At 42.9% G+C, this 262,638-nt stretch overlaps 2 protein-coding genes across 5 annotated transcripts; one reads left to right on the top strand and one right to left on the bottom strand.

The window, feature by feature from the left end:
• Positions 1-19,693: 19,693 nt before the first annotated feature.
• Positions 19,694-166,246, bottom strand: SLC49A4 (solute carrier family 49 member 4). Its single transcript, XM_077830200.1, has 9 exons — positions 165,710-166,246; positions 116,503-116,596; positions 80,275-80,543; positions 62,453-62,582; positions 54,840-54,948; positions 54,125-54,192; positions 46,610-46,737; positions 28,425-28,607; positions 19,694-22,112 (listed from the first exon to the last, which is right to left on the bottom strand). Exons 1-9 carry the CDS (start codon positions 166,062-166,064, stop codon positions 21,997-21,999), a joined length of 1,452 nt encoding a protein of 483 aa, XP_077686326.1. The 5' UTR covers positions 166,065-166,246; the 3' UTR covers positions 19,694-21,996.
• A 2,061-nt stretch (positions 166,247-168,307) lies between these two features.
• Positions 168,308-243,473, top strand: HSPBAP1 (HSPB1 associated protein 1). 4 transcript variants are annotated; one of them, XM_077830208.1, is made up of 8 exons: positions 168,308-168,426; positions 198,460-198,645; positions 210,388-210,572; positions 214,758-214,894; positions 226,238-226,409; positions 237,976-238,059; positions 242,574-242,684; positions 242,872-243,473. In XM_077830208.1, exons 1-8 carry the CDS (start codon positions 168,390-168,392, stop codon positions 243,424-243,426), a joined length of 1,467 nt encoding a protein of 488 aa, XP_077686334.1. In that variant the 5' UTR covers positions 168,308-168,389; the 3' UTR covers positions 243,427-243,473. The 4 variants fall into 4 exon arrangements, with proteins under 4 accessions (XP_077686334.1, XP_077686337.1, XP_077686335.1 ...); XM_077830209.1 differs by lacking the exon at positions 168,308-168,426 and adding an exon at positions 168,491-168,742; XM_077830210.1 differs by lacking the exon at positions 168,308-168,426 and adding an exon at positions 195,630-196,074.
• The last annotated feature ends 19,165 nt before the right edge of the window (positions 243,474-262,638 follow it).

Here is a 262,638-nt window from a genome sequence, read left to right as displayed (position 1 = left end):
AGGGTCTTAGATTAGCTCAATGACTCCCAACCTTTTCTGGCAACTGTACCAGTTTAGCAGGCTGATCCAGGTTCTCCTTCCAGTTACACCAGTGTAAATTGGGAGAAACCCCATTTAAATAAAATTACTCTGGATTTATACAGTGGTATGACCGAAAGCAGATTCTGGCCCTAAGAGTTTGGTTGTACTAGTTTCTTCCACTTATTCAGCTAGATCAAAAGAGGCAGGCACTGGTCACAAAAGCCCCATTGATTCCCTTAGGGCTATGGAAAATCCCATGCTAAAGTTACAGGACTGGTGCAGAGCCCCCCTGGTTGAAAACTGTTGCACATTTCTCATGTCAGCAGTTCTAAGGAAACTATTGGTGCCCAAGATCACTGTAGACATTACAAACTAAAGTCATTTCTAAGCTTCCATTTCAGGTGGTTCCCTTTGTTGGAGAGTTATACTGTTATTATTTGGCAGGATTACAGCTGCAATTCTTAGAGTTGCGAGCAAGTGAGTTAAACCTTCCAGTTATTTTAATTTTGTTTCTTTTTTTTTCGTAGCTCAAACATTTCTATTTCCCCCCCCCCCCCCCCAAAAAAAAAGCTATGTAACAGCTGAAATTATTTAGTTTTTCAAATCAGTGAGCAAGATCACTGCTTCCATTGTGCTCAAAAGGTGCATATTTTATAGTGTATGTGGGCAATGGGGTAGGTTATATTTTCATCAAGACATTTCACAGTCATTCTTATTAGCCATCTGAATGGCTTCATGAAATTGGCAATCACAGCGAGAATCTGTGGCCTCCATTTGAGCAGAAAGTAGAAGCAGGGGGAGGAGAAACTCTGAACTCTTATTACTCAATTAATGTTTGTATGAGAGTGCAGTTCTTTAAGACCAATGTTAATGTCATGTGAGGGTCGTATTCCTTCTGAGCTCTCCAGTGCAGCCCAGGTTAATGACACAATATACAATGATATTCTCGTGTTTCTGTTTGGTTCTAGCAGGTAAATTGGCAGCAGATCATCAGATCTGTAATGTCCATAGGCGATTGAATTGCTTCTGCAGCCCGATGTTAAACTGCTTAAGTTTCCCATTCTTAAGGTCATCTAAAAGTATGCACAGTGGGCTGGAAATAGCATTGCTGTAGCACCAAAGGTTTCTAACAGCAGCTTTGGCTTTTTTCTTTTTTTTTTTAACTTTTAGAGAAAAACAAAATGCTGATCAGTTATTTAGCAAGAAATTGGGTTGACCTTGCAACCTTAGTTCACTGCAAATATTTTGGCATAGGATTCAGCTGTACAACATGTTGAAAGCAGTAAGTGTCTTGCACCCAAATGTGTGGGGGTAGGGTTTAACAAGGTCGTCCTTTTCCACCTCCATATGAAGTGATACACTACTCCCTTGCTCTAAAGGTTGCATATATGGAGTGAACCATGCCCCATTGTAAAACTGCTGTTGCACTTCACTGGATTGAGATGCCAATTATAAACATGCCACCCCTTTATAACTTGCAACTGCCTCCAACAGACAAGACCCCCAAAAGTAAAATACCTGGAGAAAGGGTGCTGTTCTAAAGATGCACTAGTGAATGTTTGTAAATATGAGCCACTCACTTTTCTTAAACATGTGAAATGTACAAATACCAGAAAAGAATGCGTATGGTGTAATGACTGCTGTTCTTAATGCCTTATTTTGAGAAAATGAAATCGAAGTTATATTGAAATCAAAGAGAAGAGTGGGAATGGAGTCCATTAAATGCCAGATGTGAAAAGATAAAATAAGCCCACGTGAAGATGAAATTGCTCTCCACACAGATCAGTGTATTCTTTGTACCAAATTTCTGATTTTGTATACATATAAAATGTAAATTTAAAGTTTATGTAACAAATTTAATAGTGTGCATAGCTATCAGTGGATAGCTAGGGTATATATTTATAATATATACACACTCTCTGTCTCCATCCATTCAAATGCCTACAGAGAAAATTTAGACTTAGAAAGGCAGTGCTAGAGTTCAAATTCCATAGGGAAAGACTGAAAATAAGGATTCAGAAACCCTATGTTCTTTTCATTAGATTTAGCAAAATACATTTTATAACTAAATATATTTTTTTTTAAATTGAAAATAAAATTTATTTGTTGTAGTTACAAATGCCCATTCTCCACAAAACATTCTAGCTAAGAATAATTAAGTAAACAATTTTTGTAACCACTCAATGGATGACTAATCAGCCTGAGGCAGCTGTGTGTATCACTCTTGAATTTAACTACAAGTAGAGACTAATTGTGCAAACAAAGTAGCAGGTTAGAGAAACAAATGGAAAGTTAAAAATGTCAAACTGGCTCTGGAAGAAATTTTCACTTGTATGTTGAAGAACTTTGGAATTGTTTTCCAAGTAGTTGAGTGGCAGCATAAGAATTTAATAACTATTTCCACACGGACTGTTGTCATACAACTTAAGAGCTAGATCCTGCCACCTCCTAGGTTGCGATTTTCAAGTGGGTCTGACAGAGCGTTAGAAAAATAAGTAGCTAATGCCTTTGGGCACCTTTGTAATCCCCAGCTTGCCTTCTAGATTAGCCCTTGCCCAGGGACATCAGTGGGACTCCCTGAATATCAAGCATGCTCCAGCACCCACTGGAGTGATGGGAACATTGATTTCAATGGGTGTAGAGTAAGGACTGTGCCCATATGAGCAGTGTTTTTGCAGGATTTGGCCCTACCTGAAGGGGTTGTTTTGCTAGTTTAGTGAATTCTCAAATGGGAACAGCCTTGTATAGGAAAATCCCTCCGTTAAGAGCAAACCTCAAACAATTCTGAGGTCAGGTTTGGGTCAGATAAGCATTGACCAAGTTAAATGCTGTCCATAGTACTGAAGCCTTCAAAGCTGCACAAGGAAACTAACAAAAGCAAGCCCTCATGGAGAATCCAGTATCTTAATTCTCAGGGCTAGAACATTGTAAGGTAGAGCCTTTCTTGAAGTTTTAGCTGTAGTTCTGGTTCCCAGCTGCAGAAGACCTATTCTCATCAGTGCTGAGTTTGCTTCTAGAACTTGATTCCTCATCCCAGCCCTATCCGGTATTTATTTTTTCCAAACACATTGGGCCTGACAGCATGAATGGTTACATGCTATAAAGACAGAACTGAGCTTGCTGGAATTTCTAGTATAAATAGTTTTGAAATAAAAATGATGCTGCATAGCAATATCACTACTCCTGTGTTACACTGAAACCTCAGTGGGATGGGGTCGCCGTGTAATATACAGGCCACAGCATGAGGGGGAGGTCGGTGTGTCTAATAACTGAAGCAAAAGGGCTTTTAGTAGAAATATGGCAAAACATTGGGGAAAAAAGCCACACAGCTGCATGATCTTGTGGGTTCCATCTACATGCAATTCATCTATAATATCTGCATATATGTGTGTATTTTGAACAGATGAGTGAATTAATCAGAAACAACCTTTGTCACAGAGGGTAAGTACGTTAGCTAGGACTTAAGCAGGGGTGAGGAGGGAGTGACAGAGGCAATACTGGATCTTTGATACACAAGAAATTGTTAGTAGAAAACAGTATATTTACCCCAAAAAAGGAAAATTTGGCAAGTATTAGTGGACTCTTAGTGTGAAGGCACATCACCCTTCCTATGCAATTGAACATGATGGTACTATTAGTAAATAAAGGTGACCTAGACTATAATCACTGCCTTTAGACACTGTGAATTTTTTGGGGTACTCTGTATTTTTATATATTGTACAATGTAAAGAGTAATTCAGAAATAAAACAGAACCATCTGGAGCGCTTGTGAGTCATTTCCCCTCAAAAAGATGTAACATGATGCCTCTGAAGATTTGACAGGTAACCTCCTGGCAAAGCACATCCCAGAGTGCAACTGACCAATTGGGCCAGGTTTATAACTTGGAATATGTGTAAATATCTAATTCCTTGCTGACCACAATCCCCTTATTGCCTGAACCATGACACAGAATTGTATTTATCACAATTTTAGCCTGGATGACTACAAAAGGTTACTAGGTATAAAATTAAATTAAGCTACACAATGCAACACTCCACCTAAACAAACCTCATTTTGTTCAGCATTCCAGAATAAAATTAAACACCAAAACCACTCCTGCGGCTCTCCCACACTTCAGGTGCATCTGACTCACAAATCTTATTTCAGAATAAGGAGTCAAATGGGCCGAACTAAAGCTTTGAATCGAATGACTCTGAATGCCGATGGGTTTGAAATACAAATCCAGGTGTGATTTTTGCGGCATGACCCTACTCTCTGCTTCCTGGCTCCTGTAGCACCTCTGCTTTGTCCAGGGAACCGCATAACTAGTGTCCCAAGGACACAGGTTTGGTTTGGTTTTTTTTTTAAATTGAATCAAGTATATTAGCTTGTTCCAATGAGGCAAAGATATAATCAACGTGCTGAGCCTTTCAGCTGCACAGTTCCCCCTTGGACTGAGATTGTATTCCAGCTCCTTTGCAACTGTTACATATCACAGTGAAAAATTATAAAAATGGGCACATTTTTGATTGAAGGATGATCATAGGCTTACTGGAGAATGTTAGTGCTCTAATCCTATTTATTAATCAAAATAAAAACTGCAGAAAGTGACAGAAACATTTTAGTTTATCTTTCAAGACAGCTGAAGACTTTATTGTAGTTTTATACTGAAAATTACACCATACTGTCATAAAAAATAGATTGGATTGCTAACAACCTGAAACATGCTACACCTGCGTACGGAATACCTTATCCCTAGTAAATCATAAGCTATCTTTTGGGTGTTTTCAGATGCTCAAGTGTATGTACAAGAATTTCTTTTCAAACGCAGAGCATCAAAAAGTAATTGAGAGGTACATTATCAGTAAAAATAAACTTGGTGGGAATCAGATTTTTTTTCTGTTATTCCTACACTTGAATTTGCATAAGCGCTTTCTAAATGGTTTTGTTTTGAATCAAGACCCTTCTGTGTAGTGAATTCTCAAGTCAGAAACTAAAAATCTATGCATAGCATAGTGTTTTTCTAGCTACTAATTTGAGTCATTAAAGTAACAGGCTCACTTTGTTCCACAGTGCAGGTTCTTCTCACTCACCTTCACTGCACTTCACAACTATATGCATTAGTTAAAAAAAAAAAATTAGTAAAAATACCTCATGCATAAATCTGAATATTGGCTTACAAACACAGGCAAGCTAAGCGAGTCTGAGCTGGCACAGAGCTGTGAGGGCTTGAGCCTGCAATATGCTGAGTGTTCTGGCCCTATTCCAGCAAAGCACTTAAACACATGCTTAACTTTAAGCACCTTGAGTAGGCCAGCTTTGATTAAGTCCTTTGCTGGAGCAGGGCCAAAGTGCTCAGCCCCTTGCAGAATTGAGGACCTACTGTCTGGGACATTACTAGCCTAACTGGAGATGGTTGAGGGGGCAACATCAACAAATAGCTACTGGACCTGCACATCCATTAGCAATGACAAATCGCTTGTTGAACAAATACAGCAGCCAGTGGAATAGCGCTGGAGTGCAATGTTCTTTGTGTCCCCGTTAAAGGAATAGCCATAACTATCTAATCCACCCACTGTTTTTCTCCCATACCTAACAGCACAATATCTGAGTCCTGGTGCTTTATTTTCTCTTCTGGCCTGTCCATTCTTACACAGTAGGGTTATACTGAAAACAAAAATATGCTGATGCCTCACCTGTCCGACCAAGATACACTTTGGAGCAATTACAGGTCCTTTACACATTGCAGTTTGAGAATATTTTTGAACCAAGTTTACAGACACAGTGTATGATTGATATATTGACTGTTAGTCTCTTTCTGCTTTACACATACACACTTGCTGGGCACAAAGCTTTTGGTCTTTGGAAAATGATTTCAGTAGATGTTTCTGGCCTAGTGATCTGGATCCTGCTGGGATGAGCCCCTTTCTCACTGGAATAGCTTTTCAAGTACACCATTGATTTTCTCCTCCAACTATTCAGCTCTGAAAATGTAACCACCACTTATCCTGCTGTCACAAAGTGCCGCAAAACTGTTTTTAAACGTCACAACAGATTTCTACAGTTTGAAGGTGCTAATCAGATACCCGCCTCCATGTCCATTAGTAATCTCTGATTTCCAGGAGGCCAGTGTATTAGCTAGAATTAAGCATTTTGGGAGGGGACTGGACCCATTTTAGGGGTAAGTCTGTCCTTGGTGCAGCTGGGCTGCTGCTTCACTCACAGTTATGACAAAAGGAATGCAATACAAAATAGAGCCCTCAGGCTGACTTTCTGCACCCTCCACAGCTCTGAGTTTATTGGAATAGCTCTTCCAGCTGAAGGAACTATGCAGATGCAGCAGGAAGATGATACAGCTCAGCCCCATCCATTCCAGCAAGGGGCTCCAGAGCAGCAATAGTTCCTGGAGTAGTATGGCTGCCACCAACATGTACCATCAAGGTAAGTGACAAATTCCCACCAAAGCAGTATGACAGCTGCTGCGTAGTTTCAGGCTTTAGCATGATTTTCATAGACAAAGTGTGGAACATTTAATTTGGTTCCTTAAGGGTTAATACACACTGTTGCACTTATAGTAGTTATTATCCAAGAATGACTTCATTCAATTATCCCTCTTTGGCAGTGGAGACCTTACTGTTCTTGGCAGCTTTCTGAAGAAATCATAACATAATGCATACTTTTGTGTTTCCCCTTTGGACATTCAGGGCCACGTTTTAGCAAAAGTTCATGGTTGCAACGTGTTCAGATATGTTTTGCTATGGATTTGGGAGCAGAACATCATCTAAAAGAGAGAAGTCTGCTCATGTCACGGGGAAGCCTGAGCCTTTGAAGGTACTGAAAATAGCACAGAGCAACCCTCTTAAGGAGGCAGGAAGTTCGGAACAGAATTCAGCATGGAAGAGAGACCTGCATTGCCTACAGCAACATCCAGTCTAGCAGCATGAACCAAAGCACAATGGCTGAGAAAAGTATGCATTGAAGTCCATGTCGCAGCTGTGCAGATCTCAGCAACTGAAATGTCTTTGAATATGGCTACAGCTGTAGACCATAATATAGAATGGGCAGTCGCTCATAGGGGAGGTTGAGCATCTGCCAAATCATAACAAGTAACACATCCAGAGATCCATTTAGAGCAGGGGTGGGCAAACTACGGCCAGAGGGCCACTTCCAGCTCTCTAGATCTTTTAATCTGGCCCTCGAGCTCCCGCCAAGGGGCAGGGTCTAGGGCTTGCCCCACTCCATGCAGCTCCTGGAAGCAGCGGCATGTCCTCCCTCTGGCTCCTACGTGTAGGGGCAGCCAGGGGCTCTGAATGCTGCCCCTGCCCCAAGGGCCACCCCCACAGCTCTCATTGGCTGGGAATAGCAACCAATGGGAGCTGCAGGGGTGGTGCCTGCGGATGAGGCAGCGTGCAGAACTGCCAGGCGGTGCCTCCACATAGGAGCCAGAAGAGGGACATGCTGCTGCTTCTGGGAGCTGCCTGAGGTAAGCGCCGCCTGGAGCCTGCACCATGCCCCAGCCCTGACCCCCTCTCACCCTCCAAACCCCTCAGTCCCAACCTGGAGCACCTTCCTGCATCCCCAGCCCCACCCCAGAGCCTGCACCCCAACCCCCAATTTGGTGAGCATTCATGGCCCGCCATGCAATTTCCATACCTAGATATGGAGACTTTAACTTCCCAGATATAGACTGGAGGACGAGTGCTAGTAATAATAATAGGGCTCAGATTTTCCTAGATGCGATAGCTGATGGATTCCTTCAGCAAGTAGTTGCCGAACCGACTAGAGGGGATGCTATTTTAGATTTGGTCTTGGTGAGTAATGAGGACCTCATAGAGGAAATGGTTGTAGGGGATAATCTTGGCTCAAGTGATCATGAGCTAATTCAGTTCAAACTGAATGGAAGGATTAACAAAAATAAATCTGCAACTAAGGTTTTTGATTTCAAAAGGGCTGACTTTCAAAAATTAAGGAAATTAGTTAGGGAAGTGGATTGGACTGAAGAATTTATGGGTTTAAAGGTAGAGGAGGCCTGGGATTATTTTAAATTAAAGCTGCAGAAGCTATCGGAAGCCTGCATCCCAAGAAAGGGGAAAAAATTCATAGGCAGGAGTTGTAGACCAAGCTGGATGAGCAAGCATCTTAGAGAGGTAATTAAGAAAAAGCAGAAAGCATATAGGGAGTGGAAGAAGGGAGGGATCAGTAAAGCAAGCTACCTTATTGAGGTCAGAATATGTAGGGATAAAGTGAGACAGGCTAAAAGTCAAGTAGAGTTGGACCTTGCAAAGGGAATTACAACCAATAGTAAAAGGTTCTATAGTCATATAAATAGGAAGAAAACAAAGAAAGAAGAAGTGGGACCGCTAAAAACTGAGGATGGAGTGGAGGTCAAGGATAATCTAGGCATGGCCCAATATCTAAACAAATACTTTGCCTCAGTCTTTAATAAGACTAAAGAGGATCTTAGGGATAATGGTAGCATGATAAATGGGAATGAGGATATGGAGGTAGACATCACCATATCTGAGGTAGAAGCGAAACTCAAACAGCTTAATGGGACTAAATCGGGGGGCCCAGATAATCTTCATCCAAGAATATTAAAAGAATTGGCACAAGAAATTGCAAGCCCATTAGCAAGAATTTTTAATGAATCTGTAAACTCAGGGGTTGTACCGTATGATTGGAGGATTGCTAACATAGTTCCTATTTTTAAGAAAGGGAAAAAAAGTGATCCAAGTAATTATAGGCCTGTTAGTTTGACATCTGTAGTATGCAAGGTCTTGGAAAAAATTTTGAAGGAGAAGGTAGTTAAGGACATTGAAGTCAATGGTAAATGGGACAAAATACAACATGGTTTTACAAAAGGTAGATCGTGCCAAACCAACCTGATCTCCTTCTTTGAGAAAGTAACAGATTTTTTAGATAAAGGAAACGCAGTGGATCTAATTTACTTAGATTTTAGTAAGGCGTTTGATACGGTGCCACATGGGGAATTATTAGTTAAATTGGATAAGATGGGCATCAATAGGAATATTGAAAGGTGGATAGGGAATTGGTTAAAGGGGAGACTACAACGGGTCCTACTGAAAGGTGAACTGTCAAGTTGGAGGGAGGTTACCAGTGGAGTTCCTCAGGGATCGGTTTTGGGACCAATCTTATTTAATCTTTTTATTACTGACCTGGGCACAAAAAGTGGGAGTGTGCTACTAAAGTTTGCAGATGATACAAAGCTGGGAGGTATTGCTAATTTAGAGAAGGACAGGGATACCCTACAGGAGGATCTGGATGACCTTGTAAACTGGAGTAATAGGAATAGGATGAAATTTAATAGTGAGAAGTGTAAGGTCATGCATTTAGGGATTAATAACAAGAATTTTAGTTATAAGCTAGGGACGCATCAACTAGAAGTAACAGAGGAGGAAAAGGACCTTGGAGTATTGGTTGATCATAGGATGACTATGAGCTGCCAATGTGATATGGCTGTGAAAAAAGCTAATGTCGTCTTGGGATGCATCAGGAGAGGTATTTCCAGTAGGGATAAGGAGGTTTTAGTACCGTTATATAAGGCACTGGTGAGACCTCACCTGGAGTACTGTGTGCAGTTCTGGTCTCCCATGTTTAAGAAGGATGAATTCAAACTGGAACAGGTACAGAGAAGGGCTACTAGGATGATCCGAGGAATGGAAAACTTGTCTTATGAAAGGAGACTCAGGGAGCTTGGCTTGTTTAGCCTAACTAAAAGAAGGCTGAGGGGAGATATGATTGCCCTCTATAAATATATCAGAGGGATAAATACCAGAGAGGGAGAGGAATTATTTAAACTCAGTACCAATGTGGACACAAGAACAAATGGATATAAACTGGCCACTAGGAAATTTAGATTAGAAATTAGACGAAGGTTTCTAACCATCAGAGGAGTGAAGTTTTGGAATAGCCTTCCGAGGGAAGTAGTGGGGGCAAAAGATCTATCTTGCTTTAAGATTAAACTCGATAAGTTTATGGAGGAGATGGTATGATGGGATAACATGGTTTTGGTAATTAAATATTCACGGTAAATAGGCCCAATGGCCTGTGATGGGTTTTAGATGGGGTAAGATCCAAGTTACCTGGGAAAGAATTTTCTGGGAAAGAATTTTCTGTAGTATCTGGCTGATGAATCTTGCCCATATGCTCAGGGTTTAGCTGATCGCCATATTTGGGGTCGGGAAGGAATTTTCCTCCAGGGCAGATTGGAAGAGGCCCTGGAGGTTTTTCGCCTTCCTCTGTAGCATGGGGCACGGGTCACTTGCTGGAGGATTCTCTGCTCCTTGAGGTCTTTAAACTACAATTTGAGGACTTCAATAGCACAGATATAGGTGTGAGGTTTTTTTGTAGGAGTGGTGGGTGAAATTCTGTGGCCTGCGTTGTGCAGGAGGTCAGACTAGATGATCATAATGGTCCCTTCTGACCTAAATATCTATGAATCTATGAATCTATCTGCAATAGAAACAACAGATGTAAGGGATTTCTTGAATGGTCTGAGTCAGTGTTAAGAGGACGTTGGCCTTTTACTTGGACTTAGTATATGGAAGACAGTAGCTTCCTGTGAAGACTGATGCAGCTTAAGGAAAGAAAACTGGAGGGTGAAAAGTCTGGTAAATATGAAATTCAGAAGAAATTTCAGGTAAAAAATTTGGATGGGGGTCATACCTTCTCCTTGGAGAACACATTAAATTGAGGATCTGCTATTAGAGCCCCTCAGAACCCTCTGAGCAGAAGTGATGGCCACCAAAAACGCCATCCTCATAGATAAATGTAACAATGAACATGTAGTGGCTCAAAATGCTGTTTCATGAGATGATAAAGAACAAGGTTGAGATCCCAAAGTGGACTAGGATTGCTAATTTGTGGAAAAAGATTCCTAAGACCTTTAGGAACCTCACTGTGGTCAGATGTGCAAAAATTGAGAAACCTTCTACTGGTGAGTGGAAAGCTGTTATTGACACTAAATAAACCTTGATGGAACTCAAGAGACCTGATGTTTTCAATTCCAACAGATTGTGAAAGAGATGACTGTACAGGTGAAAGATGATGGTGGTTACACCAAAGATATCTTCTCCGCTTCTGGAGATAAGCAAATATTGTAGATTCCTTCCTGCTATTTAACATCACATGTTGTTGTCCCGATGAACAAGATGCCTCTAGTCCAGACAACCACTGAAGAGCAATTCTTGGAGTTATAGAATGTTCAGATTGGGGTGAAGTGTTCAACACGCATTCTGAGGCAACAGTTGAGAACGGATTGGGAGCCGCCACAGAGGATCAGAGGTGAATCTGATGAGGTAAAGGAAACCAAACTTTTCTTGGCCAAGTTGGTGCAATCAAAATGACCCTGACTTGGTCCTGCTTGATCTTGTTGAGAACCTTTATAAGCAATGGAGTTGATGGATACACTTAAAAAGATCCTTTGTCCATGTAATGAGAAAGGTGTCTACTAGGGATTGGGGATCGAGTCCTTCTTTGGAACAGAATTTTCTGCACCTTATGTTGGCTGCAGTGGCAAAAAGGGCAACCTTTGGAAACCCGTAGGCTATGAACATTTTGTTGAGGACTTGCGAGGTCAGTTCCCATTTGTGATTTAGGGAGAAATGTCTGCTGAGATAGTCTGTCATGGTGTTTTGTATACTTGGGAGGTAAGAAACCAAAATGACTATCTGCTTGGCTATCCACCCATTCCAGAGCTTTACCACTTTGGTGTAGAGTGAGAAGGAACATGGTCCTCCTGGATGATTGATATAATCCATGCAAGCTATGTTGTCTGTCATGATCTTGATTGATTGGGGAAGAAAGTGGAAGCAAGCATTTCTGACTGTCCTTAGCTCCTGCAGATTGATGGGCAAGTGGCTTGTGTTGTGGCCATTTGCCTTGGGCTGTGTGAGGAAAAATGTGTTCCCCGTCCCAAGAGGGAAGCATCCAGTGTTATGTCTGTAAGGAGATTCTGGGTCCTATGCATACACATAATAAGAAACAGCCTTTGCCCACTCCCAAAAACATACAACCTAAATAGACAAAACAAAGGGTGGGAGAAAGGAGGTGTCATCATCCCCATTTTATAGCTGGGGAGCTGAGATTAAATGACCCCTCCAAGTCACACAGAGAGTCCATGGCAGAACCAGGAACTGAACTCATACCTCCTGAGTCCTAAGCCAATGTCTCAGCCACAAGACCAGTCTTCCTCTCAGGTATTGCTACTGAGATTTTTTGGGTGAGCAAAACTGTATTAAGTAAAAAAACAATTCTATTGACACATGACCTTATACTGAAAAAAAAATCAACACAATACTAACTGATAAGCAGCTCTATCAATGTGTAATTCCATGATTTTATTAACCAAGAGGCCTATACTGTTATCAAGCATCCACAAGGAAATGGATTGCCTATAACCCAACGTCTACAACACTCTCACTGTCATCTGCCAAACACACACACACACACACACACTTATCTTCTTCAAATTCGTCTTTCTTTTTTCTCCTCATCAATAATTCTCACCAATCTCCCTCCTCTTCTGAACTAAAACAGCATCTTTGTTTTAGGTTATACAGTCTTCCAAAAAGAAAAGGAGTACTTGTGGCACCTTAGAGACTAATCAATTTATTTGAGCATGAGCTTTCGTGAGCTACAGCTCACTTCATCGGATGCATACTGTGGAAAGTGTAGAAGATCTTTTTATATATGTATATCTTTTTGTATATAAAAAGATCTTCTACATTTTCCACAGTATGCATCCGATGAAGTGAGCTGTAGCTCACGAAAGCTCATGCTCAAATAAATTGGTTAGTCTCTAAGGTGCCACAAGTACTCCTTTTCTTTTTGCGAATACAGACTAACTAGGCTGTTACTCTGAAAACAGTCTTCCAAGCAATGAACAGGATTTATCTAGGTCCACAGAGCACTATCTCAACAGTGCCTATCACCATAGGGGCTTGGTTCTTAGTGGGGCCTGTGGATATTACTGTAATACAATACCAATATAATATAATACACTACTTCAAGTATAGTGTTTGCTATCCACGTAGTGCTTGATCCAAAGCCCACTAAAGTTAACAGACGTCTTTCTATTGCTTTGAGATCAGTCCCTGTGATGGAGCATACTCCCCACACTAGCCCTGAGGGGACTGAATTAGGCCAAGTAGGATCAATCCAGCCAGTTAGGTTGCAAATGGGGGAAACAAACTGGAGGAAGCTAATTAGAAGAAGGCTCAACTGTAGAAGCAGAGGATGCTGCAGGGAGGTAGTCGGCAGTCCTTCCCTGGGAGAAGGGAGTTGAGAGGCTGGCAAACCCAGAGGAGTGGGAAGAGCCAGATGGTGAGGGAAAGGCTCAGGGAAAAGCAGCACCTGGGTCAGTGAATGGAGAACTGCCTGAGAATGCTGGTAAGCAGGGACTTTGATACACATCTTCCCCCAAGAAGGAGAAACCACACGGTGACCTGGCCAGAGGGCTGAGTCATGAAGAAGATGCTCCGGATCCTGGAGTTAGACTGGGGCTGCAGGCGGAGGGAGGGAGAGAGACACAGTGCAGAGCATTGGCTGTGCCGGGGGTGCCCCCTGCGGTGAGTACAGCACCCATCAGAGTCCCACATAAGGTCTTAGTTTAATCAAACTAAAATTGTTTTCATAGCAATGTCTTTGAGAATGTTTCAATGTTGATATGACGCCTGAAATTAATATTTATTTACATTTTCCAAATTACTGAAAAATATTGGCAACAAACATGAGTAACCATTTTAATGTCAAACAAGCAGTACGGCAAATAACACACCTCCACAGTAAGATTCCGGTTTTAAAAGAAATTAAGTGGCAGCTATGTTATGTTTACAAGTGTACAGTGGTTTAAAAACTATTTAAAAAAAATAAAAATACATCACATTAGAATATTGCATAAAAAAGTAGTTTGCCCTAAAATAAAAAACAATTTTAAAATTTACAAAAGTAAAATGCATACAAACTCCAGTAAAACTGAACAGTCTTACAATCAGGATAGTTTTCAAATCCATACCCATACACACAAAAATACCCTCTTATGTTTCTATATGTTCACACGTCAAAAGAAAACCAGCGGTTACACATTATTAAAAGCCATTATTTCCATCACATATACTTGTTTTTAAAATATACAGTTGAAGACTAACATTGTAGGGCAAGCAGAATTTTAAACCAGTGAAAATCCTGCTCAGAGACAAGGGGCCAAATTCAGAGGGGATGCTTTACATTTGGCTAAGCAATATACAGAAAAGTACAGTTAGTTAAAGAGCTTGGGATAATCAGAGAGCTGTTAGTGAAATTTTGCTGGGTTTCCATTTAATGATATGAACATAAAGCCCCACGAGGCAAATTCCTGCAACGTGAGAGAGCTCGCTATGCTTCTTGCCAAGGGCACAGTAAGCATTTGCAACATGACTCATCAATTTTCAAGAAGCTTCTCTAATTCTTAAAATGTCTTGGTCTCTTTCCTGACCCATCCATCTGACATAAATTTAAATCCAAGATAGTTGTATTAAGTTCATAGGCAATTAGAACAAATGAGGACAATATCAAAGGGCAATCAGAATTTCAAAACCAATTCAAAGGACAGTTAAATAACCAATGGGTATGACAAGCAGCTCTTAAAAGGTGACTTTGCAGTAGAAGAGCCTATGAAATATAGGTGCACTGCTAAAACCAGATGACCCACTCACCCTCTGACACCCACCCAGCCATCATCCCCTAAGATCATCGATTCATGGTACACCATCTTTTCTGATCACTTTGCTTTTGCTGAGGTTACCCATCCTGTCAGAGGCAGTTCTAAATGTATGGAAATATACACTTATATGCCATATATGGGAATAATGCTGTGTGCTCTCAACGCCTGATGACTTCCAAGAGAGTTCAGTAACTCCACAGTATCGGACTCTATGTTCTCAATAAAGAGTCACTTTAATAAAAACCTGAAGAACGTATAGGAACACCTGATATAAACAATATTTTGCAGTTCTAGAGCTAGTATGTTCCATCAGAGGATCTCAAAACTCCTTACAAACAGCAAGTTCAGCATCACAACACCTTAATGGGGTAGGGAGGTATTATATCCATTTTACAGCTGAGAAAACTGAGGCACAAAGAGGTTAAGTGATTTCCCCAAGAACTTATAGTTTGTCAGAGCAAGTCCTGACTCCCAGTCCTGCGCTTTAACAACAAAACTACCCATCACCTCTACATATGAACCATCTACAAAGGAAAACCATTTCTTCTGACTTTTACGTACGGTGGAACTAAGGTTAGAGGGAATGCCACAATCTAGGGGGAAAGCTCTGAATAAGAACAGGTGAAAGTCATCCATGAAATTCCAATACTCATTATGGAACAGTGAAAAAAATGAACATATCAAATAGATGTAGAGAAGTCACTCAGAGCGAACAATGGCTAAACACTGTAAAAACAAGAGAGTCTACTGAAAAGAGTAAGCCACACACTCTGACTCCTACACTTCGAAGAAAACAGCATCACGCAAGTAAAAGCTGACTACTGTGTTTGTCACACCGGTATAGTATCATTCCAGTACAAAGAATGTTACTGCATCCTGGAGAAAGTTTGCATGTACAGGGCATATCAAGAAGGATTTTATGGTACTTATGCTAGCAAACACACTTTCAACTCATCTGTTAACCTACTGTGACAATCTATTGAAGCAATATAAAGAAAGTATGTGAAAGTAGGCAAGTGAGGAACACAGGGAAGACAAAACAAATTTATGTTTACTCTCCTGTATGCAAGGTCAATTACTGTCTTCCAAACAAACATCTCAAGGATGACTGCCGAATGGAAGCTTTAACAATTAACCCAGCAATCATATTTCCTGAAGTGTTATGAACATACAACACCTGTGCAGGGAGTGAGGAAGAAATACTGATGGAATAAATTATGTGTTTATAAATTATTTCCAGATCCAAAATGAAAAAAAAAATCAGTCAAGCTCTTCAGAAGTGATTTGGTTTTGGGAGCTTTGATTTGTAGGTGCCCATCTTGAGACACCTTAATGACTTCCAGGAAAGAGTGCCAAGTGCTTTCTGAAAATCAGGCTCTTTAAGAGGTTTCAAGGTGGGTTACCAAAAATGGAGACACCCCATATCACCAGTCACTTATGGAAACTTTGGCCATCGCATCCATTCACCATCTCTTCTGGACCAATATCTGCCACAGTCTTGCTACAGATATTTTCTGCAATGCTGCTTTCTTTTAATGAATATTAAGCTGTAGTGTTCACTTTGCTTAGAACCTGTATGCAAATCTAGTTAAAAAAAAGGGTGCATTGATGTGGGATCACGGAATTCAGAAAAAAATTATGTCAGAATGTACTGTCACAAACATAGCAGTGATCCAAGATAAAAACAGGAATCAAAACATCTACACAAATATTTACTTTTGCTTGTTAAAACTTCAAATAAAGACGAATTTTCCCCTTCATTTATTATTGTTTCATCTGCCTTAAAATGCAAAGTGTAAATGCTGTAAGCAGACTGACAGGTTTTCTGATTTCACTGTGGCCTCTGTATCCTCCACTGATGTTACCTAACAGCAATACTGCTTCACGAATCAAAACAGATACTCCTACGCCTCCTAAAATAGCAAACTTAAGTGAGGCTTTTTCATGTTTTACGGATGCTGGGAGACCACCATTGCCCAAAATGTGAACCAGCATCTCATCAATAATAGCATCAACTTGCTAAAGACAAACAAATAAGATTGATCAGAGTGGTGTGGGTACTGTTATAATTTTAGAGTTTTTCTCTTTATGATAGCAAGGGTCCTTGACTCTGGTCCCCATCATTGGAGGTTTCTGAGAACAAGTTCGACAAACACCTGTCAGGGATGGTCTAGGTTTACTTGGTCCTGCCCCAGCGCAGGGAGTTGGACTGGAACATTTCTATGATTCTGCTATATCCTGGACCCATTGAAGATAATGGCAAAATTCCCATTCATTTTAATGGGGTGAGCTCTTAGCCCTATGTGATTATGCGTAACTGCCATTTGCGAGAGAGAAAGAGAGAGATTACACTGGTACTTTAAAAAACTTAACACAATGATATTCAACACAAAATTCTAACCACACCAGCTATACATCCATCAATGGTGTTGTGAATTTCTGGCATTTTCACACCAACGTACTAGTTAACCTGCCAAACAATTACAGTGAATTATATTTAGATTCTAACCAATCTAATAAACTAAACAAAAACAGCATCTAAAACCAATTGTCTGACACAAACTAGTCAACATTTGTTTTTCTCTTAAGTTTAAAAAAATGACTCAATGAGAAATAGCAGATTTATTAATAAATTGCTGCTCTCACAGCATTATAGGATGTCAAAAGCCATAGGATAAAACATCTAATCCCTATTCACATATCACAAATCTTGTATCTTTCCACCCTTTTTGGTAACAGCCAATATACACACACAGACCAACTTTTTTATTCTTTTTACAATGTAAGAATATGTATTCACTTTTTGCTTAGTCCAAATGTTCTCCATAAACACACACTCCAGGTAGTACAGCTCCTTCAAGATACCCCAGATGACAATACAGTCTCTTTCTTACGTGCAACAGTGGCATGTGGTAAATTCCCAAGTTTCCAGGATAGAAACATGGTAATGCTCATACAAGTTTCCATGTAGTGACTACTGTTTTCCCAATAGAGTTACCATAAAATAATGCCCATTATTTGAAAGTTGCTTGGCAATTCACATGTTGGTATTGTATAGAAGACTGCACAAGGGACAGTGTGTCTGACAAATCTATAGGAGTCTGATCAGAGGTGCTGAACATCAGCAGGTCACACACTGAATGCATTCCTCACTGGATTTGATGAGAGCTGCTGGTGGTCACCACTTCTTGGAATCTAGTCACAAGCAAAATCATGGTTATTAACATGGTTCTACACTCAAGTACCTCTCTGAGCATCAAGAAACAAACCTTTAATTAAAAAAAGAAAAGGAGTACTTGTGGCACCTTAGAGACTAACCAATTTATTTGAACATAAGCTTTCGTGAGCTACAGCTCACTTCATCGGATGCATCCGATGAAGTGAGCTGTAGCTCACGAAAGCTTATGCTCAAATAAATTGGTTAGTCTCTAAGGTGCCACAAGTACTCCTTTTCTTTTTGCGAATACAGACTAACATGGCTGCTACTCTGAAACCAACTTTTAATTGTATTTGACAAATGTAACCTGGTATTTCAATTTTAAAATGTCCTACAGAGAGACAGGACATCTCCAGCCCATTTCCAAACAACTGGATCTGTACAAAACAGTCTCTCCAAAGCACTGTGGATCCACAAACCATATATATAGGCTGAAATTTTCCCAGATACTTAGGGATTTAGGACATCCAATATCCATAATTTCCTCCTTCATATTCTATGGATACAGGAACTACATATATAGTTTGTATCTGTATATGCTCTATATCCAGTACAGTATATTACAGTACCTAAAATCCTTGGATACTGCACTTTATGTTCAGTTGATTTTCTACCACAGAAAATAATTTTCTTTGAATATCACATAGATGCCTGGCCAACCCTTCTCTCTAGAACTGAACTGGAAATTCAGAAAGCTCTGCTTCTGTGGTACTTGTATGGACACACATTTAAGAGAGAAAAGGCCATAAAGGAAGGAAAAAGGAAGGAGAAAGGAAACAAGAGGGAAGAAGTGGTGGGGGATGGGGTGGAGAGGGAACTGAAGAGAGACAGAAAATAGAGATGAAGTGAAGCCCAATCCTTCTAATTCTTACCTACCTCATTAGCAGCAAGAGAAATAGTACAGCTCATGAGCCGGTCAAAGGAAAAAAGCAGCATAGCTGGAAGTTGAATTTACAGTTATTATGGAGCCAGCGAAAACTGAGGAGCAGCCTAGAATGTAACTAGCTATTTAAAACAAAGATCTATTACAAGAGAGAAATGGGAACTGCACAGCCTCATTGCTCACATTTTCAACACAAAATACAGCATAATTGTCCATATTCTAGTAGCTTTCCACATATCAGGGCTAGGAAAAATTGCTCTTCTGGATTTCTACAGGAAATAACTCACAGCCAAGAGGAGAAAGGGAATATTGTTTTTTCTGAGAGTATTTTCCTGTTAAAATCAATTACAGTTATGGTCAGATGTGTTTGATTTCAATCAATGTCAGTACTCACTGAAAATTAGAGGGACAATTAAAACTAAGTTGCACTTCCAAAAATTGATGTGCTTTTTTACTGCTGAATAATAAATATGAAATATTTTATATTTAATTTCTGAATCTTTTCTGGGACTACTCAATATTAATATATAAGCAATATTTAAAACCCTCCCATTGTCTCTTTCAGTAAGACCTGATTAACCAAGATAACTTTTACCCTCACAAAGTCACATATACTAACAGCTAGCCTGCTCTGGTAATTGTTAGTCAGGCAAACTCTCATTGGCTTCAGCTGGATTTCTACCTGAGTAAGGGCTGCTGGCTTGGATTCAGTGGGGGAGAATGCTTTTTGTGCAGTCAAATGAAGATCTGAGCTATTTTAAAGATCATGTCAAAGTGCACTCTAACAAAGCCACAGTATTTTATATTTCCCTCATCCTCTGTCCTCCAACACATTCTCCCCCACCTGCCACCCAAAGATATGTTGATCTGATGAAGTCCTCAAGTCTGAAAATTAATTTCTATTTATCATAGCAGCAGACTCTTACCTATGGGAGAACTTCTTTATATAATTGGGATCTGCTCCTGTAGTTCTTCGTCAGGCAAAAGCTCCATCAGGCTCAAATGGAAATGCTGGTTGAGTAAGGACTGTAGAGTGGTGGCTTTAGCTAAATATAGTAGAACATAGCCAAGAAAGCTGGATGGTTAACACCTTTGTACCAATCAACTGGTGAAGACGGTAAAAGGATATGTCCAACTGTACTTTACCAGTTTTCTTCAGCCGCTTGAACACGCTGATTAAATTTATTTAGGATATCTCAATACAGGTAGCTCCATTATCTGACTAGTGCCTTTCAAGGAATAACTCTGATCTTGTAATAGCTGATGTAGCCAATAAACAAGGTCACAACATCCCACTACCTGCTATGGTAAATGTGCCCATTTCATTGAAAACAATAAAAGCAGATGATCTGAAATAACTTATTTCATTTTACTGCATGAATACAATTTTGAATTTAAAATGTCAATGAAATATTCACTCTCTAATGAGGGCAGACAGAACAAATGGATACATAGCTGAAGGGTAATGCACAGTTCAGCTTTTATTTTTTTGAGTTACAGTGGCTGTATTACTCACAAGTGGCAGAGCAGAGCCCCTCACAGGAGTGGAGTGCGTTTGATTCAGATTTCTCACTGAAGCAGAATATTACATGCCAATGCCCTCAAACATGTACATACCCCTCTATATCAAATAGCTACATTAAGAAAAGACATTCATCCAATGAAATAAAACTCATGTCACAGTTGGTATATGGGTGCAACTTCATTCACTGAAATAATGGCTTTAGTTACAAACAGTGGCATATCCCCATCCAAAGACATGATTTTTAAATAAACCTATAAACACACTCTACATACAATATTTATATATTATATAATTATATACAACATATAAATATTATACACACACACATCTGTTCAAATATACATGTGCACACACACATTACACAGAGTACAGGAACATACTCAGAATGGAAATGCCGTAAATATTTTTGAACTGAATTATAAGAATTCAGAAATTACTAATCAGTTTAAAATTGAGTTAAAAAACTACTCAAAGTGTCTTAAATAGCTCTGTTCAAGTAAGGGCCAGACTGACCACAATTTTCTGCTTGGCACTGTACTTCCCAGATTATGACAGAATTCATGAAACAAAATATTCCACATGATTTGTCATTTCGCTGCTAACAAGAGCACCTCACAAAGTCCAAAGACATTTCAGAAAAATGCCACTTTTAAAGAACTGGATATTTAAAAAACATAACTTAGGTACCCATAATTGTAAACTAATCTTAAAAATACACATGCACTATAGCCCAAACCCTAAAACCTTTACTAAACCTAAACTTAACAGGGGATTTGGCTCTACACACCTACATTATTTAGTGGCATGAAATTGGGGTTCACAGTATTAATTGGAGATGAAAGAGAAGTATAGTGGTGTCCATTACATCATCAACCTTTATCAACAGAGACATCTAAGATACCATAGTTCTTTCCTATTCTAAGCATATGGAAAAATTGCAGAATTTCAGATGCTACTGTCAGCTATGGTGACTTTTAGTCGCAACTACTGTATAACTAAAACTGCACTTACCATTCAGTACACACTTGTTCTGGAGTGAAACTTGAAGCATTTCTAACAACAGTGCAAGGACTGCTAAGATTAGTCAATATGATTGAAAACCCAGGTACCAAAGTCTCACCAGAAATGGCTTTGTTAGAACATAGTGTAGTGCAGCAAAACCACATTATTTTAGCTTCTATGTTTGCTGGCCTTTTAATATTTAAATGTGTTACCTATTTGAGTTATAGATGTTTTTTAAAAGGTTATTCATTATTCGTATTCTGATAGAAGATGGAAAGGTTACTGGTACCTTGGCATCTCTTTAAGTGGTCTGAGTTGGCACAGAAAATCTGCACACTTAATAGCTGCAAGTATTGTTTTTTAAATAAGATATCACAGTTCTGACTAGAATATACACATCAGATATAGTCCACTTGTGTATTTTAGGATACTCTTATTCCCAACTGTACCACACTGTTTATCAAGTCTGTAATAAAGATCAAGTCAACAGATGTTTTAAAAAAATAGCTTCATAGTCTGGTAAAACCACATTTAAAATTTTGTAGTTTCTTTGCTTTTTCCGCCATACAACTGTGCAATTCCAAGCAATGTGCAGAATGCAGCATCGATTTCCAGTCTCTCTCAAAACTCTGTCACTTCTGTGCTATTAAACTGAGACAACGACATCAAGATAAAGTCTATCATAGGATTCCCTGAAACACAGAATGAGGAGTAGGCTAAGCAAACATGATCCTGGTAGGCACCAGTTGAACCAGGACAACTCTGTAAAACAAAACAAAAAATGCAGTTTCAGAAGTTCATATAACATCTTCACCGTCGAAGCAATCAGGACTTAAATACTGGAAACTAAAAGTTTAACTGATGGCTTTAAGCTAGCTCTGCTCTAATAGCAAAACAGTAACAATGTATGGGATTGAGAGGTGGATGAAATATTTTATGAGATGTTACGGATTTCTTTTTAAAAAACCTCAATACCATTAATTAATTTATTAACTTATTAATTCACCTTTCATAGATTCTAAGGCCAAAAGACACAATTATGATAATCTAGTCAGACCACCAGTATAACACAAGCCACAGAACTTCCCCAAAATAATTCCTAGAACAGAACTTTTAGAAAAATATGAGGAGGTTACTTACCTATATGTGGAGGTTCTTGAGATGTGTAGTTCCTATCTGTATTCCACTAAGAGATATACGCGTGGTGCCATGCACCTGGAGCTGGAGCGTTTCAAAGTAGTAGTGTCCATTGGTCCGCGCATGCACCCTTGCTCTGCCTCATGGTTTCGACCAAGGTGATATAGGGTGGGGTACACTGTTTGCACTGTCCGTTCCTTTTCCACTGCAAATGGAACAGATCTCCAGCAGAGGGGAAGGAGGGCAGGATTGGAATAGAGATAGGGACAACACACCTTAAAGAACCTCCAATTACAGGTAACTGGAAGTTCTCTTCTTCTTCGAGTGATGTACCCTATTGTATTCCACTGAGGGTGATTGACAAGCAGTATCTAGCTGGGAGGCTGCAAGGAAGAAGATGGCACTGTGGAATGGAGAACAGCCGCACTGAATGAGGCACCCATCGCAGAGTCTTGCTCTAGGGCATAATGGTAAGAAAAGATATGTGCTGAACTCCATGTGGCTTCCCTACATATGTCAGTCGGAACCCTGTGAGTCTCAGGAGAATGCTCAGAAACATGACCCGAAGGCAGCAAGTCCAAAGCTGGGGAGTGGGGTCTCTGATGAGGAGAATGCACCAGGAGACGTGGGACCTCACCTCATCTAGGTCAAACAGCTCAGGAGGACCAAGAGCTGACTTGAGCCTCCCTAGTGTCAGCAGCATGCGCTCCACAGACAGAGCTGGGGCCAAAACCAGGGCAGGAATGGAGGATTGCCTCTGAACCAATGATTCCCATGACTTTGGGGGTATCGATCCGGAAGGGGTACGCAGTTCGGTAACCAGGATCGGCGGATCCAAGGTTCTATGTGACTTCTTGTTGTGTTTACATGCCGTGGAATGCGCCACTTTTCCGTGGCTAGAACCCATGGAGGATGCAGCATCCTTCATAGGTCTTGAGGAAGACTTACTGTCATGCTTATGCACTTTTCCTTGCCTCATGGCTAGGCCCCTGCACAGGGTCCGTAGTGCTGGTACCAACAGAACTGGACTGGAGCACCATGGTAGGAGGTGCGCTTCTTGATGCTCAGGTCAATATTCAGGGAGAGAGGGGCTCCCCAGCCTGGATCCAACCGCGGCCTTATGGCAACATCTGTGAGGTGTTTCCTGAGATGGAGAGCACAGCCTTCCTGGATATGGGCTGGGAAGGAGAGACAGATACTGCACCTGGATGCGATGTGGGCTTCGCCAAGCAGCAAAGGCAGCGCTGGTGCTAGTCACTGATGGGAAACGAGCGAGGGCAGGAAGTGCAGATCTTGAACTCTGGTATCTTTGGCATATTTCAGTACCCAGGTGTGGGTGCTGATGGGGAAGAGGGCAGGAAACTGGCAAAAATGGCTTCCCAAAATCCTTAAAGTCCTGAACTACCACTACCACTAAAACTACTACAAAAATAACAAAACACTAACTATACAAGAATAAAACAGTCTTTTCTCCTGAAATTAGGAAAGTGCGTCACAAGAGAAGAGAGAACAGAAGAGGCTCTGACTCAGACCATGCGGTGGTGAGAAGGAACTGAGGCCATGGTCGGTCTGCCTCACTCTTTATTGCTTCAATCAAAACCATGAGGTGGAGCAAGGGTGCATGTGTGGAGCAATGGAAACTGCTATTTTGAAAAGCTCTGGTTCTGGGTGCATGCGTATAACCCTGAGTGGAATACTATAGGGACCATCATTCGAAGAAGAACCAATACTGATTTAAAAACAGTCAGTGATGGAGAATCCACCATGACCCTTGGTAAACTTTTCCAATGGTTATTTACTCTCACTATTAAAAGTTATAGACTGTTAATCAAGTCACCTCATAACCTTCTCCTTGTTAAACTAAATGGATTGAGCTCCTTGAGTCTATCGCTATAAAGCATATTTTCTAATCCTTTAATCATTCTCATGGCTCTCCTCTGAACCCTCTCCAATTTATCAACATCTTTCTTGTATTGTGGAAACCAGAACTGGACACAGTATTCCAGCAGTGGTCAAAGCAGTGCCAAATACAGAGGTAAAATAATCTCTCTACTCCTACTCAAGATTCTCCAGTTTGTATATCCCAAGATCGCATTAGCTCTCTGGGCCAGAGCATCACACTGGGAGCTCATGTTCAGCTTATCCACCATGACATGATCCACCAGATCTTTTTCAGAGTCACTGCTTCCTAGAACAAAGACCCCCCATCCCTGCAAGTATGGCCTACATTCTTTGTTCCTAGATGTATACGTTTACATTTAGCCATATTAAAACGCATATTATTTGCTTCTGCCCAGTTTACCAGCTGATCCAGATTGCTCTAAATCAGTGATCTCTGTCCTCTTCATTATTTGCCACTCCCACAATTTTTGAGTCATCTGCAAACTTTTTCAGTGATGACAGTAGGGAAAAGAAAACCAACCTTAAACAGCAGTCTAATTGCTTCTTAGGACTTGTCTACACAAACAATTGCATACACCGTGGAAAGCTGCCATAGTCTAACTATTCACAAACACAATAAGAAATGCATCCGATGAAGTGAGCTCTAGCTCACGAAAGCTTATGCTCAAATAAATGTGTTAGTCTCTAAGGTGCCACAAGTACTCGTTTTCTTTTTGCGAATACAGACTAACACGGCTGCTACTCTAAAACAAACACAATGGTGACACATGTTAACCATTAATTAGAGCACTCTGATCTAGTCCTCACTGAAACAGAACTAGCTCAAAGTGCTCTAGCAAACTGTTAACACACATTGGCAGGGTATACCCAGCTAGAGCTGGATAGTTTCACACCCTATCATGCCGTGGTCTCGTTTAAGGGTTAGTGTACCCAAGTCCTTAGATTTCTACTGGCTAAAATATGAAAAGGATAATAAACAGCACTTTGATTATGCATCAGTTCAGCTACATAATTTGGATTGGAAAGCTAATTTCTCAACAGAAACTTTTGTGCAGTAAAACTATTAAAGTTATAAAGGTCCCATAAAAAACTCTCAAGAGACCTCTTTGTAACAATTAAATGTAATGGGTAAGAGCTCTTAAGAGCGTGCGTCTTGTAGGTTTGAAGAATCCTCCCCACTGATCAATATTTATTAGTTTAGCCATTTTAATCAGAAAGCAAAGGCATAGCAATTCCCTTTGTTTTAGTACTTTGTCTCTGCCATAAGTTACTGAAGAAGCATCAGTTTTACTGGAGGATGGTCTTTTGCCTCATTCAGTATTTCTACAGAATTCTAAATGCTCTCTTATGGTTTAGTAATCATATTAAAGGCTCCAGCATTGCTGCTTAGTTTAATCCATAATTCATGTGGCTAAAGGTAAAGCACCATGTATGTTCTGGAACGCAAAAACACAACATCAGAAAGCTCGAGAAACCAAACCCCAGAAAATGGCAGTACAAAACCTACCCCGTAAAAACTCGTCTCTATTCATGTAGTAAACTTAGACATGCCTCACTAAAACTCTTTGTTAGTTTAAGTAGGACTGCTGTATTCCCAGAAGTTATCAGAAACATGCCTCACATAACTAACTACCTAACTCAGAAAATTATACTTGTGCTTAACTAGACTGAACATAATCTAAATCAAACATCGAAAAAGGCTGAGAATTTTATGACCTATTTTAAACCTTCTCTTTTTGTACTACAAAAATCATTAGAGCACTAGTCAATTCATGCTAACACATTATAAAAAGTCCAAAGTTTAAAAAAAACAAAAAAACTAGAACAGTGAAGAAAACATGAAACAATATGGAGAGACTGGGCTTTTGATACTAGAATACAGTGCTAAGAAGTTAGATTAGGGATTCTAAAGTCTTAAATCTCACATTCTAATCATCTGCATCAGAATCTTCAGTCTGCTAGAAAACTCTAATGACTGGCTCCCCAATAGCCTGAGTAATTGGGCACTAATATCAGAATATGAAGAGAGGTGAGACATCAGAATGAAAACTAGTGACTGATTATATGATTTGAAAGTGAGACACAGAGGCCTAGAATTCTACTGCACTTTAGTTGGACTGACAGTAAAAGATGTATGTAAATCAGAGGAGAAAAGACTGATTTAAAAAAGGAAGCATTTTTATTACAAAATCATTTTTCATTTTCCAATGGATTTTTCTTTTGGTAACAAAGCCAGTAATTTAATCAAATGGACATTGATCAAACCTTAGAGATCATATAAATGATCATGCTTTTAGTAATTTGAGACACTGCATCATTGAGAATGCATTATCTTGAAGGTAACAGTGTAACTTACTGCTTCTTCCTTTGGAAAAAAAAGACTACAGCTTATGCTTTTTCCATGTTTGCATTCACGTGTATTTATTGACATCCTTTCTGGAAAAAAGTACTACAGTATTCTAAATTATGGTCCAAAATCATGATTTTTCCAACATGTTACTGCCATGTTTTGAGGTATTACTGTAGAATACTATAATAATTATTTTTAGTAAAATGACCTCAGACCCATTGATTTGGCACTATGTACTGTATCCTTATACTCAATGGAAAATGAATTCGTAACAATGGACTTTATCATTTACAAGTACAGTACACTGAAAATATTTCAAATTTGTTTTGTTTCATCTTGCCAACTCATTTGTGAATATTGGAAACAATCATATTTGTGTTAATGCAGTTCACATCCACTACTATTCTCAATATAGATTTGATTGAATCATTGCAATTTGAACGAGTTTCCTAAACAAACATCAAATCACTTTTAACTGGTAGATACAGGCCCATTGTTGAAAAACTGGCTTTTAATTTTCAGGCCACAAATGTAGTTTAGATTTCTATCAGCTTACACCTACAAAATAGTAGTTAGAAGTTAGAATGAATTTACAATTATTCCTTTTTACAGTTAATTGTAGGTAGAAACCCAGAGACTAAGTTGAGACATCTGAAAGTCTGGCCAATAATTTAATATTCTTAATTTCAAAATACAGTTTACTGTGAAGTTTGCCACTTTCCTCTTGGCTAGGAACATAACATTTTAATTAAGAGGTGTCTTGACAATTATACTTAGAATTCATATAAGATTTTATATTTACAAAGCAAACTACATACATTTTGGTTGAAAGTATTCTTCTTGTACCACGAAAGAAAAATTAACCTTGCTGATCTCTACATATAAAAATAGCAATTTGTAACTTTAAAAAGAAGAATTAGTGAGGTTGCAGGGTTTTATTCTAAACTTATCTAGGTTTTCATATTGTTACCATAGTAACTCGTATCTAAATGCAAATATAATCTGCAAGATATACCACTCAAAATTACAATGACATATTATGTGACCAAATAAATAATACACAAGAGATGAATATAATAAAGGAACTACAAAGAATTTGTTGGAAATATCAACACAAAGGACTACCTTAGCATATTAGACCACTACACATCATCTACTGCAGTATTCTGACTCAGAGCAGTGGCCAATATCTTGTGAAGGTAACTCCCTCCCACCATCAATAATTCACCCAGCCATGTGTTCAATGATAAACATTGTGGGGACAGAGGAGAAATTCTTTTCTGCCCACCACCGGCGAGCAGTTTATACCTTGAAGCATGAGATTGGATTAGCTTTATTCTTTTATCTAGAATAGCTACAAATGTTATTAATGGCCAGAACATTTATCCAGTTCTTTGTAAAAATCCAGCCCTCATGTTTATCTCAATAGCTTCCTGCTGCAGTGAGTTCTATGCAAAGTCTGGATATCTGTTTTTTAACTAAAGGATTTCATTCTTCAATTGGCATGCATGTAAAGACAAACAATTACAAGTCTTTTTTCCCACTGATGTGCAGGAGATTTATGCACAGAATTAGCATTAATGGGAGTTCGGTATGTAAATCCTCCTCCCACTAGTGCCAAAATAGACCCCTTATAGAATGTCTTCACAGAGAATTACATTTAGTAAATAGCTCATATTTCTTACCTGTATGGTAAAATGTGAGAAAAAACAAAAGCACTCCCATAAACATGTTACTCAAAAAGGTGACAACGCCACACGTAATTCCTTCTGGAACAGGGTAGACCGTCTCCACGAAAAGCTCAAAGAATATAGGTATGCTACTATTCAGGAATACTCCCAGCAAGATACAGGATGTGTATAATGTAGCTACAACAAAAACCAAAAACAGTGGTTTAGTTTCATAGTAGCATTTTGCTATCATATTTCAAACAAAAGATGCCCATGATATTAATGCTTCAGTAACTGGAAGACAAAGGAGAATCAAACCTATATTTACCTCTGTGCATCATATAGGGTATAATGTCTCTCTGATAGTAGTCAGCATTTATTTTTGGTTTGATCATTTCAGCAATTTTTATTTGGATACAAATTGAATTCCTGAAGATACACTGAGTGATTTGGAGTACGTTTAACAAATGTCAGAAAACAGAAAACACTGGAAAAAATATTTATGCAAAGAAACATCTAGGCTGAGTTACCTCCAAAGTGAACAATAACTGTTTTATACTCAGAGCAGAAACAATTACTGTACTGAATCAGACACGAACTGGAAATTAACATTTTGACTCTCAGTTCCAAAGGTCAGAACTAATTTTTGTTTTCACTTTCCAGACAAATAATACTAATGATCTACCAGCTACTAAGGCATTGCAGGATTAGCCTCTAGTTCGGTGGTTCTCAAACTTTTGTACTGGTGACCCCTTTCACATAGCAAGCCTCTGAGTGCGACCCCCCCCTTATAAATTAAAAACACTTTTTTGTATATTTAGCACCATTAGAAAGCCTAGAAGCAAAGCGAGGTTTGGGGTGGAGGCTGACAGTTCACAACCCCCCCTCCCCATGTAATCACTTCGCGACTTGCTGCGGGGCCCCGACCCCCCGTTTGAGAACACCTGCTCTAATTGAAAAAGCAGATCATTTGTCATTGCAGGACTCCAATTTTTCATCCCGGATAGATAATATTAGAATATGGCAATTTCTTTCATTGGCTGGGGTATTTTGTTCTGTAACTTCTGATGTCACTGCACTTCTTCCAGTTTCATGCTAGTATAGATATTTTAGCTAGGAAATCTAGATCTTCTAAAGCTATGCAGAAATAAAACATTTTTCTTTTCATTCAGTAACACATTAAGGATCCAAATCAAGAAAGCACTGATTTCAGTGGGACTCAGTCATGTGCGTAAGAGCAGTCCTGAATAATGATGGTTTTCTAAACTGGAGTCTCAGTGACATGAAGAGACCTATCAAAGGAAAAGCAAACGTAAGGGAAAGAGTTACCTAGAAGAACTATTAAGACCGAAAAGAACAAATAAAATGTCTAGAATATTTCTTGGAGGTTCTATAAGAGCTCCAGTGATATGAAAAGAAATATCCTTGGGATGCAAAAAGTCACCCAAATTGCTAGAAAAAGATTTCCAATTTGAAGGTATCTTTACCCTGTGCTGTGGCAGAAGGATGATATATGAAATCTGAAACTATACTATATTAAAATATTCATCATGGAAAGTGGAGAATTGACAAAGCTGTGCTTCATCTTAAATTAAGCATTGCTCAATCTCTCAACTGAGAAGTTGTTAGTAAGCAGGAGACTTTTGGCTTAAAAAATTCACCATTTGTCAAAATGTGAGGTATAATGAAAGGCAGAAAACAAGGCCTTAGGAGATACAGTAGAAATGCCTATTCATCAGTTCAATCATTTGATGCGGTTCTCTGCCAAAACACAGAGACATATTTCTTTCCCTAGAGCAGAGATTTTGCCTGGAAAAGGAGAGGGAGGAGGGGAGCAGAAAAGGCTGCCAGGAAGATGATATAGTGGCAAAACTTTGGAAGGAGACTGTTCAAGCTGGCCTCTATATTTGTTTTTAACAGGCTTGGATATGATTGTCTCTCTCTCTTTTTAAATATGAGAAACTGTAAAAGCTTTCCCAGCTCCTGTACAATCTTTTATAACCAGCTGGAGGATGAAAGTCAGGAACTGTTCCAAGATAAGTTCAGAGTTCTCAAAGAGTGAGAACAAAATTTAGTATCCTGAAGCCAACAGGCTCTTGTATCTGAAACTGAATGAGTAATTCTTCTGCCATGATATCCACAGATTCTGCTGCAAGCTCTCATTGATACTTTGAAGTTAGTAAATCTCTTGCAAAAATCCTGGTTACATCCAGTAGCACAGCCTCTTGCTTTCACACTTCCCTAATCCCTGTTAAATAAACAGCAATCATTGATTCAGTTTTCTAATTTGTAGCTACTTATTTGAATCTTTTTTGGTACCAGAGGCAAAAAGGGATCTGGTAGTGGCTTCTGAAGCTGCAGTGTCAGAATAGAAGACAACAGAGACAGGTCTTTTCTCCCCAAAAAAACTCAGCTGGATAAATCTGTGGACACCTATTTAGAATTAAAGTGAGATTCTCTAATACTTTCCAAAGAGAAAATACACAAGGAACTAGTAACTATTGGAAAAAACTTCAGATGGTGAAAATACATTAGCCATCCTGTGTTTGAGAAATTTTGCCCCAAATTTTAAATACTTGCAATTTAGCCAACCAGTTCTCATTAACTTTGAGAATTGTGTTCCTACACTATAGCTTCATCTACAGTATAACTATGTCTTGCAGGGGTGTGAAAACTCCACACCCTGAGTGACATCGTTATACCAACTTTAACACCGACCCCCAGCGTAGACAGCGCTATGTTGGCAGGCGAGCTTCTCCCGCTGACATTGCTACTGCCTCTGACTGAAGTGGGGTTATTAAGCTGATGGGAGAGCTCTCTCCTGATGGCTTAGAGCGTCCTCACCAGACACACTATAGCAGTGCAACTGCGCCAGTGTAAATGTGTAATGTAGACCTGCCCTAAATCTCAAACAACTCTAAGATGGAAAAGAAATCAGTCACTGCTAACTGAATAGTGCACCAGTGTTGAACACTAAGGCACAAGCTCCATGACTTGGGAGGCTCTAATATAATCAGGTTTGCTCCAGGATAAGCTGTACTTGGCAAGACAGAGATTTGTCCAGCAGAGGACAGAATGAGTTTGCTATAGTGAGTTCCTATGGAATTACAAAAGGTCCTAATGTTGATTCTGCTGGAGAAAAGGATGGCATTCTAAAGTAACTAAGAGAGCCCCTGCGTTTGGCGGCAAAAAGCTCCAGCTCCTCTCATAAGCACCATGTGGGGTGGAGTTGTCTACAGAATTTTCCAAATAGCACCTTCTTATTCAACTAATCTATATCCTGTATGTTTTCCAAGCCACATTGTTTGCTTTTGTGACAAACACACATTCTTATATTACAGTGAGCAATGCAGAGTCAACATATCACCTTGAAAGACATTTACCCTCAATCACCACAGCATTATCCAAGATACTGGTGTATTTCCTTATTAGAGTAGATAGCATTGCATTTTTCTATTCCAACGGCCTACCTAAGTAAGAACTTACGTGGCCCACACTGCAGCAGTAACTGTAGGAAAATGCTTCAGTATTTCAACATGCCATCATTTGGCATCTCTGAAAATTAGTATTTTAATGCTGGCAACCATCACATAGAAGTGCAAAGTGGGTTCTTCTCTTCCTCATTCACCGATACTGAAAGTGTCAACAGTACTGACTTCAGAATCTTTACTGCTGTAGGTAATAGTTATAGATAAGGCTGTGAGTCTGTCACGGAGGTCATGGAAGCCATGGATTCTATGACTTTCTGGGACCTCCAGGACTTCTGCAGAGGCCAGTGCGGCTGGCTTGGGGGCCACCTGAGCAGCTCAGGTGCACCGACCACTGCTGGGCCAGTCTCGGGCCACCGCACCCCTCCCCCCACAGCAGGAGTTTGGGTATGGGAGGGGGCGCAGGGCTGATGCAGGGAGTTGGGCTTGGGGTGAGGGAGGGGGTGAGGGCTTTGGGTGGCGGTTACCTCGGAGAGAGGGGACGGGGAGAGAGAAGGCTCCCTGGAAGCAGCAACATGTTCCTCCCTCGGCTCCTAGGCAGAGGCGTTGCCAGGCAGCTCTGTGCGCTGCCCCTGCAGCTCAAACTGGCTGCAGTTCCCGGCCAACGAGAGCTGCGGAGCAGGCGCTTGGGGCAGAGGCAACATGCGGAGCCCCCACGGCCGTGCCTCTGAGTCTGCCTAGGTAGGGGCTGTAGGGACATGCCGGCTGCTTCCGGGAGCTGTGCGGAGCCGAGTAGGAAGCCTGCCAGCCCCGTTAGCCCCCACCTCTTCCCCCCAGCAGCAGTGGTGCCTCCATGATACCCGCTGCCCCAGAGCCCCCACAGCGCTCCTTGGCTGCCCCTTACCCCAGAGCACCCAAGTTTTAGTAGGATGTATAGTACAAGTCACGGACAGGTCACGGGCCATGAATTTTTGTTTACTGCCCGTGACCTGTCCATGACTTTTACTAAAAGTACCCATGACTAAAACAGCCTTAGTTATAGATCGTATTTATATATATCCTCTTCAATCAGAAAGCTCTTGGGACACTGAATAAACACTTAAATATAATATATCATAAAACACACGCACTTTAAAATCTTAAAAAATACTAAAAAAGCCAAAGCAAGAGGATCAATATTAAAGGCAGAAAGAACAGGGTGTGTTGTAGATCCCAGGATGAATGTACAGGACTTGCAGTAAGAAAATATAGCTTTTAACTTGTGAACTAAGAAAAAATGGATGTGGAAATGACAGTATTAAAAATCTGGAAGCCTCCAATAACATATTTATAATCACGTTTCTAACTGTAACCACACTTTAATGACAACATTTCCAAGTTATGGTAGTATAAAGCATCTAAACTCCTGAGTGCTGGAAATATAATAAATAATTTTACTGTATCAATTCAGCATTTAAAAGTAACAAATCCAATTTGGTTGACTATATAGAAAGTCATAAATAAAATATACAGTGCAAGAAAAATTTATTGGAAGAAGTCAGATAAATGGTAATCCAAAAGTGGCTTTGGCCTTTTATTTAACATACTGTAGTGAGTACAGTACCTAAAATACCAGCTCAAAGGGTGACAAAGCTGCTATGGCAGGGTGAGTGCCAGCTATTAAATGGAGTCCATTTACTTCTCATAACAGGACTTCAGGCTGCATGATCATTAAAGGTTCCCATGATTTTTTTATAGTTTAAAAGAACTGATGTTAAAATTACACTAAATGCTTTTTCAATTAAGAAACTCTGACTACCATCAATGGTGCAGAATGCAGACAAGTGCAAGTACCACCAGAAAAGCTAACATTTCTTCCTCACTCCCTTACTCCAAAAACAGGGTAAACAACTAATTCATGTCTGCTTGGATAAAAATACACACCAGAACTGTACTTCATCTGCATGACATATATCATATCAGAAGAGCACTTGCCCTTTCTTATGAAAGGCAATTAACTGGGAAAAGAGCAGTGTGCTAAGACATGTGCTTAAGCCACTTACATTAGCAAACTCGAGTCATTAAGAAATAATATCTTTTTTTTTTAAAGCAACTGTGATAGAGTACTTGGTATTTTTAGGATCTATATAGATCTCTTTGTATATTAAGCAGCTATTAACTAACATACTAACATAAGAATGGCCATACTGAGTCAGGCCAAAGGTCCATCTAGCCCAGTATCCTGTCTTCCGACACTGGCCAATTCCAGGTGCCCCAGAGGGAATGAACAGAACAAGTAATCATCAAGTGATCCATTCCCTGTTGCCCATTCCCAGCTTCTAGCAAACAGAGGCTAGGGACACCATCCCTGGCCATACTGCATAATAGCCACTGATGGACCTATCCTCCATGAATTTATCTAGTTCTTTTTTTGAACACTGTTATAGTCTTGGCCTTCTCAACATTCCCTGGCAAAGAGTTCTACAGGTTGACTGCGTTGTGTGAAAAACTACTTCCTTTTCTTTGTTTTAAGCCTGGTGCCTATTAATTCCATTTGGTGACCCCTAGTTCTTGTGTTATGAGAAGGAGTAAATAACACTTCCTTATTTACTTTCTCCACACCAGTCATGAGTTTACAGATCTCTATCATATTCCCCCTTGGTCGTCTCTTTTCCAAGCCGAAAAGTCTCAGTCTTCTTAATCTCTCCTTATATAGCAGCCGTTCCATGCACCTAATTATTTTTGTTGCCCTTTTCTGAACCTTTTCCAATCCCAACATATCTTTTTTGAGATGGGGCGACCATATATGCTCGCAGTATTCCAAATGCGGGCATACCATGGATTTATATAGAGACAATATGATATTTTCTGTCTTATTATCTATCTCTTTCTTAATGATTCCCAAAATTCTGTTCTCTTTTTTGACTGCTGCTGCAGTGGATGTATAGACTATCCACTATAACTCCAAGATCTCTTTCTTGAGTGATAACGGCTAATTTAGACCCCATCACTTTATATGTATAGTTGGGATTATGCTTTCCAATGTGCATTACTTTGTATTTATCAACATTGAATTTCATCTGCCATTTTGTTGCCCAGTCACCCAGTTTTTTGAGATCCTTTTGTAGCTCTTCGCAGTCTGCTTGGGACTTAACTATTTTGAGTACTTGAGTAGTATCTGCAGCATCGGAAGCTTTGACACTTACTGTATACATAGCACACATGGTTGTGGTTTCCATAGTTCTCATGTTTTCTGATCTGCCAGATCTGCCACTTCAGTATGAATAGCATAGGCAGAATGTTCATCTAAAGCACTGCTGATTGGGCTGCCTTTGGTTGGGCACTCTCCCAAAGGTTAGCATGGCACTGCCTCAGTGGATGGGAGCCCTAACCAAGATTCTTGTTTGAACCATGTAATATTTAAGTTTGAGACACCACCAGGTGAGACAACGCTCCAGCGTCCATTCCAATCACACCTACTAGGGAGGAGAGAATGATATGCCTCGATGATAGTATCACGGTCAGAAAAAGTATAAAGGACAATAACTAACTGTGATTAGGGATCGACATCTCTCATAAAAGGTAAAAAAATGGCTCAAGGTTTGATTTCTTGGTTTCAGAACTGGTATGGGAATACTGCTTACAAGAAGACAAACATTTCCCTGTTTGTATATCCCAGATTTTCCAAAACCATTTATTGATGGGGCAGATGTATGAGCTTATTTGGTTATCCGTTACTATAAATTTCCCTGGCAAGAAGAAAGAATTGTAATAGAGCAGTGCCCCCTGCCCCCCTGCTTACCCTGTCCACACCCCCTGCCCCCTCCAGAGCTGGGAGTAGGGCTGTGACTCCTTTGGTGGGGGGGGTAGAGGGGGGGCACAACACACAGATGGGGTAAAGGGGCCAGGGCCACAGCTGGGCTGGGGGCAGGGCCGGAACAGAGCAGGAAGCAGATGGGGGTTGGCCTCGGCCACACCACGCCCCCCAAAATGTTCCTCTCGCCTCAGAGCTTGGAGACCTATAGAATAGAGGAAGTGGTTAAACAGTGGTAGCCATTTAGCTATTCTCAGCTGGGCTTAAAACATAGCAAAACTGGTCTCAATCAGCTCCTAGAATATTTGCATTCCAGGAAAGTCATGAAATGTATATTAACTGCCTCCTCTTACATGACACCCTCTCCAGAAGTGGTTCACAGACCAGATGCTCATTCAGTCTGGAGAAGAGAAGACAGAGGGGACATAACAGTTTTCAAGTTCATAAAAGTCTGATACAGGGAGGAGGGAGAAAAACTGTTCTCCTTAACCTCTGAGGATAGGACAAGAAGCAGTAGGCTTAAATTGCAGCAAGGGCAGTTTAGGTTGGACATTAGAAAAAACTTACTGTCAGGGTGGTTAAGAACTGGAATAAATTGCTGAGGGAAGTTGTAAAATCTTCATCATTGGAGATTTTTAAGAGCAGGTTAGACAAACGCCTGTCAGGGATGGTCTAGATAATACTTAGTCCTGCCATGCATGCTGGACTAGATGACCTCCCGAGGTCCCTTCCAATCCTACAATTCTATGATCTTGATATCCACTGTCTTCAATAGACTTTGAATCAGGCCCTTAGTGTCGGGGAATGTCAGGCATACTGCAAGTGAGTGGTGCTGTCCAAGCTTCCCCGAACCACTATTATCTATTCCTGGGGGAATTCTGTGGGACTGAGCGCCCACAGAAAATGGACCACCCCCTGCAGAATTCCTGTGCTTCCCTGCAGAAAACGGCAGGGAACCCAAGGGAAGCCGTGCCCGGAGAAGGGGGATGACAACCATAGGCAGTTTTGGGGGGGACTGCCCCCCCAAACAGAGGCAAGGCATGGGAGGCTCAAGGGGTAACGTGCCACTGCCCCACCTCATTTCTGCAAATGCAAGAGCTGTCCAGCTGAAGTAGGCTGTGTCTCTTGACTCTGCTGACTCTGCAACTGAACGTTGCCTCCTGGATCCTAGTGCCAATCATGCTCCTCTTCTATGTGCTGGGAGCCTTTCTGTATTCTGGGCAACAGTGAGCGCCAGCGATGAGGCTGGGTAAGGGAGGGCAGGGGAAAATGAGGGAAGGGAGAAAGAGGCAGTGGGGAAGGAAGGGGGAGTGGAATAGGGTAGGAGGAAGGGAATGTGCAAGTTGGGGGAGAGGGATGAGTTGAGGAAGAAAAGGGGATAGGGGAATCATGGCGGGAAGCGGAAGCCTGGCATGCGGCATCTCCTCGGCAGCAGCTGGGGCTCCCCCATTAAGCAGGCACATTGAACCCTCACCCTAACATGCCCTACCCCCCCTAAACCTGGACCCCCCATACTCAGACCGCCACCCCACTGAGCCCCAACCAGCTGTACCTGGATCCCCACCCCATCAAGCCCCCCACACTCAGACCCCCACCTCACTGAGCCCTAACCAGCTGTACCTGGATCCCCACCCCATCAAGCCCCACTCCCTCATCACCCAGACTCCCTGCACTGAGCCCCCCACACCCAGACCCCCCCACTAAGCCCCATCTCCCCACACCCGGACCCGCTGATCCCCAACCACCTCCACCTGAATCCCCTGCAGAGTCCTATTGCCCCTGTACCTGGAACCCCCCAATGAGCCTCTGTGCATCCAGATATCCCACTGAGCGGCCCACACCCAGATTGCCCCACATAGAAACCTCTCACCCCACACCTGGATCCCCCCACACTTGGATCCTGCTGCCCTGAGCCTGGCCACTCACACCTGGTGTGCCTGGTGCAGAGGAGCAGGGCCCCGGGGTGTTTCTGGGGCAGGCCTGGCCCTTGCACTATGTCAGGGTCAGGTGCTGCCTCGCTGCCAAGTCCCTATAGCGGGGGAGGTGGAGGCTTCAGGGTGCCCACCTCAATACAGACAGTGGCCTGTGCTCCCCACTGCCATGCTGGAGCCACATTTATTTATTGACAAATAATATTTGCAGAATGTTGCACAATTTTAAAATATTGTGTGCATAGTTTTTATTTTTTTTGGCATGGAATTCCCTGAGGAGTAATATATCCTGACCTCCAGTACCCCGGTTATTCCAGTAATGGGCCTCTTAGGAGCAGAAAAACTGCACCAAATCATGTAGAGGTTTCTATGGATAAACAAGGAGGAGGGCAGCTCTAAACTCATTTTCTCTTGGGACTCAACACAGAATTTAAACAGGTCTTTAGAGATCTAAGGTGTTTCTAATTTGGCAATCATGCTAGAATCCAAGTGCCAAGATGATAGGCTGGTGCCTCACTTAGATGTCTGTTTTGTCAATTTCACTGAACTCTGAAAATGTATTGAACGAGAGAAATTCTGACCCAAAATCACACCCTGCCACAGTTTTAATCAGTTTGTTAAAGTAGAACAGCAAAACTTCCTTATAACTTAATTCCTATCCTGAGCAAGGATAAGAACCATAAGGGAAGTAGCCAGCTTTAACTTTTCTGTAAGAAATGTGGCCCATTGTGAAGCAACATAACTTTTATTGTAATTTGTTTAACAGAAGCAAAGATAAAAAGGAAGGATTTCTCTTTAAAGTACATTTATAACATTAATATAGGTTTCAGAGTAACAGCCGTGTTAGTCTGTATTCGCAAAAAGAAAAGGAGTACTTGTGGCACCTTAGAGACTAACCAATTTATTTGAGCATGAGCTTTCGTGAGCTACAGCTCACTTCATTAATATAGTTCATTGAATGGATTTTCATTCCTGTGTGTGCTTAGCAAATTCTTATATCTTGATATAGTTATGGAAGTGACTGGAAATCTGATCCAATTGGATTTGCTCCCAACATTCCCCAAAAGAAAAGCAAGTAAAACTTGTGGTTAAAGCTGAAGTACAAACTTTGAGGAGCTAAAAATTGTATGAACAGGTAAGTGATCCTTCAACTAAAGAGTAGAGATCATGAAATAATGGAGGCTTCATATTGCTGAGTTTTAAGATCTGTTACATTTATAAGTATATTCTTGAAATGTTCCTCACTTCAGATCCAAACTGACTTTGCTGTACTTGCTTTTCATTTTTGATAATCATAATAATAAACTTAACTTTTACAAAGCACTTTTCATCGGTAGATCTCAAACTACTTTAAGGAAGGCAAGTGTCTTTGTCTCCAATATTACAGATAGGAAAAAACAAGGGACAGATAGATGACATAATTTGCTCAAAGTCCCACAGGAATAAAAATCTAGTTCTTCAGAGACCCTAGCAACTCTATGATCACTGGGCCATGCTGCTTTATTCACATCAAACATACGCTTTTTATGGTAAAGAAATTATTCTAATCATTTTATCCTTTGTGCATAAATAATTTTCTAGCCTCTCTCACTGTGGTTGTTTCTTCAATATTATGGCCTATATTTGGGTAGAGAGATGTGTTCTTATTTGCTGTAAGTTTTAATTTATTTATTTTTAATTATATTGCATAATTTAAATTCAGTTGTTGACACCATGGATTGCCATGGAAATCTGACTACCTGATGCCCAGTGTGGATAAAGATTTTGTAAAAGGAAATTCTGACCCAAAAATCTTAAAATATTGTTGAAAATACTGATAAATATTAGAAATGTATTGATATTTTTTGCATAAAACATTGAATCTGAGTCATATGCAACTGGCGTTACATACCAATTCTTAGAAAGTGTTAGTATTTATATCCATAGGTATTATCAGCAACACAAAGTGGCAAGATATTGAAATTGTCATTGTGCCATGTTATATAGTTATCTTGGGTCAAAATACCCCATTTTACATTAATTAATGTAATGAGCTCAATACAAAGCAAACTAACAAAGCATTTGTGATAAATGAAGGGTGGGGCCCTCCCTTTTACGGACACCCAGCCAGCCAGTTAGCTACAAAATCCATTAGTAGCTGTTCTCTACTTGCTTTACCTGTAAAGGGTTAACAAGTCCACAGGTAAAAGAAAGGGAGTGGACACCTGATCAAAAGAGCCAATGGGAGGGCTAGAACTTTTTAAAATTGGGGAACAAACTTTCCCTTTGTTGTTGTTCTCCGGAGAGAGGAGACACATAGCAGCAATGCTATAAGAAGCTTTAAGCCAGGTATGGAAATCATCAGATCCCACCTGGAACTACTTATCTGAAACCCCAGATATGTAAGTAAATCAGGGAATGTCTAGGAAGATGCAATTAGGGTTATTTATTTTATTTCTTATTGGCTTGTGGACTCCTCTGTGCTAACCCCCAAATGCTTTTGTTTTGCTTGTAACCTTTAAGCTGGACTTCAAGAAAGTTATTTTGAAACTTAATCCTTATAAGTGGTTCTTTTTAAATCTAGCAAAAAGCCTAAGTTCCAAATGTATTTTCTTATTTTTTTTGTTTTTAATATAATTCACCTTTTTTAAGAACAGGATTGAATTTGTGTGTCCTAAGAGGTGTCCATAGGTTGTTTAATTAGCTGGTGGCAACAGTTGATTTCCTTCTCAGCTCTTCCCCGGAGTGGGGGTGAAAGGGGTCGAGGGTACCCCACTGGGAGGCATTCCCAAGTGCGCCTTCCTGGGTCCCAAGGGGTTTTTTGCACTTGGGTGGTAGCAGCATCTACCCATCCAAGGTCAAAGAGAAGCTGTAACCTTGGGAGTTTAATACAAGCCTGGAGTGACCAGTATTAATTTTTACAATCCTTGTGGGCCCCCACCTTCTGCACTCGAAGTGCCAGAGTAGGCAATCAGCCTTGACAGCACTATTCTAGCACAGACAATGGAAACAACTATTTCTTAGAGTTCAGTGTGTATACAAAACTGTCTTTGGAACTCAATGAAGAATTTAGCTTAGTATAATTTAAATAATGTTTAATAAAGTTTCTTAAAAGAAAATTCAAGCTTTCTTCAAGTGTATTGTGATCAGTTATCATTCTTATATATGTTTCCAAATATGCTTTCATGTCAATTCTGCTGAAAATATCATTAACCACCATCCCCGCCCAATAATGACAGAAAGCAGAAGTCATGCTGTATAAAAGGAAGAAAAGCCTTTTGAATAGCAGCCTGATCATAAACTACTGTCAAATAAAGAAAACATGAACTAGTCATTGATATTTAATATCAATGTTAAAGGTCTCTAAGCAATTAAATTTTGTAAGAAATCTCTTCAGATGATGTCATGCTTATTTAAAAGGAATTAGGGCAATATTTTATAAGCAAAACCACGTTGCTTTGACCCCTTTTTCAATATATTAACACCATCTTCCTCCCTATTTTAGCTAGAGGTTTATAAAATTGCTACACATATTGCTGATTGAAAGTTGGTTTAGACAGTAGTGGGTGAAATTTTTCAACTGAAACCTTTTATCGGCCAAGAATGCAGATTTAGTGACAGCAAAATGTTTCACAAATTCATGTCAGTTTCATCAAATTGCTAATTTAAAAAAATCCAAAAATTTGACAAGTTTCATTAAGATGTTTTCTGTACAAAACATTTCATTTTTTATACGAACCAACTTTTTGTTGTAAAATTTACTTTTATTCTACTTTTTAAAATGCAAAAGTTAATAAATAAAAAAAAGTTTAGCTTTTGACCATTTTGTCGAAAAAACAAATTAAAACAAAAACAAAAACACACATTTTGTTAGACCCAAAACATTTTCCAGCTTTTGAAACTGCCAACAAAGATTTGCTCAGTTCCTCTACTCAGATCTTAAGGGCCTCTTTCTTTCACTTCACTTTAGGGAGAATAACCATACCTAACAACTACTTCCCCTTAAACATGTCATGAACCAGTCTAGTGAATTGAGCAGAAGTCCTAGAGCTCCAGAGTTTTAGCTCCAGCTCTATCAATTCCCTGGTGTTGGGCTGGCCAAGCAGTTTGGGACTAAATTTTCAAAAACTTGGTACACAAATATAGTCATCTGAGTACTTATTTTGGAAGGCCAATGGGAGATGAGCAGAGATTTTTCAGAGTAGGTGGCTAACTTTGTGAACTGCAGAGTTTATGGGCATTTCAGGATGGGCACAGCTTCAGGAATAGACTATTTGCAGAATTGAGGTAGGATCTGATAAGGCAAGGGCACACAATTTATTCACAAACCAAGCAGGTGCAACTTGAGAACGCATTGGCATAGGTGGTCTCTAATCCACAGGTGCCAACTCCATGGGTGCTCCAACCCTGGAACACCCATGGAAAAAAATCAGTGGGTGATTAACACCCACCGGCAGCCAGATCTCCCCCCTATCCCACAGCGCCTCCCATCCACCGGCAGCCCCACTGATCAACTCTTCCCCCTCCCTCCCAGCACCTCCCGCCTGCCACAATAAGCTGTTCTGCAGCATGCAGGAGGCACTGGTGGGAGGGAGAGGAGCAGGGATGTGGTGCACTCGAGGAAGTAACTTGGCGGGAAGAGGCAGGGAAGGGGCTGAGTGGGGCCTGGGGCAGAGCAGTGGTTGAGCATCCGCAGGGCAAGGAAGAAGCCAGCACCTCTGCTCTAATCTGCCTCTCACTAGCAGCTGGTTGATTCACTACACTTCAGAGAGTTCAACACACAAAACTGTTTATTTGTGATACCCTCTGGCTGCTCAACTGTGCCAGAGCACTAATCTCATTGATGGTTTCACATACAATTGTCTGAGCCACCCAGGATGCCTGCTGATTCAGCCGCTGCTCTTGCTCACATTGAGTTGCTGACCCTCCTCTAGCTGACCTTTCAGTGGCCAGCATGTATACTGCATGCCACTCAAAGGCCCCCACTTAAAGCCACAGAGTTTAAGGCAAAAAGGGACCACCAGATCACCCTAGTCTGACCTCCTGCATATCATAGGCCACAAAACATCACTCAGTTGACTGCTTCTTGATTGCTTCCACAGTCCCCCTGACTACTCACACCATTGAATCTGGTAGACACTACCAAACACACACCTTCTCCTTCTGAATAGCATTCTTCTCATGGGAGTAGCCTTCCACAGGTACCTGGCTCATCCTCCATAATATTCTGATCCATGAGGTTTGCTTCCTCATCCAAGTAGCTGGCTTTCCTTTTGGAACAGCTCACCTCCTGTTTGCTCAGACCAGCAACATCAGATGAGCCCATCCTGATATCTGGGCAGTTTCAAGATGTTGCTGCAACCTATCATGCTTGTGTTTTTGCAGGTGTAGGGCCTATTTGCTTATGAGAAAGATGTTTGCATATGCTAATGAGCAGATGAGGCACCCAGGAAAAGAAATTTGATACCACTGAAGCTCTTCGAGAAGGAGTGGAGTGGAAGTGAACACACAAATCCTGGAAGAGAAACCTGTGTAGGGAGCAGAGAACTCCTCTACAGGTACCACTGCACATTTATGCTAGCTTCTGCAAAAATTATTTTGGACCTTGATCTCTTTGCCTTAAAAACCCCACAGTAATACAGGAATGATAGTAATTGTTACAAAAAAGACTAATGAATTGTTGCAGCTATACATAGTGCTCATCTTACAAACATAAAAAAGTGCAAACAACATCCTTGACCTCCAGTGTCAGTGTTGCTCCACTGACTGAGCACACAGAGATGCTTCCACATTAAATAGTCATCTCACAATCCTTCCCCAAAGCCCAAGTGCCACTAGGCAGTGGCCTGCATTCGACCTTCTATACTTTGGCTCAGTTATAGTCTATACCCTCCAACTTTTAATTAAACAAAAAAGTTCAACCAAATCAATTTAAATGTGCTGTTTCTCCCACTTACTGTGAAGCGCAGCGGTCATAAGCATACTGCATCATTACACTTAGGAATAATCTGCATGAAGCCCTATAAATTAGTACTTTAAATAGCTTGTGCATTTTCATCCATAAGAATGTATTTTATAAAGATGTATTACTGGTATTCAATATACAAAGACCTACATTAAACAGGCATATTGCATTTATTTTCTATTACTTTTTACAAAAAAGAGCTGCTTATAAAAAGAAATGCCCGTCTAGTAAAGAAATTGGGAAGTTGGGCAGGAAGAAAAATAAATCTTGTACAGCAGATATAAATTAGGGCCTAAATCCTTAATATCCCCTTTTAAAGATTTGCCAGTACTCATTACAGCTAGCACTGCTATTCAAGGCAAGGTTTTCTTAAAAAAGTGCTCAGATACTACAGTGATGTGCACATTAAAATAACTTACACAGAAAACAGATAGAAAATCTACCACAGGAAAGGAATAGTTTTATTTGGGTACTTTACAAAAACCAAATTTAAGGGACTGCTTATTATGAAGGCAATAACAATACATCTATTTTAAACTGAGCTCTAAACAATCAGATTAAAAAGAAGAATCTAACCTTTAACTACACACTGATTTAGGAGATTTCATGCCAAATCCTAAAATATGTACTTGTACACAGGAATGAGGTAAGAAAAGCTTTTAAAGGAAAGCTTATTGCACTGAAGTGCTACAGTAACATTACTGTCTACTCTGGACACTGCTGAAGTTATCACGAGTTGAAGTAATTTTCCACCTCACCGGAGGTGCTCATCATCTTGGAAGACTGGGTTCTAATTTTGTCAAGCTCCTTTTAGCTCTACCAGCTATTCAACAATGGTCAGCACAAAATCATCCAAACAATCTTTTTAAAAAGTTTCCAGGAGAGTCCATGAAATACACAGAAGTGGCAAAATGCTTTCCAATATATTTTAACATGAGTTACAATGTAACATTTGCCAAACACCTTTAAGTGGGAAGGAAACAAGGCACAGAAAGACAAAAACTAAGATGGAGACAGAGACACGAAAATTCCTGCTATAAAAGGTAATAGTGTGACCTTCCTCATGACTTTTAAAAAAATAACTCACAAATGCACCTGATCATAACGGAAGGATTTACAACAATCCTACAGCCCAGGATCAGAAGCCCCATTTAAGGAGAAAGGAATCTGGAATTCTGCTACAAAGTATTGATGGTGACTCAGTGGTCGTAATCTTTCACCTCAGATTCAGCATTGATCCAGTACCCCAGCATGATGATTGAGGCTACTGTGTTGCTAAAGACACCTTCTTTAGTATACCATATAAAAGTAAAGGCACTGATTAGTCAGGTCTTTCAAAAAAAACTTATAATGAATCTTAAAAAAAAATAAGGGCTGAGATTTAATATAATAATCATAGCTACAACTCTAACTCCTCCTGGGGCCTTGGAAAAATCATTTAACTTTAGCCTCTTTTTCCTATGAAAGGTAGATAGTCAGATTGTATGTGGCCTCCACTTGCGTAATTTTCTATGTATATATGCACTATCCCTGGTGTGTGTAAGCCAACATATTTTACCCACAAAAATTCAACCAGAGGCATGCATAGAGAGATGGGATCTATCATATTCATGCATTGATGCTTCACTCAAAATTAGATTCAATCTTTGTAAAGCACTTTGAAGAGGAAAAGTGCTATGTTAATGTCATTATTACTAATGCACTTTGTGGCATACAAAGCAGACTAAAATTAAGAAATGTTATTAAATCTGTTGCTCTGTATTTTTACCTTCCCATCAAATTAATCTGGTTCCTTTCAGTTTACCCATCAGGATAGCTTACCACGAGTCCCATTTCAGGTACAAGAATCCACCTGCAAATTACAAAAGCCTACCAGTGTCCCAGAGAAGACATGCTCTCCAATAAACACATTATAGTCTAGCAATCATTAGTCAATCACAAAAAGAGCCACACTGACAATCACTGACTGACTGTTTCTTGATCCAATTCTACCCACAAAAAGTAACATTTTAGAAGTTATTGTGTACTTGCATGTTGCTTTATATCTTCTCATTTGCCTACAAAAACTCCTTTCCAAATCTTCATTAATTTAATTTTTAAACAGAGTAATTGTGGGAGGGCACTAACATTACTAGTTCTTGCTTGAGAATACACAACTGTCAATTTAAGTTCTATTTAATTTTAAGTATTTTTTTTTTTTTTTTTACAATCCAATAGTTCTTTCCTCCCCCTCATTTTACAGTCCTGCAGCTGTATGTTGGGTAAACAAAAAGAGATAAGGAGGCTACTTTATTTCTCAAGGATCCTATATAGTGTGCAGCTTATGCCCAAAATGGGAAACCAAAGGCTGGTAAGCAAAAATCGATATAGCACTTCTGTTTTAGATTACCGTGTATGTAATTAATTTCACCTACAGAAAGTGGTCTGCTTTGTTCTCATCTGTAGGCAGGGACAGGACACTTATAAGATTGGCTCACTGCATTAATTTAGAGAACAAAATTTTTGTACAGTTACCTTTCTGTAGGTGTGAACAGACAAGCACAAAAAGTAAAAGCTGCTAGTCCATTTTTTCACATGTGATGAAGAATGGGGGACACGCCACACAATTTGGGGTCCACTGGATTAATTAGTTCAAGGTTTTAGTTAATTTTTACTAATTTATGAAATCTTTTGAATTCTAAATTCCCAAACTTGCCATTTTTCCTCTATATATTCACCACTACCATACACTCATAATATCACCATCACTGTTTTATTCAGAACCACAGCTATTCCCCAAAAACATACTAATTAATACTCTGGATTAAAATAATTATGTTCCTTTAGTCAAAGCTTTTAATTCTTTTATCATGCTTTTTAAAGCTGTTCAAAGACATTTTTATTTAATGAGCTTTAAATCCTTTTTTTGTCCATCGTTCTAAATTACTAGATGAAAACTCAGATTATTATATTTAATGTATTTATCATCAGGATTGGGTTCTCAAAACAGATCATAATATAGTTTAATTAAGATAGAAAATATTTGCCTACAGTATCAGTTGTTTATAAAACAGTCCCAAAGAACAATAAAAATCTCTTTTACGGTTAAACATTGTTCTAGGTACCTGTGGTTAAAGGCAGGTGAGTGACACTAGTAAGGCAGGTGAGAGTGAACCAGGTGGATGCCAGTGTCGCGCCAAATAGCAGCAGCAGAAGTATAAATTTCAGCATGCCCCTGATAAAATCTGCAAACCTGAAATAAAAGCACAAATCTCATAAATTCAAATGTTATTTTTCAAGTTATTTAAGCATGACACTTTACAGTAAAATTAATATATTATCACTATATAATCCAGAAATCAGAAAAAAACCCTGCACATTATTCTGAAACTGCTAGAAGGAGTTTATAATGATAGGTTCCAGAGTAGCAGCCGTGTTAGTCTGTATCCGCAAAAAGAAAAGGAGTACTTGTGTACCTTAGACACTAAAATTTATTTGAGCATAAGCTTTCGTGAGCTACAGCGCACTTCATCGGATGAATGCAGTGGAAAATACAGTGGGGAGATTTTATATACACAGAGAACATGAAACAATGTGTGTTACCATACACACTGTAATGAAAGTGATCAGGTAAGGTGAGCTATTACCAGCAGGAGAGAGAAAACAAAACAAAACAAAATGCTTTTGTAGTGATAATCAAAGTGGGCCATTTCCAGTAGTTGACAAGAACGTGCGAGCAACAACATTGTTTTTATACACACAAACCATGAAAAAATGGGTGTTTGTTGTGGAGGGTGGGAGAAAACCTGGATTTGTGCTGGAAATGGCCCACCTTGATTATCATACACATTGTAAGGAGAGTGATCATTTTAGATAAGCTATTACCAGCAGGAGAGTGGGGTGGAGGGAGAGAAAACCTTTTGTAGTGATAAACACCTATTTTTTCATGGTTTGTGTGTATAAAACCATCTTATGTATTTTCCACAGTATGCATCCGATGAAGTGAGCTGTAGCTCACGAAAGCTTATGCTCAAATAAATTGGTTAGTCTCTAAGGTGCCACAAGTACTCCTTTTCTTTCAACTTACCTGATCACTCTAGTTACAGTGTGTATGGTAACACCCATTGTTTCATGTTCTCTGTGTATATAAAATCTCCCCACTGTATTTTCCACTGCATGCATCCGATGAAGTGAGCTGTAGCTCACGAAAGCTTATGCTCAAATAAATTTGTTAGTCTCTAAGGTGCCACAAGTACTCCTTTTCTTTTTATATATAATGGTGATTTTTGTCATGATTAAACTGAAGCCTGCCTTCATTCCTCAGCAGCTCAAAAAAGTCTGAGTCATCAATTCAGGATCACTGGTACACAGGAAGGATTCTTGTTTGCAGTTCTAATATCTGACCAAACACCATGCTTTAAAACTGGAAAATAACTGTTTAATCTCTGCTTTGAAATCTTTCTTTCCACAGTCTCTCATCCACAATTCAAGATTCTTTGCTGTTTTTAAAAGTATCTTCACAGCTCCAATATACAAAACCTCATGAAACACTACACTCACTCCCTACTTCTTCCTTATGCTTGATTCCTATATATTTTTGCCAGAACATAGTTATCATAGGGATCATCTCTGCCGTTATAACAGATTTTAAAAATTAACTCTTTGCTGCCATTCTCTGACATCTTCTTGTGGACATCTAGCTGCTAGCTGAAACTTAACATGGCTAAAACAGAGCTCCTGATCTTCTCCATCAAGCTCTCCCCATTACCTCCTTTCTCAATCACTATGGATACCACCACCATGCCACTTTAAGCCCATAACTTGAGTATCATCTTCCACTTGGACCTCCCTCTATGTCCTCATATTCAGGCTATGTCTAAACCTTGCTGATTCTTTCTATCTAAGATCTGTAAGACATGGCCTTTCCCATTCATCCACAACTAACACTCTGATCCAGGCTTTCACCTGCCTGGTGAAATTACTGCAACATCCTATTCTCTGGCCTTGATAAATGCAATCTTGCCCACATTCATATCCATGCAGAATGCTGCTGTAAAGATAACTGTCCTAGCCTGGTGCTTTGACCATATCACCCCTCTCTTTGCACCACTTAACTTGTTCCCTTTTCTCTATTAAATCAAACTACTTACCCATCCAATCATCTTTCATTCGCTATCAAGATGTTGACTCCCGCCTTTGACTGGCCTATGACGACAGTGCCTATCTCCCACTTGTTCAATTTTCAAAAAAGTACTTTTGTACTTTCTCCTATGCTGCCCCTGAGAATTGGGAAGAGCTCCCTGTAAACTTCTGCAAAACTAACTCATTATCCTCCTTCACAATCCGAGTGTGCTGTGATGCCTAGAAAAAGCTTGACAACATTTAGCCTGTCGGTATGCAGAGAACACAACCTATCATGCTTGCTCGTACTGTCTCCCTGTTTATTTATACTCCCCTCATTTGTTTCTATCAACCTGTATCCACCTGTTGTCTCATTTATTACTTTGATGGTAAGTTCTTTGAGGCAAGAACTGTCTTTTTGTTCTGTTTTTACAACACTCAGCACAATGAGGACCTGGTCCATGACTAAAGTTCCTGAACAGGACAGTAATTCAAATAAAAATGAATAATAATAATAACAATAATAATAATAATAATTCAAAACAATTCAGCCATTGGGAACACTGTCTCACTTTGGATAATTACAAGGGAAACTTAAAAGATAGTTCACATGGTGTTTTCAGCAGCTAAACGTATGAGGAAATTTTAATTTTTTTCCCCCAAAGCAGATCTCTCTCGGAACAAAATCACATCCTTACTTACATGGCTGCTTGCCAGTCAGTGGCATTTAGACTTGAGGGTGCATTGATCAATTAGTTTAGGGTGACTTGCTTGCTTATGTGCAAGTGTAAATATGTATTTATTTCATTCAAGCTAGACTGAAGAGCTAGGATCCATTTTTGTGGAAAAACTCAAACCTTTCCGGTTATTCTCAAATCCCCAATACTAATATCACTATGAAGTCATTGTAATAAAGAACAATATGCTCGGTATAACAAGAGGGTAAGTTGGGTCTTGTAAACCCAAATGAATCAATGATGAAGGTCTCAGTAAACAGGGCAAGCAGAAACCCTTGCACCTGGACACAAAACTAAGTAAGAACTATTGATTGTTGGGGTAGTCAATTTTTTTTGCACCTTTTGCATTTATTTAAAAAAAACAACAATCCAGCTGAGCACTGAACCCACAACACAATTAGTACTGCAACTGCTCTTTTCAAAAGGGATTTTAACACTGGTGCAAACTTAGAAAAAACACTGGAGAGAGAGAGAGAGATGTTATTCAATTTGCTAGTAATTTTTTGTAGTTCCCTTGCTATTATTTAAGTTATGTCTGAAGAACTTCTCCCCTCATGGATCAGTTTTTCTCCTCCTGTTGGATTGGGGTAGTGTGGTCCAGGAAGTTTGGAATTATGAAGACATTCTAACTTGTCTACTAATTGCCTTATTTTCCCCTGCTAAAAAAAGAGATAGGTGGGTATTTTAAAGTCCAATCCTCCATGGCCTGATATAAAAGGTAACACTATATACAGCTTGAAAGTTGGGAATGCCACCAATAAGTAATGGTTAACAGTTTATCTAGCATGGGAGTTTTATGAAATATTGGATCTTAAGACCACATCTTTCCTCTTATTCTGTCCTTCCTCTATTTCAATTCCGCACTGAACTTAGAAGTCAATAACTGGTAGAGCTAGAATCAATGCTGTATATCACCTTAAAGCTTGTAATCCCAGCTTTCAAATGGCATAGAGTATTAACTTCTAACTGCAGAAGTTTAGCTGTTGATGCTGGATTTGAAGTGGGGAAGAAGAAAGTAATCAGATTGACCCAACTTTAAAATCACAGGAGTCAGTTTATTTATTCATTTTTTTCTGTATTTTTGTCATTAAACATTAACTAATTATGTGAAACTTCTCAGAAGTGTCACAAAACATGAACTTCATATTTGTCCCATGGAGCAAAGTCCGAGGGGTTATTTTGCTGTCAACATCAGAAGTCCATTTCTAAAGCTGAGCGGGGCTACATATGCTGCATAATAAAAAAAGTGGATGAAATATCAGATTGGAGGTGGGAGGATGGGGAAAGATAATGGAGTCAGATATTTTCTCCACTTTACTGTACTGAGCAGTTGCAGCTGTGTTTTAATATAGAAAGATAAGCTGCTGTTGAAATTAGCAGTAACAGGCATCTAAGATTTTGCTGGAAGTTAAAGTTGACATTTGCCCCTTATTTGGCTCTAAGTTTCACAAAACTGTTGAATTAAACAAAAATGGAAAAAACATAACAAATAGGTCATACTCAGTCCTTTAAGGGCCTGTATTTCACCTCTGGTGAACTCAGTATGACTAGTAAAAATGCTTGCAAGACCTGTAAACTTTTCAGAGCACTAGTTTCACTCCAACGATCAGAAAGAAAATTTTTGTTCCCCAGTCTCAGCTGCTCTGTCACTTGCAACCATGCAGCAAAACACCAACACCACCCTGCACCCACAACTTCATATTCTACCATAATCTATTATCCCAAACCAGCACTTACGGTGGATGTGTGCATGTACTAAAGAAGAGGTAGTCCAGGATAGTAGGTGAGTATCCGCCTGTAATGGGGTCAAGACATATCACTGTGCCCTGTGCTCGTGGCATTATCTTTCATGACCAAGCAAATCCACCTGTGCTGGATCCTGCAGTTAAAGCCTAAATGTATGGTGCTGAGAAAAGTCTGTTGCTAGGGAAATTATCACCAAGTCAGCATTTTGACATCACTGCAGGATAAAAGCAGAAGGAAATGCTGGGCTGTGAAGGACAAAAATCCAGAAATATCTGTGATCATTAGCAAACGTGACAAGAAAAATTCTGGGGGAAAAAGGAGATAGATTTATGTTTCAGCATGATAATAAAACATGAATGTCACTCTTTAAAGTTGATATGCTTCAAACCAGTCTCATTCTACCTCTGCCAGCAAAGGGTACAACATCTGCCAATTGCCCAAAATATCCCAGACTTTTCCATCATTAAAATGCATCACACAAATTAACCAAACATGTCTAGTTCAGGATTGTGGGGGAGTAGAGAGAAGTGGGATTTATTTATATACCTTGTGGAGAAAAACTCCTCATACCACCAAAAGCAAAATAAAGTGATTTGGGTCCTGATTTTCAATATCCGCCTTCCTTTTGAAGGGGCACAATTTAATACCCACAGTGAATTGCAGGCACAAATGCTACCATTGCAGGCAGCAAACGGTTAAGATATCTACATGGTTGCATTTGCGTCATCAAAAACTGAAGCCAAGTTTGAAAAAACAGGCCCTTTATGTGCAGTTAAAGAATTAAATCATCTTCACGAAAGGGTAAAATTTTATCTAGACTTTATGGTTTGAGGAGAATAAAGTAAAACAACACTATCATTCTTAAATTGTAACATTTTTGGTTTTACAAATTAGCAGCTGGTAGAACAAAAAACCCCCCCAAAACCAAAAACCACCTTACCACAGGCTGTTAAGAGAGAGAGAGCTCCTTGCCTGATAAGTCACAGTCTTGACATTGAAATACATCAGCTTGTCAGACTTGACAAGAATCATTACCTACTTTTCCTAATTATAACTTTCAGCAGATTACAGTCAGTCATCACTGGTTCAATCCTACATAGATACCTGCTGAACAGGCCTAAGAGGAGGGAATCATCTATCAGAAATGACAAATCACCCTTGCCCACTTTTTGTGTGTGTGCAAACGCTACTGTTTGAACTATATATTGCCTGAATTGCAGAGACATATTTGGAAACAGATTATTAGCATTCTTTTAATTTACTCAAAAGCAAAGTTTTGAACTCTGCAAAATACTGACCTTGATATAAAGTTTGCAGTCAATTTTGCAGCAGTTACAGAGGCATTAAGCATTTTCTGAAACTAAAACTAGGCTATATATTAAATAAATTAATTTACCATAAAGGCTGAGATTTGCATTATGGGTCTGAATCAGCAAGTTCTTGCTAGAGAAGCTTAAGGCTAGAAAGGGTGCCCCTCTAGTGTTCAAGGGCCTCAACTGCAGTAGCAAAGGCTAGCCCATATGAGAGAGAATTCTGCATGAGTATTCACACTAGTTTTTCCATCATACTGCTTTTGCTGCATGGACATATGTTAATAGGTCATTATTTACCAAACACTACTTTTACAGTGCCAGGAGGGCTTTAAACTTTTCCCTATGGAGAAAAACAAGTCATAGACAAATCTAGCAATAGCTAACAATTGGTCCTCTGCAGGGATCCAATTGGATTATGTCCCTTGATTAGTAGGATTAAGCTCTTTGGCTAGTTAGCATTTGGAGTACTGTGGTGGGGGAGCTCAAATGTCTTTTTCCTTTTTCCATGGCTTTGGGGGAGCTTTCCCTCTTCCTCCTTTCTAGCTGTTAAGTGGAATAAGAGGTAGCAGGAGGAGAAACCCAATAAAAACAGCCACACGGGGTCAGACCAAAGGTCCATCTAGCCCAGTATCCTGTCTTCTGACAGTGGCCAACAGCAGGTGCCCCAGAGGGAATGAACAGAACAGGTAATCATCAAGTGATCCATCCTGTCGCACATTCCCAGTTTCTGGCAAACAGAGGCTAGGGACACCATCCCCAACCATCCTGGCTAATAACTATTGGTGGACTATCCTCCATGAACTTATCTAGTTTGAACATATAGTTTGTTATTTATTAGTTATACACATTGTTGTTGTACAGTACAAGTAGACAATAATCTCTGCCCCAAAAGAGCTTATTACAGTTTTGGGTCCCAATCCTGCAATGACCTCTGTGCAGACAGACTCCTGCACCCATGCAGCATTCATTGCAGAATCAGAGCCTCGGTAGTGAATAGAAAGAAAACAGATTTGTACTGGGAAATCCAGAGATGAGTGTAATGTAGTGGTTTTCTATTTTTTATTAACTTAAGTTATCAAAGGCCTCAAGGAAGGTGGTGGTTTTTGTTTTTTTTTTTTAAAACAAAACTTGGATGGAAAGAGTCTGGTAGCTTGATTTGGGAAGGGCATTCCTTTTCTCACTTTTTCACTCATAAATCCACATCTTCTCAGACGGTTGGTGGGGAGTGTCACTCCATACCCATGGTGGTAAAGAGGAGAGATGCTAGGAGCATTCTGTGTCCACGTATGTGGGAAGTGTGTTGTATTCTCAGCATCAAACACTCAGTGGATTAGATTGCTAGACAGGCATCGGCAGGAAATAGACACTGATGTTCTCTGATGCTTTTCAGAGGTGCTAAATTGGTTCTTCCCAAGATCAGGCAGCCTCCTTCTTACAAGGCTACCCTGAAAAGAACCGGATGGGAAGCCGTCTCAGGCATAACAATATGACTTCTTAAACTTGATGAGTGAGCAAATGGCTTTTCAACCCATGTAGTCCAATAACATGAAATATACAAATTACTGTACAAAAAGAAACAATACATCATCTTGGAGAGTCACATTTGCCATTTCAAATATTTCACTAATGATCAGAAATAAATTCAATTTATAGTCTTAAAAACCTGAGTGATCATTATAGCTGAAGAAAAATGAAGAACTGAAGGAGAGATCATTATTCCTACCTTGCCATTGCTATGCCAACAACACAGCCTCCAATTATGGACCAAAATCCAATCCAGCCCGCATCTACCTGATGGGAAACGGCATGGGGAAATGAAAGTGTTAAGGCTGAGAAAACAAGATGCTACTTTAAAAAAGGAGATGGGGGAAGGGAGGGTTACTGAAAAATCCTAGCAAAAAAACTGACTGACTTTTCTAAGAAACTCAAAGGGAATATAATTTACTTAAAAGGATATGGTCAAACAGTATATGCCCCAAATGTGACCTCTCTTTATATTGGAATCTGCTGGGGAATGTCATCTGGATTTCTATAATACCCTATTAGAAGCTTAAAAATAAAAATCTCTCTCTACTGATTTTTTCCTTTCAATTTGGCAAACATTGATTTTCTTTTCCTTCTCTATTTGTGAAGGTACAGCAGCCAACACTACTCCCTTTTATTTATTTGCCTCTTTAACATCAATAGGTGCGTAGAGCTCTGAAAATATGAACTGCCACTGTAGACTCAGCAGGGGGAGCCACAATAACTTTTGGTGATGTCAATGCTAAAAGTTTGTTTTGTTTTATGTTTCAGTAGTGAAGTGGTGCGTATATATTGATAGTTCCAGAAAACAGTGAGAAAAACTAAGGTAGGGAATATGTACATCAGCTCAAACACCATTACAAATCTAACAAAATACCTATGAAATAGAGCAGCTGCTGCATGTAAATACTTACTTGGCTGACATGAACTGGTGTTAATATCAAGTCCAGAACGCCAGACCAGCCTGCGAAAACACCCAACGGTATAGCATAGGCTAATGCAAGCATCAAAAACCGGAAATTGCTGTGAAGACAATATATATGCAGTTAGCTGCTGTTTGTATTAGAAATGGCTCAGATTAACTTCAAGAGTAAATTGTACCCTAGAATCTATATTCCACCCATTAAGCAGAAAAGTAGAAACCTAAAGAGTGAGTCAGAAAAAACAAGTATAGTATTTGGCTATTTCACTGAAATTCCAAGTGCTGAAATGTTACTGCCTGGCACCATGTTATTAAAGAAAAAGCATTTACTATGTACGTATCAATGGCACCTTCTTGATTTCTGGAACCTGCTAGGCTCTCAGACTTTCCTTGTCTTCACAAGAAATTCAGTTTGTTATGCTATTTGATTACATTGACAGTCTATGCAGTGTTAACATATTAAAAACCAATAAGCATAAATTCAGTCCGACAAAAGCATATTTCATGTATAAATTCAGATTCAGATTCTTCAAGCTACTCTTGCTGTTTGTTTTCGCTGAGAAAAGGAAATTTACTGCATTCTCTCCTGGCCCTACCAGCTTGTCACTTGCACTACACATCACAAATTTATTTTCGTAAAACTTATTTTCTACTTAACCAAAAACATAAAAATATTATAATCCAACTCTTTGGCATACTCATGCAGAACATAAACAACAATTTACAATTATATTGGAACGTTTATGCAAGGATCTCAAAGCACTCCGGCAAACAAACCTCTCTGTAAACTAAGTAAGTATTTTTCCATGTTTTCATAATAAGAGCCCAAGCTAAACTCATAAAATATGCACATGTAAAAGAAAACTGTGCACATAAATAATTTTGAGGCAGAAACTGGTTGTATGTATAATTAGCCATTTTTGCACATGTAAATACATATTTTAAACAAATTGCCTTATTTTGCTTGTGCACATGTATTGTGTTGGTACAATTTAGGTGCTTTTATTTGAAAATATGCCTTCAGTGACCTTTCCCCCAAGGTGACAGTGAGTTCACAGCAGAACGAGGAACAGAACCCAAGAATCCTGGCTCAGCAGTAGAACACCTTTCCTCCTATGAATGTATTTGGAATATAGTCCTGTTATTTGAAATCCCCACTTGTTTAAATGTTGCTGTTCCCATTTTCTGTAGAAGCATCATAGAAAAGTACAGTGAAAAACTCAATATTGTAAGTAATAAACTTTTCAGAACTTATTCATATGTTCCTCATATTCAATAAGGACAAACACAAAGTACTCCACTTAGGAAGGAACAATCAGTTGCACACATACAAAATGGGAAATGACTGCCTAGGAAGGAGTACTGCGGAAAGGGATCTGGGGGTCATAGTGGACCACAATTTAAATATGAGTCAACAGTGTAACACTGTTGCAAAAGAAGCAAACATCATTCTGGGATGTATTAGCAGCAGTGTTGTAAGCAAGACAGGAGAAATAATTCTTCCGCTCTACTCCACGCTGATTAGGTCTCAACTGGAGTATTGCGTCCAGTTCTGGGCACCACATTTCATGAAAGATGGGGTCAAATCAGAGAAAGTCCAGAGAAGAGCAACAAAAATGATTAAAGGTCTAGAAAACATGACCTATGAGGGAAGACTGAAAAAACTGGGTTTGTTTAGTATGGAGAAAAAAAGACTGAGAGGGGACATGATAACAGTTTTCAAGTACATAAAAGGTTGTTAGAAGGAAAAAGGAGAACTGTTCTCCTTAAACTCTGACGACAGGACAAGAAGCAATGGGCTTAAATTGCAGCAAGGGCGGTTTAGCTTGAAAAACTTCCTCTCAGGGTGGTTAAGCACTGGAATAAATTACCTAGGGAGGTTGTGGAATCTCCATCACTGGAGATTTTTAAGAGCAGGTTAGTCAAACACCTATCATGGATGGTTTAGATAATACTTAGTCCTGCCATGAGTGCAAGGGACTGGACTAGATGGCCTCTCAAGGGTTCTTCCAGTCCTACGATTCTAACCCAGTGTTTGTGAACTATTCACATTGGGTGTGTGGGGGAGACAAACGGAGTTATAGTTAACAAGATCCTCTAAACCAGCCAGTGGAAGAGAGTAACTGTAAGAAGCACTCATGGTAGTCTTGAAAGAGACTGGGTATCTATTTGGATACAAGTCAATGCCATTTACTCAACTTTCAAGGAAGATAACAGAAAGAAGAATGCTGAAACTTCAGGCAAGAATGAGAACCAACAATGTGCAAACTTAGAACCCAGAATCATTGCCTCAGGGAGACAAAATGACTGTCAACATTATTGGTGAAACAGGCCTCCAGTTCAAATACCCTATACTCTGAATAAGTCTACACATATTATTCAATTAATAGTACTTAATACCTTTTTCTTTCTTTGGGGACGAGGGAGAGGGGAACAGTAGCAAGAGTGGAAAACAACAGCAATTTAAACCATAAAAAGTGGTGGAGAGAGAGAGAGACACACACACACACAAGTCTAAGAATCTGTTCTAAAGAAATCAGGATTTTTTTCAGTTAAATAGATTCACCTTCACTGTTCATTGAAGGTGAAACAATAAAAGGTTTGTCACCATCTGCACCCTAAAAAGTTAAACCGGAGCTGACAAGACGAGTCCTAAAACAATCACCTAAAGCAACAGCATTACTGTAACTGACAGCACACACAAAACCTCTGCTGAGGCAGCTTGCTCTCCATATAAAGTATTCCGGTTTTGGAATAAAGAGGAAGATAGAAAATGGTGTCTTTACATTCAGCAACCCTAGTATTTCTAACTAAGGTTTGGATGGTGTTTATTTTATTGCTTACTTTTAGGGCTCTGTCCAAGGTAGTTACCCAAAGGATGTTCATGTAACCTAAAAAAGGCCTCCCTCAAAGCAGGTTCCATGGGACTGAAATTGATCAGCACCAGTTCCCTAAAAATGAAGGGATAATTTGGTAGTTCACACAATTATTGAAGCTGAGGAAAAGATCTTAGAATATTCGCTGAAATGTTCAGAATTTCAGAGGTCATGTTTGTTTTATTCCATGAGAAGATCTGAAGAACATAGCCAATGTTTACCTGGAGCCCTTTTTCTTTCACACAGCCTCTTCTCGAGCAAAGCAACTACATTACATAAACATGGCCTTCTCCCAATACCATTTGTCAGTTTCCTTCTAATAAAACAGTGCAAAGAAAGCCTAAACACAGGAGTAAGGTTATTTCATGTTCTCATTACAATTTTAAGGATGCATTCACAGTGTTTTCTACCATCATTCGTCTGTCATTTACTAGGCCCACTCTCTCCTCCTTGACTCTGGTCTACCTTGTGCAATCTTGGAAGTCTAAGAGGGCAGATTGCCTTTTGTACTCAGTGCTGCTATTTTCCAAAATTATTTCACATTTGGAAGGTCTGTCAATGTTTGCAGAATAAAATACAATATGGAAAATGTTCTACCTGTTTGGACACTTTCTAAAGAAGGGACAGAACTTGTTCCAAAATACTGTTTGTCAAATAGTCACAAATTCTGGGTACATGATTGCATATCTAGTCTTCCTTCTATACTGAAAAGAGACACTAACAGGGGAGGTTAAGTTGTAACCTACCTTGACGGTGGTCTCATCTGGAACATCTTGCCTTTTCTAGACTTTTGGCTATGAATCAGCTCCTCGGCTGTGGTATGGCTATTTTGCCAATGGATTCTGGCCATAAGCTGCTGTATCCAGCCCATGAGAATCACATCTATGAAAGGGGCTCCTCTGGTGACAGGTACCTATGCCACCCCCTGTACCAGCGTCAGGGACTTGAGGAGAGAAAAGGGTGCATAGCTGGGGCAATCTTATGTTATGCCAATCTTAAGCTGTCATTTTGTCTCCTTGGACCTATTAATAGACAATATGAGTTGCAGCAGCCTTTGGGCTACTTTAACATATACTTGGCTCTGTTTTCAGCAGCCCCAGCATCAGGGGGTAATGAAAAGGCGAATATAGCCAAAAATCTGACCATGCATATTTATCTTTGCAATTACTCCATCCAAAAATTTTACTGAAAAAACAAGCGTGTTGCTGCCTGTCACACTATCAACCACTGCATCCATACTCTACTGCATCCACACTCTTTCCCATCATAATATATATGTGCCTATGATAGGAAAGTTAGCATCAACCTTTTTTTATTAAAACTTTCTGCTGGAATATGGATCACCTTTAAAAAAAAAAAAAAAAAAACCTATTGCACACTACTATTCTCCATAAGGCAAGACTGTTCAGATGGGAGCCCTGTCAAAGTCAATCAGCTTCCTAGCAATAACCTTGGCAATGTCTATTTAGCACCAAGCTTATTCTGTAACCTCCTTTCTGGATGGAGATGTCATGTGAAACTATGACTTCTAGTTCATAAAGGAGCGATAGATACACAGAGTCCTTAGTTTTACGAGCTTTAGAATAGTTTACTTAGGTTCACCAAAATATTAAATGTATATAACTGGCTAATACGTTCAAGCTGCTTTAAAACTAAATATATTATTGTTAATTTGAAACATAAATATTTTAAACTATTTGCAGGTACTGGAATTTTTTTTTTCTACTGAAGCACTGTATGTACTGTTTCAGGGTAAAAAAAAAACATTGCTAAACTAAGGAGCTAATAAAAGGGTATTTATTCCAGTCTTGACTAGGGTATTGTAACAAGACTGGTGGCCCATTAAGTGAGTTGAGTTGAGCCGCCATATGTGAATATTCAGTTGCCTCTGAGCTGATGTTGTGAGACTGGGATCAAGTGGTTGCTTGAAGATCACCTTGCCTCCATAAGAGTCAGCAAGAAACTCACTTATTAGTGAGAGCGAAGAGAGTAGGTCGGCTCCTGGAGGAGTCCTCATGTCAGGGGAAAGAACCCAGATCATATGTGACTCCTAGGTAGATGGCTTGTGGAGTGTAATGCTGCAGGGAGCAGACTACAAAGGAGAAGGGAGCAGAGAGGCTCACCGTGATTCCAAGAAGGTGGGTTGCAAGGAGTACACAGGTTCCTGAAGAAGACAGTACATCAGAGTTAAAGGACATGACTGAGGTGTTGAACTTGTGTTAAACAGTTTTATTTTGAAGAAATAAAACTGAAGCCCAGAAGAAAATGATACAAACTAATGGCTGAAATGTTTTTTGGTGTATGGATTTGTGAGTTAGCCCACAGGCTAACCTGTATCAAATACAGATATGTATATCAGCAACATATGAAGGCAATCTCAAAATAGGGACCCTAACTCTGTAATCCAGGGAGTCAGGATTCTCCAGTGTTCATCAACTGCTCCCTAATTTACACAGCTCTGTCAGAAGAAATAGTCCCCGTCTCAAAGACTACAAAATGTAGATTAGACAGACACGGTTTGATGTCTAACACCACCGATGATGGATCTCTCTCACAGCACAGCAGATTCCGTACTTTTATAAATCCTTCTTCTTTGATGGATTATTGCTGAAAGGCTCCCCAAGAGAATTGTGTTTTGAATGATGAGATGGCGATTGTTTGGTGTGCAAAGGAAGAAAGAGTGCCTTGTGGAAGGGACAGCATGGAAGAATGTATAAGGGGAGGAAGATACATTTACTTAATAGCAATAGACAAACCTGACTCTTGAAAGTGATGTGTTAAAGCAGAAATAAGTTCACTATTTAACTGCAAGATATTTTTTATTAAGAAAGGTTTAGTGAATTGGTAATTCAGAGTTTTGCAGTTCGCTAGCTGACACTACAAGTATCCCAGATCCAGTGTTTACTGTACTGTGTACAACCAATTAGTTACAAGGCTCCCAAATGGAGTACTGTCAACAGAAATTTTATATTTCACCTGCAGAGTCAGTTGTTGTTTGGGTTTTTATTTGACAGTAACGTTTTTACAACTCATCCCTCAGGCAGGATTTCTCCCCATAGCAGTTTAGGCTCATAATGCAGCATTAATAAGTATGCTCAATGCCCTCAAGGGAACTGCTATTTTTTAATACCTCAAGTAGGTCACGTTACAGATTAACTGACCAATTCTGTTCTCACCTTTTCCTTCCTCACTGCCAACCTTCTCCAGAAAGGACACACTTTGGTGATTATCTTGCCTTGCACCTTCTGGTAACACAGTATGTCTACACTGCAATTAAAAACCTGCCTGGCCTGTGTCAGCTGACTCGGGCTGGTGGAGCTCAGGCTAAGGGGCTGTTTAATTGCAGTATAGACATTTGGGCTCAGGCTGGAGCCCAGACTCTAGGACCCTGTGAGGTGGAAGAGTCCCAGAGCCCAGACTTCAGCCTGAGCCAAAATGTCTACACTGCAATTAAACAGCCCCTTAGCCCGAGCCTCGTGAGCCCAAGTTAGCTGACACAGGTCAGCCATGGATGTCTAACTGCAGTTTGGACATAGCCTTAGCCAGGTTCCAAACAGCAGAAATTGAGCATTTCTGATTGGAAATGATTTCCCTAAAAACAAGAAGAAGAGAGAAATAATTTTTGCAGGCTTTAAATACAAGTAAAGAAGGCAGAGAGTCTATGACAAGTATGATTTTATTGCTCTCTAACAATTGCTTAGTAAAAAAGCTTCACAAATATTCCATCCTAGATAGTCCCTTTTACACACTAATTCTATTCCTGCTACTGACAGCCTGGTGGTAGACTGCTGCACATGAGCAGAGCTCCACTGAAGTCAACTGGACTGTGCATGAGCATAACAGTTCACTTTTGCGCTATCAGTTACGGGATCCAGGCCTTTAATATTACTTATTATTTGTATTACAGCAGTGCCGAGAGGACCCATCTGATATCAGGATGCCGTTGTGTTAGGTGCAATATGAGCACATAGAAAGAAATGGTCCCTGCAATGAAGAGTTTACAGTTTATATACACACAGACCAAGGGTGGGAGAAAGGAAGCAGCATTAGGACATTTTCTTCATAACAAAGTTAAAAAAACACCAAAAATGTTTAATTTGAGACCTTGCCCAGCAATATGACTTATTTTCCATTCCCCCATTTTGCATTTTAACACCATACGCAATTAACTGGACACAATAGGACAAATTCTGCCTTAGATGCATTTGTGTACTTCTCTCATCATAGTAAGGGCTGTGGGGCTCACATTTGAATGGGGAAATAGACCCCAAGTTACTCCAACATGAAGAGCAATGTTGGCAGCTTAAGAGCACTGAAAATAAAGAAAACAATTTAATGCTCAGTTATTCACAATGTTAAATTACCTCAACACTTTACAGTATACATCCCTTTAATTGTCTTGTAATTTAATTTCATTGTAACAAAATTATTATTTAGAGGCTGTGTTAACAAGACCACAACAGTGTTGATGCTGAGTGACTCTGATATGTGGTTTGCAATATTTTTGAAAATAGTTAATATTTAATGACTCCACTTTTTAACATCTAGTGTTCTTTCATGTCTATGTATTAATATTAAATTTGATTACAAAGCACTACAAATTAACTTGCTTGTTCTTCAGTGAGAAGATTAAAGCACATATTCTGTTGTTTTGCTTTTTAAATGTAGGTTTAAAAAAAGCTGAATTGGCTTTGAACTGTAAACCCAAGCTGTCCCAAAGAGAACCTACCTTAATAGCCTACAAAAACTTCTCCTATAGCTGAGCCGCTGACTAGCTGCAGCCACACTGGGAGGAAATGGAGGGCGTGATGGGAAGTAGGCTAGAGCTGCAGAAAATATCAGGGAGACCATTCCAAATTCTAAGAGTCAATTAAGAAAAACCACAGTAAGAGAGAAGTTTAACATTGTGATGGATTTTAACAGTAAAAGCTTATTTTAATACGATAAAGTTATTATCTAGCCTCTTTCATACAAAAATTGTATGCCAAATGCTTTACAAAGTTCAATAATAGAGCTACAGGTCTAAAACAATAGGAAGAGGAATTAAGGGAATATATTTTTAAACAAGATTGGGAGTCAATTAGGTAGATAGATATAGGCAAGTCATTGGCAATGGCAGGAGCTGCAGAGGTAAAGGCTTTTGCACCAACAGTTATAACACTACCTGAAGAGACAGAGAGGAGGCCAGTGCCAAGACGGACAAGGTCTGTGAGGCAGGCTGGAGCAGGTCTGCTTGTGGTTTTAAACACAAGGAGGATAATATCAAACTGGACCCATGTGGATAATTCTGAGAGTGTGAGGGCAGTGATGAGGTTACTTTTCATTGTGTGAGAAGACAGGTAGCAGTACATGCTAGAATTTGGACAGCTGGAACTTGGGGAAGCCCTAGAGCAATGAACTTCAGTAGTCACAGCACAGAGTGATGAAGACATGGAAAAAGAATTCAACAAAGGTAGAGTCAAGAGACAGCACACACAGAGAGTGTTACTGTGGTAACAGACAGATTTACAACATAAGAAGGAAAGTACAGTCAGTCATGTCCCAAGGAGAGAATGGACACAAATGGGAGAGAAATGAGGAAAGAGAGTTGTTTGCAGATGCTGCTTTTGCTCAACAGCAGTAGGTCTGTCTGTCAGAAATTTCAGTGTGGCAATTTGGGCCTGAACCTGCATGAGACACTCAGCAAGTCTCATGATCAGACTTTTTGAGAGAAAGCCATAAATGTTAATCAACCCCCAGCCCATCTAACATTTATAGGCGTTTACAATTTACACAGCATTCTCCCTATTCACAGGCTTAACCCTAGTATGCTAGTTTTCCTAAACTCTTAAAAACAGGATTCTTTACTACTGTATAGACAATTCTATAGCTATGGATTATGTCCTTTAAGGAGCACCTGGGATCCTATTACAAAGAAGTGATTCACCAATACTATTTGGAAATACAACCTAGAAATCCAGCAGTGCTGGGTACTGGATTGCTTTAGCTTCCTCCTCTCTAAATACCCTTTTTTAAAAAAAAAAATAATGTCAATACAGAGAGAGAAGGCACTTTGCCAACTGCTCTGCCGAATGAGGAGGAAATAATTCATGAAAGTGAAAAGTAAATGATACACAGGATCTGAATGGACCAGGTGGGAAAAAAACCAGAATAACTGTTTTAAGTTTGCTCTGTGGAAAAAAAATATATAAACACACAGGATTTCTTTTGAGGGTGAATTCTTATAGATTTGACCATTTTGTTCTCCAGCATCAAATACTAAATGATTCACTTTGGATGAAGCCGTGTTTCCTTTTCCTACTGCTGTCTCATCATAAAAGGATTGTTTTTGAGGGTGAAGGACACGTAGCTACCCCCACTTACACTAGAACACCACTGCCCTAGGCTATACAAATACTGTAAGTTCTATGCTGCTGTATATTATTGCCTTCAAGGAAACAAATGGTGAATAAGGAATTGGCTATATTGTAACTGAATAAACCCAGACTTAAAAAGAAGAAAAGAACTTTCTGTGATACTGGGGTGATGCCTAGAAAGGGAAGCAAGGTATGACAATAACAATTTTTTTAAAAAATGCCTTTTATTCCATTTTCAAAACAAGATTTCAGAATTACATGTGGACACATCCAAAAGATCATCTGGTTGGAGACAAATCTGGAGATTGGCTAAAGTACATTACTATTTAGCTATTACATACTATAACTATAAAACAGAAAGTTTAACTCTTTTTAAAATGTAAAGCATGTTGATTTAATATTTTAAAGAGCAGAGTAACACTTTTTCAAGTGCCTATTCTCCTTTAGGGGTACTGCTGAGATTTACCTGATGGTCCTTTTCATTAGAGCCAACTTCTCTTAGGTCATTTTTAAAATTATTTTAATAATCAGGTGGTCTCTGAAGTGTTTCCCTGCAACCTTTAGTATCTTCCCATCTTACATCTGCTACTCTGATGAACCTGCCTTGTAGTCACTGCCCTTTCACATAAAAAAAAGGAAAAACTTGTTTGAAATCTAGCCAAAAACAAAGGGGTCACTGCTATTAGGTAATAAAGGATCCTCATATCAATTTAGCCTTGTGTGCCCTACAATTTCAGGTCTATCTGAGGTTTAGGAGCCCAGAACAGAATCAGATTCTCACATGTCACAAAGGTGATGCACTGCTGTCCCCACCAGGAGGACCAAGAATAATGGGTTTGCCTTTGTCACTACCATCATTCATTATACCAAACTCTAGATCGGGGTAGGCGCAAACTATGGCCTGCAGGCCAGATCCAGCCCATCAGACCATTTAATCTGGCCCTCAGCTCTCACCAGGGAGAGGGGTCGAGGGTTTGCCCTGCTCTGTGTAGCTCCCAAGAAGCAGCCAGCATGACCCCCCTCCGGCTCCTCTGTAGTACACGAAGGCGTGGCCAGGCGGCTCTGCACACTGCCCCGTCTGCAGGCACCGCCCTTGCAGCTCCCATTGACCGTGGTTCCCAGCCAATGGGAGCTGCAGGGGTGGCACCTGCGGACGGGGCAGAGCGTAGAGCCACCTGGACGTGCCTCGGGGTCGGAGAGCGGATATGCTTCTGGGAGCTGCTTGCGGTAAGCACTGCCCAGAGCCTGAACCCCTGAGTTCCCCCATGCCCCAACCCCCTGACATAGCCCTGATCCCCCTCCCACCCTCCAAACCCCTCGATCCCAGCCCAGAGCCCCTTGTACCACAAGCCCCTCATCCCCAGCCCCACCCCAGAGCCCGCACCCCCAGCCCCCCGCCACAATGCCCCAACAGCCTGCCCCATCCCTGATCCCCCTCCTGCCTGCTGAACACATTGGTCTCAGCCCAGAGCACCCTCCTGCACCACAAACCCCTCACCTCGGCCCCACCACAGAGCCCTCACACCCCTCCCCCGTACTCCAACCCCCTGCCCCAGCCCTGATCCCACTCCCGCTCTCCAAACCCCTTGCTCCCAGCCTGGAGCCCCCTCCTGCACCCCAAACCCCTCACCCCCCTGCACCCCAACCCGGAGTCCCCACCCGCACACTGAACTCTTCATTTCTGGCCCCACCCCAGAGCCTGCACTCCCAGCCAGAGCCCTCACCCTTACCCCCAATTTCGTGAGCATTCATGGCCCGCCATACAATTTCCATATCCCGATGTGGCCCTCGGGCCAAAAAGTTTGCCCACCCCTGCTGTAGATCAATATTTCTAAAATGTGCCCACATGCAGCCAACCGGGGCTTTTTGTGCAGCCATGACAGCTTCCTGGGTGGTGATAGGGGAGGGAAGGGAAGCATCAGCCTCTCCCTCGTCCTCCTTGTTGCTCCTGGATGCACTAGGAGAAAGGTGGGGCACAACACTGCAGGAGCAAGGTGAGTTCTTGACCCACGTTGGAGCGATGGGGTTTGGGCGGCAGGCTCCAGCACTCCCAGCTCTAGCCATGCGGCCCTGGCCTCCAGCTGCAGCCTCCGGCCCCTGGTTTCAGCTGTGTGGCAGAAAGCGCAGGCTTCCGGCTCCAGTCCCAGGCTCTGGCCACACAGTGGCAGGCACTGGCCAAAGGTGCCAACCTCCAGCCTCAGCTGCACGGCAGTGGGCTCCAACCAGGGGGCTTTGGCTGCGGGCAGCAGGTGCTGGCCATTGGCTCTAGCCATGGAGCTTCAGTCAGCCTCTGGCCCAGTTCCAGCCATGTGGTAGCGGCCCCGGGCTCCAACCATGTGGCCCTAGCCCCTGGTGCTGATCCCCTGCCCCAGCTGCACGGCAGCAGGCGCCGCCCACAGCTCTGGCCATGCAGCCCCAGTCCCTGGCATCGATCCCCTATCCCAGATGAATGGCAGCAGGGGCCCACCCACAGCTCTGGCTGCGCGGCAGCAGGCTCCGATCCCTGGCTCCACCCACGCAGTTCCTGTCCCCAGCTCTAGGTTCTGGCTGCAGGCACTGAGCCCCAGCCCTGGTTGCATGGCAGCAGATACCAGGTCCTGGTTCTGATCACGCGACAGTGGTCATTACCCACCTCCATCGCCCCTGGCCCCTGCTGCTTTCCAGGCCTCACATCCATCTCCCTCATTTCCGCTGGGCCCCTGCTGCCTCCACTTTCACCCTCCCCCACCATCCAAGGCTTAATGGAACCTGAGGTTTGATGAGAAAAGTGATATTAACAAACATGCAAGTATCACTTTTCACAGCAGACTTACTGGCTATTTGTGGAAAAGTGATACTTGTATGTTTGTTAATATCACTTATCACTTTTCATAGCCTCCCAGGTAGCTACTAAATGTGCTGTGATATTAACAAATATACAAATATAACTTGTCAAAGCAAGCCCCAGGACCCATTAAGCCCTGGATGACGGGGCTGAAGGGGAAGACAGCATTATTTGTGTGATTGAGTCTGCCAAAAAATCCTACAAATATAAATTACAATGATTTGGATGTGAATCTGTGCATATTTAATTGTTTTTTCTAAAGTTAAGTAAGTATTTTAGGGAAAAAGTGTCAGTGCGGCCACCAGTGAGAGTTGGTGGCTGGACTCTGAGGCCACCAAAAATGTTGTTGTGAGAACTGCTGCTCTAGATAAAGAAGAAAAGCAAGCCCAGGCCAAGTTCACCAGCTTATTGTTAGAGTTTAACAATAAGAGAAAGACATGGGAAAAGGTCAGATATAAGGGATGTACTGTAAGTGCCAAGGGAATTGCAGTCAGAGACAAGAGCTCCTCAACAGTAACTGACTGCCTTCCTCCTGACAGTTCTTTCAGCAACACTGGATGGATCCACCGAAGCACTTGAAACAAGAAGGGAGAACAAGAACCGTCAACAAACTAATGGGCAGGAAATGCTACGCTGAGCATGGAGCTGTATGTCTTTTGCTGAAGAGTGAATCTCTAATGCCTCATGAAAGCAATCTGAGTACCATGCCACAATGACCTGTACACAAGGGGTCCCCAGTATACATTGGGATTGTTCTTGAAAAGGGCAATGGATACCAAAATGACATATACCGGAGAATTTTTCCCCATAAGAAATAATGGAATAAGGGGAAGATGTGTTCACAGCTTCACCACACTTGCCTATGACAATGCTTTTTCACCTAAACAGTGTACCTTTTTACAATGACAGGTTATACAGTACACATTTTACACATAAAACATTGAATAAAATAATGCAGAACTCTACTAACACTGTTCAAACACATAGAACATTTGAATACAGTAAATAAGTACAGTAATACAGTATAAAATAGTGTCAATTCTGCTAAACTTGGGTAGGGGCGGTGGCTGGGTTTTCTTGGGCTGGCTTTTTGGTTGCAGAAATCTTAAAAAGGATTGTATCGACGTCTGCTCTCCTGCATGAATCTTTAAGTGATACATCTCTCTGTAGCAAGTCACTGCATCACTGAGAGCCCTGGAGACTTTGGCAGACTGTTCACGAAAAGGATAACCGCTCAGTATGATTTCCATCATCTCATCCAGCAATCTAAAGAAATGGGAGAGATTCTTTGTCATCAGACTCCTGGCTTCCTTCCCTATGTCATCATCGTCATTGTTCTTGCTTTCTTTGGATATCCGTTGTTGGTCCAGCTCAATCAGTTCCTCATTTGTCAGTTGCTCAGTGTGAGACTCCAACAACTCTTGTACATCCTCCTCCTCCTCGAACATCCTTCACCAACTTGACAATTTCTTGCTCGAGAACAGGAACAGCATCAAATCTTCCCACGACGTGTCAATGTTTTCCACACCATTCAAGATGTTATAGGACTTCCAAAACTCCTTTACACTGGGCTTTCCTTCACCTGCCGTCTCCTTAATCAGCATGGAGAACATCCTCCATAGGTAATAAGCCTTGAATGTAGCCAGCAGACACAAGTACAGTACTGTACTGTACAAAAGGGGAAGGTGTTCCAATTCATGACGGATATGCAGATGTAACCACAGGACCAATGTAAATTGGAACACGGGTTCCCCTATTGATGAGTGACGGATATCCGAAACAATGGATAAGGGGGAAGATGTATACTAGAAACCCCCTGTATGTCAAAGTGAAGAGATGGCCCCCACTCAGCCTGAGAAATGGGCACCTGGCTAGTTGAGTAGGCTCTAAATGGGAAAGGGAAAGTTTTATATTCAGAGGTACAAGTATCTTTGGTGAAAGGTATTTATCCTTTTGAAAAGGTATATCCAGACTTAAAAAGCCCTAATCCTGTACTGAATTGCAATGCAATAAGGAAAGAATCTACAACGCTGTAATAATAAATGTGATGGGTTTAATTTCATGCTCAGGAAAATGAATGGCTAATAGCTCTGGTTAGAGCCAACAGCAAGGCAAACTTCCCCATGCAGTTCGTGTAATGCAACTTGATTTTGATCTGAACATCCCTACTATTTCAGTCATGGGGTTCAGAATATGGTACGCAAATATGACAATAGGACGCCATGATAATTCAGCTGAGCTCTTAGTGCAAGAAACACCACTCCTTAAACAGAGATAGGGAAGGGAATGGTTCAGAGAAAGATTGTAAAGCAGATCTATGTATACTTACAGCCTCATCCATCATTACACAAAATATGCTTTAGAAAAATAATATGCTTTTGCCATGCCACCAATCCAAGGTTAACAACTCTTGTAGTATATCCAAAATCTCAAAGTGAGAGCTGCACCATGGCCCAATGGCTATGCCAAAGGAATGGGTGTTAAGAGATGCGAGTTCCATTCTTAGGTGCCCCACTAGCTTCCTATGTGACTTTAAGCAAGTCCCTTAATCTCTCCATTTCCCCATCTGTTAAATGGGAAGAATGATATCTATCACCTTTGTGGTGCTTTCAGGTCTGCAGGTAAATAGAGCTATATAATTGATAAGTATTATTGTTACACAGTATGGGGCAGATTCTCTCCCATATCTGAGCTCCATGGGTTGCAGGGGAGTGAGGATGCGGCCATGAGGGAGCAAGTTACAGCTCTCGAATTCTGTGGGCTATACTGTCTCACCCCAGTCTCTTTCCTATGTTGTCCAGGGTGATTGTGTCTTGAGCCAGCTCTGCCACCTTTTAACTAGCTGACAGTTTCCCCACAACCAGCAGAATTCTCTACTGGGCAATTATATCCAGGATCCAGCTTCCATTCACTATGTGAGTGGTGCAATGACACATCACTAACACAGCAGGTGAAGTCAGACAGAAAAATCCAGTTGTGTGTTTAAAAGTCTGCTGAATAAAGTAAAAAGCTTACAGCAGCCTTATTAAATGTTGCTCCCCAGGAAATTTAAAGGATGCAACACAATATTTCTGCACCCATGACAATACTACCCACAAGTCTGAAGGAGGGATTCTCCTAAAAACCATTTCCATTTCAGGAACGCAGAAAATCTGTGCTACCTACCATTAAGTTCTTCATCAACATTACTACTATAGAGCTCCACTGAGCCATGGGGCCAGCAAAAGGGACATCAATTTTCCCTTGCACTCCTTTCTTGTGAACCATTACTTTGATCCGCCATGGAACCTTTCGGGTGCGACATCTTATCTGCCTCTTAAAGAGGCTGTAGCCCAAAATTGTACTTCCCTGCAGTTTCAAGACATCTGGCTCCAGAAAAGAGTGAGTCACTCAATAGGAAAAAAAACAGTTACTAACCTTTCCGTAACTTCTGTTCTTCGAGATGTGTTGCTCATGTCCATTCCGTGTTGGATGTGTGTGCGCCATGTGCACCGTCGCCAGAGATTTTCCCTTAGTGGTATCCGTCAGGCTGTCTCTAAACACCCTCTGGTGCCATGTACTCATGCGCCAGTATGAGGGGCCTGGAGGGTCCCAGACCCTTTCAGTTCCCTCCTGCCCGCAACTCTGACAGAGAGGCAGGAGGGTAGGTCACAGAATGGACATGAATAACACATCTCAAAGAACAAGTTAAGGAAAGGTTAGTAGCCATTTTTTCTTCTTCGAGTGCTCGGAGTTCATGGGTTATGGACATGCATATTGCAACACTGCTCTTCCAAACTTGGCATTATCTCTGGACTGCTGAGTGATGGCGTAGTAGTGGGAGGAGAAGGTATGTACTGATGACCAGGTTGCAGCTCTGCAAATGTCCTGGATCAGGATCTGGGCCAGAAACGCCACTTTGCTTGAGCTCTTGTCAAATGAGTGGTCAAGATAGCACATACGAATACAGGAGGTGATCCAGGATGAGATTCTCTGGGCTGAGACCAGTAGGCCTTTCATCCTGTCTGCTACTGCCATGAAGAGCTGCATGGATTTACAGAACAGCTTGGTCCTATCAACATAGAAGGCCAGGGCGCACCTAATGTCCAGTGAGTGGAGATACCACTCCTCTGAATTCCTGTGCGGTTTCGGGAAGAAAACTGGCACGAAAATATACTGGTTACTATGAAACTGCAAGATCACCTTTGGGAGAAATACCAGGAGCGGGTGCAGTTGAACCTTGTCCTTAATGAACACCATATACAGGGGTTCTGACGTAAGGGCCCTAATTTCTGAGGCTCTCCTGGCTTAGGTAATTGCCACCAGGAAGGCTATCTTAAGAGAGATCTGACAAACGGCACAATGCCAGCAGCTCAAAGGAAGGGCCCATGAGAGTCTTGACAGAACCAGATTTAGGTCCCACAGTGGAATCAATTCACAAATTTGAGCGTCAAGTCTCTATCTCTTTGAGAAAGCGGATGGACACTTCATGAGAGAACACAGACTTACTATTTACTGGAGAATGGAAGGCTGAGATTGCCGCTAGATGTACTTTGACTGATGAAAAGGCCAGACCTTTTTGTTTCAGATGGAGCAGGTATTCCAGCACAGACCGGAGGGATGACTGGGTCGGTGAGAGTCCTTGTTGGGACGACCACACGGAGAAGAGCTTCCACTTGGCTAGGTAGGTTGCTCTAGTAAACGATTTTCTACTACCTAACAAGACCAGGTGGACTTGCTCTGAGCAGGCGTGTCCCTCCAGGTTCAACCATGAAACTTCCACGCAGTCATGTGGAGGGACCCAAGGTTCAGGTGGAGTAAATGGCTGGCTGTGGTTTTGCAAGATCAGGTCCAGGGCAGGGGTCCAGAAACATACCAAACCAGTGCTGTTGTGGCCATGCAGAGGCTACACAAATAACCTGTGCCTTGTCTTACTTGACTTTCAGAAGGATCTTGTGCTCCAGAAGAACTGGGGGAAAACGCATAGAACAGGAGGGGTCTGTTCATGGAAGCAGGAAAGCATCTGAGAGGGAGCCTGGGCTGTGACTGCACAGTGAGCAAAACTGCGGACATTTCCTGTTCTGTCTTGTTGTGAACCAGTCTACCTGGGGAGACCCCCACCTCTGGAAGATGGATCTGGTCACATTTGGGTGAAGGTACCACTTGTGGTGAGAAAAGAAAGACCTGCTGAGGTGATCTGCCAGAGTGTTCCAGGCTCCCAGAAGATGGGAAGCTTCGAGGTGGATGGAGCATTTCATACAGAAGTCTCACAGGAGAATGGCCTCCTGGCATAGGGTAGAGGATTGTCCTCCTCCCCATCTGCTGATGTAAAACATGGCTGCCACGTTGTTCATGAGCACTCACACAACTTAGCCCATGATCTGGGTAGGAACACTTGGCATGCTAGGTGGACCATTCTGAGCTCTTTGATGTTTATGTGTAGGGAGAGCTCTTCCTGGGATCATAGGCCCCGAGTCCTGAGGTGCTCAAGATGAGCCCTCCTTCCCCCAACCTAGGTTGGATGCAATCGAAATTAAGAATGCTGAAGGCTGGGAGGTGACAAAGAGAATGCCCACTGCCACTGATCGGGGATCTTTCCACCAGTTGAAGGAGGCAAGGACTGGGGCAGGAATCATAAGCACCCTGTTCAAGTGGTATTGATTTAGTGCATACATGGAGGCCAACCAAGTTTGCAGTGGTCTAAGTCGCAGTCTTGCATGCTGCACCATGGAAGTGCATGCTGCCATGTGGTCCAAAAGTTTGAAGTAAAATGAGACTGTCATGATGGGGTGCGTCTTGATGTTGGATATCAAAGCGAACATTGTCTGGAATCAAGCCTCTGATAGGAAGGCTCTGGCCTAGCTCAAGTCTAGCGCTGCCCCGATAAACTCTATTCTCTGAATAGAAACGAGAGTCATTTTTCGCTTGTTTATCAACAGATCCAGCATGGAAGGTGGCTTGAACGAGGTTGATGTTGTTTTTCACTTGAGCCTTTGAGTGGCCATTGATCAGCCAACAGTTGAGGTATGGGTAGACTTGAATGCCTCACTGCCTGAGTAAGGCTGCTACCACTGCCATGCATTTTGTGAAAACCTGAGGGGCTGCTGACAAACCAAATGGAAGAAGGGTGAACTGGTAATGGGTCTGGTTTACAATAAACCCGAGGAACCTTCTGTGGCCTTGGAAGGTGGAAATGTGGAAATAGGCGTCTTTTAAGTCGAGGGCAGCATACCAGTCACCTGGATCCAGGGATGGGATGATGGAGGTGTCATAAATATAAAGGGAAGGGTAAACCCCTTTAAAATCCCTCCTGGCCAGAGGAAAAATCCTCTCATCTGTAAAGGGTTAAGAAGCTAAAGGTAACCTCGATGGCACCTGACCAAAATGACCAATGAGGAGACAAGATACTTTCAAAAGCTGGGAGGAGGGAGAGAAACAAAGGGTCTGTGTCTGTCGGTATGCTGCTTTTGCCGGGGATAGACCAGGAATGGAGTCTTAGAACTTTTAGTAAGTAATCTAGCTAGGTATGTGTTAGATTATGATTTCTTTAAATGGCTGAGAAAAGAATTGTGCTGAATAGAATGACTATTTCTGTCTGTGTGTCTTTTTTGTAACTTAAGGTTTTGCCTAGAGGGATTCTCTATGTTTTGAATCTAATTACCCTGTAAGGTATCTACCATCCTGATTTTACAGAGGTAATTCCTTTACTTCTATTTACTTCTATTTCTATTAAAAGTCTTCTTGTAAGAAAACTGAATGCTTTTTCATTCTTCTCAGATCCAAGGGTTTGGATCTGTGGTCACCTAAGCAAATTGGTGAGGATTTTTACCAAACCTTTCCCAGGAAGTGGGGTGCAAGGGTTGGGAGGATTTTGGGGGGAAAGACGTGTCCAAACTACACTTCCCAGCAAACCCAGTTAGAGTGTGGTGGTGGCAGTGGATATTCCCAGGACAAAGGATAAAATTAATTTGTACCTTGGGGAGGTTTTAACCTAAGCCGGTAAAAGTAAGCTTAGGAGGTTTTCATGCAGGTCCCCACATCTGTACCCTAGAGTTCAGAGTGGGGGAGGAACCTTGACAGGAGGTCAGGGAGACCATGTGGCACCTCAGTTTCTTGAGATAATTGTTGAGACGACAAGAGGTCCACCATGCGTCAAAGACCCCCTTTGGCTTTTGGGAGTAGGAAATATCGGAAGTAAAACCCTTTTCCTCTCAAATCCTGAGGTACCTCTTCCACAGCCCCCAACTGCAGGAGGGCTTGCACCTCTTGGGCTAGAAGTTTCTCATGAGAAGGGTCCCTAAAGAGGGATGGCGGGTGGTAAGGAGGGGTGGAAGAAAACTGAAGGGTGTACCTTCCCTCCACCATACTCAGTACCCAACAGTCTGAAGTGATGAAGAACCACGCCGGACTGAAGTAGGAGAGATGGTCCGAAAACAAAAGGGGGGCAGGATGCGAAGCAGGAACAGGTTTCGTGCCCTCAAGCACACCTTCAGAAGTCCTGTTTGGGGCCTCCTGCATGTCTGTGTAACCCCGGTAGTGAGGATAAGGTAGAGGGGAAGCGGCTCCTTCACTTGTAACCCCTGCTCCTTTTCTTGAACAAGTCCTGCCAAGGCAGTAGGGCCGAGAAGTGGGCTGGCCACTGAGGCCTGAAGTGCTTCCTTGAAGGCCCAAAGATCTGAGCGTAGCCCTGGAGTTTTTCAGACAGTGGAGCTTTGAGTTTGTCTGTTCTGAAAATAGGAACTTACACTTCAAGGGAAGATCCTGGATTGACTGCTGGACTTCCAGTGGTAACCCTGATGATTGGAGCTAGAAGCAACTTCTTATGACAACAGCCAAAGCTATTGTTCTGGCCGCAGCATCAGTTGTGTCTAGGGCCACCTGGAGGGAGGCTCTGGGTATGGTCTTCCTTTCCTCCATGAGGGCGGAAAACTCTTGCTTAGAATCCTGAAGCAGCAAGTGTTTAAACTTTGCCATGGAGTCCCAAAAGTTGTAATCATACCTCCCCAGCAAGGCTTGTTGGTTGGAAATGCAAAGCTGTAACCCACTCGTCTAGCTTCTTCAAGTCCTTCTGCTTGGGAGTCATGCCTAACTACCCTTGTCTGTCCCTCTCATTTGCCGCTGTGATCACCAGGGACCAGGGAGGAGGGTGGGAGTACAGGTATTAGTACCCCTTGGCCACTACATAATATTTTTACTCTGCCCTCTTTGATGTGGGGGGGGAGGCTGGGCTCTGCCACAGTGCTCAGACCAGACCCATAACGGTCTCATTGAGGGGTAGGGCCACCTTTGATGGGACAGCCATGGCCCAAATGTCAATGAGGCAATCTAAGGACTCTTTAAGAACCTCCACCTCTAGCCCCAGGTTGGCAGCCACACTTTTTAGAAGCTCCTGATGAGCTCTAAAATTGTCCCATGGCACCGAGCTGCTTAGTCCTGCGCCAGCTTCATCTGAGGTGGAGGAGGAAGAGGCCTGCACGGGGGGGAGGGGAGGAGGAAGGGGCCTTCCTCTTCTTCTTCAGCCACAATTACATCTCCCAGGACTAAGTCCGAGTAGGAACAGCTGGACCAAGGACCTGGTACTGGGGGGAAAGCTCCACAGATTCCAGTACAGCCACTGGACCTTCACTGGCCACTGTCCTCCAGGCCAGGTACCAGCGGGGGGACCCACACCGAGATCCAGTGGGATGTAGGATGGGTAGTGGTGGCTCTGACTCCAAGGAGGAGTCCTCTTGGGGATACCAGGGAGAAACGGGTACCCTTTGCTTCCATCAGTCAGTCCCGAGGGTCTGGGGATCAGTGCCAGATCAGGGAAGCCCTCACCAACGACAGGAGAGCCGGTCTGCCTCTTGTCAGTACTGCAGTCACCAGTGCCGGGTATGAGCTCGGGGGCCCCATGATCCCTTCTGCTCAATGCACTTGTCGGAGCTGGTGGTTGCCCCACTAAGGTTGGCAGTTCCAGAAGTGTTATGAAGTCCCTGGCTGCTGAAAAGGCTCTCGGGTGGAAGGCACCGCAATCCCGATGGTGCCACAGTGACTCACTGGCATCAGTGGATGTTCCCACACTGGACTCAATGGCACCTGTGAGCAGGGCAGAGTTGACCGTGCCACTAGCAGAACAAGGATAGAGGAGTTGCCCAATGCAGATCACACTCTGCTGCCCTCAGTACGAAGGCGCGTCCCCTCTTGGATTGCTACTTCTTATGCTTTTGTCTCGGTACCAGAGATGGAGAACGGTGCTGAGAAACGGGAATTGCCAGAAGGGTGCTTCACACCAAAATCACAGCGATCAGCACCAAGTCTGACCAACTTGGCTCCGACGCCAGTCTAAACACGGCTTCCATTAGTCTAGCCTCTCTAGCCTTCTTCGTTTGAGGCTTGAAGTCCTGGCAGATTTGACAACGCTTCTATACATGAGCCTTTCCTAGACACTTCAGACAACTGGATTGTGGGTCACTCACTGGCATAGGCTTGCCATAGGAGGTGCACGGTTTGCAGCTCGGAGACCGGGGAATGCCTAGCCCCAGGGGTGAAAGAAGCCCCTCTAAGCTAAGAGAGGGGTTCTAAATATATACACTATCTACACTAAACTAGAAATTAAGATTAAAATAAAACTAAACTAGAGAATAACAAGAAAAATCACTGAATGAATGCCTTGCCAAAGCAAGAGGACCTATTCCAGCGACCGTCATGGGCAGTAAGAAGGAACTGAGAGGGTGTGGGGCCGGCTGGGCCCCTTATACCAGTGCATGAGCACACAGCACCAGAGGGCGCTATGGGCAGCCTGACAGATACCACTGAAGGAAAATTCTCTGGCAACTGTGCACACAGCGCACACACACCTAACATGGAATGGATATGAGCAAGCACTCAAAGAAGCAGGGGCTATGTAGTACCCACTTACACGATGATCCAACTTCAACTGCTTGTTATTAAAGTAAAGAAAGGAAAGTGCCCGATACCCTGTCATTATTAACCTATAAGAAAACTCGCCTCATGAAGAATAGACAGTCACAAAGCACTGCAAATAGCCAGGAGAGTCCAATATACTTCTATATACACTATAGTATATACACTTTTAACCACTAAGATGCCTTTTCAAAAACATTTTAAAGAGAAAAAAATGAGCCTAGCAATATCTCTTGACTGAACTGATATGATATGATGGGATAGCCTAATTTTGGCAATTAATTGATCTTAGACTATTAGCGGTAGATATGCCCAATGGCCTGTGATGAAATGTTAGATGGGGTGGGATCTAAGTTACTACAGAGAATTCTTTCCTGGGTGTCTGGCTGGTGAGTCTTGCCCACATGCTCAGGGTTATCGCTATATTTGGGGTTGGGAAGGAATTTTCCTCCAGAGTAGATTGGCAGAGGCCACGGGGGTTTTTCCTCTGCAGCGTGGGGCATGGGTCACTTGCTGGAGGATTCTCTGCACCTTGAAGTCTTTAAACCACGATTTGAGGACTTCAGGAGCTCAGACATAAGTTAGGGGTTTGTTACAGGACTTGGTGGGTGAGATTCTGTGGCCTGTGTTGTGCAGGAGGTCAGACCAGATGATCATAATGGTCCCTTCTGACCTTAAAATCTATGATTCTATGAACTCTAGAGAGAAAACTGGGCCAAATTCTTAACTGACATGAAATGGTCAGCTATAGCAATTTACATTAGAAGAGAATCAAGCCCTAGATTCTTAAACCGGAGTTCAGCCGCATCTTTAAAGAAAACAATTTGCCACTGAACATGACTAGAATAAGTTTCTTAAAACACCTAAGAAATTATCCTGCTGTCCTGAAGAAACCATCACAAGGAATAGTTTGGATAAATAAATCAAGTATTGTACAGTGTTCATTTTCATACATTACTACTATTCAGTAAATTGTTGCTTCTGAATAAATCTAAAGGACAGCATTAAATACTTTTTGGTTAAAAAAATCAAGATCTAGTGGGTTTTATTCCACAATTATATTCTCAAATAATTATTTAACAAATCACTTTTGAAAGACTCGTACAAGGGCTGCCAAGCAATTAAAAAAATTAGTCGTGCAATTAATCACACTGTTAAACAATAATAGAATACCATTTATTTAAATATTTTTGGATGTTTTCTACATTTTCAAATATATTGATTTCAATTACAACACAGACAACAAAGTGTACAGTGCTCACTTTACATTTATTTGGGGAGGTTTAGGTTGGATATTAGGAAAAACTTTTTCACTAGGAGGGTGGTGAAACACTGGAATGCATTACCTAGGGAGGTGGTGGAATCTCCTTCCTTAGAAGTTTTTAAGGTCAGGCTTGACAAAGCCCTGGCTGGGATGATTTAGTTGGGGATTGGTCCTGCTTTGAGCAGGGGGTTGGACTAGATGACCTCCTGAGGTCCCTTCCAACCCTGATATTCTATGATTCTATTTTTATTACAAATATTTGTGCTGTAAAAAACAAAAGAAATAGTATTCTTCAATTCACCTCATACAAGTACTGTAATGCAATCTTTATCATGAAAGTTGAATTTACAAATGTAGAATTATAAATGAAAAATAACTACATTCAAAAATAAAACAATGTAAAACTTTAGAACCTGTAAGTCCTCTCAGTCCTACTTCTTATTCAGCCAGTCACTCAGACAAACAAGTTTGTGTACATTTGCAGGAAATAATGCTTCCCACTTCGTTAACAATATCACTCAAAAGTGAGAACAAGTGTTCACATGGCACTGTTGTAGCTGCGGTCGCCAGGTGCACTAAAAATTCATATGTCCCTTCATGCTTCAACCACTATTCCAGAGGACATGAGTCCATCCTAATGAGGAGTTCTGCTCAATAACGATCCATAACAGTGCAGACTGACGCATGTTCACTTTCATCATCTGAGTCAGATGCCACCAGCAGAAGGTTGATTTTCTTTTTTTGAGGTTCAGGTTCTGCAGTTTCCACATCGGAGTGTTGCTCTTTTAAGACTTCTGAAAGCATGCTCCACACCTCGTCCCTCTCAGATTTTGGAAGGCACTTCAGATTCTTAAACCTTGGGTCAAGTGCTGTAGCTATCTTTAGAAATCTCACATTGGTACCTTCTTTGCATTTTGTCAAATCTGCAGTGAAAGTGTTCTTAAAATGAACAACATGTGCTGGGTCATCATCTGAGACTGCTATAACATGAAATATATGGCAAAATGCAGGTAAAACAGAGCAGGAGACATACTATTCTCCCCCAAGGAGTTCAGTTACAAAATTTAATTAACGCATATTTTTTTAAACGAGTGTCATCAGCATGGAAGCATGTCCTCTGGAATGGTGGCCAAAGCATGAAGGGCCATACGAATGTTTAGCATATCTAGCATTTAAATACTTTGCCATGCAGGCTACAAAAGTGCCATGCAAACACCTGTTCTCACATTCAGGTGACATTATAAATAAGAAGCAGGCAGCATTATCTCCTGTAAATGTAAACAAACTTGTTTGTCTTAGTGATTGGCTGAACAAGAAGTAGGACTGAGTGGACTTGTAGGCTCTAAAGCGTTAAATTGTTTTGTTTTTGAGTGCAGTTATGTAACAACAACAAAATCTACATTTGTAAGTTCAACTTTCACCATAAAGAGATTGCATTACCGTACTTGTATGTGGTGAATTGAAAAATACTATTTCTTTTGTTTCTCATTTTACAATGCAAATATTTGTAATAAAATAATAATATAAAGTAAGCACTGTACACTTTGTATTCTGTATTGTAATTGAAATCAATATATTTGAAAATGTAGAAAAACATCCAAAAATATTTAATAAATTTCGATTGAATTCTATTGCTTAACAGTGCGATGAAAACTGCGATTAATAGCAATTAATTTTTTTTAATCGTGATTAATTTTTTGAGTTAATCGCTTGAGTTAACTGTGATTAATTGACAGCCCTAACTCTCACACATTTAAGCCCTAAATGAGGACTGATTTAACACATAAGTTATGCATGAAATGCTGAGAGATCGTTAGATTTAAACTATCACTGTTAATGATAAAGAGAAACATGAACTGGTAGTGAGAGGTTTACTGTTAAAAAGTTCAACAAAACAAGCATAATTTTGAAGTTCTGCATTAAAACACAAAACCCTAGTGTAAGATAATTGTCCTGGGAAATCAGAAAATATGAAAAACTAGACCAGATACAGCATTTGGAATGAATCTGTGTCTGCATTCAGAGACACAGCCTAATTGGTTATCCCACACATGTGGCAAAGGGAACAGAATTTAGCTCCCCCTAGAACACAGGATTCTTCTACCACTTGAGATATAGAACAACTACTCTTTAAGCCATCAGCAATTTTGTCTGCAGGCCAGCCAGTAGAGGGTAGTAGTTCACACTTTAGACACAATAAAAGTAAATTAGTTTTAAAATACCTGCATACAACACAGCCTCAATGCGGTCCTTGATATGTTCAGAGTTACTTTCTGATGCAAGTGGAAGATGGGATGTTCCATTCGGAGATGGAACCACCAGAGGTCCTACTAAAAATGCACATGCTGCACCAAGATAATTGAGCAATGATGCAATAGCCGTTGCAGTGGCACGTTCATCGGGAGAAAACCAGGTTGTGGAGAGAAATGGAGCAGCATTCATTACAGTTGGACCTGCCAATCCATTTAACAGCTGCCCTCCATGAATCAGTCTGGAATGGAGAAAAGAATATGCAGACATTTACAAAGTAATTACTTAAACATTATGTAAGATATAGAATGCACTAAAATGTGTAACTCCACAAAAGATATGCAAAAATCATTAGCAGAAAAGGAATATTCTATACTAAGAGAAGCAGGACTAGACTCATGAAGAATCTAGAAGCTACTTTGTTCTTATTAGCACTGAAATGAATGGAGAAGTTAAATGTTCTCTTCAAAGAAGGAATGGTAAAGGGAATAAAAGAATGACATTGCTTTGGAGAGGAGGATAGCATGATAGGGTATAAAGGAAGAAAGAGGCTTAGTCACAGTCAAGCTCCAAAATGTTAAACCTAACCCCATGTGTGTTATGCAGGCATAAGTCCCACTGAGAGTTTTAAACCCCTTATCGGGTTTCAATTTTGGATCTATCACAAAGCCCTTTTGCATATTTTCATTACATTATTTACTTCCACACTAATGGAAGATTTACGCTAAAAGCAAGATAAGATTAGACCCTTAGTTGTTCTGAGACAGAATCGTCTTATTCTGCTATTTAGAACAGCCATGTAGCAAAATACAATTTCCCTTTCCTTGCCCCACCCCCGATGCACCCTCACCTGGGTCTAAAAGCTAAAGGCTGGAAATCAAAACAAAGGTATTAGTCCCAAACACTACAGATACTGAACACACACATCCAGCACTGACACACTCAGCACACACATGGAGGAGTTTTTGAGGTCTCTTATATACAAGGAATAGAGCCAGAAACCTTCCACTTTGACTTTTGCAAATGTAATCAGACTTGAGATGCCAAGACCTTTTGGAATTTATAAAAGACATGAAGTCTAAAAAACCAGTCAGGGATAAGCTAGCTAGCAAGCCAGACGAAATCATTTTCAATCTCCAAAAGGGATACACCCTTTGTACATTAAGATGAGAATGGAGGTGATTTCAAAATTTATTTTGATGGTTATTTTTTAAAAATGATATGTGAACCCTCTGTTACTGCTGCAAGAACATAGTCATAAGAAACAAAGATATGGCCTAAAAATGGGAAACATAAGCTAAGCTTAATCAGCATTTAGGCAACACTTCAAGCCACAAATGGCTAAATGTCATAGAACATGGCAGGAGCTTTAAAATGTAGGAAGGAAAAAAATCTCAGGAAAAGGTTGATAGATAGTTTATCAAGTTAACAATCTAACATGTACCTATAAGAAAAACTGATGAATGCCACTCATTCAACATTAATTTCAATTCAAATCTATTAAGAAAAGGAGTACTAGTGGCACCGTAGAGACTAACCAATTTATTTGAGCATAAGTTTTCATGAGCTACAGCTCACTTCATCGGATGCATAGTTAAATTATATTAACTATTAAATAAAAGAAAAAATATCTGTTATAAATCTAATGATTAGATGTGTTATCCTTTCTTTGTAATATGAAACTGCAGCTATACTATCTCATGCTGTGATTTTGACAGACATCACAAGCTAAGCAGGGTCAAGCATGTTCAATTCTTAGATTGGAGGTCCCAAACAACCCCAAACGAACAGTTACTGACCTTCTGTAACAACTGTTCTTCAAGATGTGTTGCTCATGTTGAGGCCCTGCAAATGTCTTGGACTGGAACTTTGGACAGAAGTGCTGCTGAAGAGGCCTGCACTCTCGTGGAATGAGTAGTCAAGATGGCAGGTGGTGGAACATTCGCTTGCTCGTAGTATGCCTGAACACAGAAGGTTATCCAGGATGAGATTCTTTAGGCTGAAACCAGTAGGCCTTTCATCCTCTCTGCTATTGACACAAAGAGTTGCATGGATCTGCGAAGTAGTTTAGTTCTCTCGATGTAGAAGCCAAGGGCACACCTAACATCCAATGAGTGAAGCTGCCGCTCTTCTGAACTCTTGTGCCGCTTTGAGAAGAAGACTGGCAGAAAAATGGTTTGGTTGCTATGGAATTGCGAGACCACCTTTGGCAGGCAGATGGGGGTGCAGTTGAATCTTGTCCTTGAAGAAAACTGAGTATGATGGTTCTGACATAAGGGCCCTGATTTCAAAGACCCTTCTAACTGAGGTAATTGCTACCAGGAAGGCAACCTTCCAGGACAGAAACAGCAAAGGACATACTAGCAGCTCAAAGGGAGGGCCTGTGAGTTTCGATAGGACCAAGTTCAAATCCCGTGGGGGGAACTGGTTTGCAAACCTGAGGGTGAAGTCTCTCTAACCCCTTAAGAAAGCGAATTGTCATCTCGTGAGAGAAAACTGACCTGTCCGCTGGCGGCTGGAAGGCTGAAATTGCTGCTAGGTGTACCTTGACAGATGTGTGGGCCACACCTTGTTGTTTTAGGTGAAGCAAGTACTCCAGAACAGACAGAAGGAAAACCAAGCCAGAGAAAGGCCTCGTTGGGATGACCATATCAAGAAACACTTCCACTTGGTGAGGTAGGTAGCCCTAGTGGACAGCTTCCTACTACCCAGCAAGACTTGTCAAATGTGTTCTGAACAGGCTTGCTCCTCCAGATTCAGCCATGGAACTTCCATGTGGTCATGTGAAGCGACCCAACATTCGGTGGAGCAAACGGATGTGGTGTTGTGAAATCAGGTCCAAACAGAGTGGGAGTGCTAGCAGGGGTGCTACTGATAAGTTTCGCAGCATGCTGAATCAGTGTTGGCACAGCCATGCCAGGGCTATAAGAATAACTCTCACCCTGTCCCGCTTGATTTTTAGAAGGACACTGTGTACTAGAGGAACTGGAGAAAATACACAGTACAGGAGCTCTGTCCATGGAAGCAGGAAGGAATCCGAAAGGGAGCCCGGACTGTGCCCATGCAGTCAGCAAAACTGATGGCATTTCCTGTTCTGCTTGGTCATGAACAGATCTACCTGGGGAGATCCTTACCTTTTGAAGATGAACCTGGTGACCTCTGGGTGAAGGGATCACTCGTGGTAAGAGGAGAGAGATCTGCTGAGGTGATGAGCCAGGGAGTTCCGGGCTCCTGGAGGATGGGAAGCCTTGAGGTGGATGAAGTGCTTTACGCAGAAGTCCCATAGATGGATGGCCTACTGCCGTAGGGCGGAGGAACATACTCCTCCCTGCTTGTTGATGTAGAATATGGCCGTGGTGCTGTCCATCAGTACTCGCACTACCTTGCTGGGCAAGGTAAGCACATGGCTCTTAACTCCCTGACATTTTTGTGCCCAGGAGAGCTCTTCCTGGGACCACAGGCCCTGCATCCTGAGGAGATCAAGGTGGACTCCCAAACCTAGGTCTGAAGCGTTCAACACGAGGAACATGGATGGCTGGGGGGCAACAAAGGGAATGCCCACCCCTGCTGACTGGGGGTCTCTTCCATCAGTTGAAGGAGGCAAGGACCGGGGCCGGAACAGTAACTACTGAGTCCAAGTGGTGTCTCTTCAGCGAATACACTGAAGCTAACGACACCTGCAGGGACCTGAGGTGCAGCTTTGCATGACACGGAAGTTAACGTGGCCCAGTGTCCCAGGAGCTTGAGACAAACCTGGGCTGTTCTGACTGGGTGGGCCATGACCTGGGATATCAGAGCCAACATTGTCTGGAATCAAGCCTCTGGAAGGAAGGCTATGACCTGGGTTGAGTCAAGCACTGGCCCGATAAACTCTATCCCCTGTACTGGAATGAGAATCGACTTGCTCGTTTATCAACTGGCCCAGTGTTCAGAAGGTGTCTTGGACCAGGCCTGTGCTGTTCTTTACTTGGGCCTCTGAGCAACCCTTGATCATCAAGACCCTTGATCATCAAGATACGGGTAGACTTGAACATCTTGCTTTCTGAGGAAGGCTGCTACCACCACCATGCATTTTGTAAAAACCCGAGGGGCTGCAGACAGGCCAAATGCAAGGAGGGCGAACTGGTAATGGGTCTGGTTTATGATAAATCTGAAGAATCTTCTGTGGCAATGGAAGATGGAAATGTAAAAGTAAGTATCCTTAGATTGAGGGCAGAGCACCAGCCCTCTGGATTGAGGGAGGGGATAATGGAGGCCAGGGAGACCAGGCGGCACCTCAGTTTCTTGAGATAACTGTTGAGGCAAACCAGGTCCAGGATGGGATGAAACCCTCCCCCTCCCTTGGTCTTTGGGATTAAGAAATATCGGGAGTAAAACCCTTTCCCTCTCCATTTTTGAGGTGACTCTTGCACAGCCCCCATCCGTAGGAGGATCTACACCTCTTGGCCTAGGAGTTGCTCATGAGAAGGTTTCCTGAAGGATGAGGATGGGAGGGAGGGGTGGATGAAAACTGAAGGGTATAACCATCTACCACTCTATTTAGCACCCAGGGATTCGATGTGATGTGGGACCACACTGGGCTGAAGTGGCAAAATCAGTCCAAAATCAAAGGGGGGGGGGTGGCAGGATTCAAAGCGGGAACTGATATAGCACCCTTGAGTGCACTTTCAAAAGGCATGCTTGGGGCCACTGGAGTACCTATGTGAGCCCGGCATCGAAGGTGAGGTGGATAGAAGTGGTTGATGACATTGTAACCTCTGCCCTTCTTTTTAACAGGTCCTGTCTTGGTGGTGGAGCTGAAAAGTGGACCGGCTGTTGCGGTCTAAAGTGCTTCCTCAAAATAGATGGAGCATAGAGGCCTAGCGACCTGAAGGCAGCCCTTGAGTCCTTTAGGCCATGGATCTTTGTGTCTGTTTGCACCGAAAAAAATTATGAGCCTTCAAAAGGGAGGTCCTGAATTGACTGCTGAACATCCTGAGGTAGCCCCAAGGACTGCAGTCAAGAGCATCGCCTCATGGCCACTGCAGAGGCCATCATCCTGGCTGTGTGTCAGCTGCGTCCAGTGCTGCCTGGAGTGAGGCTCTGGCAACATTCTTTTCTTCCTTTAAGAGGGCAGAAAATTCCTGCCTTGAGTCCTGAGACACAGTCTTTAAATATGTACAAGGAGTCCCACGAATTGTAATTGTATCTCCCCAGCAGGGCTTGGGAGTCCACCTGTCGAATTTTCTCCCGAACAGATAGAGTTTCTTTGTGCCCTTCTGTTTGTGGGTAGCACTTGCTTAGCCCTGTCTCGACCTCTCATTGGCTGCCAATATAACTAGGGAGCCAGGAGGGGGGTTAAAGTATAGGTATTCGTACCCTTTGGCTGGCACATAGTATTTCTTCTCTGCCCTCTTTGAAGTGGCAGGGAGAGAAGATGGGGTCTGCAGCAGGGCTCTGACCAGACCCATTACAGTCTTGTTAATGGACAGAGCCACCTTAGATGGTGCTGGTGCAGCCAGAATGTCAATGAGGCTGTGGGATGATTCCTTGAGCGTCTCAACCTCTAGCCCCAGGTTAGCCACTATGCTCTTTAGAAGCTCCTGATGGGCTCTAAAGTCACCTTGTGGCAGTGAGCTGCTCGGTCCAAGGTTGGCCTCATCTGGGGAGGAGGAGAAAAAGGAAGAGACCTGTACCGGTGAGGGTGAGAGGGGGCTTCTTCCACTTTTTCAGCCTCAACTACCTTCATGGGGTCCACGTCCTGTGTACTGGCACCAGAGTCAAGGTCCAATGCCAAGTGAAGTGGTGCAAGGGCCCTCCTCTTAGAAGCAACCAACCGACTCTGATTGGTGAGAAGACGGACACAGTAGCAGGAGAAACCCCAATGGGTTCCAGAATGGCCATTGTATAGGCCACTGTCCATCTGACCAAGTACTGGTGGGGGGACCTGCACCGGGGTCCAGCAGCATGTAAAACGGGTACTGGTGGCAGTTCTTGGGATGGGTATTCTTGGGAGGGCTCCACCTCGGACTCAGGTGATGAGTCCTTCCGAGAGGACCACAGGGGTGCGGGTACCCCTCACTTCCGCAGATCGGTGTTGAGGGCCCGGGGACAACCTCGTAGAAGGAAGCAGGGTAAGCTTGCCCCTGGAAAGTATCCAAGGTCCCGGTGCCGGGAAGAAGCTTGGAACACCATGCTCTCTTCCGCTCGAGCTCATTGGAGCCAGTGATTGTCCCACTGGAGTTGGCAATAAAAAGTCTCTGGCCACGCTAAGGACTCTGGGGTTGAAGACACTGCGATTCCGCTGGTGCCATGACGACTTCCTGGCATAGGCGGGGATCCCGCACTGGACTCAATGTTTTGGCCACAGTCAACGGTGCCACTATAGGACCAGGGGTGGAGGAGTGGCACGACAAGGTAGCACTCTACTACCTTCCCTTTCCCTGCCTTTCCTAGGCACTAGTGAGCACCCTCTCTCGGAGCAGTGCTTTTTGTTTCTTCCTTGGCACTGGAGATGGCAAATGGTGCCAGGATATGTGTGGTGCCAGAGGAGCACTTTGCACCAAGGCCAAAATGCTTGGTGCCGAATCTGAGAGGCTTGGCTCCAAAGCCGGTCTAAGAGCAGCTTCCATTAGGGTAGCCTTCTGTCTAATCTCTCTGTCTTTCTTCATACAGGACTTAAAAGTCCTGATAAATCTGACGGCGCTCTCTTACACTTCAGTTTCATGACTCCTACCCTCTTCCTATGGTATCCTCCCAAACACTTCAGACAACTGGAGTCTGGGTCACTCACGGGCATAGGCTTACACAGGAGGTACAAGGTTTGAAGCCCTGGGCTGGGCATGCCCAGACCCAGGGGTGAAGGGAGCACCTCAACAATAAAGGAAAGGTTCTAACTATTTACACTAGTATTATATACAATATTTACACTAAAACTATACTAAGATTAATAAACTATGATACAGAGAAGAAACCACTGAAAAATGCCTTGCCAAAGCAAGAAGAGTTATTCCAGCAACCATTATGGACAGTAAGGAACTGAAAGGATGCGGGGCCGGTGGCACCTCCTATACCAGCACATAGGTGTGAAGCATCAAAGGGCGCTAGACCCGGCCCGATGGATACCGCTGAGGGAAAAATCTCCAGCAACAGTGCATGCAGCACGCACACACCTAATGTGGAATGGACATGAGCAATCACTTAAGAAGAATCCGGTGATTCAGCAGAGATTAAATCAGTACTGAAATAATGCTCCAGAATGGGTTAAGAAACGACACACTGTCCTTGAGCAAGTTGCAAAATGAAGACCTATTATCTTTGTAAAGGCCTATAATTGCATATATAACCTCAGAGATACAAAAATATTCACTTCACTGTATGAACCCAAGATGGAAACATCACATTTTAATTCAGTACATTATCCAAAGAACTTAACTGAGGGGGGAAATTTTTTTGAATTAAAGACTTCACATTTGTCTCTTCAGTTTATTTTCTTCACCCCATGCTCTCTTTCCTTTCCCATTTAGTATGACATCTTTTTAACTATATCATGCCAGCTCTATTTGCCTCTTAGTCATCTATAAATCCTGGTGCTATCCCATTGTGTAGCCTATTTCTTTTACAAGTATTTTCACACTATTTTTCAAATGCCAATATTTTAGGTTTTTAATTTTCAAAACTTTATTCTCGCAACTATTTGTGCTTCTGGAGTATTGCCTGCTTCAAATGTATCTGCATATGTGTGTATTGTTAACTTCATATCCCTCATTCATAAACTTGCTTGAATTAAGTTACTTTTCAAGAGATGGAAATTATGTTCATTGTTCCTCTTATGTATCTCTAGCTTGTCTCCCAAAGGAGATGGAAAAGATATTCAAAGTGTGGTTCAGTGCTTACAGTAGTAATCTACTACTATACTCTAGGAGACAAATATGTAGCAGCTAATACAGATGACAGAGAAATATGAACACAATAGTATCGGGGATTGCTGTTTGTTAGAGTGTCTTGCTTGAACTAGATTTCAGTCTAAAAGACTACCAAGACTATTTCCTACAGACCATCATCAGCACTAAAAATTGCTCGAAGATTAGAACATTTGTTCCCATTATTTCCCCATTTTCTTCTGGTTTGTGTTATCCAAAAGGAGCAAAGAGCAACTACATTTTTTTCCTACAGTCTTACACTGTAATTTAAGTTTGATTCTGTAATACAAGATGTCTTTTGTATGAAAGGCGAGGACGGCAAGATAATTTTAGTCCAGTTCTGAACCCAGTTGGAAAACACTTTTAAGACCTGATACACTAACAGTTGAATTTTGATTGATTCTGTGTTCAGCTCTGTTCTGCCCTCAGATTTCTACATTAATTAGATGAATATTGGAAAAGTATGTTCAGGTACCAAGCAATGTAGAAAGTACTGAGCTCAAACAACAGAAAATATCCCAAGAATGTGAGGCTTTTTATCACAATCATGAAAAAAAATTATGACAGAAAAATTTCATAAGGAATTTAACACAGACTTATAAAATAACCAATTGTTCTGCTTCTGCCTTAAAATGGAAGTGGGTGAGTGCAGGTCTGATTCAAATACCATCGTGGCAGCCATAATAGAAACCCATGTTTAGGAGCACTTTCTTGATATTTGCTCCTTTGGCTAGTGAACTTGGCATTAAGTGAAAAAGACGGTTACCTACCTTTTCGTAACTGTTGTTCTTCGAAATGTATTGTTCCCGTCCATTCCAATTAGGTGTGTGCGCGCCGCGTGCATGGACGTCGGAAACTTTTTCCCTTAGCAGCTCCCGTCGGGATGGCAGGGGAGCCCCCTAAAGTAGTGCCCTCATGGTGGTGTATATATTACCCTGCCGGCCCGATCCCCCTTCGGTTCCTTCTTGCCATTGACTCCGACAGAGGGGAAGGGGGGTGGGTATTGTAATGGATGTGAACAACACATCTAGAAGTACAACAGTTACGAAAAGGTAGATAGCTGTCTTTTCTTCTTCAAGTGATTGTTCACGTCCATTCCAATTAGGTAACTTCCAAGCTTACCATAGGAGGAGGGTAAGAGTCACGGAACGATTGACTGGAGAACAGCTCTGCTGTCTGCGATCCAGGACAATATGCATTGTGCAAAGACAGAAAGACCCTTCATTCTGTCAGCTATGGCGACAAACAATTGGGTCGACTTGTGGAAAGGTTCTGTTCACTCTATGTAGAATGCCAGGGCTCTCCGGACACCCAGGACGTGTAGGTTGCGGTGTCTCGGGCTCATGTGGAGTTTTGGAAAGAACACCGGTAAGCAAATGTCCTGACCCATGTGGAATTGGGAGACTACCTCGGGGAGAAATTTAGCGTGTGGTCTAAGCTGCACCTTGTCCTTATGAAACACTGTGTAAGGTGGTTCAGAGGTGAGGGCTCTCAGCTCGGACACCCTCCTTGCCGAAGTAATGGCCACCAGGAATGCCACCTTCTGAGAAAGGCAGAGGAGGGAGCAAGTGGCCGGGGGCTCAAATGGAGGGCTCATGAGTTTGGAGAGGACCAAGTTTAAGTTCCAGGTTAGGACAGGTGGACAAGAATACGGAAACACCCTTTCCACACCTTGGAGGAATCGCCCCACAATGTGATTAGAAAACACTAAGCGCCCAGACTCCCCTGGATGGAAAGTTGAAATGGCTGCCAGGTGTACTCTGATGGAGGAAGGGGATAGACCCTGATGCTTAAGGTGCAGGAGGTATTCTAGAATAACTGGGATGGTAGCCTGGAGCGGTTGAAGACACTTGGGTTCACACCAACAGGAAAACCTTTTCCATTTTGCCAGGTAGGTAGCCCTAGTGGAAGGTTTCCTACTGCCGACTGAGAGCACTGTCTTTCCATGGAATTTAGCCACGGAGTTTCCACGCCAGGAGATGCAGAGATTGCAGGTTCGGGTGAAGGAGGCGCCCATAGTCCTGCATGATGAGGTCTCAGTGGAGGGGTAGAGCAACTGGGGCGTCCACGGACAGCTCTATAAGGGTTGTATACCAATGCTGTCTGGGCCAAGACGGGGCGATCTTACCATCGCCCTGTCTCTGCAAATTTTGAGGAGGGCCCGGTGGACAAGCGGGATAGGAGGGAAGGCATACTTCAGACCCCCGCCCCATGGTATTAAGAACGCATCGGTGACTGAGCCCAGACTGTGGTTTTGGAATGAGCAGAACTGAGAGCACTGACTGTTGCTCTTGGTGGCGAAGAGTTCTACTTGGGGATAACCCTACTTCTGGAAGACTGCCTGTATGATGTCCGACCTGATTGACTACTCATGCGTGTGGTAAGACCTGCTGAGGCGAGCCATAAGCTCATTCCGCACTCCTGGGAGGTAGTATGCTTCGAGCTGAATGGATCAGGCTACACGGAAGTCCCAGAGAAGGAGAGCCTCGCAGCAGAGAGGTAAGGAGCGGGCTCCACCTTATTTGTTTATATAAAACATGTCTGTGGTGCTGTCTGTCAGGACTGTCGCGCTGTGACCTTGTAATGTGGCATGAAAGGTTTGGCAGGCCAGACGAACCGCCCTGAGCTCCTTCAGATTGATACGGAGAGGTATCTCGTCCCTCGACCACAAGCTTTGTGTCCTCAGGTACCCTAAGTGTGTGCCCCAGCCCAGATCGGATGTGTCTGTTACTAACATCAGAGAAGGCTGGGGCTTGGCGAAGGGGACCCCTGCACAGACCACTGGTTGGTCCAGCCACCGGCGCAGGGATTCTAGCACTTGAGCCGGGATCGTCGCCACGAAGTCCAGGGGGTCTCTGTACAGACGGTAAGACAGTGTGAGCCACCCTTGTAAGGGTCTGAGTCTCAGTCAGGTATGCTTGACCACATACTTGCATGCTGCCATATGTTCTATCAGCTGTAGGAAACACTGGACTGAGGTAGTGGGATACCAAAGCACTGAATTTACGATCTGCTCTATGGCCTGGAATCTGGGCTCTGGAAGGCTTGCTTTTGCCTGTATCGAGTCCAGGACCGTCCCTATAAACTCTAACTTTTGGGTGGGTATGAGAGAAGATTTGGGCAAATTGAGGAGGAGCCCCAGCCTGTGAAACATGTCCATTGCCATCGTCACGTGGGACTGAAACTCTTCCTTGGAACAACCTGTGAGAAGGCAGTGGTCATGCCTTCTCCGCAGGAAGGCTGCCACTACTTACATGCATTTTGTGAACACTCAGGGGGCCATGGAGAGGCCAAACGGGAGAACCGTGAACTGGTAGCTATGTTGGTTTATGGCAAACCGGAGGAAGCGTCGGTGTGCCGGATGAATAGAGATATGAAAATATGCGTCCTTCATGTCGAGGGCAGCGTACCAATCCCCCGGATCCAAAGATGGAATAATAGTGCTCAGGGAGACCATGCAGAACCAGAGCTTGACCAAAAATTTGTTGAGTCCGTGAAAATGGGTTGAAGACCCCCCTTTGCCTTGGGGATTAGAAAGTAACAGGAGTAAAACTCCTTTCCCCTTAGCTCCTGCGGAACCTCCTCCATCGCACCTGTCTCGAGGAGCGAACGAACCTCCTGCATAAGGAGTTGCTCGTGAGAGGGGTCCCTGAAGAGGGACGGGGAAGGTGGGTGGGAGGCAGGGGAGAAGGAAAACTGGAGAGTGTATCCTACCTGTACTGTGCGTAAGACCCATTGGTCCGATGTTATATGGGACCACACATGGTAAAAGTGGAATAATCGGTTTAAAAACCATGGGGATGGATCCGGGAACTGGGCTGGTAAACTGTATTAGGGCACGCCCTCAAAACCCTTGCTTGTCTCCAGGTTGGGGCTTATTCTGGCCCTGTTTAGGCACGTTGTTCTGTCTGCACCTGTTATTTCTGCCCCGCCTGCGATACAGCTCTTGCCTGGGTTGGGGTTGATACTGCCTCCGCTGCGGAAGCTAAGGCTTCAAGGGCTTTCTCTGAGTTGCCAGCATATGCATCCCTAGCAACTTCAGTGTGGCCCTAGAATCCTTGAGGCCATGCAGCCTGCAGTCTGTTTGGTCCGAGAAAAGGCCCGAACCCTCAAAAGGAAGGTCTTGGAGCGTACTCTGGACCTCTGGAGGGAGGCCCGATGCCTGGAGCCACACTGAGCGTCGCAGGACTACCCCCAAGGCAATGGTTCTGGCCGCAGCATCTGCTGAATCGAGGGAGGCTTGCAAGGAAGTCTTAGCCACCGCTTTCCCTACCTCGATTAAAGCCACAAACTCAGGGTGTGCGTCCTGGGGCAGGCGATCCTTAAACTTGGACACTGCCATCCAAGAGTTGAACTTGCGTCTATTGAGGGTCGCCTGTTGGTTGTCTGAAAACTGTGAATTGGGAGTGCTTTGTTCCAGGTGAGCCTTGAGTGGGCCTGACTGTTATAAAAAGCCATTCAGCTGCGAACCAGCTGAGCGGCGAACACCAGAGAGGCTAACAGAGGGAGTTTGCCTGGGGAGAGCCCACTGAGGCTTACATCTTGCCGGCTTCTCTGAGTAGTTACTACAACTCCTGAGGAAGCTCGTAGAAAGAAGGTAATATGGATGGGGAGTGTTCAGCTGTTGTGACCCGCGCTGGATGTGCCATGTTTGTCTTTCTTCCACAGGACAGAAGCAACTTTGTCTGTACAAAGTACAAGTTGGTCTCCAAATTGGAAGAGAAGGTTCAAGGTCTGGAGCAACAGGTATTGACCCTGCGTTGCATAAGAGAAACTGAAGTTTTCCTGGACAGACATCAGGATATGCTTCTACGGACACAACGTTCTGAAGATTCAGAGCAGGCTGCACTGCGGGGACAGGAGGACGGTGAAGAAATTTGGCAGCATGTGACCTCCAGAAGAACAAAGAGGAGTGTCCATGTACCAGCAACGCAGATACAGGTAAGTAACCATTTTCATGTTCTCTCCACAGGTACTAATGCAGAGAGTGGACTAGATGATACATCTGAGGGAAGGGAACAAAAGGAGACTCCGCCAATTGGAAGGCATGAGATGCACTGTCCTAGGGTTGGGGGTTCCATGACCACCACACCCAAGAGAAGGAGGCGGGTGGTGGCCGTCGGGGACTCTCTTCTGCGGGGGACTGAGTCATCTATCTGCCGCCCCGACCGGGAAAACCGAGAAGTCTGCTGCTTGCCAGGAGCTAGGATTCATGATGTGACGGAGAGACTGCCGAGACTCATCAAGCCCTCGGATCGCTACCCCTTCCTGCTTCTCCACGTGGCACCAATGATACTGCCAAGAATGACCTTTTGCGGATAACTGCAGACTACGTGGCTCTGGGAAGAAGGATAAAGGAGTTTGAGGTGCAAGTGGTGTTCTCATCCATCCTCCCAGTGGAAGAAAAAGGCCTGGGTAGAGACCGTCAAATCGTTGAAGTCAATGAATGGCTATGCAGGTGGTGTCGGAGACAAGGCTTTGGATTCTTTGACCATGGGACGGTGTTCCAAGAAGGAGGACTGCTAGGCAGAGATGGGCTCCACCTAACGAAGGAAGGGAAGAGCATCCTCGCAAGCAGGCTGGCTAACCTAGTGAGGAGGGCTTTAAACTAGGTTCACTGGGGGAAGACGACCAAAGCCCTGAGGTAAGTGGGGAAGTGGGATACTGGGAGAAAGCACGAGCAGAAGCGCGCAAGAGGGGAGGGCTCCTGCCTCATACTAAGAAAGAGGGACGATCAGCGAGTTATCTCAAGTGCCTGTACACAAATGCAAGAAGCCTGGAAAACAAGAAGGGAGAACTGGGAGTCCTGGCACAGTCAAGGAATTATGATGTGACTGGAATAACAGAGACTTGGTGGGATACCTCACATGACTGGAGTACTGTCATGGATGGATATAAACTGTTCAGGAAGGACAGGCAGGGCACAAAAGGTGGGGGAGTTGCACTGTATGTAAGAAGAAAAGGAGTACTTGTGGCACCTTAGAGACTAACCAATTTATTTGAGCATGAGCTTTCGTGAGCTACAGCTCACTTCATCGGATGAAGTGAGCTGTAGCTCACGAAAGCTCATGCTCAAATAAATTGGTTAGTCTCTAAGGTGCCACAAGTACTCCTTTTCTTTTTGCAAAGACAGACTAACACGGCTGTTACTCTGAAACTGTATGTAAGAGAGCAGTATGACTGCTCAGAGCTCAAGTATGAAACTGCAGAAAAACCTGAGAGTCTCTGGATTAAGTTTAGAAGTGTGAGCAACAAGGGTGATGTCGTGGTGGGAGTCTGCTATAGATCACCAGACCAGGGGGATGGGGTGGACGAGGCTTTCTTCTGGCAACTCACGGAAGTTATTAGATCGCAGGCCCCGGTTCTCATGGGAGACTTCAATCACCCTGATATCTGCTGGAAGAACAATACAGCGGTGCACAGACAATCCATGAAGTTTTTGGAAAGTGTAGGGGACAATTTCCTGGTGCAAGTGCTGGAGGAACCAACTGGGGCAGAGCTCTTCTTGACCTGCTGCTCACACAAACCAGGAAGAATTAGTAGGGGAAGCAAAAGTGGATGGGAACCTGGGAGGCAGTGACCATGAGATGGTCGAGTTCAGGATCCTGACACAAGGAAGAAAGGAGAGCAGCAGAATACAGACCCTGGACTTCAGAAAAGCAGACTTTGACTCCCTCAGGGAACTGATGGGCAGGATCCCCTGGGAGAATAACATGAGGGGGAAAGGAGTCCAGGAGAGCTGGCTGTATTTTAAAGAATCCTTATTGAGGTTACAGGGACGAACCATCCCGATGTGTCGAAAGAATAGTAAATATGGCAGGTGACCAGCTTGGCTTAACAGCGAAATCCTTGCTGATCTTAAACACAAAAAAGAAGCTTACAAGAAGTGGAAGATTGGACAAATGACCAGGGAAGAGTATAAAAATATTGCTCGGGCATGCAGGAGTGAAATCAGGAAGGCCAAATCATACCTGGAGTTGCAGCTAGCAAGAGATGTTAAGAGTAACAAGAAGGGTTTCTTCAGGTATGTTAGCAACAAGAAGAAAGTCAAGGAAAGTGTGGGCCCCTTACTGAATGAGCGAGGCAACCTAGTGACCGAGGATGTGGAAAAAGCTAATGTACTCAATGCTTTTTTTGCCTCTGTCTTCACAAACAAGGTCAGCTCCCAGACTGCAGCGCTGGGCAACACAGCATGGGGAGGAGGTGACCAGCCCTCTGTGGAGAAAGAAGTGGTTTGGGACGATTTAGAAAAGCTGGACGAGCACAAGTCCATGGGGACAGATGTGCTGCATCCGAGAGTGCTAAAGGAGTTGGCGGATGTGATTGCAGAGCCATTGGCCATTATCTCTGAAAACTCATGGCGATTGGGGGAAGTCCTGGACGACTGGAAAAAGGCTAATGTAGTGCCCATCTTTAAAAAAGGGAAGGAGGAGGATCCTGGGAACTACAGGTCAGTCAGCCTCACCTCAGTCCCTGGAAAAATCATGGAGCAGGTCCTCAAGGAATCAATTCTGAAGCACTCAGAGCAGAGGAAAGTGATCAGGAACAGTCAGCATAGATTCACCAAGGGCAAGTCATGCCTGACTAATCTAACTGCCTTCTATGACAAGACAACTGGCTGTGTGGATGAGGGGAAAGCAGTGGATGTGTTGTTCCTTGACTTTAGCAAAGATTTTGACACGGTCTCCCACAGTATTCTTGCCAACAAGTTAAAGAAGTATGGGCTAGATGAATGGACTATAAGGTGGGTAGAAAAATGGCTACATTGTCAGGCTCAGCGGGTAGTGATCAATGGTTCCATGTCTAGTTGGCAGCTCGTATCAAGTGGAGTACCCCAAGGGTCGGTCCTTGGGCCAGTTTTGTTCAATATCTTCATAAATGATCTGGAGGATGGTGTGGATTGCACCCTCAGCAAGTTTGCAGATGACACGAAACTGGGAGGAGAGGCAGATACGCTGGAGGGTAGGGATAGGATACAGAGAGCCCTAGACAAATTAGAGGACTGGGTCAAAAGAAATCTGATGAGGTTCAACAAGGACAAGTGCAGAGTCCTACACTTAGGACGGAAGAATCCCAGGCACCGCTACAGACTAGGGACCGAATGGCTAGGCAGCAGTTCTGCAGAAAAGGACCTAGGGATTACAGTGGACGAGAAGCTGGATATGAGTCAACAGTGTGCCCTTGTTGCCAAGAAGGCCAATGGCATTTTGGGATGTATAAGTAGGGGCATTGCCAGCAGATCGAGGGACGTGATCGTTCCCCTCTATTCGACATTGGTGAGGCCTCATCTGGAGTACTGTGACCAGTTTTGGGCCCCACACTACAAGAAGGATGTGGAAAAATTGGAAAGCGTCCAGCGGAGGGCAACCAAAATGATTAGGGGACTGGAACACATGACTTATGAGGAGAGGCTGAGGGAACTGGGATTGTTTAGTCTGCAGAAGAGAAGAATGAGGGGGGATTTGATAGCTGCTTTCAACTACCTGAAAGGGGGTTCCAGAGAGGATGGATCTAGGCTGTTCTCAGTGGTAGCAGATGATAGAACAAGGAGTAATGGTCTCAAGTTGCAGTGGGGGAGGTTTAGGTTGGATATTAGGAAAAACTTTTTCACTAGGAGGGTGGTGAAACACTGGAATGCGTTACCTAGGGAGGTGGTGGAATCTCCTTCCTTAGAAGTTTTTAAGGTCAGGCTTGACAAAGCCCTGGCTGGAATGATTTAGTTGGGGATTGGTCCTGCTTTGAGCAGGGGGTTGGACTAGATGACCTCCTGAGGTCCCTTCCAACCCTGATATTCTATGGTTCTATGATTCTATGCATAGCTGGAGGCCCCCGGGGGAGCAGACCTTTTTACCGAAGAGGTCCAAACGCTTAGCTTCCTTGGCCTTGGGGGCCGAGGCTTGTTGGCTGAGTCGTTCCCTTTCGTTGACTGCTGAAACGACAAGGGAACAAGGCGTCGGATGGGAGAACAGGAACTCGTAGCCCTTGGAAGGGGCGAAGTATTTCCTTTCTACCCGCCATAGCCGTTGGTGTGATGAAGGCCGGGGTCTGCCAAATAGTGCTGTAGTTGGACTCTATGGTCTTTATGAGAGGGAGCACGATTCTGGAGGGACCCACGGAGGCCAGAATGTCCACCATAGGATCCTCGTGCTCAACCATTTCTTCTGCCTGAAGGCCCATACTGAGGGTGATTCTGCGGAGCAGCTCCTGATGAGCCCTGTGGTCTATTGGTGGCGGTCCTGAGATTGACTTACCCACCACAGCCTCGTCTGGGGAAGAGGAGGAAGTGAGGTGCTGCTGGTTGTCCTCCTCTAGACACTCCTGTGTGTCCCCACAGACCTGGGTCACTTCAGGGCCCTGCAGGGCTGGCACCTCTTGAGGTGTCACAGAGCTTGGCACCATCTCGGGTATTGGGCCTGGCGGCACCAGCTGCTCATGAGTCCGGGGGTAGCCTGGAGAGAGTGGCCTCCCTTGTCCTTGATGGGTGCCTGTGCGGCAACCTGGAATGGCATCACATAGATTGTCTGGACCTAGAGGCTCTGGAGGAGATGCCCTGTTGCTGGTGGTAGGCCCATGGGGTCCAGAAGGGCCACTGACCCGGGGCAGGGGGGGTGCATTGCAGCTGCCAGACTGGTTGGGATTCTCTGCTAGCTATTGTTCTATGTCTACTATAGCTAGAGCAACCAGAGTCGGCCTCGGATCCCGAGGATGCTGACTGAGTGGACCACGGCGGTGCCGAACGTTGAGTGGTCACAGGGTGCTGGGGAGCGGTGCCTGGTTTACCGGGACCGCAAACGGTACCAGGAGTCTTGGGACCAAGATCAATGTCTAGAACTCGGTGCCGTACTACTCCAGTGCTGGGTGACCGATGGTGTCGGGGACCGACATGCGATTGCCCTGGGCACCGCTGGCTGGTTCACCTCAGGTGCCATACCCTCACGCTGTGTCGTGGACACCGGGGAATAACAGGACGCCGAACTCCACCAGGAGCGGTGCCAGGAGTGGTGCCGACACGGTGACCTCAAGCGGTGCACCACTGCCAACTTCTCTCTGGACAGCACCCTTCTAGGTGGTGCCAGAGGCTTCTCCCTGCGCGGGAGGGGGCTTGGCACCGACAACTCAATGAGGTCTTTTTGCTGCCTCAAAAGTGTTGGAGGGGTGTTCGAGGACCTCCTCCAGCCCTTCGTCAGCACTAAATTCGCTGGGTACCAGACTCGACGGGGCCTGTGGTGCCAGCGTCGACAGTACCAGTTCTTGGTTTGGGCCCGCAATGTGTCTTAGCTAGAGCTATGTCCACACTACAGCTTATGTCAGCAGAATTTATGTCAGTCAAGTGGGTGAATAAATCATTCCCCTGAGCAACAAAAGTTACACCCATATATGCGCCGGTGTGGACAGCGCTACATTGACAGGAGAGCTTCTCCTGCCAACACAACTTCGGCCGCTCGCAGTGGTCCGGAAACAGTGATTTACCATGCCCCTGCAGCTACTCACCATTTTGGAGGTCTTGTGGCTCATGTGTGCTTGCCTGGGATCAGCCAGTTAGTGACAGGTGTGAGAGTACTGGCTGTGTTTTAAAGTAATGAAAGTGTTGTCTGTGTTGCAAACAATACTGCTTCTGTAAAATGTTGCATTTAAACTTCACAGAGATGACCTCGGGAGCACAGCCTCTCTCTTTGTTATCGGCGGCAGAATGGCTGCGCAGAACTAGAAAGCATCCAAGAAGAACTAAGGAGGACTTTATGCGTGAGGTTATGATGCACTCCCCCGCTGAGAAAAAAGAATTGAAGGAGTGGCGGGACAGCGAGAAGAGGGACCGAAAGGAGAACGCGGCACTCCAGAAAGAAGCCACGGAGCAGGTCTTTACAGTTATGGAGCGCCAAGCGGATACACTCCAGGTGATACTAGCTCTTCAAACCGAGCAGCTCCACACCCGCCCTCCCCTGCAGCCTCTGTCGCAAAAACTCTTTCCCATGCGTCACCCCCGACACACTGTTATCAACTTCCTGGCTCCACTCTCCAAAGGAGAAGGTTGGGTATGATTCCTGGACATACACAAATCTGTAGCTGTCCTGTGACCCCTCCTCCTCTTGAGACCTTCTGTAGTGGGGTGGTCACCCGCTCCTGCCCTGAAGGGCTTGAAATCAGCCCTGTGAGAGGGCTGAGGCTGCGAGAGGGCTGTTGCTAGGGAAAGCAGAAAGCCTAGGCTGATTGGGAAAACAGCCATAGCTGCGGCCATGCCCCAATCAGGGCCCAGCTGGCCTTTATAAGAGGGTAGTGGGCCAGGAGGAGACAGTCTCTCTCCTAGATGTTGAGAGGGAGGGGCCTGACTGCTGGGAGCTGAGCAGGGTACCTAAAGTGGAGCAGGGCTGGGGAAAGGCCAGAGGAGCTGGGGAGCTCTGGCCTGAGAAACCCCCAGGCTGCAGGCCTTGATGAAGGACTACGAAAAGGGTACTGGGGTTGCAGAGGGCAGCCCAAGGGTAGGCAGAAGCAGCAGGTCCAGACCCTCCTTGCCGACGATGAGTGGCAATTATACTGCAGTCCGCCCCAGGGAGAGGGGGCTAGTAGCCAAAGACTGAGGCAAGGTGGGGATAGAGGGTGGGGGTTCCCGGGAGGGGGGGGGAAACGACCCAGATCTGTGGGGGTACTGCCAGGGGGGCAGCACCCCGGCTTGAAAGGGGCACTGGGTCCAGGATGGACTCGGGACCCAGCAGCAACCAGGACACCAGCCTGCAGAGGGCGCTCCGGAGGCAGGAAATGCTAATTCCCTGGACGACCAGCAGGAGGCGCCGCAGGGGTAAGTCCCACCCCGCTACACCTTCCCTTCCCCCAACTCCCATCACCCTCCCTGCTGATGATTTTTTTTGTTTGACTCTCTCCTCTGGTTGTTGTCTTTCAATAAAAGAATTGTGTTTGTTTGAAAGCAATCTTTATTCTATTAAGTGAAAGCAAAAAGAGCGCTGCAAAGCACATACAATTATGTTAAGGTCCCTTCTTGCATCATGTGCACCAATCACCTCCTAGCATTACAAGCATTGCACTCCCGAGCATAGCAACAAATATTAGTGGCTTTCAGATTCAACTTGCTGCCTCAAAGCATCCCTGATCCTTATGGCCCCGTGCTTTGCCCCTCTAATAGCCCTGTTCAAACTCAACCTCCAGGCGCTGAGCCTTTGCGGTCCAGCCCTGAGTGAAGCTTTCACCCTTCCCTTTACAAATATTATGGAACATACAGCACGCAGCTATAAGCATAGGAATATGGTCATCGGCCATGTCCAACTTCCCATACAGGCATCGCCAGTGTGCTTTTAAATGACCAAATGCACACTCCACAGATGATCCGGACAGGGGTAAGGGGGCAAAGTCTGGGGGCAGGCATGGGGCCAGGAGCAGAGCCCTGGACACAGAACCCGCAGCCAGGACCCCACCTGCAGGTCCAGGAGCAGAGCCCCGGCCGTGGGGACCCCAGGCACAGGACCAGTGGCCGGGACCCAAGCCCCAGGCATGGAGCTCTGGGTGCAGGGCCAGGAAGTGGAGTCCTGGGCTCGGGGCCCCAGGTACAGAGCCGGCGGCCAGGACCCAAGCTCCGGACTGGGGAGTAGAGATCTGGGCGTGGGGCCAGCAGCTCCACATAAAACCTGGGGGTGCTGCAGCACCTGCCACACTGCTAGTTCCCGCGCCTATGGGAGAGGGAGGAGCAGGAATAGGGCATGCTTGGAGGAGGGGGCGGAAGTGGGCGGGAAGAGGTGGGGTAGGGGTTGGGGAGCAGGAAGAGGGGTTGGGGAGCAGGAAGTACCGTGAGTACAGTACTGTACAGGGGGTTCCCAGTATCCGTCGCCCTTTTCAAGAACACAACCCTGAAATATATCAGGGACTCGCTGTACCTCAGGTGGTAGAGGGACACTAGGTATGTTTACACTGCACTTAAAAACCCATGCCAGGCCTTTGCTACTTGACCCATGCTCGCAGGGCTCTCGGGCTGTGGGGCTGTTTAACTGCAGTGTAGACGTCTAGTCTCAGACTGAGGCCTGGTTTCTAGGACTTTGCAAGGTGGGAAGGTCCCAGAGCTCAGAGCTGGAAGTCGACACCGCAATTAAACAGCCCCACACCCTGAGTCCCAGTCAGCTGACGTGGGCCAGCTGCGGGTGTCTAATTGCAACAGACATACCCCCGAGTGAGTCTCCACCCAACAGAGTTTCAGAGTAGCAGCCGTGTTAGTCTGTATTCGCAAAAAGAAAAGGAGTACTTGTGGCACCTTAGAGACTAACAAATTTATCTGAGCATAAGCTTTCGTGAGCTATCATCACCATCAACCTCAGCCTGGACCAGTCCACACAAGAGATCCACTTCCTGGACACCATGGTGCTAATAACTGATGGTCACATAAACACCACCCTATACTGGAAACCTGCTGATGGCTATTCCTACCAACATGCCTCCAGCTTTCACCCTGACCACATCACAAGATCCATTGTCTACAGCCAAGCTCTACGATACAACTGCATTTGCTCCAATCCCTCAGACAGACACAAACACCTACAAGATCTCTATCAAGCGTTCTTACAACTACAATATCCACCTGCTGAAGTGAAGAAACAGATTGACAGAGCCAGAAGAGTACCCAGAAGCCACCTACTACAGGACAGGCCCAACAAAGAAAATAACAGAACGCCACTAGCCGTCACCTTCAGCCCCCAACTAAAACCTCTCCAATGCATCATCAAGGATCTACAACCTATCCTGAAGGACGACCCATCACTCTCACAAATCTTGGGAGACAGGCCAGTCCTTGCTTACAGACAGCCCCCCAACTTGAAGCAAATACTCACCAGCAACCACACACCACACAACAGAACCACTAACCCAGGAACCTATCCTTGCAACAAAACCCATTGCCAATTGTGTCCACATATCTATTCAGGGGACACCATCATAGGGCCTATTCACATCAGCCACACTATCAGAGGCTCGTTCACCTGCACATCCACCAATGTGATATATGCCATCATATGCCAGCAATGCCCCTCTGCCAAGTACATTGGTCAAACTGGACAGTCTCTACGTAAAAGAATAAATGGACACAAATCAGACGTCAAGAATTATAACATTCAAAAACCAGACGGAGAACACTTCAATCTCTCTGGTCACTCGATTACAGACCTAAACGTGACAATTATTCAACAAAAAAACTTCAAAACCAGACTCCAATGAGAGACTGCTGAATTGGAATTAATTTGCAAACTGGATACAATTAACTTAGGCTTGAATAGAGACTGGGAGTGGATGGGTCATTACACAAAGTAAAACTATTTCCCCATATTTATCCCCCTCACCCCCCACTGTTCCTCAGACATTCTTGTCAACTGCTGGAAATGGCCCACCTTGATTATCACTACAAAAGGTTTTCTCCCCCACACCCCCTACCACTCTCCTGCTGGTATTAGCTCATCTTAAGTGATCACTCTCCTTACAGTGTGTATGGTAACACCCATTGTTCTCTGTGTATATAAATCTCCCCACTGTATTTTCCACTGAATGCATCCGATGAAGTAAGCTGTAGCTTACGAAAGCTTATGCTCAAATAAATTTGTTAGTCTCTAAGGTGCCACAAGTACTCCTTTTCACACAACAGAGGTGATGGCTGAGTAGCCCTTGCTGGATCACATAGGGTGAATACAGGTATAGTAGCAGCCCTGAACTGACAGTATGCCATGGTAGGGCCACATCTTGAATACTATGTGCAGATGTGATCGCCCCATCTCAAAAAAGATATATTGGAATTGGAAAAGATTCAGAAAAGGGAAACAAAAATTATTAGGGGTATGGAACGGCTTCCGTATGAGGACAGTTTAATAAGACTGGGACTTTTCATCTCGGAAAAGAGACGACTTAGGGGGGATATGATAGAGGTCTATAAAATCATGACTGGTGTGGAGAAAGTAAATAAGGAAGTGTTATTTACTCCTTCTCATAACACATGAACTAGGGGTCATCAAATGAAATTAATAGGTAGCAGGTTTAAAACAAAAAAAGGAAGTATTTCTTCACACAACACAGAGTCAACCTGTGGAACTCTTTGCCAGAGGATGTTGCGAAGGCCAAGACTATAACAGGGTTCAAAAAAGTACTAGATAAAGTCATGGAGGACAGGTCCATCAATAGCTATTAGCCAGGATGGGCAGGGATGGCGTCCCTAGTCTCAGTTTGCCAGAAGCTGTGAATGGATCACTTGATTACCTATTCTGTTGGCATTAGCCACTGTCGGAAGACAGGATACTGGGCTAGATGGACCTTTGGTCTGACCCAGTAATGCCATTCTTATGTTATGTTAACAGTAGCATCACTGAATGAACTAAGCAAGAGAAAACAAGCTGATTACTCAAGAGAAGGCATTTAGTGATCAGTGATAACAATATCATTAAGATTGAAACTTTCCATTCAAACCCTGTTTTACTTAACATTTTTAAATTTCCTTTGGGGAATGAAACTTTTCATGCGTGGTCTCTGTGCAAAAAGGAATTTATCTGGAAAGTTTGGGCTAGATTTGTTATGCTACTTTCAAGATATGCAAATGTTACAAAAACTTTCCCTATTGTATAAAATATAATATTGCTCTTACATATTTCATCCATAGATCTCAAAGTGCTTTACATAGGAGGGCTTCATTAACTTAATTTTACAGATGGGGAAACAAAGGAAGAGAAAGGAAAAAGTTACTTGCTCAAGGAACGATTCACCTATTCCACTTTAATTAAAAAAAACATCTGAAGGAAAAAGCTTCAAACTTGGCAGGATTGTAATTCACAATCCTTACGAAGAACTAAGTCATGTTTAGGGAGTCCAGGAATGGAGAAATCACTTTACTATTTCAGTAATTTTAATTGGCAGAGCTTAAAAACATGTACCTCTCTCTTGCTAACAGATCTCTGTTACAAATATAGCCCAGAAACCTGCACTGTTGAGGCAACCCACCCTCTAGTTGCTATTCTTGGACCATTCTAGGAGGTCCATCTTTTGTATTAGTCTTTGACTTGAGTCTGGTAAATTTGAAGCTCCACCGTCATCTAGTTACTGGAAGGGAAAAGGAGCAGTCTGTCTCCCTTCTCTCAGAGCCTTGTGAAGGAGCGAAGGGTGTCTTAATAACACTATTCCTTCTGGCTGCTGTGAGGCTGAAGGAAAGAGGTCCCTGCTACCTTTCTGCCTTCGCAAACAATATCATGCCTGCCTCTGCTGTTGTTTACAGTCTCAAACAAAAACATCTGAAAAGATTCTTGACAGTTTCATTGCCGTCCACACTTTTAAATAGAAGCACTGAAAATAATTAGTGTTTTGTTAGTTTCATTCTCTGCTGTTTGGCAAACCTATGAGCAGCAGCAAAGGTAATGACCTGCCCATGTGATGACTCAGAAGAAAACACTGTATCGAGTCACATTCAGTTCACAATTGGCAGATTATTTGCTGGCCTTTATAGCTGCTTTAAGAAAGGGGTTTTAGTAGTGAAGTTTATATTTTGCAGCAGTTGATGGTTATGTCCTCACATTTGCCACAGAAAGCTTCTCATTCACCATCAGCAGTGAATTATTCAATCCATGCTAATTTTCATTACTCAGCTCATTTGGAACAGATGGTGCCTTCTTCTGAGTTCACACAGCGATTAATACTTTGTGGGAGCTACTGGAAACAAATGACAGAACCTTTCATGTGAGGATCTCCAAGCACATTTCAAACATGAATGGATTTAGCCTTGCTAAATGGCAGTGAGGTGGGTAAATATTAACTCCATTTTACAGATGGAGAAACTGATGCATGGTGAGGTTAAGTCACCTGCTCAGAAAATAAAAAAAATATGAAAAAACAGATTCTATTCACATCCTACATTAGAAGATTTATTACATGATAGGAGGAAATTGATTCTACTTCTTGAGTGAAAAAATATAATTTTCACAATGGCTAGATCTTGCCTTAGACTCATGTTAGAGGTTTAGAATAGTTAAGTTATAAAGGTAGAGGGAAACCAGGAAGCTAGATAATATCAGTGCTTTCTAGCAATACAATTCCACTAAAAAGCATCAAGCCTCTCCTGCTTATGGCCCAAAGATAATTTACCTACAGTCCATAGTGGGATAAAAGAACTGGGAAGCAAATTTACATCTGCAGAAAGTAATGTATTAAACTAACTTACCAAAGGATTTCTGTGCGTGTAAATGGCAACTTTTTCAAGATTTTCATTAAATGATACACTTGTAAGGCAAAAGTTTTGTGCCATCTGGTTATTCTGGGATTGTGGTTGTTAGCATTTTCTGGTTTGTTTTTGACACATGTAGTCATTGATATATGTGGGATAATGTAAGGACATTTTTCTTAGTAAAAAGAATTACTACTGGTAGAAAGTCACAGTGTAGCAGAGCCACAGAGTAAAGCATTATCTCTGGCAATAAATTAAATCAAAATTGTTATAAATGTACCATCTACAGTTTTCATTAGGAACTCAGCTAACATCTCATCTGTTGTATTTATTGCAGCCTCATCACAATCTACCATGTTACTAGAGAATGAGCTGACTTTGAAATGACCAACATCAGGTCAGAACATCTCTCAGATTTAAATATGTTATTAAAGCTAATGTTAAAAAATTATGTAATACATAGGTTCAGAAAAGAGTGCCTGTACATCTGGGTATAGTGCTTAGATTATCCACAAATACAGAGTTTGTTTTTAAAAAGTCATGATACATAAAGTACATAATCAGGAATAATCCAAATATAGGTGGACAAATTTAAGAACACAGTTTAGATATTAGCATCCAAGTATTCAGGGTACATCACTCATGAGAAGTTGTACAGAGATTTGGTTGTGGAAAGCACAATATATCAATGAGTGGAGATTGTCCCTCAGAAATTGAGATTTAGGAAATACAATTTATCAGGGAAGTCTTTCAGTTACTTTCCTTACTGCGCTTCTGATCAGCACCCTACCTCATCCCTCCTGGTATTGCCGATGTCTGGTGATGTGTTCTATGTAGATGTCCCTTGATCATCTGATGGCATCCAACACCATGAGTTGCCGCATCAGCCGAGTGTAGCGTTGACTGATTCCACATTCTCGCAACACTCACTCGTTACTGGAGTCCCATGTGCCCGGGGCTCTGACGATCAGTGCATGTGTCTGAACCTGGTAATCCCTAGCTCTCAAGGTGTCAGACAGAGGGGCGTATTTCTCCACCTTTCGAGCTCAGGCATCATGGAAGGCAGAGGTCCTGTTCTCAAAGGGCACTGTGACGTCCACCATGATGATCTTCTTCCGGTCCTCATTGGTGATGACAATGTCCGGTTGCAGTTGGCCATTGGTTCTGAGGATGGTGGAGTTCATGGCAACCTTCCCTACAGGTGGTGGGGTGGCTCTGACTAGGCAATCTAGGATGGCGTTGTGTCGCATCTGCCAGGCTCTGGAATGGGGCTTGCAGCTACACAGGAGGTGGCGCAGTGTTTTGTTGGCACAGCTGCACTTCCTACATTGCTTGTCCCGATTCCTGTGGCGGATGGCTCCACTCAGCGGAATGTAGTTGAGCTGGGCCCTGTTGAAAAAGCTCCAGTCAGCAAATCAGGTGAAGCTGCCCCTGAGGAGGAAGTGGTTGCTGGTGTCCCACTTGCACATCACATCGAATGCCTTGCCCTGATCCAGCTTCTGCTTCAGGTTTACCACATTCTAGTAGTGGATGGCATCCTTCAGGGTCCTCTCCAGCACGGTTCTAGCTTTCAGAGTGAGGATTGTGTGGTCCGTGTTCTTCACCTTTGGCACCAAGACTCCCAGCTCATGGCATTCCTCGCATCATGTCCAGCGGCAGCAGATACGCTTCTCCAGTTGTCATGTAGCGTTGTGGGCATGAGTCCAGAGTGAAGCAAAGTCTTCCCCGTCTCTTCCAAATTCACCTTCCAGTGATCCACTCAGATAGGTGGCGACATCTTGGTTGGAGGGGGTCCTGGCAATTCGCTTCTTGATGACATCCTGAATGGCACTTTCTGCACTGTTCCTCACCATGGCATCCAGGCACATCAGAAAGAGAAAGGTGTGAGTGATCACTGCAACAGCGCACAGATCATCCATACGAAGGATGTTGGCACTGCCCTGACTGTGCGAGATATAAACCAGTTCACTGCTGGCTCTCTGGGGAAGAACATCCACTTCTTCACTAGCTGCCTGATGGTGCTGTCTGCCTTGTTCGGAGGTACCTTCACCATGGCAGATTCCCCAGGACGAATGAGATACGGGGGATCAGGAAGGTGTTCAAGGCATTGATCTTCTGCCATGGTGCCAGTAGGGAGTCGTCGATCCTGGCCACATCTCGTAAGATCTCCACAATGGTATCCTCAGGTGTCTGTTGGATGTGGAAACCCGTGGGCGTGCCAAGATGTTGGTATGCTTTCCTGTCCTCGAGGAAGTTCATAGGTTCACCCTGGATCTGAAAAGACGTCACCTGAACTGAGACCCTTCTACTGCCATTAATATGCAGGGATGCGCACCTCCTAGCACTGAAGCGGAGTCCCATCCAGTTGGCAGACTGGCTGGTGATGTCAAGCATTTGTTGGGGACACTCGGGGTTGTCTGTGATCAGGACCAGACCGTCTGCAAAGACCAGGATATTCAGGCTGTTGCTGTACAGGTCGAAACTTCCTAGCCCGCTGGAGATGGCTCGAATGAACGGCTCCAGGGCTAAGTTGAAAACAATGGAGCTGAGGGGACAACCTTGCTTCACGCCACTATGGATAGGAATTTCAGGTGGCTCTCCTTCCATGGAGTGGATGGTGGTGGTGCAGCCTTCATAAAGTTCCTGGATCAGTTGGAGAAAGTTTTCAGGCATCCCAAACTCTCACAGAGTGGCAAAAATGTGCTGGTAGGGCATCAATCCAAAAGCATTAGTCAGCTTGAGCCATGCTAAGGCACGTTGCCTCTGTGCCCTCCTGTTCATGTGGACGGCAGTCTGAAGGACAAAATTGTGTTCATAGCAGCCTTCCCATGACATGAAGCCTTTCTGGTTGGAGCTGATGGCTCCTCCATTCATTGACCAGTCCGTTATCCTAGCCGTGAGGCAGCTGGCATACAGTTTGTACGTGTTGGAGCAGAGAGAGATAGGTCTCCAGTTGCTGGGGTCATCTCGCTCGCCTTTCTTGTAGACGAGCACTGTCACAGACCTCTTCCAGGAGCTGGGAGTACGGCAGAATTGCTTCCATTTGTTAAAAAGTGCAGTTAATACCAGGCAGCCGGGATCTTGTTTTTTCAGGACGTGATAGCAAATGCCATCTTTTCCTGGGGCTGCATTTTTGGTCCTTGTAAGTCTGGTGTCTGGTCTCTACTTACTGTGATGTAAAGTCTTGTTCCAGGTCCCCTGCACAGTCAATACGAGGTAGAGGACGAAGGCACTCTGGACGCTACACGTCGTTCTGAGCTACACGGTTAAACACACCCTTGAAGTATGAGAATAGTCTCTCTGATGGGATTGTGCAGTAAGATGAAGGCCTGTCGAGGTGTGACGTTATGAGTGTAATATAATATCTCATTGAAAGGTGACTTTCATTTCAAATTAACTCACAGACTGACCTGACCCATGGCCAAACTTTAAAGACTGGTTAGGAAGATATGTAAATAAATAGAGCTTTGAAATGCAAGCCTGCATTGTTAGAGATAGAAGGGTAGATGTCTGATGTAAGCAAACAAGTCTTGTCTATTGCTACAGCTTTGATTCAAAGATCAAAAGAGGATTATTAACATTTAGGAAGACACGTGAGTGAAACAGTATTATTGTCTATGTCTCTTTGAAGGTTGTGATAACCTGTATCTGAATTGTTTAATGGATAAATTATCCTGTGCTAATTGCCATGATGTTTGGAAGAAGGAAAAGTTAAGCCTATTGTTTTCTCAGGCCAGAAGGCTGTTGGAAATGTATAAAAACCTTGGGACACGATCCTTCTTCATCTCAGATCTGCTTTGGGTTTCAAGGGGGAAAACCTTAAGCCACAAGGATTAGATCCCCAGTCACTGACTGGAGTCACCCTGAATATGGACATTGGACTATAACCTATGGACTATTTCTAAAAGGACTTTTGGCCACTACAAACTCATCTCTGCTATGTATCTGAACCTCAAGAATTGAATGCAAGTCTGTATGTATATTGATCTTTTAACCAACACTCTCTCTCTTTTCTTTTTTAATAAATTTTAGTTTAGTTAATAAGAATTGACTGTAAGCGTGTATTTGGGGTAAGATCTATGTTATTATTTGACCGGGGTCTGAGGCTTGGTCGTTTGGGGTCAGGAGAACCTTTTCTTTTATATGATGAAATAAGATTTTCAGAATTTATCATCATATGTTTGACATGTGTGTCTGGATGGAGGCCTGAGGCTGGGTACTTTAAGGGAACTGCATTATTTGGACTTCTGACTAACCAGTGAGGTACTATAGAAGCTGTTTTGTGCTGGCTTGGTAAATCTAAGTATTGGAATATCCACCAGCATTTGGGGTTTGTTTGCCCTGTTCTGTTTGCCGTTCACCCTAATTGAGTGACCTCAGCTGGCTCCCATGGGCAGCACCGTCACACGAGGATCTCTCCAATAGCCTTAGGACAGTTTGACCAGGAGAGCTTCTGGATACTGGATGCTGCTGCTGCTGGGTCATACAAGCGATTGATGTTCCTCCTTCTGGCTTCTCTCCTGTGGTGGTGGTGGTGGTTCTTATGTCTCCATGCAGAAGTTCTGGGAGCAGTCGGTGTGCTCTTATTGCAGCCTCATCACAATCTATCATGTTATTAGAGAATGAGCTGACTTTGAAATGACCCACATCAGATCAGAACATCTCTCAGATACTAAAACTGGGTATATCTCTTCTCTTACCTATGTTAAAAAAAACTAGTAATGTTGTGAAAAAACAATGGGTTTTGTTTTTAAAGTTAAAATAATTGAAAAAGTGTAGTTACTTTTAAACTAATATTGCTGAAAGCCTGCCAAGACAAAGACAAGGATTTGCAATGAAACAAACACTACAATATCAGGCCAAGCCAAGACATCTCTGTCAGACATACTGACAGTTAAAAGGCAACAACATAACAGTATAGCGAGACCCCCTGACAGTACAGTGACAAATTCACTCAAATCCTCACATCATAACACCATGTTATTGTACAGCCATCATAGCTGTCATACACTTTCAATGTTTTTTTGGTCAAAGCTTTATCCAAGTTTGAAAGATGGGGCCATATGAAATGAAAGCTTCTTTTCAACGTTTGTTATTAAGAGACTACTGAGGGAAAACTAAACAAACCCAGCTCAATAGCCTTATTTTTCTTCTTTCAGTGCTATTAAAGATGTTCTCAAACCCTATAACTCACTAAATGTGAACAAATTTTAAAAGACCCAATATGACATGAGTTGCTGCATGCCCAAAAACAAACAATTGTGTCATTGCCTAATCATGAGACACAGCATAAAGAAACAAAGTCTCAAGGAAGGGCTGCCATATGAGGAGAAATGTAAAAGAATAGGATAATACTCTGCACTTCTTTGGAGTCTTCTCTCCAAATATCAAGAAGGGATATTATGGTAAATTTGTAAAAGTATTTATGAGTTGAGCCTCACACCACAGCCCAAACCTGAAAAACAAAACAATCACCTTCACAGGAGGACATTACTATTTTCATAGAATCATAGAATCATAGAATATCAGGGTTGGAAGGGACCCCAGAAGGTCATCTAGCCAACCCCCTGCTCGAAGCAGGACCAATTCCCAGTTAAATCATCCCAGCCAGGGCTTTGTCAAGCCTGACCTTAAAAACCTCTAAGGAAGGAGATTCTACCACCTCCCTAGGTAACGCATTCCAGTGTTTCACCACCCTCTTAGTAAAAAAGTTTTTCCTAATATCCAATCTAAACCTCCCCCACTGCAACTTGAGACCATTACTCCTCGTTCTGTCATCTGCTACCATTGAGAACAGTCTAGAGCCATCCTCTTTGGAACCCCCTTTCAGGTAGTTGAAAGCAGCTATCAAATCCCCCCTCATTCTTCTCTTCTGCAGGCTAAACAATCCCAGCTCCCTCAGCCTCTCCTCATAACTCATGTGTTCTAGACCCCTAATCATTTTTGTTGCCCTTCGCTGGACTCTCTCCAATTTATCCACATCCTTCTTGTAGTGTGGGGCCCAAAACTGGACACAGTACTCCAGATGAGGCCTCACCAATGTCGAATAGAGGGGAACGATCACGTCCCTCGATCTGCTCGCTATGCCCCTACTTATACATCCCAAAATGCCATTGGCCTTCTTGGCAACAGGGCACACTGCTGACTCATATCCAGCTTCTCGTCCACTGTCACCCCTAGGTCCTTTTCCGCAGAACTGCTGCCTAGCCATTCGGTCCCTAGTCTGTAGCGGTGCATTGGATTCTTCCATCCTAAGTGCAGGACCCTGCACTTATCCTTATTGAACCTCATCAGATTTCTTTTGGCCCAATCCTCCAATTTGTCTAGGTCCTTCTGTATCCGATCCCTCCCCTCCAGCGTATCTACCACTCCTCCCAGTTTAGTATCATCCGCAAATTTGCTGAGAGTGCAATCCACACCATCCTCCAGATCATTTATGAAGATATTGAACAAAACCGGCCCCAGGACCGACCCTTGGGGCACTCCACTTGATACCGGCTGCCGACTAGACATGGAGCCATTGATCATTTTGTATTAAGCATTTTAGCACTCCTGGAAGTTAAGACATAAAACGGTTGGCACTTGTCCGTAAAACACTGCACCTTCCTGTTAGACAGTACTCTAAGCTTCCAAGAGGTAAAGTTTATAACACAGAAGAACTCCATGTCTCCTCAGACAGGCAGGCATTGCCCAATGCTCAATTTTCTCTAATGACCCTCCATGCCCTGAGACTGACACTCAAATCCAAATCAACCATGAAGGATCTTAGGGCTTATCTACATGACAAACTATACCTGTATCAGCTAGGGTGCGATTTATAGCTATATAATTATACTGGTATAACTCCCTCTGTGTATGCTGTTATTCCAGTGTAACAGCATATTTTCCCCTATTTGGTTTATGTCACTTTGGATGGGTTCTAAGCTAATCTAAAAAAAGCCACTATTAAACTAACAGAGTTATAAGTGTGTCCATGCGAACACATTTATTCTGGTGTAACTATGTGGGTATAATTACACCAGCATAGCTGGTAAAATCTTTCCCTTGTAGACAAGTGTTTCTGGACTGAAACACTTCTGAAACAAAAATAAAGAAGAAAATCCACAGAGCATTTCCATTTTACATACAAAATTTAAAATTCTTTAGTCTGTTTTTACAAGTAGAATAAATATTGATGTCTACTGGATGGAGAAAATTTTGCATTCACATCAATCACAAATATTTTAGATTCAATGCAAACTGAAAAGATAAGAAGAAACCCAATGTAAATATGCATATAAGAGATGTGGAGGCTTTCATCACATTTAGAAATTTGTTTAAATAACCTTTTTACAATTTTACAAATTTACCATAATATCCCTGACACTTACAACAGCAATTATCTGAGAAAGTCTAGATGTGTCTGGTCTGAGCCTACATAAATTTAATGGAGGATTTTTTGTTCTTTAAATGTAATAATGGATATTACATTTACTACATCCTAACTACATAGGCGTGAGAGACCACCAATCCTTAGCACCACTGTGTACCCTGGGTCCACAAGTCTCATGCCACTACATATACACACCTCTCCATTTCATCCATGAGCTTCAGTCCAGCCTCTGTTAGATTTATTAATCTTTGGCATGGAGTCCTAGTTTGACAGTCCTGCTAATGCACTCAGATCCCCCTCTTGTAGGTTCACCAGAAGGATCAGCTGCCCTGGGAACAGATCCATAATGTAATTCCTCAGTCATATAAACTTAATTTTGACTTCATACTTTCTCACATGCAAGTCACATTACAGACTTTACCACTACGCCTATGCATATAGGACACATGTCAGCTGAGGTCAGTATTAAGTTTTGTTTGAGTGTGACTTTGAGGTATTGGACATGTACATTGTGGGTGGTTACACACTAGAACTGAGGAGTTTGTTGTGGACTCTATATTTGGGGATTATACTGTTTATGTAGTAAAGCATGTGAGTCAGTGTGGATGGAACTCCTCGATTTTTAGTGACAGCTTTGATAGGAAATGTGCTTGAGCAACCTTAATACTACGTTGCCAAAGTTTTTGGGATGGAAAGTCTACAAGGCCAAGCCGAGACTGAAAAAAAATAAAAATAAAAACCCAGAAACCATTCTTCTAATTCTATTCATCATATCATCATTGCAACTCTCCCATGGGTAACCATTACATATGTTTCTATAGCTTCTTCCTTGGACTGTAATAATATCATTACAGAATATTCAAAAATGTTTAAAAGAATTTCACTTATACCACCTTCTAAAATAGGCATTATAAAGAAGAAAATCAGTCTTCAATTCAAGACAACTTTATTTGTGGAACAACAAACTATTCAAGTATTGCCAAAGCATAACCTGTTAATCTTAAAAAGAAAAGGAGTACTTGTGGCACCTTAGAGACTAACAAATTTATTTGAGCATAACCTTTTGTAAGCTACAGCTCACTTCGTCAGATGCATTCAGTGGAAAATACAGTGGGGAGATTTATATATATATAGAGAACATGAAACAATGGGTGTTACCATAACACTGTACATACGTATTTGGAATAACTACACAGTTGAGGGCACAGCCAACTGTTACAAAATTTAAAAAACAAAAAACTGTATAAACCAAGAATGCCTACTTCAATAAGCACAATTTTACTGGATAAAAGATTTCTCAAGTGATGTAACTTGGCTTTCAGTCTTCTGCCTCAAAATGCAGAGTTAACAGCAGACAGCTACATGTACGGTGTGAACAGTTATGCTGTCACAAGAAATCTACAATAAAAAGAACAGCCTTTTTTCACAGTTGGGAAATAATTAATCCTGTGTATATTTTTATCACACAATCTAAAAGATCAAACGATTTCCATAGGTAGAGCTGTAATTCCTAAAAAAAAAAAAAACCCTCTCTACTTTGATAGAACAGGCAAAATAGTTAGCAATTTTATCAATTTCAATTTGAGATGATATATATTTTCACAGCACAAACAAATGAAATAAGTAACCTACTCCGTCAGGATTCTGTTCAGGCTACCGATCGATCTATTAGTTTTCAGTAGCACACCTCACCACAATAGCTAAGAGCTTCCCTGATAAATTAGATATGGATGATGAGGTCCTTATTGGTCTTCACTGAGTCTTCAGCTGCTCTCCCTTCTCTAATTTAAGAGGCTCTTGGTGAAAAAAATACCTATAAGGGAGTGGGTTTTTTTCTCCCCCCTCTTCCCTTCATTGTGGACATGGTGGAAAAGTTTACTCAAAAAGGTTGATTTAATTAATCTGATCTTCTCAAGAAACTTGTTCCACAAGCAACCCTGCAGTTTGAGAATACATTATCTCTGGTGCTTATGTGCTTTGTAACCCTACTAAAGCAGATTAAAAGTGGAAGAGTACAAAATATTTCACTCCACTGCATTTAAACTATTTGACACATTTTTGTAATATTTAATTTTTGGTGCTGGTGAGCGATACAGGATTGACAGAGCTGTAGACTGAGTACAGCTACATATCCACAGAACAGGTACAGCATGGGCAATCAGCAAGAACTCCCCCCCATGCTGCCTTGACAACATGCTTCAACCTCACTTCACAGCCCTTTCAATCCTTGAATAACCTGCTGCAACTAGCAACAAAGATGGTTAATATCAGAGGCACCTATGGTTTTTGTAATATACATAATTGTCATAGGAGAATTGGAATGAAATCATCAACACATTACACCTAGGTCACTAAACTAGTCATCAGGTTATGGTAACTTTACTCACTACTGACCTGGTCTCAGTTAGAATCAATAACCTAGATGTCTCATCTCATTAGCTGTCCCCAGAACCATCCAACTCTCTCTTTACAACTTACCTGATTTGCAGTCTGTAAATCTCTGCCCTACAATGTACATGGCATTTCAAAAATAAAAGCCACTGTTCTTTCCTCAGCAAAAAAGTTTCCACATTGATATTTCATTTTGGAGCAATGCAAGTACTCTGCACTAGCACATGGCTGGCTGAAATTCAGGAGCAAGGCTAGGAGAATTAAAAAAGTTCCTTTTATTTCATTGTTCTCTGCTGAATGATCCACAAAGAGCAAATACATGTGGTCCTAGAGAAAGTCAACTGTCCTGTTCCTATTATTGAAAGCAAAGAGACATGAAGTTAAACACACCACTGAGTTTCTAAAGCAAGGAGACACTTCCAGACCAAAAAATCATTTAAAATTAACTTCTTTTCTAGATAGTAAGATACATACACATACACAAATACTCAAAAGTCAATGCTACTATACTTTTCTAAAGAAAAAGAAATGTATTGTATAGATGTATTACTATGCTGCCTCTTATTGGCAAGAGTGTATTAAATACAGACAAATAAAGATGGCTGAACAACAAATGGTCATTTAGCATGACCATAAAAATAGGACTTGTTATCCAGTACTATGGACAGGCTTCCAAATTCAAGACATTCTAAAGAAAGGCACAACTGAACAGTTTGGATTTATGTGGCTTTATTAAGGTACTACTTTCTATTCCCATCTCTGACATTGCCCATGTGCTAAGCACACGTTTCAAAAACATAGAAAGCAAGTAATTTTAAAATATAAATTTTCTAGGAATGACAATTGTAATATACTGTATGCAAGGGGGCACTTTCATATTAGTTCATTTGCCTCAGTGTTTGACCTCAGAAGTCCAATACGTAAAATGTAAGCTACTTATTTAACATTTGCAAATAAATACTGTATTTTTATTTCATGTGGAACAATTAACTGTATGATCTTAGGCAAGTTTCTTAACCTCTCTATACCTCAGTTTTCTCATATGTAAAACTAAGATTAATGCTTATCTTCAAGGGGTGCTGTGAGGCTTAATTAACTGAAGTTCATAAAGTGCTTTGCAATCCTCAGATACCATGTAAAAGAATTATGCTAAAATCGATTCTAAGAAACAAAGAAAAAAGTGTTACAGCTAGTTTAAATTTAATGGGTATTTCTACATATCAGAGTCTGATACGGAAAACCTGTGTTGACATTACTGTGCATTGGAACAGCAGCAAAAACAGGGACATTTAAAACACGCCAAAAAAAAATATATATATATATATATATATATACATATTCATTCTCCACTTACTTTTTTCTTATTGTTAGGTCTGACAGTGGTATACATCTTAGGCCAGCTCCTAACACCATGACAGAGGATGTTAACAACACTGTTACCCGGAGACCTAAGACAAACAAAAATGGTAATATATTACAATTTTTAAAAATAAAGCAGCAATAATGCTAAGAATGAAGCTGAATACATTCACATACATACAGCCTGAAATTGCTTCTTGACATGCCACCTTTTTCATAAATACCTACACAACCATGAAGCTTTGTTATTACAGATATCAACCATGACTTCACATTGTAAAATACAGACCTCTCTATATTCAAGCTCCAACCTTTTGCAGGACCTGGGCCAATCATACATAAGCACCTTTAGAAAAGAAAAATACTATACAGTTTCACTGGTGCTCATACTGAAGGTTCCTTATTATGCACAATTGAAGTGTCAAGCAATAACATGATCTGAAATCTAATAATCTCTGGACTACATATGTAGAGGGAGAAATGGACCCCACACATTGTTTTTTGAACACTAAATGAAGTAGTGAGATTTGGGAAGTGGGGTGGGAGGTTTGCTAGATTCTTTCATAAAGCAGTTTTACATTTCACCTCGAAGAAATAAATTTTCCCCTGGAAAAATTTGCCTTCTTTGCAGTACTTGCAACTAAGAGAAGTTTTTGATGTGTTCAGATCAAGTTGTCAGAGGTTGTGTGTATAACACATTTCTAAAAAAATAAGTTACAATTGATTGATTCCTTAAATATTTTTCCCTCCAAATCTGTGATTCAGGATTGAGAAGCTGCTAGATCAGAAACAACTTCATCTTTAGTGCTGTAATTTCACTTGCCAACTACTAATGATGATGCATTTCCGTCATCAGTAAACAGAAGAAAAATGGATATACCTTGACAAGAGTTAAATCTCGATAGCCTTATGAAATATGGCATGCATCCAATGAAACAGCACTTGTACATTTCATATTTATGTGGCCATACATTTCATATCTATACGGCCATACAACTTGTAGTTAATTCACAGCAAAAGAAAGCATTGCATTTGGCAGGATTTCTGTGTCACAGGGAGCACAGACTAGTGAAATAAAAAAAAATCTAAATTATTCAATTACATGAAACTTAAAACAGCTGAAATACTAATAGGCAAATAAGAAATATTAATAAATGCTTCTTGCTCTAAACCCCCTTTCTGTAAACTTGCAGAAATCCTGGGCTTACTCACCATTTATGAACTACAACTGAACCTTGTTTGTTCTTATCTACCAGTGCGGTTAACTAAGTCCAGCCCTGGTTCAGTTGCACCAGGGGTGTGCCATCCATGCATGCAATGTATGCACTGTATGCCCCAGAAAAACTAGCTGCCTGTGGTTCCATTCTGTCCAGACCCATTGCCCAAACAAGCATGGAAGATGCCATTTTAAAATCAATCCTCCACACAGTGTGACCTAGCTTGTACCACACATGCAAGAAAACACTGCGTGGAGGACGCCATTTTGTGGAACATCAGGCATGCAAATGTGTAACTGAATACATTAGGTATGTGCTGGAGAGTGGGACCAAGATAAGCAGCAGTCAGTCAGTGGTAGCCACTAGCCACGTTCTGTTAAATTTTCTTGTTGACAGAGGAACATAGAAATTCATATAGCACACTATAGACAAATTATATGCACAACTGCCACGTTAAACAAAGCCCCTAGATAGTTATATACATAATTAATTTGAAACTTTACTGTTTTCTAAAACAAAATCTACTTAAATATTTATGGTGCTTAAAAACGAAGATGTCCCCCCTACTATTTCCACTTCATTAGCACACCTGATCCTTTTCCTGTTTTAAAGTGCATCCTTGAAAAATGTCTTTTTATATGCTTATGTTCTTCTGTTCTCTGTTCTGTACCATATACTCTGACTAGCCAGCACTTTACAAAACATTATTTCTCTGTAAAAGCCGAAGGCATAGATTAAAGTTCCACGCAGGTTGCTGGAATAGTGTCTCATTAATGGCAAAACACAAGTGTGGAAAATAAAGAGAATATCAAGTATGCCCAGGAAGGGGATGGCAGTGATCACTGTTACTATGTTTTCCTCACCAGTACTATCCTACAGCTGAGACCAAGCCAGAGAGAACTCCCACTGCAAGAGTACAATTGAATATACAAAGCATGCAAGTGTACAAACGAATCATCTGTGATAGACCAAAGCTAGTGGCTTAAACTCTTAATCAGTTTAGTACAAAATTAGTTAATTTAGTGCAAGTAACTAAATTAAAACAAATAATAGTAAATGGATGGTCAAAACCAAAATTGCAATTAGTGAGTTCTTACAGAAAAGCAGGAAAAGATATGAAATCACATTTCAGCGAAGCAATGTATAAATGTGAATGGATCTGTAGGTGTGCAAAAACAAGCTATAATGCTGGCCCTGTCTACTTTTTTGTCAAGGAAAAGAAAGCGTGGAATAAGGCATGATACAATGACCTAACAATGTACAAAATGTAGACATCATGAAATAGCCAGAAACACCTAGCACCCTGTATACAGTTACAAACATTGGGACAAGCTTCCACTGATCTTCACTTAGATGAGCAACAGAGAACTGCTGTGAGACAACACATGAAATAATTTGCTAAATAGCCTGATTCTGACAACAACTAATTTGCGTTGTAGGTCATCTTGGAGAACAAGAGCTGGCATTTCATGGGCATAACAAATCAGATGATTCTCTGAGACAGAGCAGTTATGTAAAAATCTTAGAATTAGTCAGTGAGTTCAATCATTTACTCAAGCAGCATCTGGAAACCTCTACTGTTTTTTGGGAACATCAAGCAGAATTCAAAATGACCTCATCAAAGCGGTAACTAATGTCCAATTTAATGTCATTGTCAAAGAAATTGAGGAATGCCATTTGTTATTTTACTGGACGAAACCTCAGGTATCGCCAATAAGTCTCAGCTTTCGACTATACTGCATTATGTGAGCAAGAATGGTGATGCTACAGAATGCTTGGTTGGTTTTCCTGAAGTTAGCAACAATTGAACTGCGGCTGGCCTTTATCACTATGTTGAAATGGTGTGCCAGAAGTTTACATTCAGTGACAAGTTGGTAGCTCAGACATACGATGATGCAGCAGTTAAGTGGAGGTCACATAAGTGGACTTCAGAAACACATTTGTGAAAAGTTCCCCTGTGCACTTCTTGTTCATTGCTATGCTCATTTTTTAAATCCTGCCCTCAGTTTTGCAGCATACAGTATCAGAGAATGACTGATTCTTTTCAAAAATTTAGAAGGAATATCTTCATTTTTCTCTTGATCTCCAAAGTAAGCTGAACTTCTTTGAAACGTATCTAAACGAAGCCTGTCTTCTATTTGTACCACAGGATGAAATTTTCACTCAAGGCTTGTATAAACTGTTAAGCAGAGCAAAGAAGCTCTGATCGAACTCTTCAAAAGTGTAGTGCAAAATCCAGCAGATTGGAATGCTTGTCTTTCACCTCAGCCAAGACTTTCCTGACCATGCTTGATGATTTTCAGTTTATGTTTCTTCTTTGCCTCTGGAGTGACATATTTGAAGTGACAGGAGAGTTATTTGATGTTCTTCAAACCAAGATGGACAATACTGGGTTTTGTATTCAGCAGATTTGTGAGACAGAATAAATTCACCAAAGCGACAAACTTTTGACGAGTTTGGGAAAGAGCTGTCAGAGCAAGATGCACTTGAACCTCAGGAAAGGAGAGCAAGAGAAGGCCAAGCAACATGTAAGCGTCTCTTCTTTGAGGTTACTGACAATGTCAGCAAACAGATGTCAGTATGATTCGAAAGTGTAGAGAAACCTGAATCTCTCCAAAAAGATTCAAGGAGCTCCATACACATTTTCCAGTTGATAGTCTCATATCTCTGCAAGTACGTTACCTCAGTATTTTTTATATTAGTCAGTTGCACTCCGAACTGTTTGCTGTATACAACTCAGAACAGCTCCAAGGGAAAGTTGAATTTGGACTTGTATGGAACTATTCATATGCTGGATTTACATACTTTGCTTGTCTGAGGTCAACAAGTCAGATGCCTTCATTCTGACTATTCCCTACTCTACTGCCACGATGGAACAGTCTTTTTCAGCTTCAAAGTGCATTAAGACATTCACATACAGCACTCAGCACAGCAAATGCCTGTCCAAATTGGCTTGAGTGATCATCAAAAGGGAATTGCTTATGTATCTGCGCAGCTTACCAGATTTCTACACCTTGGAGTTTCTTAAAAAAGATAGAAGAGTGGATTTTCAGTTTCAACAGAAAGGTTAGATAATCACATATTTGTATATTCTCAGCTTTCATTATATTCGACTACTAGTATTTGCCAAAACACATGTATCTGGTTTATTAATTGCTTGGGGTAGGTTTTTAGAACATAAATTGTTTCATCTGTCATCTAAAAAGTTGCTGTATGCCTAAACAATTTCACTGAGCACCACTAAATGGCACCCATTTCTGATACCTGTTGCCAGCAAGAGCTAATTTTCCTAGTGTAGACAAGGTTAAAGAGACACATGACCATTTTTTGATGTGTGCACAATTAGCATCTTAAGTGTTCCTAAACTGTATAGATTATATCATACTACAACCACTGACAGTGTACTCAGAACTACCCAAGACAGATAAAGACAGAGGTCCACAGCCCAAGGAGCATATAAGGTAAGGCCCTGCCAATTACAACTTTTAACTGAGTTAGTAATTAATTACTACCATGGCTGGTTCTAAATACTCTCTCTCCTCACACTACCTGATTAAAATACTGTTAATAGCCGTGGCAGCAAACAGTGTCTTGCCTGTGCCAAGAGACAGGGGCTGGAACATGGCTGTCTTCATGTAATGGACTCAGCACACTTTGTTTTGCAACATAAATAGGACTTCCATGTTTTATAACCAGTTTAGCTAGGCAGCCTTCTGCCCAGTTTTCATTGCCGTAGAACACCCCTGAGGACATTGCCCCATGTGCTGCTGATGCCACACAGCTGGTGGATTGAGTGTATGAAGGCTAGGGCACTATTGGATAAGTACCCAGATTTTCTCAGAATGCATCAGAGTACAACTACCGTTTGGTAGCATAGTAAAAAGGGGGCGGGGGGGGGAATAGAGGGGCAGATGCACAAACACAGTTGTGATGTCTGAAAAGCTATTTTGTGGACACGAGAGAACCTATTAAAATTCATAAAGCCACCACCTTATGCTCTTAAATACCTCCCTTAAATCTATGTCTCATGTTGCCTAAAAAACAAAAACAAAAAATTACTTCAGTCCATCATTAGCTAGGCAAGCGGCGAGCTCAGATTTCGGCTTCTCTTCTAAACTCTGTGCATTTAATTGTTTACCTCATCCTCCCAACCCATTCCCAATTCCATTTGTCTGTTTTTTTCCACCTGTTGCATCCTGTCTGCCAAGAGGATTGTGAGCTCACTGGGGTAGGACTTGTCTTTTTGTTACCTATCTGTACAATGCTGAGTACTGTGGACCCCTTATTTTTGATTGTGGTTCCTATGTACTATTGTGAGTTAAATCGTGATAATGTCTCATATACCCAGTAAAAGTGGCTGCATCTCTAGTTAGTTACAAACAAACAAAAAATCACATTACAGATCTAAATGTGAATAGGGGCCAAAAGATGAAAAAAGAAACACAATGGGAGGCTCAGTTGCTTACCTTTTTGTCATTTAGTGTTTCTAATATTAGGTGATTTCAGAAGTAGTGTTTTAGGAAAATAAACACACATTAATAGAGAAATATTAAAGTATGTACTTCCTTTTAATATGAACTAGTGGTTTTCTTAAAGATTTTGCTTTCACATAACCATCACAGTATCATTTTTTGACAAAATATAATTTTAATTAGGGTAGGGTAATCTATTATTTACATTACTGTAGCTCCTAGGAGCCCTAGTCATGGACAAGGACCCATTGTGCTAGGCGCTGTACAAACAGAAAAGACCCTCCTTGCCCAAAAGAGCTTACAATCTAAGTTGTATCACCTATTCAGAACAAGCCTCCTTCCCACACTACGTAGCAGCATAAGCCCCAAAATGAGAGACATTTAATCATTTTTAAAAAGTAATTCTTAAACTCTTTATTTTGTCAGTATTCTAAGATTAAGTTAATTGGGAAAGTGCAGCAGGAGATATTTAAAAACATCTCTATATATAAAAATAAGTGTATTTTGTGCCTGATGCTCTTCTTCATAAATTTAACAAGACAAAAAACAAAACAAAAGAAAAACTGGCAGTAAATTACAGAAAGTTACTCTTCAGTGTTTCCTGCATCCCTGTTTGGCTAGCATCGCTTCCAAAAGTAAAACTCTGTCCTTAAATGAAAAGAGCATAGGCACATTAACTTTGAAGGATGAACTCTCTGTGCAGTGGTCAATGGGGATCTGCCAAGAGAAGGTTAAAAGCACCAATAATAAAAATATTTGTTTGCTTCAAGGACTTTTATTAGCTGCCAAACTTATATGCCTGATCGAACATTTAATCACTGCATATTACTGTGAAACTGGATTTTCATTTCCAGTGTTTGGAAAGCACCAACCAGTTTATCTGAGGATATCAGTGCTGGATAACCAGTAGAGGGAGGAAATGTTGGCAGGTGTTGCGGACCGCTCATAGTTTTAGGAGATTGATGTATAGGGTGGATTCGGTCAACAACCATCTGCCCTGCACTGTGAGATTGTGGAGATGTGCTCCCCAACTCCTATGTTAGATACCAGATCTACTATAGCCAAAAATCTGTGAGGTGGTAGGAAGGCTCTGGCTTGTATGGCATCCAACTGTGCGTCAATGAATTCCAGTTGTTGTACCAGCATTAAAGTGGACTTTTCTAGGTTCACAGGGAGACCTGGCTTCAGGAACAGGTCTACTGTTATATGGACAGCTCGGAGCATGTTTGGTCTCGGATGGGTCCTTGAGGAGACAGTCATCCAAGTATGGGAAGATGACGATTCCCTGTTTCCTTAGGTAGGCATCAACTACTAAAAGGACCTTGGAGAACACCTGAGGTGCTGTGGACAGTCTGAAAGACAGTACCTTGTATTGGTAGTGGTTGTTGCCCACAATGAATTGGAGATATCGTCTGTGGGTGGGGTACATTATAATATGGAAGTATGCTTCTTGGAGAGCTAAGAACTTGTCCAATGTTCCACTGCTGGGATAATAGTGGAGAGGGTAACCATCTTGAAGCATTGCAGTTTGACAAACTTGTTTAGATTGCAAAAGTCCAGGATGGGTCACCAGCTGCCACATTTCTTCTGGATCAGGAAACAGTGAAGTAGAAACCCTGTCCCATTTCCTGGGAAGGGACCAGTTCTATGGTTCCCAGTTGCAGATGAAGATTTATTTCTCCCTGTAGAATGGAATAGTGAGAGGGGTCCTTGAAGAGAGACGGGGAGGGGAGTTGGCGGGGCGGAATAGATAGGAAGAGGATGAAGTATCCTTCCTTGATTATCCTGAGAATCCACTTGTCCAAGGTGATTAGTCTCCACGATGGGAAAAATTAAGTTAGTCAGTCACCAAACTGGTGGAACGTTGAAGATGGTGGGAATGACTGGAATAGGGGGAGGCTTCTCGAGGTCTCGACCACACCTTCAAAAGTGTTACTTTGGTGGGGGTGCATGACAGGTAGCCCCTTAAGGAGCAGTCTGTCGACATTTGGTAGGAGATCTTTGTCTTCGGTTCTGGCCGTCACAGTGCCATCGAGGGGTACTGCTGTGGTCAGGATCGCGGGAGGAAATATTTCCCCAGGCGTCTCTTCGGCTCAGGCGTGTAAATGCCAAGAGATAGGAGTGTAACTTGGGAGTGCAGAGAATCATCCATGCACCCCAAGAATAGTTTCTGGCCCTCAAAAGGTACATCCTCTATCACAGTTTGTACCTCCTATGGAAAACCCAGGAGGTGGAGCCATGATGCATGCCTCATGACCACAGCAGTTGCAATGGATCAGGCAGTGGTGTCTGCAGAGAGGCTTGCAAGGCTTTACAGGCTAGGAGGTGTCCTTCAGATACTAAGAACTGGAATTGCTCTTTCTTGGCCTCCAGCAGGTCATGACAGAGTTCCTCCAATTTAGAGCAGTTCAGGTAATTACACTTAGTCATGAGAGCTCAGTTGGAGATTCTAAATTGTAGCATGGCTGATGAACATGCTTTGCGTCCAAATAAGTCTAGGTATTTCTAACTCATCTGGATAACTAACATACCATTGGTATTGACGGCCTCTCTTTTGCACTGCATTAATCACTAAAGAATTTGGGGTGAGAATAGAAATTCCGCATCCTTCACCGGAACATAGTATTTTTTGTCAGCATATTTGCAGGTTGGAGGGATGAACGCCGGGTCTGCCAGAGCAGTTTCTAAGAATTGAGAAGAGCCTCACTGATCGGTAGTGTGAACTTAAAGGAAGAGGATGTGTGGAATATATCAATCAGCTTATGCTGCTGGTCCTTGACTTCCTCCAAAGGAATCTGTGATAAGTCCTGAAAATGTCTGAAATTGTCAGCAGATGTAGGAGGTGGAGGCATGATAGCCTTGTCAGAGGAGGAGGACGAAAAACGTAGTGCTGGTGGAGAATCCTCTTCCTGTTCCTCCTCTTCAGTTGGTACAGGCAGGGGTTCAACCTCCGGAGGGTGAGAAACTATCGGAGAAGGAAGAGGTATAGGTCTCCAGCTTTGCTTCTTGGGAGGGTTTCCAAACTGTGCCCTGTACATGGTCTAAGGGTCCCAATATGGCCAGTGTTGGGGGAGTGGAAAATGTGGCTGCATCCAGGGTGGTCCATGTCAAGACTGTGGACCAGATGTGGATTGTGGATAATGAGGATGAGCAGGTGTGATTTGCCTGGTAGATGAGGGAGCGATGGAGCCTTCCTCTTCCTCCTCATCACTGGGGAAGGGAGGTGGAGAAAGGGAGGAGTGTTTTGAGTCCAGAGAGGAGGGTGGAAGTGGGGGGAGGTCACTGAAGGAGTGAAGATTCAGAAGTGTCAGATTCCAGCAGATCTTTAGGATATCTAAAGTCTTGGAGGGATGGCGGGGGGAAGAGAGCATCATCTGTGCCAGTGTATGACTCGGTGACGAAGAGTGTATTCTCCTGAACCATCTGAAGATGGTGCCAGATTCTTGCCCGGTGCTGACTGTTTTATTGGTGTTGGAAAAGCACCAGTGCCAGCATTTTTGTCATTGCTATAGCTCCTGAAGTTGGCCTATCTCACTGCCCAGAGTTGGGAAACTGTGCCGAGGGCTGTAAGTCCACTCAGTTAGGATCTTTAGATCGTTTCTTTGCGTCGGTATCAAGGGTATTCTAACAGGCCCAGGAGCTGTGTCCCCTTATCAGATGATGTTGAAGCAACAGACCTCGCTGGGAATGGTGTTCTTGTGGGCTGTGCCTCAAAGTGTGAGGAGGGAGCCCGTTTCTTTTCATCTGAGTGAGAAAGAGAAAACTTTCTCTTCGGGGGACGTGGGGAGTGAGGATCAGCAGATGACCTGGCAGAATGTGAAGACCTCTCTGCGGAAGAAACCAGGCCCGGGTCCAATGCCAGTTGCAGCGATTTCTCCATGAGGAGACGTTTTAATCTAATGTCCCGGTCTTTCTGACTCTGGGTTTCAGGCCAAGGCAGTGGGAACACTTTTGTGGAACGTGTCCCTCTCCCAGACAGCGAATGCACTGCGGGTGGCCATCTGTTACCAGGAAGGCAGCCCCACAAGAAATGCATCTCTTAAATCGGAGGGAACTGGGCATAAGGATGAAGGAAAAAGCTTCCTGGTCGGGAAGGGCGGGAATCAAGGAAACGGAAACCTAAGCTATGAAATAACTGTGAAGGTAAAGTTAAAACAACAACAACAAAATTTTTAAAGATAGAAGAAAGAAAGAATGAGAAGAGGACACTAAATACATTACACTAATAGCTAGAGCACTACCTAGTAAGGGAATTGGAGAAGTGGGCTCTGCTGTGGATTCCGTCCCAAATCAAAGGCAGTAGAGAAGGAACTGTGGACGGTTGGACCACACAGCGCTATATATACATCCTGCGCACAGCACGAGAGTGGGGAGGTGCACACGTGCAGTCCGACGAGCACTGCTTATGAAGATTTCTGATCCCAGGCACAGGGGGCACTGCCGCACCTACAAGTGGAACACCCACAGGGACATTACTTGAAAAGAATGTCAAGTTTTCTTTCTAGCTAGCTAAGTATTTACACCATATTTATGCCTGTAGTTCCTGAATATCTAATAGAAAACGCCACCATTACAATATAAAAGGTATGCATTGTTATTAAACATTTATATTGTCGTGGCACATGCAGTCTAATGCCTTCCTTCCCCTGAAGCAGCCTTGTTTGTTTTTGTTCTCCCTCTTTTACTACCAGTCTTCTACTTTTCTTCATTTGTGGCTTCTATTGTGGCTGTGGGAAAGCTAAACTGAAGAAATGAGTTCCACGTACAGCTGATCAAAACGTGAGTTTTCATCTGCTGAAAACTGTGTCTGATTTTTCCATGGAAAATATCAATATTTTGGTGGAAATTCAAATACCGAAAAAAACTGAGCTGCAAAAAACCATTTTACTTTGATTTGGAAATGCTGCTTCAGTGCCTCATCAGAGCTGCAGGTAGGATGCCTCATGCTCCCATTCTCATGTACACACTGGGTTCTAGGGTTGGATTACATCTCCCAAGATACACCACCGACTCCTCTCTTGGAGAGGGAAAGGGTACATCATGGAAAATGAAGTCTAGTCAGGAAGCCAGACTCATAGAGAAGAATTAGCAACTAGATTAAAACTTCCGTGAGGCAACATTTGCAAATCAAAATACTTCCATTTTCAGATGTTCACTTTTGGGATGAAAAATTGAAAGTTTTCATAGCAGACTTTTGCAAAAATAATAATAAAATAATAATAATAATAAAATTTTCCACTGAAAAATAATTGACACAAAAATTTTGAACAGCCCTTGTTCTACGTTTTACTCTGAAAACAGTGAGGTCTGTAGTCACTCTCACTTCTATCAGAAGAGTCTCTCTTTAATAATCCAAGGTTTAGTGTCTTTCCTTAAATTTAATCTTAATCTCATGCCAGGAAATTTAACTGAAAATCAGCCATTTAACCTAATAAAGAAAATGAAGTATTTGATAACTCCTCAACTCTTCCAAATTTGAAGTCTAAACCTGGAGTTCCTAAACTACAAATTATAATGCATTGCTTTTAAGTGTTTCACATTGTGCTGATGATTTCTTTGACCTTTTGTTTCTTCTTAATATGCCTGTACACCCAAAAATTCCCCTTGGTTAAAGAATAATGCAGCACATTGAAACTGTCCCACCAAAGAAAATCAGTAAAAGAATGTCAGACAAGTAGCTTATTTTAGACAACAGTCTCATTGCTAATAAGACAAACATTTTAATATTTTAGACAATAGTCTCATTGGTCCCTATATTTTTTTTTTTTTTTACATTTCACATCTTAGTTCTCTTAACTCCTTTTCTTTTCCACCTTAGTTAATGAAGATAATAGTCCAACAAAGACTTCCCAAACTGCAGTTACAGTATGTTATTGTTTAGTATCTGTTCTTTTACTCTAAAGCCTTCATATATTTTGGCTTTGAAGTTAGTAGCTGCTCTTAAATTTAAAGCTTTTATTATATAAAATGCTATCTGGGGCACATATCCTGAAACAGGTTACTAGTAATTTTCTGTATACAATAATCACACACAAACTACAAATAAAACTTACACAAAGTTGAACACCTTATAACATTTCTCTAAGGCATGGTATTTAAAGGTCCCTGTAACATACACAATCAAATGTTTGATTTGGCTAGATGAATAATAAAAAAAACTGACTTCCTTGTACTTCTGCATATGAACATACTGAAAACCTCTCCCCCATTGTTAAATATCTATCAAGGCTTTGGGTGGGGAACGCAGACCTCTAAACTCTGAAATATAATACAGTAACTCCTCGCCTAACGTTGTAGTTATGTTCCTGAAAAACGCGACTTTAAGCGAAACGATGTTAAGCGAATCCATTTCCCCCATAAGAATTCATGTAAATGGGGGTGGGGGAGGTATTAGGTTCCAAACACACACACAGTATAAGTTTTAAACTAACAATTTAATACTGATACACAGCAATGACGATTGTGAGGCTTGGTTGAGGTGGTGAAGTCAGAGGGTGGGATTTTTCCCAGGGAATGCCTTACTGCTAAATGATGAACTAGCAATTGGCTGAGCCCTCAAGGGTTAACTCATTGTTATTAATGTAGCCTCACACTCTACAAGGCAGCACGAATGGAGGGAGGGGAGACAGCATGGCAGCCAGAGAGCAGAGACACACACTGTGAGAGAGAGATGTACATTGCCCCTTTAAGTACGCTGAACCCACTCCGAGTATACTGCCTTGTTAAGCAGATTAGCAACCTGAGAAGGCAGCTGCTGCCAGGAAGCTCCCTCCGTCCTGAGCCCTGTCATGTGTCCCACCTTGCTCTATGGAAGATGGGGTAAGTGGAATGCAGAAGCAGGGGGGAGGGGGACACTCTGACATTAGCTCCCCTCTTTTCCTCCCCGCACAGGAAGCAAGAGGCTCCGGGGAGCAGCTCCAAGGCAGAGGGCAGGCGCAACACATAGCAGTGAGGGGAGGGACAGCTGAATTGCCGGCAATTGATAGCCTGCTGGGCGGCTGCCGCACAGGGCAGTTAGGGGAGTGGGGAGCTGATGTGGGGGCTGCCAGTCCACCCTGGTTCCAAGCCCCCACCAGCTAGTTGCAACCGGCTGCTCTTCCTACAAGCAGTAGACAAAGCAGGTAGCTGCCAAACAACGTTATAAGGGAGCATTGCACAACTTTAAACGAGCATGTTCCCTATTTGATCAGCAACAACATTAACCGAGACGACTTTAAGTGAGGAGTTACTATATGCATTTAAATTCAGCAAATGACATGATGTACTACTGGGCCCAAATCTTCTTTCAGCTACACAAATATAAATCCGGAATAATGCTGATGTAAAATAGGTGAGAGAAGAAAACCAGGTCCCTACTGTTTACTAATTAACTTTCTAACGCACCATGGTGTGGAATATAAGGAAGTGAGGAGAAGACGATAGTTGCATGGGAGGTCACAACAACTGTTGATCATGCAATTTGAGTGAAAGCTTTTATTTAGGACTAATTCCTGCCCTCATATATAACAAGGCAATTCCTGGCCATGTGTATGTGTTCAAGGGCAGAAATTAGCTCCCACTGTTTAGCAAGTTTTTCCAAGCATTTTGGTCCCCACTTTGTGTTTCATCCACGGGGTATTATGGGGTATTAAAGCCCTCCCACTCCACCTCCCCGCAAAATACCCCAAACTGCCTGAAGATTCTCTCTTGTGACTGCTAAAACAGAGACAGTGCCTCTTCCTCAGTGGCCATCATAAAACAAAAACATGAGACAGGATTTGACCACAATTCATACAGACTTAATACACAAGAGACCAGTAATCTTTAAAGCTCTGGAAGAATTTCTAAAAGACAGGGGTGGAATCTATGCAACACCTAGGGAACAATCCTACCCATCACAGACTTAGTATTTTTCCAACAGGTGTCTTCTGTTCTAAGTTATCAATGGTAAGAAGTTTGCAGCTCCAACTCAGAGACTGAAAGTGCTAAATTAGGAAAATATGATCATCTTGGAGGTGCCACGAAAGATACCAGTGATTTATAAAACTTCTTTGCTGAACATGTCACTGAACAAGGATCATATCTTAACTTTTTTCTTCTCTCTACTACTACACGGGAAGGATTAGGAAAAGGTTATAGTATGGGAAGAACCTTTCATTTCTGAATTTTTTGTAACCATTTGCAAAAGGAGTCACTGTACAACAGCTCTTGAGCATTAAGGTGTTAATATTTCATTTAATTCCTCAGTTTCATTTTTCTGTTCTGACCATGAATCACTCTCAATATGTGTTTGTTTTTTCTGAAGCCCTACTCCCCAACACACCCAATAACCTTGCACACCACTTACACAGGGGCCTTCCTCCATAGTGCTTGTCCCAAAGCAATGCCTGCTTGATCACACCAAGTGCCATTTGCTTATACCATGAATGGGTTCCTTACAAACAAGATGATGTCCCTAACACTTTCAAATTCTTAGAACCTCTGTTGGAAGTTCTGAAGAAGCCTGTCCAGAGATGATGCCATCTGATTCACACTTGCAGTATCCTGGCAGCTTAGCAGTGTCAGAAAATGCAGCATCTCCCCAGTTTCCAAATCACTTCTGAAGAGACTAAGTTTGTTTTGAAATGAAGCGACACTGCTGTGGAGATCCACTACATTTTAATTTGTAGCCATAGGGGCAAAATCATAATCATTTAAGTGGCCTGTCAAATAAACAAGGAAGGCCAATATCCTCATGCTTGTAGTATCCCTCAAAAATGCATGTAGCTTTTCTGCCTTTTTCCCTGCAATGTTATGCAGGTATTCTTCTACATGAACTCAAATTTCACACAGCCTTCTAAGTACTTGCCCTCTCCTCAACCAGCAGATGTCATCATGAATCAACAGATCATCGTAATCACCAGATACTTCTGAAAGCAAGCTTTTGAACTGCCTGTGTTGCAGTGATGACTTGAACCGAAGGAAGTGGACAAGTTTAATCACCACTGACATTACATTAGCATTCTCACTGCTAAGCTTTGCACAAAGTGCGGTTTGGCGGATTACACAGTGATAGGAAAGCAAAGGATTGGAGTTCAGATCTTCCAGACATTTCACAAGCCCTCAGTGAGTACTGATCATTGCAGGAGTGCAATCTCTTGTAATTGATACAATCTGAGTCACATCAAAACCTTCATTAGACAAAACAGTTTAAACAAATCCTCACCTGACGAGAGATTGTTATGTGGTATAACGGACAACAAATCCTCCACAAATGTCTCTCCATCAAAAAAACGGACATACAGCAGGAGCAGAGCTTTGTCCCTGATATCACAGGATTCGTCCACTGCCATGGAACATTTTCCTATTTTCAGTTTCTCACACAACTGCTTGAAAAAGTCTTGTGCCATCATCTCAGCGCGCCTAATAGCTGTTGTGTCTGAGATTGGCAGTTGTCTGAATGCGTCAACAACGTCTTTCTTCTCTGCAAAAAGGGTTTCAGCTGTAGTAACCATACATTGCTTAATAATGTCCGCATCTGGGAAAGGTTTCCTGTGTTTTGCCATTGTCCACACACATCTCAATGAAGTTTCAGTCGCCTTTTCCTGAGAACAAGTGGCCTTTGAAATAATATTTGTGCTCTGAAAATATACATCCTTTAACAAAGTGATCTTGTCTGATCTTAAAAAGGAGCCTCGGGGATATCTGTGATCAAAATCCATGTGGTTTGTTTTGTAGTGCCATTTGATAGTTCCACTTTTAACAACAGCCACAGTGTCTGTACAAATTAAACCTACTGGTCAACCCTTTGGATGCTGTGGCAAAATAAAACAGTAAGTGTCAATCCACTCTTCTTTAAATGAACGGGTTTTGGTGTCAACTTTCCTTTTTTGCTGCCAAGTTTAAACACAATGCCATTAAATGTCAAAAGTGCGGGAGATGGGACTACCTTGGCTCACCTTTGCTTCTTCTGCAGTTCCTAGGACTCTTCACCCCACACATACAGGCCAGGGAGGGGGGAGTGCAGGGAGGGAAAGGCACAAGAGCCCTCTTCTTGTCACAGGAGTAGAGGGAAGGGAAGAGCAGAGCTGCTGCAGGCCACAGAACACTTTTTTCTGCTTCCTGTCTCCTGTAAGAATGGCACCTCCTGAGGGGCAGGGGTAGAGAGCACTGCCTGTTTCCTGCAGCAGTCCTGACTGCAGCAAGGAAATATGCAGCCAATCCTTTAGTCCCAGAGTATTCAATAGGCAGTCCACCAGAGGGTCTGCCTATTGACTACCAAGGGAAAATGAAGGCAATCAGAGGACGTTTCCCCAAGAGACACAGGAAATATGAACCCCTCAGCAGTTTAGGTGGAATTGTGGGCATTTTATTTGTGGGGTTTGTGACCCAGGGGCACCATTTCAGATTTTGATTGGGGGGGAGGAGGAAGAGAGAGACTTCAACTGTGGTTCCACAGGCTACTTGGCTGTCAAAATCTGGGCAACTGGGCTCCCGCTGTCAGCCCCGCACGCCTGATAGAGTTCTTGGGGGAGCAGGGGTACCATTTAGGGAAGGCGAAGGAGCACCTGTCCCCCATGAGTTTCATCTCAGCCCTGCGCACCTGTCAGGGCTCCATTTAGGGAGGGAGGGCAAGCGGGGCGGAGGGGCGCACCTGATGTCAGCCCCAGCCGCCTGAGGGTGACAGGTAACCCAGGGGGCAGGTGTCCCCACACCCTCCCTAAATGGTGCCTCTGCTGTGACCTCCTTTGACCATGGGTGCACAAAGCATGGTTGCCACAGTTGGGCTAAACCGCAGATAGGACTGAGCTGCAATTGTGCCTTCTGACCATTGGAGTGCGCTGTGGCCCCTGCAGAGCAGGCAGTCAGGCCCCTTTGCTCATGCTGCTCCTCAGCCACAGGCAAGTGTGGCTGGAGAAGGTGGCAGTAGCAGGGTGAGTGTTGGTGCCAGGCTCCTCCACCTTACCCAGGAGCCCCAGCTTCCCCAAGCCCGCGAGCATGCGGCCAGTCACTCATCTACCTGTGCTTGCTCCCCCAACCCCCTGCACTTATTACCCATACGCTGCCGCTTCCCCCCCCCTCCCCCCGAGTTTTATGGTCTGGTCAAAAGCCTTTGGCGGTCTGCCTATTGACTACGCATGGAATAAAGCATATCTTCCCAAAGGGCATCCATGTCTTGATTTGGAGACATCAAGAGAAGGCGAATCTGCCACTCCCCTTGGTAGTTACTTGTTAATCACCCTTTCTGTCAAAAATTTGTCTTTTTTCTAATTTGAATTTGTTTCAGCTTTCAACCTATTGGTTCTTGTTATGCCTTTCTCCATTAGATTAAAGAACCCTTAGTGCCCAACATTTTTCTCCATGGAAGTACTTGTACTCTGTAGTCAGGTCACCTCTCAATCTTCTTGTTGATAAGCCAATCAGATTAAGCTCTTTAAGACTCTCACTGTAAGGCATTTCCCCCAGTCCTCTAATAATTTTGGTGGTTCTTTTCTTCATCTTCTTCAATTTTTCAACATCCTTTTTAAAATAGACATCAGAACTGCATGCAATATTCTAATCGTGGTGTTACTAATGAATATAAAGAGGTAAAGTCACCTCCCTACTCCTACCCACTACTCCTGTTTATAGATCTACGGATGGCTTTAGCCCTTTTTTCAGTAGCCTCACACTCAGAGCTCACTATGATCCCTAAATATTTTTTAGTGTCACTGCTTTCCAGGATACATTCCCCCCATGCCGTAGGTATGACCCGTATTTCTGTTTCCTAGATGTATGATCTTGCATTTGGCTATATTAAAACACATTTTGTTTGAATGGGCTCAGTTTATCCAGATCTCTTTGTATGAACTTTGAATGAACTTAGAAGCCAATGTAGGCTTGATGTACAGGTTTTCACACCAGCAATCACTACTCCGGAATTGGGAGCTGTGTTCTCCACTAGCTAGAAGTTTCTGTATGGACCTCAGGGATAAGTGTAATCCTGGAAGTAACAACAGCTGGATGACTACTTTAAAGTCTTTACACAGGAGGAATTAGTACAATATCCCAGCTATGTATAGACAGAAAAAGGCACTTAAGGGCTAGTGGCAGCAATGTCCAAGAGGCCACTGAGTCTGCAAAACTCTTTAAGGCATAAGCTGGAAATATACCCTCAATAAATGTTTCTGACACTGCCTCCCCATCACTCCTTCAAATGCTTCCCCTTAAAAAAAACAAAAATAAACCAAAGAAGTGCTTCCCTTTCAACTGAGTTGTAGACAATTTGCTTTCAGCCATATGCTGGCATCCACCAGACACTAGGAAAGTAATTAATCTGTAAAATCTGATTTCTGTGAAAAAGCAAGCTACACCTGAATACTGTTTTATTGGAACGAGAGTACCAAAATATCTTAATCTGCCCAGTAGCTTCATATAAACATTGTGCAAGCCAAGCAACTAGATAGAACTCTAAAGAACCTCATGTGGCCTTTGGGATAAACCGTGATTGCCCAGCACTACACTGGGACCTCTCTGAGATGAAGAAGCAAATCCCTTGACCTACAACTCTGCCCTCCTGGCAAGATACCACAGTCCTATCAATAATATAAAAAGCTGTTTTATTACTTTGTCCATGTGAATCCCACGAGCCACCCTCCACCCTCTGCTTTTAGAGAGTCTTCCTTAAGCTGAAATTCAGAATTAGCTGAAAAACTCAGTGATGGTTGTAGCCACTCTTCCCTTTTCCCCCCATGGTTGGGAGGGTGAAGAGGGGTGATAACATATACAGGGCAATGGCACCACCCAATTGACACTACTATTCAAAGATTCTAATCTCACATGCACGGGGCACATGTGCACCTAGAGAGGGATCCACACGGACGAAAAGTGAACTGAATGGAGTGTCCAAAGAGCTTTAGATCCAGGATGTAGTTAACGATCTCAGGAAGTACAGGAGTAAGGTTTTCTCAGAGGGCAGTCTAAGCAGCCAACAAGTACAGGGTGTCAAGTGCTATGATTTCAAGTCTGGGTGAAGAATCTGACCTTTGTTCAGCAATATTGGGTCTGAACACCCTAGAAAAATGCTATCAGAGGTTGAACTGACATGTGGAGGAGATCAGTTAGCTTTAACTGCAGTACTCAGTAAAGAGCTACCAGGATAAGAACAGCAGTGATCTTCCAGACATCTTTAGCTGGCTCCATAATCCCTTCCTGTATAGGCATTGCTATCCTACGTGGACCAGAGGACAACAAATAATTATATGGGCCTTTTTTCCCCTCTATCACCAAGGTCTCAATCTCAAAGGTGTCAAAAATTCAAGACAGCAGCTTGAACAAAGCACCAAAATCATCTGGACCTGGTACTGGAGTCTGCCTGTTTCTCATCCATCAGGAGTTCTTCATCCCCACCCTTAAGAGTTTCTGTGGGAGATTTTGTGGGGGTAAGTAGGAGCACTTTTTTGCAGGTGCGCAGAATTATCCAAGGAGTAAATACTGCTAAGAGCCTGATATATGGACTTTTAAGTCTTATGTATGTATCTGATTGCTTTACCATTTAACAACTCTCTTCTTCTTGTTCTTTTCTTTTATAGTAAACCTTTAGTTTTAGATACTAAATATTGGCTGGCAGCATGGTATTTTGCATAAGATCCAAACCAGCATTGACCTGGTAATGTGGCTTTGGGGTTCAGAAGAGCATTTTGTATAGTGAGCAGTTTTTTTAAATAACTCCTCACCTTACTGGATCTATGTGCTCATTGGGAGGCAGAGAACTGGAATGCAATAAAGGGGGCTGTGTGATTTCTTTTTTCAGCTTCTTGATAACCAGTGTGAGGGATCAAGAGCACAGTTTGTGACTGGCTGGTGAGTCTAACTTCAGTGTTAGCCACCAGTTTTGGGAGACTCTACTCTCCTTTTTGCAGCCTGCCCTGATGTTGGCATTTTCAGTGAAGACTACCCTAAGCATCCTGGGTCACATGGCAAAAGAACGAGACTGTCCACATTTGGATGATGATCAGGAAGAAAACCTAACCCCGGAGGGTGGGACCCATTAAGTCCAGTATGGCCATAGTGGAAAGCTATACGGATAAAGTTGACCAGATTGGTTAAGGTGGTTGGGATGCTGACATCCATGCAATGGGTAACCCAGGGCTCTGAAATGAGTAGTTCATCCCTTCAGATCAGAACTACCTCCTGAACTCAGTGAGCAAGAAGGTGAAGATTCCCAGATGGATTTTTCGGGGGGGAAGTGCAAGGGGGTGAGGGGAAACATGATGTGACCAGGAGAAGGAATAGTTCTCCTTTAGCAGCGGGGTCCTGATCTCTGAGGTAATGTTGATACTGGGAGCTTAGATGTCAGAGCTGGTACTGGATGAAGAACCATCAGTACTGAGGATGGTAACAGAAGAGGGAACGTCCATCAACAATAAATCAGCTGGAACTGTTAGTGCCTCAACTGCTGGTGCCAACTCTGGTGTTGGTATCGTGATTTTTGGTGTTGAGGAATCAGTACTGGACACAGGGACTAGGAAAACCTTTGGACCCTTCAGCACTGAGCTGGAAGTTGAACCAGCGTCACTTGCCCCTGTAGTATGAGAAGGATCGGTGTTCAGTTCTCAAGAGGAGAGTGAAGGCAAATAGCTCTTCTTAGGCCTCTGAACTTTTCCTTTCTTAGGGGAGGAGGACTGGTGCTGGGAACTGTGCTTGGTCGGGTGCTCTGACCTATCTTGTGTGGGTGTAGAAAAAGTGGTACTCATCTCTGGTGCCAGAGCAGCCAGTGCTGAGCTGGTTTTAGGCCTGTCAGTGCCAGGTCAGATTTCTTACTGGTACCAGCCTTAGGAGTCTCATCCCAGCTGATAGAAAAGCTGACAGACTAGAACTTCAGTGTGGGAAGTTTCATAATGGAGCTCAATTCCTGTTCTTCTGGGTCCAAAGTGTCCCTCATACACTCCCTCCCAAAGATGTAATTTTAGCCAGATGTCTCAAGATTTTCTCCTTCTTGAGAACGACAAGCAGACAGAGTAACTGGACAGACACGTGGCTCTGGCCGAGAAAAAATAAACAACTAATATAACTTGTCTAGAGGACCATGACTGCCAAAAGATGGGCAGGGTCTGAAGGTCAATGGCTTCGACTTTGACATTTTAAGCAGCTGTGGCACAAAGTGCTGAGAAAAAATAAGTTTAAAAAAAAAGAATTTAAAGATTTTTTTTAAGGGACCATTTCTAGGAAATTAATCTTAACTATCTAGATAAGGATAGATTTGGATAATACACTAAGGGGATGGTTGCAACTGCTCTGCCCCTTCTGCCCAGGGTTGGGGGGGAGAGAGCGCGAAGTCATACAGGGCCCAACAGTCACTTGTATTTCAAAGATTTCTGAGGGGTACATCCCTCCTAGACTGGGATAAACATGGACAAATACTTGGAGAGCCTAATTTACCATATCTCAAACCCAGCAAGAGCTTTTCAAACATTGTGGACGTGAAAAAATCATGCATTACTCTCATATTTTGAGGTCTATTATCTCTAGATGTGGAGTTGTGTGCAGAAACTCCCTCTATCTGAGAGGAGAGAATAGACCATTTTGTATGTTACCTCTTACATTTTCACTGCTATTATCAGTCAGCAACAACCATAAGTGCAATAAAGGAGCAGTAGGGAATGCAATAAAGAGAACAAAACAATTTATTTTCAAGTGGTATATAAAACCCCCAAAAGGTCCACAGAATATTATAAAATTAGCATTATGAAATGATTAAACTGAATTCTTAAAGAAGGTTACAACTGTGCATATATGCACTGTCAGAATTATTAGATAATTAGCATAAAAATGTAAAGACTTTTTAAAATAAAAAACAATATACATCAAGAAGTACAAAGAAAAGGAGTACTCGTGGCACCTTAGAGACTAACCAATTTATTTGAGCATAAGCTCTCATGAGCTACAGCTCACTTCATCGGATGCATTCAGTGGAAAATACAGTGAGGAGATTTATATACACACAGAACATGAAAAAATGGCTGTTATCATACACACTGTAAGGAGAGTGATCACTTAAGATGAGCTATTACCAGCTGGAGAGCGGGGGGAGGGAGGGGAGAGAGAAAACCTTTTGTAGTGAAAATCAAGGTGGGCCATTTCTAGCAGTTAACAGGAACGTCTAAGGAACAGTGGGGGGTGGGAAATAAACATGGGGAAATAGTTTTACTTTATGTAATGACCCATCCATTCCCAGTCTCTATTCAAGCCTAAGTTAATTGTATTCAGTTTGCAAATTAATTCCAATTCAGCAGTCTCTCGTTGGAGTCTGTTTTTGAAGTCTTTTTGTTGTAATATTGCAACCTTTAGGACTGTAATCAAGTGACCAGAGAGTGTCCACATATCTATTCAGGGGACACCATCACAGGGCCTAATCACATCAGCCACACTATCAGAGGCTCATTCACCTGCACATCTACCAATGTGATATATGCCATCGTGTGCCAGCAATGCCCCTCCGCCATGTACATTGGTCAAACTGGACAGTCTCTACGTAAAAGAATAAATGGACACAAATCAGATGTCAAGAATTATAACATTCATAAACCAGTCGGAGAACACTTCAATCTCTCTGGTCACTCGATTACAGACCTAAAGGTCGCAATATTACAACACAAAGACTTCAAAAAGAGATTCCAACGAGAGACGGCTGAATTGGAATTAATTTGCAAACTGGATACAATTAACTTAGGCTTGAATAGAGACTGGGAATGGATGAGTCATTACACAAAGTAAAACTATTTCCCCATGTTTATTCCCCACCCCCCCGTCCCCCACTGTTCCTCAGATGTTCCTGTTAACTGCTGGAAATGGCCCACCTTGATTATCACTACAAAAGTAAAGGAGTACTTGTGGCACCTTAAAGACTAACCAATTTATTTGAGCATAAGCTTTCGTGAGCTACAGCTCACTTCATTGGATGCATACTGTGGAAAATACAGAAGATGTTTTTATACACACAGACCATGAAAAAATGGGTGTTTATCACTACAAAAGGTTTTCTCTCCCCCCACCCCACTCTCCTGCTGGTAATAGCTAATTATCATACACATTGTAAGGAGAGTGATCACTTTAGATAAGCTATTACCAACGGGGGCAGGGGGGGGAGGGGTGAGAAACCTGGATTTGTGCTGGAAATGGCCCACCTTGATTATCATACACATTGTAAGGAGAGTGATCACTTTAGATAAGCTACTACCAGCAGGAGAGTGGGGTGGGGGGAGAGAAAATCTTTTGTAGTGATAAACACCCATTTTTTCGTGGTCTGTGTGTATAAAAACATCTTCTGTATTTTCCACAGTATGCATCCGATGAAGTGAGCTGTAGCTCACGAAAGCTTATGCTCAGATAAATTGGTTAGTCTCTAAGGTGCCACAAGTACTCCTTTTCTTTTTGCGAATACAGACTAACACGGCTGTTACTCTGAAACCTGTCACTACAGAAGGTTTTCTCCCCTCCCCCCCCGCTCTCCTGCTGGTAATAGCTCATCTTAAGTGATCACTCTCCTTACAGTGTGTATGATAACACCCATTTTTTCATGTTCTGTGTGTATATAAATCTCCTCACTGTATTTTCCACTGAATGCATCCGATGAAGTAAGCTGTAGCTCACGAAAGCTTATGCTCAAATAAACTGGTTAGTCTCTAAGGTGCTACTAGTACTCCTTTTCTTTTTGCGAATACAGACTAACATGTCTGCTACTCTGAAACCTATCAAGAAGTACAGTTATTCCAGCTACCTATATCTTGTTGGGTGACTACAGGACTTTTATACATGTACATAACAAGAGGTGAAATATCCATTACAATCAACCTTTCATGCAGTACACCATCACAAGACTGAGTGTGCTTTATTCAGTATAAGCACATACCTTGCCATGACACTCGCAAATCAGCTAACCTGTGTATGACCCATAACAACGTAACAAGAGGCATTGCAATTGTACTCAGGACAATTCACTTGTATTTGAATATCAACTATATACTAGACCAGTAATCACTAATCCATTCATTCGTAGTAATAGAAATCAAGGGTAGATGCTAAATACATTTCTCTGTGTACCTATATCCTGTTAGAAGTTTACCAATGTAACCAAATTAGCTTTTAGATTCTAAATCTTTTTCATGTCTTAATTGCCTTACATTATGTATGCAACTGTGTTCAGTTAACCTTAAGATCAAAGATGTGAGACACTGCAGAAAACTGATATTATCTACATTGTCTTCAGTTTATCTATCCCTGTTATAATGAATGACCAGCTCTTGCCTTATGTTAATAACCTAGATTACCTCTGTATGCATAGGAAATAGTATGTTAACTTCAAAAGTTGTGGGTCAGTGTGTGCTCCACAAGAAAGAATCTGCAGTCATATGCTGTGCTCAAAACTCTTGACAATCTGCTTCAGCTATAAAAGAGAAACCTCGGGCCTGATCCTGCATCTCTAGTCTGCTGAACTTTAAACAGGGAAAGGTTCAAGCCGTAAGATGGGGAACTCTGAGTAGTTACTTAGAATACCCTGGAAAAGCAGTCTATTCCATCACTGCTACAAACCTAATCTAAGGACTTTGCAATCATTTGCATGTATATGATTAACCATTCATAACTCTATTCTTTCTTTTATTAATATATCTTTAGTTTAACTAAGGATTGGCTGACAGCATGGTATTTGGGTAAGATCTGAGATACATATTGACCAGAGGGTAAATGTCTGATCCTTTGGGACTGGCAGAACCTCTTATATGGTGAATTGGGTTTTCAACCTCTCACTATATCAGATCAATTAGTCTGGATGGGAACCAAGGGCTGGAATGCCTAAAGGGGACTGAGTTTGGCTTCTTATTAACCAGTGTGGTGCTAAAGAAGCTCTTTTGCTACTGGTTTGGTTAATCTAACTATAGAATAAACCACCAGTTTCAGAGGATTGTCTGTCCTGTTTCTTGCAGTCAGCCCTGAGTGTAGCATTCTCAGTGGAGTTCATTCTATGCACCAGTCACAACTACACTCCCACATTTTGAAGTTACTCTGAAGCTTGTAAAAGATTATAGAAAAGGCAAGAGATTTAAAGCAGCAAATTTAACTAAAACTGAAATTGAGTGTTTCAGTGTGAACACTCAGATAACCTTCAAGGAAAAGAGTGAACATTTATAATAACTGGAACAAATGTAGAAGCATTTAGGAAGAGACAGTCATGAGAATAGGCACTAAACAGATTTCAGCAGAATCAGAACAATCACATAAAAACTCATTGCTCTGAAGATGTCACACTGCCTCTTTGAGAGTCCTGAATTAAGATATCTAGGTAAATTTATGCAGTCTATACTTTGTCTCTGAAGTTCTGTCCACACAGCCCATTTTACCATATTGTGATTGTGTTATAACTGGGGCAGGTCAAAAAACAAAATAATTGATCACGATTCCCCCTTCCCCCCCTCGGGTTATGAAAAGATTTTGAAATCCAATTTTTTTCAACCAGCTCTCCTTATAACATAGTTTGATCCTACCTCTGTAGTCAGGATCAAGCCATGTTACAATGATGTAAAATTATGTAATATGCCTTTTGTTCCATCTACACTGGCAAGTCCAAGTCAGGTTAAAATGTGATAAGTGGTACTATTCTCTGTCAACATCCCAAAATATTAAAATTAGTATGTAAACAAACTCTAAAAAGATGCCAAGTATAAAACAATTCTCCACCTCTCCACTGCAGTAAATTTAGTTACAGTAATATTGATGGTTCTGGCTTCTTTTCACGTCTGTTGTAACATATGTTTAGCTCAACTAATATGGACTAAACTACAGTTGGTGGTATATTATATTTTGTCTAAATTCTAAGTGAAAACAATTTTGTGTTTTAAGCAGTACTTTGGGTTTTAGCATATACTCTGTATTATTGACTCTCAGAATGGAATTTGTTTGTTCTGAGATTCTAGGTACATAAAAGGCAGATTTTTTTTTACAAGTGTTGTAGTTTCTTCTGTTCATCAGCTAAGAATTTTGAAATATCACTGATTGTTTATTCATCGTTATGCAAAAAAGAGTTGTAATGCAATGATCCAGTTAAAAGATTCACTTTTCAGTTAAAAATTACTGCAAAGACTGTACATTTTATTTATTCAAGACACTTTTTTTTTTGCATTGATAAACAGAGAAGGTATGTCTACACTGCAGGTGGGAACATGCTTCCCCCATCCCCTGTAGACAGATTTTCCACTAGCTCCACTCAAGCTAGTGTGCTAAAAATAGATGTGTGGATGTTACAGAGGAATGGTGGCTCGAGCTGAGATCCCAGAATAGGATGAGCTTGGACTTGGATGGATAGCTTGTGCTGCTGCCTATGCCATAACATTCATGCTTCTATTTTTAGCATGCTAGCTTGAGCACAATGAACGCGAGTCTGTCTACACAGGTTGGGAGGCATGCGCCAAGATGCAGTATAGACATATCCAGACTTAAACAGCATGAGCCTGCAGACCAGAACGTTGGCTTGGAACAAGCTTTAGTGTTTTTAATAAAATTTATGGTTTTCTCTCTCTTGCTTCTAATATCCTACTTCTCAGCTTCAGAAGGAACCAATGAATTTGCAGTTGTTTATTCACTTCACATACTTTGCTACAGAGAACCTCAATCTCTCACTACTAATGCAAGTGTGATATATCTGTTCAGGTTCTTATGCAAAGCATTCCAGAAAAGAGAGCACTAAACTAAGACACACAGATGAGAGATTTATTCCTGATTTTGCACCAACATGCTTTGTGAATATGAGCAAGTTACTTCACCACTTCACTACACCTCTTTCTCCCCTCCCAGCTTTTTTCCTATCTTAATCAATAGCTATCTTGTCTATTTTGATTGTAAACTCACTGAGTACATCCACACTGCAGCTCTGACTGTGCCTCATAGTCCAGGTTGATAGATTCACACTAGCTCTGCTTCAGCTAGTGCACTAAAAATAGCAATGTGGATGTTGTGGATGGGCAGCCAATCAGGCTAGCTGCCTGAGACTAAGACTACACTACCCCCTCGGTCAGAGCTTGGGGGGCTAGCCAAAGCCACTGCCCATGCTGCAATATCCACATTGCTAGCACGCTAGCTTAAGCGGATCTAGTGCAAGTCTGTTTACCTGGGCTGAGAGGCATGCTCCCAGCCATACTGTAGACATACACTTTGAGACAAATATTGTCTCTCACCATGGGCTTGTCTTCACTGCATTTTAAGCTCAAGCTATCACTTGAGTTTTGCTCCTAAGACTCCTGTCCACACACACAAAAATCTAGCTTATGTGGTGCTTTAAACTTGGGCTAATTGATCCATTGGCCAAGGGGGATGGGGTGGGGTATCTTTAGTACAAATGTTGCTCACATTTGAGCTAGTAACGTAGTAGAGTTGTAGTAACTCATCAGCTACTGATCAATCAGAAACAATGCCACATTGCCACAACTGTGCTGACATAACCCCATAGTGTGGACACAGAAAAAACATTTCTGTCAGTTTAGACTGTTGGTGTACAAATACCACCTCAACGAATGATGGTAGCTACATTGATGGAAGCATTCCTCTGTAAATATAGCTGTATCTGTACTGGGAGTTAGGTCACCACAGCTACATCAGTCAGGAACAGAATGGATAAAAACCAATGATTGTTTTAAAAAAATAAAAAAAAAACCCAGATTTTTATTTAAATCAGATTTTTTTGATAAAATGCTTTTTGAGGAAAAAACCTATCTAAAGATGCATTATAGTGCAAAGATATCTCATCATGGAATAGGGATTATAAAGTCTAATTCTATAGTATAAGACAATATATTCATGTAATGTTTAAGAAAAGTTTTGTAAATGAGTTCCAATAGTGCATGGATTAGGGACCCACTCTTATGGGGTTCCAGGGGCTTCTGTATAGATTATTTAGGTTAATCTTTCTGTCTACCCAATGGCTGAGGGAAGGGAGGCCAGCACATCCCTCGGCCTGCGCCGCTTCCCGTAGCCCCCATTGGCCTGGAGCAGCGAACCGCGGCCAGCGGGAGCTGCGATCGGCCGAACCTGCGGACGCGGCAGGTAAACAAACTGGCCAGGCCTGCCAGGGGCTTTCCCTGAACAAGCAGCGGACCGGCTTTGAGAACCACTGGTCTAGAAGATACCATTAGAGATGCTTAGTTTTGCAGTTCTAAAACTGTGGATTAGTGTCTCCAGAGATAACATGCTTGTTAACAGCAAAAATGTTTTAAAATAAATAAAAAATATGTAGAGGTGAGAAATAACGGACCTCAACCCTATTGTCCCTCTGCAAATTTGTGTACACACAGTCAATCCCTTACCTCTCTCTAGAAGTGCAAAGTTTCAAAAAGTTCAATGAATAGAAGATTGTTGGGGGTGGAATAGATCTGCACAAGGAGAAGAAGTCTGGAGATAAATGTGAGAAGGGAGGGACAGGCAGTTGAAACAAAAGTGAAACTGAGCAGCATATTCCAGAAGTCTTGAGGTCTTTTTGAGTGTAGCCTTCATTGATTTGAGATCTACCATACCATTCTCTCACTAGAAGGGAAAACCTATAATGGCAGCACGCTGTAAAAGAGACCCAGTTTGGGAATATTTTAATGAAGTTCTTCTACCTGTGGGTAAGACAGGCATGCATGCAAAATGCAAACAGTGCAACAAAAAAATGCAAGGCTTGCCGAATGAAACAACACCATGAGAAGTGTTCCTTCTCAAGAGGAAGCTGCGCTGAAGATGATGAAAGGAACATGTCTGAACATGCAGGATCTTCAGGTTGGTAAACTTCTTTATTTCATACTTCTTTCTTAAGGATTGCCTGTCTTCTTTCTATGCTATTCTTGAATTCTCATGTTTGAGCAAAAAATATAGTTGTTACTCTATGGTACTATCATTTTAGATGCAGTTGTGATAAAAAATAAATAGCTGAAATAGGCAGATCTTCCTTTTACAATTTCACCTTTAAAGTAGTACTGAGTGTCAGTGAATGCAATGAGTAATACTAAATAAGCAGTATGGTAATAATAATTAAATAACTGCATTGACTTATTTTGTTTAGGAGAATCCATCCTCAACATACAGGATTCTGAAGACTATCCACCTTCAAGATCATCATCATTTTCTATAGTTTCAGAGTTATCTGCCAATGATAGTGTTTCAGTCACATCATGTATGTCACATAGCCACAGTAGATCACCTGTAGCAAAAAGAAAAAAAAAATCTCCATCATCCAGAAACAACCATAGATAAGTTTGTGATAAGGACCAGCAGATTACAAAAAGAGGTAACTGATGAAAAAATTGCCCGAATTGTTTATGCAACAAACTCTCCTTTCCGTATGATTGAGAACCCACACTTCATTGACATGGTTCAGTTATTAAGACCAGGATATAGTCCACCCAACAGAGCAGATGTTGCAGGCAAATTGCAGGATAAAGTGTATGAAAGAAAAATTGAGCAGTGTGCAAAAGGTCTAGAGGATAAAATTGTTAACCTGAGTCTTGATGGGTGGGGCAATGTCCACAATGATCCTGTTGTATGTGCTTATGTGACAACAGAAGAAGGGAATGTCTTCCTTACAGAAACAATTGATATATCAGGAAATGCACACACAGCAGAATACTTACAAGAAGTAGCAGTAAAAGCTATAACAAACTAAAAAAAAATTCAAATGTCTAGTACGCAGCTTGGTCACAGACAATGCTGTAAATGTAGCCAAGAGGAAAAGAAATTATTTAGAAGAGAGTCCCAAACTAATAACATACGGTTGCAGTGATCGTTAAATGCACCTCCTAGACAAACACATCAGTGTTCCAGAAATAAAGGCTAATGTTGTTGAAATTGCAAAATAATTCCATAACGATCACTTTGCAGCAGCTGCTCTGAAAAAAGTGGGAAGAACCAAGCTAACCCTCCCACAGGATATGTGATGGAACTCAGTAGTGGACTGTTTTGAGCACTATATCAAAAACTGGCCTAATATGACGACAGTTTGTGAACAAAATTGTGAAAAAACAGGTAGCACTGTCATAGCCAAAGTTCTCCACATTGGGCCTAAGAGAAATGTTGAACACATGCTGAGTACCCTGAAGCCTATTTCTGTAGCCTTGAACAAAATGCAGGGAAATAGCTGTTTTATTGCTGACGCTGTTGAATTTTGGAAGGAACTGAGAAAGATCTTAAAAAGAGAAATACGCAATGACAGAGATAAATTACAAACATTAAAAAAATGAATGGGACAAGCACTATCTCCAGCTCATTTTCTTGAAAATATTCTCAATATTCAGTACCAGGGTCAAACCTTAACTGCTGAAGAAGAAGAGCTGGCTATGACATGGACATCCAGCAATCATCCCTCCATAATGCCAACTATAATAAACTTCAGAGCTAAGGGTGAACCATTCAAGAAATATACGTTTGCTGATGATGTTTTAAAGAAAGTCACACCAGTGAACTGGTGGAAGTCACTTAAGCACTTGGATTCAGAGACTTTTGAAGTAATAATCTCACTTTTAACAGCAGTAGCTGCTTCTGCCAGTGTAGAATGAATATTTTCTTCCTTTGGACTAATTCATTCCAAATGGAGAAATCGATTGGGACCTGAAAAAGCAGGAAAGCTTGTTTTTCTTTTCCAGATTATGAACAAACAAGAAAATGAAGGTGAAGACAACTGAGTTAGCTGCAGAAGCCAATATTTTAAATTTCTCATGTTGACCCGGCTGACATAGTCGATTTAATTTTATTTTTTTAAAATATTTCATTTAACTATTTTAGTTAAAAACAATTTTAACAAAAACAAACCTGATTTCAAAAAACTTGAATGTTTAAATTCAAAAATTCATATGCTTGTTTGTTAAATTTTTATATGTCTGCTGTTGAAGAAAAAAATCCAGACTACATAATGTTGTTGTTTTAGTTAAATAAAACAATTTAAATGTCTATCTGGTGATGTTCTCCTCCTAATACAGCATGGTGAGAAAATCCTCCAAATATTAATGATTAAACCTGTTGAACTGGAGATAGTTCACCTCCCAGTGACTTCATAAATATCTGCTTCAATTACCTTTGGTAAATGAAATAACCAACCAATTATTCATTTTCTGATATAGCTGTAAAACTAATCCAAAAAGTTTTCAGAATAAATCACTTAAAAATTTATTGTGTGTACCTTCTAAAAATAAACCTACATCTATCTCTGGGTTGTGAAGACTATGTAATAAAATTATAACAACCAACAAGAATGCACTTTTATGTAGAAATCCATGATTAAATCGAGTCTTCCTGACTAGTGATTTAAATCATGATTTAAATCAATTTGATTTAAATCAAATCCACCCTGTTGATTTTTCATACCCCTGACCAATGTAGCTCTTGTTCACCTAATTTTTAAGTGTAGACCAGGCCTTTGTGTAGCTTAAGTATTGTTAAATGTGGTCATATTAACTCTGCACTCATTGGAGCTACACTAACTCAAGTGGAATACCTCCAGCATACTAACTGGAGCTAACTGTTGCTGTGAAGACAAGACCTATGGGTTTGTACAGTGTGTAGCACAATGAAGCTCTGATCTCAGCTGAAGCCCCCAAGACACTACTGTAATTTATATAGCAGTGGTATCTGAGTATTTCCCATACTTTTAAAGTGAACACACACACACACACATACACACACTCACAGAGAGAAATCTCTCTCTTTCTGCAATCAGTATTTTTGGATTGTATTCCCAGTTCTTCCATTGACTTAATATGTGACCTTGAGTGAGTCATTTAACCTGTCTTTGCCTCAGTTTATTCATTTATAAGAGGGAGATGACATTTACACCACAAATGTATATATACAGACACAAACAGTAATTGAATACATGAACCAAACACCTACTAGTTGGAGGACTCAATCTTCCAGCCCAGAGGTAATTTAAGACATGAGAAGGAATCCCCTGTCGCAAAGTCCAGCTAAAACATGAGCCCTTGCTGCAGCTACCAGCCCTGGGACCAACCTTTGGCTAGTAGGTATCTGAAATTTTAAGATTCACACCCCTTTTGCTGAGGGACAAGAGAAGTAACTGTCTGTCTCCCCACCCACTCATTCCAAGGGCTCCTGACTGCTGTGAGAAGTTTCCACTATTATACCTCTGCACAAGAGCCCTCTAACTGTGGTGAGTGCCTCTCTTACTCCCACCTGACACAGGGATAGATGCTCTGCTGTTACCTAAGTTCACTTCCCACATTACAGAACAGGGTTGGTGAAGATTCTGCATTTGGAGAAATACAGCTACTTCCATGCCACCTTACAAGGGAAGAGGAGTTAGAAGCAGCTCTGGCTCAACGACTGGCGAAGTCACTGACTATCTCCTGGTGGTGCTTTCAGTGGAGACACTGAACAAAAAAGCAAGTATGAAAATTCTCTCTCTACGTATCCCTCCTGCGGAGCGAGGAAAATAGGACTGCTAGAGTCCAGTCAATGAAAAAACCATGTAAATCCTGTGATTTCTAGGAAAAGTTACTGTAGCAAGCTTTCAACCTTGGCATTTGGTTTACAATTTCAATTTTATCTTTGCAATAAGATGGGCTAGGAACTGTTATGTAAATGATTCAGATTAGAAGTAACCTGAAGGATTAACCATTAAGGTTCATAGGCTCTGCTGGGGCCAGATAAGTCTTCAAAGATTCAAAAATGTTCATGGCTAATAAATCAAAAATTAACCCTACATTCCCAAAATATTCCAAGGAGCTAGTTGTTGTCGAAGGCAACTCAATAAAACAGATGTGGAGTTTCTTGGCCCAGCTGCATTTGAACTATAACATTTCAAAAAAACACCAGAAGACTTTACAAAAGCAGAAGACCTCTTACTTTCAAAACTCTCATCCCTCTGTGATGTTGTTAGATTAACCTCAAACTTCGCAAACAGGAAAAAAAAGTCCTTCTCTGGTTTACAGAACATGCATTAGAAAGCTTAATTTGCAGCTTTTTGAGGAAGCTGGAACGTTAGCTACAAGTTAACTATGCAAAAAGAAAAGGAGTACTTGTGGCACCTTAGAGACTAACCAATTTATTTGAGCATGAGCTTTCGTGAGCTACAGCTCACTTCATCGGATGCATACCGTGGAAACTGCAGCAGACTTTATATACACACAGAGATCATGAAACAATACCTCCTCCCACCCCACCGTCCTGCAGGTAATAGCTTATCTAAAGTGATCATCAAGTTGGGCCATTTCCAGCACAAATCCAGGTTTTCTCACCCGTCACAGCCACAGCATGCATATAAAAAGCACTAAATAAAGAACACTGTGTGACAAAGTGAGAGCTTAAAATGTTAACATAGCCTCTTCTCGTCTAGACATTCTGAAATAAGACACACGGAGTAGAAAGAAAAAGAGTACTTGTGGCACCTTAGAGACTAACAAATTTATTTGAGCATAAGCTTCCAATGAAGTGAGCTGTAGCTCACGAAAGCTTATGCTCAAATAAATTTGTTAGTCTCTAAGGTGCCACAAGTACTCTTTTTCTTTTTGCGGATACAGACTAACACGGCTGCTACTCTGAAACCTGTCAGGGAGTAGAAAGGGGAAGTAAGCTGCCATTTCTTCGCTTTCATGTGCAAAAATAAATCTGTAAAGAAACAGTTACTGAAAAGACAAGGTTTATAGTTCAGCATTAAGTGGTTAATATTTGTAAAAAGCCATGTACGTGGTCAGCACTTAGCCATAAAACACCTATCAATAATACTGCTACTAATTATAATAGAGCTGTTGAGACGCTATGGTTAAGATTGTGTTGTTTTGCACTTTAAGGGGGAACTTAACCTGTTTAATAGGAAAAAAGTATGTAGCCTAAATTTTCCAATCACTGAGTAAAGCTTGAAATGGTGGAGAGGTTTCAAGAAAACTAGTTAGTTTCCAAATTTTCATCAATTAAAAATTACCCCCACCAAAAAAAAAAGTCACTTTGACCCTCAATTTGGGGACCTCTCTAGCTTAATAGTTATAAACGATAGAAAGGCAAAATAAAATTACCTAATTTGGTAGGTTCGCTGGAGTTATGTAATTATTTTGTTAATTATTTGTTAATTCATAGAAAGAAAAAATTAACATTCTTATTGAAAATGGGGTCCTATGGCAGCAACTTCCACGCTGAGATGTGAAAGCCTTTTTGAACAGTTCAGGAGAGGAATGTAAGCCTGCCTTTTGATGTATGCTTTCAGTAATGTTCTCTGCACCCCAAATCAGTGGCATAGGGAATGGATGTTTGTTAGGCAAGGGGCTTTGTATTGTTTGAGAAATCTTAGATGAAGAAGCTGCTAGTTCATTGCTACTGAACAGTTTAATGAAGAGTAGGAACACTGACAAAGCAATAGCTCATTCACAAAGTAGCATCATCATCACAGTTCTTTAACAGAGGTCCTGTTCTTCATAAGAGTTTTGTTACATTGAAGATTCAGCTAAAAACATAGGAAATTAATAAGCAAAGAAACACTGCACTCTACATTAGTTAAGGTTATGCTACACGTAACTAACACAAAACCTAAAAGAAAAGGAAATGAAAACATAAAGCTTATCCCTTAACTAGTAGCACAACTACCATACACAACAGAGAACATCCCAAAATCTCAATTCTGCCCCAGTAAGAATGCCAGTCTTTCAACACCACCTTACCCAACTTGAATGTGGAATATTTTGCTAATATGTAGAAGGGGTGGTATAAGTGCGTGTAGCAAGTCTGTGGATGACATAATGGTGCTTATTATGTGCTGACCCAAAATTAATCATACGGTTTTATGAACATCTACTCTACCCAGCTTAATTTCTTGTTTTCTTTCCCTCCCTACATACAATTTTCAATCATTCTAATTTATTTCAAAATACCTCACTGGAATACCTTAATGGGAACATATCAAAAGGGTAATTCAACCAAGGTTCTGCAGTTTTCTTGATTGTGTACATCCGCATGCCACTACTATTAGTTCAAGCCAGTTCATTAAAAAAGCATGCAACGCTTGAATTAGTACTGTTACTGGCTCTTGTGTTTTTCACCCTTCATTAAGCAATATAACCAAATATCTGATCCCTTTTGGTACCCATCATAAGTTCCATTCTGACAGTCAAGTATTTGGGCAGTAGAGGACAAAGGAAGTAGTTTAATTTTTTTTACTAATTTATTTTTCAACTGGGAAGTCTTGAGAAACAATTTTTACTTATTAATTCTATCAGATGTCTCGTGCATGTACTTTGAATAGTTAGTATTAATAAGCTGTCATCCACATAGAAAAATGTATATTAAACTCCGTCAAAAAAGTCTTGTTTCCTGGATGCGTCGGCAAATATAAAGCAAATGTAACCAGGAGTGGTAGAAGTTGATAGTCTGTTTGTGCCTGTCTAGCACGATTCAAGAACGATTCAAATGCAATTCCATCACTTAATTCCAATGCATTAGGTTTTGCACATAGCCAATGTATTCACTTTGATATTGCCAGAACAAAGCGGCACACATTATATATTTGTAATAAGTAATCCCATTCCACCCTGTTGAATGTTTTCCCTATTTGGACACACGGTGAAGAGAAGGAGAACTGAGTTGCAGTCACTTTATATTCAGTATGCCAATGCTCAGGTCACCTACTTAAAAAGTTGCAATTTTTGAACAAAAAAATTTCAAAAACAGACTTCGAGAAACTGCAGATCTGGAATTAATTTGCAAACTGGACACCATCAAATTAGGCCTGAATAAAGACTGGGAGTGGATGGGTCACTGCAAAAAGTAATTTTCCCTCTGCTGATACTCCCTTCTTGTCAACTGTTGGAAATGGGCGACATCCACCTTGATTGTATTGGCCTCGTTAGCACTACAAAAGTAATTTTCCCTCTCTTGATATTCACCCCTTCTTGTCAACTGTTGAGAATAGGCAACTTCCACTCTAACTGAATTGGTCTCGTTAGCACTGACCTGGGTAAGGTAACTCCCATCTTTTCATGTGCTGTAATATTTATACTGCTTACTGTATTTTTCACTCCATGCATCTGATGAAATGGGTTTTAGCCCTTGAAAGCTTATGCCCAAATAAATTTGTTAGTCTCTAAGGTGCCACAAGGACTCCTCGTTGTTGTCACCTACTAAGTTTCTGTACTTTATTTCTCCCATATGAAGTATGCAATTTTGTTGGGATCTGACTTTCTCTTAGTGATAAAATGTTAGTGTAGATCTTAACTTTGGTGCTCAAAGATAGCGATTTCATTATTTGAGTCCATGACCCTGCAAACACATATGCACAGGCTTAGCAGGATTTTCAAGATTACTCAGAACGTAAAGTTAAGCACGTGCATATATCTTTGGCGGCTCTGGACTAAATGAGGAACTAATTTGCCCTTTACCTTACCCTTTGAAAATACAGATTTTTATACTGGAGCCTTCTGATCACAATCAGCCTGACAGCTTGGTTTTACAAAGCTATCTTTCTCCAGAGGGATTTACCTATATTTAATTGATTCTCTCATCTCTTCACGTGAAAAGGATCCCTCAATGTCATCTCTTTCAAGATTTGTTAATTTAGGTAAATTAATCCCTTCCACAAAACTTGTTATGTTCAGATTAGTGTCACCTTTTAAGACATTAAAAGGTTTGTATTATTCATAAAATTCAGTTGCTTATTTCCACAGGAAGAGTGTGAATGCCCTGTTGTTCAATTAAACTAGAAACATTTCTTCATGTTTCTTTTGCCTTTTTCGACTGAACTGGATCAATTTACTTGCCCTTTCACCAAATTCATACTGCTTTTGCTTTGAAAAGACAGCTTTTGGTTAAAAAAAAAGTACTAAATTCACATTTAGCCTTCATTAAATCCTCCAGAACCTGTTGCTGTTCCTGTTAAAGTCAATGGGAGCTTTGCCACTGACTTTAATGACAGCAGGATCAGGATCTTAATGTATTATCTGAGGATATTTCAATTGAGTCCTGTAATGTTGCATTTGACACTCTCTCCCCATCCCCCAACCACTCTTATTTTCAAAACTCTGTGCTTTACTGTCAATATTTCTTTCAGGTATACCTGTGACAAGAGACATCTTGGCAAAGGGTCCCCTGTACCTTTTAAACAGCTCTTCCTTCAGACCTGACACCACAAGGATATCATGTGAGGTATCCACAAACAGTTGGTAACTTCTCAAGATTCAATCATTGTGAGATGTATGTACAGGTAATATTTAAGGAATAATGTATTTATACTGAAAGTATGCTTTATGGACATGTTTTAGAAATTAATCACCAGGACGTGTTGTGCCTCTAGGATGGACCATTCAAGCAAGAGGGAGTTGTCACTGCTCCCTAATCAGATGGCAAGGTAATGCAAGGCTCCACTGACTAGCCTTGCTCCCTCCGCAAACTATCAAAGGAAAACTATCAGAGGCACCATCAATCAAAACCTGTCGGAGGTGAAAAAGAAACATTACAATGGACAAAACTTTGCCCTGGCTATGAACAGAAACAGAAGGCTGTTTTCAGTATTCAGTAATTCAATAAGGACAAATGCAAAGTACTCCACTTAAGAAGGAACCATCAGTTGCACACATACAAAATGGGAAATGACTGCCTAGGAAGGAGTACTGCGGAAAGGGATCTGGGGTCATAGTGGACCACAAGTTAAATATAAGTCAACAGAATATAACACTGTTGCAAAAAAAGCGAACATCATTCTGGGATGAATTAGCAGGGGTGTTGTAAGCAAGACACAAGAAGTAATTCTTCCGCTCTATTCCGTGCTGATTAGGCCTCAACTGGAGTACTGTATCCAGTTCTGGGCACCACGTTTCAGGAAAGATACAGACAAATTGGAGAAGGTCCAGAGAAGAGCAACAAAAATGATTAAAGGTCTAGATAACGTGACCTATATGGGAAGATTGAAAAAACTGGGTTTGTTTAGCCTGGAAAAGAGAACCTTGAGAGGGGACATGATAACAGTTTTCAAGTACATAAAAAGTTGTTACAAGAAGGAGGGAGAAAAATTGTTCTTCTTAACTGCTGAGGATAGGACAAGACGCAATGAGCTTAAATTGCAGCAAGGGCAGTTTAGCTTGAAAAACTTCCTGTCAGGGTGGTTAAGCACTGGCATAAATTGCCTAAGGAGGCTGTGGAATCTCCATCATTGGAGATTTTTATGAGTAGGTTATACAAACAGCTGTTAGGGATGGTCTAGATAATACTTAGTCCCACCATGAGTGCAGGGGACTGGACTAGATGACCTCTCGAGGTCCCTTCCACTCCTATGATTCTATGATTATGCAGAAAAGGGAGAAGCAAGGCTGCTTTCATGAACGTTTGAGTCCCAGTTCTTGTGAAACCAGCCAGCTTGGCAAAAGACTGAACTTTTGGAGGAAAAAACCTATTTTATATAGGAAAGGTAACTATTTGTAAGGGTAGACTCAGATTTGTGTTTTATTATTTGGTTTAACCAGTTGTTTCCATCACTTTCTCTCATTTCATAAATCTTTATTCTTTCTTATAATAAAACAAAAGGAGGTTTATTTAAGTGCTCACAAGTGCTGTGTGGTTTACAATAGCAGTGGTTTAAAGTAAAACTGATAAACTGAGGTACCATGCACCTTGCAGAAGATCTGGAGTTCGTGAGTAGCCAATGTCTTGGGCTGGATATGACAGGGAAACAATTCAAAGGGATTCGGAGATTGGGGTGCACCTATTGTTAACCTGCAACGTGAAGAAAAGGCTGGCATAAGCCCAGAGGAGACTGCTTGATGGCTGCAGGTGTAAGGGAGTTGATATCCCGCTACTACAAGACAGACTCCTTTTCACCAAAGGGAGGGGATAACAAGGTGACTTACTGTCCCGGGTACCCTGAGAACTGCCACATCTTACTGGACCTGACCAAAAGCACAGTAACTGAAGAGACTGCTCCATTTATGTTTCATAAATTCTTCAATTTCCCTTTTAACCAGGACTCTACTTACAAGAATTTTTGAAATGTATGAGTCTAGCCTTATATTTGTGAAAATCAAACCCTCATTCCTCTCAAATAAACTCCTACAACTGTAGCTTTAGAAGAATAAGTGTGTGGTCAAATTACATTAGGTCAGGAAAACCTCACTCTCAACACAGAAGAAAGATTTTCAACCATAAAAATCTCCCTTGACTCACTCTTTTACTTGTTTGTCCAGATCATATAATATTTTAGGGTTTATTTTCCTGAAAACAAGTACTAACTAAAAGATATTACATACTATATTTTCTTAACCATGAGCTGACAACAAAAGCATTACATTTCACTTACTTACACAATATGCTGCACAACAAACAAAACTTATCTGTCAGCTCTCATGCCCCAAGAGAATGCCAACTGGACACAGTTCTGCTATGACACCACACATCACTATCTCCACAACTCCCCCCATCCCCAAATCACATACATTAGGGATGAAAGGACCCTAGTGGAGCATATCAGCCCTTGTGGGACCCACATCATCCCACTATTTGTGGGAGTGGGAGATTTTTTCCAGGCAAGGTGAGAATCTCCATGAGGAGTCCCTTGTGGAAATTCTCCACATTGTCCTATCGGGGGCAGGGTTTACCACAAACACCATTAGGAAAAAGGCTGTGGGACCTGCCCTCAAACGTAGGAAAACCCTGGGGATCTGCAGGAGGTTAGGCCCCGTACTCCCATACTGGCTCTGACACTAGCAGACAATCTGGCTCCACAGGAGCCATACTATAAACCAGCGGCTCTCAAACTGTGGGTCAGGACCCCTAAGCTGAAGCCTGAGCCCCACTGCCCAGGGCCAAAGTCAAAGTCCAAGGACTTCAGCCATGGGAGGCAGGACTCAGGTTGCAGGCCTGCTGCCTGGGGCTAAAGCCCTGAGCTTCAGCTTTGGCCCTCCTGCCCAGAGCGGTGGGGCTTGGGCTTTGGCCCCCTCTGCCCGGAGCGGTGGGGCTTGGGTGGGCTCAGGCTTCAGTTCCCCCATTCTGGGGTCATGAAGTAATTTCTGTTGTCAGAAGGGGGTTGCGGTGCGATAAAGTTTGAGAACCCCTGCCATAAGCCCATCCCTGGCAGCAGCTGCTCTCTAACTCTTTGGGAAGCTGCACAGACTAGAGAGCACAGCCTATATGCTGGGGATTCTCTGTGAAGCCAAATATGGCATAATACACATCTTCTGAAGCCTGTCCACTCTTCACACCCCCAGCTCACCCAGCCTCTAATCCCATCACCTATGTGAACTCCGACTAGAGCTCTCCACAGGATCCAGGAGACTGGGGAGGTGACGGGGGAGAGAATAAAAATGGCATAGGCATGGCTGCAGGGCCGGTGCAACCATGAGGTGAACTAGGCGGTCGCCTAGGGCGTCAAGTAGTCGGGGCGCCAAAAAGCAGTGCCCTGGCTCAGCAGGAAGTAGCTGCCTTCTAGAGGCACCAGAGAGCCAGAGCATTGGCTTGTGGGGGCGGCAAGCCCCAGCCATGGAGGAGTCAGCGCGGCACAAGGGGGCAGCAGCCCTGCGAAGTCGGCGGTGCTGCTAGCAGGGAGCAGCCACGTCCCTTGCCCCTCCTGCCCAGGCTGCGGCCCAGCGTCCCCCCTCCCCCGCTGGGAGCTCCTGCAGGCTGCAGCAGATGCATGCAAGCAGCAGCCCCTGTGCGTCCCCCAGCTCCCCCCTCACTGTAGTCAGGCTCTGCAGCTCCCGCGCATGTGAGATGCCGACGCCGCTCCTCTGACTGCCTCAGCACTCTTCGGGGGAAGGGCTGTGCATGCGGCAGCCCGGCAGCATGTTTTGCCTCCACGTGGAGCCAGCGTCTGACAGGCATGGGCATGATAAGGAGAGTTCCAGGGGGCAGTCAGGGAGCAGGGGGAGGGTTGGATGGATCAGGAGTTCTGGGGGGGGGGGGGGGCGCGGGCTGTCAGGGAGCGGAGGTGTGGAGAGGAATCGGAGCATTCAGGGGACAGGGAGCAAGGGAGGTTAGATGGGTCAGGAGTTCTGGGGGTCCTGTCAGGGAGCGGGGAGTGGTTGGATGAGGTGTGGAAGTCCTGGGGGTCTGTGGATAAGGGTTGGGGCAGTCAGGGGACTGGTAGGGGTAGGGTTCTAAGGGGACAGTTAGGGTGTGGGGGGTGTCTCAGGAGGGGGCAGTCAGGGGACAGGGAACAGGGAGGCATAGGTAGGGGGTGAGGTTCTGGGGGGCAGTTAGGGGCAGGGGTCCCAGGAGGTAGCAGTCATAGAATCATAGAATATCAGGGTTGGAAGGGACCTCAGGAGGTCGTCTAGTCCAACCCCCTGCTCAAAGCAGGACCGATCCCCAATTAAATCATCCCAGCCAGGGCTTTGTCAAGCCTGACCTTAAAAACTTTTAAGGAAGGAGATTCCACCACCTCCCTAGGTAACGCATTTCAGTGTTTCACCACCCTCCTAGTGAAAAAGTTTTTCCTAATATCCAACCTAAATCTCCCGCACTGCAACTTGAGACCATTACTCCTTGTTCTGTCATCTGCTACCACTGAGAACAGTCTAGAGCCATCCTCTTTGGAACCCCCTTTCAGGTAGTTGAAAGCAGCTATCAAATCCCCCCTCATTCTTCTCTTCCGTAGACTAAACGTCCCCAGTTCCCTCAGCCTCTCCTCATAACTCATGTGTTCCAGTCCCCTAATCATTTTGGTTGCCCTCCGCTGGACTCTCCCCAATTTTTCCACATCCTTCTTGTGGTGTGGGACAAGGGACAAGTCAACGGACAAGGAGCCGAGGGCGGGGGGAGGGTTGGGAGTTCTGAGGGGGGCAGTCAGGGGGTGTTGAGTGGATGGGGCAGGGCTAGGGCGGGGCTCTCCTACTGTTGAAATATGGTAACCCTAGGCGAGCAGGGAGCCGTGGGGGCACATGGGGGCCAGCACCCACAAGCATCCACTGCAGCCTGCAGGAGCCCCGGGGGGAGGGCAGGGGGGCACCGGGCCGCAGCCTGGGCAGGAGGGGCGGGAGGCATGGCTGCTCCCCATTAGCAGCACCGCTGCCTTTGTAGGGCTGCTGCCGCCCTGCGCCGCACCGGCTCCTCCATGGCTGGGGCTTGCAGCCACCGCAAGCGGGACGCTCTGGCTCTCCGATGCCTCCGGAAGGCGGCTCCTCCCTGCCGAGCTGCTGCTCAATGAACCAATGTGCAGGAGAGGCCGGGGGGGGGGGGACGACCGCAAGGTGGAAGTTTCGCCAGAGACCAGAGCTATTAGAGGGGCACAGCATGGGGCCATAAGTATCAGGGATGCCTTGAGGCAGCAATTTGAAGTTGAAAGTGACTAATATTTGTTGCTATGCTCGGGAGTGCAGTGCTTGTAATGCTAGGAGGTGATTGGTGCAGACGATGCAATATGTGGGTTTAAACATAATTGCAGGACTCTTTTTGCTTTCAATTAATAGAATAAAGATTGCGTTCAAACCAACACAATTCTTTTATTAAAAAACAATCAGATAAGAGAGTCAAACCAAAAAAAACCAGCGGTGAGGGGGATGGGAGGAGGGGTTCTGGGACAGCTAAAGATTTGTGTATGTCCAGCCTTCTCCTTCAGAGTACAATGCAGCAGGTTCTGTGTTTCAGCAGGGCCAAACTGCAGAGGGATGGGTGTTGAGTGAAGTGAGTAGTGGGAGTCCGCAGTGCTGGACGGTGAGGGGGGAGGAGTGGAATGCCGCGGGTATAGACTGGAGCCAGGAGGCTGATAACCGTGTGTTGGCGGTGTCTGTGGGGAGCATGGGAAAGAGTTTTGTGACAGCGGCTGAAAGGGAGGACAGGTGCAGAGCTGCTCAGTTTGCAGAGCTAGTATTGCCTGGAGTGTGTCTGCTTGGCGCTCCATAACCTTTAAGAGCCGCTACGTGGCTTCATTCTGGTGTGCCATGTTCTCCTTTCGGTCCCTCTTCTAGCTGTTCCGCCACTCCTTCCATTCCTGTTTCTCAGTGGCAGAGTGCATCATAACATCACGCAGAAAGTCCTCCTTAGTTCTTCTGGGACGCTTTCTAATTCTGCACAGCCGTTCAGCCGCTGATAACAAAGAGGGAGGCTGGGCCCCCAAGGTCATCTCTGTGAAGTTTAAACACAATATTTTACAGAAGTAGTATTGTTCTCAGACAACACTGATTCAGTGATTTAAAACACAGCCAGTACTCACACACCTGTCACTAACTGGCTGACCCCAGGCAAACACACATGAGCCACAAGCCCCCCAAAATGGTGAGTAGCTGCAGGGGCAGGGTAAATCACTCTTCCCGGACCCTGCTGTACACTGGACACGTGGCTCTTGGGGAGAGCTACCACTATGGGAGGGGGGGTGCTGAGAATCATTCCTGTCCCCACACTTTCCATAGGAGGTGATCATTATGGAAGATATCTCGCTGCTGAGGGTGAGCAGTGAATCAAGGGAAGGTCTTCTCCAAGACTGCGACTTCCGCCCTGGCCTCTATGTGGCTCGCCTGTAGGCAGCAATGTTGTCCCCCTTCCGTGACAGCACAGTGGAGCAGGAAAGTTACTGTTAATGGGGCAAGAAACAAAGCAGTTCTGCTGAAGAACCTGCAGCAGTGGATTGCCCAGTATCTCCATGAGAGTTTCCGGGAGATCTCTGAGGGAGATCCCCTGAAGTGAGGAAGTCAATCAACAGCCTGTTCCACCGCTCAGACTAGGCATGCAGTGAAAGACAAACCTGTTTTCTGCAACCCTGCTGCACCCAACAACTCACTTCCCAAAGCGATTCCCAAAATCAAATCCACTTACCGGGGCCTCTTCTCCTGTTTGTGCTTGGCAACATCTGACAGCCGTGACTGGCTAACCTCCTCCGGGGTAGAAAAGAGCTCCTAGCTGCATGCATCTCTGACCTCCGAGTCATCATCTGCCTCTGGATGCCCCTCCCAGATTGTCTCCTCCTGGCTCGGTCCACTTTAGACTGGCGCATGAGCCACTGAAATATCCACAGTGGTCTTTGCGGTGGAGGTGGGGTTGCCACCAAGTATCACGTCTAGCTCTTTGAAGAACCCGCAGCTCGTGGGCACAGCACCCTTCTGCACATTGTGGTAGGCGTTCCACAGCTCCTTCACTTTGATCCCACACTGCAGTGTGTCCCGGCCATGGCCCCTTTCTGTCATGCATTGTGAAATCTGTCCATAGGTATCATAATTCCTACAGCTGGAGCGCAGCTAGGACTGGACAGCCTCCTCTGCCTAATTGCTGATGAGGTCCAGCAGCTCAGCATTGCTCCAAGCGGGTGATCGCCTGATGAGTGGAGCAGGCATTGGCCACCTGGAAAGATGCGCTGAGACCACTGCACGTGTCACTGAGCAAACAGGAAGGGGACTTCAAAATTCCAAAGGAATTTAAGGGGTGGAGATGACGGTTGGTCACCTGAGGGCAGGGCAGCAGAGTTCAAATTGATGACCGGAGAGGTGAGAACAGGTATTGTGGGTCACTTCCCAGAGGCCAATCGCAGCGCTGTATTCGACCATGGTGTCTACATTGGCACCACAGCTCTGGAGCCCCAGCGTAGAAAGCTGTACACCTCTTGTTGGGGTGGTTTTTTTACTGCACTACAATTGAGTAGTTTCTGCACACTACGTGGCTTGGCAGTGTGTACACCTCGGGAGTTACAGCGCAGAAAGCTGCTTTAATGTGCAGAAACTTGTCAGTGTAAACAGGGCTTAAGAGAAAAGAATTTCCCCCACCATGAAAATCACCATAGTCTGAGAAAAAGAAAAACTGCAAACCCTTAAAAGGAGAAGGGGTTTTAAGTGAAGGACATCCAGAAACTGAGGACTAGCATCCAGGCACTGACAGCAGAGCACATGCTGGGAAACTGGTCAGAGGCAACAATATAAAAGTGCAAAGCCTGAAGTTGCATCTTTATGTTTATTTTCTGTGTAACTTGTGTTTGATTTTACTTACTACTTCATCTTTGATTATTCTATTAAATAATTTTATTTATCCTTACCCCAAGCAGGTCTCTGGTGCGCACACTGAATGGAGTGTGTATCCCAAAGCGTACTGATAACAGGGCAGGTTTCACTCCTTCAGAGGTAACGAACCAGAGGGGAAAAGTTCAAGTTTCTGGTAGTTAAGATCTCAAGATAGAAAGATTTGGGGAGACTCGGAACCAGAAGCGCTCTTGTGGTCACCCTGCAAGGAGTAACTAGGCTGACAGAAGCCAGGGTGAGACCTTTATGCTTGTAGGCTGGCAACTGGTATCAGGGCTTTGAGCCATAGCAGCATAGCATTAAAGCACCCGAAGTTACAAGGCAGGAGGTAACAGAACCCTTTACTGGTCTGGTTGAGCCCCAAAACTTTACAGTTTAGAAGGTCCGAGAGTTAATAACCGATCCCAGAGACAAGGAACAGTGAGCTGGTCCTCCGGGGTGTGTAGAAGGGTTGAGACAACATCACAGGGACAGGGTACAGTACCTCCAGGGTGCCTAGAGGGCATTTGTCACTGGTGTATTATTCATATATGTGCCACACTGCCATGTCTTGCTGGTAATACAAAACAGATAGCTTCTTTTCTTTAAACTCCTCAAGTTTCTGGCTAATGGACAACAGTAAATCCTCCAATTTTTCCAAACAGAGAAGACCTCTCAACAGTCTGACTCAAGCAATGCACAAACTGGGGAACTGGATGAACACACACAGCAAGGTGAAGGTAATTTCAATAGAGAGACTGTGGAAACTGATGAATGAAAGGAGGCAGATGAATCATATGATTCCAGTTTAATGACTTTCAAGTAACACCACCAAGCTCAGAGGAAGATTTGCAAGTGCAGCACTAATCTCTCCTGCTTCTGTTTACTGATTCATGTTTTTTTTTACCTGATTCATGATTGTGGCCTAAACAACTTACAGATTCTGTTCATCCAAAAATTGTTCTATCTGGTGTATTGAATTTAAAAGAAATGCAGACACTGGTGAAGTCTGTGCCAAAAAGATGTTGATGGCCATAATTTTCCTGAATTTTTTCCTCAAATGTAAGACTTCCAACAATAGAGAAAAGATTATAAGAGATTGGCTTGTTTGAAGGGCTACCAACCAAGCACTGTACTGCTTCCCATGTTGGCTATTTTCGGAGGGGGAGGACAAACAAACAGTGCAGTACACTGGCAAAAAGTGAAGAGTATTCTCAAGCTATGAAAAAATGTCTCAACCTACATCAAAAAATTCCTGAACATGAAAAGAGCAGAGACCATAAAACCCACTACTGCCAGTGGAAGGAATCAGAGTAGGCGTTATGATGTGGATAGGAAACACATAGTGAGAAACAAAAACAAATATTAACAAAGCTGCAAGACGGACAGCAATACTGGAAAAAATGTTGGATGCTATCTTACATCTTGCTTGAAAAGGTATAGCATTTCAAGGAGATAATCTGATTGATGATCCATACAATGGTAACTTTCTTGGAACTCTTGAGTTACTAGATCATCATGACAACATAACTCAGGGCCATTTGGCTAGAGTCAAACAGAAGCAGATAGAGGGTGGAACAAATCAAGGACAGGTACATTACCTCTCATGAGAGAGTCAGAATGAGTTTATTGAATTATGTGGTAAAAGTGGGCAAAAGGCCATTCTTGCAGCAAAAGAAAAAGCCATCTATTATCCTATCATATGTGATGCTACTCCTGATGCCTCTCACCATGAACAAAAATGTGTTAATATTCAGGTTTGTAGGTCAGGACCACAATAGTAGTGCATTTAACATTCAAGAAAAATTCTCCAGTTCATGAACTTTAATAAAAAAGGATATAGATGAAATGCTAATTGTCAGGTGAAACACCATCACATTCGACTTGATGACTGCTGAGGTCCAGGATAGGATTCGATTTGAAAATGTCAGGAAAATTAAAAGGGATAGGCCTGCATTATGTTCAAAAATAAACTTGCTGTGTCTTCTCCTTCCATTTCCAATTCACATAAGCTACTAGATCCGGGGTGGCCAGACTGAGAAGGAGCCAGAATTTACCAATGTACCTTTCCAAAGAGCCACAGTAATACATCAGCAGTGCCCCCCTGCCATCAGTTCCCTCCCTGCAAGAGCCTCCCACCCACCAGCAGGCCCACCAGTCAGTGCCTCTCCCTCCCTCCCCACACCTCCCGATCACCTGTTTTGTGGTGTGCAGGAGGTTCTGAGGGGGAGGAGGGCATGGCAGGCTCAGGGGAGGGGGTAGGAAGGGGTGGAGTGTGGGCAGACTCCGTGGCAGAGCTAGGGGTTGAGCATTGAGCACCCTCTAGCAATTGGAAAGTTGGAGACTGTAGCTCTAGCACCGGAGTTGGTGCCTATACAAGGAGCCACATGTTAACTTCTGAAGAGCGACATGTGGCTCCGGAGCCACAGGTTGGCCACCCCAGATGTTTCTGCTGCTGCTGCAGCATGTTCTGAAACAGTAACATATTTTAATTGTGTGCAGCAATTTGTGTTTTTCAGTGCCTCAATGCTTGTGAGGTGGAAGACTATAACAAATAAGACGCACTGTTCACTCCATTCTCAGTTAGACACATTCTGGATTGCACGTGCTGATGCTGTGTGTCCAAGCTCTCTGCACACAAGTTCAACAGGACTTTATTGCATTTGGAAACACAATAGTGTTCTTTGCTTGTAGAAGGGAAAATAGCCAACAGGATTTCAACACGTTTTAATTATAGAAATATTAACGTTATTATACCAACAATGAAACAATAGTCTAGAGCAGGGGTTCTCAAACTGGGGGGTCAGGATCCCTCAAGGGGTCATAAGGTTATTACATGAGGGGTCACCTCCATCCCAAAACCCGCTTTGCAGCCAACATTTATAATGGTGTTGAATATATAAAAAGTTTTTAATTTATAAGGGGGGGTCGCACTCAGAGGCTTGGTATGTGAAAGAGGTCACCAGTACAAAGGTTTGAGAACCACAGGTCTAGAGAAACTATTTATAATTTAAGACTGTAAATTGTTTGGGAGAGGGACTATGGCAATATAGGACTAATTGCTACTAAAATAGGTTTTTCTCCGCCAAATACATCTCCAGATCTAATGAAAACAATTACGGTGCTTTACAATGTGTACATATTTTCAAATTACTTTGTTATTGTTTTCCCTTTCCTCCAGATAAGCAAGCAGTTAATCCTGGGAATAAATACATGAAATAAATTGAGACAAAAGCCCCAATCCAGCAAACATACATCGGCTCAACTTTATCCATGACAGGTTTCAGAGTAACAGCCGTGTTAGTCTGTATTCGCAAAAAGAAAAGGAGTACTTGTGGCACCTTAGAGACTAACCAATTTATTTGAGCATGAGCTTTCGTGAGCATCCGATGAAGTGAGCTGTAGCTCACGAAAGCTCATGCTCAAATAAATTGGTTAGTCTCTAAGGTGCCACAAGTACTCCTTTTCTTTATCCATGAGTAACCTCAATTCACTTCAGTGGAAGTGCTCATGCTCCTAACAGGCCTTGCACAAACTGTCTGTAGATATTAGACTTTTTGCACACTAAGTGTACTACTATAAATACAGGTAAGAAAATAATCCTCAAAAAGGTTATAATCTAAATTCACAACTTCAGGAATTATCTTAAATTTCCTCAAAGGTTGGTTAAAAAGATACCACAAAATTGACAGCTAGACCATTTTAAAAAATGAATTTAAAGTTTTTCAAGGCACTGTGCCTGCCCCAAATTCTCCAATTTGTAATAATATTTTCCTATTTGATTCCTAACATCCAACAGGAACTTTTATTATGCAAGCCTCACACTGATACTAGAACGGTCTCAAAGACTAACCCAATACTTCAATTGGACACGTTAGAAAAACTAAACCTTCTCTACATCGTTACCTACAGGTCTTGAGATTTGGGGTGGGAAATTCCCTAAATCCCCTTATTTTTAAAGGTATTGTTGAGACCGTTTTTAAACATCCTTTGTAGTGAATGACTTCTGCTGTGCATTTGCTTCAATTATATATTTAAAATACCATTCATTTCATTTTTAAGGTATTTCCTCATTCAAGCAATCTTGACAGACAACTCTGAGCACAAATGGAAATGGGTAAGTTATAATGAGATCTAAGAATGAAAAGCACTAAATAATAGGTAGGTAGCAGTAGTATTATATATTTATGTGAACAAAGAAATCTTAATATATGGTTTAGCTCCAAACCACAGCCATCCAAAAATGAAACCCAACCAAAGGAAAAACAACAAACACACAAAGGTACGTCAGAGTCCTCATATGACCCCTAGAGAGAAAAGGGAATGGCGAGGGGGAGAAAGAAGAGCTGGGAAGAGGTGCTGATGGGGATAGGGCTGAACAGGGAACCTGACAAAGATGAATGGGGAGAGTGGGATAAGGAGAACAGAGATTTTATGAAAACTCCTTGTAGTCCCAGCCCTCTAAGGCCCCACTGCCTTTCCAGTGTGCGCCCCACATGACACCATGGGAGTCCCAGGATTCAATGGCAGCCCTGTGCCTGACAGAAAGTCTTTCCTAGGGCCACTCATTTACCATGGGAACCCCTTGCCACCCACCCCACGACAACTCCAGCCCCTCTGCAGAATGCCCAGAGCCCCGGACCCCCCCCCAATCTTACCCCTCTTATCCATGAGCCACATGAAGGCGAAACAGGGCAGGAAGCCGATTGGGCCCCACAAGACGAGCAAGGCGATGTCCCAGCTGGAGAAGCCGAAGGCCAGGCGGGCCGAGTTCTGGATGGGGCCCCAGCTGTTCCACACCAGGCCCTGCGCGAAGCCCAGCAGCGAGAAGACCAGCAGCACGAGCCAGCGCCGCCCGTAAACCCGGCCCGGTATCGGCGCCAGCCGGGGCGCCGCCGCCGCAGGGATAAGGCCCCGCCAAAGCTGGGGCACAAGGGGACCCCCCGCCGCCCCCCGGGGCGGCGGCGGTAGCAGGGACTCCCGCTCCTCCGCGCTGCTCCAGCCTAGACCCATCTGCGGGGGTCGGCGAGGGGGCTGCCTCCGGGCGGCCAGGACGGGCTCGGGCACAGCAGCTCTCAGGGCGGTTGACGGGCCCGTGTCCTGTTAGGGCATCGGGGAGGGGTCTGGGGAAACGACGCTAAACTCACAATCACAGGGGCTCTGCCGGGCCCTGCCCAGCCGCATGCGCGAGCCGGGCGGCCCTGCCCACCAGCCACCGCCTTCCCTCACTCCCACCCATCCTCCTTCCAGTCCGAGCCGCCACACAACGGTCACTTCCTGGGGCAAGGAGGTCTCCCTCAGTCAGACCCCCCCACAACGGTCACTCCCTGGGGGTGGGGGACTACCTCAGTCAGAACCTCCCCAACGGTCACTCCCTGGGGTGGGGGACCCCCTCAGTCAGAACCGCTCTCCTCAACGGTCACTCCCTGGGGTGGGGGTCCCCCTCAGTCAGAACCGCCCCTTCCAACGGTCACTCTCTGGGGGTGGGGGACTACCTCAGTCAGAACAGCCCCCTCCAACGGTCACTCCCTGGGGTGGGGGTCCCCCTCAGTCAGAACCGCTCTCCCCAACGGTCACTCCCTGGGGTGGGGGTCCCCCTCAGTCAGAACCGCCCCTTCCAACGGTCACTCCCTGGGGGTGGGGGACTACCTCAGTCAGAACCCCCCCCCAACGGTCACTCCCTGGGGGTGGGGGACTACCTCAGTCAGAACCCCCCCCCCCAACGGTCTCTCCCTGGGGGTGGGGGACTACCTCAGTCAGAACCCCCCCCCAACGGTCACTCCCTGGGGTGGGGGTCCCCCTCAGTCAGAACCGCTCTCCCCAACGGTCACTCCCTGGGGTGGGGGTCCCCCTCAGTCAGAACCGCCCCTTCCAACGGTCACTCCCTGGGGGTGGGGGACTACCTCAGTCAGAACCCCCCCCCCCAACGGTCACTCCCTGGGGGTGGGGGACTACCTCAGTCAGAACCCCCCCCCAACGGTCTCTCCCTGGGGGTGGGGGACTACCTCAGTCAGAACCTCCCCAACGGTCACTCCCTGGGGTGGGGGTCCCCCTCAGTCAGAACCACTCTCCCCAACGGTCCCCCTCAGTCAGAACCGCCCCTTCCAACGGTCACTCCCTGGGGGTGGGGGACTACCTCAGTCAGAACAGCCCCCTCCAACGGTCACTCCCTGGGGGTGAGAGACTACCTCAGTCAGAACCTCCCCAACGGTCACTCCCTGGGGTGGGGGACCCCCTCAGTCAGAACCGCTCTCCTCAACGGTCACTCCCTGGGGTGGGGGTCCCCCTCAGTCAGAACCGCCCCTTCCAACGGTCACTCCCTGGGGGTGGGGGACTACCTCAGTCAGAACCCCCCCCCAACGGTCACTCCCTGGGGGTGGGGGACTACCTCAGTCAGAACCCCCCCCCAACGGTCACTCCCTGGGGGTGGGGGACTACCTCAGTCAGAACCTCCCCAACGGTCACTCCCTGGGGTGGGGGTCCCCCTCAGTCAGAACCACTCTCCCCAACGGTCCCCCTCAGTCAGAACCGCCCCTTCCAACGGTCACTCCCTGGGGGTGGGGGACTACCTCAGTCAGAACAGCCCCCTCCAACGGTCACTCCCTGGGGGTGGGGGACTACCTCAGTCAGAACCTCCCCAACGGTCACTCCCTGGGGGTGGGGGTCCCCCTCAGTCAGAACCGCTCTCCCCAACGGTCACTCCCTGGGGTGGGGGTCCCCCTCAGTCAGAACCGCCCCTTCCAACGGTCACTCCCTGGGGGTGGGGGACTACCTCAGTCAGAACCCCCCCCCACGGTCTCTCCCTGGGGTGGGGGTCCCCTCAGTCAGAACCGCCCTCCCCAACGGTCAGTCCCTGGGGGTGGGGGACTACCTCAGTCAGAACCGCCCTCCCCAACGGTCACTCCCTGGGGGTGGGGGACTACCTCAGTCAGAACAGCCCCCCCGGTCGCTCCCTGAAGTTCTCCCTCAGTCAGAGCCCCTTCTCCCCAACGGTCACGTCCTGAGGTTAGGGGTTCCCTCAGTCAGAGCCCCTTCTCCCCAACAGTCACTCCCTAGGCTCCAAGGCCCTTGGCCTAGAGAGCCCCGAAAGGCCCTTGGGCGGGTCTTTCCACTGTGTACTGAGCTGCCCCATCCCGACCAACAATGGGCGTCAGCCCCCAGGGTGGGTCAGCGCGTGACCCCAGCGCCCGCCTTCTCCGCCCACAGCAAACCCACGTGAGGCGTCTGCTACGCTCACGTGATGGGAGGGGGCGGGGCTGCCGGTGACGGACAAAGGCTGAGCTTTGCGCCCTGGGGCGGCTTTGAGGCGGCTGCTCTGCCCGATCACCCGGCGGGGGCATGGCAGAGGCCGCAGCCCTGGATCCGCTGCTGCCCGGTAGGTGGCCCCGGCTGGTGACGTGTGTGCTGCGGTGGGTGTAGAGCCGGGCAAGGGTGCGGCTTTCTCGCTGGCTGCCTTGGTCTGTCGTGGCCTTAGATCGCAGCCCGCTGTCCGGGCTCTGACCTGGCCCCCGGGGCACGGGCCAGCGTGCAGTGCCTGGCTGGGTCTTCAGCATCCTCTTTGCAGACCGGGCGCTGGCGCCTTAGTTGCTCCCTCCCCGGCTGCCTGAACACGTGTCCACACACATGCACGGTTTGTTCCCAGCACCTCTCACTGTGTCCTCCCTTCACCTCCAGGCATGAGTTCAGTTCCGGTAAGTATCTCCGTGCTTGCTGGTCTCCGAGATGTGCATTCCTCTGCACTTGCAAACTCAGCCCCGCTTCAGCTCCACAGGGGGGTAGCCAACAGTGGAAGCTGATGTGTAGACAGGTTTTACCATCTGCATCCACCGTTCCTCACGCTGCTGGAGCTGCACCTCTGAGGAATTACATCTACAAAGGTTTCAGAGTAGCAGCCCTGTTAGTCTGTATTCGCAAAAAGAAAAGGAGTACTTGTGGCACCTTAGAAACTAACCAATTTATTTGAGTGTAAGCTTTCGTGAGCTACAGCTCACTTCATTGGAAATGAGCTGTAGCTCACGCTCAGATAAATTGGTTAGTCTCTAAGGTGCCACAAGTACTCCTTTTCTTTTTACAGCTACAAAGGTTACTGGTGCAGACAAGGCTGTTAATATGTCACGTGCAAGGTCTTTTACACCTGAGCGTCTGGCGAGTCATTGCTACTTATTTTTTTGTTCCCCTTTCTAAAATCAAACAACAGAAGTAGGAAATTAACAGCCCAATGACATTAAATGCTTTAAGGCTGTAAAATGTCAGGAAACAGAAGTTAAAGTGATCATAGTAACATTAATTTGGCCACATAAGTATCCACTTCATATTTCCAAGTTAAGATTTAAATTCATTGTAAATTTTTAAAATAAATTCTGTTTTTCTATTTGCTGTTTTCCAGCAGTACAAATTATAGATTCACTCTTATTCTCTCTCTCCACTCACCCCTTGTATCCTTCTGTAAATTCCTCTGACTAATCTTATGCTGGCCCTTGGGATGTTGTGCATCATGTATCTTCCTTTTGCTCCTTTAGATCCCCACTCAAAGTCCACATTTCCACCAACAATGACCCACACTCCCATGCCTAAAATACATTTAATCTTTAAAGGAACCTCCTCAGTGTGTATGGGCATTTTACTAGTACAAGCAACCTCATTATATGTACTTTGCATAAATCTTCCTGATCTGATATCACCTCTCCCTGACTTAAATGAGACTCCTTGTGATCCACCTATACAGATCCAATTGCAGGATCCAGGATTAAATTTGCTTTTGAGGTGCTATAAAAGATGTTGAGGTATTGTGACAGGTCATCTACTTGTTACTTTTTTTCTTTAAGGCAAAAGTAAACACAGAGGTGGGAAAAAGATCTGGTTTCTGCTGGTGACTGCTTGATATGACTTGGATGGGCACAGTTCCACCAAATGTAGACTCTCCTCTTACAGGCTGCTAGTATTGTTTTATAATAAGGTGGATAAAAATCAATGGTGGTCTAAATAAAAAAAAAAAATCCCCGTTGAATGTGATTATTTGGATTTACTATTTTTTAAAAACCGCAGATGAATTTAGAGTCATCTGTCACATGAGCTAAGGGCATTATAAACTATTATCATTTGAATAAATTGAAGAATATATTCAGTTCATTATGCCATAGATATCAATAGGTAATAGACTGTTTACCACATGCAATTGTCATAATAAAATTAATGGTTTATGCTGCACAATATTTCAGTTTCTCTAAAAAATTATTTATTTCAGATTGGCTTCAATTCTGTCACAATGATTGGAAATTTAATTGATAAATGGCAGTATGTTGAACTGGGGTAGTAGGGTGCACCAGAATGACTCACTAATACATCCAAGCAGCACATCAAGAAATTCAAATAATACTTAACCCCTGATTCTGCAATAGGATTTGTGCAGGTGGATCCTTATGGAGTTCCATGAAAGACAATGGGCACTGGCATAATGGTATGCCCATGCAGATCTGATTTCAGGATTGGGGCCTAAACTAGGAATTGCAAGCACCAGGGTGGATTGAAGAAATTTATACCAACCTAAATAATTAGAAATATAGGCAAAAAATAAGAAAATGAGATTCTGTCTAGACAAATTCAGCCTAACTCAGCTGGGAAAATATAATTCACACACCATTATTTAAAAGGAGACATATGGATAATAGCAGAGAGTAAATAGGTATGAACTTTAATGTGAAATGGCAGCAAAACTAGATCATAGTCCAAATTCAGGCTTGGCTCAATTAAGTAGTGCCCAGAGGTATCAACCAAGATCAGTGCCTTATAGTGCGAGGTGCTTTACAAATGCTAACCCCTGACTATATTACAGCCCTGTCCCAGTGATCTTGCAATCTAGTATAACTACATTGCTACTGTAATTTCGCTGACTCATTGAAGTGGTGCCAATGATAATGTGCTGTCAAATGCAAAAGGTAAACAAAGTGGGGGGGAAATCTTTGGTTTTCCTCTCTAACCTTTTTCAGTGATAGTAATCCTAGGTGTTCCTTGTTATACTGATGAGTAGAAAATATAATTCATTCAGAAGTGTGAATTTTCAGTGCTCTTTAATGTTTAGCAAAGTGATACTCAGACCTCAGTCATTCAGGAGCCAAATTAGCAATCAGCATTACCCAAAAGAGCCACAGTATTGTGAATTCATTGTTTCATTTAATATTTTTATATTTATAATATTCTCACAGCAGAGTGACTGGCCAATTATTCTACAACTGGTTAATAACCTAGTAAAAGCATCCTGATTGGTTAATAATTAAAACACTGTGTTTTAATATCATGTGCTGCACAGAGTTACGGGAGACATATTAAAGAGCCACTTGCAGCTCCCAAGCCTCAGTCTGAGTATCACTGGTTTAATAAGTAAATACAGTTCTCTGCTTTTACCGTAGTGTAAAAATGAAGACTCTGAATATATGTGGAATAATTAATACAAAAAATGTTCAGTAATTAATTCAGGCCTTATCATCTGACTGTTTGGGAATATATTTTGACTCTCATACTGACCACTAAGAACTGATATATTAGCAAGAAACAGCAACCATAACAAAAAATGAGCAGCAGATATTAAAATAGATAATGTAAAGCTGTCTTTCTTTACTATTGATTTCATATGATTAAAATAATTTAATTCTTATTTTAAATCATTGCACCATATTTCATAGCACTATAACCAATATGCAGATATTCCAGTGGTGGCATGACCTTTTCTAGCTATTTAATTAACACAGTCTAACATTCCATATGAATTATTCTTGTTTGCAGGATTTCATACCATTTAAATTTGTTAATGTGAAGGAGCATTGCATTGTTGATAAACTGTTAGAAATCAAATTATCTGGCAGCTAACTGATTGCATTATTTTATTCATGGATATAATACTTCTCTAAATATGCTAATGTCACTCTTTCCTCCATATGATAGCATTTTTCCCATTCTCATAACTGACACTTGTATATTTGGGTGTGGAAATCTCTGCATGCTTTAACCTCATTATAATGTAACCTAGAGACTTGAATATCATCAGATCAGCTAAATGTGTATTCAGACAAATATGAAGATTTTTTGACTCCTAAGACTTACACAAATAGAGTTTTATGGGGGGAGGGGTGTTAGTTTTGGGGCTTTTTTTAACGTAGTAGCAAAGAATTTGGTCATGAAGGGTTAGACTTTTGTTATGAAGGGTTAGACTTCTCTTAAGAGAGACAAGGTAGGTGAGGTAATATCTTTTATTGGACCAACTTCTCTTAGTGAAAGAGACAAGCTTTTGAGCTATACAGAGCTCTTCTTCAGGTATAGGAAAGTTACTCAAGCCAGGTCTACACTACCACTTACTTCAGTATAACTTATATCGCTCAGGGGTGTGAATAAGACATCCCCAAGTGACGAAGGTACTCGGACCTAAGTGGAGTGGACAGCGCTATGTCAGTGGGAGTGTCTCTCTTGGGAGTGGATTTATTATGCCAATAGGAGAGCTCTCTCTCATCAGCATAGAATGTCTTCACCAGACATGTTACAGCTGCGCGGATATAGCGCTTCTAGTGTAGACTAGCCCCAAGTGTCACAGCTAAATACAAAGTGGAACAGATTGTTTAGTGTAAGTAGTTACGCACATTTTAAGGGACCATTCAAGATGAAGTGGCCTGCTAACACCCCTGAAGTCATAGGACAAAAAGGGGAGTTGATGGCTTACAGATTGTTCTAATAGCCATAAATCCAGTGTCTTTATTAAGACCATGATTTTTCGTGTCTAGCAAAATTATGAATTTGAGCTCTCAGGCTTGTCTTTTGAAGGTGTAAAAGACTATGCTACAGTATACTAAACAATCTGTTCCACCTAGTAGTTAGCTGTGACACTCTGAGTACCTTTTCCAGACCTGCAGAAGACCTCTGTGTAGCTTGAAAGCTTGTCTCTTTCGTCAACAGAAGTTGGTCCAATAAAATATATTACCTCATCCACCTTGTCTCTCTATTATCCTGGGAACGATGCAGCTACAACACTGCAAACAGGAAGTAGGGAGATCAGACATGCTCTGTTGAAACTGTTCCAGTCTTTCATGTAAAGGCAATTCATAATGCCTCCTACGATATATGTCTTAAAATTCACTGTACAAAAATTTGAAAACGTGCATTGCTGTGCATATAATCCTGTTTATATCATAATATCTTTGATTGGTTTTGTTTGTGGTTTTTATGGGAGTCTTGTTTGTTTTGGAGAGGGTACTAGGGATTTTCTAAAATATTCGAGCTCTCTATGCATTTGCAGGTTTCTGATAGTCAATGTGAAGTTCCTTATAAATAAAAAATAATTTACGTTGGTATTTTTGATTGAAGCCAGCATTAGTTAGATAAGAACTAACAAGCACCTGAGACCAATATGCTACTCCCACATACCCAAAATTGGTTAGGGTACAGTTAAGCTTGAAGGCACATGCCACTGATCTGAATGTGTATTATTTTTCAAGAATGTTATTTAACAACCAAACCCCAAACATTCAGACCCCAGAAAATGCACAGTTAGGGTTTATCTACACAGTAAAGTTAGTGCACAGTAAGCTAGAGTGAGAATTTAAAGCATGCTAGCGGCTCTGCGCTAACTCCCCGTGTGGACACCCTTACTGAGCACTGAGAGTGCCCCGGGGTGTTTTGCTTAACGTGCTTCTGAAGGGCATTAAGCTACAACGCACAAAGGCACTCTTACTGTGCAGTAGGAGTGTCCACACTGGGTAGTAGTGCACACTAGCTGCTGCAGGTGTTTCCACTGTGTAGACAAGCCTGTAAGGTTGCGCTTCTCAAAAAAGGCATCCAGATCACTTTAGATTTTCCTCACCTCCTAGAGATGATAGCTACCATCTTCATTCTTTGCACAGAACATCAAAAATATGCACCAGAGAACACTGGTTTTGTAACTTGTTTCATATGTTCATGTCTCTCCATACTAAGTGAACTCCTTTTGTCACCACACTAATCCTTGCTGTTTCCATGTAATTGCTCTAATGTAATGATCTTGGCATTTGTGATTTATATATGAAGATATTTGATCTTGAATAATTGGCTGCCATATGGAATCAAAGGAGGTATGGTGCACCTTATAAAATCAAATAATTTTGAGGAGCTGAGTGCCTTCAGGGTGATCAGGCCCTTCATGAAAAATGGGGAATGACTGCCTTCAATGTGCTGTTTGTCACACTGGTCATTTGAAAATTCATTTACATGTGCTCTGTTTAGAAGCAAGAAGGTCGTAAAATGACAATATTTCTAAGGCCCTGTGCTTTACTGCTTTGCTGAATTGGGGTGTATATATGATTTAAGATTGACATATTCTATTCTGCTATTCAATGTTTTCTGGTGACTGGTACAATTAAACTGTTATGCATAGATAAGGTAGTAGGAATTTCTGATTTTTCGTAGTATGTTGCTATAAGAGCAAAGATAAGATCATTTGGATGCCGTGCTTTAGAAGTGCAACCTTAACATTGCATTTCTTGTGTCTCTGAAATTAGGGGGGTTATTTTTTTATTTTAACTCTAACATTCTTCAAAGGTATGTACTCAAACAATTGAACTAGCCCGAGCTAGTGATGACAATTCCTGCAATCTTGAATTATTCAGTGACTGGTTTGGTGAACTTTACTGTCTGAAAGGAATCTCAAGACCTCAGAATTCATCAAAATAACTTTTCTAAGCACATTAATAAGCCTATAAATGTTAAGCTTTGGAATATATTGAACAGCAGAGGAAACTCCCAAAAATCAAAACAACAGCAGTGTCGTACGTGCCTCTAAAATGAAAGGTCACATTCAGTCCTCAGAGAAGCGCACACAACTTCATTGATTTCAATGGAAGTTCTGTGTGCATCTCAATGGAAATTTTGGCCCAAATAATCCTTGGTCTTTTTATTGAAGATGGTGCATGACCACCAGAACACAGACAGACACTTTGGAGTAGGACATTATGTATAAACAGTGAAGAAAATCTCTGGGTTGAAGAGAGATATTTTGATACCATTAATAGTAGTTTGTCTATTATAAAGCTGTGAAATTTAATATATTTCTATGTTCTAAAGCTGTACTTTTCAGTAAAATTCTGTGTATTCTCTCTGGACAGACAGTAACTTTTATGTTGAGTGTTTATGTATTACGTAAAAAAACTAAAATTAATGCAACTTTAAGATTGATACTTCATTCAGAAAGGTCGAGGAATTCACACCTTAATGGACAACATTAGGTCAAATTTAGCCCTAAACCGAAGTTTTGTAACAGCAAGGTTTTGCAAAACCCAAACTATGAAATTCAAAACAAAACACTGAAAACAATGGTTCATAAACAATTATTCTCCTTCTTTGCTGAAAACCTAAACATCAGCATTATGCTAATACATGAAAGTGAAATTGACTAGGAACTGACTCAAAAGTTAAACTCACCAGACTATTTTCATCACTCAAGCCAAAGGAAAATGGAAACAAACATAATAAATAATGAAAAGTGCTGTTATTAAATATTTACATTACAGTAATGCCCAAGGCCCCAATCAGGGACCCTCTTGTGCTGCATGCTGTATGAACCCCTCTGAACATATAAATCCCTCCAAATGGATTCTTCAAATTTCTTTCAGTTTAATAATCTAAGGTGTTATTAGCACGAATATTTGTTTTGTTGTAAAGTATATATTTTAACCTGACAGTCCTTTAAGAAACTATACTGCATCAATAACTAACTAGGATTACAGTTAAGATTTTGTCATGGTTATTTTTAGTAAAAGTCACAGATAGGTCATGGGCAGTAAACAAAAATTAACAAAGTCTGTGACCTGTCCAAGGAAGAGGGGTGTCACTGACAGTCCAAGCCCCATTGCACGCGTGAGGGAGCAGCTGACAGCTCGACTCCTGCCCCTGTCCTGGGAGCTGAAGCCAAAGAAGTCACAGAGGCCCGTTAAAGTCCCAGAATCCATGATCTGTGATAAAACTATATATATATTTATTCTAGGTATTGCATATGTGAGCCATGGCCCCCTACTGGATAGAAGAACTGCTCAATTGTATTACAGGCCTATGGTTCTCACTCTTTTGGGGCTTAGGACCCATTTGTAAACCTTGATCACCTGTTGTGACCCAGTAAATAGCTTTAATGCAAAAAATACCAAGCTTACTAAAAAGAAAAAAAAAAAGGAGAATTTGTGGCACCTTAGAGACTAACACATTTATTTGAGCATTAGCTTTCGTGAGCAGTAGCTCACTTCATCGAATGCATCCGATGAAGTGAGCTGTAGCTCACGAAAGCTTATGCTCAAATAAATGTGTTAGTCTCTAAGGTGCCACAAGTCCTCCTTTTCTTTTTTTAGATACAGACTAACACAGTTGCTACTCTGAAACCTAGCTTGCTAAATATTTCTTACCCACTGTATATAGATGTTAATGTAATAAGTATTGAATAACAACAGAATAAGTACACCATTATGACGGAGTACACTCCTGTATTCACACCCGACACACTATTGTAATAATCTTTGTACAAAGTATGCCTTGTAAGGTATCCTTTGAAAATTCATAATTTGCTGGTCAGTACTGTCCTGGTAAAATATGTATGGCAACATTGTATGTGAAATTATAAGATTTCCCTGTATGGTGTTATTAACACATTTTCCAAACTCCACAGCCCTGCCCAAACACAAGTTGGCAAACAGGTCTGTCCTAAACAAAGCAATGTGTGCTCTGCTTAATTTTAATTTAAGCAGTAAACACAGTCATCAAGCAGGAAGGGAAGACAAAGGAAGTTCAAACAGGTGAAAAAACCCAGCAGGGAATATCTGTCCACATAAACTCTCTGACTCCTGGTTCTCAGCTGGAAATGTTTTTCAAGAGGGGGACTGAAACTATTAAAAGGAGGGACAAACACCCAAAGGCGCACCTCTCTCTCTCCCTGCCCATCACATTCACTAGACCCAAAGAGATAAAGGAAGTAGACATTGAACTCTGGGGGGAGTTCATTTCTGACTTTTATGCTTCATTACTTGTAATCATTTAAAATCTCTCTTTGTAGTTAATAAACTAGTTTTACTGTTTTATCTAATCCTGTGTGTTCAGGTTGAAGTAGCTGGGTAACAAACTGAATTATTCCCTTAAAGGAATAATGGACTCAATATTAGTACTGTCCAGGAGAAGGCTGGGCAGTACAGCACATACATTTCTAGGGCCACCCTGGGGCAGTCTTTAAGGCTGGTAACAGCAAAGGGGTGACTGATTGGCGGAAGCGCACACACAGGCAGAGTTGGGAGTGACTTACATGCTGGAAGCTGTTGGTGAGCAGCAAGGCATTGCAAAGGGTACCCCAGGTTACAGGGCAGGGGTGACACAGCTACTCGTTAGTCTGGATTGTACCCTGGTATGTCACAACCATGCATACCATTGCAGCGGCTCCTGTCCTCTGGGGCTGGGCTCAGCTCCCTGCTCTGGCCATTGCAATCTCTGGGGTTGTAGCGTTGATCAGGCTTGGCCCAACCTCCCTAATGAGGGTCTGGCCAGGCCAAATTTGGAGAGTAAAGTTGTGACCTGGCACATCAGGTCACAGCGACACTCAAACTTGACCTGACTGGCCCTCCATCATCATGATGAAGGGGTGGCTAGGCCATACCTGAGTGGCGCTGCAATCTCACAGTGCATGGAGAGGGGAGCCAAGCCCCGCCAGCACTGTAGGACCAGAGCTGCAGGAGCCGGTGCTGCAGGGTGAGTGTAGGGTGAGTTCTGCAACCCTTCCGCACACACCCTGGGGGCAGAACCTGACCCCCTCTCAGGGCCTCCCACTCCCTTGGTGAGGGACTTGATTTCCCCCTCCCACACCGGGACTTCCACACAACCCCTTGACGCATTCTGCTGACTCAATTTTGGGTTGCAACCAATGGGTTGAGAAACAATGTTATAGGCTGTACACTGTTACTGGCTAAAGGGAGTATTCCCTTTTGACCAGAAAGATCTACATTCTCTCTCTCTCTGCTATTGTCCTGAAGTTCTGACTATGTTGAACAATACAGTGACATCCGTCAGGTCCTACATGACTACAAATGTCAGTGCATCTTATAGAATGTACTGAATAACTTACAGTAATATTAAAATTGACCATTAACAAATAAAGCAAAAAATAGAAAACATTTTGTATGTACAATGTGGCCCCAGCGTGTGGTGGGGTGGGATTTTGTCGGTTGTTTTTAGTTTTGTTGGTCGGTTTGAAAAATGAGTGTTTAAATATCCTGACTTGTGAATTCTCAGTTTTTTCTACTGTGCCATTGTAGTAACATTAGTCTTTGCATTAAATTCCCTGTACTTGTGAAGAAAGTAGATACGGGTTGTGATTGGAGTACGTAAGTGCTGCTGAAGCACTTGAAAGGTGGTACTTTGCTGCTAAATCACTCTCGCAGCAGTGTAAGTGTGTGTAATTTATGTGCCAAAGGACAAAGGTGTGGATTTGTGGCAGGCAAAGAAAGAAAAAGCACAGCCTCCCCCACACACTTTACACCCTCTAAAAAATAAATATTCATTTGTCCAGTGAGTTCTGCAGATCCTCTAAACATTCTGTTTCCCATAACTCTGCTAAGGCCAATAAGCAGAAATCTGCAAAGGTTACCAAAAAATCTGTTGAATGCTGTCCTTCTTTAGACCAAATGAGCATGCCCCATGTGAAGTCTGGAGCTGTATCCTCTCCTCTGCAACAATGAAAGTGCAGTTTGAGCACAAAGCTGGTTTCTCAGTTAATGACTTGAATCACTTTTCAAGGAAAGAGGAGTGAGAGAACCTGGATTTGTGCAGGAAATGGCCTAACTTGATTATCATGCACATTGTGTAAAGAGTTGTCACTTTGGATGGGCTATCACCAGCAGGAGAGTGAATTTGTGTGGGGGGGTGGAGGGTGAGAAAACCTGGATTTGTGCTGGAAATGGCCTAACCTGTTGATCACTTTAGATAAGCTATTACCAGCAGGACAGTGGGGTGGGAGGAGGTATTGTTTCATATTCTCTGTGTATATATAAAGTCTGCTGCAGTTTCCACGGTATGCATCCGATGAAGTGAGCTATAGCTCACGAAAGCTCATGCTCAAATAAATTGGTTAGTCTCTAAGGTGCCACAAGTACTCCTTTTCTTTTTGCGAATACAGAGTAACACGGCTGTTACTCTGAAACTAGGTAAGGTGATGTATGGCATCATGCTCGGCATCAGCATAACTTGCAGACTGATTACTCCTTTGCTATTAGCAGGATTCTTCAAGGATGCTGTTGGTAGTGAGTGGGGTCTATTTCTTCTCTCTTCTGCTACTCCTCCACGAATAGCAGGGATCAGTGGCAGTTTAATCACTGAACTCTCATTGATGCTCAGAGAAGTCATATCTAAACACGCATGTACTGCCCTGAAATCTGATCAATATACATTTAAATGCCTCCTATTGCCATAAAATAGTTTGTAGTTTTGCAGACCAGTGTAATCACATGCAGATTACTGTAACTATTTCAAAAAATAAAACTTACCTTGTGGCTGTAATTGAGAAAATTTTTAATTATAAGCCCCTGCCGAGATCATTACATTTACTTTTGGTTTTGAAGGTTTTAGGATCCTCCCCTTCTTAACCGCCCTCCCCTGATTGCCAAGCACTTAGGAAGATGGAGGTTTGTTGACTTGAATGGGTTGGCACTTCCAGAGTACTGTATTCAAAATACCTGGGGTTGTCCTTTGACTCTATAATTTTTTTCTCTTTATAAGAAGTTAGGATGATAAATTCTTACACATTTGCAAGCAAAACAGTGTGATGGGGGTTATTCTACAAATATTTTCAATAGAACTTATTCTCCTTCCTTTAGAAAATAATTCTAAACCCTCTCAATTAAAGTCCATTATTTAAACAGCAGGGTACATTGGCAGGAGACAACTACTGTTCGCTAATGAATTCTTGTAATTTGCTACATTATTTTACGTTAATGACAGCACATTTAACTTTTTAATGACTGTACATTTTAACTTCTGAACAACTTTAATCAAACCCACTTTTCTGCAGATCCCTGCTGTGTTAAACTTTTTATTCCCAAACCCTGCACAGTATTCAGAATAAATTTTAAATCAGAAATTGAGAATTGATCTTTCTCTTGGCAGCACAGAGAGACTGGAAAGTGAATGTCTGAAATCATCACTACCCTTTCACCTCCCCCACAGTATTAAAATCTGGATCCATTGTTGTATATTAAAACACCTCTTGTAAAGGTGATTGGCTTTTCAATTAGCAGATTGCTGTTACGTTCCAAAATAACAATGAAGTGCCATCCCAAACAATACAAAACATCGGTGCCAAATCATATAATTTCTTGCAGTCATTGAATTTGAGTTGAAACTTGACAAAGTACAATTCTTGGTTGGCTTCTAAACATGTCTTGTGAAAAGTCAAAAAGTGGGACAAAGTATTCATTCACCTTTTGTGTTGTGAAGATACATCACTTGTTGGGCCTGATAGAAAAAATTAGTTTGCTAATACTCTTGTCTCTTTTGTAATCAGATTACAGTTGGGCAGTAGAAGACCCAATGTTTACTCTCTTTAAAGGGAACATGCATCTCCACTCTCCGCTTCCCCCGTGGGTTGTGGCATACTATGTCCAAGATGTGTTATTGGCATTTTGTTTCCTTTGTATAAATTTTACTTTTAATTATCAAAGACCAAATTGTGCACTGATTTACACACAATGCAATGTGGGGAGTTTGCACAGGGTATAAATCAGTGTAGAGTTTGGCAATTAGGAATGAGTTTAAGTAAAACTGAAGGTAAACCAGAGGTATTAGAGGAAAGGAACTTTTCTTTTTAAAAGCAGCAGGTGGCATATCTTGCGTCAACTGACAGTCTTAATAAGTTATTCACAATCATTAAGGCCTTGATCTTACAAGTATATGCTTAACTTTACTCACATGAGCACATGTATTATAGAATTGCGCCTACTTGGAGATAAAGAATAAAAATTTAGAGGAATGACTTGTTTTACTGCATTGAAAATAAGATTTCATGTTAGATACCTGCAGTTCTAAGCAAGAAGTATTTATCCATACCTCACAGCCACACAGTTAATAAAGCAAAAAATTACTACATTCATTTACAACAACTGACAGGCACCAGGGAGTATAAAACAATTTAAATGAAGTAGTAAATGATTAAGACAATTTTGCCTTTTTAAACCTGATCTTTTGTCCTGTTTTCACATGACAGAAACAATTATATTTTTGTGTGAAAGCTTAATGTCACATAAATATTTTATTAAGTGGTATGATATGACCTGAATATTAGGAAGTTTTACCTTCTACTTCAAGCCAGGATTTACTGGCTACACTTCTTTGCAGTTGGCTGATAATCATCTCCCTGGATTAGATAGCCTTCTTAACATACTGTATGTGTCATGGTGCTGCCCATGAATTCACCTGAGGAATGAAATAATTTGACCTGGGTGAACTTTTTGAAAAATTAATATTCTACTTTGCTTGCTAATTACCAAGAGGCATGAAGAGGACTACATCAGAGACCTCCTCCTGGTTAAGAGCTACACGGGAAAGAGCTTGACAAATCCTATCACAGCACCTTTAGATGTGCATTTTTCCTCTTGACAGTGCTATAGTCAGCCCAGAGGAAGGAAGGAGGTAACAAAAACTTGAAGCAAAAAATCTACCTTCATATCTCCTGTCAACCCTCATTGCCTACACCTCTTCAGGAAGCCATGGAGGAGATTGGTATAATGCTGCAAAATGATAAATTAAATGAATATAAAAAGAAAAGGAGGACTTGTGGCACCTTAGACTAACAAATTTATTTGAGCGTGAGCTTTCGTGAGCCACGAAAGCTTATGCTCAAGTAAATTTGTTAGTCTCTAAGGTGCCACAACTCCTCCTTTTCTTTTTGCGAATACAGACTAACACGGCTGCTACTCTGAAACCTGTCATAGATGAATATAGGGAGCTTTCAGGAGCCACAGATTCCTAAATGACTGATCCCTCAAAGACTCTTCATGCAAGCATCACAGATCAGGGCAATTGCACCAGTATTCCTCCTCTGTGGTCCACCAAGGGTACCTACTCTCAGACTTCCAGCTCCCCAGCTGTCACATCTCTCTCCCTCCTCACTGGGTTTTTTTCCAGGCTGCCTACACTGAATTCCCAGCGAATCAGATAGCCTAAGCAGGCCTGCTTTGCCTTCTCCTCAGAGGCTATAAGCAGCATAATTGCCCATAGGGAATAAGTTACTACACAGCTCCTTCTAAGCAAGCACATTTATTCTTAAGGTGAAAGCATTATAGAGAAAATGTGTTAAAACAATAAAAGAACCTGCACGCATGCTAACAAACTAACCAGAGACCACCCCCAACTCCAACAAGGGCTCTGTCAGGTGATCAGTCCTTCAGATCCCACCAGGGGGTATTTCTGTTGTTACAAGTTCATAACTACCTTGGCTCAGAACAAGCACCCCCATGACTAGGTCAAGTCCTTCCAACCCTTCCCAGGAAGGATTGAGGCCTCCCTTGGACAGAAGGCCTGTCTGTTTGCTGGATCAGAAAGCAGGCCTCAAGTCCATTTAAACTTAGGCTTTTTATCCAAAAGTCCTTTCCTTGTCTGTTGGTTCTCTAGAGAATTCAGTTTGAACCAGTATATGCGAGCCTGTCCACGTTAGGGGTATCTCTCTGGGGAGGTTACAGCCTGAGTGAATTTGCCTGATCACTTCCCACTCTTCTTAATTCCTGAAGCTGTGAACCCCTTCTCCCATGGAATTACTTACAGTCTCTGGCCCATAATGATACATAAATGTAATACAGTAAGTTCTCTGTTCCTGGAGATTTTACCAAATCATACAAATTACCTAAATATAAAGGGGCTTCCTGCAAGACTATTCTCTGAGGCTTCATGCTCCAGCCAATTCTTGCCACTAAGAGGCCTTTTTTTCCTTTGCCAAAAAACTAACCCACCCACTCTTTCTTTCTGGACAAAATTATGTAGGGAGTTTTTGTTTTGCTTTAATTAAAGAGTTGCTTATTTGCTGTACAAAGACTGCTTTATTACTGAATGGGAAAGGTGTTTTAGTACCTATCCAGACAGCAACTCTCCAAAGAGAGAGTTGAGAACATATTGGCTCTAATTCAGGAGTGGCCAGCCTGAGCCTGAGAAGGAGCCAGAATTTACCAGTGTACATTACCAAAGGGCCACAGTAATATGTAATGATTATATGTGTGTGTGTGCGCGCACACATAATTATATACTTATAATGTATAGTTAACGATAATAATAATAAAAACTTACCCTTTTACTTAGTGGGACTTCTGGCAATCCTTGCTTTCAGCAATTCCCTTGAAGTTTGATTTGTGTTCAGTTGTGCTCACAAGCAGCAGTTCTCTTAAGTGGCTGTCTATCAAAATGGATCAGTGCTTGGATTTCACATGTTTGAGTGTCGAGAAAACAGACTCATAAAGATAGGTCGAGGCAAACAAACATCAAAATTAATTTTAGGGCTGCACCTCTGATGTTGGGGTATTTATCCTTTGGTACAGATTTTCAGAAAGTAAGTGTCCCCTCTGTCTTCTGAACAGATTTCAATCTGACATCTTCCAAAAGTTCTATTATTTCGGTCTGCCATATTGCTTCATCAGTGACTAAAGGGGTCTTCAGACAATCGGGTTCAGCACTAAAAGGGTCAATCAGAAATCTGATTTAGGTCTTTTCTGCTGCAAATCTTGGGATCTTTCTTCAAAACTGTTCTTAAGATCTTTAATTATGGTCGCATATCTAGTTGTGCTACGTTTTAGGGGTTCTGCTGCATCTTCTTTTGATCTGGCTTGAACTTGTGACATTGAGGGAAAGTGTGTCGGCTTTCCCTCAAGCATTTGTCTGGGAAACAACTGCAGTTTGTTCATGAACGCAAATACACTTTGCACTAGATCAGACAGCAACTGGAATTTTCCTTGAAAGTCCATGTTTAGTTTATCCAAATGCAGCAGCATGTCTGCAAGAAATGCCAAATCTAGAACCCACCCAGGATCTGTAAGCTCGGGCTGTATTCTGTGTTTCTCCTCCATAAACAATTTTACTGGTTCCAGGAGCTCGAAAAAACAGGTAATAACTTGACCTCTTGAGAGCCACTGAACTGCACAGTGAAATGGCAAATTGGCAAGGGAGTAGTCTTCATTCAGTTCTTCAATTAGATTTTGAAATTCTCTGTGATTGAGTGCATTTGAGTGAATGAAATTCACAATGTGCAAGGCAGGTTTCATGACGTGATCAAATTTGAGATTCTTAGATACCAGTTGCTCCCAATTGAATAATACAGTGAAATGTCCAAAATTCGGGAAAGATCTCGTCAGACCTACAAAGGCCTACTCATCCATTTGCAGATTCCCACATGAATGGAGCTCTGTCCATTGCAATGGCAGTGAGCTTCTATAAAGGCAAGTTGTTTTTCACAATTACCAGCATCAACACCTACTTTAGATCTCGTCCATGAGTTCTGTGTCTTAGTGACACAATATCGAGGAGTTCTTCCCTTACAACACAGTCGTAAGACACAGTGCAGGAAAATACCGATAATTGAGGTTTATTCTGAGCGTCGCACGACTCATCCAAAGCGATGTTCAAATATTCCCACTGCTGACGTTGCGACTGCAGTTGCAATTCACCGTTCAGGTCAGAGATTCTGCGTTCTGTTGTGTGACGTGAAAGCTGCAGACCCAAAATTTTCTTCTGTAGATTCTGGTTCTCTGGTGACAGGATTGAAATCACATCAGTTAGGCACATTTTTACGAACTTCCCTTCGGAGTTGGGCTTTTTCACACGGGCTATGTGCCAGGCCACATAATAGGAGGCTAACATTAGTTTGCTATCAGTTGGAAAATAAGTGTGGAGTTCAGAACCTTGTGGGAATTCTTGATCCATGTGTACATGGGTCAAAGAGAAATCACACTGCAAGTTTGAAGATTTGAACTGAGAGATACACATCTGGCAAAGAAGACACATGGCCTTCTCGTTACGTTCAACGAAAATGTACTTATTCTCCCACACCTGTTAGCCTCGATTTTCATCTGTGTATTTCTCTTCCGTTTGCACTTCTGGCAATCCTTGTTAGATGGTGTAAGAAAAATATTGGTAAAAATTTCTACAGCAGCACAGTGTTTACACTCCCATTTCTGGGTCAAAACTGAGTAATGTGCTTGCTGTGATCCATGATGTAATGACTATGGAAGCTAGTCACCATGTGCTTGTGCAAGGATTCAAGGAGACACAGGCACCAACTTTCCAGAGTTGAGGCCATCAGCACTGAGGTTGTCAGTGCCAGCATTCTCACTGATGCCTTCTTCTTACCACCAGATGAAGGAGTATGGTGCCTGCCTGAGAGGGCACTAGATGACTTCTTTGGTTCTGTTTTTGCCATTATTACCTCCTGTGGCTCCAAACTGACCCTCATGAGTTGCTCCAATAGGTGTAGCTTGAAACAAGCATCCCTGGACTTACTGGGTGCTCAACCCCCTGCTCTGCCCCAGGTCCCGCCCCCACTCCTTGGGGGAAGGGATGGAGTGGGAGCAGGGCCTGGGGCAGAGCTGGGGGTTCAGCACCTGCTGGAACATTGGAAAGTTGGCGCCTGTGACTCCAGCCCCTGAGTCAGCGCCTATGCAAGGAGACATTATTAACTTCTGAAGAACCGCATGCGTCTCCGGAGCTGTCGGTTGGCCACCCCTGCTCTAACTGAAGGTAAGGTATTTGTATGATAAAGCTCAGTGCGCTCTTGATGCTGGGTAGCCAAGAGACTGGGCTGTTATGTAGTAAGAGTGGCAGAATTCTCCCTTAAGTTGTATCTCTGTTGCCTTTATAAGCTGTCGTATGGCCATGTAGGGAAGACCTTGAAAGACATAGTTGGCACAAGATCTTTTTCTGACACCCAGCATTCCCATCTAGTGGTCCCCAAGATAGCTATCATCTACGGTTATGGACATCTTGGGTTGTCAAATCATTCTCCCCTCTTTGTCCTTCTGCACAGGAGAAGCAGGAGCTTGCAGAGCTGATCCATGGGACCCGAGCGGCTTTCTTCCCCTTCCCCTGGCTTCTTCTGCTCATCTTAATGGAGAGTTAACTATGATGAGAGGCTATGGATGCTAGCTTTAGTCCCAAAGGAAAAAGAATTAATTGCAGCCTTCATTTCCTTTGCCCCATATCCAAGAACCCAAACAACCCATAGAAGAGGGGATTTTCTGAACAATGTCCAACTTGAGTGCTGCTGGGGTAATAATTTCTGGGTTCTGGAAATGAAAATTCCAAGGAGTCTGTTCTCTGTTCTTCTCAAGTCATCACTCAGACAGACATCCTGAATTTGAATGACTTGTGCACTGGCAGTTTACAAGCCTCGAAAAAAACCCTCAGGTTTCAGAGTGGTAGCCGTGTTAGGGTATGTCTACACTACGGAATAAGGTCGAATTTATAGAAGTCGTTTTTTTAGAAATCGGTTTTATATATTCGAGTGTGTGTGTCCCCACAGAAAATGGTCTAAGTGCATTAAGTGCATTAACTCGGCGGAGCGCTTCCACAGTACCGAGGCTAGAGTCGACTTCCGGAGCGTTGCACTGTGGGTAGCTATCCCACAGTTCCCGCAGTCTCCGCTGCCCATTGGAATTCTGGGTTGAGATCCCAATGCCTGATGGGGCTAAAACATTGTCGCGGGTGGTTCTGGGTACATATCGTCAGGCCCCCGTTCCCTCCCTCCCTCCGTGAAAGCAAGGGCAGACAATTGTTTCGCGCCTTTTTTCCTGAGTTACCTGTGCAGACGCCATACCACGGCAAGCATGGAGCCCGCTCAGGTAACCGTCACCCTATGTCTCCTGGATGCTGGCAGACGCGGTACGGCTTTGCTACACAGTAGCAGCAACCCATTGCCTTCTGGCAGCAGACGGTGCAATACGACTGGTAGTCGTCCGCGTCGTGTCTGAGGTGCTCCTGGCCACGTCGGCTGGAAGCGCCCGGGCAGACATGGGCGCAGGGACTAAATTTGGAGTGACTTGACCAGGTCATTCTCTTTAGTCCTGCAGTCAGTCCTATTGAACCGTCTTATGGTGAGCGGGCAGGCGATACGGACTGCTAGCAGTCGTACTGTACCATCTTCTGCCAGGCAGGCAAGAGATGAGGATGGCTAGCAGTCGTACTGTACCATCTTCTGCCGAGCAGCCATGAGATGTGGATGGCATGCAGTCCTTCTGCACCATCTGCTGCCAGCCAAAGATGTAAAAGATAGATGGAGTGGGTCAAAACAAGAAATAGACCAGATTTGTTTTGTACTCATTTGCCTCCTCCCCTGTCTAGGGGACTCATTCTTCTAGGTCACACTGCAGTCACTCACAGAGAAGGTGCAGCGAGGTAAATCTAGCCATGTATCAATCAGAGGCCAGACTAACCTCCTTGTTCCAATAAGAACGATAACTTAGGTGCACCATTTCTTATTGGAACCCTCCATGAAGTCCTGCCTGAAATACTCTTTGATGTAAAGACACCCGCTTTGTTGATTTTAGCTCCCTGAAGCCAACCCTGTAAGCCGTGTCGTCAGTCGTCCCTCCCTCCGTCAGAGCAACGGCAGACAATCGTTCCGCGCCTTTTTTCTGTGCGGACACCATACCAAGGCAAGCATGGAGGCCGCTCAGCTCACTTTGGCAATTAGGAGCACATTAAACACCACACGTATTATCCAGCAGTATATGCAGCACCAGAACCTGGCAAAGCGATACCGGGCAAGGAGGCGACATCAGCGCGGTCACGTGAGTGATCAGGACATGGACACAGATTTCTCTGAAAGCATGGGCCCTGCCAATGCATGCATCATGGTGCTAATGGGGCAGGTTCATGCTGTGGAACGCCGATTCTGGGCTCGGGAAACAAGCACAAACTGGTGGGACCGCATAGTGTTGCAGGTCTGGGACGATTCCCATTGGCTGCGAAATGTTCGCATGCGTAAGGGCACTTTCATGGAACTTTGTGACTTGCTTTCCCCTGCCCTGAGGCGCATGAATACCAAGATGAGAGCAGCCCTCACAGTTGAGAAGCGAGTGACGATAGCCCTGTGGAAGCTTGCAACGCCAGACAGCTACCGGTCAGTTGGGAATCAATTTGGAGTGGGCAAATCTACTGTGGGGGCTGCTGTGATGCAAGTAGCCCACGCAATCAAAGATCTGCTGATATCAAGGGTAGTGACCCTGGGAAATGTGCAGGTCATAGTGGATGGCTTTGCTGCAATGGGATTCCCTAACTGTGGTGGGGCCATAGACGGAACCCATATCCCTATCTTGGCACCGGAGCACCAAGCCGGCGAGTACATAAACCGCAAGGGGTACTTTTCGATAGTGCTGCAAGCTCTGGTGGATCACAAGGGACGTTTCACCAACATCAACGTGGGATGGCCGGGAAAGGTGCATGACGCTCGCATCTTCAGGAACTCTGGTCTGTTTCAAAAGCTGCAGGAAGGGACTTTATTCCCAGACCAGAAAATAACTGTTGGGGATGTTGAAATGCCTATATGTATCCTTGGGGACCCAGCCTACCCCTTAATGCCATGGCTCATGAAGCCGTACACAGGCAGCCTGGACAGTAGTCAGGAGCTGTTCAACTACAGGCTGAGCAAGTGCAGAATGGTGGTAGAATGTGCATTTGGACGTTTAAAGGCACGCTGGCGCAGTTTACTGACTCGCTTAGACCTCAGCAAAACCAGTATTCCCACTGTTATTACTGCTTGCTGTGTGCTCCACAATATCTGTGAGAGTAAGGGGGAGACGTTTATGGCGGGGTGGGAGGGAGAGGCAAACCACCTGGCTGCTGGTTACGCGCAGCCAGACACCAGGGCGGTTAGAAGAGCACAGGAGGGCGCGGTACGCATCAGAGAAGCTTTGAAAACCAGTTTCATGACTGGCCAGGCTACGGTGTGAAAGTTCTGTTTGTTTCTCCTTGATGAAACCCCCCGCCCCTTGGTTCACTCTACTTCCCTGTAAGCTAACCACCCGCCCCTCCTCCCTTCAATCACTGCTTGCAGAGGCAATAAAGTCATTGTTGCTTCACATTCATGCATTCTTTATTCATTCATCACACAAATAGGGGGATGACTACCAAGGTAGCCCAGGAGGGGTGGTGGAGGAGGGAAGGAAAATGCCACACAGCACTTTAAAAGTTTACAACTTTAAAATTTATTGAATAACAGCCTTCTTTTTTGGGGGCAATCTTCTGTGGTGGAGTGGCTGGTTGGCCGGAGGCCCCCCCACCGCGTTCTTGGGCGTCTGGGTGTGGAGGCTATGGAACTTGGGGAGGAGGGCGGTTGGTTACAGAGGGGCTGCAGTGGCAGTCTGTGCTCCAGCTGCCTTTGCTGCCGCTCAACCATACACTGGAGCATACTGGTTTGGTCCTGCAGCAGCCTCAGCATTGAATCCTGCCTCCTCTCATCACGCTGCCGCCACATTTGAGCTTCAGCCCTCTCTTCAGCCCGCCACTTACTCTCTTCAGCCCGCCACCTCTCCTCCCGGTCATTTTGTGCTTTCCTGCACTCTGACATTATTTGCCTCCGCGCATTCGTCTGTGCTCTGTCAGTGTGGGAGGACAGCATGAGTTCGGAGAACATTTCATCACGAGTGCATTTTTTTTTTTTCTTTCTAAGCTTCACTAGCCTCTGGGAAGGAGAAGATCCTGTGATCATTGAAACACATGCAGCTGGTGGAGAAAAAAAAAGGGACAGCGGTATTTAAAAAGACACATTTTATAAAACAGTGGCTACACTCTTTCAGGGTAAACCTTGCTGTTAACATTACATACATAGCACATGTGCTTTCGTTACAAGGTCGCATTTTGCCTCCCCCCACCGCGTGACTACCCCCTCAACCTTCCCCCCTCCCTGTGGCTAACAGCGGGGAACATTTCTGTTTAGCCACAGGCAAACAGCCCAGCAGGAATGGGCTCCTCTGAGTGTCCCCTGAAGAAAAGCACTCTGTTTCAACCAGGTGACCATGAATTATATCTCACTCTCCTGAGGATAACACAGAGAGATAAAGAACGGATGTTGTTTGAATGCCAGCAAACATACACTGCAATGCTTTGTTCTACAATGATTCCCAAGTACATGTTACTGGCCTGGAGTGGTAAAGTGTCCTACCATGAAGGACGCAATAAGGCTGCCCTCCCCAGAAACCTTTTGCAAAGGCTTTAGGACTACATCTAGGAGAACCGCGAATGCCAGGGCAAAGTAATCCTTTCACATGCTTGCTTTTAAACCATGTATAGTATTTTAAAAGGTACACTCACCAGAGGTCCCTTCTCCGCCTGCTGGGTCCAGGAGGCAGCCTTGGGTGGGTTCGGGGGGTACTGGCTCCAGGTCCAGGGTGAGAAACAGTTCCTGGCTGTCGGGAAAACCGGTTTCTCCACTTGCTTGCTGTGAGCTATCTACAACCTCCTCCTCCTCATCATCTTCTTCATCCCCAAAACCTGCTTCCGTATTGCCTCCATCTCCATTGAAGGAGTCAAACAACACGGCTGGGGTAGTGGTGGCTGAACCCCCTAAAATGGCATGCAGCTCATCATAGAAGCGGCATGTTTGGGGCTCTGACCCGGAGCGGCCGTTCGCCTCTCTGGTTTTCTGGTAGGCTTGCCTCAGATCCTTCAGTTTTACGCGGCACTGCTTCGGGTCCCTGTTATGGCCTCTGTCCTTCATGCCCTGGGAGATTTTGACAAAGGTTTTGGCATTTCGAAAACTGGAACGGAGCTCTGATAGCACGGATTCCTCTCCCCAAACAGCGATCAGATCCCGTACCTCCCGTTCGGTCCATGCTGGAGCTCTTTTGCGATTCTGGGACTCCATCATGGTCACCTGTGCTGATGAGCTCTGCATGGTCACCTGCAGCTTGCCACGCTGGCCAAACAGGAAATGAGATTCAAAAGTTCTCGGTTCTTTTCCTGTCTACCTGGCCAGTGTATCTGAGTTGAGAGTGCTGTCCAGAGCGGTCACAATGGAGGACTCCGGGATAGCTCCCGGAGGCCAATACCATCGAATTGTGTCCACAGTACCCCAAATTCAAGCCGGCAACGTCGATTTAAGCGCTAATCCATTTGTCAGGGGTGGAGTAAGGAAATCGATTTTAAGAGCCCTTTAAGTCGAAATAAAGGGCTTCATTGTGTGGACGGGTGCAGGTTTACATCGATTTAGGTCGAATTTAGCAGCGTTAAAGTCCTAGTGTAGACCAGGGTTTAGTCTGTATCAGCAAAAAGAACGAGGAGTACTTGTGGCACCTTAGAGACTAACATATTTATTTGGGCATAAGCTTTCATGGGCTAAAACCCACTTCATCAGATCCATGCAGTGGAAAATACAGTAGGAAGATAGATAGATACAGAGAACATGAAAAAAATGGGTGTTGCCATACCAACTCTAAAGAGACTAATCAATTAAGGTGGGCTATTATCAGCAGGAGAGAGAAAAACTTTTGTAGTGATAATCAGGATGGCCCATTTCAAACAATTGACAAGAAGGTGTGAGTAACAGTAGGGGAAAGATTAGCATAGGGAAATAATTTTTAGTTTGTGTAATGACCCATCCACTCCCAGTCTTTATTCAAGCCTAATTTAATGGTGTCTAGTTTGCAAATTAATTCCAGTTCTGCAGTTTCTTGTTGGAGTCTGTTTTTGAAGTTTTTTTGTTGAAGAATTGCGATTTTTAGATCTGTAATTGATTGTCCAGGGAGGTTGAAGTGTTCTCCGACTGGTTTTTGAATGTTTAAATTCTTGACGTCTGATTTGTATCCGTTTATTCTTTTGTGCAGAGACTGTCCATTTTGGCCAATGTACATGGCAGAGGTGCATTGCTGGCACATGATGGCATATATCACATTGGTAGATGTGCAGGTGAACGAGCCCTTGATGGTGTGACTGATGTGATTAGGTTCTATGATGGTGTCCCTTGAACAGATATGTGGACACAGTTGGCAACGGGCTTTGTTGCAAGGATTGTTTCCTGGGTTAGTGTTTCTGTGGTGTGGTGTGTGGTTGCTGGTGAGTATTTGCTTCAGGTTGGGGGGCTGTCTCTAAGTGAGGACTGGCCTGTCTCCCAAGATCTGTGTGAGTGAGGGATCGTCCTTCAGGATAGGTTGTAAATCCTTGATGATGCGCTGGAGACTTTTTAGTTGGGGGCTGAAGGTGATGGCTTCAAGATAGTCATATTGGCAGTCAATCCCAGGATCTACCTGGCATCCCTAGATCTCAGTTACTCTTAATCATCATGTTCCCTTCACCTAGACTTGACCACACACCTGTACTTTTCCCATAGTTTACTATACGCCAGTTTTATTACTGCTTAGTGCTATGAAGTGGGAGGACAGCTGCTAACTTGCAGGTGTTTGAGAGTACCAGATCTTTGAAACAAAAGGAACTGCACGCACACACTTCCAGACTAGAGGATAGTGAGTCATGGAAGCCAAACTTGTGAGGTCATTTTCAGAGGAAATATAAAAATGATTAAGGAAAAGATTATATATTAGGAATTGGGGAGAGGGGGGGTTGTACTCAAAGGCTTGCAGTGTGACTGTAGTCACTGGGGAGTACAGAAAACTGAATCAAGACATAAAAATTCTTAGTATAAAACCTACTGAAATCCCCTGTTTGTCTTCCCAATAAAATTAGCATTCCCTTTTTTACTACTATATACTTTTAAAATTTTTCCAAAAAAATACCATATTTCATATACTATCTCTGCTATTTCTATCATAAGAACGGCCATACTGGGTCAGACGAGTGGTCCATCTAGCTCAATATTCTGTCTTCCAACAGTGGCCTATGCAAGGAGCTTCAGAGGAAGTGAACACAACAGGCAATCACTGAGTGATCCATCCCCTATCATACACTCCCACCTTCTGGCAGTCAGAGGCTGGGGACACCCAGAGCATGGGGTTGCATCTCTGACCGTCTTGGCTAATAGGTATTGATGGACCTATCCTATCATACATTATTTTATCTAATCAATTGCAGGCAGATAAAGATGTTTGCCAAAAATATCCTTTACAATTATATTTATAATTGTATAAATTGTATGTTGTATATATGAAGTTGAAGTAAGGAACAATTAGAACCCTATCAGGGTGGACTTTTTGAAATTTACCTTTAACTTATTTTATTATATTTTAAATTTTGCAATAAAATATGCCAGTATGACTGGAGAAGGTGTGTGATTTTGACATCACAAGAGAAACTAGAGTAATTGAAAGAAGAAAGGATTTTTAGTTGGTCTCTGTTTTTATTTGGCATGAGTACTAACTCTCTATGACTCAAGCCCAAAGCTTTCTAGGAGAAAGTATTTGTTTAGATTTTTAAAATGCACCTTGCTAAAGCACAAAGTATATGTATAAATCAGTTTAGAAAAACTCCCAGAATCACAGTTGGCTGAATGGACGCTGTAATGAACCTTCCCACCCTTTCAGGGAAAGTCTCTATAAACAGACGGGCTTCTGTAGTACACCCCAACAGTTGAGCACCTTAACCTATACAATATAACTGCTGTTTCCACATTAAAATGCAATTTTAAAAATTCCTACAAGCAAGAAAACTGCCATAAATTGTTTGTTTCTTTGGATTTATATGGTTAAAAATGAAACTTTGCGGGCTTTTACTGGCTTTTTAAAATCAGACCAGGCAGAAGAACAGCTGTGTGGTGATAAACTTAGCCTAACTAGGAGTAATTTTATTTTACTGTATGTTTGAAAAGCTGAAAGACAAATACGAGCAGCACAGCTGCCTAGTCATGGAAGGCTAACTCTGCTTTATATCACAATGAATTGCACCAGGAATCAGCAGTTTAGGGTGGTATAATTTTTTAAAAGGTCTCTCCTCCCAAAGTTCTGTCTGTCCCCCCAGCAATGTCTGAGCTTCGCCCTTAATCTTGGACCTAGTGTCACAGCAAAAACATGCTGAGTTAAAACATCTGTTAATCATACCAGAAAGCCAGCTTGCTTGTGACCGCACCAGTATCTGCTGTCATGCTCCCAGATGAACACTTTTCCTGAACTTGCTTTTTCCATGTGTATTAATCTATTGCTTGGTAACCCATAGCTGCTGCTTCTTGGTGTAAGGGACAACATATGGCACGGCATATGGTCCCCATAAGACCTCCATATGCTTGGGTATTAATGTAGTGGAGTGTGTGAGGCTGAAGGCCAGGACTTATCTTCACCTTCTCTCTCTCTCAGCAATGGCATGTCAACTTTTGTTTTTCTTATAAGAGGAGAGCTTATAAAAACCTCCTGAATTAAGAAATAGCAGCCATCTTTAAAAATATTAGTTTTATTTAAAATGAGTGAACGGAGAGGCCTTTGGTTTATTGTTAAAACTTTACATGCTGGAATTTTCGTAAGAGCTAAAGGCAGTTAGGAATTCAACTTTCATTGAGATTTAGGGACTGAACTCCCTTAGTCTCCTTTGATGGTTCCAGCCTTAGTGCCTCTGTGGGAGTAGGAACCAGTGCTTCCATAAAATACAAATACTTAATTTATTCCCCTTGCAGGGGGTTGTGAGGTTATTACATGGGGAGTCGTGAGCTGTCAGCCTCCAACCCCAAACCCCACTTCACCTCCAGCATTTATAGTAGTATTAAATATAAAAAATATGTTTTTAATTAATAAAGGGGGGGGGTCGCAGTCAAAGGCTTGCTTTGTGAAAGGGGTTACCAATACATAAATTTGAGAACCACTGGTCTAAACTCTACTGTAAGAAGAAATTGAATTTATTCATTTTTCCCCAGGTGGATAAAAATCAATGATTTTTTGAAAAATATTTTTTATTTAAATTGGATTTTTATTTTGTTAATTACATTATTTTTTTCTTTTTAAAAATAAACCTGTTTAAAATAAAATCTGAATTTAATACAAAATATGATAAGGCTTAAATATATTGTAATCTCTTAAAACATTTAAATAAAAAATAAATATGCTGAATCCATTGTTGAGTTAAAGGCTGGTTTCCTATAGAAAGAAAGCATCAGGAGGAAATGGCTAACTTTTGAGGTCTAGATTTATAAATAAGGCACAATAGGTCAGCCTAAGTAATTTAGGAGAATGTATCATTTTCAAAAGACTTAGCTGAGTCGGAAGTTAAGCTTCTGTCACTTTCACGTAAGCATATTTGAAAATTTTCCCAGGCTGACCTGAAGTAATCAGTTTAATTCAGTGACAACAGTTAAGCCCTCTGTTTAATAAATCATTTACTTGTAAATGTGAAACATGTTTTGATAAAAGAAATTAATGTATCTATAACATTTAACATTGTTTTGTTGGATAAAAATCTATGCTGTTTTGTGGGTTTAATTAAATTTCAGTTACCATCCTAATGCAACTTGGCACATATCATGAGCAAAAAGTTAACTGTCTAGTAAATAATATATCATTCACCATTTTCTAACATATTAAAAATGTACAATTAATAATAATCTGAAAATATTAAGCAATTTAATTGCTTAACTAAATGTATATAGTTACAGTTTACCCTCCTAGGTAGCAAAATGATGTACCAAATCTAGTGAAAAGGCTCTATTTAGTTGTAAATCAACATGCTTTAATAGTTATATCAACCAATGAAAATGCACTTTTATTTAGAAACTAACTAGAGTACAAATGGAACAGATGAAAATCAGTGATTTCAAGGCTTTCCACTTGTTGATTTAAATTGCTTTGATTTAAATAAATCCATCCTGTTTTTCTTCTTCCTTTTTTAACACCCCAGTTTCTTGCCAGACATAATTAGCCTTTTCATAGCATTTAGGAATATATTTTTATATTTTCCAAATATGTATTGATTTTTAAAACTGCTGTGTATGCTGAAGAATTTTCTGTAATGAACATTCTTTCTCTTGGGTGTCTAAACTGAACCTGTGGAAGTCTTGTGTGGCTCACAAAATCAGATCTTTGCTTATGTTATTCCACGTCTACATGGTATGAAACCAAATCACATTATCCCTTCTACAGCTCATTTGGTAAGTGCAAGGGCTCTGGGTTTTTCTAAAATAAATGATGCCATGACTTCTAGAGACAATTCTTAGACTAAGTAAAGAAACTTAACAGAGTTTTCATATGAAGCATAATATATGAGGCAAGGACGCTTTTATATAGGGCTTAATTCTACAAGATACTGAACACTCTGGCCCCAGCCCAGCAGAGCACTTAAGTATATTCTTAACTTTAGGCAAGTAAGCAGTCCCACTGGTTTCAATAGAACTATTCACATGTTTAAGCGCTTTGCTGACTTGGAGCCAGTCTGCTCAGCACTTTGCAAGATTGAGCCCATAGTGCATTTGTGGTTTTCTTGGCTTTGCCAACAGCAGTATAATTTTCAGGGTGGAAAGCTGGCATTTGGTTAATGCTGGTGATCATGCAGTCTGCACTTTCAATTCAGGTAGCTACATTCTTTGACATCCTGGTTTCCACTGGAAACAATATCTTTGTAATGTTACTTTTCTGTTTTATCAGTCAGATCCACATCAGTTTAGCCACTGCTAATGTCCCCCAAGAACCGGGAACTTTGTCTTTGCTAAACTTTTTTCTTCCCCAAGAAAAACTTACAAAATGAACTTTTATCATTTGTGTAGTTATTGTTAATTATTCAGTACCAGTGCCTCTGATGGGATACTTTTACTTCTTACTCCATGGGAAATACAGTAACACAGTACGTGCCTTTATTGCTTATTGGTCAAGTTTTCCATCGGGCATCTTTGTGCTTTCCCTCAGCCACACCTTGAAAATGGGAATTGCCCTTTGTAAAAATCTCCCAGGCCACTCCGCTATCCCCCTTCAAACCTACAAATGCCTTCTAAATGGTTAGGTGTGCTGGGCCTCTTGTTTATTACACGAACCAGACTTGTCTCAGTTACTTTGTGCTTCCCCTGTCTTTTTGCTTTATCTACATGTTGTCTCTTGTTTTATACTGGGGCAGGAATCATCTTTTAAAATATGTGTGTACCATACGTAGCATAATAGGGACCCAGTCTGTGATTGGAACCTCCAGGCACTACACCAGTGAAAGTATTTATTCATTAATTAATAATTGGCTCTTTCATGGCATTGCCATGAACCTAGAGTGAAGGCCAGCATAGCGTACTGCCCTAGGAGCAGCCTACTAGGGAGACTCACATTCACAATCACCTTCCCAGCCACTCTGAAGAGAGAGTACACTATGTTAGGACTATACCTAGTGCAAGGTACGTCTTCTGATATGCTGGCACAGCTATGCTGCCTAACACACCGGAGGGGCAGAGGGTGTAGAACCAAGACGCCATCCCTTCCCACACACATTGTGGTGATGGGAGAACTACTGGCTCTGCAGATCCTGCTTCCCCTCCCGTACTTGGAGTGGTGGTAGGGGAAATTGGCACAAGGGAGTAAGGGGCCACTTTACGACATGCTTAGGCACTGTGCAGCATGGGCCATCATTTGGCCCAAAATTATACATATATAATTTTAAAAAGGAGGAGGAGGAAATTGGCAGGGTTGGGTGTGACAAAACAAAAGTATTAGTCCTTCTCAATTTTTTGCATTCTGTGGATACAAATTCTGGATGAGTTAATTTTAATAGAAGTTAGAGTAATGAATTTATAATTTTTATGATCCAGAGATGTAGTCCACTGCCTCAGAACTGTGGAGCTGTTATCTTTTTTTTAAAGAAACTTTCCCTCTCAACACGTCCCGAAAGGGAAGTTGTTGTAAAACTGCCGAGTTTATAAAAGGTTGCCAACTTTTCAGCTTGACAGTTTCAGTGGGTCATATAAATCTTTCCACAACTAAGGACTAAATTGAAATCTGGGTTTAGCATAGTCCTTGGATTGGCACAATTTTTGTCTTTTAAAAACCTGTAGGTGAAAATAATTTAAAATAGATCTATATCTATCTTTTGAGATATCTGCTGTTGTGATTGCACTGCAAGGAATGTTTAATTCATTGGTTAAAATCAGATGCATTAGGCACTCTGTGTGCCATCTCTGATGGTACGCTGCACTTTTCAGAAGGAACCCTGCACAGAAGGAATGTCAGTCATTAAATTTATATTCTCTAAACTTTGGACATTAATCACAAAGCTCTTAATTGTCAGAGTAATTCTAAACCACTGGGCTACCTTCTACATTAGGGAACTGAAAATCATAAATATTTACCAGTGTTTTGTATTCTGGGTGTAAATGTGCCTCTTTAAATTCTAATTTTAGGATAGGGAATGACCTCTCTCGAATTGCAATAGAATTTTCATTAAACAAATATAACAAGTACATGGAAAAAATCAACCATCGTCGAGCGAGCTATTAATAATTTGTGGGGGTTTTTTCCACACAGTGTGAAATAATCTCTCTACAACTATTTGTTTCTTTCCAAAGGTGAAAACGTGAAACCTTTTACTCCAGAGAAAGCCAAGGAAATTGTGATGTCTCTACAACAACCTGCAGTGTTTTGTAACATGGTTTTTGATTGGCCAGCATTACATTGGAATGCTAAATATCTTTCTGAGGTGTTGGATGGAAAGAAAATACAGTTTAGGATGGGAATGAAGAAAACGGACACAGGTAGGATTTTAGATGGCATTAGGTTACATTTAGAAATTCTGTTTAATATCCTCCTTAATCCTCTGCAGTGCTTTCATGCCAAATGTTCTTTTCACAGTACGTTACATATAACAAAGATTGTGGGTGAGAGCAATGAAATGGGAGGTTTGTTTTACCCAGTGATGTCTCATCTTTCTCTCTCACCGGCTCTTTTTTTCCTTTTTAACATTTGGATCAGTAAGTCTAATGGTTAGAGCTGACTTCTGAGAATCATAAATTCTGGTTTCCTTTCCTTGCTCTGTTACATAATTGCTGTGTGGTCATCCTTAAATCACTTAGATGATTTAGATTGTAGATGATGATTTAGATGTTCAGAGGTGTTGAGCATCTGTACTCCCATCCCCATAGGAGTTGCTGGGCTGAGCATATTTGAAAATCATGCCATTAACCAATCTGTTTCTTCATCTGTAAAATGCAGATAATCCTCATCTGTTTTATGGGGAGTTTAATTACTGTTTGTTAAAACATTTTGAGATACTCTGATAAAAGATGCTATAGAAGTACAAAGTGTTAATAAAAGCATTTGTCATAGCCACTCTGAGCTTCAAGACAGCATAGAAATGCAACCTCCCACTTTAAGAATATGACTTGGGTTAATTGTGGCTTTGCCGAAAGCCCCATGTATACCCTGCCTCAACAGCAGACTGAAAAGTAGATTGTGAGTCAAAGCCACAGCCTGCCTCCTACTTTCTCCCTGCTCAGGAGGTTGGGATATACTTTGCTCCATCCCTACATCTGCTCCAGGGCACACCCCCAGCTCAGAGGTGCAGCTGCACTAGCCATTGTGTTGGAAGGGCAGAACCAAAGCTCTATCCCTGTGTGTGGAGGAGGGGTGGAATGAAGCAGCCTTTTAGAGGGCTACTGTCTGTGGTTACATTCGGGTCCAGACAGGACATTATTGAACAGCTCTGAGTCTATCCAGTAGAGGGCAGTGTCACACACACTAGCTAACTAATTAGGAAGATTTTATTTATTTATTTAATGAGTCAATGCAAGACCAGGAAGTTAAAAGTATGTAACAAGTATAATGAGATACTAACAGCCATGGAATTGACAAAGTATATGTTGGGTTATTGTAGAATACAAGAACTGTCAGATATGTACTACTTAGCATTTTATGTTTTCAAAGCACTTTACAAACAAGAATTAATCTTCACTTCACCCCTTTGACATGTAGACTCGTGGTGAGAGCATTGGACTGATAGGAGACCTGGGTATTAGTCTATTCCTGGCTATGCCACCCACCTACTGGGTGACCTTCAGCATGTCATTCCCCTGTGCCTCAGTTTCCCCATATGTAAAATGGGGATAATGACACTGACTTCATTTGTAAAGCTCTTTAAGATCTATTGATAAAAAGTGTTATACAAGCAGCCATTATTATTATCATAGCCATTTCACAGATGGTACCATATTGATACCAATGGAACTAGCACAATACAGGTAATGGCCATGAAGCTCTCCACAATGCTCTGGTAATGTACTTCCACCTTAACATGGAGGAAACACTAATAGGAATGAAAGGGTAATTTAGTCTCAGTGTCTGTCAAATCTTAGGCATCTTCCTTGAGGTTGGTAACTAGAGTTCTAGTTGTGAACACCTGTCAAGAATTGGACTGACACCAACTTACTTGATAAGAGTCCTCATATATCAATGACTTTCAGTCATCATGGATTCAAAACAGTTATCGTTTTCATATTTTAAGATAAAAGTCCTCCTATGTCTGGCCCTTCATTGCTGATCCCTGGAGGCAGCCGGTCTCTAGGAAATCAGTTTTGTCTCCAGGATCACACCATTAAATGCTAATAGAGATTGCAAATGTCTTTAAGAAAATGAGTAGAGCCCTCTGGGGTTGTACTGTAGCTAAGTGAGGATCTTGTAACAGAAAGCATTACATTTTAAGAATTTGTTAGATAAGCCACCTAAGAGTCTAAAGTAATATATTTGTGTGTATTGTTGCTAGAAATAAGTAGGTTTTTTGCTGTCTTGTGCATTAACATTGTTTTTCTGAGGGGTGTGCTTGGCCCTTTCTTTCCTATCACTGTTATCCAGATCCAGGGTCACTTGTCCAGACAAAAATGAGGTGCTGATGGTACGATAGATTCTAGGGAGGAACTGGAGGATATAGCAAAAATTATATTGGCCCCTCTGATTGAGTGTGTTCACCTGCCATTAGTCACCTGAGTTTACAATTTAAGGGTGTTAGATGATTCTAGCCATGGTCAGCATAACAGCCAGGATGGCTTGTTCCATCCAGGCCTGGCTAGGAGGTTGCAAACATTCATTTCAGATATAGATATGGTCTATGTTCATTGCCTCAAGATTAGACTATTGGTATGTGCTCCGCCTGGGGTTACACCTGAAATCCATTCAGAAACTGGTTCAAAGTGAGACAAATTGCTTGTTTAAAGGGGGATTTTGTTGCAAGCCAACAGTATTATCACTCTAAACTGCACTGGCTGCCTATTGGTTTCTGGCAGGAGTTTAAGATGGTGATTTTGATCTGTAAAGCCCTAAGTGGCCTGGGACCTGCCTACCTGAGAGACCACCTATTACTTTCTAACACAGTCAAGCTGTAGCTTGTGGAAGCTCCCAAACTGAAACTAATTCAGTATAAAAGAAAGGGAGCTGCTGGCAAGCGCCTGGCTCTGCACTTGCTTTTCCTGTTAGTCTGAAATAGCCAGTAGCCAACTGATCTTCAGTGTATGTTCCATGGGCCAGATGTGGAGAACAAGCAAGATATCTGTATTGTATGTATGAATACGATAGGTGCCTCAGCTTACCTGCTGATCTTATTCTGTCTGACTACACAAAGTTATATCAAAGAAGGCTGTTAGGAAAAAACAAGCAGGGAATAAAAACAATGACAAAGATTCATCCAGAGAGAATACCAAGGGTGCTCGAGAGATTATTGATCAGGAAATGCCTACCTGCCTAGCTCTAGCCAGATTAACAGCTTTATTTTCTCAAGGCCAGAATTTAGGATCAAAGGGACATTAAACCACCAAAGCCCGCTGCCTAGAGCAGTGGTTCCCAAACTGGGGTTTGTGAACCCCTGGGGATTTGCAGAACATTACAGGGGTTCGACAGAAAAATTTCACTAATGGCAACCAGAGGACCCTGGGAGAGTGGGGCAGGGCAGTTTGGGCTGGCAGCCCGAGCCCTGCCCTGTCAGCGGGGGAGCCAGCAGCCCGAACCCCAGCGCTCCGCCCGAGGCTGGCAACCCAAGCCCCAGGAAGAGCGGGGCCGGGCAATTGGGGTTGGCAGCCCGAGCCCCGGCGGTCAGCGGGACCTGCAGCCTGAGCTCAGTGGAGCTCAGTTGACCAGGGCAGTCAATGGGGTTCAGCAGCAGGAGACGTGCGGAGGAAATTTAAACTTAAATCCCTGGAAATATTCATTTTTAGGAGGGGGTTCACGAGATTTCACAATTTAGTGAAAGGAGTTCGCTGGCTGTTAAAGTTTGGGAACCACTGGCCTAGAAGAAGGTGGGGGGAGCAGGTAGCAGCTGCTGAAGGTTAGTTTCTGACAGGATATGCTTGCGCTGCAATCAGGAGATGTGGTTGCAGCATGTATAGACATACCCAAACTAGCTGCACAGTCTCTCTCTGCCAGCCCAGAGATGGAGATAGCTGGACTGAGGGGAGCTTAGCAAAACTTGCAAGGAAAGAATAAAGTTTATGTGAGACAAAATGCATATAGACTTTCATTGTTTTGACCCTTTTCTCTGCTTGCTACAATACCTTTGGATGAATAAACAATAGGAGAAGAAGCTGGTTTGGGGTCCCATTAATCAACTGTGGGCCACAGACTCCTAGAGAAAAGTTTTCTTGTAGGCGCCAAATAGAGCTGGCCCTATTGTATTACACAGTTGGGAAACAGGGAGCCGCAACGCATAGATCCGGTCCAAAAGTAGTTGAATTGTGGGGTTCCAGCCTCAAAAGAGGCGAAAGCCAAACCTGTCACCTGAGAGGTGCAGTCAAGAGGGCCTGCGAAGGGAACTGAAATGCATCATGCCCTGTAACCATGACACCATCTGCTAAGGCGCTGGGGGAAGGCTGGGGGCTTGGGTGGTAATGGGATGCCGGATGCGGTGGTCTACTCTTTGGATGTTTACAACCCTGGCTATTTAATTTAATTTTGGTATAGAATCATAGAATATCAGGGTTGGAAGGGACCTCAGGAGGTCATCTAGTCCAACCCCCTGCTCAAAGCAGGACCAATCCCCAATTAAATCATCCCAGCCAGGGCTTTGTCAAGCCTGACCTTAAAACTTCTAAGGAAGGAGATTCTACCGCCTCCCTAGGTAACGCATTCCAGTGTTTCACCACCCTCCTAGTGAAAAAGTTTTTCCTAATATCCAACCTAAACCTCCCGCACTGCAACTTGAGACCATTACTCCTTGTCCTGTCCTCTTCTACCACTGAGAATAGTCTAGAACCATCCTCTTTGGAACCACCTCTCAGGTAGTGGAAAGTAGCTATCAAATCCCCCCTCATTCTTCTCTTCTGCAGACTAAACAATCCCAGTTCCCTCAGCCTCTCCTCATAAGTCATGTGTTCCAGACCCCTAATCATTTTTGTTGCCCTTCGCTGGACTCTCCCCAATTTTTCCACATCCTTCTTGTAGTGTGGGGCCCAAAACTGGACACAGTACTCCAGATGAGGCCTCACCAATGTCGAATAGAGGGAACGATCACATCCCTCGATCTGCTGGCTATGCCCCTACTTATACAACCCAAAATGCCATTGGCTTTCTTGGCAACAAGGGCACACTGCTGACTCATATCCAGCTTCTCGTCCACTGTCACCCCTAGGTCCTTTTCCACAGAACTGCTGTCTAGCCATTCGGTCCCTAGTCTGTAACGGTGCATTGGGTTCTTCCGTCCTAAGTGCAGGACCCTGCACTTATCCTTGTTGAACCTCATCAGATTTCTTTTGGCCCAATCCTCCAATTTGTCTAGGTCCCTCTGTATCCTATCCCTGCCCTCCAGCGTATCTACCACTCCTCCTAGTTTAGTATCATCCACAAATTTGCTGAGAGTGCAATCCACACCATCCTCCAGACCATTTATGAAGATATTGAACAAAACTGGCCCCAGGACCGACCTTTGGGGCACTCCACTTGATACTGGCTGCCAACTAGACATGGAGCCATTAATCACTACCCGTTGAGCCTGACAATCTAGCCAACTTTCAACCCACCTTATAGTGCATTCATCCAGCCCATACTTCTTTAACTTGCTGACAAGAATACTGTGGGAGACCATGTCAAAAGCTTTGCTAAAGTCAAAAAACAATACATGCACTGCTTTCCCTTCATCCACAGAACCAGTAATCTCATCTTAGAAGGCGATTAGATTAGTCAGGCATGACCTTCCCTTGGTGAATCCATGCTGACTGTTCCTGATCACTTTCCTCTCGTGTAAGTGCTTCAGGATTGATTCCTTGAGGACCTGCTCCATGATTTTTCCAGGGACTGAGGTGAGGCTGACTGGCCTATAGTTCCCAGGATCCTCCATCTTCCCTTTTTTAAAGATTGGCACTACATTAGCCTTTTTCCAGTTATCCGGGACTTCCCCCGTTCGCCACGAGTTTTCAGAGATAATGGCCAATGGCTCTGCAATCACAGCCGCCAATTCCTTTAGCACTCTCGGATGCAACGCGTCCGGCCTCATAGACTTGTGCACGTCCATCTTTTCTACATAGTCCCTAACCACCTCTTTCTCCACAGAGGGCTGGCCACCTACTCCCCATGCTGTGATGCCCAGCGCAGCAGTCTGGGAGTTGACCTTGTTCGTGAAGACAGAGGCAAAAAAAGCATTGAGTACATTAGCTTTTTCCACATCCTCTGTCACTAGGTTGCCTCCCTCATTCAGTAAGGGGCCCACACTTTCCTTGGCTTTCTTCTTGTTGCCACCATACCTGAAGAAACCCTTCTTGTTACTCTTAATATCTCTTGCTAGCTGCAACTCCAGGTGTGATTTGGCCTTCCTGATTTCATTCCTACATGCCCGAGCAATAATATTATACTCTTCCCTGGTCAGTTGTCCTATCTTCCACTTCTTGTAAGCTTCTTTTTTGTGTTTAAGATCTGCAAGGATTTCACTGTTAAGCCAAACTGGTCGCCTGCCATATTTACAATTCTTTTGACACATCGGGATGGTTCGTCCCTGTAACCTCAATAGGGATTCCTTGAAATACAGCCAGCTCTCCTGGACTCCTTTCCCCTTCATGTTAGTCCCCCAGGGGATCCTACCCATCAGTTCCCTGAGGAAGTCGAAGTCTGCTTTCCTGAAGTCCAGGGTCCGTATTCTGCTGCTTACCTTTCTTCCCTGTGTCAGGATCCTGAACTCAACCAACTCATGGTCACTGCCTCCCAGATTCCCATCCACTTTTGCTTCCCCCACTAATTCTTCCCGGTTTGTGAGCAGCAGGTCAAGAAAAGCTCCCCCTCTAGTTGGTTCCTCTAGCACTTGCACCAGGAAATTGTCCCCTACATTATCCAAAAACTTCCTGGATTGTCTATGCACCGCTGTAGTGCTTTCCCAGCAGATATCAGGAAGATTAAAGTCGCCCATGAGAACCAGGGTGTGCGATCTAGCTTCTGCGAGTTGCCGGTAGAAAGCCTCATCCACCTCATCCCCCTGGTCTGGTGGTCTATAGCAGACTCCCACCACTACATCACTCTTGTTGCTCACACTTCTAACCTTAATCCAGAGACACTCAGGTTTTTCTGCAGTTTCATACCGGAGCTCTGAGCAGTCAGACCTTAAAACTTCTAAGGAAGGAGATTCTACCGCCTCCCTAGGTAACGCATTCCAGTGCTTCACCACCCTCCTAGTGAAAAAGTTTTTCCTAATATCCAACCTAAACCTCCCCCACTGCAACTTGAATCCATTATTCCTTGTTCTGTCATCTGCTGCCACTGAGGACAATCTAGATCCATCCTCTTTGGAACCCTGTTTCAGGTAGTTGAAAGCAGCTATCAAATCCCCCCTCATTCTTCTCTCCTGCAGACTAAACAATCCCAGTTCCCTCAGCCTCTCCTCATAAGTCATGTGTTCCAGTCCCCTAATCATTTTTGTTGCCCTCCCCTGGACGCTTTCCAATTTTTCCACATCCTTCTATGTGAGTGTGTGTGTGCTTTGTTATACTGTTAAGTAGTTATTCTCTGCATGGATTGTTATTTTTAAATACTTAAGGTCCCTAGAAGTGTGGATGGATGTTTTGTAGGGTGGTTTTTGGTTTTTTGTGGTTTTTTTTAACATAAATCAAAATAAATAAAAAGGTGGAGCCATGCACCTTTATTGGAGCCTTCAGGTACTGCATTTTCCATACTTCTACTTAGAGGCCCTGCATTGCAGACACCATCCTTCTGGATGGAACAGCAATTAGCATCATACAGTCAGAGAAATGTAGGGCAGGAAGAGACCACAAGAGGTCTTCTAGTCCATCCCTTTTCACTGAATCAGGATTAAATGTACCTAGACCATCCCTGCTAGGTATTTGTCTAACCAGTTCTTAAAACCCTACAGTGACAGGGTTTGTGTAACCTCCTTAGGTAATCCTATTTCAGTGCTTAACTATCCTTATAATTAGGAAGTTTTTCCTAATATTTAACCTAAATCTCCCTTGCTACAAATTACAACAATTACTTCTTGTACTACCCTCAATGAACATGGAGAACAATTGATCACTAACCTCTTTATCACAACTTTTTACATATTTGAAGACTTATCTCCCCTCTCAGCCGTCTGTTAATGCCAGTGCTTAAGCAGGTAGGTGAGATGATGTTCTGCACAAACTACTCCATTTTATTAACAAGTTTGAGTTCACAGCACTAGTGCAGGGAATGAGAGATCAGTGACAGGCATCAAACTCAGATATCATCAATGTACAGCACTGCTAGCCCAGTTTAGAGTTGTTTGGTTTAGTCTAAGAATTCTCATTTTTAAAATTCTTCAGTCACTAAATAGTCAGAAGCCTGTTCGTGTTCTTGCTTTCCAATTCTGATCACTGACAATTGCATGCATGCTGCTGTAGACTTCTCCGTTTTTCTAGACTTTCTAAATACTTGCTTTTGTTGTTGTTTATTATTCATTATCCACAGTGCGATAGATGCTGAACCAAACGTAAATTAAACCAAGATCCCTGTCCTGAGGAAGTTACAGCCTAGAAGCAACAGTCTTCAACGGTCTGGAGGACTTACTGTTCATAGTTGGAATTTTTCAAATAAAGCTTTGTGTGAAATACATGGAAAGTTAGAAATACCCTTATTTCTTCACTTTAAAATAGTTGCTTCTGTCTTATCTCATAAACAGGCAGTGTCATGAGCACTCTTTGTTCTCATCAAAATAATTCAGATATTGAGCTGCCTTCAATAGTTCTGATACCTTTTATGTAATTTTTACATCAGCCCATCCTTTAGCAAAATGATGTACACTGCATTAATGACTGGATATTTGGAGGCAGCATTCACCTGCAACACATAGGATGAATCAGAAATAAGATTTTAAGGTGGGGCAGAGGAGTTTCTTGTGTCTTCAGTGCAGTTCTTGTGCAGGGAAAAGTGATTTCTGGAGGAAGCCCTTATATCGCACCAAGCCAAGTTATATATTGCTAAATACTAAGCTTATCTGACATTCGTAGCTAATAAACTTGAAAATAAGCTGGACGGAGAGCTGCTACCAACACTACTACAGTGGAAAACGACAGGGTGATAGTGAAAGTTTGTAAGGGCTTGTCTTCACTACCGCTGGAGCGCATCTGATGAAGACACGCTGTGCCAACGGGACAGCACTCTCCCACCAGCTCAATTACTCCACCTCAATGGGAGGCGGAAGCTATGTTGGTGGGAGAGTGTCTCCTGCTGATAGTTCAGTGTAGACGCTGCTTTAAGTCGATCTAACTTACGATGCTCGGGGGGGGTGGGTGGCTTTTTCACACCCCAGAGTGATATAAGTTGCATCGATGTATGAGACTGTATGGGAATTGCCATGATAACAAAATCAGAGCAATGAGGAATTTCCCCAGAGCTCTTACTATTGTGCAAGAATAAAAGGATTCCCTTATTAAGCAGCTGCGTGCAAGTTGTCCAAGGTTAAATTACTGCTGTTTCATTGCCATTCAGGCAGCCTGTAGTAATTTTTTCCATTAATAATGGTTGTAGTACAGTATGTAATCTTTCATTTTACAGTCTGGATAAGTATATCTGAAGCTGGCAGGACTAGCTGTGATGGGAAATGAAGGTCTCTGATAAGCCAAAGGTGATGAGCACTATGGTACAGCAACGTACGCCTTCCCATGTTACTTGACCTTGACCTGAAATAGTGTACCAGAATCTTCCTGGGACACGAGGGCAATGATAGTAAAACCAGTGTTCATGCTGATTCTTCTGTGCAGTGAAGACTTAAAATGCTCTGGTCTGTAATGGTGCCAAGCTTTATGGTAACAGAACTGATGATGCTGGTGATTTAACAGACTCACACAGTTGTTCCAACCCTGGGTTCTATTTTTTTCCCCATCCTACTTGCTAAGGGTTTTCAGACATGCTTAGCATTAGCCTAACTCTGCTCCTGCTGAAGTCAATGATAAAAATCTGCCATTGACTTCAATGGGAGCAGAGAGAGCCAACGTTGGGAGCTTTGCAAAATCCCACCCAAAGGGGGAAATTCACCCATTAGCACAGAGCCCACTCAAAGACTTTTGTGCCGGGGGACTGCCATCATACCCCTAGCACAGGGCACATGTTTGAAGGCAGAGTAGCTGTGCAAGGGGACCTGTGCAGTGGGGAGGTGGCTTCCATATCTGCTCTGAATACATTTGTGTGAAGGAAAGAGTTCAGGGCCTCTGACTCCACTGTTACATGAATCCATTGGCTAGGAATCCCAGTGTACAAGGCATGGCGGTACTGTGGACATTATTTCAAACTAAAGGCTGGAAAAGCAGCCATAGCACAGCTGCACTGCAGCCTACCCCAGATTTGGGATTGAATAACATCCTCTTCAGCAGCTTTTTATTAATACATTCCAAAGCCAGAAGGGACCATTGTGGGCATCTAGTCTGACCTCCTGTATAACACAGGCCATAGAACTTCCCCAAAACAATTCCTACAGCAGATCTTTTTGGAAAATATCCAATCATGATTTTAAAATTATCAGTGATGGGGAATCCACCACAACCCTTGATAAGTTGTTCCAGTGGTTAACTGCTCTGACTGTTAAAAAATGAAACCTTATTTCCTGTCTGAATTTGTCTAGCTTCAACTTCCAGCCATTGACTCATGTTATCCCTCTGTTAGATTGAAGACCCCATTATTAAAGATTTGTTACCCATGTAGCTTAAAGAGTGTAATCAAGTCACCGCCTTAACCTTCTCTTTCTTAAGTGACATAAATTGTGGTCCCTGAATCTATCATTATAAGGCATGTTTTCTTATTTAATCATTCTCATGGCTCTTCTCTGAACCCTCTCCAATTTATAAAAATCCTTCTTGAATTGTGGACCCCAGAACTGGACATAGTATTCCAGCAGCGGTCAGGCCAGAGCCAAATACAGAGGTATAATAACTTCCCGAACTCCTACTCAAGATCCCCCTGTTTATGCATTCAAGGATTGCTTTAACCCTTTTGGCCACAGCGTCATGCTAGGAGCTCAAGTTCAGCTGATTATCCCCCACAAATCGCAAATCTTTACTGACTTGGTCATATGGATTATCTGTAATAATTAGACTTGATCCACCTATTTATTTTGGTTGCTTCTGTTGTGGTACTTTTCCTCTTGCCACTGTTCTCTGCACATGCAGATCAACACAATAGGATTTTGGGCAGAGGGATGGGTGTATTTGTGCGCTATTTTGAATCAAAATTCAAACCTTTTGCCAGAAGCCCTCCACATGTGGACTAATGATCCCTTTTCGCCTAGCACAATGAAGGCTCCAAGGCATTTATAGCATAGATCTTTGTGGCTGTACTTTATGTCCTGAACAAAGTTTTAAAAATATTTCCCAAACAGAGTTAGATACAGAGCGTTTTTCACTGCTTTTCCAAACAGCCATTCTGTCAGCTTCAGTGAATTCAGCCTTGCAAGCTGATTCCCATTTGTGGAAGTACTTTAAATCTTTTTTTTTTTAATACATAAAAATTACCTATCCTGTGTGTATATTCCTGAGGAAAGAATGCTTCTTCAATTGGGGTAATGGTCCTAGTGAATCTTTTATGGCTGGCAAGATGCTTTATCCATAAGTGCTGAAAAATAATGACAGCCTTTCAGGTGCATTATTGAACATGTGTAGGGATCCACTATTTGCTGCTTCTGTAAAATGATGCTGATTTAGTTATTCCCTTAGATGAGAGGAGAAAAGTTAGAGTCCAGCTCCATAAATCAAAGAAGCCTCAATAAAGGGAAGGAGGGGGGGAACGTGTGAGAGAGAGAAACTTTTTAAAGAGAGAGACCAATTAAAGGACAGACTGACTGTCAATTGTGTTAAATTAGTTATGAGATTGGTGCTGTGGTCTATTTTCAGTTATGTGTTGGGCTGAGGCAACTGAGCTAATTTCACTTTGGATTTTTTATTGCATTTAATCAGTGGGCCGAGCTGAGATGAAGTTATTGTTTCGTCCACTAAAGTGCTTCACCCTATCTCTATTTTTATAGCTCTGTGTTCAGTATGCATGTAATGTTATCTTCTCTTATATTGCTCCAGCTCCTCAATTTGAAACCAAGTGCAGTTATGTGGAAGCTACACTTGAAGAGTTTTTGGCCTGGACTTGTGGACAGCCTACTTGTGTCTCTAGACCATTCAGTTGCTACGATTTCTCCAAATATTGGACTTATGCTGACTATAAATATATTGCTATGATATTTGAAGACAAGACGGAAATTTTCAAGGTAAACCGTTAACTTTACCTTCAACTCAGAACTATGCAGGAAAATGTCCTAAAGGTGTTGGTTAATTATTGTAAGTGATTTATTATAGTTTTTTAAATCTGTCTAGCCTTTTCACTTCTCTATTCCTTTCACCAATTTTTTAGTTTTATTGGCTACTTATTTATTTTGATTTCAGTCTAACAAAAATATTACACCAAAGAGCACCCATCTCAAGCTTGGGGAACTCTTGACATACATTTAAAAACACAGCACTATCGGAGTTACAAAACAAATTGTCTAAAGCAGCTGTAACTTCTTCCTCCCACCCAACCACACATAATTTTGGGTTTGATCTAGACACCACTGAAGATAATGGGTGTCTGGTTTTCCACTGACTTTTGTGGGCTTTGGATTATGCCCTTAAATTGCCGTTTATGTGACCTGTACAGCTTAAAACCTCCACTGCTTTCTTTATTTAAGATGTGAGTATGAGGTTTGATTATTCCACTAATATGAGAAACAATTGGCATGCATGATAGTTTACAGACTGAGGCCCTGATGCTGCAGTTGGATCAATGCAGGAAGACCATTACGTTTGTGTGCAGCTCTATTAACTTCAGTAGAGCTCCATTGGCCCAAAGATCCCATCTACACAGATCCAGTTGCAGCATCAAGACCATAATACAGTTTCACTGCCATTTTGTTCAGCTGCATACTGACTCAGGAGGCACACAGTTCCTCATTAAGTAATTCTTGAAGACCAGTTTTCAGAGTAACAGCCGTGTTAGTCTGTATTCGCAGAAAGAAAAGGAGTACTTGTGGCACCTTAGAGACTAACCAATTTATTTGAGCATAAGCTTTCGTGAGCTACAGCATCCGATGAAGTGAGCTGTAGCTTACGAAAGCTTATGCTCAAATAAATTGGTTAGTCTCTAAGGTGCCACAAGTACTCCTCTTGAAGACCAATGCACAAGTGTTTGCAGGATTATGCCCTTACTATTCATGAAAGTGCTAAAATACATGAGAGTAGCCCATTCTTGAAAGGATGAGCACGCATCCACGCCAAAGTTTTGGGACACATTGCAAGTTTTCTCCAGGCCCTCTCTACCTTGCACTCTCTTCTACAGCATGTCAAACATATTGCCAGTGCTTAATAAATAATACAGTACAAGTTGAACTCTAAATGTTGGGGTGTTTACTCTCTGCAAATGTCAGCATGATTCATGAAGGGAATTCTCTCTAGGTAAACAAGATTTGAAGCTCCAGCACCATTTCAGGCTTGCCCAGACTCTACATCAGTGGTTCTCAAAGCCGGTCCGCCGCTTGTTCAGGGAAAACCCTTGGCGCGCCAGACCGGTTTGTTTACCTGCCATGTCTGCAGGTTTGGCCGATCACGGCTCCCACTGGCTGTGGTTCACCGCTCCAGGCCAGTGGGGGCTGCGGGAAGGGCAGCCAGCACGTCCCTTGGCCTGCACCGCTTCCCAGAGCCCCCATTGGCCTGGAGCGGCGAACCACAACCAGTGGTTACCGCGATCGGCGGAACCTGCAGACGCGGCAGGTAAACAAACCGGTCCGGTGTGCCAGGGGTTTTCCCTGAACAAGCAGCGGACCGGCTTTGAGAACCACTTCTCTACATGACTGCCTCGAATTTTGGCCCTGTATATTCCTGCCCCGATGGACCCTTAGTTTATGGCACAAGATTGGGAGAATTACATAAAATAACCACATGCAGAACATCTACCTAAACTGCTATTTCAGTGGGTCAATAAGAAATTTTCTTGAGGGAAGCAACTGCCATTCCACCCACACAAGTACATACTTAGGACTTTAAGAATCTTATCTACTTATCATATGCTGACTGTACTGGCATGGAAGTGAAAGCCTGCAGTCCACTACAGACTGGCAGAAATTGCCAAGCACTACTGCACTTTTGTGCCACCCAAAAGTATTATTTGTAGTAGTTCTCCCCTGGTCTCCTATGAATTTGATGTTAACACCTTTTTCATTTAGATTTTATTTAGATTTACCAAAGGTGACTTGAAGGGGAAAAGAAAGCTAACTACATTGTTATTTATAGTGATTAATAGGGCCATTTAGAAGTTGTTTGAAATTTAGATTGCACTGTTTATCATTTACAGTTGTGTGGGTTAAGGTAATGATTCCATTATTCTAATCTATGAGCAGTATCTAGCATCTTACATTTTTTTTGTTCAGTTGATATTTTATTACAGCATTTGAAATATAAATCAGCAGCAAGATATATGCATGAAGTTTAAATAGAAATGAGACCTTTTAAAGTGATATACGGATACAGATTAACTTCATTATAAGCAGAAAACGAAATAAATGTAATTCACACGTAATGTGCCATCTGTTCGGGTTGGAACACCTCTTTGAGTGCATTTCTTCTTTCTGTAGCTTTTTTATTGTAAAAAAGAAGCCCATTGTGCCAAGATTTCAGTAATCCTACCAATTTCTTTTCAGCTCATTGTTTAAAAACTATTTTACCCACAATTGCTTCAAGTATTTACTATGGCTGCAGCATTTTCAAAGAGTTCTTTTAAATCGAATATTGATTGTATGCACTATCTTTCCATTTAAATTGTAAAAAAATACAAAAACTATTTAGGTGTGAGATTAAAGTGTAGAGATATTATGCTTAACTTTTCACTGAAATAATTATACTGGATTTTAAGTTTTATGTCTGTGGAAAGCTCTATGAGCAATTTTTCCTTTTTGATTTCGACAAAAGTTTATTAGGCTATTGTATTTTTTTAATTATATTTTTAAAATCAAGATATCTCTAAGAGTACCTCATTTGTTTTGAAAGATTCCAGAATATGGATTCATGGCAGTAATAATTATTATCTAGCTATATTGCTTTTCATCTATAGGTCTCAAAGTACTTTACAAAGGAGGTATCATTATCCCCATTTTACAGATGGGGGAAACTGCAGCTCAGACTTGCTCAATGCCACCCAACAGGCCAGTGGCAGAACTAGGAATAGAACTCAGATCATCTAAGTCTCAGTTTAGGACTCTATCCATTAGACAATATTGCCTGCCTCAGGATAAATATTTTCTAATAGACAAATCCCCTGCCCAGCAGCTGGCCAGACTATTTAGGGTGTGCTCTGGTCCTGGGGGGGCAGGCTGGGGGTGTAGATGGGAATCTCTTACCGCAAACTAGGGAGAACCATTCAAGGGAAAACCACCCAAGCTCATGCATTATGGGTCACTACCACGCTATGTATCCTCATATGCCTTTTGCACCAAAGAAAGGAGGATGGGAGGATCCAAACGCTGGTGGATTCCTCTGCCGCCCTCCTCCATAACAGTTATGCTTTTGTCCTTCCCCATCTCCCTTTACAGCAGAACTGCATCGAGTTAGCTGCCCAGGATGCTTCCCCGGCTGCAAAGGCAGGAGCAGGACTATTATACAAAACCATTATACAAAAGGAGGAGAAATTTTCAGACATCGAGGACAGAGGATACAAAAACTTTAGCCACTCAAGTGGAGAAAGAGAAAGGGCTGAATGTTTTGGAAATTGTGGTGGTAGTGACAAGACGTATAAGAAGAAAGAGAGGAGTCAGAGGTGCTACACAGATCATGGAACGGGTTGAAAAAACAGTGAAGATTTTATGAAAATGTTGTTTCTTTCTTTTGTTGAAATTTTAGATTGACATTTTTCAACCAGGAATTCATTCCTCTACCATCGGCTCTGGAGACAGGAGGATGATGAGGGTTTAGGAAGAAAAATAAGAAACTCAGCTTATTGTTGGAGAGACATTTAGATATAGGGACAGGGCAGGAATGGAGAGGTAGATTTCAGAATCTTCTGCATAGACAATCAGGGCTCAGGAGGTCATCCAAGGATAAGATTTAGAGGGAGAAGAGGAGCAGGCCATGAATGGGATCCCTTGTGGGATCCCTATATGGAGGGGAATAGGAGGAACAGAAAAAGATGAAAAGGAAAGTGATCAGAGAGGTAATGAGAGAAGAGAAACATAAGAGGACAGGGTGACAGAAGTTGAAGAATGATAAGATGTCTTCGCTCACATGAAGTGAGCTGTAGCTCACGAAAGCTTAGGCTCAAATAAATTGGTTAGTCTCTAAGGTGCCACACGTACTCCTTTTCTTTTTGCGAATACAGACTAACACGGCTGTTACTCTGAAACCTATCAATAACTTTGTCTCTGCAACAGGATATAATGTGGTCTGATTTTGGTTTCCCTGGAAGAAATGGAAAGGAGAGCACGTTGTGGATTGGCTCAGCCGGAGCAAACACTCCTTGTCATTTGGATTCCTATGGCTGCAATTTAGTACTACAGATACAAGGAAGGTAACCATAAATATTTATGTTTGTGCAGAATTTACAGAGGGAACTTTTACTATAAACCAGCCTTCGGGTATTTTAATTGTTAACTCTTCAAACCATTTTAATTTTCTGAAGCCTTCAGTGATCCAGCACAGCTGAGTGTGTTTTTCTTTTGGAAGTGATGAAAGGCTTGAGGGTTTGGTGCATAATTTACATTTTGACAGGTTTCAGAGTAGCAGCCCTGTTAGTCTGTATCCGCAAAAAGAAAAGGAGTACTTGTGGCACCTTAAAAGGTGCCACAAGTACTCCTTTTCTATTTACATTTTGTTATGTTTGAGGAAGGAGAGTCTTTGTTTACCTATATTTTTTTAATTGTCATTGTAAATTATACAGGATTTACAGAGGGAACTTTTACTATAAACCAGCCTTGTGCTGGGCCTATTTTATATATCTAAAATAAATAAATATTTTAAAACATCAATAGTTATGAGTTGAGCAGGATGGGGTTAAGAGGCTAGGAAGGTTTGGTTGGTTTTTTTGTGTTTTGCAATAAAAAAATATGGAAATAAACTAATCTAGGCCAGTGGTTCTAAACCAGGGATGCAGAGGTCTTCCAGGGAGTACATCAACTCATTAAGATATGTGCTTAGTTTTAGAACAGGCTACATAAAAAGCACTAGCAAAGTCAGTACAAACTAAAATTTCATAGAAACAGTGACTTGTTTATACTACTCTATATACTGTACCCTGAAATATAAATACAATATTTATATTCCAATTGATTTTATAATTATATGATAAAAATGGGAAGGTAAGCAATTTTTCAGTAATAGTATGCAGTGACACTTGTATTTTTATGTCTGATTTTGTAAGCAAGTAGTTTTTAAGTAAGATTAAACTTGAGGTATGCAAGACAAATCACTCTTGAAAGGGGTACAGTAGTTTGGAAAGGTTGAGAGCCACTGCTGTAGGCTAAAGCCTCTAATCACCTGTTAGAATTGATTCAAAAGGGAAACATTAGGACAGTAGCAGCCAGCTCTGAGGAAAGTTAAAAGGGACACTTCAAGGCTTGAAATTCAAATGTGCGGCCTGTCTTTTTGTTGTTCATTCTTCCTGTTTGCAAATCCCATGCAATTCTTCTTTCCCTTAAGTATTTGCTTTAGTTTCCTTTAAAAAAAAATCTATTAAACCCAACCCCAGTTAGCAACTATCCAAGAACAAAGCAGTTTGTATATACTTGTGTCAGACATTCCAGTGTACGGTGGGGGTGGGCAGAATAGCTTGCCAGTGGGGTTTTAATGTGATTAATTAAATCACTGTGTTTTGGGAAGGATAGTCTTGTGACTAAGGCATAAGACTGGGCCCTGCATTGCTGCAAGGCTTTTATCTCAGTGGTCCTGCATCTTTCAAACAGCATTAGTTATACTTAGCTCACAGATGTGTTTTCATGGATGTTTGTAAAGAGATTTGAGATCCTCATATGGGAGGCACAAGAGGCCCAATTCAACAAATACTATTCACCATAGTGCTTATTACCATGAGCAGTCCCACTGACTTCAGAGACACTATGTGCTGTCCTATCCAGGTACAGTAGTACATGTTTGGGGGATCTACTGCATGACAGAATTGCCCCCCAGCTGTCCTTATAGTTTATACACTTTGGAATTCCAGACTCCAGCATGGAATGTTGGACAGAATTCTGGGTCTGCTCTGCAGATTTGTCTGCCTTCCCAAAATTACTTCCTCTCTCTGGAAAAGCGAATTCCCTGGTTCTGTTTGCTTGCTCCTCCCTGTGACAGAATATGCATAAAACCTTCAAGCAGACTGGAAACAAAATCCTTTTCCTTCTCAGAACAAGAAGAACGTAAAGCTTTTCAAAGAGGCTGCATGTTAAGACAGTTTGTGGATCCCTTGCAGAGCAGAGACACAGTAAAGCCTTTTTAACTGGCTGGCAAACAACAACAACCAACAAAACAGGCTTACACTGAAGTTAGTGGTGCTGCCTCCTCAGTACAGCCACTGAGCTACCCCTAGCCCTTTGCTGCTAACACGCGTTTCCTCTTATGTGTTTCAGACTGGCTTCTTGAGAGGCTAGCAGGCTATACTGCTGTATTGTGGTCCTGCTCATATAACCGTTGCCTTCCTGCATAGAACCCAGGCCTGGAGCCCCATGGCTTTCTAAGCTAGTCACTCTCCTGTCCCTTCCCAGGGCGTTGTGGTTGTGCAAAATATTACTGTAATTGAGTTTCGGAAATAAGTAAACTATTTAAACTGAAAATTCTCTCTGGTGCCAGCTGCTTAGCAGTAGCTTTTATTATCTGTACCAAGAAATGTCAGCAACCTGTGGTACTCCCATCTGTGCTGATCTCTCTGGTTCTGGCTACTTTTCTGTTCCCATCTCTTCTGGTTTTGTGCCACTTGGCTTTCTTCATGTCTCATGTTCAGATCTGTGACTTAGAACTGACAACTAGATTCACTAGGCAAGTATGTAAGAGCTAAGTGGCATGAAAACAGGAGAGGAACAAGAAGTGGGGAAGCAGCCAGAATCTGGAAGTAAGAGAGGAGCAGCGCAGATTGTTTTAACCTTGCTTCAAAGTGCTGCCTTCTGTTTTTCCAGTCCATGGTGTCCGTAAATATGCGGGTCACTGCTGTATTGATTAGATGGCTACTCTTAAAACATTTCATAAATTCACCATTTGGGCTATTACTTTAATTACTCCTACTCTGGTTATTTCCATCATATAATGTATTCTACTTATAAATTGTTATTTATAGGCCTGTTTACTTTGCCTCGTGTATTAGCCATTCAGCAGTATGGATAAATATATGCAGAAATTACCTGGTAAGAAGATTTATTTATATTATACATAAACTGATGCTCCAAGGTCTGGCAAACTCAACATTTTTTTCAGTGCAGCATGTGCAATTTAAATAGATTGTAAACTCTTTGGGATATGGTCCATCTCTCCCGTTTGTTCTGCACAGCATGGTGCATGCTGATGGAGTACCTGCACCACGGGTCACAGCTAGGAATTAAGTGTGGGACTTTACACTCTAAAGCATAGTCCTCTACTACTAGAGTTAAGATCCCATTAAGTGGGAGCAGTAGTAGGCTCTTATCACTATGTGGACTAGCTACTATAGACATCATGACCCTTACCTGGTGTGTTATGCTGACAATACTGAGGCATTGGGGTTTTTTTAGGCCGATGGGGAGCTCTCTTCCTTCGGCATAGCGTGTCTTCACCAGACGCACTGCAATCGCTCAGCTGTATTGGCTGCGCTGTACGTATAGACATATCCTAATCCAAAGTTGCACCAGACCCTGTCATAATCAGAGATGCAAAACCTGCAGAAGTATCTCCACTGCTACAATGATCAACACCCTCCCACAACACACCTTTCGAAGTCCATGGATCCTACAAATGCCTATCACAACATGCGGTATATCTCATGCAGTGCACTAAATGCCCCAAAAACAACCATGTGAGTGAAACTCTCTACACTCTCAGATGAACTCAGACAGAAAAATGACAAAAAACAAAAATACTTTATCACCTGTAGGTGAACACTTTTCACAAAGAGATTCTTCAAAGAAAACCAACACGCTTTCAAAAGACAAGTCTGGGAGCTTAAATTCATAACTCTACTAGATACTACAAATCATGGACTGAACAGAGACACTGGATTTATGGTTTATTATAACAATCTGTAACCCACTAACTCCCCCCCCCCCTTTTTTTTTTTTTTGACCTATGACTGCAAAGGTGTTAACGGGCCACTCCATCTTGAATGGTCTCCACCTTGAATCGTCCCTTTAGATTAGAATATGTACTTACTACTGATGCTAAACAATCTGTTCCACCTTATCTTTCCCATACCTGAAGAAGAGCTCTGTAGCTTAAAAGCTTGTCTCTCACCGATAAACGTTGATCCAATAAAAGATATTACCTCTCCCACCTTGTCTTGCTAATCACATATCTATCTAACTTACATCTTTATACCATACTCCTAACTATGGTAGATGAGCACCAAGTTGTTATGGATTAGTAAATTAAATAACAATTAACTTTGTGATTAACAGGTGAATATGAAGGTATGTCTACACTACGGAATTAGCTCGAATTTATAGAAGTTGGTTTTTTAGAAATCGGTTTTATATATTCGAGTGTGTGTGTCCCCACAGAAAATGCTCTAAGTGCATTAACTCGGCGGAGTGCTTCCACAGTACCGAGGCAATCGTCGACTTCTGGAGCGTTGCACTGTGGGTGGCTATCCCACAGTTCCCGCAGTCTCCGCTGTCCATTGGAATTCTGGGTTGAGATCCCAATGCCTGATGGGGCTAAAACATTGTCGCGGGTGGTTCTGGGTACATATCGTCAGGCCCCCGTTCCCTCCCTCCCTCCGTGAAAGCAAGGGCAGACAATTGTTTCGCGCCTTTTTTCCTGAGTTACCTGTGCAGACGCCATACCACGGCAAGCATGGAGCCCGCTCAGGTAACAGTCACCCTAGGTCTCCTGGGTGCTGGCAGACGCAGTACTGCATTGCTACACAGTAGCAGCAACCCATTGCCTTGTGGCAGCAGACGGTGCAATATGACTGGTAGTCGTCATCGTCATGTCCGAGGTGCTCCTGGCCACGTCGGCTGGGAGCGCCTGGGCAGATATGGGCGCAGAGACTAAATTTGGAGTGACTTGACCAGGTCATTCTCTTTAGTCCTGCAGTCAGTCCTATTGAACCGTCTTATGGTGAGCAGGCAGGCGATACGGATTGCTAGCAGTCGTACTGTACCATCTTCTGCTGGGCAGGCAAGAGATGAGACTGGCTAGCATTCGTATTGCACCATCTTCTGCCGAGCAGCCATGAGATGTGGATGGCATGCAGTCCTTCTGCACCGTCTGCTGCCAGCCAAAGATGTAAAAGATAGATGGAGTGGATCAAAACAAGAAATAGACCAGATTTGTTTTGTACTCATTTGCTTCCCCCCCCCTCCCCCATCTAGGGGACTCATTCCTCTAGGTCACACTGCAGTCACTCACAGAGAAGGTGCAATGAGGTAAATCTAGCCATGTATCAATCAGAGGCCAGACTAACCTCCTTGTTCCAATAAGAACAATAACTTAGGTGCACCATTTCTTATTGGAACCCTCCGTGAAGTCCTGCCTGAAATACTCCTTGATGTAAAGCCACCCCCTTTGTTGATTTTAGCTCCCTGAAGCCAACTCTGTAAGCCGTGTCGGTAGAAGCCCCTCCCTCCATCAGAGCAATGGCAGACAATCGTTCCGTGCCTTTTTTCTGTGCGGACGCCATACCAAGGCAAGCATGGAGACCGCTCAGCTCACTTTGGCAATTAGGAGCACATTAAACACCACACGCATTATCCAGCAGTATATGCAGCACCAGAACCTGGCAGAGCGATACCGGGCAAGGAGGCGACGTCAGCGCGGTCACGTGAGTGATCAGGACATGGACACAGATTTCTCTGAAAGCACGGGCCCTGCCAATGCATGCATCATGGTGCTAATGGGGCAGGTTCATGCTGTGGAACGCCGATTCTGGGCTCGGGAAACAAGCACAGACTGGTGGGACCGCATAGTGTTGCAGGTCTGGAACGATTCCCAGTGGCTGCGAAACTTTCGCATGCGTAAGGGCACTTTCATGGAACTTTGTGACTTGCTTTCCCCTGCCCTGAAGTGCATGAATACCAAGATGAGAGTAGCCCTCAAAGTTGAGAAGCGAGTGGCGATAGCCCTGTGGAAGCTTGCAGCGCCAGACAGCTACCGGTCAGTTGGGAATCAGTTTGGAGTGGGCAAATCTACTGTGGGGGCTGCTGTGATGCAAGTAGCCCACGCAATCAAAGATTTGCTGATATCAAGGGTAGTGACCCTGGGAAATGTGCAGGTCATAGTGGATGGCTTTGCTGCAATGGGATTCCCTAACTGTGGTGGGGCCATAGACGGAACCCATATCCCTGTCTTGGCACCAGAGCACCAAGCCGCCGAGTACATAAACCGCAAGGGGTACTTTTCGATAGTGCTGCAAGCTCTGGTGGATCACAAGGGACGTTTCACCAACATCAACGTGGGATGGCCAGGAAAGGTACATGACGCTCGCATCTTCAGGAACTCTGGTCTGTTTCAAAAGCTGCAGGAAGGGACTTTATTCCCAGACCAGAAAATAACTGTTGGGGATGTTGAAATGCCTATATGTATCCTTGGGGACCCAGCCTACCCCTTAATGCCATGGCTCATGAAGCCGTACACAGGCAGCCTGGACAGTAGTCAGGAGCTGTTCAACTACAGGCCGAGCAAGTGCAGAATGGTGGTAGAATGTGCATTTGGACGTTTAAAGGCGCGCTGGCGCAGTTTACTGACTCACTTAGACCTCAGCAAAACCAATATTCCCACTGTTATTACTGCTTGCGGTGTGCTCCACAATATCTGTGAGAGTAAGGGGGAGACGTTTATGGCGGGGTGGGAGGTTGAGGCAAATCGCCTGGCTGCTGGTTACGCGCAGCCAGACACCAGGGCGGTTAGAAGAGCACAGGAGGGTGTGGTATGCATCAGAGAAGCTTTGAAAACAAGTTTCATGACTGGCCAGGCTACGGTGTGAAAGTTCTGTTTGTTTCCCCTTGATGAAACCCCCCGCCCCTTGGTTCACTCTACTTCCCTGCAATCTAACCACCCTCCCCTTTTCCCTTTAATCATTGCTTGCAGAGGCAATAAAGTCATTGTTGCTTCACATTCGTGCATTCTTTATTCATTCATCACACAAATAGGGGGATGACTACCAAGGTAGCCCAGGAGGGGTGGTGGAGGAGGGAAGGAAAAGACTTTAATAAGACTAAAGAGGATCTTAGGGACAATGGTAGCATGATAAATGGGAATGAGGATATGGAGGTAGACATCACCATATCTGAGGTAGAAGCGAAACTCAAACAGCTTAATGGGACTAAATCGGGGGGCCCAGATAATCTTCATCCAAGAATATTAAAAGAATTGGCACAAGAAATTGCAAGCCCATTAGCAAGAATTTTTAATGAATCTGTAAACTCAGGGGTTGTACCGTATGATTGGAGGATTGCTAACATAGTTCCTATTTTTAAGAAAGGGAAAAAAAGTGATCCAAGTAATTATAGGCCTGTTAGTTTGACATCTGTAGTATGCAAGGTCTTGGAAAAAATTTTGAAGGAGAAGGTAGTTAAGGACATTGAAGTCAATGGTAAATGGGACAAAATACAACATGGTTTTACAAAAGGTAGATCGTGCCAAACCAACCTGATCTCCTTCTTTGAGAAAGTAACAGATTTTTTAGATAAAGGAAACGCAGTGGATCTAATTTACTTAGATTTTAGTAAGGCGTTTGATACGGTGCCACATGGGGAATTATTAGTTAAATTGGATAAGATGGGCATCAATAGGAATATTGAAAGGTGGATAGGGAATTGGTTAAAGGGGAGACTACAACGGGTCCTACTGAAAGGTGAACTGTCAAGTTGGAGGGAGGTTACCAGTGGAGTTCCTCAGGGATCGGTTTTGGGACCAATCTTATTTAATCTTTTTATTACTGACCTCCGCACAAAAAGTGGGAGTGTGCTACTAAAGTTTGCAGATGATACAAAGCTGGGAGGTATTGCTAATTTAGAGAAGGACAGGGATACCCTACAGGAGGATCTGGATGACCTTGTAAACTGGAGTAATAGGAACAGGATGAAATTTAATAGTGAGAAGTGTAAGGTCATGCATTTAGGGATTAATAACAAGAATTTTAGTTATAAGCTAGGGACGCATCAACTAGAAGTAACGGAGGAGGAAAAGGACCTTGGAGTATTGGTTGATCATAGGATGACTATGAGCTGCCAATGTGATATGGCTGTGAAAAAAGCTAATGTCGTCTTGGGATGCATCAGGAGAGGTATTTCCAGTAGGGATAAGGAGGTTTTAGTACCGTTATATAAGGCACTGGTGAGACCTCACCTGGAGTACTGTGTGCAGTTCTGGTCTCCCATGTTTAAGAAGGATGAATTCAAACTGGAACAGGTACAGAGAAGGGCTACTAGGATGATCCGAGGAATGGAAAACTTGTCTTATGAAAGGAGACTCAGGGAGCTTGGCTTGTTTAGCTTAACTAAAAGAAGGCTGAGGGGAGATATGATTGCTCTCTATAAATATATCAGAGGGATAAATACCAGAGAGGGAGAGGAATTATTTAAACTCAGTACCAATGTGGACACAAGAACAAATGGATATAAACTGGCCACTAGGAAATTTAGATTAGAAATTAGACGAAGGTTTCTAACCATCAGAGGAGTGAAGTTTTGGAATAGCCTTCCGAGGGAAGTAGTGGGGGCAAAAGATCTATCTTGCTTTAAGATTAAACTCGATAAGTTTATGGAGGAGATGGTATGATGGGATAACATGGTTTTGGTAATTAAATATTCATGGTAAATAGGCCCAATGGCCTGTGATGGGTTTTAGATGGGGTAAGATCCAAGTTACCTGGGAAAGAATTTTCTGTAGTATCTGGCTGATGAACCTTGCCCATATGCTCAGGGTTTAGCTGATCGCCATATTTGGGGTCGGGAAGGAATTTTCCTCCAGGGCAGATTGGAAGAGGCCCTGGAGGTTTTTCGCCTTCCTCTGTAGCATGGGGCACGGGTCACTTGCTGGAGGATTCTCTGCTCCTTGAGGTCTTTAAACTACAATTTGAGGACTTCAATAGCACAGATATAGGTGTGAGGTTTTTTTTGTAGGAGTGGTGGGTGAAATTCTGTGGCCTGCGTTGTGCAGGAGGTCAGACTAGATGATCATAATGGTCCCTTCTGACCTAAATATCTATGAATCTATGAAAATGCCACACAGCACTTTAAAAGTTTACAACTTTAAAATTTATTGAATGCCAGCCTTCTTTTTTTGGGGCAATCCTCTGTAGTGGAGTGGCTGGTTGGCTGGTTGCCTCCCCCCACCGCGTGGCTACCCCCTCAACCCTCCCCCCTCCCCGTGGCTAACAGCGGGGAACATTTCTGTTCAGCCACAGGAAAACAGACCAGCAGGAACGGGCTCCTCTGAATGTCCTCTGAAGAAAAGCACCCTATTTCAACCAGGTGACCATGAATGATATCTCACTCTCCTGAGGATAACACAGAGAGATAAAGAACGGATGTTGTTTGAACGCCAGCAAACATATACACTGCAATGCTTTGTTGTACAATGATTCCCAAGTGCGTGTTACTGGCCTGGAGTGTCCTACCATGAAGGACGCAATAAGGCTGCCCTCCCCAGAAACCTTTTGCAAAGGCTTTGGGAGTACATCCAGGAGAGCCGCAAATGCCAGGGCAAAGTAATCCTTTCACATGCTTGCTTTTAAACCATGTATAGTATTTTAAAAGGTACACTCACCAGAGGTCCCTTCTCAGCCTGCCAGGTCCAGGAAGCAGCCTTGGGTGGGTTCGGGGCGTACTGGCTCCATGTCCAGGGTGAGAAACAGTTCCTGGCTGTCGGGAAAACCGGTTTCTCCACTTGCTTGCTGTGAGCTATCTACAACCTCCTCCTCATCATCTTTTTCGTCCCCAAAACCTGCTTCCATGTTGCCTCCATCTCCATTGAAGGAGTCAAACAACACGGCTGGGGTAGTGGTGGCTGAACCCCCTAAAATGGCATGCAGCTCATCATAGAAGCGGCATGTTTGGGGCTCTGACCCGGAGCGGCCGTTCGCCTCTCTGGTTTTCTGGTAGGCTTGCCTCAGCTTCTTCAGTTTCACGCAGCACTGCTTCGGGTCCCTGTTATGGCCTCTGTCCTTCATGCCCTGGGAGATTTTGACAAAGGTTTTGGCATTTCGAAAACTGGAACGGAGTTCTGATAGCACGGATTCCTCTCCCCATACAGCGATCAGATCCCGTACCTCCCGTTCAGTCCATGCTGGAGCTCTTTTGCGATTCTGGAACTCCATCATGGTCACCTGTGCTGATGAGCTCTGCATGGTCACCTGCAGCTTGCCACGCTGGCCAAACAGGAAATGAGATTCAAAAGTTCTCGGTTCTTTTCCTGTCTACCTGGCCAGTGCATCTGAGTTGAGAGTGCTGTCCAGAGCGGTCACAATGGAGCACTCTGGGATAGCTTCTGGAGGCCAATACCGTCGAATTGTGTCCACAGTCCCCCAAATTCGACCCGGCAAGGCCGATTTAAGCACTAATCCACTTGTCAGGGGTGGAGTAAGGAAATCGAATTTAAGAGCCCTTTAAGTCGAAATAACGGGCTTCATTGTGTGGACGGGTGCAGGTTTACATCGATTTAAACGCTGCTAAATTCGACCTAAAGTCCTAGTGTAGACCAGGGCTGAGAAATGTAGACTACAACATGTAGTAGAATATCAAAATTGTACTCCTATTACTATCAACATCACATACGTACAGTGCCCTATACTTATAGCAAGCGGGGATATTGCAGACAGTCAGTTAGTGAATCAAAATATATTTACCTAATGAAAATTTAATCTTCATCCGTGAGATCATGGTTCATAGGACAAACGTCAGGTGTTGTGAACACTTTGAGACCTAACTCTGTAAGAATCTACACTGTAATGTTACTCCTGCCGATGTAAGTTGCCCGCTACACTGACTTAATTCCACCTCCTCAAGAGGTGTAGCACTAGGTTGATGTAGTTAGGTTGGTGCGGTGTCAGGGTAGACACTTTTCAAAGTGGCAGCCGTGTTAGTCTGTTTCAGTAAAAACAATGAGGAGTTGTGGCACCTTGGAGAGTAACAAATTTATTTGGCCATTAGCTTTCGTGGGCTAAAACCCACTTCATCGGATGAATGTAGACACTGTGTTGCTTCCTTCAGACTGTCCTAGCAGACAGCCGAGCCCTGCCGCCCAGGGCTCTGGCTGTCAGTACCCCACGCAGACAGTTAAATCGGTGCAAGCGCTCCTGGCTAGGATGTGCACCGCCGACAGAAGAAGTTAGTGTGACCATGCAAAACCGATTTAATTACTACAGTGGCTGTCTGTCGACATAACTTAAGTCAACTTAATTTTGTAGGGTAGCGTTGCCCTGAGCATCCATAGGCTGTTCAGGTGCTCTGCAGAAGGAAGGCGAAACTAAATGGAAGAGCTACAGACTTTTTTTTTTATTCCCCTTGCAAAACTAATTGCTGAGAAGCTGCAAATCTTCCTTTTTAGTTAAAAATCTGTAGAATTTTTTTAAACCATTTTTAGTAGAACAGCCTGTAAGAACGGCATGTGTTCTCCCTGTGTAGGAGACGCAAACAGGCAGCAGATTTATGTTTTATTGACAACCTTGTGATTGCCTTCAGTCATCCATCATAACAGGCATTTACTGAATCAACTTTTATCTTCTCTCTCCTTTCAGGAAAAGATGGCACCTTTTCCCACCTGGCAACACCACTTTCCTTTATCCCACTAGGATCCCTTATGAGGAATCCAGCATATTCAGCAAAGTCAACGTTGTCAACCCTGATCTGAAACACTATCCTCAGTTCAGGAAAGCCCAGGCCCATGTGGTTACACTCAATCCAGGACAGGTACCACCCACACTTAGACTTTACGTTATTTTACATGAGCTAGGAAAAGACGACAGATCAGCTTTCCCCTTCCCCTCCACCAGTATACTTGAGATTTAATACAATTATCTGGCTACAGTAACTTGCTTTGCTCACTGTTATTGTTTTGCCTGACTTTTAAATGAGAACTGCCAACACTTTGAGGACTAGCTCAAAAGGCTGCCTAGTTTTATAGAAGTCCTTGCAAGTACTTACATATCCTCTTCTTAAAAAGGTAGTTTTGCAACTTTCGAGAGCAGTGCTCTAGCCTGTCTACTCCGAAACCTGGATGTTGTGTGAAGTGTACTTGATTAATGAGTAGGCAGAGCTAACAAAGAAACGTGATGATGGCGAAGAATAACCTTCACCATGGAAACGTTTGCCCAACTTCTTGCTTTAATAGTGGAATGTTTATAATGAGAATGTTTGCATCTATAGTGCACTTCACTGAAAGATTGTGTAGCGTTTTACAAGGGTGTCTGAGTATTAGTAACCCTATTTTAGTGATGAGGGAACCAATGGACTGAGAAATCAGTCTTTGAAAATCAAGCTATAAGTGAGTTGCACAGCATCACACATAGGGTTGCCAACTTTCTAATCGCACAAAACTGAACACCCTAGCCCCTTCCCTTCCCTGAGGCCACACCCAATTCCGCCCCTTCCCCTAGACCCTGTCTGCCGCTCACTACATTCCCCCTCCCTTGGTGGTTCACTCTCCCCCCCTCACACACTTTCATTGGGCTGGTGCAGGGAGTTGGGGTGCGCAAGGGGGTGAGGGCTCTAACTGGGGATGCAGGCTCCGGGGTGGGGCCAGAAATGAGTGTTTCAGGGTGCGGGAGGGGGCTCCGGGCAGGGACAGGGGGTTGGGATGCAGCAGGGGGCTCCAGGCTGGAGGTGGGGCAGAGGGGTTCGGTGTGTGGGAGGGGGCTCTGGGCTGGGGATGGGGGTTGGGGTGGAGATGAGGGGTTTGGGGTGCAGGAGGGGGCTCCAGGTAGTGGGGGGCTCAGGGCTGGGGGTTGGGTTTACCTCTGGTGGCTCCCGGTCAGTAGCCCAGCGGGGTTACGGCAGGCTTCCTGCCTGCCCTGACTCCGCGCTGCGCCCCGGAAGCTGCCAGCAGGTCTGCCTCCTAGGCAGAGGCGCAGCAGGTGGCTCGATACACTGCTCTTGCCCACAGGCACCACTGCCGCAGCTCCCATTGGTGCTCAGGGTGGAGGCAGCTTGCTGAGCCCCATGCCCTCCCCTCCACCCCACCTAGGAGCCGGACCAGCTGGATGCTTCCGGGGCACAGCGTGGAGCCAGGAGAGGTAGGGGCTAGCCTGCCTTAGCTCCACAGCACCACCGACCAGACTTTTAATGGCCCGGTCGGCAGTGCTGACCGGAGCCGCCAGCATTCCTTCTCGAGAATCCACCACGAACCTTGGTAAATTGTTCCAATGGTTAATTACTGTCACCGTTAAAAAATGTATGCCTTATTTCCAGTCTGAATTTGTCTAGCTTCAACTTACAGCCATTTACTGCATTAGTTACCCATTTTATATTTAGCAATGCACATTCTTGTAAAGTGCTCCTGAAAATAGAAAGCTTAGAACTTTTCAAAGTAATTTTGTGTGCAGAGCCTATTAATGGTTTACACTATGTTAACTGTTAACAGTGCCAAAAACTAAATTAATGGTTTTGCCATTTGCCCTCCTTACGGCAATAGTGGGGGTGAGGGGTCTTGATACTAAATTATTAATTTTTGCTTAATATCAGTAAAACTGTGTTTATTTAGCATAGCATTATCTACAGTGCCAGGCACTGCTATTGCAATTTATAACCTCTGTCTGAATGATTCAGTTTGATAATGACTCTATAATATGATTTTAATTAGGCTTAAACTAATTACAAATTAATCTTTGTTAAGAATGAAGGTCTTAGGTCAGCTCAGTAGTACGCCGTGCCATGAAGAGATATGTTCGCGCACGCACACACACACAGAACAGATAGTGACTTGGGGTAGTGAGGAAGTGTCTCCATCCATTCCACAGCAGACTCTTACAGCAGTCTCATCCAATACTTCTCCGCCACAAGGATGGTGTTACTGGCTTGGGACCTTTATTGTTTGAGAGAGAAGGAAGGAATAACCTAAAAGGATGCCATTATTAATGATGGAGAAGATTCCTAAATAATAAAGACTTTGATATCCACTCAGTTTCCCTCTTTCAGATGGGAATTAATACAATTACTTTAGGATTTGCAATCAGATTTATTTTGTGGTAATTTATAGTAATCTCCACTCCTTCTTGGGGAGTGAACAAAATGTTTTGGATTAGATACTGTAACAAACAGGATTGAAAAATAAAGACAAAGGTGTTCTTGGGTATTCAGGAAAGCAACTGCATGTAGGCTGAGTGCAGCTTTGAATATCAAATAAAATTAATGTTTCTAATGCCACCTTCTGGCCAATATGTTTAATTTCATCAGTTTGCTATAAGCAATTTTCTGTGCTCATTTGCAAAGTTTAACGCAATATCCCCTCATTAGTACATTGGGCCCTTATATATTCGTACAATGTGCTTTGATTATAACATTTTGTGCTCTTCAATCCCTTATCACTGGAAGAATAGGATTCTATTCCCAATTTAACTAGCTGTATAAAGACTGCATTAGTTTTAAAAAAAGACTTTAGTTTAAACATGACTTGTGGCTGTGGGCTAAATTCCTAATAAAGCCCCAATTCAACCTCCAATTTTGTATCCACAATATATTTTGGATGCACATGATAACACTGAGACATCTAACTGTTTGGAGGATCATCCAGGTAGCTGGAGGTCTCAAAGCCAGTGTTTGAACCTGCAAGTGACTGAATTCACAAAATTGCAAGCTCAGACAATTGCATGCAAATTTGAAAAATTTCAGGGGCAAATTGAGAGGCTGTTTTTAAAAATAAAAGGAGTACTTGTGTCACCTTAGAGACTAACCAATTTATTTGAGCATAAGCTTCGTAAGCTACAGCTAACTTCAGCGGATGCATTCAGTGGAAAATACAGTGAGGAGATTTATATACACACACAACATGAAAAAATGGGTGTTATCATACACACTGTAAGAAGAGTGATCACTTAAGATGAGCTATTACCAGCAGGAGAGCGAGGGCGGCGGGTGGGGGGGAGAAAACCTTTTGTAGTGATAATCAAGGTGGGCCATTTCCAGCAGTTAATAAGAACGTCTGAGGAACGGGGGGGAGGGGGGGGTTGAATAAACATGGGGAAATAGTTTTACTTTGTGTAATGACCCATCCACTCCCAGTCTCTATTCAAGCCTAAGTTTGCAAATTAATTCCAATTCAGCAGTCTCTCGTTGGAGTCTGTTTTTGAAGTCTTTTTGTTGTTATATTGCAATTTTTAGGTCTGTAATGGAGTGACAGAGAGATTGAAGTGTTCTCCGATTGGTTTATGAATGTTATAATTCTTGACATCTGATTTGGGTCCATTTATTCTTTTACGTAGAGACTATCAGGTTTGACCAACATACATGGCAGAGGGGCATTGCTGGCACATGATGGCATATATCACATTGGTAGATGTGCAGGTGAACGAGCCTCTGATAGTGTGGCTAATGTGATTAGGCCCTATGATGGTGTCCCCTGAATAGATATGTGGACACAATTGGCAACGGACTTTATTGCAAGGATAGGTTCCTGGGTTAGTGGTTCTGGTGTGTGGTTGCCGGTGAGTATTAGCTTCAGGTTGGGGGGGCTGTCTGTGAGCAAGGACTGGCCTGTCTCCCAAGATTTGTGAGAGTGATGGGTCGTCCTTCAGGATAGGTTGTAGATCCTTGATGATGCGTTGGAGAGGTTTTAGTTGGGGGCTGAAGGTGATGGCTAGTGGCGTTCTGTTATTTTCTTTGTTGGGCCTGTCCTGTAGTAGGTGACTTCTGGGTACTGGAAACCTACTGACCACTATTCCTACCTACATGCCTCCAGCTTTCACCCAGACCACACCACACGATCCATCGTCTACAGCCAAGCTCTGCGATACAACCGCATTTGCTCCAACCCCTCAGACAGAGACAAGCACCTACAAGATCTCTATCAAGCATTCTTACAACTACAATACCCACCTACTGAAGTGAAGAAACAGATTGACAGAGCCAGAAGAGTACCCAGAAGTCACCTACTACAGTCCATGACTGGGGTTCCTGGGCACTACTACAAAACAAACAACAAAATAATATCCCAAACAACACCGTGACTTCAGGTGGGGCCAGGTCATGAACTCCTTACTTTGTTCTTACCCAGCCCTTATGCAGGCAAAACTCGCATGGATTTCAGTGAGGTTTTACCTGAGTAACCAGCTTTTTAAACCGATTTAGCACTTCAGGAATTGGCCCCAAGTAATAAGAAGTAAAAGCAGATAAATTCTTGATAAACAAAGATCCTGTCTCTGCATAAATACCTTTGAAAATAAAGAGCAGGTCAGGAATACAGGAAACATAATATATTCAAGCTCTTGTTAAAAGTCAGTAAAATGTCCAAGCTCAGAGGGTATATTAAAATATTTTAAGGGATTTTGCTGTAAGGGAGAGTTTGAATGATTTTAACTAAAGAAGAATCCAAAAGTGTCAGAGGTGGGGTTTCATTAACATGGATAAAACCACTCTTTTGGGAGAGCGGTGTATGTGGCTGCAGATCAGCCTCTCACAGTGCCCTATGGAGTGGGCTCTTGCTGACAACGTGGAGCATCTGCTTGGTTCAGTTAAACAACAGAACAAGCCTATCTGGTACAGAAAAGTTGGACGAGGTGGAGAAACTGGTAGTGGATTTGTCATTATCGATGATGAGCTGCTGGAATAGGTTGCCTCAAAAAAAAATTTCACCTCGATCAGCAAAATATGTGAAAAATCCCTGGCTGAATCACCCACCACCTTCCCCATGAAGAAAGATCCATCAGCTACACTCCTCCCTGTACCCACCAAAAAGGAAATCCACGAACTACATACTCCTCCCTCCCATTCCATCAATCCTTCCATCCCCTGGCCTAGTACCTCTTGACCCACCATGCTATCACCTCCCCAGTATTTTACTGAGGCTGCTCAAGATGGCTCCCCTACCTAGTAGCTGTTGCCTACTGCTGCAGATGTGATAGCAACCCAGTTCTCCTGCAGTGTGAGAAAAGTGGAGACAAGCCAAGCTGTTGTGAAGGGGGGGAGGGGAGAACTTTGTGGTGCACCACCCTACCAGGGTACATTTACATTGCAATAAAAAACCAGGACACCAAGTCTCAGAACCCAGGTCAAATTAACTTGGGCTTGTAGGGCTAAAAATAGCATTGTAGACATCTGAGAATCACGCTCCCCCCACAAGGTTTCAGAGCCCGGGCTCCAGTCCAAGCCATTTTTAGCTTTGCAGCCTGAGTTCCACAAACCCAAGTCAACTGTCCTGGGCCAGCCATGGTTGTGCCGTTGGTCTTTTTATTACAGAGTAGATGTACTCTTAAAGAGGCTCTGTTGAAGGATGCAAGAATGGGATAGCTCTGTCAGCATCTGCCACAGTTGCAGCAATAGTGGGTGCGCTCAGAGGGAAGACCCTTGTAACAAGCTGAGCTGGCCTTGGAATTTTAAATATCCATTGAAGACATTTTTTGCCACCTTCCTCACCCAAGTTCTTCTATGCATCACTTTCTAAAGCAATTACCCAATATCTCTTTGTGACAAGCATTGATTACTTTACTTCACTCCCCAGGAAGCTCAACTTTTTCTTTAAAAAGCGAGAATATGAGCACCTTACATATGCATTGGAAGTTTCAGTAGACGTTCCAACCCGTTATGTGGCTCTGGATATACAAATCCTCTGCATCATTCCATTTACTCTATAGATGTTATCTCTGTATCTGTGCTCTTACGTTTTGCCCTTTCATTTTATCTTTTTCAGGAGATTTGTACAAATGCCTTAGTTTGCTTTTATCTGCGATGAGCTATATCTGCCATCCACTAGCCAAAATATTAAAATTATCTGAGTTGCTTCTATCTGATTGTTTATTTAGTTTTGTATCTTTCTTTTCCAACCCCTGCAACCAAGCGCTGTGAGTGAAAAGCATGCCAACAGAGAATTCTTTCTCAGCTTGAAATTATTCTGTCTGTGCTTTGCTTTTTGACTTAACCTTTCACCAACATCCATAGTTTTTTACGCTAAACATTTACCCCATTCCTTCAATTTCACTGTGGTTTACCAGCATGTTTCCCATTGATTTTCAGATGTTGTTAAATATGTATGCTCCACTTTGAAGGAGCACAAACATATGGAAGTCTGTTTTGTTTCATTTGGAGATCTGATGAAGTTTTTGCTTTCCTTTCTGTAAAACTAGGCATATGAAGATCCTTACCTCTCCATTTCTCTCTCTGATCTGAAATATTCCCCATGTTCAGCCGGTTTTGTTCCCTTAGGGGCTGTTCACAATTTATGTAACGCATTAGGGCAGATGGTGCCCAACTTTATGACACAGGAGGGCAATCTAAACCTAACAGAGTCAACATATTTTAATGAGATTTAAAGTCACCTGTATTGATTTATATTTTAAATCCTTCTTGTTTCATATGTGTTTAGCTAGAAACAGGCTATTTACATCATTTTAGTTTACACAAGTGTGTAAACATGATGACAAAATGCTAATGAATCAGCTGCTAGTCTATTGTGTTGAAGCAGGCCACAGGCCTTATGAAGTGCTCTGGTGACCATGTGTGGCCCGCGGGCTGTAGGTTGGGCACCCCTGCATTAAGGGATGGATGGGTCCTTAATTTTATGTGTTTTGTTTCAGTGTTAAAATGTTACAAGGGATGGATGGGTCTTGAAAATCACCAAAAAATGGGTTACATAATTTATGGACAGCCCCATACAGGTTATTTTTTGCACACAGCTGTCTGGGATCATTTTTTTGCTGTGTCTTGCAACTTCTCTAAAGATTTGCCTATTCACCTTTAATAACTTCACATTTCTTGCTAGCATAAATTCTGATTTTAATGATCATATGCTTACTAAACGCAGCTGTTCTTCCTGCTTCTTATTTATGTTTCCTAGTTATCCTCTTGGAGTCAAAGCTTTGTAGCTGCTCCATAAATTCTGTAAGGAAACAGTACTGGCTCCAGATATATACATCTTTTACAATTATTACATTTGATGTCATGGCAAGTGAAATCCCCTCTTCTGCGCCTGCAACCAGAGACCAGCCACACCGAAAGGCCAGACTGCCTTCAGAATCTTCCGTTCCTGACATCCAAGTCATTTCTCCAAACAGCACCTTGTATTTAAGTATTTCTGCTCTTACCAATTTGTTATCTTGCTTTTGCTTCCTTGTCATCACCCTTTCCCTGGTGCTCAGGAGACCCGGGTTCTAGTCCTAGCTCTGCCACTGATTTGTTACATGATGTTGAACAAGTCACTTCTCCCTGTGCCTCAGTTTCCTCATCTGTAAAATGGGGATAATGATACTGACCTCCTTTGTAAAGCACTTAGAGATCTACGTGAGAAGTGCTATAGATATTCTTTCCCATCCTCTTCCTCCACATCATATTCCATTCAACCAGTTTCCTCCTCTTCCATTTTCCTGGAAGCCTGTTGCACTAGAACTGTAAGCAATATTTCCCATACATCACAATGGCCTGAAGGGACCATTGTGATCATCTAGCCCAGAGGAGGGCAAACTACAGCCTGCAGGGCACATGCGGCCCGCGGGACTGTCCTGCCCGGCCCCTGAGCTCCTGGACCAGGAGGCCCTTCCCTTGCTGTTCCCCCCTCCCCCGCAGCCTCAGCTCACTGCATCGTCGGCGCAATGCTCTGGGCGGCGGGGCTGCAAGCTCCTGGGGCAGCGCAGCGTCAGAGCCCGGCCTGACCCGGTGCTCTGTGCTGCACCGTGCGGCTGCCTGTCCTGGTACAGCCACACCGCCAGCCACTGGTGCTCCAGGCAGCATGGTAAGGGGGCAGGGAGTAGCGGGGGCTGGATAGAGGGCAGGGGAATGCGGGGGGAGGTCAGGGGCTGGGGATGTGGATAGGGGTTGGGTTGGTCAGAGGGCAGGGAACAGAGGGGTTGAATGGAATTGGGTCCCGGAGGGGCAGTCAGGAATGAGAGGAGGGGTTGGATGGGGTGGCGGGAGCAGTCAGGGGCAGGGTGTCCGGGGGCAGTCAGGAAGAAGGGGTGGTTGGGGGGGCAGTCAGGAAAGAGAGGGGAGGTTGAATGGGGCAGGAGGTCTGGGGGCGGTCAGGGGACAGAAGGCAGTGGGGAGTGGATGGGACAGGTGTTGCCAGGGGGCCATTAGGGGGTGAGAAGCAGGGGGATGTCGGATAGGGGGCGGGGGCCAAACCATGCCTGGCTGTTTGGGGAGGCGCACACCGGCCCACCATACAATTTCAGAAACCTGATGCAGTCCTCAGGCCAAGAAGTTTGCCCGCCCCTCATCTAGTCTGACCACCTGGATAACACTGGCCATAGTACTTCCCCAAAATAATTCCTAGAGTAGATCTTTTGGAAAAACATCCAATCTTGATTTTAAAACTGCCCGTGATGGAGAATCACCACAACCCTCAGTAAATTGTTCCAATGATGAATTATTCACCGTTAAAAATGTATGCCTTATTTTTAGTCTGAATTTGCCTGGCTTCAACTTCCAGCATTGGATTGTGTTATGACTCAGTTGAGATCCAATTATTATTTGTTCCACACATATGTATGTACGGACTGTAATCAAGTCATCCCTTAACCTTCTCTTTGTTAGGCTAAATAGATTGAGCTCCTTGAGCCTGTCACAATAAGGCATGTTTTCTAATCCTTTAATCATTCTCGTGACTTTCTGCTGAACCCTCTCCAATTTATCAACATCCTTCTTGAATGGCGGACACCAGAACTGGACACAGTATCCTAGCAGCCATCATGTCGGTGCCAAATACAGAGGTAAAATAACCTCTCTACTCCTACTCTAGATTCCTATTCAAAACATCCAATGATAGTGTTAGCCCTTTTGGGCACAGCAGCACACTGGGACCTCATGTTAGGCTGATTATCCACCATGACTCCCAAATCTTTTTCAGTCACTGCTTCCCAGGATAGAGTCCCCCATCCTGTAAGTATGGCCAGTGTTCTTTGTCTGGCTGTATACATTTAGCCATATTAGAACACACCATTGTTTGCTTGCTGTCAGCATTCCAAGCGATCCAGACAGCTCTGTATTTGTGGCCTCTCCCCTTCATTATTTACCACTCCCCCAATTTTTGTGTCATCTGCAACTTTATCATTGATGATGAGGAAGAAAACATAAAATCATTAATAAAAACATTAAATAGCATATGCCAAGAACTGATTCCTTTGGGACCCTACTAGAAACACCTGCTTCATTGATGATTCTCCGTTTACAATTACATTTGAGACCTATCCGTTAGCCAGCTTAAATCCATTTCATGTGTGCCATGTTAATTTTATATTGGTCTAGTTATTTTAATCAAATCCCAAGTGCGATCCCAAGTCAAATGCCATACAGAAGTCTAAGAATATTATATCCTTCCCTCTTCTTTCTACTCCCCCTTCCTGTCACCAGCTAATATATCAGAACTTTCAAAATGAAATGCTGGTCAATAAGAGTTTTACTGTAGATGTCAGTGGTGCCAGGATTTCACCCTGGACCTTAGGGCCTGCTTCTCATTTATTCTGATGCCATTCACACTGCTCTGGCAGTGTAAAGGAAGCATACATTACACTCCTGAGTGATGGTGTGAAGTGGCCTTAGTGTAAATGAGTATCGGTGCTTAGAGTTTTGCTATTGACTTTGGTAGATCAAGTTCAAACTCTAAAACTGGGTACTATATTCATAGATTCTGAGACCAGAGTGGACCATTATCATCTAGTCTGACCTGTATAACACAGGCCATAGAACTTGTCTGAATTAACACCATTGTGATCAATCTTTAGCAAGTGGAGGAATCTGTAACGTCTTTGGACTTCTGCACCACATCTACATTTTAACATTTGGTTTGTTTAATGGCACATATGCATTGTGCTCACAGCTGCATGATTCGGTTTGTTCTTGCTCAGAACATCCACTTACTCTGGTCTGTAAGCTGCATGAGATTAAGGTTACTTTCTGAATATTCTTGATGCTCAAACATGTACAGCCTTTCGCTTGTTTTAAATGGAAACTTGTGAGCCATATTTCAGCTCATCATCCAAAATTAACCCAGGCTCACAAGCCCTGATACTACATCCATTTATGCAGGTGCTTAATTGACTTAAATGAGACAACTTGTGTACATAAAGTTAAATGTGTATGTAACTGTTTGTAGAATGGGGGCCTCATTGGTCTTTTTTTCCATATAGTTTTCTAGTCAACCCAGTACTGTATTATCTGAAAAGGTGGTTATCTTGATGATAGGACATTCTTATAAGTAATTTGTGTCTAGCAAGAAAAAAAACTGTCCACAGTTCAGATAAAAATCATTGCTGCTCTTCCCCTTACTGAAGTGTATCTTTTTACTTTTTTTATCTTTTTACTGTCTCTATAGTCCAACCATTTTCTTACCCATTAAAAAACAGTCTTTTATGCTGTTCTTGATAACCCTATGTTAATCTAGTGTTCTGTAATCTATAAAGCTAGTACTATATCATCAAAACAATGTTAATGTCTTCGTACCATAAAAACCAAGGTTTAAAATGAATTTTATGTCAAAAATATCACACTAATATAGTAATATAGCTCTGATCTAAACTAGATAGTCATGATTTTTTAGGGCACCTTATTTTTTAAATAGTCTACTAAATTTGACAAGTGTAATAAAGGATAGTTATTCACTAGAATTAGAGCTGCATGTTATTAATCACCTAGAAGAACTTCAGAACACTGACTTCCTGGGGAAGCCAGCTTGGCAGTCTTTATAAAGAAACTGGAAAGCCTACTAAACTGGAGAGTCTACAAAGAGTCCTTGCTCAGCAGGGTCTGGTTAGGGCTTTCTCTAAAGCCCTGCTAAGCTAGCTGGCAGCTTTTTATGCATCTGGACCTCACTTAACTGAAACAGTTATGGGGTTACAACCCTGTGTCAGATAAGAGGATTTTGGATAAGAGGTAGTACAGGATTGTGTCTGCGGTCATACACAGTAGCTACTGATATTGTGAGACAGTGGAATATGCTGAGCTTGAGGGAGAAATGAAAGTCAGACCCCCTGCATTGTAGACATGGCTAACCTCTTATGTGACCATGGGCAAATCATTTAATCTCTGTGTGCCCATCTATATAAAAGGCATGCTGTTACCTCACAGGTGAAATGTATTTGCGTTTGAACTCTTTGGATGAAAGCTATATACAAACAACATTTGCTTTCTTTGAATGATTCTGGGTACAGTATGGTGCTTTGCTAATGAGACTTTACCATCATTTTTGCCTTACTGTTTCAAACTGGAAATACTCTTCCAACTTCCTTTTAGATAAGGGAAATATTACTGTTACACTAGAGGTTTAGTGGACCATTTGCTACAGTATTTGAAAAAGGAAGATTTCTGCTGCTATCCTAATGACTGTGTCCCTTCATTTCAGGTCCTGTTTGTTCCCAGACACTGGTGGCACTATGTAGAAAGCATTGACCCCATTACAGTCAGTATAAACTCTTGGATTGAACTGGTACGTTCCTTTTAAGTCATTGCTGTGGGGTTCTTAAGCTACAAAGCATATGCCATATAGTGTAAGCTCACTGGTTAAAAATAAATAATTCTGCCCCACATCTGATGACATGATGAGCCACATTAGAGTGGTTTATAATAATAATAATCTAACATTTTTATAGCACCTTTCATCCAGAGGGATCCCAACACACTTTACAGACTTGTGTTTATAGAAGGATCATTTATCACCCATCACTAGAATGCAGCCATGCTGGGCCAATACATTGCACAACTGTTTGTGTTTGCCTGAATGTTTTTAGTAAGGAAAATCGGGAAGCAGAATAACTTCTCTAACTAATACTACAGAGGGGAATTTGACCAGGTCACAGATTTATTACATGCCTGCTCTTGAGGAAAGAGCTTTAATCATGCATCCACTGGCCTAGCTCTTCCTCTAAATCCTCTACACTGGACTACAAGGAGCCTTGTAGAGGCTCCCTTTAATCTTGCCCCCTGCCTAGCAGCTTCATTCATGGCTTGGCAAGGGAGGAGGCAGGCTCTACCCCTAAACAACATGATCAGTCAGACTTTACATGAATAAGGATTTGAAGGCTCAGAATTTAAGGCCCTGATTCAGCAAAGCACTTGAACTCAAGCATGTCCTTAGATTCACCCTATTCAGCAAAGCAATTAAACACATGCTTAATTTTAACCTGTGACTTCAATGGGACAAAAAAAAAAAGTATATTTTTATGTCACAGGTTAAAATTTAAGCATGTGTTTAATTGCTTTGCTGAATAGGGATGGACTTAAACATGAGCTTGACTCCTTCCCTGTTTAGTAAAGCATATGCTTAAGTGCTTTGCCAGATCAGGGCCTAAATGACAAACAAAATTAATGGCAAATAATACGACTGCCTGAAATGTTTTAATTCACATCTTCCTGAGAGTGGAGATTGTGCTTGTATTGGATTTTCTGGTTTAGTTAATTTCCCTTTTCTCTAGGCGTTGATTTTTACTGTGTTTGTTAACCAATAGATATGTGATCATTCCAGTGATATAGTCTCAATACTCCACAATGTTTTCAAACCCAAATCACGTTATCATGAATACTATCTTAGTATGAAATACTATTAAAGTGGCGAAAGAAACAGGCTTTTTACTAGGATAGAAATCTATGAGGTGCTGAAATGATAGGAACAAAGAGTTATACAGGGCTGGCCCCTTTTCTGGGCCATTTCTGGCACCTTTATGCTGCTCTGGAAGAACAGAGGGGTTCAAACCTGGGTGGATCCTCCTTGGAAAGAATTCTCATTGTAAGGGATATTCAGCTAGAAGAACAATGTGTAGCAGTCCTACGCCAGTCTCCTACACAGTGTCACGTGCAGGGGACAGCTAGGAACACTGCATTCCCTCTGTTCTGGGTCAGCAAGGCAGCCTACAGACAGTCATTCAAGGCTGTCATACATTTGTGCAGGCCCTGAGGCAATTCTGATTTGTGCCAGTGTCTAGAATTCAGAGTATGCAAAGGTCACTTAAAGCCCCTCCCCCCCCAATCCCTTAACTGGGCTCCTCCTCTTGAACTGCACCACTCAGGAGTTGCAGGTCAGAGTCGGGCCCATTGTACTATACTAGGGGTAGCCAACCTGAGCCTGAGAAGGAGCCAGAATTTACCAATGTACATTGCCAAAGAGCCACAGTAATATATCAGTAGCCACCCCTCAGCTTGCCTCCCCCCCTCCAGCGCCTCCCACCAGCCAGCAGCCCACCAATCAGCACTTCCCCCTCCCTCCCTCCCTCCCTGCGCCTCCAAATCAGCTGTTCCATGGCGTGCAGGAGTCTCTGGGGGGGAAGGGGGGAGGAGTGAGGGCACAGCAGACTCAGGGGAGGGGGCGGGAAGGGGTGGAGTGGGGGCAGGGCCTGTGGCAGAGCCAGGGGTTGAGCCGTGAGCCCCCCCCGGCACACTGGAAAGTTGGCGCCTGTAGCCCCAGCCCCGGAGTCGGTGCCTGGACAAGGAGCCGCGTGTTAACGTCTGAAGAGCCGCACGGGGCTCCGGAGCCGCAGGTTGGCCACCCCTGGCCTATACGGATAAATACAGAATGCTAGTGCTAGTGGTTGGACATATTTTTGTTTCCTTTCCCTTACTGTTTTCTCATTTTGTTATCCACTGGTACAATAAAATAGAGCCAAATTCTGCAGCCTTTACTAGGGAAAGCTCTGACTGAACACAATGGGAGTCCAATTTGAACAGAGTCTGTTGGATTTTCCTAATAAGATATCAAAAATTAAAAGGCCCCACAAACAAAATAAATTACTTTGGCTACTAAGTAAATTCCACAGTAGTTTAACCTTAGAAAGGACTGCGTGTAATCATTGTGGCGCAGGTGACAGTTGATTACAGCCTATTACCCCGGCAGATGACAGCAACATTGTTTTTAGATGTGGGCAATCCATCTATGAAAATAATTCATGACACTGGCACTAAAATATAATATTGAGAACGCTTCCTTTACCTATTCAAGCAGTTCTCTCACTTGGAGCTGTAACCAGCCACTTTCACTTTGACAGACGCGTGTCATGCCAGCATCATCCAAGTGATGCCATTAATTATTTTGCCAAGACTTTTTAGAATAAGAGTAGAAGTTTAATTTGTTTTCAACATAATGTGACAGATTCAAACCCTGCTTTCTAACGAACTAAGTCACATGATTAACGCAGCCCCAGGATTTAGCATAGTAGGATGACTCCCAAGATCACAATACCTTGAAAAATATTAACCGTTTACATGTGTAGTTTTGCAAATTGATTGTTCAGTGCAACAAAAGTAAGTGTACTCACAGGACTGCAGGCTGGGAACATGCTGCTTTATTTTACTACATCACAGCAGAGCCTAGAGGGGAAGAGGGAGTCAATTCCCTCTAACTAGACAAGAAGAAAGGAATGGCGCATGGCTGCTACTCTGATAACCCAGTTAACCCTTGATGACAACTTTACTATATGTAGAAATCAGGATGTTGTCATTTTCACAGGGAGGAGGTTTTTATAAAAGCACATTAATAAATGTGAACAGATACCCCCTATGACAGCCCCACACACTCCACCAATGGCAGAATTTTTGTCCTAAAACTAGTTTGCAGAAATGAAGAGAGATTATTTTTCTGCTTGAATCCCAGGTTCTACTGTGTGACTCCCAAGATGCATTACAGCCTTTAACACCCTCCCCAGCAAGCTATAAGGCTGGACACATCCTAATGTTTCAAACCCCCAACCCAACATTTGACAGTCCATGGCTGGCTGTCTCATACTTATTTTACATCTTCCTTTTTTTTTCTGCTTTCCCTCTAAGAGCCCAAGTGACTCTTAAATTATCTGTCCATTTCTAGTGTACTTAACACTGTGATATCCAAGTGCTAATCAACGCTGTACACCCTGATCAACCTCCTTACCTTCTAACTACCCCTCCACTGCCGCTAAGCTATTCAGTTAAATAGAAAGTGGAAGACCATGGACTGTCTTTCAAAATTATGTTTCTCTGTTCTAAAATCCCAAATTAGCCCATGTCTAGCTGGCCAAGGGGTGAAGGGAGAATTGAAGGTTTGTACCACGCAAAAATCAATTACAAGAGCCCCATAAGACTCTTAATCTTTTTATAATTTTTCATTTTATTTTTTGGGAATGTCATGTTATTTTGTGTTATCCTGCTTGCCAGGAGAGTGGGAGGGCCTGCGATGTTGCAGAGCGAGACTGCCCTGCACTCACCCCACAGCAGCAGCTCTCGTCTCACAGGGCTGGGCCCAGTTCTCCTTTCTGGCCATTGCAACATCACAGTGCCACTCAGATTTGACCCAGGTGATGAGGGAGTGGCTGGGCCAAACCAGAATAGACCTCCCCAGCCCTGGCCCCGTGAGACAGGAGCTGCCACTGTGGGGTGAATTTTGTTTTATGTCATTTTATACATTTTCTCCAATTTTGTGTTGTTTCACATTTGCGAAGCTGTATCAATTACTGATCTTTTTAGTGTAGCCGAAGCCCATCAGCATCCTTCAGTGAAGGAAACATTTGTTTTTCCTTCTGTTACTATCTAAAACTGCAACAACATGTTAGTGGGCTTCTCTTGCTGTCAGATGACAACAAGCTTCCTGATTTTTCATAGGACTTAGTAATGTGCCTTAGTAGCCCCAAGGTATTTGCTATCTCACAGTAATATCCTTTGTGTTTCAAGTGTTTAAAATATGTATCTGTATAATTTTGTAAAATGCTATTGTGGTCCATCTAGATAAAGGGGCTATATAAATGCATATCATTAGAAATTCAACAGGATCCATATGCTGTATCATTTATGAGGTACCAGATTTAATTAACAAAATAATCCCTCTTGCAACCTCTTCTTCATGTGAGTAATCCTATGACTTCTTGTGTTAAGAAGGATTTTCAGGTTAAGGCTCTTGGTTTGATCCTTTCCAAGGTCCTCAGGCTTTCTAAAGGGTGCAAAGTGCCAAATTTTCTCCATTTACCTTTTATTTCCTTGGGATAGGATGCAGATCACAAAGCCCGGGTGGAAGAGGCAGTAACTCGAACACTAGTGTGTGCCATAAAATCTGCAGAAAACCCCAGCCGTGTGGATGCCTGGCTGAATCCCACAGAAGTAAGCGCCCTCTTGTTTCCATTAGCAGCGATAGCCTGGAGTTACTGACATTTCTTTTAAACTTACTATGAGTCTTTTCTTCCTGTGTAATAAATTGTTATGTGCCTTTCATACAGCTAGGAATAAGCATAGCATTGAATAGAAACATACAGCTTGCTCACTATGTTTTTTTTGTTTGCTTGTTTAGGTCGAGGCAACATCCCATGAAATCAATCTTCAGTACTTAAATGGAGCAATGTCTGCATATTTAGAATATCAAAAGGTAACTGTATCCGAGGACAGAGATCCCAGCACCCATGATACAGAGAAGGAGGCGTCTTCATATAAAAGAAGGAAAATAGAAGTCAACACCAAACCAGAGGACTATAAATCATGGACCCATGAAGCTGGTTTTACAGTGGTTCAAGCAAAAAAGTTGGAGAAAATACCTTTCGGGGTGCATCTTATTCCAGTATTACCACAGTCTCAAGAAGGAAGCTCAGTGGGGGCAGGAGCAGTGGAAAGTGACTCTAGAGACCTTCTCAGCGAAAATGAAGAAGGACATTTTGGAAAATTACGCTGCAGTGGGAAGCAATCAGTAATGATTAATGACTGCGAAACACTTGCAGATCAAACCGATGCAGACAGCAATGCAAACTCTTCACAAATGGCCATTTCTACAAATGACTTGTTAGATTGTTTGGTTAATCCGCAAGTCATCAATTTGGTGACTGGTCTCTTGTTGGAGAGAGAGAGAGTTTGATATCAGAGTATTTTTTCATTTCTAAAATAAAGAGAAACTAGCAGGCTTGTTCTGGGTTTTTTAACTCACTAGTAACTGAGTACTTTACTATTTTTTAAAATTTGCATATTTTTTAGATACAGACAGGTATGCTTGGGAATGCATGTAAGGCCCCAGACCAGCACCATATTTCAAATGGTTAAATGGCAGAATAAAAATGAATACCCGAAAAAGAATAAATAAATAACATTAGGCAGAGACAACTAATAGAGATAAAACAAAGGGAATGCGTACTCAGCCCCTTTTGGATCCATCTGCATTAGAAATATAAAGTACCCAGGTGCTATACAATTGTCCCCGATTGTGTTACAACATGGTTCCAATTTGTAGAGAGTATCTTAAGTGTCCTATAACCTAATAATTAGTTTAAACCTACAACAGGTATGTGGAACCTCAATTTATATGGGGTTCAAACAAACTCGTGCACAGGCTAATGAGAGAATGAGTCATATAGTAGGCACTGGTGTACTTCTATGCCTCCTATTCTCTGTCTGTGTCTCATAATAGTCTAGTTTTCTGGGGGCTGCAATACTGAGGTCTAATTTCAGTTGTTGGGATTAGTGTGTGGGTACCGGGTGGTGTTGATGGACTGTGATATACAGGAGGTAAGACTAGACAATCTGATGGTCCCTTATGGCCTTAAACACTACGACTCTCAATGGAGCCTAGAGACTGATACACACCTGGACAACAGATTCTCAGTACATGACAAAAAAAACTACACCTGAAGTGAACGCCAGCACTTGGTCCCAGAGTATCCTGTCACCGAAACAGGCATAATCCTGCAAAAAGCAATAACTCTGGGGAGTTAAGATCCTGTAGCACCGAGTACTTTATGGCCATGGTCAAAACTGGAAAACAACAGAGTAGGGTGTAATTAATCCACTTCAGCGTTTCATGGACTGTTGGGGTCGATTCACCGGCGCAGACACAGCAATAACTGTACCCGAAGGGAAGTTTTATCCCAGGGGAAAATGGCTGTCCTCTACCAGATAGTAGGGCAGCTTCAATCTCTGAACGAAAGCTGCCTGGGAGATATATTGAATCAGGCGCTACTTCGGTACACTAACCCTATTCTCTCTCCAGCCAGTGCTGGCTAGCTCCACGCCCACACTGGAAGAATGTGTTAGGCTTATTCCTCTGCATCCTTCTCCAGTCCGACATTCCACCACCACAGGATGGAGCCTGGGTTCAAGTTGTGAATCAGGCCCATTCATTGTAACTTCTCCACATAATGATGTGTGGCATAATTGATGATGAGATGAGTGAAAGGCCAACTATAGTTGGAAGACCAACGCAATGCAAGGGATTGGGGCTGTGTACAGGAGAGCTATTAAGCAAACTGGATCGTAAAGAGGATGATCTAGTGTAGGTTGTGATACTCAGCAGGAAATAACACTTAAGACAGAAATAAGTACACCGGAACCTTGCTAGAACGCAGGATTTGGGATCCCTGCGCAGTACTGCGTTAACGTGGGGACCGCCTTAAAATGAATTCCAATGAAAGTAATTAAATTTGAGATCCATGGCCATGACCACATTATATGCAAATTCGTGCTTTATAGACCCGCATTCTAGCGAGGGACCGCTGTACTTGGAGATATCTAATCCCAACTCAGAAGTTCTACACCCAACACCATATCCCTTTTCAACAATAAAAAGGTCTATGGTGGGAGAAGAACCTATAGGGAGCAGGAGGTGGTCCTCAAGTCGGCTGGGCTACAGCACATGGAAATAGTTTTACAATGAGGATTTAAAAAGAGGCCGGAAAGGAATAGTCCATGAAATGGAGAATGCATGAAAACCAGCTACTCCATATGAAATATGAAAAAACGTCAGTGCTGCAAGTTCTGCAGTCCCCCCTCAGCTCAGACTCTGAACGGCTGTTCGGATTGTAGCAAATTTGAATCCCTCTTCACACAGTGGGCTATTTTAGACTCATTGATTTGTGTTTTCAGCGGGTTTCCAGAGAAGTTGGGAGGAAATCAGTCTTTGTATATCCTGGAAAAAGCATATTTTATTTTCTCCAGTCCACAGCAAGGGTCTGTTCACAAGTTTAGAAGCTGTGCAGAATCTTTTTGAAGCTCCAGTGTTGCTCTCTGGAGCATGGTCTTGGGAGATTAACACATGGTGAACTCAGTGTTGTTTTCACCATAGGATATGTCTAGCTGGAGGATCTTCGCAAGAACATGACAATAAAACACAGTTGGGAAAGTCACTTAAGATTCCCCTGAAATACCTAATGGCTTTGCTTTACCTTCAGCAGCACTTCAGAATGGCACTTGTCCTAATTATAGCTTCAGCCAGATTCTTTTTGCACAACTTTTGAAATCTTTGCATAGACAATTTTATTATTGCTAGCACCTAATAACATCTGCAGTTATTAGGTGACAAACCGGTTTCCAGTTTTACCCATTGATAGCTCTCTGAAGCACCCAACCTTTTGGCCTGAAATTTTCTTGGCCTGATCTCTGCCCAATGGTACTATTTTCATACAAGTCACTTTCCAACTGTTTTTGAGTTCTGGAAGTCAAAAGGGTGGAGATTCTCTTCATCTGCAGTTGTACAGTTCCCAGCGCTGTGTTGCCCTGATCCTGTTTCAGGCCTTTGAGTGCTACAGCTATGTAAATGATTAATAATATTGGGGTCAGAAGCACTTTTCCAGGCATAAAAAAATCAAACCCTTTTTGAACAAGCTTAGAGAAAAATGAATGGAGGTTGAAATTTGAAATGTTACGGAGATATGGTCCTTACGGGGCATTTGGGGTCAGATTCTTCACTACTGACATGAGTAAGGGTTGCAGGATTGGGACCTTGTCCTTTGGTTGGAAGGAGGGAGGGAATTAAAATTAGAGAATAAAATTATAAGCAGTTGGGAAAAGTCACTTCTGAACATGCTCTGTGGAAATTAAGAATTTCGGCAGAGTTTAAAATGTGCTTCTCCTCTGAAAAATGACTCTGTTGCATTGGGAGGCGAAGAGGCATATTTGTTCTCTCGCACTCTCTCTCTCTCTCTCTCTGCCCTAAATGTGCTCACTTCACAAGTAAAATTCCCAGGACCAAGATGGGTTCTTTTCTTCTTGTTCCTCATTACCAATCACAAAGATTGCAGGCCAAATTAGGTCACTTGTTACATCTATACAACCCCACTGTCTGTTTAATGCCCTCAGTGGTAATGCCTCAGTGAGATTGCTCAGGTGTGACAGACTGGAAGTTAGTAAACCATTCTGTTGATGAATGACCCAGAGTAGAATACGCTTCATTTGCCTGTCTCTGTTGGCGGTGCCATGCCAGTGGGTGTAAGATGTTAGAAACTTACTGTAGTTGCATCTGCTGCCTTTAGTGACTCATGCGACACCCTGGGAGCAGAGTAAGAAGGTGCAATTTTTACAGAGTCACTTTTCATAATAACAGGTTTCAGAGTAACAGCCGTGTTAGTCTGTATTCGCAAAAAGAAAAGGAGTACTTGTGGCACCTTAGAGACTAACCAATTTATTTGAGCATGAGCTTTCGTGAGCTACAGCTCACTTCATCAGATGCATACCGTGGAAACTGCAGCAGACTTTATATATACACAGAGAATATGAAACAATACCTCCTCCCACCCCACTGTCCTGCTGGTAATAGCTTATCTAAAGTAATCTTCAGGTTAGGCCATTTCCAGCACAAATCCAGGTTTTCTCACCCTCCACCCCCCCACACAAATTCACTCTCCTGCTGGTGATAGCCCATCCAAAGTGACAACTCTTTACACAATGTGCATGATAATGAAGTTAGGCCATTTCCTGCACAAATCCAGGTTCTCTCACTCCCTCACCCCCCTCCAAAAACCCACCCCCATACACACACAAACTCACTCTCCTGCTGGTAATAGCTCATCCAAACTGACCATTCTCCAAGTTTAAATCCAAGTTAAACCAGAACATCGGGGGGGGGGGGCTAGGAAAAAACAAGAGGAAATAGGCTACCTTGCATAATGACTTAGCCACTCCCAGTCTCTATTTAAGCCTAAATTAATAGTATCCAATTTGCAAATGAATTCCAATTCAGCAGTTTCTCGCTGGAGTCTGGATTTGAAGTTTTTTTGTTTTAAGATAGCGACCTTCATGTCTGTGATTGCGTGACCAGAGAGACTGAAGTGTTCTCCGACTGGTTTATGAATGTTATAATTCTTGACATCTGATTTGTGTCCATTTATTCTTTTACGTAGAGACTGTCCAGTTTGACCAATGTACATGGCAGAGGGGCATTGTTGGCACATGATGGCATAAATCACATTGGTGGATGTGCAGGTGAACGAGCCTCTGATAGTGTGGCTGATGTTATTAGGCCCTGTGATGGTGTCCCCTGAATAGATATGTGGGCACAATTGGCAACGGGCTTTGTTGCAAGGATAAGTTCCTGGGTTAGTGGTTCTGTTGTGTGGTATGTGGTTGTTGGTGAGTATTTACCGGAAACCTACTGACCGCTATTCCTACCTGCATGCCTCCAGCTTTCACCCTGACCACACCACACGATCCATCGTCTACAGCCAAGCTCTGCGATACAACCGCATTTGCTCCAACCCCTCAGACAGAGACAAACACCTACAAGATCTCTGTCAAGCTTTCTTACAACTAAAATACCCACCTGCGGAAGTAAAGAAACAGATTGATAGAGCCAGAAGAGTTCCCAGAAGTTACCTACTACAGGACAGGCCTAACAAAGAAAATAACAGAACGCCACTAGCCGTCACCTTCAGCCCCCAACTAAAACCCCTCCAACGCATTATTAAGGATCTACAACCTATCCTAAAGGATGACCCAACACTCTCACAAATCTTGGGAGACAGGCCAGTCCTTGCCTACAGACAGCCCCGCAACCTGAAGCAAATACTCACCAACAACCACATACCACACAACAGAACCACTAACCCAGGAACTTATCCTTGCAACAAAGCCCGTTGCCAATTGTGCCCACATATCTATTCAGGGGACACCATCACAGGGCCTAATCACATCAGCCACACTATCAGAGGCTCGTTCACCTGCACATCCACCAATGTGATTTATGCCATCATGTGCCAACAATGCCCCTCTGCCATGTACATTGGTCAAACTGGACAGTCTCTACGTAAAAGAATAAATGGACACAAATCAGATGTCAAGAATTATAACATTCATAAACCAGTCGGAGAACACTTCAATCTCTCTGGTCACGCAATCACAGACATGAAGGTCGCTATCTTAAAACAAAAAAACTTCAAATCCAGACTCCAGTGAGAAACTGCTGAATTGGAATTCATTTGCAAATTGGATACTATTAATTTAGGCTTAAATAGAGACTGGGAGTGGCTAAGTCATTATGCAAGGTAGCCTATTTCCTCTTGTTTTTTCCTACCCCCCCCCCCCCGATGTTCTGGTTTAACTTGGATTTAAACTTGGAGAATGGTCAGTTTGGATGAGCTATTACCAGCAGGAGAGTGAGTTTGTGTGTGTATGGGGGTGGGTTTTTGGAGGGGGGTGAGGGAGTGAGAGAACCTGGATTTGTGCAGGAAATGGCCTAACTTCATTATCATGCACATTGTGTAAAGAGTTGTCACTTTGGATGGGCTATCACCAGCAGGAGAGTGAATTTGTGTGGGGGGGTGGAGGGTGAGAAAACCTGGATTTGTGCTGGAAATGGCCTAACCTGAAGATTACTTTAGATAAGCTATTACCAGCAGGACAGTGGGGTGGGAGGAGGTATTGTTTCATATTCTCTGTGTATATATAAAGTCTGCTGCAGTTTCCACGGTATGCATCTGATGAAGTGAGCTGTAGCTCACGAAAGCTCATGCTCAAATAAATTGGTTAGTCTCTAAGGTGCCACAAGTACTCCTTTTCTTTTTTCATAATAAAACCACACTCTAATGAAGCTCCATCCCCTTTGTCACATTGCTACATTTGCTCTCTTTTCAGCCTGACCACAGGCGTTGGGCACAGACAGAGGCTGCTGCTGGGAACGTTTACAATATCTCTCACCTTATGCAAATGTTTCATTCAAATACACTCAGTGAAAATCCTCATGAAGAAAGCTTTTATATCTGTGAGAGGGTACAGTCACAGGGTGTGGGAAGGAAGAGCAGATCCTGGGATGCAGGGCTACTACATTCAGCAAAGTCTAAGCTTGCTTAGAAGAAGTTCTTTTTTTCCCATAGCAACGATAACTTCAGAGGTCACAGGGCTAGGGCTTTTTATATTAATGTGAAAGATTTCCAAACTCTGTATTTCAGAATGTCTGTCCTTGAGAAGGCTTACAGACGCCTAAAGATCCTAACACAATCTCCCCTATAGGCAAAAAGCCAGATATTGTTACAGGAGAGCCTACCTTTAAAAGAGTCTGCATAGCAGGGAAAGCCATTGCCACAACACTGAATTGTATGCATTAGACTAGAGACACATCACGCATTGCTCCGAACAAACATTCAATCTGTCTACAAAGAGCAGTGCTTTTATGTCTCGCCAGGTGTGGACCATGATTAACGGATGAGACTACAGCCAGAGATCGTTATCTGGGGAGGCCAGAGCCGATCTGTTTACAATGCTATGTAAAAGCACCAGAAGGGCTTCATGTCTCAGAGGCATAATATAAAAATCAGAGTCATACTCAGTGCAAGTGGTTATGGAGAGAAAAATTACCACAGATGAATGGAGTCATGTATGGCAAATGGCCCATGGACAAATAAGAAGAAAATTTACAGTTCCATGAGCCAATTCAGAGTATACAGAAGACCACGATTTCTGACTCTCTCGTCATTTGCCTGACACTGCACATAGGCGTTTTAATCCCCCCCCGAATGCATCCGATGAAGTGAGCTGTAGCTCACGAAAGCTCATGCTCAAATAAATTGGTTAGTCTCTAAGGTGCCACAAGGACTCCTTTTCTTTTTGCGAATACAGACTAACACGGCTGCTACTCTGAAACCTTTCTACATATTGAGAGTGTTTAAACAAACTGAGTTCTGACCCCTTTAGTGACAGCCTGTTTGGACAATGACTTGGGAGCTCAGTCCTCATGGCCCCAAGGCTAAGGAAGGGAAGACCAATGTTCTAGCTACTTTTCTATACAATAATTAAAATATTTTTTATTTCAAAAGAATATAGACAATGGATTTCCTGATATCTCTTATCCTTACCCAAGTAAAGATTTTATAAGGTAGTGGTTATAAAGTGTCTACAGCTAACCCTAAGACCATTACCCAGGTACCAGGATGGTTAACCCTTAAACTATGGTTCTCACTGCTCCCCAGCCCCTTTGTCCAGGGGTGTGGAGGGGTGAGAACTGTAGGGCCAGAGAAGCAAAAAGGGCTCTGAAAGCCCCGTATCCAGCACTGGCACTATGGGAGATAAGGCCTCAGGATGGCTTATGGCTCTCGCAAGGCCTGGTGTAGGGAGCGTGCCAGGTGTAGGGCAGGAGGATGGTACCAAGGATGTGGCTGCAGCACTGTGGGGATTCTGCACAGTGCCATAGCCCATAAAGTAGTCCAAGGAGGCTGCCAAGTGCTGAGACAGGCCCCAGGGCTCTCTAAGTTCTGCCGAGGGCCCCTTCAGCACCTGGAGCAACCCAGGATTGGGAAAGCACAAATGTGGTTTAAAAATCACTTTAGCCTCCGCTCCCTGACTGCAAATTCTGTGCTGCATCACTTAGAGCAGTATTTTTGCCATTGACTGCAGGGGGAGCAGGATGTCTCCCTAGGTGTGGAAGCAGGCTCAGAGAGGGATGCATTTGTCTTAATATAGTGGGAGGGAAGCAAGGCGCTTTTCCAGTAGTGTGTATGTGTTTGCGGGAGGCGGGGGTCCTAGGAAGATTTTGCTGGTGGCAAGGACTAGAGTCAGAGCAACTGACAGGACAGTCCTGCTGGAAGAGGTTGTGGGAGGCTTAAGTAGCAGCTAAAAGGGCTGGGAGCTCATAGGATCAAGCTGTTGTGGGGGCTTTTCTGGCCTAGTAAAGCAGACAAGCAGTTCTGTCAGTATCCAGAAGAGTAATGTCACTCATGGTATCTGAAGGGTTAACATTTAATTAATGTTTCTAGTGCCCAGTCTACACACAAAGTTGCACCGGTGTAACTAAAGAGGTGTTTTAAAGTTGTTTTAGTTAAATCAATGCCAGTTTCTAAATGGACACTCTTAAAATGACTTCAGCTTGGTTTATAGCAATTTAGCTTGTGTTGATCCCTTACCTACTGAAGCTAAATTGCTAGAAACCAGACTGAAATCAAATTAAGAATGGCCTTGAAGGAGTTTGCACTGATTTAACTCAATCTATATAAAAACAGATTCTAGTTAAGCTCATGTAACTTTGTGTGAAATCCTAGCTCCATTGAAGTCAATGGCAAAACTCCTGTTGTCTTTTTTGGGGACAGGATTTTTTTGCATAGCCAAGACCTGTAAAAGGAAGAGAGATTTCCCAAAAGGATCACAGGCCAAGATTTTTAAAGTATTTAGGTGTTGGTCCACTCAGAGCTGCAAGCCTACATGATTTATATGGCTATGTTTCATTTTCAAAAGTGACTCAGGCACTTAAGCACCTGTAAGTCTCATTGACTTTCAGTAAAACTTAGGCTCCAAAGGCCCACATTATTAAAGTTATTTAGGCACCTTACTGCCATTGACCACAGTCAAATGCAGAAGTTTTGCTCTGTCACTGTTAAAGCTACCTTGGAAAGCCTGGACAAATGCAAGCTAACTTTTGCATACTTAAGTGAGATAATTTAGCTATCAACGTACCAGGAGATGGCAGGAGATGAAAATTCCTATATCAAAACAAGATAAACTTCCCCGTTCCCCATGCAGGCTCTTTAAAAGAGCACTAGTAACTTTCTGTCCTCGAACACAAAGGGAGCTGAAGTTATTTAGGTGTGTGCAAAAATAGTCACACCTTTTAGGGAAAAACAAAACACCCAAGCAATTAGGTTTCTTATGAATTTTTGTTCCCTTCTTGTAAACCTTTTTCTCCATTACAGAAGCGTAATTTCACAAGTTACCATTTTACTTCATGTCATTAATTAGTTCCCTGTATTTCAATTTTTTTCCCATTGTATGTCTCACGACTTTCATTTTATCTGTATTTATTTGAGGTCACAAAGCAATTGTGCTAAAGAACAATGGCATATGTTATGCTTCAGCATTAGACAGAAGTTGAAAATTTCAGCTAATAATCAATTTGGCATATTGATGAGGTAATGTGAATACTTGCACAGCCCTAATTGCCTTTTAAAATAAACACAGTGTTACATATCAATACTTCTGGCCTACCAATAAGCTAATGTGTTCTGTTTCTTACCAAAAAGCTTGAATCATTTATGCTTATGGTAATCGCAGCCTCTTTATTTGTAATATTTTTCTGACACAATTTTTTACAACACTGACTTAAAAAGAAATCCATCACAAATCTGTGACACAGCCATTTACCATCTCCTGCATCTAAATTTCTAGTCACAAGGATCACAATATCTCTCTACCTCTCCCCTTAGTGTATCTTGTTCTATTAACTAGGAATCTGATCCTGCAATGTGATGCAGGTAGGCAGACAAAGCCCCACTCGGAGCATGTCTTTGCTCTGACGATTCACTGGAACCAAGATGAGTCTATTTTGGTGATTGGGGCCATAAGGAAGGATTTTGCAGTGAGTGACCCACTGCAATAGTTGAAGATGGTAGAAAGGAACCCTCCTGTTTTAAATAAAACACACACAATATTTAGGAGCTCAGTTTTGGGGACATTCCTAGGGGACACCTCACTAAATCACCATCCAGTTTATTTAATCCATCTGATCAGTGGTTTTTATCTCTTATACCTTGACAGTCTCAACATAGAATCCAAAATCTGAATAGCCATGAAGACCGAATTACCCTGTCTAGAGAAAAGGAGTACTTGTGGCACCTTAGAGACTAACCAACTTATTTGAGCATAAGCTTTCGTGAGCTACAGCTCACTTCATCAGATGCATACTGTGGAAAATACAGAAGATGTTTTTATACACACAGACCATGAAAAAATGAGTGTTTATCACTACAAAAGGTTTTCTCTCCCCCCACCCCACTCTCCACCCATTTTTTCATGGTCCAGCATCATTATTTACTTATTTATAGAGGATACCCGGCACCTTGCAGGCAAATAAATTGACAGGTCCCTGTTTAAAGGGGTTTGAAGCACGTACTGTGATGTCCCAGTAAAACCTGATATGAAGTGTTTGGTGGTAGACTTTGCTTTTTTGGTTTTTCCAGAGCCCGAGGAAAGGGGATCTTTTCAGGGTGTTCCAACGGGTATTGCAACCCAGGAAAATCAATTCAAAATAAAAATCACATTTTTCCAAAGAATGGAAGCTGAGAACTTTGATCTTTAAACCCACATTCTTAAAAAAGAAAGCACATCTCTTCCCAGGAAGGCTGTGAAGTTTAATTGCAAAAAGCTCTAGGGTATTTTTCCTCTCTTGCTGTTTTAACCCCTTATACACTGGCATTCTACTGAATCACTGCAACTGGAGAGCACGTCCGAGTTTCCAGGGCAACAAGTGGGTTAAACTCCTGTGCTAAATTTCTTTCTTCCAATCATTACAATGTCCCTCCCCTGTTGCCCCCCAGCTCAGGAGATGGCTATTCAAAATGCTTAGAAACGCTAGATGGCAAAATTCACCATTTTCATTTAACCAGCGCTGGCCTTGTTCTGAGTCCTGGCAAAGCATACGAATCCAATCCAATTAGTAACAGTCTTTACAAAGCTGACTGAAAAACCACCATTAAAGTGAAAAATGATGTTGTGTAAATAAAAGGCAGAGTAAGCAGGGCCATAACACAACTGTGACAAAGTTCCTCCTCTTGGTGGGTCTTGCGCTTATTGGCGGATTTGCTCACCTTGAGCTTCACAACAGCCCTCAGTTTGGCTGTTTTTCTGAACTGACAGTCCAGGTTGACTCCTCCTGTGTCTGACCAGGAGTTGGGAGGTTTGGGGGGAACCTGGGCCTGCCCTCTACTCCGGGTTCCAGCCCAGGGCCCTGTAGAATGCAGCCGTCTTGAGTGCCTTCTGGAACAGCTGTGCAACAGCTACAACTCCCTGGGCTACTTCCCCGTGGCCTCCTCCCAACCCCCTCTTTATCCTCACCACAGGACCTTCCTCCTGATGTCTGATAATGCTTGTACACCTCAGTCCTCCAACAGTCCGCGTTCTCACTCTCAGCTCCTAGTGCCTCTTGCTCCCAGCTCCTCACACACGCACCACAAACTGAAGTGAGCGCCTTTTTAAACCCAGGTGCCCTGATTAGCCTGCCTTAATTGATTCTAACAGCTTCTTGATTGGCTGCAGGTGTTCTAATCAGCCTGTCTGTCTTAATTGTCTCCAGAAGGTTCCTGATTGTTCTGGAACTTTCTCTGTTACCTTACCCAAGGAAAAGGGACCTACTTAACCTGGGGCTAATATATCTTCCTTCTATTACTCTCCTGTAGCGATCTGGCCTGACCCTGTCACAACAACTTACTGCCAGCCCAGAACGAATGGTCTTATAACTTATGAGGAGCTCTGCCTTGAGCGAGTTTTAGCCTGTTTCCTCATGAGTGGTAATGTATTACCTCTGCCCGGCATTCTGTATCATCTGAGCTTTGTCTTTTGTCAAAAGAGATTAGAATCCTTGCCCGAGCTAAAAACAGTGCTTTCTGTCATGTAGCAATAGTTCACTGCAAGGTAGCTTAATTCCTTGTTTGCAGCTACATTGAAAGCAAAACAGTCACTGAGATCTGTGCTCTGCACATAGATCATTGCCATTTTATCCAAGAATTCCTTCTGTCTCCACATTGAATCCTCACATCTTCTGTCCAGCAGCAACCATCAAGACAATAATATCTGTGGGGGGCACAACTTCTTAAGAAGCTTTGTCAGTAGCTTTTAGGTTATTCTAAGTGGGACCATGGTTAGGGCTAGAGGCCCAATTTAGAAAGGCACTGAAGCACGCGTTTTAATACAGCCGAATGCTGAGAACTAAAATTGCAGGTTATACCTACAGGGTGGGAGACTGTCTTGGAAAGCAGTGACTCACAGAAGGACTTAGGGGTCATCCTAGACAATCTCCTCAACATGAGCTCCCAGTGCAATGCTTGGGCCAAAAGGGCTGATTGTCTAGGATGACCCCTAAGTCCTTCTCTGAGTCACTGCTTTCCAAGACAGTCTCCCACCCTGTAGGCACCAATGAGACCACAATGAGAACACTTTGTTCCAGTGCTGGTGTCAACACCTCAAAAAGGATGTGGAAATTCTGATGGGAATTCAGGAGTGGGGGCACAAAAATGAACCAGGGGCTGGAACACAAGCCTTACAATGTGACACATAAGGAGCTCAACTTATTCAGTTTATCAAACAGATTGAGAGGTGACTTGATCTCTGGGTATAGGTCATTACACACAGAACAAAGATCTGATAATGGGGAGTTTTTCAATCTTGCAGAAAAAGGCATAAGAAGATCCAGTGGTCAGAAGCTGAAATTAGACATATTCAACCTTAAAATAAGATGCAATTTCCTAGCAATAAGTGTAATTAAACATAGGAAGAGCTTACAGGGGAGGTGGCAGACTCACCGTTGCTTGGAGTCTGAAGTGAGATTGGATATTTTTCTAAAAGCTATGCTTTAATCCGGCTTTTGGGAGAAATTCTACGGCTGATGCCTGCAGGGGCTCACGTTGGGTAGGCATGGTGGTCCCTTCTGGCCTTGTCATTTGTAAATCGAGGAGTCCCCCCTGTTCATCCCCGGCCTTCATAGGCCATGGGGGGAATAGAATTGCCTGCATTGTCTTCAACAGACTCATAACACTTGCAGCTCTGGATTAAGACAATGGCGTAATCAAATCTCATGCTTCAGGTGTTCCATTGGTCACCTGCAGGGGTCAAGAAGGAATTTCTCCCCCTCCTCCCCCAGTGCATAATTGATCAGATGTATTCTGGGTTTTTTTGTTTTGGTTTGGTTGGGGGTTTTTTTTGCCTTCCTCTGAAGTATCAGAGATTGGCCACAGCTGGAGGTGGGACACTAGACAGGGTGGAGCAGGGTTCTGCGGTGGTACAGAGAATATTCTTTCTGAGATGCCTTGCTGGTGTGACTTGCTCACTTGCACGGGGTCAAATCCATTGCTAGATTTGTGTTTAGGAAGGAATTTTCACCCTCAGCAGATTGGCAGGGACCTGGGGGGGTGGTTTCCATCTTCCTCCGCAGCGTGGAGTATGGATCAACGGGGTAAATCTCACCCAGTCAGTTCCCTGCCATTACAGGATTCTTGGGCATTGGTGGCACCACGGCCTTTCCTGCTCTTGGCCCTGTGGCGCACGACAGTTTAGTCTCCGTAGGACTGACTTAAATCACTGGGCTCAGGACAGGGCTGTCTGGGTGAAATTCAGTGATCTCTAATACACAGGAGGTCAGGCTAGATGATCTAATGGTCCCTTCTGGCCTTAAACTATGAAAGCACATGTCTGATTTTAGGCACGTGTGTAGTCCCAGTGGCACTAAAGGGATTTCTCACGAGGTTAAGTGCCTTGCTGAATCAGAGCTAAAATGCAACAGTCCTGCTGTAACTGAACCAAGAGGACCAAGGTATAATTCCCCAGAATCTGGGCCCCAAAGCATCAAATGGAGCTCACTGGTTTGGAGATTAGACATCATATCTGTCCCATGGCATTCTCTGTGGCTATTGGCCACAGTGTTGTCATTTTTAACTTCAAGGTAATGTTTAAAACTCTACTAGACAAAGCACCAGAAACAACCCTGCACTGGCAGGAGACAGAAGGGAAAGGGGAAAAGATGACTGTGATGTATGGCTAGAAAGGGTTAAACATCCTGCAAAATAAATAACTCTCAAAAGACTGCGGAGATAATGTTTGTGGTTTTGTGTATTTACATATGTATGACTAGGGTCGATAATGTAACCAACAGTCCCTGTCTATGTTGTATTCTGATAGTTCAGAGATCAAAAGAGCCTCCTAGCATTTAAATGAATTGTAAACCTGGTATATCTCGGTATTCATCTCTCTTTGAAATGTACTGTGAATGGTGGAGGAACAAGCAATTTGCCTTGTGTTAATTCTATAGCTAAGTACCGGTGATGGACCTCCTTCAGAGTCATGCTAATTACCTTTTGAACTCCAACTTGTAAAAAGACATGAAAAAAAGATCCTTGGGTCCTGACTCTGTCATCTCAGATCTGCTTAAGCTTCATCGGGGGGAGTTTGAGTCACAAGACTGAGGTCCCAGTTATGCTGGTATGCCCTAAATATGATATTTGGACATTGGACTATAATCTGTGAACTATTTCTGAAAGAACTCTTTGCAACTACAAAGCTCACCATCTCTGCTATGAATCCGAACTCAAGTGAGTGAATTGAACTCATGTTTGTATGTATATTGATGTTTTAACCGTACTCTCTTTTGGTTTTTAATACATTTTAGTTTAGTTAATAAGAACTGGCTGTAGCGTGTATTTGGGTAAGATCTGAAGCATTCATTAACCTGGGGGGTGATGAGTCCGATCCTTTGGGATTGGTAGAACCTTTTCTTTTATATGATGAAATAAGATTTTCAGAAATCATCATATTTAACTTAGGTACCTGGATGGAGGCCTGAGGCTGGATCACTTTAAGAGAACTGAGTTGTTTGGACTTCTGAGTAACCAGGAAGGTAATAAAGAAGCTGTTTTATGCTGGCTTGGTAAATCTAAGTATTGGAATATCCACCAGCTTTTTGGGGATTGTCTGCCCCTTTCTTTGCAGTTCACCCTAACTGAGTGACCGCAGATGGCTCCTACTGGGACCCCAGTCACAATGACCTAAGAGGCCTTTGCCATTTCTAGTGCCTACAAGAATTAATTAGCTGGGCTAGTTGATGGTCGAGTGTTTATGCATCTACTGCATAGGCTGATTACAATAATTGTTACGCTGTATGTTAAGCCAAAAACATCACATCCAGCGAAAAGCAATCAGGACCAATTAATGAAGATGTAATTTCCCCAGATGCTGCTATTACCATAATTCACAATGATCCTAGCAACATGAATATAATTAACCCAGTTAACAACAGTTCTTGGCATCCCTACATTGGGCCTCCTCCTGCAAACAGAGGAGTCCCATTGATTTCAGCACCCAAGCTGTATTACTAAAGGCCATGTTGTTCTACCACATTCAGCCGCAGGCTTTCTTCCACTTGCCCCATATGCCTGCAAAGCCCTTCCCTAAACTGGTCTGACGCGCCCATCCCTTCTTCATGTTCCTTAATATTGATTATTTGTATGACTACAGCACCTAGGAGCCACAGTCATGGATCTGGACCCTTTTGTGCTAGGCACTGTACAAACACAGAACAAAAAGACAGCCCCTGCCCCATTCAGCTTACAATCTAAGTGAAACAGTCTTCTTCAAGGAGGCTTGTATAACACTAGCCCAGCCATCTGCTTAAATCATGGAAAGAGATGTGCATACACTCATGAAAACAAAGCAAGCCAACAGGGAAACAAAATCAGTGCGGGGGGCTTACCCTCAACCTTCAATCCCTAGCTGCTTTTTCCACCCAATCCTGTTTTGTCCATTGTCTACTTAGATTGTACTTGGTGCCTGGGCCTGCCTGCAGCACACACAGTGCAATGCTGATGCTAGTCAAGTAATAAATGAGCTTCAAAACTGTTATCGTCTGCACCCGGGTACTTCCTTACTGCTATGCAAGAGCCATCCACAAAAGGTTCCTTTTAGATGGCAGGTCCTGGGAATGTGTAAAAAAAGGTGAGCGATGGGGGTAATTTCTCCTCCTTCACAAAATCAGTGTGTACCTCTAATTGTGTGTACCATGGGCCAAGGAAGTGGTGTTCAGATCTGGATTGAATTTTCAGTGGGGTCCAGGTTCAGGACTGGACAGCATCAAAGTCTCCTGAAGAGTATGCATGCAGACTGGAACCTGAAAAGAAATGTCTTTCAAGTCTGGATTTAGCCTGGAACCAGGACTTCAAGGATCTGGCTTGGACTCAGATTCAGCCACACTCTCCCTGGAAATTTGAAGCGATTTAGACCCGAGGTTCTAATTTTGGTCTTTTTAAATTTTTCTCTCCTAGTAGTTTGGGGCCAGAATACCTTAGAGACATAGTAACTGTGATCAGTCGAGTTGCCTGAACTAAGAGCCCCCTTGTTTAAGCAGGAAAGGGGGCTGGTGGCAGGGCATTCTCCATGAAGGGTCCTCGACTTTGGCATGCATGTCCCCTTGCTGTCTATCTCTCAACCTGAGGGGAAATGGTCTTGTGGATAAGGCAATGGGCTGAGGCTCAGGAACTCCGGATTCAACACCCAGCTCGGCCACAGGCTATGTAATCTTGAGCAAGTCACTTAATTTTTCTGTGCCACTTATTTTTCCCATCTGTAAACTGGGGTGATAGAATACTGATCTTCCACACAGGGGGGTTTGTGAGGCTAATCCATAAGCAGCTGGAGGTGCTCAGATACTACAGTGGAGAGCTTATTACTACTTAGATAGATAGCTCATCACCATCATATCCAAGCACCTATGCGTGGTTTCACCAGAGCCTGGATTTGGAAACCTTGAAATCACATTCCATGGCCTATCTGCTTTTCTGGCAGTGCTAGGGTGTGTGGGGGTGGGTAGAGCAGAGGGGAGGTGAAGATGGGAAGTGGGGGGAGGAAGGGGAGTGATTGGTTTCTGGTTATTGGCCCCTAAGCTATGGGTTTTTAAGACAACAGCCGATGAAGTGAGCTGTAGCTCACGAAAGCTTATGCTCAAATAAATTGGTTAGTCTCTAAGGTGCCACAAGTACTCCCTTTCTTTTTGCGAATACAGACTAACACGGCTGTTACTCTGAAACCTAAGACAACAGTGTAAGCTGCACCTAGAAACAGAAACTTTTTAATAAGTCTAAATAGATCAAACAAAAATACTTTATTTTGCCCTGAACTAGAGATGAGTAGAGCTGGCTGAAATTGAAAAAATAATTGTCAAAAAATGGTATTTCACCCAAATCACAATATTTCACAGAAGAATGTCCATTGCTTTGAAATGTCCTGCTTTTCACTGAAAATTCAAAGCAAAAAAAAAAATTGAATGTAATTTCTGATAAATGTTCAAAAAGTTTCTATTTTTTTCTGTAGGTTTACTTGAAAAGGAATCCTAATTTGTCTTACACGTTGTCAGGAAACGTAAAAAATGAATTTTTTTGCTTAAATATTTCAAACAAAAAAATCCCATTTGTTTCTTTTGAAGTATTTTGCTAAATATATTTACCTTTTTTTCAACCAGCTCTGGGGATGAGCCTGAACCAAAACCCATGATGTGAAACCCCTGGATCTTTGAGAAAGTTCTGGGTCAAACTGGAACTTTGTAGCTTGGGCCCATCCCTGCTTTAAATAGTCCATGTTCTTGTTTCATTTAACTGGATTTGGCTTGAATAATCTGAAAATGTTACAGTTAAAAAAATGAGCAAGAAATCTGAGTCAAAAAGAGGGAAATAGCGCTGACATTTTTGCAAAAGTGCCGAACTCTCTAAACTCTAAAACAGTGAGTAGTTTAACAATTACCTGGAATAATAACATTAAAAAAAACCCCAATGCAGACAAAGGTGAGATCACTCATGTTAATTAAAATATCTGAGCTGGAGCATTCCTGCCTTAATACTAGATTTAACTGCAGAGTTGTAAAGCGCTGATAAAATGGTCATTGCATTAATGTAATTAAGGGAGAAACAGAGAATTAACAAGTGCTTTCATGGAGTGCAGATGAAAATACTGCCAAGCTCTTCAGTGCCACTGATTGACAGTGTTTTGGGGATTGCACTGGGAATGAGCAGGAAAGTAAATGACTGTAAGGTCAATGTCAGGGTGACAAGCTACTGCTGTCATTCTGGTGAGAGACTCCGTCTTGTATTTATAATTGTCTAAATAAGTACATCGCACAATTTAAACGTTGAACAGTGTGTTCTTCAGGCCTTATCCAAGGGGGATTTTTTTCATTGCTTTTCCTGAAAAACATATTTGAATGGGATGACTCTGGTGACACAGGGCTAAAGTGTGACTTGGACAGCAGGGGGTCTCCTCCCTCTCTTGCCTCAAGCCAGTAAAACCCTCCCGCACCCTTATGCCTCTGTGCTGCCCAGTCTTTGGGTCTAGGCATGCAGCCATAAGCAGGCAGTATAATGCCCACAGAACAGGTTGGCTGGGAGTGGCCAGAGTTTGGCCCCACCCCTTGCCATGCATGGGCCTGCACAGCCAAGCTGGGACAGAGAGATAATATTGCTGCTGTCCTATACAAGCAACATGAATTCCCTCCCCAGAGTCGGGGAGAAAACAGGCACAGTGCTGCCCGGGGCTGTCCTGAGCTAGTGCATGTTATTCACCACCTCTTCCTCAAGCCTGGGCCTGATCTAGCTCTAACGGGGTTTTGTGAGTGACGCAAACGCAGCCAAACATAATCACTTTACCAGAAATACTGTACGTCACAGCTTAGGGCTGCTGGTTTCCAACACAAAATTTTAAAAAATTCTGCTTCTTGATTAGATGCTATCAATCAGTATTTCTCTCCTGCCTTCCCCCAGGCCCCAGTGTGCTTTTGCGGCACTCCCAGGTCCACCTCCTTCTTGCCAAGCACACAAGGCTCCTGGATGTGAAATTGACAAAAGAGAGAAACAAAACCAAGGACAAGAAGCACAAGGATCAGAACAGCTTAAAACTGACAAGCACAATTGCTTGGGGGTGTTAGACCTCCTTAGCTCTAAGTCCATTCAGGGAAATTTAGCAATTTGCTACCATTAAAAATTGGTTTCAGTTGAAAATCTGAGGCCAGCAGCAGCCCTCTGGGAATCATACAATATGCCCTGTGATCATCTCACTGGTGGTAGTTTAGTGAAGCAGAAAATAACTTGATTTCCATGGCCAGGTTAAAACTACAACAATGAAAGCAGCAGAAAAATAAAAATTATTATGGAAGCAACAGGCACAAGGAAACCACAGAACATCACCACTTACTCAAAACAGGGGTTCCATTACCCAGTTATCCAGCTATGCCAGGATAAGCCATCATTTACATCTCTTGTTTATCAAATATGCATTCTGATCAGACAGTGGGTACTGGTAACAGCTTATCCCCTTTACACAACAGCAACAGAACGTCACTGTTCTCCTAGGGCATCAATGA

The sequence above is a fragment of the Eretmochelys imbricata genome, chromosome 11 (assembly GCF_965152235.1).
Source record: "Eretmochelys imbricata isolate rEreImb1 chromosome 11, rEreImb1.hap1, whole genome shotgun sequence".
Taxonomy (NCBI): Eukaryota; Metazoa; Chordata; order Testudines; family Cheloniidae; genus Eretmochelys; species Eretmochelys imbricata.
The sequence above is the reverse complement of the archived record's forward strand: the minus strand, read 5'-3'. Positions and strand labels throughout refer to the sequence as shown.

Excerpts from the sequence above, each read along its gene's own strand:
- SLC49A4 (XM_077830200.1), bottom strand. The coding sequence starts at position 166,064 with ATGGGTCTAGGCTGGAGCAGCGCGGAGGAGCGGGAGTCCCTGCTACCG. Across the intron at positions 28,608-46,609 it reads TCACCTGCCTTTAACCACAG|CTACATTATACACATCCTGT; the intron begins GTACCTAGAACA and ends TTTTTGTTGTAG. Across the intron at positions 22,113-28,424 it reads TCTCACATTTTACCATACAG|AGTTGTCCTGGTTCAACTGG; the intron begins GTAAGAAATATG and ends TTTGTTTTACAG.
- HSPBAP1 (XM_077830208.1), top strand. The coding sequence starts at position 168,390 with ATGGCAGAGGCCGCAGCCCTGGATCCGCTGCTGCCCG. Across the intron at positions 214,895-226,237 it reads GTACTACAGATACAAGGAAG|GAAAAGATGGCACCTTTTCC; the intron begins GTAACCATAAAT and ends CTCTCCTTTCAG. Across the intron at positions 242,685-242,871 it reads CCTGGCTGAATCCCACAGAA|GTCGAGGCAACATCCCATGA; the intron begins GTAAGCGCCCTC and ends TTGCTTGTTTAG.